Raw genomic sequence first — 274,756 nt, forward strand, 5'->3', positions numbered from 1 at the left:
CTGAGGTCACCGCCTGTCCTTCAGACATGTCGCACCCTTTATTACCTCTTCATCTTTGTCTCTGCTGTTCCTTTCATTGTGAGTGTCCTACCGAGACCCTCCACTTGTGCTGTTTCATTTCTGCTTGAAAGTTCAACTCTCACTTCCATCAGGTTGTATTCTCTGATCCCAGTACTAGAAGGAACCTCCCTCTTGTCTGCGCGACCATAGACCTTCCATCTTATTTCTTTTAGGACATTTTTTAATGGTCTTCTTTCCACTGTCATTATTTTTATACTCTCTTCTTCCTACTATATTATAAACCTAAAGGCAAGATTGTGCCTCATTCGCCTTTATATGCCATAATACTTTATACTCCAAGCAATATATACTCAGTTAAAGGAAATACTCTCACAGTATTTGTTGATGTTAGTGCCAGGGGGGAAAAAGGTATTATTAGGCTGGATACTTCGACGTTTCCTGTAAACCTGCACAAACTGGTTCTTATGGATATATTACATTTTACATTCTTGGAACATAAATATTCTAAATGCATATATACTCTATCCATCTATTTATTCATTTATTCATTATTCAGTAGAAATGTATTAGATACCTACCAAATGCGGGGCATGGGCATGATAGGGATGGCACTGGCTCTCAGATATATGTAACATATGCATCCTTTTATCAATATTTATGCCATTTTGTTTCCCTTCTTTTCAGACAAAGGGGACCAAAGATGCATTCCTCTGTTAGCTCAAAGTAATGTGTAATAGCAATGACCTTCATTTAAGTTCTGACTATGGGGTCAGGATAAGCCTTGTAATGCACAGAAACAAACTAGATGCAATTTTAACATTGACTGAAAATATTAGCTTTTTAGAGCCATCCTCTTGCTTGTTTGAAAATTTTAAGAAATATCAATTACCATCCCCCGCCATAATTATTTCCCTGGCACTTATTCAATGAAGAGTTTCAAGTCCACTTTCTCAGATTGACATAAATGATGAAAATTGAAAACCAATGTTTTCCTTCTACTAATGTTAACCAAAAAAAGTAAAGAGCGTCTAATTTTATAATTATAATCCATATATAGAAGGAAAACGGCCACAAATAGACTGATTTGGGATATGTTTATTTTTTGTTTTGTTTTTTAAATATTTTATTTATTTATTCACGGGAGGCACAGAGAGAGAGGCAGAGACAGAGGCAGAGGGAGAAGCAGGCGCCCTGCGAGGAGCCCGATGTGGGACTCAATCCCAGGTCTCCAGGATCACGCCCTGGGCCAAAGGTAGACGCTCAACCACTGGGCCACCCAGGTTTCGCTGGGATATGTTTGTTTTTAAATAATTGAGCATTTATTCTCTTTTAAAGATGCTGTATGCAAGATATAATTTAAAGACAGGGATCCCTGGGTGGCGCAGCGGTTTAGCGCCTGCCTTTGGCCCAGGGCGCGATCCTGGAGACCCGGGATCGAATCCCACGTCGGGCTCCCGGTGCATGGAGCCTGCTTCTCCCTCTGCCTGTGTCTCTGCCTCTCTCTGTGTGACTATCATAAATAAATAAAAATTAAAATAAAAAAAAAACACAACAGCCTAGACAGTGTTTTTCGGTTTTGTTTTGACAAGATCTGAGCGCATCTGAGCTGCCCGCCTAGCTAGTGCGTTCGCGGCCCAGCGGCCTCTCCTGCCAGGACCCTTATTCATACTCTGGGCTCGGGGACGCCCAGGCCCGTCTCCTGCTGGCTCAGGACCCATCCCACCTCTCGGCAAAGTCTGAGAAGCCGCGCTATCCGGGGCCGGGAGTCTCCGGATCTTTCCAGACTTCGCGCTGGGCTGCCCGACGCGCTGAATCCATTTCTTTGGTAGCCGGGCGCTGGGCCGGCGCTCGCTCCCTGCCTCCCCGCCGCCCCCGGCCCTCCGCGTCGCCCGGCCCCCTCTCCTCCCCGCTCCCCTGCATCCCCACCCCCACCCCCACCCGCGGGGCCTTGCCCTCCTCCCTCCCTCCCCCCCCCTCCCCCGGCTCGTCTGTATTTGGAGCTCCCGGAAGCCGCCGGCGACTCTCCCCGGGAGCAGCGTGACCGACAGCGGCTCCGGTCGGGGGGAGGAGGGAGAGGGAGGAGGTGCGAGCGGCGCGGCGCGGACCCCGGGACCCCCAGCAGGTAAGCGGGAGCAGCGCGCGCGCGGGGGCGGGGGCGGGGGCGCAGGTGCAGGGGCGCAGGGGCGGGGGCGCAGGTGCGGGGGCGCCCCGCGGCCGGCGCTCGGAGTTGCGCGGGGAGGCGGGGAGGGGAGGGGAGGGGAGGGGAGGGAGGAGAGGGGAGGAGAGGGGCCGGGGCGCGGCGGCGCGCGAGCGGGAGAGGAGGCGCGGGCGCCCGCGGGGCCGGGGGCCTGGGGCCGGGGGCCGGGGCCCGGGGCCCGGGGCGGGGGCGGGGGCGGGGACGCGGGCGGGGCGGGGCGGGCGGGGGAGGCGGGCGGCCCATCTGGGTCAGCGCCCGGCGCCCTGCCCCCGCCCCGTGCGGCCGGCGGGGCGCCCCGGGGTGCGCGCGGGTCCGGCGGGGCCTACCGCCCAGCGCTGCGCCCCAGGCCCGTCCTAACTTTGGGGGCTCCGGGCCTCCGGGGGGGGGAGGGGGGAGCCGGGGCGGGGGGAGCGTGGGAAGCGCCGTGACCGCGCTGGATGCGCCCACCGCACCTCGATCGGAAAGTGCCCGACAGAAACGGACCTGGCGTCTCTGTCCAACCTGAGCAGAGCCAATGAGTCACTTGAAAAAAATGCAAAGGCCACTGAGGCCTCGAGGGGCGGGGGAACAGGGCTCCCCGCGGCTGGCGGTGGAGGGCGGCCCGCGCAGCGCCCCCGTGCTGAGGGCCTTCCCTGTATCCTCGGCCGGGCGCGGCGGCCCCACCGGCGGGCTGCGAGTTGGAGCGGCCTTTGCACGGGGGCTCTCTGCAAAATGAGCCAATGAGTGACTGCTGTTGAGGATGTGAAACTAGGATTGGGTCCAAAGGGCCAAAGAGGAGCTGGAACCTGTAGCAAAACATGAAGAACCTTTGGTTCTGTAGGTCGTGGGAGGGCAGGAGGCTGTGCGACTCAGGCCCCATGGCTTACCAGAATTGTTTGCAGGTACCCTTTCTTCACTGAGTATATGGATTTCTCTTCATTTAAGGAACGTGCCTTAGAATTCTTGGTAAAACGTCTCAGCTCACTTGATGTGAGATGATAATAGTGGAGTGATCTTTGGGGAAATTATTCTTAAGAGTCCAACTAGACGGTAAGCCTCTTGAGGGCAAGGATGGGGTTTGGAGAACTTCTTTCAGCAGGAGCAGTATTTGACTAACAGCATGTAATGAGCAGGCAGGGAAAGTTTATTTATTTATTTAGTTAGTTATTTAATTTTTTTTAAAAAAGATTTTACTTATTTATTCATGAGAGACACACAGAGAGAGGCAGAGGCGTAGGCAGTGGGAGAGGCAGGCTCTCTGAGCCTTAGGCAGACTCTCAACACTGAGCCACCCAGGCCTCCAGATAGTGAAAGTTTTTTAAGTAATTAACTCAATAGCTTGAGTGTGGAGTGTGGCTGGATCCTGACTTCTTGAAGACAGAGTATTTTGCAAAGAAAGACTCTTCTGTGAGTTCCCACATCTAAAAATCCTTGTTAAAATTAGAATCAAGGTGTCATGTTTACTAAAGAGAAAAAGAAATTGAGAAATCAGGAAGGTGATCGACGGAAATGGCCATGACTGGTTGGAAGAGGTTTTTGGTGCTCATTGTTGAAATGGTGAAAACCATACGAACTTCAAATTTCAGTGTCCGTAAATTTCAGCCATACCATTCCTTTATGTATTGTCTATGGCTGGTTTTAAGAGTTGAGTAGCTCCTAAAGAGATCGCGTGGCCAGCAAAAACCTACATATTTACTCTCTAGCTCTTGGCTCAAAACATTTGCCAAACTTTACACTGTATTAACAAATTTGAAGTTCATGAACTTTTCATCAGTAATGAAACATTCTTCTTATTTTTTTTCAGGTATTTTAAGTGTAAAAATGATTCTTAGCTTGGGAGAGAAAGGAGAGATAAAAAGACAGGAGAAAAGGGGGGCAGGTTTTTCCTTAGGGTAGGAGTCTGCTACTTCCACTTGCTATGTGATAGTTTGAAGAAGAGCCTTTGAATGGATTCATGGGCCAGATTCTCTGAGTGCCTGAGTCATATCCAGCAGTTGTTATATACCTTCAAAAGTAGCATTAACTTATTTGGACATTATAGTGTTTTGTTTTGTCTTGAATATTCCCTAACAGACATCTTTATACATGAAGTTTTGTTAATTATGTAATATTTTATACGTAAAACTAATATGTTAAGTATATGTAAGCTATAACCACTATGTTCAGATGGCCACCTGTGATCCTATCACTGCATTAAAAACTTGGGCTTAAGAAAGGGCTAATTGTTAAAAGATAACCTATGGAATGGGAGAAAATATTTTTAAATTATGTATCTAATTAGGGGCTTGTATCCAAAATATATAAAGAGCTCTTACAATTCAATAATAAAAAGATAAATAACCCAATGTAAAAGCTGTCAAAAGATCTGAATAGACATTTCTCCAAAGAAGATATACAGATAGCCGATAAGTAATGAAAAGATGCTTGACATCATTATTCATCAGAGAAGTACAAGGCAGACCACTCTAGTGGATACCATTTTGTATCCACTAGGAAGGCTAGAATAAAAAACAAATCAGATAGTAAGTGTTGGTGAGGATGTGGAGGAACTGGAACTCTTACTCATTGGTTGTAGAATTTAGAATTTCAAATGGTGCTGCTGCTTTGGAAAGCGGATTAGCAGTTCCTCAAAAGTTGAACAGTGAGTTACCATATGATAGAGCAATTTCACTCTCAGTATATATATCCAAGAGAAACGAAAGTATATGTCTACACAAAAACCTATGCATGAATATTTATACCAGCACCATTCATAATAGCTGAAGTAATTAGCTATTACTTGGGCGGAAGTAACCCAAATGTCCATTGATTGATGAATGGATAAATAAACTGTGGTATATCCATATAATGGGATAGTAGTTGGCCATAAAAAAGAAACGAAGTAGTGATCCATGCTAAAACATGTATGAGCCTTGAAAGCATTATTCTAAGTGAAAGAAGTGAGTCACAAAAGACCACAAATTGTTTAAGTCTGTTCCTATGGCGGCACCTGGGTGGCTCAGTGGTTGAGGTCAGTTCTGCAGCTAGAAAGCTTAAGTCAGGGGCCTCAACTGTCCCTCCTTCCTGCTGAGTATGACCTGGAAGGAACCTTGTGGAGTAGTGACCAATGCTGTGAGGCCCAGCAGGGGTCAGACAACGCAATTCTAGAAGGAATAGTGTTTGTGACCTGAAGGTGGTGATGGAGATTGCTGGTTAAATTGGGAAAGTAGGGGCACCTGGGTGGCTCAGTGGTTGAGCATCTGCCTGCACCTCAGGTCACGATCCCTGGGTCCTGGGATCGAGTCCCACTTTGGCAAACACGCAAGGAACCTGCTTCTCCCTCTGCCTCTCTCTGTGTGTCTCTCATGAATCAATAAGTAAAATATATATTTTTAAATTCTGTTCATATGAAAACGTGCAGAACAGGGGCATCTATAAAGACAGGAAGTAGATGAGTAGTTGCTTAGGGCTGGGGATTGAGGGTAGGGAAGGTGATAGTTTACAGGCTATAGGGTTTTTCGTTGAGCTGATGAAAATGTTCTAAAATTGACTGTGGTGATAATTGCACATATCATTGAATCATGCACTTCGAATGGGCGAATTGTCTCCTACGTGTTATATCTCAATAAAGCTGTTAAAGAGAATAAACAGAAACCAGGGTGGGGGGATCCCGCTATATTGTTACTTTGTACTGTTGTATCTCTGTGCCATTCTCTATGTCCCTTCCAACCTGAATTTTGTGTTAACCCCTGGTTTTATTGCAAAACTGTTTTATGACATATGTATGTATGCCTAAAGAATGTACTATTTAGGTTTTCTTAGTTTTTGATTTACAAAAAGGGTGTATATAATCTTACTTTAAAGAAACTCAAATTAAGTTTTTCAGAATTGTCCTTGTAGTTGCAGGTAGCATCATAGTACATGTTGGCAAATCCTCCACAGTGTATTTATCCATTCTCTTAGTGGGCATTTGGGTTGGTTCCCATGTTTTGCTGTTACAAAGTGTGCTTCTGCGAAGACTTTTTTCTGTGTGTCTTGGCACACATGTGCAAGAGCTCTTCTGTGTGAATGTGACTGGATCATATATTTTCATGATAAAAAGAAAAGAAAAAGTGCATTCTCCTTCTGACTTACACATTGGTGATATATCCCCAGCTTCTTTATTCTCTTAAACCAAGTGAATAGAACTGAGATCCTGTCTTCCCATTCCATTTAGATTCTAATTGCAATATCTATTATCTGATAACCTAAGAAGTGTGGAAAAACGCAAGTTTCAAACTATACAGCTGAATTTCACAGCAGGACCCCTTACATCATGAGCACCTTCACTCCCTTTTATCACTTGGGTTTAGGATGGGACAGAGGACAGTTTTATGAAGTCAAAGGGACATGCCTTTCAACAAGCCCATTGTGGTTTCTAAACTTTACTCACATTTTCCTTGTGGGTGTCTCCCTGCTGGCCAGTCTAATATTTCTAATGTGACTTAGTTTGGTAATTCTGGTAACAACAAGCCAATTGGAAACCTGGCCTTTAGCCTTGGGCACTTTCTAAGCCTGCCCTGACGCAGGCTGAGAGCTTTTGAATTTCATCCTGGATATTTCTACTTGTACTTAGGAAGAGAGGGAGCCCCGTGAGGTCAGTGGAGGCCATTAATAAGGGATTTTCTAACTTTTGTTGGTTTGCTTTAATTATGATAAAATATGCATAACATAAAATTTACTGTTAGAACCATTTTTAAGTGTATAATTCAGAGACAGTATGTTCACAGAGTTGTGCAACCATCACCACCATCCATCTCCAGAACTTTTTAACCTCCTCAGACTGAAACTCTGTCCCCAGCAAATGATAACCCCCCATTCTTCCGTCCCCAGTAGAATGGGGGTAACTACCATTCTACTTTCTGGCTCCAGAAATCTGCCTATTCTCAGGGACTTATATTAGTGACATCACACAATGTTTGTCTTTTTTACATAAGCTTTTATATCCAGGGGAGTTTCATACTCTTGTTTTTCTTAAGTAGACCCTTTTCTGACTTATGGGAAACATTTTTTGCTGAGCGATTATGTAAGAAGACTGTTTCCTTTTTAGGATACAGCCCTATATAGGAAGCAACGTAGCAAGTGTTCTAAGATCAGAGAAAGAACTTTCGATCATTATGGATTTATAATAAAATAGTAATAATGTCATGTGACCTGGCTCATTAATTAGACATCTAATAATCCTGGCTTCTTGTTGACCACTTAACTGAGTGGAAAAGGTACAATAATCCCAACATGAAAACTCACATCTATCTAATGAAAGGATAAGTTAGGTAACCTTGAGAGTCTTATACTCCTTAGCTTCTCAGAATTTAAAGGCCATTATACAAGTGTGATCTAAAATCATTCTAGTTTTGATAGTGTATTAAAGAGCAGGAGAGGAGCGCCTGGGTGGCCCAGTTGGTTAAGCATCTGCCTTCGGCTCAGGTCATGATCTCAGGGTCCTGGGATGGAGCCCTGCATTGGGCTCCCTGCTCGGTAGGAGCCTACTTTTCCCTCTGCCTCTGTTCCTCCCCACTGCGTATGCTCACTCTCCCTCTCTCTCAAATAAATACAAAAAAAATATTTTTTTTTAAAAAAAGAGCAGGAGGGTTCTGGGAGTCTGGAAATTGAAGCCAGGTGTTTCTGCCTTAGTATTGAAGACGGGGGTAGTCCCTGGTGAAGCAAGATGCTGGAGACAACAGAGACAAACCTTGTAGTAGTACACAGTATGCTAAGAAAATAACCCTTATTACTTTGTATCAGTCCATGTGGAAATCCAGAGAAACCCTGGGATCTGTTGATTATGTCTTCATTCCCCTATGTTGGATGATTTGGATGACTCTTGTTAGGTCCAGCACAGTGAAGGTTGCTAGGGATGCAAAGAGTAATACCAAGGAAGGAAGATAAGATAAGGAAGATAATGATAAACAGGAGGCGTCCCTGGCTGTGCACACACGTCTCAAAGGATCTCCTAAGGTCCTAGTCACCGTTAGTTCCAACCTGTTTGCATTTAGTTTTATTCAGAGGAGAATCACTGGATTTTTTTTTCCCCAAAGATTTATTTGTTTATTTTAGAGAGAAGGAGCAAGTGCCAGTGAGGATGAAGAGGGGTAGAGCGAGAGTGAGAGAAAAACTTTAGTAGACTCCGTGGTGCTCAATAGGGAGCCTGGCTCGGGGCTCGATCTCAGAACCCTGAGATCATGATCTGAGCTGAAACCAAGAGTCAGATGCTTAACCGACTGAGCTACCCAGGTACCCCAGAATCACTGGATTTTTATGAAATAAATTGATTATTTTACTCTAAGGCAACAAGAAGCAAAGTGGACCACACTAAGATAATTAGCCAGTTGGATTTTCCAGAACCTGGTACAGTAGGCTTCCAGACCGATTATAGTGTGATGTGTAGTTAAGGCTGTCCGTTTTACATACTCTCCATTTAGAAGCCCAGAGTGTGTAGGTAAGGGATTGATGAGATATGAGGGTCGTCTTTGCATCCACTGAACACTGTCTGGGACTTGGGCTCATACCCATCCAGTGGCAGGGAACCCCGATATCTGGTCTAGTGAGCAGGTTGATGGAAGAAAAGTCCGTCCAACTGATTGTTTGGCGTTTGGTAGACGACACACTATTTCTTCTGGTATTGTCTTCTAGAATGCTGGAAGCTATGGCTGCAGATTTTCAGCAGTGCGATGCAGGTTCACAGGTATTTAGCCAAAATTCTTAAAGTTGCCATTTTGATTCCTCCTTCATTTCCATTTCTGCTTCTTTGTTGCTCTTCTGCTCTGGTGGTGCTCTCTGTTGTTCAAAGTTCCCTCTGTGCACAGCCCTCTGGCTCTTCTTCTTCCCTCAGCATCTCTTCTGAGTGGAAGGTGGACAGTTATCTAATACAAGTTCTCCAGTTACTGAACATGTTTAAAAAGAGGTTTGCTAATGCAGATGAGTCTAGATTGGATAGAATCAGGGGTGGATTTCATTATTGTGCTTCTTATTTTAGGCCAACAATCTTTAAACTGTCCACATTAACTGTATTCAAAGACTTCCCTCCAGGTACATGCACACAGGTGTTGAGAAAGTAAATTTCCAGATCCTCCTCTTCCCTGTGTCCTTTTCTCAGACACTAGTCTTCTTGAGAGCAGGTGTGCCACAGAGACACAGGTTCTCTCTCTCATCTTCTTTTTCCATTAGTGCCTTTCTCTCATTTTACTTAAGAAATGACTATATCTCTAATCCATCTTCCTAATTCATTTTACTAAAAAGGCCTATTTCTAACCTATTTTTTACTAAACTGCACTCTCCAAGGATATAAATAACTAGGGGGTGAGGAAGGCAGAAAAGGGAGACATTTCAGAATATCAGCTTTAGGGTGAGAAAGTGAATGATTCCAATGCCTGGACATCGCAAATCATGTGTTTTCTAAATGTCCTCCCAAAACACACACACAAAACACACACACACACACAAAACTGAAGATCAATCTAATCAAATTGTAAACTGATATTAAAGGACAAATTTAGAAAAGAATGAAATCAGGATTCTTGTACAAATGAAAAATGAACATTTTAAAAAATACTTATTTGAGACAGAGAAAGAGCATGAACAGGGGGAGAGGCAGAGGGAGAAGCAGACTCCCTCCTGAGCAGTGAGTCCTACGTGGGGCTTGATCCCAGGACCCTGAGATCACAACCTGAGCCGAAGGCAGACACTTAGCCAACTAAGCCACCCAGCCTTCCCAAAATGAATATTTTTAAACATACTAAAAAAATGAGAGAGCTGGGAAGGTCTACAGTCAGTTCAAAGGAGACCGCTGAGAGGAAGGTTGAAATGAATTTGCTTAATTGGTTTTGAACTGGCTTCTTCCACAGTGAGAGAGGAAAGTCAGTTGAACTTCCAGAGGATAAAACTTACATGCTCGTAGACAATAATTACCTACTTTCCAATCAGTTTTCTACAAGTTAACTGCTATGTCTACAGAATTGTAAATGAGCCTCGTCAAAGACAGTGAATGGCTGAGATAAGCCAGTTGGATGAGCAGATAGGGTGCTCACGAGTCCATCATCCCAGTTTCTCCTTACACTGATGATTCAAATAATTTTTGATATTTCTTCACCATGTGATGTTTAGTATACTCAAGAACTCAAATAATGAAGTGACCTTTCTCTTAACAAAATGGCACCCATTTTTCCCATCTTCTCATTTATGTGGACATAGTTTCCCAGCATTTACTCTGATAAAAACAAAGGTGAGGAATTGATGGTCAACTATGACTCATTCTAGTAATAAATATACTCATCCACATATGCATGAAAAATTTGAGAAATGAAAGTGCCCAAGAGAGGTTTTCCAATAAAAATTACTTCTCATATACATTTAGTAATTATCAATCTTTGTGGTATTTGTGTTGTTTTGATAAGTTGCATTCAGAGTTACAGTGGTAACAATCAGGAGAGCATTTTTTTTTTTTTGCCATTGAATTTAAAGTTAGGTTTATAAACATAGTTTTGATGTGGAAAAGTATGATAGGATAATGAATAAAAGGCTTTAAAGCATAAAACAAATAAGCCTAGGATACATTTCTATAGGACAAGAGGAATGGAAACATAAGTTTGAGGAGAAAATGTAATTATGAAAAATTTGTGACTATCAAAAAGCAACCTGTTGGTGGGTGTATGGTGTATTTTTTTAAATGAATATGAATTTCATTGTATGAGAATGAGAAATCATTTTATTTTTGTGGGTCAATATTAGCAGAATGCTAAAGGTTACATTCTCTGTAGCCATTTACATTTTGGTAAGATTTTTTTTTACATGTCCATGTAAAAATGGACAGGAGGGTTTTACAGAATGCTTTCTGGATATTTATGACTGAAGATTTGGAAATCCTTTTTGTAGCTTATCCTTCCTCTGTTTTCAGACAAAAGTATCAACGGTCAGTAATAAGGGAACTGGTGTCTGCACGTTTAGTGTTGACAACGGAATCAAATTGTTGATTGGCAGGGTTCTAGTGACTCCTAGTTCTGCTAGATTTAGGGAAGACATTTAAGAATAAAGGTCTTAGGGCACCTGGGTGGCTTGCATTTAGTTAAGCATCTGCCTTCGGCTCAGGTCATGACTTCAGGATCCTGGGATGGAGCCCATTGGGCTCCCTGCACAGCGGGGAGCCTGCTTCTCCCTCTCCCTCTGCCTCTCCCCCTGCTTGTGCTCTCACTCACTCTCTCTCTTTCTCTCTCTCAAATGAATAAATAAAAATCTTAAAAAAAAAAAGAACTAAAGGTCTTGATGCTTATGACACCTCTCAAAAGAGTAGCTGATAGCTTATCAGGTTTTATTTCTTTTAAGTGGTTATATCCTCACTGTTCTCATCTTTCTTGGTCTCCCCTTTGGAGACACTTACTATAAATATTGTGTGTGTGTGCATGTCCGTGTATATTATTAACCAGACAGCACTGTTTGGATCTGTCAGTGTGTAGTTTTCATCAGGTTTGAGAAACATTTGCTCATTATTTCTTTGGGTATATTTCCCACCTCAATCTCTTTGTCCTCTCCAGGGATACCAAGGCACTAATATTAAACCTTTTAATATTGTCCTACAGGCCTCTTAAGCTCTGTTCAATTCTTTTTCTCTCTGTTCTTCAGGTTGGATAATATTGATACCATCAGGTACACTGTAGCTTCCCTTTGCAATCGCCATCCTGCTATTGAGCTCATCCAGTGTGTTTTTTGCATCGTATTTTTTGGCTCCAAAATAGTCACTTGTTTCTTTTTTATGGGTTCTGTGCCTCTGCTGAGAACTTCTGTCTTTCCATTCATCTTAAGAATGTTTACCTTTATCTCCCGGTACATCATTAAAACAGCTCCTAGAAGTCTGTCCGATAATTCCAACATCTGTGTCATTTAGGGGTTACCATTTGTGGATTGTTTTTTCTCTTGAGAACTGATTGCATTTCCCCCAGTCCCTTGCGTGTATTTTGTTGTTGTTGTTGTTGTTGTTGTTTTCCATTTACCAGGCAGTCAGCCCAGTTCTGTCTTGCGTTCTGTGGGCAGTGGTTCCAACATCAGTGCAGTTTTGAAAATCTTTGCTGTGCTGCTTTGTGTCCCATGGAATCACTATTTAGGGCTTAGTGTGGACTTGAGCCATGGCTTCTACTGCAACTTGGATCTCAAAGCCTTTGGATCTGGCCCACTCGTGCGCAGCTCTGGGCAAGCCTGGGGCTTGTGCTGGTTCATGCACAGGATCAAGGGACCTCTTTCTCCAGCACGGTCTTCTCTGGGATTCCTCTCTCACCGTCCTGTCCCCAGAGCCTTTTCCTCCTACCTGGGCTTCTGGCCAGAAAGACTGGGGTTCTCTTGCAGTTTCAGCTGCTCACACCGCCATGACCCAGAGACCAGGGCTGTCCCAGGGCTGAGCATTGAGAAGAAAGGAGGAGGAAAACGCTAGTACATAGTACAGATGGATTCTCCCCCACATTCTTTGTGGAGCTTTTTTTTTTTTTTTTTAAGATTTTATTTATTTATTCATAAGAGCCCAATGCAGGACTTGATCCCAGGACCCCGGGATCATACCCTGGGCCAAAGGCAGATGCTCAACCACTAAGCCACCCAGGTGTTCCCTCCCCACACTCTTTGGACCACAGGGACCTCTTTACCCTGCTCTTCTGGCAGTAACACCAGAGAAGCATTTCGTTGCTTCTGCTGCTGCTTGCTGTTCTGTGGTGCGGCTCCATGACTACATCCACTCTTGGGGTACAGAAGTGAATCCCACCCCAACACGCATGACCCTGGACTTTCCGTACATTTTTCCATTGCAGGGCCTTCCTTCCAGGTCTTCTGGCCAAAAAGAGGAGGTTGCTCTCAGAGACATTGTTGCGTGAACCCCCCGCATAGTTCCAACTTCGGGTCAACCCTGAAGAGAAAAGAAAAAAAAAGAAACCCACCAAAAACACATTCCCAAATAAGTCTCCTTTTCAAGTGTTGATCACTTTCCTCAATTCACCCACTGCTATTTATCTTTCAGAGTCAGGGAGTTTGCATTTTGAATTTTGAACAGTTTAGAGCGAGGCTGGAACGGGCGTTTCCTTCTTGATCGATACCTCCTTTTGATACTTTTGATCCCTGTGGCCCCCAGGCCCCCACAATGTCTTGGTTCTGCATTGTCCTCTTTCTCTATACTGTCCTTACTTTGGGCTTCTGAGTCTAAAGAGAAAAAAGAAGGAGGAGGAGGTGGAGTAAGGAGGAGGAAGAGGAGAAGCAGCAGCAGCAGCTGCTGCAATCTTTTGGTGGTCCACAGCTCTGTTTGAAAACACCAATTTTGTTAAAAGTAATAAATCAAAGTTAAGTATGAACATAGACGCCGGGGAAAGGGATGCTGGAGATGCATGAAGAAGCAGAGGGATCTTGGGGCCAAATCCATCAACCTGGCTCTTCGAAGCCAAGTGATCACACCTGCATTTGTTACAAATGTCCATGCACAAAACTGGCCCAGCTCTTGAAAATTAATAATTGGGGTTCTGCTTTTTTGGGGGGGGTCCCCTTTTAAGAGAGTTGCTGAATCTGCTCTTCAGCTGTGTATAACTCTTCCAGTGAATGCCAGTACGTTTGAGATCAGAAGGGATTCCAGCAAACCTTCCTGCCTTCAGTCTTCACGGTGTTCTTAACGCCGACGCTACAGGGTTTAGCGAAGTGCAAAGTGTTTAGTCAAGTCGTGAGAAGTAATGGACCGTAGCAAATGCGACCCCCCTTCATGCTTTCAGGTACGAATGTCCCTGCCGTTGTGTGTGCTGAGGCATAGCCTTAGAAGCACAGTGTGTGAGATGTCCCTGGTCATCGTGTGGGGGTGACCCACGCATCCTAGGTGCACCCCCCCCCCAGGAGGCCTGTGGGGAGCTCAGAGATAAATTAGAACAGGGATGCTCGGGCATCGTCTTTCAGTTCACAAAGCTCACCTCATCATCTCCTCAGAGCTCTCCCCAAATCCCATGGCTGTTATTATTAGGCAGATGATACAGTTCCACCCCAGAAGCCCCCCTTTTCCCCTTGCTCCTTGCAGCCACCAGCTGTCACCCCCGTAGGCACTTTGAGCTCAAAGTCTAAAGCGGAGCTCCTTGTCTTTGCCAGCCACCTGCAAGCCTTGGCACCTGCACCTGCACGCCCAGCCCCAGGGGGAGGCATCCTACATGTCCTGCCTTCTTGCTCTCTTTCCCCGCTGGCCCTACCCATCTTGTAGTCCTGTCTTAGATCGCCTGCATTCTCGTTCATTCTCACACCTTCTCCAGGCCGCTGCCACCTAGTAGTAAATCCCCACATCTCCTCTCAGCCTTGTCCACCACTCCTGCCAGCTACTCATCAATCCCTGGTTTTCCCGTGTGCTTTTAGATGGCTTCTGGCACACAGTCAATGCTCAATAAATATTTTCTAGCTGTAATGCCTCCGTGGCTTGGCACATGCTGGGCACAGGCTCAGGGAAGCATTGACCTTACTTACCTGTCTTCCGAATAACGCCTCTTCATCCTTGGAGATTTGGCTTAGCATCTAACTAAACTTTAAAAGCCTCCTTCCTTCCCAGGGCTCACTTGAGTATCTGCCTTTCTTGACATCCCCCGCCCCACCCCAGCCCCTGTGCGTGCACCTGCTCCCAGGGCACTCCTGTGCACCTCTATCATAGGATTTCTCAAAGTATGGGTCCTTTTACTCTGAAGTGTACTTCTGAGAAATGCAGGCTGCTGGGAATACCCAGAACCACTGAATCAGTATTGCTGACGGCAGAGCCCAGGAATCTGCATTTTGGAAGCCCCACTTCTCCCCAGCGGTTCTGATCCAATGTGAACCCTTGATCTACTCTGTCCCCTATCTTGGACCCTACAGAGCTAGTTCCAGTAGTGAGGGTGTGGCCTCTCAGAGCAGGTCTTTGCTGGTAGTTAAGAACAGCAAAGTTACTCAGATTTAACTTGTTTTCTTTTCTTTCTTTCTTTCTTTCTTTCTTTCTTTCTTTCTTTTTTTTTTTTTTAAGATTTTATTCATTTATTCATGAGATGCACAGAGAAAGGCAGAGGGAGAAGCAGGCTCCATGCAGGAGGCCCGATGCGGGACTCAATCCTGGGACTCCAGGATCATACCCTGAGCCAAAGGCAGACACTCAACCGCTGAGCCACCCAGGTGTCCTTCTTCATGATTTTCTCAATAACAGTTTCTTTTCTCTAGCTTACTTTATTATAAGAATACAGTATATAATGCATATAGCACACAAAATATGAGTTAATTGATTCTTTATGTTATTGGTAAGGCTTCCAGTCAACAGTAGGCTGTTAGTAGTGAAATTTTGGGGGAGTCAAAAGTTATATGTGGATTTTTGATTGCACAGGAGGTGCTGGAACCCCTTAACCCTGCGTGGTTTAAGGATCAGTTGTACCTCTTTGTTTTTGAAAGCTTTATTGAGGTACAGTTTTGCATACTATAAAATTCACCCATTTTAAGTGCACAATTCAATGATTTCCATCATTGTGCACCTGCCACCACGATTCTGTCTTAAATCATTTCCCTCACTTCAAATAGAAACTTCGTGCCCATTCGTACTCACTTTCCATTCCTATCTCCAGCCCTAGGCAACCACTAATCTACTTTCAGTCTCTAGAGATTTGCTTTTTCTGGATATTCATATAAATGGAATTGTACAGTACTTGGTCTTCTGTGCTGGGCTCTTTCACTTAGCATGATGTTTTTGAGGTTCATCAATGTTGTAGAATGTATCAGTACTTCTTTTGTTTTTCTTTTTCTTGCTGAATAATATTCTGTTGTATGGATACATTTTGTTTATCCATTCGTTAGCTGATGGACTTATAGGCTGTTTCTTCTCATGTTTTGGCTATTATGAATGACGATGCCATGAACATTTGCACCTGTGGACATACATTGCCCTTGAGTAGATAGCTACCAGTGGAATGGCTGGGTCACATGGCAAATGTATACTTGACTTTTTAAGAAACCTCCAAACTGTTTCCATAGCAGCTGCACCATTTTACATTCCCACTAGAGTGTACGGAGCTTCTGATTTCCCCACTTCCTCACTGGCGCTTGTTACCATCTGTCTTCTTGGTGATGGCCATCCTCGTGGATGCGAAGTGGTATCTCCTTGTGGGTTTGTTTGATTTGCATTTCCGTGATTAGTATTGATGTCGAGCATATTCCTATATCCTGCTGGCTATTTGCATATTTTCGCTGGGAAAATGTCTAGTCAAATATTTTGGCCAATTTTAAGTTGGGAGTATTTTCTTATTTTTGAGTTGTAAGAGTTCTTTATATATTCTGCACCCAAGGAGAGCAGCATGTATATTTTATGGAGGGACAGAAGGTCCATGGAAACCCTTCCCAGGGTATGGTATCCTAGCCAGTGGAGTCTCCATGGTTCTTTTCCCAGTGGCCCTTGGGGACCTCCTAGAAACATCCATTTGACCTACACCTCCTCCATAGGCTAAACAAGAGCAAAAGGGCAATGTGGGGACACAAGAAAGAAAGATGTCCCTAACAGCATGGAAGCTTAGGAAGGGTCATTGAGTGAGTTAGGGGAGGGAGCTTGTTTTCGGCAAAGGGTCTTTGCCTCACCTTTAGCTAAGAGAGTTCACACTTCATGATGGGAGAATGAAATAGGGATCTGACCTGGTCCCACTCAACATTCAGTCTCTTACAATTTTATGGCTCTGTCCTTACCCAGCACCAGCACCCCAAGTCAGGGCACAGATCCAGCCTTCAAGATATACTTAGACTTGCCCCATTGCCTCAGTTCCCACTGGGTTCTTCCCTGCTAAATGGCCCAGTTCCCTGCTGCCTGGTGTCCTGGAGTGCTGGACTGTCCCTGGCTGCCCAACTGTCTGTTCCTGAAGGAGATCATGGCCCGCTGAGGAATCTGTGTCTCATCTGTGTGGCCCTGGCAGCCAGCGCAGAACACATCTCGAAACACATTTGCACAGTTTCCTTAAGTCAGCAAATGAAGAAGGAGGGATGAATTCATGTATTAGAAGATAGTAAATTGAGCCTCAGATGGGTTAAGTCATCTGCCCAGAGTAATGTAGGCTGTCAGTTAAGGGGCTGGACTCTCAAATTAAGGTTCTCTGATGCCAAAACACTTTTTCCACTATTGTGGGCTATGAGTCCTTGCCTCTTATCTTCAGATTCCCACTTAGAGGAGGAATATTTGTGTCACAAGACAAATCAAGGAGGCTCCCGAGAAGTGATACGAGCGGAGTGGTGAGGGCAGATGGAAAGGGGGTTGTCCTCTCTACATGTGGTTGTTTATTTTACCCTCCTGTACCCCACTCTGAATTTGGTGGTGATGACAAGGAGTAAATGGCAGGTGGTAAAGAGAGGCTACCTCTGATCTGGGGACATGGTGCAGCCTTTTCGGAGTTAAGATGTAGAGTATGGGTGCAGCAGTGCCAAGCAGGACCATTGAGGCAGTGGGAGCAGCAGAACCGTGGCACAGGAGAGGAGCGGTGGGGGAGGGGGACATGTTTGGGAAGGCATGACTTGTCTCTGTGACTGGGTCTTAGGAACCAGCTGAGGTGTAGAAGGCTGGGGTGAGGTCCTTTTGCAAGTCCAGCTGAAGACAGCTTGCCTTTTTTCTCTGCCCTGGGACCTTACTAAGAGGCTTTGGAGGAATCCATTGGCTGATCAGGAGCTTGTATGTTTTTTCCGGTTTTGTAAAAAATTTAAGGTGTTCTTTTATTTGTGTGATTTCCTGATCTTTCCCATTCTGGTTTTCCTGTTTCAAAATTCAGAGACTTGAGGCACTTTGGTGGTTGAGCATCTGCCTTTGGCCCAGGTCATGATCCTGGGGTCCGGGGATCAAGTCCCCATAGGGAACCTGCCTCTTCCTCTGCCTAGGTCTCTGCCTCTCTCTGTGGGTCTTTTGTGAATAAATAAATAAATAAATAAATAATCTTTAAAAATAAATTCAGAGACTCGTTAAACTTCTTTGCAATAAAAAGAAAATGTTGGCTTTTTTTTTTTCCCCCTGTTTGGTGAGAAGCTGGCCCCGGAAATGATCCATAGGAGAGTAAACAGAAGCTATAAAGGAGGCATGTTGGCAATGCAAGTGTGTATCTCTTAGAGAAACAACTCCCTGGCTTGATTGAGCCTCCCAAGATGGCTGGGCAAGAAATAAATATATTTTAATGCCCCTTAATTTTCTACCCATGCGCATTGTGTTTGGCAGATAGTGGAAACTAACTGCATGAATGAAACCAGCATATTCAGTGAGCCAGTCAATGAATGAAGGACTGAAGACCATGGTTGTTTCTTCTACACATCCTGTTACCCCATCAGTGATAGCGAACCACACAATTCCTTCCCCCAGTGATTGGTAGCTTCTGGAGGAAAGAAAGAAGGTAATTGTTGTAGTCATGATAAGGAGAAATTAACCTCTAGGGCAGCCGGGTTTGATGATAGTTCGAGAATTTGTTTTTTTTAATTTGGGTGGATTCATAGAGAAAGTAGTCCGTTGTGACTTTACTATTTCGAGAGAGCTCACATGGAAGCCAACTTCCCAGTCTCATCATGAGAAAAGGTTAGAAAGTCTTCCATCTCCTGTCACAAGTTTCAGCTGTGACTCATGATCTTTGGAAGCCCTTGAACCTGGGTCTTCATCATAGAGTTAGGGGAGAAACGCTCACCACAATGATCTCTGCACCTTTGGCCTAGTGAGGAGGACTTCAACCAGCAGTCTTGAACCTGGAAGACCCAACCGTCGTTAACACAGAAATGTTACCACAGTAGGGTTCTCCTTTGCTTGTTTTATGAACTTGCTGTGAGGAATTTACAAAACCCTTTGGACAATGTGGAGTTTTAAAAATCTTGAAATCCCGAAGAGAAGAGGAGCTGTGGGAAACCCCAGGTTCACAGTCCAGAGAGCAAGGGTCTCTTGTGAATCTTGAGAGGAAGCCTCTGTGGTTTTAAGTGGGAAAAACTAACCCAGGGTCTTCTTCTAAATGGAAGCTGCTCCTGTGAAAATTTGGCTTGCCACCTGATCTGGGATTATGCCAGTGAGTGGGCAGGGAAGGGAAAGGCGGTGAGGGGTAGCCAATTAATTAGTCAATCAAAAAATATTTATAGAATTCTCTATGTACGCGGCAGCAGGCAAGACTCAGCGGGAGATGGGAGAAGAGTAAAAGGTGGTACCTCAGCCCATGAGGGGCTCAGACTTGTCTCTTTGGGACGCAAGGTGTGCATGTGCTAGCAGGAAAGATAGCACGAGACAGTAGTTTAATTGAGCAGAGTGTCTTAGAGATACCGAGAGTGTAACGTAGACAAGTAGGCTGTTGTTCTGGGCTTATCACTACTCTCTACTCTGGGATGTCGGTTTTCAATGCAGCTATGAAAGCTGCTTTTTATACTGGTTAGACTAAGTAGTTAGATCTTACCAGAACACTTAACCACTGAGCACAAGATGATTTGGATGAGAAAATAGGAAGGATGAAGGAGTGTTGTCTTCCAAACATGATTCCACAGAAACTGTGCTTGTCTCCTTAGCAGAGCACTATTTAAAAGCAAACGAGTCATTATAAAAATACGTAGGAACCTCCAGTTATAGGATAAATAAGTCCTGGGGTTGTAATGTTCAGCATGATGACTATAGTTAACAGTACTGTGTTGTGTATTTGAAAGTTGCCAAGAAAGTAGATCCTAAAAGTTCTTGCCGCGAAGAAAAACCTTGTAACTAAGTGTGGTGATGGTTAATTGAGCTTATTGTGGGGGTCATTTTGCAATGTACAGTAGTTACCCCTTATCCAAGGTTTCAGTTACCTGTGGTCAGTCGTGGTGGGAAAGTAGGTGATGCTCTTCCTGATGCCACAAGGTCATTAGCAGTCTTATGCTCTCGTCATGGTGCCTACGTTATTCACCTCACTTCATCTCATCACGTAGGCATTTTATCATCTCCCATCATCACAAGGAGGGTGGGGTATGGTATGAGAAAATATTTTGAGATAGAGGAAGGTCATATTTACATAACTGTCATTATAATATAGCATTTGTTATAATTGTTGTATTTTATTATTAATGTTAATCTCTTACTATGCCTTATATATAAATTAAACTTTATCATAGGTATGGATATACAGGAGAAAAACATAGTATATATAAAGTTTGATATTGTCTGCAATTCCAGGCTTCCACTGAGGGTCTTGGAATGTATCCCTGTTGGATAAAGGAGGACTACTGTATATATATACCAAATAATTATGTGGTTCACCTAGGACTAATACACTATATATGTTGATTATTTCTGAATTTTTTTTAATGTTTGGGGGAACATATGTGACTAAAAAACTAATTTCATACCAAAATTTTCATTTTATTTATTTGCTTATTTAAAGATTTTATTGATTTATTTGAGAGAGAGAGAGAGAGAGAGTGTGTTTGTGTGTGTGTGTGCACAGGAAGGAGGGGAGGGCCAGACGGAGAGGGAGAAGCAGACTCCTCTCAAGCAGGGACCTAACCGTGGGGCTTGATCCCAGACCCTGGGATCATGACCTGAACCAAAGGCAGACACAACTGACTGAGCCATGCAGGTGCCCCTAAAATGTTCATTTTATAGTAACCATTACACGTGATCTTGAGAAAACTTTTCTTGGAAATCTTGGTGGCAGGACATCTGGGTAGCTCAGTGATTTAAGAGTCCGACTCTTGATTTCAGCTCAAGTCTTGATCTCAGGGTCGTGGGTTCAGGCATGGAAACTACTTTAAAAAAAAACACAAAATGATTGAGACCTTATAAAATGTTTGTAGGTGTGGGGAACTCTCCTTTTCTGGAAACTACCACAGGAAAGAATAGGAATGCTATCTTTCTTACTGTTTTAAAATAACCATTGCCTATTGGCAGAACATTGGACATAAAATTAGCATTAGGAGCTGAATCTCTGTACTTTAAGGATGAGTTTTATAAAATGACCAGTGAGGCAAAAAACAATTTTTTAAATGCATACTATTTCAAGGCAGTATGTGAGAGAATACTGACTGGCTGTATTCTTACTGAAATGTATGAAATATTTGCAGATGTGTGCGGTTGCTGCGAAAGGAGTTTAAATTGTTTAAATATTTAGAAGCCTAACTACTTTATTTGAAAAAACAAAAACAAAAGCAAACCCAATATGTAGTTTCTAAACTCAGAGATATAATATACAATGACCATTTTCCTATCTTTCTCACACTTCTTGAAAATCATTTATAAAGAAAACATTTGAGGGGCACCTGGGTGGCTCAGTCATTTAAGCATCTGACTCAATTTAGGCTCCAGTCTTGATCTCAGGGTCATGAATTCCGGCCCTGCATTAGGCTCCATGTTAGGGTTTGCATTGGGTTCTGCACTGGGTGTGGATCCTACTTAAAATAAAACAAAACTAAACTAAAAATATGTGCTCAACCACGAGGTTGATCATTGTGAAACTTCCCCAGAAACTTCCTCCAGAAAGGAAAACATAAGTTATGTCAAAAGGATGAGGAATCAGAGAATCGGAATGGCTTTGGACCTCTCAACAATAACCTAGGAAGCCAGAGCACGATGAAGCAGTGCCTTGAAAATTCTGAGGAAGACTTTCTGCCTGGAATTCCAGACTCAGCCAAACCACCAATCAAGTGTGAGGGCAAAATGAAGATATTTTCCAACTTGCAAGTTCCCAAAAAAAAAAAAAAAAAAAAGTCCTTTCGTGTACTTTTTCAGAAGACAGTGCTCTGAAATTAAAACCAGTAAGGAAGTACACCAAGAAAAAGGAGGATATAGAATCCAAAAAGCAGGTAATACTATGCAAGAGAGAGAGGAGAGGAGGCCCAGGGTGAAGGTATAGGGAGGTCTCTGGTCCCAGAGGCGCTGCAGGCCTACAGAGAGCACACCTGCACTCAAAGTGACTCTGGAAGAGATAACCTCTGAGAAGAAAGACTTCATGGCATTCCATGTGTTTGGCTCGCTTGAAAGGGGACTTACACAACTGGGAGAAGAGCTCAGAGATAAAGAACTTTTAAGTATGTAGAAAACTGAGAAGCTGAACCACATGGCTGCAGGAAAACAGGTTTGCAAACAGCAGCAACAACAAAATGGAGACTAATCATAGGCTACGTCAGGACTCAACTGTGAATAGTCATAATTGTGTTGACATTGATGATTGGTCACACAGAAATTGTGACACAACAGTGTTGGGGCAGAAGAAAGTATGCATGCATGTGTTGGTAGGGATTAGGCAAGAAGAATGTAAACCCTCTTCATTTGAGTGGGAACTCAGTGGGGAATGCTTAGCCTGGAAGAGAAACTAGACATCAAGAAAGAAGCCTGGAGGAGGTAATTACTGAATGCAGTAGCTCAAATAATGGAAATCGGTTGATTCTCACTACAAAATGGAAGAGGGCAGGCAGGGGACTGTTGTGTGTTTGGAATAAGCCTTGCAGAACTGTTGACTCTTTAAATTCTGTGCATGTTTAAAAGTTAAACTTTAGGGGCACCTGGGTGGCTGAGTTGGTTAAGCCTCTGCCTTTGGCTTAGGTCATGATCTCAGGGTCTTGGGATGGAGCCCCACATCAGGATCCCTGCTCAGTGGGGAGTCTGCTTCTCCCTCTCCCTACACCCTACCACCCCATTGTGCTCTGTCTCTGTCTCTGAAATAAATAAATGAAATCTTAAAAAAATAATAAAAAGTTAAACTTTAAAAGGGGAAAATTCAAATGAGAAAAAATAAGACAAACATGATGAGTTACACTTCCTATTACACAGGAGCTCAAAAAAGAATATGCCCAAATTAATATAAAACAAGGAATTCACCTCAAGTATAATTCCCTAAGACAGATCATTAGAAGGAGAAAGTCATGAATTTCTATATTCCTCCCCCTTTTTCTTTCCATCCACTGTCATACCCGGCCAGATAATTGTGTTTATCCACTCTAATCCAGAGGTTATAGGAGACCTCATCTTGGGGTTGACTTCTGCCTGAAAAGGAGGACTGGATAGTGGAGGCTAAGTTTGAGCCTCATCATCTGACCTAGGCTCTTTTTTCTCTTTCTTTCTTCTTCTTTCTTTCTTTCTTTCTTTCTTTCTTTCTTTCTTTCTTTCTTTCTTTCTTTCTTTCTTTCTTTTCTTTCTTTCTATTTTAGAGAGAGGGAGAAAGAAAGAGAGGGGCAGGGAGAGGGTAAAGGGAGAGAGAGAATCCCAAGCAGACCCCCCACTGAGCATGGAACCCAATGCAGGTCTCGGTTTCCTGACCCTGAGACCATGACCCTCAACTGACTGAGCCACCCAGGTACCCCTGACCTAGGCTCTCGATCATCTGTCCATCTGTGTGTCTGGCTTCCCTCTACTTCTCTTCTGATTCTTAGAACATCTTACGTCCAACCATCTTATATCCCCCTCTTCTGTTGGCGTCCTGGTCCAAGCCCATCTGTCTCTCCACTTGGCTCTGACTCATTCCTTACCCTGACCTTATTGTCTACATCCTCTGCCCTATCCCATTCCTCAGCCTAATTCTTAATTCCTGGCTCCCACTTCTTCATGAAAACTTGGCTCAATCCACTTTGAAAAACCAAGGCGAATGGGACTGCCTGGGAAGAATTTGGAGAATCTGCTGCTCTGTTCTTTCTTCATTCTTGAGAGCCAGGGTAACAGCTGAGGGCACATGTGAGGAGAAGCATGTGTGTGCATTTTTGGGAGAAGAGGGTACAGCCATCCTGGACCCCCTCATCCTCCCTGGGAATACTAACACGTATATTTTTGATATTTTGGTGCATTCTTTCTTTTATTTGTTCCTCTGCTTCTCTCGGAAACTGTTCTAAAATTTTAAACCCAGAGGCATCTTTCCAGCTCCCTTGCGTGAGCTGTATTTTGATCTCTTAAGAGGCTGTGACAAGACTCCAGGCCATGGTGATTTTACATGAAGTGACATCTGATTCGCTTCTAGACTGCATTCCATACCAATCAGCCCAGCCCTGCAGTTTGTGGGCTAACTCCTATTGTCTCTCAACATATGGAGCGCTATTAGATAGTGTGAGTTTGAGTCTTGTCAGGGAGGCTGATTAAGCCACAGTCCGGGACAGTCGTCCTAAGTGTGAAATGTAACAGGCCCTCTGAAACAGCACTGTGAGCCTCTGGAGGTGGTTGGTGCCTCTCTGTTGGGGCATCGGGAGCTCGCTAACAAAGCAAACACATTTTTTTTTCTTAGCATGGGCTTAGGTCTATGGCAGTAACATTTGGCAAGTTGAGTAACAGGGAATGCAGATAACTGTGAACAGATGGACAACTATTAAAAGATTTGAGGGGCTTTTATCATCTCTCAAATGGCCTTCACCCACCTACAGGATACCCAGTTCCCTTGCAAGATTACGTAAAGGATTCAATTAAATTTCTTCTTCCCTTTTTTTTTTCTCAATTGCAGTAGAAGCAAAAGCTCTGACGTTAAGAGGAAAAGAATAGATGAGAAACTTCTAATTTTGAATCCTCTTGGGATTAGATGCTGATTTCAGCCGTGCAGAGAATACTGCCCCATATTTTGAAAGAGTGGCTGCTGGCAGTTTTGGAGGAGATGACTTTCCAAAATAGACAGTGAACTCCTCCATCCGTATCTGATGACCATCTGACATTTGGATGCAGAATTACAGAGCTATCCATGTGTTTTGATAAGTATAACCTTGCTTTTAAGAATGGCAGTGGCAAATCATCATGTTTAAGCTCAAAACTAATGAAATACAAAATGCAAAAAAAAATAAATAAAAAGCATTACTTTTTTCTTTGGAGAAGTAAAAAATATTACTTAGAGCAAAACTATTTACCCACCCTCTGGGGCAGCACCATCTCTGATATGGGAGCGTGTCAGTGATCTTTAGCTCAAGATGGTGCTTGGGAAGTTTGCAAGAGTGAGAACTACGGACACTGATTAAGATGAGGCATGTTTTACTCTCTCTGGGGCAGCAGCCTGCTTTTGCCAAAAGTAGCCATGGGTTGGTATGGTGGGAGCTAGGGTACCTCTAAGCTGGATCTCAAGAGCTTGGCCAAATTAGATTGCGTTCCCTTCCTCAGGGGTCACCTTCCTAACATTACATTAAAGGGCCTGCAATTTTAAGGCTCTCAGTGTAGCTCTCTAAGAAACGTTTGGAAGCAGGAAGGATGGATACCCAACCCCATTTTTATCCTCAGTCCCCTTACTCAACATCAAACCCAATTTATCCCAGCCAAGACTGCTCAGTTACCGAAGCTTCCTGTCTCTAGAAACTACCCCACCTGGTATTAAATTTTTGTCCACAAATAACCAGCAGCCAAAGGAAATAAGCATTTTTTATATTTTAAATGAAAATCTCCACCATTCAGAATAATTGTAATCTAAAATATTCCAGCGACAGAAACACTAAAGATAGTGATAAGTAGAAGACAGCTCTTGGAGGTAAAACCCCATTTGCCTGCTAAATGATCCAGTTTTATAAACTTGTAGTCCAAAGCTAGGCTGTTTGGCTTAAGATAATTGAGTAAATAAGCAATTATCAGTGGGTTTAGTATCCCCTGGAGCATTATACTTGTAGAGAAAGAATCATTGGAAATAGCTAAAATATGTTCCTTTAGTAGAAGTTGGCAATATTAATTGTGAGATATATGTTCACAGGCTTTTAAGTATATGCTAGACATAGATTGTATCATAGCCGGAGGACGCATCCAAGGAGACACTTGTTAATGGCATCGGGAGTGAATTTCTTGTATATTATATATGGGGCATATACATGTCATTGAATTGAATGGAAAATAAGATCAATATACTTTGTGGGTTTCTTTTGTTCCGAATTTTATGTTTTTGAAATTTCACCTATTTTCCTGCTCTGTAGAAATACTCTCCAGGTAATGAAAGCCATTCCAAGCAATTTGTATTTTCCTTCTCGATGCTGTTAAGTCTACTGGTGTCAGCTTGCTAATCCTCCCCGACATTCACACGGACTCCGTTTGTGTCTTGTGTTTTTCTAGAATGGCAGAGATGCAGGGACTGATGGAGCGACTGGAGCGGGTGGTCGGCCGACTGGAGGTACTGTCTGCAGAGTCACACCGGCCTCCTGGGGACTTCGGGGAAATTAATGGTGTCAATGGAGGTAGGACACAAACTGTTGTCATTACTGGTCTCTGTGAGGGTCTCTTAATGTTATCCTTCTCACTTAGTTCTCAAGAAACATTTTTAAAAATATGTTATTTGTTTATTTGACAGAATGAGAAAGAGAGAGAGAGAGAGAATAAGCAGAGTGAACTGCAGGCAGAGGGAGAGGGAGAAGCAGACCCTCTGCTGAGCAGGGAGCCTGATGCAGGTCTCAATCCCAGGACCCCAAGATCATGACATGAACCCAAGGCAGATACTTAACTGACTAGGCCACCCAGGTGCCCCTCAAGAAATATTTTTATTGACTTTCTGCAATTTTCATACTCTTTCATTTATATGTGACCATGACATTAACCAGATGCAAGCCATCCCTGAAAAGGGAAAGGAAAAATATTTCAATGCATAATCCACAAAAATTACCAGTTGTCTGTGCCTATTTCTAATCAAATTTGCCTTTAAAATTATATGCTCACTCCACACTTGAAAAAAAAAAAAGATTTTAGGGGCACCTGGGTGGCTCAGTGGTTGAGCGTCTGCCCTCAGCTCAGGTCATGATCCCGGGGTCCAAGGATCAAGTCCTGTATCAGGCTCCTGGCAGGGAGCCTGCTTCTCCCTCTGCCTATGTCTCTGCCTCTCTCTGTGTGTCTGTCGTGAATAAATAAATAAATAATAAATAGATATTTTTTAAAAAGATTTTAAAATATTATATGATCAGACATAAAAAGCTAACTATGTAACATAAGAAGTTAACACTAAGGATCCCATATGTGGCAAACGCTTTAAGTTATTGACAGTAATTTTTCTAATTCCTTCTTGTCTGAGGTTGTAGATTTAGCAAAATAAAAATACAGGACACCCAGTTACATTTGAATTTTAGATGGACTACTTTTTTTTTGGCATAAGTGTGTTCCAAATACTGCATGGGATATACTGCATGGTACACACTTATTCTAAAAATTTATTCATTGTTTATTTGAAATTCAAATGTAACCGGGGGCTCTGCATTTCATCTGGCAACTCTATTCTTGTGTCAAGTACATTTCCTCTTTATCTGACCCATTTTGAATCCTATCAGGCTTTGGGGGCTGGGAAAAGCCTTGGGGAATGGGGGCTTCAAAAAAAAAAGCTTTCACCAGGCAAGATCCTCATTGGTGCTTCTAGAATTTCAGGCATATTTGGAGCTGTGCCTTGGGACAGAAATTACTGTGTGAGCACAAATGCACAGGCTGGTCTCTTCCCCCCCCCCCCCCCCCCGGAACATAATGAAAATTAAAATGCTTTGAATGAATTGAAAGGGGGTGTTGTTTAAAGGGAGGCTGCCAGGGGCCTGTAAGTTTCTTCCACATTAACTGAGACACATCTGTGATTTCATTTTAAGCCTCTTTTTGTTAACTATATAGTTGGTATATGAGATTCAGTAAACCTCATTTGTAAGGAAATATTTTCATGTTCGCTTCAGTAACTTGGTTTCCTTATGTCTTTGACATCAGGTGATCAAATTACAATTGCTGACCACAAAGAGAAAGTCTGTAAATACATAAAATAAAGTTAAAATCCAATTCTCAGAAGACCGTGTTGCTGAATGAAGTGGGGGGAATAATTTGAACCTCTTTAGGCTTCAGGAGGTACTGGACTACACTTAGTATTTTCTTTGTGAAAAAATAATTTTCGGGGAAAATGAATAAGCTAAACAAAATTGGAAGGCTATAATTAAATTACTTATGTATTTAAACAAGTATTTTCTAATATACCAAATCATTCTAAACCAGTTATTAAAATAAGGTCTTGTAAAACAACTTAGCCAGCAATTTCTTATCCAACTTGAAATGAAGTAGTAAGCAGGATAATTAGCAAAATATCCAAATGATACCCATCCTTAAAACATTTTATTAATCTTAAATAGCATTACTTTCATTTCTTAATTTAATGAGCTTTGATGATCTTCTAAATTCTATTTTTAGTTTTTTAAAGATTTTTATTTATTTATTCATGAGAGACACAGAAAGAGAGGCAGAGACACAGGCAGAGGGAGGAGAAGCAGTCTCCATTCAAGGAGCCCGATGTGGGACTTGATCCTGGGAATCCGGGATCACGCCCTGAGCCAAAAGCAGACACTCAATCGCTGAGCCACCCAGGTGTCCCTAAATTCTATTTTTAACAAGTCCTTGAGGGCAACCTCTTACTCTAAATATAAACATCATTATTACAGTGATGTTATAACTAAATTTTTTTTTAATTCTTAAATTTAAAGGAAACTTTAGATGGAACCATTACAAAATCTGTAATGTGCACAGATCAGAGAACTGCCTACTTAGGATACTGGTGCTATGTTGGGTTTTCTGATGTATTTTCTTTCTTTCTCCCCCTGATAATCAGGTAAGTTTGTCTCAACAGCTGAAGAAGTATTTTTGTATGCCTGCCAAGTAACAAGTACTGCATTATATGCAAAGAAATCTAAGCTGAATTATACATATAGTCAGAATATTATTAGATACAGTCAGAATCCTCCAGAATCTTTGGTCTCCATGCATTACTATTCAGGGCCACAGATGCTTTGATTAAGGGATGCTCACAAGCTGCAGTTTGGGAAGAAAGGTCATTAAAGGCTGCCCAGAGAAGGTGTGAGCAGAGCTGAGTGATGAAAGAAAATTGGAAAATAGTCCCTTTTATCACCACTCCTTTTGCTATGTAGAGTGCTTTGTCGCATTTCTAAAACCTCCCACTTTAAACACATAGCAGAGACTTCTGAGGTGTCTCCCCCTGCAACAGATGGGTTTATTTGCTTCCAAGTGGATCTATAAGGAATCTTTGGGCTTGCCCCCCTTTTACATTCCAGAAGTTGGTATGGACTGTATTTTGAACGTTACAGTAACTCAGCTTCAAGAGCCTGCTTAGAAGTTAGGCTGTAGGTGCACAGCACTGTCAACAACTGTTTGCATCACCCTCTGGGCCTGTGGAAATGGGCCTCTAGGAAAAAGACGGAAGCTTTATCCTACAGGTTTATGAGCATGGATACTTCAGTACAGTATGAGAAAGGGAATCCTAGGTTTTGGTTTGGATTTTTTTTAAAGATTTTATTTATTTATTTATTTGAGAGAGAGAGAAAGTGAGAAAGCATGAGTGGGGGAGGGGCAAAGGGAGAGGGACAAACAGACTCCCCACTGAGCAGGGAGCCCAATGTGGGGCTTGATCCCGGACCCTGGGATCATAAGCTGAGCCGAAGGCAGATGCTAAACCAACTGAGCCACCCAGGTGCTCCTGGTTTGGATTTTAATTATCTCTAGGGTTGAGTTTCTCCATATTAGGGCCACAAAATCTGGGACTAAGAGACAGTTTATCTGTTAGTTTATGGCAGCAAAAGAGAGGCAGAGCTTGCCAGATTGGGCTGATGTCACTTGGGTTTTGACAGTAAGTTGCCAGATCAAAACTTAATGTGAGTTAGCTCAACAGTCCTTTTCATGCCTCCCAACTCCCCTTCCTTCGTTTGGTAACTGATAGGGCAGAACAGAATGTGTGGCACCTGTGTTCTTTTCCTACTTGCCCAGAGTTTATTATTGCCTTTTAATTGTCCTAGGTAATCTTAGTAACTGTTTACAAGGTTGTATAGCACCTGGGCAGGTCAGTGTAGTAGAAAGTACACCAGCTTTGGATCAGTAAGGCTTGTCAGTTCTTAAATCTGCCTCTTATTTGACCTATGGCTTTGGTCAAGTCATGTGCTCTGCATCTCTATTTCTTCATCAGTAAAACTGATGCTACGTACCTCATGAGTTTGGGGGAGAAGTAAATTAATATGTAGGTGAAAGTGCTTACTCGGATGAAAAATAGCAAAGCATCGTTTTCTTGAGCCTTTGAGAAGTGTTTCATAAATACTGTCTGAGTGAATGAATGCCCTGGTAAAAAGAATGAGAACAGCGTGAATGATATTAAGCTTCCATAGTTCCTATGGCAAAGAAATACCAGCTTTTCATTAAACTCCAGGACACTGACAAACTGTGCTTCTTCCAAAGGTGTGGCACCCTCCGTGGAAGCCTTTGATAAGCTGATGAACAGCATGGTGGCAGAGTTTTTAAAGAAGAGTAGGATCCTTGCTGGCGATGTGGAGACTCACGTGAGTACTCTCCCCTCTTATTCTCTGTGGACATGACTACTACTAAAAAACCCAAAATGACAAGGGTGGGTGATGATATGGGGAGATTGGCACCCTTGTGCATTCTGGTGGGAATATAAAATGGTGCAGCTAGTATGGAATTCCAGCAATCCCACTTCTGAGCATATACCCAAAGAATTGAAAGCAGGTTCTTGAATAAGTATTTGTACACCCATGTTTACAGCAGTATTATTCACAATAGCCAAGAGATAGAAGCAAATGTGTTGACTAGATGAATGAGTGAAAACAATGAGATGTATATGTACAAGGGAATATTATTCACCCTTAAAAAGGAAGGAAGTCCTGATCCATGCTACCATGTCAGTATCCCCTGAGGATATTTTGCTGAGTGAAATAGGCCAGTCACCAAAGGACAAATACCATATGATTCCACTTACGTAGAGGTATCTATGATCTCATTTATATGAGGTATCTGGAGTAGTCAAACTCATAGGTGCAGAAAATAGAATGGTGGCTTCTCAGAGTTGGAGGGAAGGAGGGATGCGAACTTGTTTAATGGGTATAGAGTTTTAGTTTTGCAACGGAAACTAAACTCCAGAAAAGGTTCTTGAGATCTGTTGCACAATAATGTGAATATACTTAATGCTACTGAGCTATGCATTTAAAAATGGTTACGATGTTAAATTGTGTTATGTGTGTTTTACCACAATGAAAAAGTGCAGCCTGAGGAAAAGCAAAGCCAAGAATCTGATAATCTTTGGACTAGTAAAGACCTTTAATGATAACTAGGCCAGCCTCCCAGTATTAGACATTTTTAATACATTTGCAAATGTTTAGCATCATCTTTGAGAGTAGTCATTATTTGTATACATTTAGTGAAAATCCAATGCAATAACAAAACCAATTAAAACCTAAAAGAAATTTATCATCAGGTTCTTATTTTTTATTTGCCTTTGTTTTTCACAGAGGATTAAATTCCAAATCCATCTGCTTATGGATTTCTCAGCAATGGCACAACCATTTTCAGTGTAGATTCACAGAAAACCTGATTCTTGAATAAAGCTGTGGTTTGCGGTAAAAGGAAAAAAAAGCAACATAAAAAGGGACTCTCTCTACTTGTCCCCCAATTAGACATTTCATGCAATACCCAACAGCAGTCTTCCAGGTGATTTGGTGACTCAGGTTATAGCAGAGTTTCCAGGAGTGTAATTAATAGTGCTCATCCATCACATTTGCAATGCATTTGTTCACCACATCTAACAAAAACAAAGGTTCTCCTCATGACCTCCATTTTTATTAAATATTCCTATTGAAATGCCCATTGGCAAAAGAAGGGAAGCTCTGATATACACAAGTTCTAGAAAAGTCTGTGTAATAAGACACGTTCACTTCAAATGTGTCATGGATCTCAATAATTACTCTGGCCTGCTCTTGAGCTTTCATGAGTTTGTTCACAAGAAACCTTGTACACATTAAGATAGTGGCTGAGCTTCTTCTGTTCTGAGGCATGATGGTACCTGAACACTAACACATAAAATGGATTATTACTGCCAAAACACTAAGAGAGATTCTTGAGTGATTGACAAACATTTACTGTCTTGAGTACTATAATAATAAGTATTGGATCATTATTGTTACTATCTGTGTAAGATTTTAATTAATTAGTTTATTTGAGAGAGAGAGAGAAAGAGAGCAGGAGCAGGAGGGACAGAGAGTGATGGAGAATCCCAAACAGGCTCTGCACTGAGCATGGAGCCCGATGTAGGGCTCTATCTCATGACCCTGAGATCATAACCTGAGCCAAAATCAAGAGTCAGCCACTTAACCAAATGCACCACGCATGGCCCCTCATTATTGTTACTATTAATTAATATTGACTTGGTGCTTCCAAGGTACAAAGTACATTATAACTCTCATCAGTAATAGCTCACGAAACTATGTATAGAAGCATTTTACTAGAGAATCAGGAGGCCTATAAATAGATATATTTAATTTTGCATTAAAAAAACAGGTAGAGTTTGCATACTAAGTAAGTCTCTTCAGATTCCATAGTAAACAGTTCTTTTCAATTCTTTTCAGAACAAAGTGAGTTATAAAGTGTAGCTTCATTTATATCAAGTTTTTTCTTCTCTCCACTCATCAGCCTGAAAACAGTATGACTCAGTTGAAGGACTTTTCTCATAATGGATGCATAATGCTTAAAGAAATTTATGGTTTTCACTAGTAAGTTTTTAAAAATGAAAGAACGAAGATAAGAAAAAGAAGGAAAGAGAGGAGGAGGAGAAGAAGAAGAAGTAGAGGAGGAGAAGAGAAGAGAAGAGAAGAGAAGAGAAGAGAAGAGAAGAGAAGAGAAGAGAAGAGAAGAGAAGAGAAAGAAAAATTTGTCATCCAAAAGTTTAGACTCTGATTCTATACCACAAAGGGAGTACAGGGCAGCTATTGTCCATCTGCCCATGACTTGCAAGTGGTTTATTTTTTTCTCTCTTATAGAACCATGTGTCATTGACATTAAGCTTGCAGCTGCTGCCTCTCACATAAGCCAGAAGTGGGGGTTGAACTTTGTTCCAAGAACACACCTGTTGCCTGGAAAAAAAAAAAAAAAAAAAAACCCTCACATACCTGATTGTACAGTATGGAAATTTGAGAATGACACAAATGTGCATCATGTTAAATCCTAGCCCTGTGTTTAAAAGCTATTTCACAGATACTACTAATGAATAAGGTTAGCCAAGCAATGATTTAACGTCTGCTTCGATGTGTTGGCTGCTGGCTGGGCTTAATTTACTGATCACTCAATAGTCTATTGACAGAACAGACCACAAAAAAGGAGAACTAATAGCTACAATTAGGAAGCTCTGCTGAACCAAAGAGCATAACAGGTTTAGAAGAGATTAGATCTTGTAAAGCCTTCTTGGATGCAACATAAACCAAAGGGCTTATTGAAACTACTCTTCAACCCAGGAACAGTGATGCAGCTTGCATCCCCTTTTAAAAAGAATCGACAGTGCATAATTTTATAATAGAGGTTTAGATTAAATGTAGTCCTGAATGTCAAAGGCAAGGGTCCTCAGAAGCTGGATGTACGTAATACTGAGCCCTTGGTCAGACATCATTTATCCTTAACTGGACTAATGTGATTGTTTCTTACAAAGCTGTCCTGTTGTTATTCATGGTCTATGGAACCAACCTCAGGCTAGTTTTAAATGATTTGACAATCACGAAACAGCCACAAATCCTATAGTGCCTCTTAATGCAAACCCTTTTTGGAGACTTATGGAATTTACATTTTAAAAATGTCTCTAGAAGTCTGGAACATTTATTTTCTGTCCTTGATTAAAATGGATAAGAAAGAAACACTCTTTTATTCATCGTTTCATAAAAATGAGAGAACCATAATTTGAACAAAAAGGCAATAAAATTCAATTAAGAAGTGTAACACACTTAAGCATAGCATGATTAACTCACACTGCAGTGTTAGGACCTTGACTTCCCTGCCTTCACGAAGGATGAACATTTTTAGGCAATTATGATAGCTACACTCGTGGGTCACAGTCACTACTCTAGATGTTTCTAGTCTTGGGTCATTTATTTAAATCATCTCCAAAATGTTTTTTGTTCATTTTATGCCATGCTGGCTGAGTAACGAGTTCAGAGTGGCTGACTAGGACTAGCAGTTTGTATTTGGATCTTAGAGCTGGCTCAACCTTTTATAGCATAACCTTGAGCTAGGCTCTTACCCTACTCAGTAATGAGGCTGGATGACCTCCCTCCTAGGCCCCTTCCTTTCTCCCTGCCAGTTGGAATGATCACCTGTCGCGTTAGCTTTAAAGCCTGAGGGAGGGGCTATTCGGTTTCCAAACAGAGCTTGCCATGGGGCATCGTCCCCATGATAAACGCATCTTGAGCCATGCCAGGCAAAGTACTTCAATCATCTCAACATCCAAAACAAGCAGAAGGACACATGTCAGAAAAACAATGCATAGGACACTAAAGATAAAATACCATCTTGCTTTAGTATGATAGAGAAGACAGCCAGACTCCTTCATTTAGAGAGACCTTGAGGCCTCTGTGAGTCTATCCTTCTTGCTCTCATGGGTTCTCACTTATTCCTTTCTATGAATCTTTTTTTCTCTGTAATAATTAATTCTATCTCTGGAATAAATAACACAAAATGTGTACATATTTATTTTACTAATTGTATCCTGATCTTCCTTCGGTTTTAGAAAACATTTTTGCGTAATTTGTACTCATTTTAAAAGTGAACATTTTAGAGGCACCTGGGTGGCTCAGTCAGTTAAGCACCTGCGTTTAGGTCAGGTCATGATCCTGGGGCCTGGGATCGAGCCCTGCATCAGGCTCCCTCCTGAGTGAGGAGTCAGCTTCTCCCCTCTCCCTCTGCCCCTTCCCCTGTTTGTGCTCTCTCTCAAATAAATAAGATCTTTTTTTAAAGTGGCCATTTTGGGTTACCTAGTTGACTTAATTGATTAAACAATTTGTGTCTTGACTTCAGCTCAGGTCTTGATCTGAGGGTCTGAGTTCAAGACTCGCATTGGGCTCCGTGCTGGGTATAGAGACTACTCAAAAAAAAAAAAAATTGCATCTTAGATGCTTTATAACCCGGGTTTATATAAGAACCCTCCTGCCCTCACCAAAAAAGCAAACAAACAAAAAATCATCAGAAGCGCAGGTTGGGGGTTGACTCAACAAACAGCCCATTCAACACAGATCTCTCTCATTCTCCAGCTCACCTTCAGCCAAGTTGTTTCTCCCATTAACTTTTAGTTTACTGATAATTGCTTTATTTGACACATTTATTTTTACTGTAACTAGACATAGAGTACTTTGGCAGTTTCAAGCCCAAAGGATCTGTATGCCTTTCACATTCTCCAAATGGCAGAGACCCAAAAAATGACTCGTAGAAAGAATTCTGCCCCTGGATTTCATACAGACTTTGAGCTGGGACTTTTCTTTCTGACTATCATAGGCAGTCAGAATTATTAGAGAAGGAGATACCTTAAAATCACCCCTTCTAATATACATCCCCCCCCCCCCCCACAGACACACACAGACGAGAGGTTAGGTGACATCAGTGATAGGTCGAATCACGAATCATGACTTGGTGCAGAGCAAGGAGTCTGGTCTCTCCAGTTGTGATCGTTTGGCTGGGGAGACGCCTCCCTTTGACTCTCTGGGCAGCTGTGTCCCCATCACCCTTCTGGGGAGCTGGATCCTTAGTGAGGATCCCTCCCCCGCTCTGTACACCTCAGTGGCTCCCGTGTCCCCTACCCGATTTCCAAGTGAGGGAAAAGGTCAGGAGGACAGCTGGCTCAGATGAGGGCTGAGGAGAGGGAAGCACATCACCACCGCTCATGTGCTCTAGGTGTCTCCTCAGAGCAGCACTGAGTGAGGCGACAGGGAGGATGGTGGCCTCCAGGACAGATGCCCCGTGTCCTTGGAGGGTCTCGGCTTCTGTCCCATCTCACCAGCCTGGTCTCAGCCTGGTTCCTGGTCCTCGCTCACTGTGCCTGGCCTCGCTCACTGGAAGGTCACAGATAAATCACCAGTCTCTGTCATCATTTCTTCCCAAGAACGTGAAGAATTTTTATTCTCAGCATTGGACACATATTTTGTGAGCCAGCACATGCTCTGACACACAGCCCATTCCTGTTAGGCCGCTAGCCCTAGTGGGACATCCCTGTGACCGCTTTTTTTTTTTTTTTTAAGATTTGTTGTTTATTCATGAGAGACACACAAAGAGAGAGGCAGAGACACAGGCCGAGGGAGAAGCAGGCTCCCTGCAGGGAGCCCCATGTGCAACTCGATCCTGGGATCACGCCCTGAGCCCGAGGCAGATGCTCAACCACTGAGCCACCCAGGTGCCCCTCCCCAATTCCCCCAACCCCTTATCCCTTTCTGTTCTGGGGTCACTAGTGTGAACAGCACCATGAGCAAGGATGCATTCTGAGCGTGCCCAGGCCTGCTGTGGCTGGGGGCAGCCATGTCCCCCACCAGCTGGCACCTCTTGGCCTACACCTGGGAACAAAGATTATTGAGTCTCACACCAGTGGCACTGCTCTGTGTAGCAGCACAGCAAGAATCTGCAGCTCAGGCCACGTCAGGAGTTCCCGAGGGCAACCAGCAACTTCTCTCAGCCGTTTTTGTCCTTGGCAGTACCCTCGCTTCTGTTGAAATTTAATCAGGCTCCCTCGTGCTACAAAATACATGTCTTGTCCTCAGCTTTCTCTTCCCTCCCATCCTTCCTTCTTCCTAAAACTACGCCAATATGGGAAACATTTGTTTGTTTTCTCTCTAGACTTCAGGATAACTTAATTGTCTGCCCAGAGGCTGCTTCAGCATCTGAAAATTAATACTTTGTCTAAAAGTAATGACCTGATTGCATTTAGATTATCTTGTTATTTCTCTCCATGCACCTGTCCCCACAAGACACACGCACGCACACATACACACATGTGCATATCCACTCTGTGCCTAGGAGTTCCTCATCACGCTGGATCAGCTACATAGAAGAAAAAACAGTCCCAGGCAAATATATTGGATGTCAGGTCCAAGACCCCCCTCAGACTGTAGGAAATACGTTTGCAGATTTGTTGGCATGTGGAAGGCAAGTACAAAATAGGCTTTCTCCTTTTTAGTAATAGTATTTAGATTATTTATTTCATATATTTATTAGTATATTTAGTATTTAGGTTGTGGTTTACCAATGTGAGTTTCAAAATATGAGAGTTTATACATTTTATAACACATTACAAGCCAACTCTTCTTAATATATCAAATGTAAGATGTTTTAGTGGCGTAAAAGAAAAGAGTACTCGGGGATCCCTGGGTGGCTCAGCAGTTAAGCGTCTGCCTTTGGCTCAGGGCATGAGCCTGGAGTCCCGGGATCAAGTCCCATGTCAGGCTCCCTGCATGGAGCCTGCTTCTCCCTCTGCCTGTGTCTCTGCCTCTCTCTCTCTCTCTCTCTCTGTGCCTCTCATGAATAAATAAATAAAATCTTTAAAAGAAAAAAAATGAAACAGGGTACTCAATGAAGTAATAATTTATTGTTCATTAAAGAACATGCATAATAACATTATATATATATATATGTGCATATATATAGACGCACACACACACACTCAGCCATAAAAAAAAGAATAAAATCTTCCCATATGAAGGAACCAAACAGAAAAGAAACAAACTCATAAATGCAGACAACAAACTGGTGGCTGCTAGAGGAGAGGCACATGGGGGGATGGGCAAAATGGGTGAAGGGGATTAAAAGGTAAGAGCTTCCAGTTAGAAAATAAATAAGAGGGATCCCTGGGTGGCGCAGCAGTTTGGCGCCTGCCTTTGGCCCAGGGCGCGATCCTGGAGACCTGGGATCGAGTCCCACATCGGGCTCCCGGTGCATGGAGCCTTCTTCTCCCTCTGCCTATGTCTCTGCCTTTCTCTCTCTCTCTCTGTGACTATCATAAATAAATAAATAATTTTAAAAAAAGAAAATAAATAAGACATGTGATTGTAATATACAACATAGGGCATACAGTCAGTAACATTGCCATAATTCTATAAAGTGATAGATAGTAACTAATTTATTGCTGTGACCATTTCATAATGTATATAGATATCAAATCACTATGTGGTACACCTGAAACTAATACAATATTTCCATTATTCTTCAAAAAAATAATCACTTATCACTCAGATGTGTTTGCAATAGAAATCCTTTCCCTTTCAGAAAATACTTTTTTTTCTTTTTTTCTTAAGATTTTATTTATTCATGAGAGACGCAGAGAGAGAGAGGCAGAGACATAGGCAGGGGGAGAAGCAGGCTCCCTGTGGGATCCCTGATGTGGGCGTGATGACCCAGGCATCCCCTTTTTCTTTTTTTTAAAGATTTCATTTTTAAGTAATCTCTATACCCAATGTGGGGCTCAAACTCACAACCCTGAGATCAAGAGTCACATGTTCCACTGACTGAGCCAGCCAGGCCCTCCAGGGAAAATACTTTCCTAAGACACTTGGAACATTGATATTTGACTTTCAATTAGTCAATTTTGTTAAAACTGATTAATATTCAGAAAAGGAAGTATGGTTTACTGATAGTTGGGGCCTCACCTGTTGGTACTGGAGTTTATTATAAAGTTCTAGAAGTATATTGCTTTCCTCTGACCCTATCAGTATCTAGCACTGTGCCCAGAGTGAGTGGCTAATCAATACTTGCTAAATGAATGAATGAAAATGAATGCCTGAGTGAATAAATCAAATCATTAATGAATTATTGAACCAATGGATGAATGAACATACCATGGCTGAAAGTTGAGATCAAACAATATCCTGAACTAACAGTTAAAAAAATATCAAGGCCAAGTTTAAAGTCATGAATTAGCAAGTGAAATATGGAGAAACATAGACTGTCAATTTTTGTTTATCTCACACACACATGCTCACATCTTGAATTTCTCATAGACCTGACAATTTATCTAGTACCTCCCTCATTCCTTTCATTCTCATTCAGAAAAGCTAAATGGGTGGCTCAGTCTGTTGGGTATCCGCTTTCTGCTCAGGTCATGATCCTGGACTCAGGATCAAGCCCCGTGTTGGGCCCCCTGTTCGGCGAGTAGTCTCCTTCTTCCTCTGAACACCCCATTATCCCATGCTATCTCTCTCAATAAATAAATAAATAAATAAATAAATAAATAAATAAATAAAATATTTTGTTAAAAAAAGAAGCTAAATGAGATTCTTTTCAAATTTATTGAGTATAGTTGACACACAACATTAGGTTAGTTTCAGGTGTACAGCATAGTGATTCAGCGTCTCTATTCGTTATGCTATGCTCACTACAGGTGTAGCTCCTGTCTGTCCTGATACATTATAATGTCAATGACTGTGTTCCCTATGCTGTGCTTTTTATTCCTGTGACTTTTTCATTCCATAACTGGAAGCCTCTGTCTCTCTCTCTTCTGCACCCATCCTTTCACTGTCCTCCCTTCTGGCAACCATCAGTTTGTCCTCTGTATTTATAGGTCCCCTTTGCATTTTTTGTTTGTTTGTTTATTCATTTGTTTTGCTTTGAGGTTCCACAGGTGAGTGAACTCATACAATATTCATCTTTCTCAGTCTGACTTATTTCACTTGACATAATATCTTCTAGGTCCATCCGTGTCACCAAAGGCAAGATCTCATCCTTTTTTATGGCTATATAATATTCCTCTGCGTGTGTACCTTCTTTATCCTTTCTACGGATGAACACAGGTTGCTTCTGTATCTTGGCTATTTATTGCAAATGCTGCAATAAACAAGGGGTGCATATATCTTTTTGAATTAGTGGTTTTTTTTTTCCTTTGGGTAAATACTCAGTGGCAGAATTGTTGGATCATATAGTATGTCTATTTTTAATTTTTTTTAATTTTATTTATTCCTGAGAGACACACACACACAGAGGCAGAAACATAGGCAGAGGGAGAAGCAGGCTCCCTGCAGGGAACCTGATGCTGGACTTGATACCAAGACTCTGGGATCACACACTGAGAGTAAGACAGATGGTCAACCACTGAGCTACCCCCAGCAACCCTATTTTTAATTTTTGAGGAACTTCCATATTCTTTTCCAGAGTGGCTGCACCAATTTATATTCCTACCAGCAGTACACAAAGGTTCTTTTTCTCCATATCCTCCATCACTTGTTATTTTGTATCTTTATTTTGACAGATGTAAGGTCTAAATAAGAATTTATAAGGACAGGAAAATCCATCAATATGGTGACTCGTAGTCACTGCCAATAGAAATTCCACAAGCTCTATCTGAGATAAGATATTTTTGCGAACTTTACTATCAGTATTTTAAACTGAAACCCAGATTTTAAAAAGAAATAGAATTGTGTTTGTTTTCTCTATTTTTTTTTTATAAAAGATCTTATTTATTTATTCATGAGAGACACAGAGAGAGATTGGCAAAGATACAGGCAGAGGGAAAAGCAGGCTCCATGCAGGGAGCCAGATGTGGGACTCGATCCTGGATCCTGGGATCATGACCTGAGCCAAAGGCAGGCGCTCAACCACTGAGCCACCCAGGCATCATCCGTGTTTTCTCTATTTGGATTGGGTTTTGTCATGCTACTTTCCTCTTTGATCATTAACATTCAAAATGGTAGCAATCAGGTGAGAAATAACTTTGGAGTTTGAAGGAGCCAGTTGGGACATTCAGTTTGTGTATGGACTTCATAGTGTATTTCCAATAATCAATTCTCCCGGGTTCCAAGAGTCTTTAGCTGTATTTTTATAATTTTAAACATCTAGATGAAAAGTAAAACATTGAATAGATTGTCTCAATATACCAAAATATTGATCATCCCAAATTTTGAAGCAGGGACTCTTACCCCAAAGGTTACTTGTAAGTTAGTTCTTAGGAACTTGGAAGAGATTTGCTCATAGACCTAATGTAAGCAAAGGAAGTTCAGTTCCTGCTCAAAGACATGAAAGAGCATTATTCCATGTGTTGTAGAAAGACCACTGAGGTCTACAATCTCTTTGCTAACAGTCTGCCATGAGAAAGGGCAGAAATAGTGAGCAAGATTTGAAAACTTTGCTAGCAATCCCACAGAGTAATTCTAAGTCTGTTAAATCTGGTAATTTAAAAAAACTAGGACTTGTACTTTGTATGTCTGTTTTTTTCATTTCATTTTTCTCTTTTATTTATTTTACAGAAGTATCAAGTCTGTGACAGAAATTAAAAAGGAAAACCTTTAACCAAATGTTTTTTGAGTGATACTTATGTAATGCAAAAATGCTAGAAAAAAATTCTTCCACTGTGCTTTTAGTTAAATGAAGCGGGAAAATGGTAACATTAAGTGCAAAATAGGTAGTAATTCCAAAGGAAGGAAAAGAATTTTTCTGAGGATAACTGAGCAGAAATTGAGGGGAGAGTAAAGAGGTGGCATATGCACTTAAGAAAGATTGCCTTGGGACGCCTCAGTGGCTCTGCGGTTGAGCATCTGCCCTTGGCTCCGGTCGTGATCCCGGGGTACTGGGATTGAGTCCCGCATCTGGCTCCTTGCGGGGAGCTTGCTTCTCCCTCTGCCTATGTCTCTGCCTCTATCTCTCTCTCTCTCTCTCACACACACAAATGAATAAATAAAATCTGAAAGAAAGAAAGAAAGAAAGAAAGAAAGAAAGAAAGAAAGAAAGAAAGAAAGATTTGCCTTATTAAAAATAAAGTCTGAAAGGATATTCATTGAATTGCTGACAATGGTCATTGAAGGTGGAGGATGTGAACTTACTGAAAACTTTTACTTCGTAAACATTCATGTCTTTTGAACTTCTTATGTCATGTATGTGTTACTGTTCTCATCAAAAGAGGGGAAAAGGAATATTTGATAGTAGAAGAAAAAGTCTTGGAATCAAGGTTTTGCCTTGAAAGGGAGTTCCCTAAGCAGCAAAAGAGAAATGAAGAGAAAATGCAGGCACCAGGTGGCGCCACCTATAGAAAAAACAGGCCTGGCTGCAGGGCACCCTTTGTGATAAGGAACCAGGGTCCCTGGGAGTCTGAGAGGAGTTGAGGAACAGGTGTGAATCAAAGACCTTTCATAGGTTGAGTGTTCATAGTGAGAGCTCAGTTTAGATGGACTCATGTTGGCTAGATATAGTTGATGAATGAACAAAACCTGGTTCTTCGCTAAATTTTGTAGTTCCTAGAAATCAATCTTATTTCCCTGCCTTATTTTCACTTTCCATATTAGCAAGAGAGGCAATTGTAAAGAAGGGAAAAGAGAACTAGCATTTGTTGAGAACCTGCTATGTGTGAGGCACTTTTCACAGCTCCTGACAAACATTAGGAGAACCCTCTAAGATGGACAACATTTGAGTTAAAGAAGCCAACCTCAGAAAAATTGGGTAAATTGCTATGGCCATGCATTTAGTAAAGGATAGCGTTGGATTCTCTCTCAGCCCTAACTGAAGGCCTAAAGTTCACCATCTCTACACTACACCACCTCACTTTCCAATAATTTAAGTCATTCATTATTAAGCAGTAATTACTGAGCTTCTGTTGTAATAAGACCCTTTTATGTAGGTGCCCACTGGCCTCGTCTTCAAGAGCATATCACCAACTTGGAGACACAAAGCATATATGCATGCATCGAAGTTAAATAACCTGGCTTACATAACACAAGTGAGAGGACAATGCTTAGTGTCACAGTACATTCTAGAATAAGGAGAACCTTGTTGTCTCTAATTTTTTGGAGTAATCTTAAAGCAACCAAGTGTCCTTTACTTGTATAGACCCAAGGTTCATTAACCATGAGGCAGTCTTGCTCATGTCTTGCTTACCAAGACAAAAGATTTGGCTTAAACAAGTTGATAAAATGCATTAGATTCCTTAAGTGTTAGAAAAACAATTTATAAAGTTTTGAGAAGGGCCAATTGCCAAGTATTTTTTAGCTACACAATGATTGGATTTGAAAATCAAGTTAATTCAGAAGGTTTTGTGCAGAATGTAAACTTGGAACAATATTCGTACCTGTCAGAAAAGCAAATTGATTTAAACATACAATGGTGTTTTCTTTTTCCCCCTGTTCCCAGGCCTTGAGAAATACTCAATGTTTTCCTTTCGAATCTTTGGCCTTTTTTTTTAATATAAACTGCAACAGTGGATTATTTAGAAGAGTTTTTTTTTTTTTTTTAACTACCATGATTGTTTTTATATCAGAGATTTTGCAAAGTCTTCTGCACATTCTATTTTTGTAAACTGCTTAATTTAGACCACATGTTCTGAACCTCTTTCGATGTCAGTAAGTTCAGGTCTGCGTTATTATTTTTAAGGACTGTGTAGTATTTCATTGTATGGCTACACTATAATTGATTTAAGCAATCAAGATTGTATCTAGGTGAAATAGTGTACATACAAGAAGCAGGGCCTGGATTAAGGTGACACAGGTCAGGCCCTCAGGTGTGACCCAGAGAGGGAGCATGCTTGTACCCCTTGCCAGTGTCACCCTGATCCTGTCCCTGCAAGGTCAGACATCTGGTGTCATTTATAATCATTTAAAGAAGTAGTAACATTTAACTTTTTTTCAACCTTTCCCCTATTAGAAACAAAATTTTTAGTGGATATCCTTGTACAAACATCATTTTATTATTGTACAATTATTTTCTGAAAAAAAGTTCCCACAATTGGAAGTGCTAGGTCAATGGCAAGCCCTACCTAATGCTTCCTGTTCCTCCCACCCTGCCTTCACCAACCCCAGCCCTGACATAGTACTGATTCATACACTCACAGTGTCTTTTTTTTTTTAATTTTTAAAAGATTTTATTTATTCATGAGAGAGAGAGAGAGAGAGAGAGGCAGACATACAGGCAGAGGGAGAAGCAGGCTCCATGCAGGGAGCCTGACATGGGACTCGATCCCGGGACTCCAGGATCATGCCCTGGGCCGAAGGCAGGCACTAAACCTCTGAGCCACCCAGGGATCCCCACACTCACAGTGTCTTAAAGTGCTTTAAGCAATTTGGTGATAATTACAAACTCGAAAAATAAGAATTTTAGGTCAAGAATGCGTGATTTTAATGCACGTTAATATTCATGATATTGGTTCTTTTGAAAAATGCTTTGCCCTCTGCTGGATATGCAGAGAGATAAAAACAAAGCAACTCTTCCCCATATAAATAATCTTTTTAGCAAAAGAATTCCACCTATCAGTTCTTTTATTTATTTGACGTGCCAAGGAATTTATTTAAATTCTCTCTTTGGGACTGGATGGGGTTGGTTGAGTGTTGAGTCATTTTTAACTGAGACCACTAATGCAGCTGAGCCATATAATAAACGATTTTGGGCATGGATGAAGAAGGGACACGTTGGAGCTGTTCCCTAGCATCAGAACTGTACACAGTGGTTGATGTAAATACTTCTGTGAGTTGGAAGTTGCCAAGACAACAATCCTATTAATGAAGAATAAGCCTCTTTTATTATCAGTACCTGAATGATTACTTTTTTTATAAACTGTGCTTGGTAGTCTAACATTGACATTCTTAATCTACGTACTCATCTTTGCTTTCCAGACTGCAGAACTATTTAGCTCTATTCAATAAGCATGCCTCCTTTCTCTGCCAATGAAAGTGGAATTATTGGGGGAAAAAAATTAGTCAACTATAAGGGCAGAAAAAATACTCATTTATAATAATTATCTAATATAAAATTATTGCCCTTTTGATATATACTTTGACAAAGGCAGAGCCTGAAATTGACTGAACTTGTTTGGTATGTGAGCAGGCCAGTCTTTAAATTAACTTGTCTTTATGACTTAACGGAGCATTGCCAACATATTTTTAAGTAAGTGGAGTGTGACATTACTGCTTCCTTCCCCTAGTCAGGCTGTAAATTTAGACTCCATTTTATTACGTGCCCACTGGACACTTGAAAAAGGCGGCTGTGGCTGAGTCGTCGGTGTTATGGAACTCTGTTGTCTGGAAGGACCAGAGAGCCACGTTAAGGGGAATGACAGCTAGAGGTGAGTGGGTTTGAAGCAGGGTGCTCCTTGGGTTCTAGAGAAAAGGCAGTCATTGCTTCAAAAAGGAATACATTCCCTTTTAATGAAAAAGCTTCTTGTGTTTTGTCAAGCTAACCAAATGTTGTCAAGCTTACCTTTTTTGAGTCATGAGGTGGTGATATCAACAATTCATTTCTTTCAACTATGGGGATGTTTGTTGTCTGTTCTGTACAATGAGCACCTTAACACCACTCTCATTCATTAACTATTCTCTGCATTCATGACCTGTTTCCCTGATTTAAACTTGATAGCAGCCAGGTACCTCCTAGGTACTCAGAAAATACATTTTGGTTGTGAAATTCAATAATAAATTTCTGTTTTACTCAGTTATATCTTCTGCATATTTTTCCTGATAATAAAATTTTAATGTTTGATGAAGAAAAATTTGATAACAAATATATGAAGAAGAGAACAAAAACCATTCATAAATCCACTACTCAAAGATAACTGCCATCAGTATCATGGCACATTTATTTCATAAAGACTTTGTTCAAAGTCCTGTTTTCTCCTTGGTAAGTTAGAATCAACACTGTAATCTGTGCCAGTCATATGTATAGGGACAAATGTCACATGTCACGCACTGACATGGCACAGGTAGTCCTAGTGAGACATTAGCATGTTGACTGAAATGTTGGGGCCAATCATAGTCCAAGCAAAGGTTGGCCCTTATCCTGTGTCACTGTGGCAATTTGAAGTTCAACAACAAATAGTCGATCTAATTTCTCAATTCTTTACTTTTAGCTTTAGACTACATTACTGGCCAAACATATTTGCTCTCAGAACAGGGTTTAACATACATGGATGTACATGTTTCCTTATTAATGGTAACTGGCTTGCTTGATGCCTTTTCCTAATAGCACATTGGGAAGAGACAAGGCTGTTCCCCAAGCTTATCATGCAGAATAGCCAAAGGTCCATGGTAATTAAAGAAGTCATAGTAAAGAAACATCCCATCCTTATATGTTTTATTCTTGGTTGTGACAACACAAAGGAGTGGTTTGAGTGTTGCTTTAGTCCCCTGTCTCAATAATCTCCATAAGCACCTCCAAGCACCCCAAGGTAAATATGATAAAAATAACAATAATAAGCATAAAGAATAAAATTTCATATAATGAGGATAAATCATCTTTAGAAAACTGGTGTTTTAACACACAGAAACAATCCAAGTAAAAATAGAATTTTTATCGTAATATCTTTGTGACCTCCATCATCATTGTTCTACCTCACTTCCCACCAGGTAACTGTCCCCAAACCCTTCCCATGTAGGTGTTTGTAATACCTCTTTGTTCATAACTCCCACACACACCTTATCCACAGTCCCATGTAAATATTTCAAAAAGCAGGTGATGAGGAAATGCTCTGTCACCAAGAAGATGAAGATGGGATGGAAGTTCAAAGAGGTTTGAAAATTTAAACAGAATACATTTTTTTCTTGCTTAAAAAAAAAGTGGAAGAAGGACTTCTAGTTTCTGGTTCCATGTGTAAGGAGCTTAGAAGTCACTCCACCATCCTAACAACAAGTAAAAAAGCTGAAAATATTAAAAGACCAGCAGCTCTTTTTGGATTTATAAGAGAAGGGAGGACACAGGGCAGACTGCTGTCCCCAAGATCAGAAAAACAGGTGATACGCAGAGTTCCAGCTTATTGGAGCAAAGACTAAGGAGTGAAACTGTCATGGGAACCAGTGCTTGGGTAGGAAAATAACCTTAATTGCAATCAATGGATTGTTGCAAGCTCAATTCAGACAACTCTAAGAGTTAAGAACTCCAGGACGACCAGTTGTTGGGGTTGCCCACAACATTGGGAGATACACCTATAGCAGTTCAACCAGGTTCCCACAGTAAATATGGAAAAGAAGGCCCCTCAGACTTCTGGCAAGGGGAGAGGGAGAGTAAGCACTTTGAAATTAGCCAGAGCACTCTGTTCTTAACAAGGCCTGTCCTCAGTGGAAACTAGGTAACCAAAGCATAACCTGGTAGGATATTATCAGAGCCCTAATGACCGAGGAAAGAAGAATCCTTAACTCCAGCTCGCTCTAGTCTTCCACACGGGGAAGACAAATACCCAAGTCCAGCTCACCAGAGCCACCTTGTCACATCTAAGGAGGAAGGAAAAATAGACACTTGTGAAGTTCACAGTCCAGAGGCACAGGCTTACTAAAAGACAGAGACTTAATTGTAGGATTAAAGTACACTTCCTTGTCTTGCCTCCTCAGTACATTACTAAAGTCCTATTTACAGCAGTTTCTTTCACTGAGTACATTATATTTGGCTATCAAAAAATTACAAGGCAGGACACCTGGGTGGCTCAGTGGTTGAAAATCTGCTTTTGGCTCAGGGCATGATCCTGAGTCCTGGGATCGAGTCCTACATTGGACTCGAGGAACCGGCTTCTCCCTCTGCCTATGTCTCTGCCTCTCTCTTTGTGTCTCTCATGAATAAATAAATAAAATTTTTTTTTTTTAGGTTTTTTAAAAATTTATTTTTTAAAAGTTAACATGTGCATAAAAGGAAACTGAAAAACACAAGAAGCAAAGAACAAAGTCATCCATAATCACAAGCAGTGTACAGTTTGACTTCTAGATCCTGTGTGTGTATCTACGCAAGTAAGCATTTTAATGTAAGATCGTACAGTTATGTATCATGTTTTTTTTTTACACACCATGAGTATTTACCATGTCAAAATCCCCAGACTATGAGTATTTTGATGACCAAGAATACCCTACACCAACTCCATCTGAAAGAAAAAAATGTAAATAAATAAAATCTTTTTAAAAAATTACAAGCGGCGGGATCCCTGGGTGGCGCAGTGGTTTAGCGCCTGCCTTTGGCCCAGGGCGTGATCCTGGAGACCCAGGATCAAATCCCACGTCAGGCTCCCGGTGCATGGAGCCTGCTTCTCCCTCTGCCTGTGTCTCTGCCTCTCTCTCTCTCACTGTGTGCCTATCATAAATAAATAAAAAAAATTAAAAAAAAAAATTAAAAAAAAAAAACCTTTAAAAAAAAAAAAAAATTACAAGCGGCACCAAGAGGCAAAAACAGAATTTGAAGAGACAAAGCAAGCGTTGGAACCAAACCATAGTAGTGATGTTAGAATTACCAAATTAGAAATTTAAAATAACTATGATTAACTTGTGAAGGGCAGTAATGGAAAAAATAGTATGCAAAACCATATGGACAATAAACAGAGAGACATAAATTCTAAGAAGGAACCAACAAGAATTCTAAAGATTAAAAAAAAAAAAAAAACACTGTAACAGAAGCAAAGAATGACTTTGATGGCCTTATTAGTATACTGCACACCATTGAGGAATCTTCAAAAAACAAAGAGAACAAAGACCAAGCAAAACAGAATAGAATATCCAAGGACTGTGGGACAACTATAAAATGTGTAACATATGTGTAATGGGAATATCAGAAGGAGACTAAAGAGAAAGTAATAGAAGTATTTGAAACAATGATAACTGAGAATTTCCCCAAATTAATATCAGAAACCAAACCACAGATCCAGGAAGCTTAAGGAATACCATGTAGGATAAATACCAAAAAACTCACACCCCAGTGTATCATTCTCAAATTATAGAAAATCAAAAATAATGAAATAATCCTGTTAAGAAGCCAGAAGAAAACACATTTTCTATAGAGGAACAGAGATAAGAGATACATCTGACCTCTACTCAGAAATCATGCAAGCAAGAAGAGAGTGGGGAAAATTTAAAGTGGGAAGAGGGAAATATTTAAAGTGTTAAGACAGGGATGCCTGGGTGGCTTAGTGGTTGAACGCCTGCCTTTGGCCCAGGGCGTGATCCTGGAGTCCCGGCATCAAGTCCTACATCAGGCTCTCTGTGTGGAGTCTACTTCTCCCTCTGTGTCTCTGCCTCTCTCTCTATCTATCTCTCTATCTCTCTTTCTCTCTGTCTCTAATGAATAAATAAATAAAATCTTTTAAAAAAGAAAAAGCATTAAGAGAAAAAAATCTACCATCCTTGAATTTTGTATCCTGAAAAATTATCCTTCAAAAGTGAAGAAGTACTTTCTCAGACAAAAATTGAGGGACCTTGTTGCCAATAGGCTTGCCCTGCAGGAAATGTTAAAACAAGTTCTTTAGAAAAAAGGAATATAATATAATTAGCTCAGAAGCTTATATCTATATAAAGAACATTAAACAATGAATAAATGGAGTTGTAAAATAAAAACTTTTATTTTTCATATTCTTTTTTTTTTAAGATTTATTTTTTTACTCATGAGAGACACAAACTGAGAGAGAGGAGCAGAGACAGATGAAGGGAGAAGCAGGCTCCTTGCAGGGAGCCTGATGCGGGGACTTGATCCCGGATCCTGAGATCCCGACCTGAGCTGAAGGCAGGCTTCCAACCACTGAGCCACCCAAGCATCCCCTATTTTTCATATTCTTGATCTAACAGATAACAATTTGTTCAAAATAATAGAGATAGTGTATTGAATTATGTATGCTTATGTATATGTCATATATATGCATATGTATATATGTGTGTGTGTGTGTGTGTGTGTGTGTGAAGTATCACTGAATGACAGCAGTGATTCTCAGGACAAGATGAAGAGATTAAGATTATTTTGTCATTTTAAGGTAGTTATGCTCCCGTGAAGTGGTATAATGTTATTTGAAAGTGGACCTGGATTAGTTGTAAATGTATATTGCAAACTCTTGGGCAACCACTTAAAAAGGGGGGAAAAAAAAGTATAACTGATATGCTAAGAAAGGAGAGAAAGTGTAATCATCTAAAATGCTCAATTAAAACCACAAAAGGCAGAAAAAGAGTAGAAGACAAAAATAGGAACAAATAACAAGGGCAACACATGGAAAATAGTAATGAATATGGTGGATATTGATCCAACTATAGCAATAATCTGAATGTCAATGGTCTAAATGCAACAATTAAAAGATTGTCAGAGTGGATCAAAAAACACAACCCAACTACATGTTGTCTACAAGAAAGCCATTTTAGGTATAAAGACACATATAGGTTAAAAATAAATGTATGTAGAAAATATACCATGCTTACACTAATCATAAGATAGCAAGAGTATCTGTATTAATTTCAGACAGAGAAGACTTCCATGTAAGAAAAGTTACCAAGGGATAAATAAAAGCATTGCATAATAATAAAAGGGTCAATTATCCACAAAGACGTAAAAATTCTCAACAGTGCATAACAGTACACACTGAACAACAGAGCATCAAACTAATAAAACTGCACATCCACACTCCATGGGAATGTTAACCCAATATCACAGTTGGAGACTTCAACACTTCTCCCTCAGAAATGGACAGATCTAGCAGGCAGAAAATCAGTAAGGATTAGTTGAACTCAACAACTCCATCAATCAACTGTATATAATAGACATCTATAAACTATCCAACAACAGCAGAGTACACATTTTTCTCAAGCTTGCCTGTAACATTCACCAAGATAATCACATTTTGAAACATAAAACACACCTCACCAAACATAAAAGATAGAATTCATACAGTGTCTCTGCTCTTAGACAACAGTAAAATTAAACTAGAAATTAATGACAGAAAGATAACTGGAAAAATCTTCCATATGTGGAAATTAAACAACATGCTTCTAAATGACATGAGTCAGATGTTAAAAATTATTTTCAACTTGGATGTTAACCAAATTTATTGTGGTGAAATTAATATCATGTTATATGTTGATTATACATCAATTAAAAATATTTTGAACTAAATGTAAATGAAAACATAAGATCAAAATTTGGGGAACACAATGAAAGCAGTGCTTTGAGGGAAATTTATAGTATTGAATGGATATATTGGAGAAGAAAGATCTGAAGTCAATAATATGTTTCCACCTTACAAAACTAAACAAAGAAGAGAAGAAATAGTAAGGATTAGAATGAAAAATTGATGCAATTAAAAACAGGAAGTCAATAGGGAAAATCAACAAAACCAAAAACTAGGGTTGGTTTTTTTTTTTTTTTAAATGATCAATAAAATTGATATGCCTCTAGCCAGGCTAACAAGGGAGGGAGGAGAGGGGACACACATTGCTAATGTCAGAAATGAAAGCGGGACTACTACTACAGATCCCACGGAAACTAAAAAGATAATAAAGAAATACTACGAACAATTCCATGCCAACAAATTTGATAACCTAGATGAAATGGACCAGTTCCTTGAAAGACCCATCCATTACATCTGCCAAAACTCACATAAGAAGAAACAGATAATTTGAATAGGCCTATATCTGTTAAAGAAATTCAATTATTAATGAATAACCTTTTAAAAATAGAACCCAGTGGGTTCACTGGTGAATTCTACCAAACATGTAAGGAAGAAATTATGCCAATTTTCTACAATCTCTCTCAAAAGATTGAAGCAGAGAGAATACTTCCTATATCATTCTATGAAGCTAGAACTACCCTAATACCAAAATAAGATAAAGATATTATAGGAAAACTACAGACCAATATCCCTCATGAACATAAATACAGAAATTCTAAAAAGTATATTAACAAATTAAATCCAAAAAAGTATAGAAAGAATCATACTCCATGGTTAGGTGGGTTTTTTCCCAGGTATGCAAGGCTGGTTCAGGATTCAAAAATCAATTAATATGGGGTACCTGGGTAGCTCAGTCAGTTAAGCATCCAACTCTTGGTTCCAGCTCAGGTGGTGATCTCATGGGTCATGAGATTGAGCCCCGAGTCCAGCGCCCCACTCAGTGGGGAGCCTGCTTGAAGATTCTCTCCCTTTGCACATGTGCATGACACACTCTTTCTCTAAAATAAATATTTTTCAAAATCAATTAATAGAATCTATCCCACTGCAGACTAAAAAAGAAACATGATATGGTCATATCAAAGATGCAGAAAAAACTTTTGACAAAATCCAACACCTGTTTGTAATAAAAACTCTTGATAAACTAGAAATAGAGGGGAACTCTCAACTTGACAAAGACTATCTACAAGAATCCTACATCATTTTTTAAAAATATTTTATTTATTCATGAGACACACAGAAAGAGAAGCAGAGACACAAGCAGAGGGAGAAGCAGACTCCCTGTGGTGAGCCTGATGCAAGACTTGTTCCCAGGATTCTGGGATCCTGCTCTGAGCCAAAGGCAGATGCTCAACTGAGCCACCCAGGCACCCCTCCTACATCATTCTAAATGGTGAAGAAACTCAAAGCTTTCCTACCAAGATCACGTACAAGGCAAGGATGTCCCCTGCCCACACTCCTTTCGACCTCAAACTGTAAGTCTGTGAAATACAGTTAGGCAAGAAAAGGAAATAAAAGGAATACAAGTGGGAAGGAAGACATAAAATTGTCTTTTATTGCAGGTGACATACTCATCATCTATATAGAAAATCCAAAAGAATCAACCAAAAAAATCCTCTTAGAATTAATAGGCAATTATAGCAAGCAGCATTTGTTAGAGAGTTTGTTACAAATGCAAATTCTCAGGCTCACCCAAACCTACTGAATCTGAAACTTAGGAGGATAGGGCTCAACAATCTGTTTTAACAAACCATTTAGGTAACTATAATGGACACTTAAGGTTGGGAAGTACTGATGTAAGCCTTCTTTATGGTTCCTAATATGTCAATCCAGATGCCTATCATAATCTGACTTTATAGAATTGATGCTAACATTCATTTTTACAAAATTAGGCATCTTTTTTTTCAAATATTTTATTTATTTATTCACGAGACACACACACACAGAGAGAGACAGGCAGAGACATAGGCAGAGAGAGAGAAGCAGGCTCCATGCAGGGAGCCCGATGTAAGACTTGATCCCGAGACTCCAGGACCACGCCCTGGGCCGAAGGCAGGCACCAAACTGCTGAGTCATCCAGGGATCCCCTCTTCCGTTTGTTTTAAGCAAATTGTGAAGTGGTAAAATTTGTCTTCTTTATCCTATACCTCTTTTCATCAGTCCATTTTCTTATTTTGCTTTTATCTCTCAGCTCCTCTTTACTGCTTCATAGGCTGAAACTCAAGGAGCTTCTCTTTTAGGGTTACAGGCCCCTAATAAGGGGCCCCTGAAGAATAAAATCTAGAAATACAGTATCTCTAGTTGTAAAACATAGGGCATTGGGCAGATTAAGTTAGGGAGGATTGTGGGAATGGCATTGACCATGACCTTTCCAAAGCCCACATATTGCACCCAAAGAGCAGATGCCCATTTCCTTGACCTTAGATAAGGTGGATCCCCTTCCCTTCAGTGCCTAGGTCTGAAGAAGAAGGTTGATGCTGTTTCAGATCTGGAAATCCCTTCATCACAGGTACCCTGGCTGGATACTTTCTCATCTCCTCCCATGTCTCTCCTACACCATTCCCCGAGTTGTACCTGTCATTTTTCATCTACATGGTATTTTGTAGACTGTGGCATTCCCAATGAAACAATGCAAAGATTAGATGAGTATTTAGAGATCACTTGGGCTTCCCTAGGGAGCCAGCTCTCTCCCAAAGGGATTAGTTGGAAATAAGTCGTATTTGGCTAGTGTCTGCCAGTCTCAAGGTTTGTTTTAAACTAATTACCAAAATTCATTCTCTTACTTTGTCCCCTAGGAGCACAAAACAAGGTGGTTCACCATTCCATCTATCCAAGAATCCCAGTGACCTAAGTGATAACTGATCGAGTTTAAATAAAATGCATAGCCCTTGACTCATACCAAAGTCTCCCTTTCCTCTCTGCACACACGTGCTCACAGGCAGATAGATGCACATACACACCCACAAAGGTCACTGAGGCTCTCTGAGCCCTGCACACATGTGATGGACAAACTCAGCAAAAACCCTCAATTATTTGTTGTTACTGAAAATCCCTACGTTTGGCTTTTTCTTTCACAATGTTGAATTGCCTGAGTGAGCCAAATTCTCCCTTTCAAGTTATCAGAACTCAGCAGGTTTAGTAAAATTGCTCCTAAATAGGATGCTGTCTGGTTGAGGGGACTCACAGAACTTTCCTGTGGGTCCGAATATCTCAAGTGTGGATTGAAAATCCTTTGAAACATGGGCTCATGAGGTTAAACATGAATGTAATTTACAGACTGCTAATTATGTCCAGAGTTCCAGGGAACTGGAAGAAGAAATCTTCCTGAATTCTTAGAAAGATTACATAAGCAAAATGAAAGGGAGCATTGAACTAGGTGTCTAGGTTTTAAGCTATTCTCTGCTCCAACCTCTGCCCCTCTTATCAAGTGAAAAGCTGTTTGGGAGAAGGACTCTAATGAATGAAATTGGCCATTTTGCTAATCAGACCACCAGAAAATTACTCCACTAGCACCGGCTAAATATTCTTTCTAGGGAAAGTAAAAAATGCTAATGATAGTATTCATCTTGGTAAAACTACAAAAATATTGCCAATGCCACTCTGAACTAGCAGTTTTAACTACAGAAGTCAGATAATCCTAAATTACTGTTCCACAGCAACTATAATTCAGTCACCTCTCAAGGCTTGTCATAGATGAGGACAATACCTCTGTATTATTGTGTCCAGGAGAAATGCAATTATTTATATCCAAGCTGTGGAAAGTTGTATTTCATTTTCTTTTTGGAAATGTGGTCGTTAGAGACTGACAAAAGTCCTACTGAACCATTGAAAATACACATTTTGATACATGGTTGAACATTCATGCAGCTTAGAACTTTACATTCATAAGGCCATAATGGTCTCCAGGAGGGTAAATATTGAAAATCTTCTATTCGTCCCTAAGGAACATCCAAAATTTGAAATTTTGAGCAATATAATCCTAGCAGTCAGGGTACCAGGACAAATAGAAGAGAAGCTGGCATACTCTAAAATGGAAAATATACCCTCACTTAAATATTCACAAGTCTTATTCTATTATGTTGATGATGATTGGATTTGTTGTTTTAAATGTAAATGATATAAGGATCTTGATTTGATCTGAAGCTTTTTTTCTCAGTGGAAAAACAAAATCCTTGAATGAGAAAGAGAAAAGTTAGAAACAAGATTAAGGTGCTCATTTCAGTAAAAGTTTTGGAAAAATTGTCAGATATCAGAACACATTAATGAAATGGAATGACAAAAACCAGTCACCTCCCCCACACTGTAGTCACTTTTATTCAACATAGTTTTGGAGATCCTAGCCATAGCAATTGACAAGAAAAAGAAATAAAAGGCATCTAAATTGGAAAGGAAGAACTAAAACTGTCACTATTTGCAGATGATGTACTACTATATAGAAGACTCTAAAGACTCCACCAAGAAACGATTAGAACTGATAAATGAGGGGCACCTGGGTGGCTCAGTGGTTGAGCACCTGCCTTTGGCTCAGGTCATGATTCCGGAGTCCTGGGATGAGTCTCACATTAGGCTCCCTATGGGGAGCCTGCTTCTCCCTCTGCCTGTGTCTCTGCCTCTCTCTCTCTCTGTCTCTCATGAATAAATAAACATAATCTTTTTTAAAAACTAATAAATGATTCAGTAAAGTTGCAGGACACAAAATCAATGTAAAATCTGTTGCATTTCTAGACACTAATAATGAAGTAACAGAGAAATTAAGAAAATAATTCCATTTACAACTGCACCAAAAAAAAAAAAAAAGAATAAATACTTAGGAATAAATTTAACCAAGGATGTAAAATACCTGTACCCTTAAAACTGTCAGACATTGCTGAAAGTAATTGAAGATGACACAAACAAATGGAAAGCTATACTGTCCTCATGGATTAGAAGAATTAATATTAAAATGTCCATCCTACCTCAAGCAATCTACAGTGCAATCTCCATCAGAATACCAATGACATTTTTCACAGAACTAGAAAAAATAATCCTAAAATTTCTATGGAACCACAAAAGACCCTGAATTACCAAAGTAATATGGGGAAAAAGGAACATAAATGGAAGTATCACAGCCCCAGATTTCAAACTACACCACAAAGCTGTCATAATCAAAACAGGATGGTACTACACAAAAACAAACACATAGATCAATGGAAAAGAATAGGGAGCCCAGAAATGAATCTCCACTTACAGGGTCAGTTAGTCTATGACAAAGGAGACAAGAACATACCATAGGGAAAAGATGTCTCTTCAATAAATGGTGCTGGGCAAACTAGACAGCTACATGCAAAAGAATGAAAGTATAGCACTTTCTCACACTATACACAAAAATAAAGTCAAAATGGATTAAAGACCTAAATGTAAGACCTGACACCATAAAACTCCTAAAAGAAAATATAGGCAGTAAGCTCTTTGACATCAGTGGTAGCAATATTCTTATGAATTTGTCTCCTCAGGCAAGGACAGCAAAAGCAAAAATAAACAAGTGGGACTATATCAAACTAAGAAGTTTCACATAGTGAAAGGAACAATCACCTACTGAACTGGAGATATTCGTAAATGATGTATTGAACCAGGGATTAATATCCAAAATACATAAAGAACTCATACAACCTAATATAAAAAAGAAACAAAAACAATCTAATTTAAAAATGGACAGAGGTCTTGAATAGCATTTTCCAAAGAAATACAGATGGCCAACAGGCATATGAAAAGATGCTCAATGATTACTATCAGTAAAATGCAAGTCAAAACCACAATGAGATATTACCTCACACCTGTCAGAATGGCTATTATCCAAAAAACAAGAAATAACAGGTGTTGGTAAGGATGTAGAGATAAAGGGAACCCATGTGCAGTGTTGGTGGGAATGTAAGTTGGTGCAACCACTGTAGGAAATAGTGTGATCGTTCCTCAGAAAATTAAAAATAGAACTGTCACATGATCCAGCAATTTCGGGTCTAGGTATTTATCCAAAGAAAATGAGGACAATAATTCAAAAACACATATTCACCCCACATTTATCACAGCATTATTTATACAATGTGGAGCAAATTGTGGTTTAGGATATTAAAAATATTCCTAAAAGAATGAGTAGCACTCCAGTTCTCAAAGACAGGATGTCACCTCACTGGACATCCCTCTTCTGTCCCATTCTATCAGGCCCTTAAAGAGTTGATAGAGCACAAATACTTCATTTAAATGGAAAATAAGTCAAACCCTAATGCGGTAGCAAAGGATTCATAGAATCAGTTTTATAACAGCTGGAAGTAACGGATCAGAAAGGAACATAGCATGCAAAGGGAAGGCATGGGCTCACACTCAAAGAAAATAAAATGTAAGGAACAGAAACAGATTCCTCACAATTGGTTTAATAAGAGTGTAAGTTACACTGTCAGAATTAATAAGAGTATAAATGTATTTTTAATAGCTTAAGGACAAGGTGATAAAACAATAAGAGTGAAATGCAAAGGAAATTGAAAGGCTAACAAATCGGGCACTGGGTAGCTCAGTAGTTGAGCGTCTGCCTTTGGCTCTGGTAGTGATCCTGGGGTCCTGGGATCAAGTCCTGCATCAGGCTCCCTGTAGCAAGCCTGCTTCTCCCTCTGCCTATGTCTCTGCTTGAATAATGAAATAATGAATAAATGAATGAATTTATTGAATGAATGAATGTCATGAATAAATGAAATGAAATGAAATGAAATGAAATGAAATGAAATGAAATAAAATAAGAAAGTCTAACAAATCAAGAACAAAAATGACACAAATTAGCAATGTGAATATATATGAGATCCTATTGAAAATCTGTTAACTCACAATAGAGAATAGTATCCATGTGATCACAGTAAATACAGTTGAAAAACAAAGAAATTGAAAACAGAGAATATACAAGATATTAAGACAGTCAAATATTACACAATCTCTAGATAATAATTGGAGTCCCTGAATAGAGATTCTAAGAAGTGAAACAGAGGTATCTTGAAAATATCTTTCAAGAAAATTTTCCTAGAAATGAATGAAGGACCAAACCTACTCCAGGAGATATGATATAAAATGCTCAAAACACAAACACATCATGGTTAAGGTGTTAAACCCTAAAGATAAAAAAAAAATTCTTCAGGTGTGAAACTAGAAAAAGCTAATTTTCTGCAAGAGAGAAAAAAACCAAGCTGGCTTCAGATTTCTCCGTTGCTACATTTAGTGCCATGTTATCTGAAAACAGATGAAGAATGTTACCCAAGGAAGTTATGTTCAGCCGAGGTGCTGTTAAAATAGAAAGACAACAGGGAGATGTGTCCAGACTTGAAGAACTAAAAGCAACTTTGAGATCTTTTTGGAAAAAAGAATCAATAATGAGGTTCAGCCAATTAAAAAAAAAATCAAAATAATACAGAAATGGAGACGTCATGGCAAAATGACTGGTAAGAACCAGGAGGTGTGTTTAAGTGTAGAGCTAATCCTGAAGTCTGTGGATTAATGTTACAGCTAGACTATAAATGCTATAAATTAAGCAAAATAAAAAAACTAAATATATGGAAGATAAGGGGTCAGAGATAGAAAAAAATGTAGAAACATACTTATATTCTCATCTTTATCAGCAAGGAGTCAATCAATATTGTCTAAAATGATACCAGGTGATTTAAAATGCAAATACATAATTATTTCAATCTCTTCATATTTTACTTATATTTTTTACCTTGGAATGATCATTTGGGACATAGTAATTATTACAGAGCAGAAACTTTTAAGTTAACCAATTCCTTCTCCTTCATCTCTACTATTCAACACAACTACTATCCATACTCTTTATTTTAAAGAAATGGTACCTCTGGTCAGTCCCATCTTATAAAAGTCTCTGAGCATATATATCTTAAAAGGTGGTGCAGTGATGTTCATCTATTGTTAATAAAGATTATTTCTGGGTTTTGAGGCATTTTTAAAATTTTAATGTTTGTGACTTTCTGCATTTAAAAAAGTTTTCTAAATCATTACTCCTTGGGACCCCTGGGTGGCTCGGTGGTTGAGCATCTGCCTTCGGCTCAGGGCGTGATCCTGGAGTCCTGGGATTGAGTCCCACGTCGGGCTCCCTGCATGGAGCCTGCTTCCCCCTCTGCCTGTGTCTCTGCCTCTCATGAATAAATAAATAAAATCTTAATAAATAAATAAATAAATAAATCATTACTCTTTGTCTTATAGAAAACAGCTGCATGGATTTTCTTAAAAACTAGAAAATGTGTGCCAAAAATGGTCATTTGTGCATGATACAAAAATTTGGAATTATTTTCTTATTGGTACTCTTCTGTAACTTTTTAAATTTGAAAAATTAAAGAATTAATAGTTAAGTATAAGTAGAGGATGAGGATAGAGCATATGATGCTGTGTATTTGAAACATTCCCTCCTGCACGAGTGACTGGGGGGTTCAGTCCAGGTAGCACTGACATCTCTACATCTGTCTTAATAAATAGTTGTGGAAGCCGCTGGTTCACAGTAAAAATGTTTATGGGGATGACTTAAGGGACAAGTTTCTTTCCACTATAAGGCATGGAAGTGGTTTGGGCACACTGTGAACAAGAAGAGGAGAAATACTCTCTGAAAACAATTGCACTTTGGGGCTCAAACATTTTTTAATAACTTACTGAGATATCATTGATACAAAATAACATTCATTCTTTTAACGTGAACAATTCAGTAGTTTTTAGAAGACTCCCCAAGTTGTGAAACCATCAGCATTATCTTATTCCAGCATCACCCCTAAAAGAAATCCATTCCTGTCTCCCACCAGCCCCAGGCAACCACAAATGTCCTTTCTGTCTCTGTAGATTTGCTTATTCTGAACATTTCATATCAATGGAATCATACACATGTGGTCTTTTTTGACTGACTCCCTTCACTCAGCATGTTTTCAAGGGTTACCCACATTGTAGCATGTATCAGCCCTTCATCTCTTTTTAATGCCAAATAATATCCCATTGTATGGATATATCACATTTTGTTTATCCATTCATCCCTTGATGAACATTCTGGTTGTCTCTACATCTTGACTGTTGTGAATAATGCTGCTGTGAACATCCATTAGCAAGTTTTTGTGTGGACATATACTTTCAATTTGGGGTTTATACCTAGGGATAGACTTGCTGGATCATATGGTCACTCTTTGTTCTGAAGCTCAAACATCTAAATTCCCTCTTCCTCTTTCCTCCCAGGCAGAGATGGTGCATAGCGCTTTCCAGGCCCAGCGGGCTTTCCTTCTGATGGCCTCTCAGCACCAACAACCCCAAGAGGTAAGAGTGTTATTTTGAGAGGCAGGGCTGTCTAGAGAATGGGCAATAGTGTAAAACAGACAACAAGGAAGCAGCAGAACCATTCACTCTGAGAGAGATCCCCAAAATGAGATGTAGAGCACGTAAGTCTGTCTCTAATCCAGGTCATGGTATGGAACATTTCTTTTGCTTCATAATCTTGTTATGGCCAAATTCATACTGTAACAGTTGACATCACCAGTTTAAAGGGTCAATTTATTTATGTCATCTGCAGCCTATTCTTTTCTTTTATTGAAGTATAGTTGACACATACAATGTTATAGTAGTTTCAGGTATATAGCATAGTGAATTGACAATTCTATACATTATGCAGTGCTCACCATGATCAAGTGTAGTTACCCTCTGTCATCATGATAAAGAATATGTAATGAGATAGATAATTAGATAGATAGATAGATGATAGATAGATAGATAGATAGATAGATAGTAAATAGGTATACAAACACCATGGAATATTAGCCATAAAAGAGAATGTAGCCTGTTCCTTTTACTAGTCTCACAACCATTTTATAACCAAGGAAATATTGACTTCTAACTTTTAGCTCACATTTTGTGCTATTTTGTTATTAAAACCTATTCACATCTATAGATTATATGTATGAATTTGATTAGCTCCAGTTTCATAGTTAGCACAGATAGGCTAAGTCAGTGCTTGTTAAATGTATTGTGTGTGTGGATCATTTAAAGAGTGTCAGTGCAGTTTCTAACAACTTTTAACCTACCATAACATTGCCATATAAGGCCCAGAGTAAACTTTAATATAAACATAATAGTGGATGTTAAGAGCAAAGTGGTGGATTGGCAGGAGTCCTTTTCATTCCCCAGGCTGTTATAAATTTCCCGCTTTCTAAACCCAGCACCCCCCTTCCCGCTATCCGGCCCAAACTATATCATGTAAATAACATCATCATGCTCTCTACCAAGGATTCCTAATAACAATATTTTGACCATGCTGATTGTGTAGTGAATGAAATTATTCATTAATAAGTAGATCTACGACCAGCATACATTGTTAAATAAGAAAAAAAATAAGAACTGTTCTTTTGACTGAATATTCTGCATCTGATGTTTGGTGACAACTATATAAATATGAAAGATATTTGGAGTCCCCAGAAATTGCAGTTATATTCACTTACAATGCAAAGGAGCAATAAAGTTTGCTCATCAACTGACCTTGAGGTGAGGAGATTATCCTGGTTTATTGGAGTGGGCCTTAGGTAATTGTAAGGATCCTTATAAGTGGAGGAGAACAAGAAGAAGAGTCATCTGAGAGATTACTCTGATCATTGGACAGAAATCTGATGTCATGCTGCTGGCTTTGAAGATGGAGGAATGGACCACAAGACAAGGAATGAAGCAGTCTGAAAAAGCTAGAAAAAGCAAGGAAACAAATTCACCTGTAGAATCCCTCAAAGGAATGCATTTCTGTTGACCCCATGATTTAAGACCTATTTTGGATTTCTGTCTTTCAGAACTGGAAAATAATATATTTGTCATTTGTTATACAGTAATAGAAAACTAATATAAGCCCCAGGGAAGTACCAAAGCATGGTTACCAGGATGGCAAATGCATAAAAGTCTGACAATGTCATATACTAAGAATGTGGAAAATGTGAAGTGTCATGCTATGCTGGTGATATGTGATAAATTAGTATGTCTTCATTGGAAAAAAATTTAGAAAAAAGATAATTGGATATTCATTATAATACGATAGCTTAAACTGAATAGCTCACTTTAAATTCTAAAACTCTTGAAATTGAAAAAGTTTTGCTGAGAATCCTGAGAAAGTAGGACTTTGACTTTCAGGGGAGGAAGTTCAGTTCCATAAAGGAACAAGACTCTCACCCTTCATCCTTCCCTGGAACAACCACCTGTGTGCAGTGGAATCACCCAGAATATTTTTTTAAAAATATCAGAGCATGAATCTCACTTCAAGAGGGTCTGGTTTAATTGGTCCAAGGAGTGGTCTTGGCCTTGAGAGTTTTGTGGGTCTATCAGGTAATTCAGACTTACAGCCAGAGCTGCCATGGATGTATCACTTCCCTCGTGTGAAATGGGGAGTTCACGTCCAGCCGAGATAGGCAGCTTTGTAAGGATGGAGATATTGTGTGTTCTGCTGTGGATGCATTTTTCTCTGTGGCTTTCTCAATCCCTGCTCCCGATTCCCCAACCCCCTTTGCAAAAGAGAAAACTGAAAAATCACAACGGGATGCATTCTGGAAACAGCCTCAGCCTGGCATTTCTGTGATTAAAGTGGGAAGAGAAGTGATTTCAGTGCATCACTGGAAGTCTTAGATAGAGGCAAGAGCCACGACTTTCCAGGATGGTGCCCCCTCAATCCCTTTTTTAAACACAAGAGATCTCTCCAGTGGCTCATTAAATATTAGGTAAAGTAGAATAAGCAAGCAAACAAATGAATGCATTGGAACCATGGCATCCCCAAATGAGCTGCAGTTAGGAACACACATGTAGCTGTGCAGATTCCTGAGTGTGACAACTGTAGCTCCCCCTTCTTATGCTACTGCATACATTCTTGATAAAAGGGGGAGGAGTGGATCTGTTCCAGGGGGCTTGTACCCAGGAAATGTTTTCTGTAGCACTCATCACAATGTCCAAGCGCAGTAAGCTCCAGCAGGATCAGGTTGGCACAATGGAAAGCAATTTTTTTGATGTCCACCTCTCTTTGTGTCCCCCACATCTTTACCCACAGTGCTGTCCTAGTTCTTCCACTAGATAGAAAAGCAGATTTGAGAGGTCATCAGTACAGTGGTGAAAACAGGCCTTCATTTTCCCCATGTACATTCTAGAAGATACAGCATAAAGGAAACCACCATCAAACAGGTGGTATTTTTTATGGGAACAATGTTATAACCATCCACATCTTCCTCTCTTCCTTCTTTCAGGAGAATAAGAACTCCTGTAATTTCAATTTACTGGTTTGTGGCAGTGGCTCCCAAACTTCAGTGTGTATGAGAATCACATCCAGGGTTGTTAAAACACAGACTTCTGGGCCCCTTTTACAGTTTCTGATTTGGAAGGTCTTGGTTAAGGCCCAAGACTCTGCATTTCTTTAAAAAGTTCCCATATGATGGTGATGCTGGTGGTCCAGGGACCACACTTGAGAACCTATGGAATGTGGATTGTATTTGCTTACATCTCTAGCTCCAACTTATTTTAGATGCTTCACGTTGTCATTTCTAGTTGCCTCTAAGTCACTTATTCTCAAACTTTAATCTTCCTTTGAATCACCTGAAGATTTTGTTAAAGTGTCTGGTTCAGTGGATCTGAGGTAGGGCCCGGGAGTGCATTTCTAGCCAGCTCCTGGGTAATGCTAATGCTGCTGGTCTGTTGCTAAACTGTGAGCAGCAAGAATTTAGACATCACCATCTGACATCTCCACAAGCACAAAACCCTGTTCTTTCCTCCTGACGTTTCTGTATCAAAGCAGACAATGTTGTGCTGCAGTAACAAACATCTCCAACATCCTGGTGACTCACAACAGCAGAGGTTAATTTCTTGCCCCCACTTACATGCATATTACAAGGTGGCTTACTTTCTACTGGGTGAGTTACTAAATAGTGACTCCTACCTTTATTTCCTTAGAGTTGTAATAGGGCTCTGAGAGAAAAGGGTAGAAAATATATCTTTAAGAAGAGTTTCAGGGATTGGGAAGGAAGATATATTAGGGCAGGTGGACCTCCCAGGAGAGGTGCCTTCTATCCCATATGAAGAGGGCCACACTTATGCTGCAGAGCCATAAAGCAATATCAAAGCAACATTAGTGGTCAGTTGTAGCCTTATGGTTGTAGTTTTGATGCCCAAAATTAGAGGTGAGCCCCTGGAAGCTAGCCACCTCCTAGGACACAGAACAGCACTGTTAAAAGACAGGAACCCACAACAATGCAAGCTTGAAAGTCCTCAGTCAACAAATATTTACTAAGTGCATACCATGGGCCAGGCACCATAAAGACGATAAGATGGGACAGAGCGTGGAGACAGGTAGATACAGATTATTTGGTGGGAAGAGATCTTAGAAATAATCTATTGCAACACGTTAGATTTAAAGGTGAGCCAGGAGAGGTTCAGAGAGAGGGTAAATGGTTTGCTCATTAGTCCCTAAGCTGATGAGATAACCTTGGTCCCCAGAAATCTCAACCACCATGCTTCACACTGCACAGCTGTCTCCAGTGCTCTACACTGTGGCTTTAAGCCAGAGTGCCAGCCTTCAAAGAAACTAAATTTAGTAGGAGGAGGTGACCATCAGAAAGTAAAAGTACTTTATATGTATCAATTATAAGCAAACTGCCAATCAAGCAAGGTAAACCATTAGTGTTACCAAAATCCAGGGAAGGGATCTCATAGATAAAGGTGAGCGGGAAAGGCATCACAGAGGAAATAAAATGATGATACAAGAGCTTCTGATATAATATTAGTATTACAGTAATATTAATATTAATAATGTGAATTCAGTTAGCACAAACTTAAAAAAAATTTCTGGGTTAAATATGTTTGGGGAAATTCCATACACAGTTTAGTAAAGAAATATGTTAAGTGTTATTAAACCTATGTTTTGGGATATGTGGGTATCCCACGTATCCCAGCAGTTGAGTATCTGCCTTAGGCTCAGGGCATGATCCCGGGATCCTGGGATTGAGTCGTGCATTGGGCTCCCTGTGGGGAGCCTGCTTCTCTCTCTACCTATGTCTCTGCCTCTCTTTCTCTGTTTTTCATGAATAAATAAATAAAATCTTTAAAAAAAAAAAAAAAAAAAACTATGTTTTCCCAAACTTAATTGACCATGGAGGCTTTTTGAAGAGGGACATGTATTCATGTCCTACAGAAGGCCAACACATCAGTTTGGAAAATGCACATGCACATGCACATTTCTTTTAGGCTGTTCAAGATGCTGGATGGGTTGTTGCTTTAGGTGGATTTTAACTATTGAGAGGCTGTGGTATGCAAAATTCCAAGCTGGCTCTAAAATTCCTATGGCCTAATGGACATGCCCAGTATAATCCCCTCCTTTTTTTTTTTTTTTTTTTTTTTAGATTTTGTTTTTTTATTCAAGACAGATACAGAGAAAAAGAGAGAGGCAGAGACACAGGCAGAGGGAGAAGCAGGCTCCACGCATGGAGCCCAACACAGGACTCAATCCCGGGTGCCCAGGACCATACCCCAGGCTGAAAGTGGCGCCAAACCGCTGGGCCATTGGGGCTGCCCTCCCCTCTCTTTAAGTAAGTGGCACCTGTGAAGCTGTGGAGTAGCATTCCTTTGATTCGGTTATGAGCCTGATGATGAGGTATCACTGCTGCGATTTTTCTGTCATGTAAGAGTGTCATGGTGTCTGGAGAGAAATTCTTCTGCTGGCTCTGAAGAGCTGAGGTACCAAGAGTTACCAAGTTCTCAGAGCTTCTAGATACTGACAGGGACCCCTGCCGACAACCAGCAGTAAACAAGGATTTCAGTCCTACAGCTGCAAGGAACTGAATCCCACCAACAACCACATGAGCCCAATAGGGTCTTCAAGCTCCAGATGGGACACTGCTGATACCTCGATTCAGCCCCAAGACCCTGAACAGAGAGCCTGGCTTGACCTTGCCCAAATTTCTGACCTACAGACACTGTGAGGTGATAAATGGGTGCTGTTTTAAGCCACTGACTTATGGTCATTTGTTATGCAGCAATAGAAAACTAATACAGATTGCCTTCATTCCCTTCTCCTTGTCAAATTTTAAAATAATTAATTGGATTTTTTAATAAGGCCTTGAACCACGGATGAAAACATGAAGCCTCCCTCATTTGCCTTCTCTTCCCTGGCCATGCTCCTATCCCTCTACCCTCACCCCTCCATCATTTCTGGGAAAAGCAGGATAAGAGATGTGTCTGCAGCCCTAATTGACAATGATGACATCCATTTTCAAATTTCCTGTCTTACTTTGGACTAAGAAACATATAGCTTATATTCTCTAATATTAGGGCTTTCAAAATTTTCAACCATGACCCATGGAAAAAGTATATTTTATTTCACCACCCAGTTTCACAAAATAACAGTTATCCTTACCAGGTATGTTGATCTCTTTCTTCCACTCCATTCTCTTGACCCACTAAACCAATTTCATGATTGACTAATGTAATGGGTCATCACATCTTGCATTTTGAAAGCCTTCAAATATATGATGATATATTCCATATATAATATATATTCCAACCCTCATGATACAGAACAAGTTATAAAACATGGGCAGAACATCTCAGACATTTCTTCTCTCCCCTTATTGTAATTTATAAAAATAATCTTTAGGCAGAAGAATGTCCTAGTCCTTACAGTATTGTAGTCTAGGAATTTTAGTGACAGTTTATCAAGCCTGCCTTTTTCCAGTTAAGGGATTCTCACATGGGAAATGGCCAAGCCCCCATTCCGTAAGTGCAGAATTTTTCAAAGGAACCTGGCACACTCTACTATTCATTTATTTTTACAACAGGTGGTTATTAGGAAAAACGTTATTTTTCACTCAAAGAATGAAAAATGAAGTTCAGTGACATGTCCACTACTTGACCACCAGACCTAGACTTGGGCCTGTCCTCCTATCATACAAAGTCTTTTTCACAGACACTACATGCAAGAAGAGCCACCCTGCACAGTCATTTATAGGAGGTACATGTCAAAATAAAACCTTAGACAGTGTTCACTTCAATTGAGAGCCATGGTTTTGGCATTGAAACATCTCACATCACCTGGGAAAGACGTGAAACATGATCTCTAATCATCTCCACCTTGGGTGACCCCAAAAACTCTGCCCTGAGCTGAAATGTAATCTCCAGTAGATGAGTGCCTCTGAAACCATGTATGGGCATTACCCCCCCAAGGAGGGCTATCACCACAAGGTTCCCGGGAGGTATCCCTCCCAGACCCACCACCTCTAGCCCTGGTTAACTTACAAAAGCAGATGGGAAGCCCCAGCATGAGTATGTGTGTGTATGTGTGTGTTTGTGTGTGTTCAAATCGAATTAATGTGCATCAGTACATGGAGAAAAAATTAATCTTAAGTTTCCAAGTTCAGTAAAGATGATTTATGGTCATTGACTGCCACTGTGGATTTTATTCTGTTGAAAAAATCCAGGAAGTCTGGGTTTTTTATGCCTCCAGAAGTGAAAGAGAGAGTTTTTTTCTAATTGCTCTTCTTTTTTATCTCTATTTGGACTTGCACTTTAAAAGGAAACAGTACCTTCCTGTATATACACCAGGAATCTAGAACTGATTGTTTGACCTTTCCTTGTTTATGCAGTCTGAAAATTAGAAGGGAAGGGAAATGAGAGACTCTTCTGACCATTCCTCCATCTATGAGTGAATATGCCTCCACCCAGTGCTCTGCTCAAAGCACCCATTTAACAAATTTTTTAATGTGTGGAGCATTAATCTAATTTATTAATAATCTGTTCATCTTAAACTAAGCAAGAAAGCTTAGTACAAAAACCTTAGGACTTTAGATATTTACTTGGTTCATGACAGCTCCAGATTGCTTAGTGGGCATAAATATATTTGAGACTTTTATAAAACATATTAATTTGTGAGCATTATCAGGAGGAGAAACTTTGGAACTCAGATCTACTTATTAGCAATATGAATTCAAATGCAAGAAAAACAATTCATAAGTGTCTCCTTAAATTGAAGAATTTACTCTCTTTTTCTGAGTGATCACCAGCAAACTAATCTGGTAAAGCCCACATTACATTTACACTCAGCCACTACAACCAAACCAAGTTGTCAAGTTGCCCACTTGAGGGAAGACAGTTAAACTCTGCCCATGTTTCCTTGTCTTTAAAATGAGAGGGGTGCCTAGCTGGCTCAGTCAGTAGAGCATGGGACCCTTGATCTTGGGGTTATGAGTTCCAGCCCCACAATAGGTGTGGAGCCTACTTAAAAAAATAAGAAATAAAATGGGGATCATCATTCCTACCTCAGAGAGGTATTGTGAGTACTAAATGAGAAAAAGCATGGGGGTGTTAGGTGACTGAACAGAAGAATTCAATGTTAGTCAGGGGAGCCCAACTGTTTCCAGAAATAACCCTCACATCTCAGAGACACCATAGTGGACATATTTCTCTTGTTCATGTAGGTCTGCTCTGATGGTTTGGGCTGACAGTCTTCTACATGGTCATTCAAGGATCCAGACTTCTTTCTCTTGGGGTCCGACTTCCTCTAGGTCCTCAGCCATTGCATTTGGAAGGAGAAGGCTGGATCATTTCTGGGAAGGTTTGATGTGCCAGGCCTAGAAGTGGCATATGTCATCTCTGCCTTCATTCTGTTCTGTGGCCATGCCTAGCTGCAAGGGATGCTGGGAAATTTCATCAACCTAATGCCAGGAAGGAAGAATTCACAGGTTTGGGTGGGTATCTAGCCAACCTGCCAGTATGGGTATCTCAGCTTGGCTAACATGAGGTCTATCTCAGTGGAAAAATACTGTCTTTCTAAACACTCATTTGGGCTTTTTCAAGTCAATCCCCTCATAAACAACCAGAGAAGGACAAGAAAACCTCCAAATCCAAGAACTGAATTTGTTTTTATCGTGTCTGGATATATAGGGATACAGATATAGGTACATGCATACAAATATCTTAAAGTTTTTGCTTTTTTTTTTAGAGTGATTCCATCCTTTTTGCCTCTGTAGTGTTTTATCATAACTAGAAGGTGTCAAATTATTGTCTGCTATTTTAGAATACCAAGCAAAACAGTTGCATGACTTTGATCTCAGAGCATGCCTTGGGTAAATTAGGTGGTGCTGGTGGCAGGTCTGGAAATTGTAAAGGAAAAGCAAACGAGTGCACAAAGCCAAACTCCCAAGTGTTCCCTAAGCCCATGCCCAGAAAATGTCACTGCATTGCTCAACTGGAGTTGCTGAATTTTCTTGAGAGATTTGGCCATGATTAGTGCTGCTAAGTTCTATTGTTAGGGGGCATATGACAGATAACATAATGCAATAAAGCAATTCTGGCCCTAATGTAAAATGAATGCCTGCTTTAAAATATTGCTATAAAGTTTTTTTTCCCCTTGAGGACATTTAGAAATCAAGACATCAAGAAAATATTCTGCTGAGTAACCACTTAATATGTGCCAAGCAAGTATTTCAAATGGATTTTTAAATATGCAATTCTACATTTATCTTGGAAGTAGAAAAAAAAAAAAAACAGAAGAGAGAGAAAAAAGTTTTTATCCTTTGTTTCATACTCAGTTACGTTTTCATTAAGTGATGGTATCTCCCTTTGACCTGGGAGAGGTAGCACTTTCTAATCTAACCAGCGGCTCACTTTACAGCCTTTTCCAAATTTTCTATATTCATACTTCAGAAATATGCATAAGTTTCTGCTCTTACTGATGTTGCTAAATGGACCGGTTCTCTCTTCACTACCAACTCAAAGGCAATATATGCTTTTAATCTCTAGGGAAGACTATAGACGTAAGCCCAACTAAAATCTGTGCTCAAGTACAGTCTATGAAGGGCGGGTAAAACCTGATTGCTTCCTGATACCCATGGGATTGCCTTTTTATAACCAGCAGCTTTCTGAGTAGCACTTGGTGTTGTAGGTGGAGAAGTGGGGGCAAATAGAAGTCTTGCTTTTTGTATGAGCCTTTCCATGGCAAGAAAATTACCCTGGTAATTATATCCCCCCAACCCGGCCCCAGCTAGCGTGTGAAGGCTGGATATAGATGCTGGTTAACGAAAACCAAAGCACCAGGGAAGGAAGGAGAGGAAGAGGTTTGTGTGATATCATCAGGTTCTGCTTGAGTTGACAGCCTGAAGCTACCCAGTCAGTGCTGAATGCCAACAGGAAAGCTAATCATTAGTTTATCAGGATGCAGAGAGGGGGATAATCAGAAAGGAGAGTAATTCTCTCATTCTTCTGCCCAGACTGTTTGTTTTAGCAACATTAAGCTGTGAATGGGCCCGTGGGCGGTGACCATGGGTTAGTAGCTTTAAAGGTATTTAGAAACCCAGGACTTTGGAGGCAGAAAGGATTTGCTAAGATCCTGTCCTGTTGGACATCACTCATGGTGACTTTTTTTTTTTAATCTGATAAGGCACATTAGCTCATCTCTCTTTGTGTAAGACACGAATTAGATAATGAATGACTGCCCAAAGGAAGTGAGGTGGTTATCACACACAAGGGATTTGGGGGATTATCTGAGGGTTAAAGGTTAATAAAGAAGGATAACGTCCTTTGTTTTATCAACTATTTCATACGAAGTTTGTTCCACCCCAGACTGCCTTGAAGGCAAATTCTCCATAAAGGCCAGAACTATGTATATGGCCAGGGAAACAGGCCATGTTTCATTCTCCATACCGTCAAGCATTGGGATCACTTTTCATCTTTAATAAAACAGTTACCGACTATTTATCATTCTCCACCGTGATGCTAAATATTTGGTTGCTGGTCACCATACATCTGCTGGAAAAAAAAAAAAAAAAAAACAATTAAAAAGACCACAGGTTTTCCTTGTATGACTTGAGTCACAAATTCATTTAAAAAGAAGTGGTTGAGTCATTCAGCAGATCTTTTTAAGAGCCACACTTTTTCTGGCCTTCAGATTTGCTACTGCCCACAGTGTCGGGAGCCTCAACTGGGGCCCTCTTTGCAGGACGCCGCTTCTATCAGTGTAGCTGTGCGTGTGGACTCAGCAGACAGGGAGAAGGTAACTTCGGCTGGCATTCCAGTCTGGATGCGCTGTCATAAATTACTTAGCAGAGGGCATGGTCCGTTACTTTTTATGGTCATGTTCTATATTTGTATGTGCTGGGGGACGGATCACATGACAAAACCATCATTTGATATTAGTGTTTATGTGCACCGACGAGCGAGGGCTAGACTTCAGCTTCACTGTGCAGTACTTTTCATTTGTGTGGTTAGCTCTTAATTGAAAATACACACACTTCCCTAAGTACTAAGGCTACAAATAATCCAGAATAAAGTTGACATGGTTGTCCTTAGGAGAAGACGGGCTACCCCACACCCTAATTGAAATGCTCAGTGCCTTCCAGAGGTTGTAAAACATAAATTTTGAACATGAGCAAGTCAACCCTGCTGGAATACTAGGCTGAAATTCTCCAATTTACATCCTCTGGCCCCTCTCCTAACTTGAGGAAGAGAGTATCTTACAGATGACAGTTTATTTTGAAGGAGATACATTTCCCAGACACGGAGAGAAGAAAACACACACAGGCTCTTTTCCTTATCTTTTTCACATTATTTCCCCCCACTACAGTTTTATATTTGGGTTTCCAGTGGTAAATACCTGGAGAATGTACTTCTTCTGGGGCATCTGGGTGGCTCAGTTAGTTAAACGTCTGCCTTTGGCTCAGGTGATGATCTCAGGGTCCTGGGATCGAGCCCTGCGTCGGTCTCCCTGCTCTGTGGGGAGTCTGCTTCTCTTTCCTTCTCCCTCTGACCCTCCTCCCTCCACTCATGCTCTTTCTTTCTCTCTCTCTCAAATGAAGAAATAAAATCTTTTTAAAGAGAAAAGAATGTCCTTCTTCTTTGATGATTATTTCTTTTTATAAATTAAACAAGAAAAAAAATGTTCTTGTCAGATTTGGGTGGATTGGCTGCTGGGAGAACTAGTGTTTTCCTGATCTGGAATCACTTATTAGAGAAATTGGCCTGTAAGTAGTTGCTTCAGGTCTTTTTTTTTTTTTTTTTTTTTCCTTCAGGTCTTCATTAGGGCCTGTTCACCTTCCGTACTCTAGCCCTCTGTAATTTTTATTTCTCTGAGCTTTTTTTTTTAATCCAACATTTCCTGGATACCTGCTATACAGCCATCATAGCATGTGGCACTTCAGTATCTATCATTAACCCATTTCTTTGGAAGAACATGCTTTGGAAGACTATGATGTGGGTGCTGCTGTTTGTCATGATCCACATAGTCCTGTCCTTTGGCGCTGGTCTTAGCTGTTACCACACTCTTGCCCCCACCACGACTACCATTCCAGCTTTTCTGTCCACCGTCCTCTATTTAGGACTGTATTAACTGTGCCTTCTGATGGCCTCTTCATAGCTTCGAACTTGCTGAATGCCTGTAGAGTCATTTCTGTCAAAGCACAGGTAACCTGTTTGTATGTCATTTCAAAAACATTCCCCTATTATTTTTTATGCATATTTTCTATCCTCTCAACAAGATTCTGAAAGCTTCAGAGATCTTTCAAGTTGATATGTCTTTGCTTTTAGGACGCAGTGTGATCTGAACCATATTTGATTTGTTATCAAGTTTGCTCAGAAGGGATGCTCAGGCTCCTGGTCACTTTCGGTTTGAGGAATAAAAGCTTGATTAAGGGAGCACCTGAGTGTCTCCGTTGGTTGAGCGTCTGCCTTCGGCTCAGGTTGTGATCCCGGGGTCCTGGCATCAAGTCCCGCATCGGGCTCCCTGCAGGGAACCTGCTTCTCCCTCTGCCCCTGTCTCTGCCTCTCTCTGTGTCTCTCATGAATAAATAAATAAAATCTTTTAAAAAAAAAGTTTGATTAATAATTGCAGAGATACGAGAGAGAATAGAGCAGAATGACACTTTTATTTAGTGGTACATCTGTCCTTTATGCCAAAAAGAGCTTGATATTTGGTGGTCTATTCAGTATGGATTGAGGTATCAACGAAGGGTATAACTGGTAAAATATAAGTCATAGATCAACCACGTAGAATTAGCCTTGAAAAAAGTATTCCTGATGGGAATTTGGGGAAGGTGTGTTAGAGGACGAACAGGTGATACGGTGTTGGTAAGGCATTTCATTTCAAAGATATCGTTTCTTTTACATACCCCTTCACACAATGAGTGCCTTTGAGGCCTACCACAGAATGGTTCATTGCGGGTGTGTGGAACGGTTAATGACAAGACGTGATCACAACCAGATTTGGGTGACAGATGTAGCGCAGGCATTCAATGATTATAGAATATAGGTTCTGGGAAGAATGAGCTGATTAAATTCACAGGGGCTGTGGAGATCCAGCTGGCCTGATATTTAAATGCTGTTGAAAAATGTTCCAATTAGGTAGCTTCTTCCCTGTGCAGAGTTTTCATGTAATTGTGAAAAACGGTCCTTTCTTGAGGCTGTGAAATTGTCATTGGAGTCCACTGTCAACCCTCTGAGGCTTGTAATTATGCATTTGAAACCACGGAGGCCGCAGTACAGAAGAACTTCCGGCTTTATCCCATCTCTGTCCAGATGGATTCTCTGTATAGAATAATGGGCAGCACATCACACAAATTGGATTTAAGTGATTTGAACAACAGGAGTCCCATCATTTTCTTTGGCTGGATATCCTATAGTTGCATGTGTACAGGATTCCTCTTGGAAAGTCATCAATTGGATTATATTTTCCCATAGGAACAGGGATATAATTTGCAACTTCATATTTTACTAACTTGACAGCAAATAAACCACAGATAGGACAAACTGTACATCATAAAAGCTAAGATACAACTAAAACATTATAATTATTTAAAATGGGAAAAATGTGGCTCCAAGTCCTATAAAGTGGTCATAAATATAGTGCTCACTTTAATTACAAGTCCCTAATGAATTCTAACTGCATACAGAGCTCATAAAAAGTCCATATCATAACCTATCTATCGGAAACTGATGGTGGCTATAGTAGATATTCATCACTAACGATTTTACTTGACTTTATAGGATTTGGAGGGGGTTTGTTTGTTTGTTTGTTTGGGTTTTTTGTTTGTTTATAGAGACATGCTGGATAATCCATGTCTTTAAAATACTTTCTGTGGGAAAGTGAGTGTTCTTGCCTTTTCTTTTCCTCTCTTGACAGCATTTCTCTGGCCTGGACAGAGATATTCAGGAACCTTCTGTAATTCTCTAGGCCTCTACTTGAGGCTGAAGTATCCTTTGCAAAAACAGCAACCAAAGAATCAACAGCCTTCAGAGAGAGACCTTACCAAGAAGTACATTTGGGACAGTTCTTTTGGGATTAGTTTTGAGTCAACTTTGCTCTGTTCTTCCATCTCCCAAGATTTAAGGGGGGAAAGAAGTCAGAGAAGAGCAATGGGAGGGATATGAAGAAAGAGGGTGGGGAAGGACAACCATATTTCTATGGTTTATCAGGTAGAAGCCAGGGAGGGAGCTGGGAGCTGAGCATGTGGCTGTCTACCTTAGAACTTCTTAGCACATGATTCCTCTGAACCACTTCATTCTCATTTTCTCCTTTGTGTCTTTGACGCCTATCTGTGCCCTCCAGGATGGGGAAAGGAAAGCGTAGGTATTACTCAATAAGAAGGCTGGGGTGAACGAGTGGAGCTGTGAGATATGGGGCTACCTGTGCTGTTCCAACCTGTCATCAAAACACTTTGACTTCTCTTGATTTATTCTTAATGTCTTTATCTTGAGCCAGGTTACCCCACACTTACTGGTTTTCTCTATATTGATTGAGTCTTTATGTTCTTATGTTGTCCCTGGCACCACATCCATTTGATTGTTGATGTAGGTAGTGAATAATTGCTTTGTCCCAGGGAGAGACTAGGATGGTAAAATGTGATTATCCAGTAGTTCTGAGCAATGACTGGTAACTTGTGCCCAGTGCCCGTAGTAGATGCTCAATAAGAAACAGTGAGTAAAGCATCTAAAACCAACCAGAAGGGATGCCTGGGTGGCTCAGTGGTTGAGTGTCTACCTTTGGCTCAGGTCATGATCCTGGAGTCCTGGAATTGAGTCCCACATCGGGGTTCTCACAGGGGACCTTCTCCTTCTGCCTCTGTCTCTGCCCCTCTCTTTCTATGTCCTTCATGAATAAATAAATAAGATCTTTAAAAATAATAATAATAAAACCAACTGGACCCTGGATATTCAGGATGATTAAAACCTTCTCCCAAGATCACCAATTATGTTACTCTCTGGGAGTCTCCTCTAGTCTTTGTGGAGAAAGTACATAAAAAGTCAACCCCAATCACTTTTTACAGTAGGAGAATTTCAGAGAGTCTGGAAGAGGAGATTCTTCTTTACAGATTTATGGAATGCATGTTTTCTAACAAAAAGGAGGTTCACACTCAGCAAGACCATAATGAAAGGCCTTAGGATGATTATTCCTGGCCTATGGATTGGTTATGAACCAATACACTTATTCCCATGTAGATAAGGGAAAAAGCACAAAAACATTACTTGTCTGGGATCCTTCAATGAGAGCAAAAAAAATGGAAAGCCAAGGTTTTCCAATTCTGAGCATGAATGTATCACCCCCATCACTCTCTGGTTTGGTTTTGGTCCTTTTTTCCCCTTTAAATGCTAATTAAATTTCATTTTTCCCACCTAAACATCAAGATGACTGGCTTATAAGATCTCCCCAGTAGACATCACCACAAATTTCACCCGTGAGCTGTTTAATTGCTCTGAGATGCTTTATGTGGTTTTAATCTTGTTTGGTTTTTCTAAGTGGAACATTTATTTTACTATTGATGGGCCTGGAGAGAGATTTGTCTCAATTAAAAAGAGTACTTTTGGTGACATTTTCTATGACCTGCCAATTTTCTTGTCTTCAAAGAGGTTGACCACTGTTCCATTTTGTCCCTGATTTTTTATTTTGTTAATAAAAAAAAGTGAATTGAAAAATTCTAAAGGAAATAATGTAATGAACACCATGTTCTAAGAACTTTTATCATTGATATTCTCCTCAGTTCTGTGTCAAAGTGCTTTTCCTGCTCTTTGTATATAACATAAGTAAATATTCGCATTTTCTCTTATCACCCTAATCTATTTGTCATTGTAGTAGACATTTTGTATTCAGTAATTATAAATGAAATTATTTAATTAGGCATTCTAATTTTGATTTACTTTTGGTTAATCATAAAGTCTTAAGATCCATATCTTCCTTTTTTGATTCTCCAATACATTTGAGCCCATATATATAAAACATAATTTATGTTTTTAAAGAAGATTGAATAGAGAAGACCATCAAACAGATCAGGCTTTATAAAGAGCAAACATCCAAAGCCCTCAGCCAAGCTTGGGAGAGCTCCTAGAGACTTGGGACAAAAAAAAAAAAAAATTCAAGGAGTCAATTCTAGAAGAAATGTAAGGGACAGAAAAAAAATTAAAAATGTAAGGGCACAGGGATTGGGCTGTGGCTTGCTTCTTTATCAGTATTATTGATAAGAAAACATTTTCTAATCCTATGGGTATTACGTAAATGGAATTTAGTTGACAATTGGTTTTCCGATATGGTCAAAGAATATTGTAGGTACATGTTTATTAAAAGTGACTTTGTCTCCCTTATTGAATAAGTGGTGGGGAGAGCTCTGTTTTTAGTGAAAAGAAAATATTTTTAATTCTGGCATTTAGGTTGTTTTCCTAGGTCTGTATGTCCTTACCTTTTGCAAGTTTTGATCTCGTCTCTGTGCTTTGTCCAGACTTGCCTTGAATAGAATTTGTTATGCAATTACTCACTCATGTATTTCTTCTTGCTTTCCCCCCACTTCTCTTACCTGTATTTTTTTATGTTGCTTGGGACATAAACATTTACTATTTTAGGTAGGTTGTGTCTACAACAGGCCTATCTATAGTCACCCCTCATTTTTATTCAGAATTCTCTTTTTAATCTGGTAACATCATAAGTACCCCCATTTGTGTGACTACCTTCTAACTTCTCTGGAACCTTATCTAATCAATGATTCCTCTCTCTTGGTCCCTACTGGCTCCTTCCGTCTACTCTACAAATGAAGTCAGGCTTCTTTCTTCTCTAAAACAAACAAAAAGACACCAGCGTCCTTGACCACCTAAACCATCTCCTTCCCTTCGCCGCCAAACTTCTTAAGAACTCTGTCTTCCCCTATTTCATGTCCTCACTTCCCTGTCACTCTTCAGTCTCCTATCATCTGTCTTCCATTCTTATCATTTTACCAAAAAAAGACTTTCCCAGTGCGCTGGTATCTCCCTGATTGTCTTCATTCCATTCAACATCCTTGAGGAAGTTTTATCACTGACCCTCACCCTCCTCAAGGTATTTTCTCCCCTTGTGAATCAAACTCTTCTTGGGGCACCTGGGTGGCTCATGGTTGAGTGTTTGCCTTGGGCTCAGGTTGTGATTCCGGGCTCCTGGGATCAAGTCCTGCACCGGGCTCCCCCCAGGGAGCCTGCTTCTCCCTCTGCCTCTGTCTGCCTCTCTCTGTGTCTCTCATGAATAAATAAACAAAATTAAAAAAAAAAAAAAAAACTCTATTCTTTGTAAGTTGTCTATATCATTTAATTTCTTTTCCTGACTTTTCTTCCTCTACCCCTGAATTTATATATTCCCTCAAGATTTCATTCTTTACCATCAGAAGAGAATTTTCTGGAACTCAGCCCCTCCCTGGTCAACATCATCCATTTTCATGGTGGATCCAATCACCCCTGTGCTAATGGTGCTAACTCCAGGCCCTTACTCCTTAACTCCAGGTCTGGATGTTCTATGTGAACCTCAAGTGCACTTTGTCCAGAACCACACCTACACACCTCAGCCAAATTGTACCCCACCGCAATTCTTTCTCTCATATAATGGAACTACAAACCACCTGTCCCTTGAACTAGAAATTCCTAAGTCCTTTGGACTCCTCCTTTTCCTTCACCCCCCACCTCTAACCAATCTCTGAGTCCTGACAACACCCTGACCACAAGAATCTATGAAACCTTTGCTCCATTCCCATTGCCCTAATGCAGAGAGGAAGAAAAGATGGGGATGGAGGGGAGAGAACAGTGCAGAGAGGAGGGTTTTAAATTTTTTTAATATAAAGGTATTCCAAGCTTGCTCTTTAAAAAACCATGAATAAAGGACAAAAAGAAAAAAAGAAATACCACTGCTCACTGACAAACACTGTGGGAATGGACTCTCCTGACTAGTCTCTCTGCCATCTGTGCCCTGTTCTCTCATCGTAGGCACTGTGACAAAGTCAACAAACAGGGAAGAAACTAATCAGGAATCCTGCTGTCAATCCCGTAGATTCCACAGAACTACATTCAGGGCCCTTTGCCATTTAACTGTTCTAGCATCTGAATCCCCAAGCCCCTTCTCCTAACAAACCTAATACCCCCATCAGACGCTGGGCAACCAAAGTTCTCCAGAAAGTCTACTTTCATGGGGCTCCTGGGTAGCAGTCTTGAGCACTGCCTAGGAGTTGGGGAAGTTGGAGACGCAGTCACAGAGAAGGGGACCCTTGAACCCAGTCTTGCAAGAAAGGCAGGATTCAAGTGTGTGAATTTGCATCTAACAAATGCAAAGACCCAAAGTATCTCTGCTCTTGGAGTTAAGTGGGTTAAATCTCAGACCATTCTCCCCCGTCCCATTGATTAAAATGACTTGGTGCTAAATATATTTTTTTTTGACAACAGATGGTTGGGTTTTATTTTTTGATCTCGCCAACTACTTTTTTGTTTTAATAAGCAAGTTCATGCTGTTCATATTTATTGTTGAGACATTATGTATCCTTAGGCCCAAGTCAGTTTATCTTTTATTGTGGTCATTTACTGGTTCTCTTTCCATTGCCTCGTTTTCTGTCATGGATTTTAAACTGTTCCTTTTTGAACTGGGCCAAAGGCTAACCTTAAGTAGTCTGTTAACATTTTAACATTAATGCATTTCAGAGAAGCCATTTTAATGGTTTCTATTTATTTCTACCAGGAATGAAATAAACTTTGATTCCCTTTTAGGAATCAGAAGGAGTCTTTTTGTTTCCCCTCCGACTTTGTAGTTATTGTCTGAGATCCTTTTGAGATTCTGCTAATACCAAAGAGTTCCAAGAATGTATTTGCTAATGTACCAACTGTTTTCATTATTAGTGAAAGGAGTATTAATTAATCCTTGCCTAATACTCCAATTCATTTGTTTCTCAAAGAGATCTTTAAATCTCTGTCTAGCCTTAATTATTCCCTGCAGTGACAGAATGGGTATGAGTCTTTGTGACCTACTGTGTCTATTTTTAGCTGGCCAATTGTTTCAAGTCCACTAAATCTTAAAATATTTTCCTCTAACCTCAAAGAGCAAGGTGACCCTGGTCAAGTATTTTTTCTTGGCTTTGTCACAGTTTCTCCACCCAGGCCTATTCTCCAAAGTCTAAGGAGGGAAATCGAATGGCTTGCTATCCTTACAGCCTTAAGTGCCAACTTCCCTTATTTGTGGTAGCTTTAATACTTTGCTTTTGTCTTCATATATTTTTTAAGTGATAGACAAGCATTTGGAGGGGAATATGGGCACAGCAGGTCACTCACTACTGAGTAGATTTGTCTGGATTCTCATGATTTCCATGCCTAAGTTCTGTTTCCGGTCAGGGAATTTTCTCCTGATTTTGTGCTCCTTACAATCCTCTCCTGACTCCACTGTGTGCCTGTTCTTCAAAGCTTGAGATGCTCTATCCTATCTGCAAGGTGTATTAGTTCGTTACGGTGGCAATAACCAAGTACCACAGGGCCTGAGTGGCGTAAACAGCAGAAATTTATTGTCTCACAGTCCTGGAGGCAAGAAGCCCAAAATCAAGATGTCAGCAGGGCCGTGCTCCTTCCGAAGGCGCCAGGGTAGGGTCTTTGCCAGACCTCTCTCCTGGTTTCTGGTGATACGCTGGTGATCTGGTATTCCTTGGCTTGTCAACACATCACCTTGATGTCTTCATGTTCACATGGCATTCTCCCAATATATGTATGTGTCTCCTTATCCAAATTTCCCCATTCCACAAGGACCCCAGTCATAATGGATTAGGAGCCCACCCTAATGACCTCATCTTAACTAATTATATCTGCAACACCCCTGTTTCCAGATATGGTCACATTCTGAGGTACTTGTGGTTAGGCTTTCAACATATGAATTTCGGGGAGACATAATCCAGTGGTTAACACTAGGTTTGTCAAGTACTGTTCCAATATTACCATCTGTGTAACGCAGCCATAATTTGGGCCAGTTGTTCTGGCATGTCAGATGGTAACATTAACCATCCGGGCTGCACCAGTTCTCCTCTCTGGGTTTTTACTTGTTTATAATATTTGCAAGTTTTGCTGAGCTTCATAGCACTCCTGATATCTCCATAGTGATTACTGTATCTTCTTTCTCTCTCTGAAAGTTGTTGCCATTAGCTCATTCAGACACATTTAGGTGGGTAACCCCAGGTTCATGGGGTTCTGTTCATTCCCCTTTAAATTGCAAAACTGCTACACTGCTGCTATTGGTGAATCAGGCTGCTAATTGGTGAATTTTATTTGTTTGACTTAAACTTATTTATTATTTATGAAGCTCATTATATTGTGTTTGTTTCTCTATTTCAAATCATTTTATGGGGGTGAGGGATGTGACCATCCCCCAAATTCCTTCTCGAGAGTCCAGGGTACATACCAAACAGCCCTTTCCTTTAATTTTTCCCCTCTGTTGTTTCCTTTCTAATCTTCCTGGCCAGTTCTATAAGAATCTTTGTGATTCCTAAGATGTCATGCATACACATGGAACACATGTAACTATGGAGGAGAGACCTCACTGGTGTGCAGGTGGCCAGTAGACTAGCTCTACGGGGTGCAGATAAGGCAGTGATAAAGGATCTAGTTTGACTAGGATTCATTATTACAATGGGTATGCTTGGGCTTAGGCCCCTGCTCAAAAGAATCAAATACTAGTCCATAAAGAGGAGGTATGGAGAAAGGGAAATTCAAGCCTGCATGGAGCCCACAGACCTCTTGAGATAACCTTTTTCACATGCCCAGTTCCTGCCACTAGACCACAAAGCCCTCAGGAAGGCCAGCCCTAAAGGCAGTTTAGAGATCTTTCCCTATACTGCCAATAATACTGTTTTCCTGTCAGGAACCACCAGCATATTGATCCATAAGAGAAATAGACCAGGTTCATAAACTATGGACAAAGGAACCCTGAGAAGAACTAGAGGACTTGCCCTTGAATATAGCCCTACGGGTTCTCTCCTGTGTCTTCCCTATGCACCCTTTGCACACATACAAGTCACCCTTACTTGAAGTTCTGTGAGTCCAGTGGGAAGAGAAGTCCCCATGAGTCTAGTGAAAAGAACTGACCCATTCCTATGTTTATGTCCTTAGGGACGTGTCTAGTCTGCTAGTCTGAGATGAGAACCATTTTTGCAAACCCAAATCAAAGATGATGACTCCATTTGTTTTCTTCCTGGAGCTCTTCCCTGACAGTGAAGATGTTTGTGAGCAGGGAAAGGTAGAAGAGAATCCTCTCTATACTACTTTCCAGAGTCTGGTCCTGTGCATTCGACACTTGGGTGGGGCCTCCCTCTCAGGCGAGCCCTTGTAATGAGCTCCCTTGTCCTGCATTGTTGGAACCCACAGCCTGGCTCAAATGTCCACGGGGTGCCTCTTTGTCAGACACACGCTGTGCATCTGGCGGCATCGCCAGGGGTAATGGGATAGGGCTCCTAATTTTAATTTTAACCAAAAATACATCTGTCAGGCTCATTTCAGCTGACAGGATAAATATCATATTTCTTTACTAGTTTGTAAACATCTTGCTTTTCATCTGGATCTAATGTGTTCCCAGGTGTTTTACAAATGGAAAAATCAAACAATACATACGGGGCTGAAGGTGTGTTTTGTGAGTACCAGGCAAGTGTGGGGGTAGCTTTATGGGGAACCGGGTCCAGTGCATGCAACACACGGGTGCCTGACCAGGAAATCTGACTGTGCCAGCACTGTAAAATTGTCTTGAGTCAGAAAGCTCAGTAGACAAATGGTTTTGAGACCACTCCATAGCTGCCTGTAGACGTCTGGAGTTGTCCCTACTACAGATAAAGAAGGATTATGTCATTGTCTCAGGATCCACATCTCTATTGCTTCTCTGAATGCAAACTGTTCTTTTTTTGCTTGTTTCTTTGTTTTGTTTTGTTTTAAGTAGGCTCCGTGCCCAGCGTGGAGCCCAACACAGGGCATGAACTCATAACCCTGAGATCAAGACCTGAGCTGGGATCAAGAGTCAGACTCTTCACTGACTGAGCCACCCAGGCGCCCCAGGACACAAACTGTTCTTAACCAAAGATGGTTTTCTTTCACTGCCTTTGAAAAATCACTCTTTCTGATTTTCTAGTGTGAAGATTCTTCTAAGTGAATACAAAATGCAAGACCAAATGCTATTGTCCGATGTCTTTGCTCACAATGAGAGTAGAGATATAGAAGGGGTAGTACTTGTTTTGTGAAGTGGGGGAGTTCAGCAGGGAGAGAATTTGACAGAAGTAGAATGGCAAATAGAAATAGTCACATAAACAGATTTCCCAGGCCTGAGGGATTTTCCCCTAATCCCTATATAAAAGGCATCAATACTCATGGCATGCTGTGTGACTATTTATGAGGAACCTTTTAATTCAAGAATCTCAGAATTCTTTTATCACCTCTTAGTTTTCATAATGTCGTGCTGGAGCACATGGATTGTAATGTAACACTCCATCCACAGATGGGGACACCAGAGCTCACAGATGTTCTATTACAGAACTTGCCAGAGACCTGCAGTGATCAGTGGGGCTTTTACCAACCTCCGGCACAAGCTTCTGGTTACCAGTGCCACCAGCTTTCCCCAGCCAGGCTTGCTAGCCAGTGGCACTCTGGCTCAAGATAGCAAGGGAGCTGGTCCTGAGAAGCCAGCCCAGGGCTTAGCCCTGGGGTACTGTGGGAATGGTAAGTGTGGCTCTCACCCTCTCAGCTCACATCATCAGCACCCTTTTTCCTGCCATGCAAGCTCTAATCCACTTTTCCTTTTTTTTTTTTTTTTTGGTCAACTCCTTTATTGCTCTTGGTTGATTTGCATGGACCCTGAAAAAGGGTTAATTGGTAACTAAAGGGGTTAATAATTTTTTAAAAGATCTTTTTATTGGGATGCCTGGGTTGCTCAGCAGTTGAGCATCTGCCTTTGGCTCAGGGTATGATCCCAGAGTTCTGGATTGAGTCCCACATCAGGCTCTCTGTAGGGAGCCTGCTTCTCCCTCTTCTTATGCCTCTGCCTCCCTCTGTGTGTCTCTCATGAATAAATAAAATCTTTAAAAAACTAAATAAATTAATGTTTTTTATTTATTTGAGAAAGAGAGTAGGGGAGAGAGGCAGGAAAATTTCTTTATTTATTTGAAAGGGAGAGAGAGAGTCTCAAGCAGACTCCTTGTTGAGCACAAAGCCCAACACGGAGCTTGATCTCACAACCCTGAGATCCTGACCTGAGCCAAAATCAAGAGTCGACCAGTTAACCAACTGAGCCACCCAGGCACCCTAAGGGATTAATAATTATTAATAAAGTACTACTTTTCCAAAAAGTATATGTATTTTGAAAGGAAAATCTAAATGGCAGCTATGTCTCTCCAGCTGTCCCCTGTTTCAAATGCTCTTTCCCTTCATTGTCAGGAGGCTCCTAGAACCTTCTACTGAAGTAGCCCTCAAACTCCATCTCTATGGTAGCCTCTGCTGGGCCCCCACATAGTGCATGGGCTTCTGAGGATGAGGAGGGAGAAAGGAAGAAGGGATGGGGGAGGTGAACTGTGTCTCTTCCTGCCATCCACGGTGCTATATGCTCAAAGGGTATATGGGGTCTATCAGTTCTGAGAACCTAAACATTCCTCATATTACAACAGTGTCCCATGTTTGTGGCCAAACATGTTTTAAGAAGAAAAAAATCCTACAAAATAATAGGAAATAAAGCTCCAGGAATTTGTGTTTATAATTTAAGTTTCTTCAGGTGAGAAACCTAGGTAAATAATACAATATTCAAGCATGGCCAAGGTATCATTAAAAACATTATAGGAATACTTCTTCTAAAAGATCCCAAGTATTATCACATGGGATCCTCAAAGACTAAGGATCGAAAAATGTTTTCTCTGATCGACTTTGTGACCATAACCCAGAGGCCCACTGAGATCACTCTTAAGGTTCAGGCAAGATGGGCTTGAGTTCTCATTCTGTCCTGCAGAAAGCCCAGGATGTCTGGAAGTCCTTGTGTGCCATGTTTTCAGGGTCGCCTCTGGCTCATGGGATGAGCTGTTGTGGACGGAGAGTGCTGTCTTCTGTTCTGCTCATAGGATCCAGCAACTTCCCTTGATTTGATCAGCAGGAGGCAGCTGCAGTTTTAATTGCCTATCCCAGAACGGGTCGTTGGAATAACCCTCCGTGTCTCCCTCTACTATCACTTTTCATTTTTACCTCATTCATCAACTCATCCCCCAACTGTTGAGTGCCTACTATGTGCCAGGTGCTCATGAGACAGCAGAAAGGAAATAGAATCCATCCTTGTCCTACATACCTCTTAGCTCCATCCCCTTCTCCCAGTTGCCCCAACCAATGTCTTCCTCAGTCCCACATCAACACCCCCCGCCTGAGATTTGGTGCCACCCCCACCCCCGCACCTTGCTCTGAATCTGTCCTCCCTGCCATGTTGGTTATTCTAAGCTCCTGACTGGGGCACTGCTCTGCTTAAAATCTTCCCAGGGCTCCTTCCTAAAATCCACATTCCTCAGCACCACATGTGGGGCTCTCCAGGAGCAAATCCTTGCTCATCTGGCTGGGCAGCCTCATCACCCAGAACCCCCACACACATGTTCCATGCCATCCAGGAAGATCTGTTGTTTCCTGCATACTGTGACTTTTTATGCCTCTGTGTTTTTCTTTTGTAATTTTATTTATTTATTTGAGTGAGTCAGATCAAGAGAATACAAGCAAGGAGAAGGAGAGGGAGAAGCAGGCTCCCCACTGAGCAGAGAGCCCAATATGGGACCCTATCCCAAGACCCTGGGATCATGACCTGAGCCGAAGGCAGATGCTTAACTGACTGAGCCACCTGGGATCTCCTGTTATTGTTTTCTTTTGTTTTTTTGCCTGCTGTTCTTCCAACCTAGAATTCCTCTACCCCTCACATTTCTTCTCGTTCTTAAAGAACAAGCAAGCATGGTCTCTCTGGATTGTCCCATCTGCCCCCTCCTCCCTCGGACCAGCTCCTCCCTTCATGGACCACATCTCACTGCACTGTAACAGTGCACTCATGGGACCATCTTACTCTTCTCTTGACAGCATGGTGGTGGGAATGTGGTCATTGAAACAATGGTAATTGTTCAATGAATTTCATTCCCTTTTTAAAAAAAAATCATTCATAATATAGGCCAACATTAACTTTGGAGATAAAATATTAAGTGTGCCTATATCTCAGTTTTGTCTGCTGAAAAATGGGATAAAGTCATTACAAGAATGAGCATCTATCAAGGTGGAAACCATAGAACCAATCATTTGGTGGTATCTCACTAAATAGTAGTTTGTATTAGCCTTTGGAGTTTGCACTCTGAGTTAACTCAGTGGATCTCAAATTATACCTTCCAGAAGTATAAGGAGGAAGGGAAATAATGAATATAGAGCATCTGTTGCTTCCCATCTGTTCTAGGAGGTGACTAGGTTAATAAGGGGCAGAGTCAAGGCGGACTCTGGTGCCCATAGTGTGTGGGAGCTCCATTGTCCTATAGGTCTGGAGCAAACCACCTTCCACCCCTAGAGGCTGTTGTAGATCTTTTTCCTGTGGCCCGCTCCTATGAACCCAGGAAAACCCTTGCACCAGGAAGTCTAGAAATGATATTAATTCCAAAATTTACAAAACTGATGGCCCCAAGAAAAATTGCTTTCCAAGAAAATCAGCAATGCAGTAACTACTAATAAGTATGATTGCAACAGGCAAAAGCAGTAAGTTCCCAGTCTGGCATGGTGTCAGCACATGAGAGGTGATATGGTTACACCTGGCATTGAGCTTAGTTATCTCCCAACAACTATTCCTCAATGATCCAGAAATTGTCAGGGTGTCCCGTCTGTGCTCCAGCTTGTGGAGTGTGTACCGGGAGCACGTGAGATAATTGCTTGGGAGTCTCAAGACTAGAAAACCCAGGCCAGGAGGGCCTGTCCTATAAGCACGTCCTTGTGACTGCATATTGTGGGCATTTGACTCTCGGTTCTTTTACCAATCATGATGTTTTTGTTTTTTAAATATCCTATTTATTTGACAAAGAGAAAGAGAGAAAGAGCACAAGTAGAGGGAGTGGCAGAGGGAGAAGGAGAAGCAGACTCCCCACTGAACAGGGAGCCCCATGCGGGGCTCAATCCCAGGACTCTGGGATCATGACCTGCCCAAAGGCAGATGCCTAACCGACTGAGCCACCCAGATGCTCCCCAATCATGAGGTTTAACTGAGCAATACCATTTTGTTTGTCTATCAGTGACATATTGTTTCTTCAGTATCTGAAGTCAGTAAAATGTTTGGAGAACTGTGAAAATGACAGCGACTCCCATTTTTAAGTCTCTGTGATGTGTCAAATGTTCTACACACATTATCTTATTTAGTCATCATCAGAGCCTCACAGATAAGTATTACTCCTTTCCTAGAAGGACTCTGGAGCTCACAGAAGGGAGCACAACTGGTGTGAAAGATGTGGTTTAAACCCAGATGTGTTCTACTCCAAAGCCAATGCTTTTTCCATTATGCCTAAGGACATAAACTTTGAGAGGTATATATATCTGGCTTCAAATCCCAGTGCTAGCCAGATGACCTTGAGAAAGTCATTAAGTATTTATTGACCTTATTCCTTCATTCATAAAACAGGAATAATGATGCCAATTTTTCCAAGGTTTTGTGGTGTTTAAATGAGACATAAAAGATGCCTGGGTGGCTCAGTCAGTTAAGCATCTGCCTGTTGGTTCAGGTCATGATCTCAGGGTCCTGGGATCGAGCCCCACATTGGGTCCCCTGCTCATTGGGAAGTCTGCTCTCCCCTCTCCCTCTACCGTTCCCCCCTGCTCATACTCCCTCTCTGATGTTCTCTCTCAAATAAATAAATAAATAAATAAATAAATAAATAAATAAATAATCTTTTTTAAATGCTTAAAAAATGAGATACAGAATATAAACTACAGTGCCCAATTGATAATAGGCAATCAATAACTCATGTCCTCCCTCCCTCTAAGATGATCCCCAGATCATGCTTACCACCAAAGGTCTTATTCAGACTTCTGTGGGGTTCCTGACATGTCCTGCTAACGAAGAACAAATCTCATTGGCCACCCAGCTCAGCTGCTCTTGGCTTCAGCCTGTCCCTGTCTTTATTCTGGAAGGAGCATTAAATGTGCTGGAAGGAAGAAAAGAGGTTGACTTTTTGGCCTTTTGTTTGCAGGAATTGTATTTTGTCGTTTGCAACGGGAATGTGTGATGTTGGAAAGGTACACCCTAGCAATTCAGAGAAATCTCCTAAAGCCAACCCTGGGAAATGGTTATATGTTTTCCCTCTCTTTAAATTTACCAGCATCTTATGATGTTGCCCAGTGGTAGGGTACATGTATTTCTATTTTAATTTTGTATTTTGAAGTCACCAAAAAAAAAAAAAAAACCCTTAAGTACATTTAATTTAATAAAGTAATGCTACAGACTGGAAGTCAGAAGGACCAAGAGCTGACAAAATGTGCTTAAAAGAAAATAGTGAAGATTGGTAAGGAGGTCAAGCAGGTGAAATTGCAATGACCGATTCTATTCTGTAATGCTAATCTGCAGCAAGCATATTATCCTGTACTGTATGCCAAGGTCAAGAGTGTCTGGGATTGAAAGGGCACGGTAGCGTATGAGTGCAGATCATGAGTGGCTGGATTCAGGTTAGCCCGTTGTGGGGGTGGGAGGTAAGCAACTTTTATATCCTTCCAATTCCTGTTTTCTCCTCATTGATACTCCGTATTCCACTCTGATCAGCTGCTGGCATGTAACAGACGGGCTAGAACAATTAACCAGATACTCAGTCAAATATTTCAGTCAGCCAGATATTCTTACCTAAGTCTTTGTACATTGATAAAACTCCCCCAAGGGATGCCTGGGTGGCTCAGTCAGTTAAGCATCTGCCCTTGGCTCAGGGCATGATCTTGGGGTCCTGGGATCGAGTCCCACATTGGGCTCCCCGCTCAGCGGGGAGACTGCTTCTCCCTCCCCATGTGCTACTCCTCTTGCTTCTGCATGTGCTCTCTCTCTGTTAACTAAGTAAAACCCTTTAAATAAATAAATAAGTAAATCTCCCCAGCATCACCCCCACCCCTTTATGCTGCTCTACTCTTTTTTTCATAGTATGATGCATTTGTTTTGTGTGTTTTTTATTGTCAGTTTACCACTTATAAACCTAGAGAAAGTCTTTCTTTTCTCACTGATGTAGTCCAGATACCTAGGATTATACCTGGCATGTAGTAGGTGCTTAAGAAATATTTCCATGAGTAACAGGCACAAAAAAGCTGGTGAGGTCAAAATGGATGCCATGCAAGAAAAAAAGCTTATGAAGGAAAACAGGAAAAAGTCATAAAAGAAAATACCTGATAATTTTGTTCACTTAGGAATAAAAAAACACATGTATCAAAACAGGATAAACTATTGCCGTCTTAGGTAGATATGTGTATTTCTAACTAGCCAGATCACATCTCGCTTCTCAGAAAGTTCATTTTTATGTATTACTTCAACATTAGTTTGTTTGTTCATTCATATACTTGTTATGTGACAAGCAGTGTAGCATAAAAATGTAAGCTAGGGGGGCCTGGATGGCTCAGCTGGGAGAAGGTGCACCTGTTGATCTCAGGGTTGTGAGTTCAAGCCCCATGTTGGGTGTAGAGATTAAAAATAAAATATTTTTTTAAAAAGCAAGCTAGATCAGCACACACTCCTACGACATGATTGGATGTGCCCCAAATTAACCAAACTAAACAATACATCTTCATCCGTTACTTTGATTCATTAAAATATGGTACAGATGAAGCCAAGTCCAAAAGTTTGATCTCTCTGTAGGCCAGCTAGTTTCTGGGTAGAATGAGTAATTGACCTGGGAAATTAATAAAAATAATTTTACCACCAACCACAGAGTGTACCCATTATCCAGGCTAACTGTCTCACAAACATTTGCTGCTGGCCAGAGTGGATGAGTCAGCACAAGCCATCACCAGCAGAGAAATGGCAACAGAGTTTGCCCCCTGCTGACTGTGAGCCAAAAGCACCGTCCTTGTGTCTGAGGAGCAGCACAGTTATGCACTGTGTTGCCCTGAATTGAGATGGGAAAACATGCTCCTGAGCAAAGGCTAGCTGAAGAGAAGAAAGCAGAAAGAGATCAAGCTTGGAGCAGGGAGGGGAGTTAAGGACATCGAGAGTCACTTTGCAGACAAGACCGGTAAATTGTGGCCCCTGGGAAAGCATGGTTAAGGGCCAACTAAACAGTGTGTCAAACTTGAACTCCTGATCTTCCTCCTAAAATCTGTTCTCCAATTTCTGCTTCTCCGGTGACCACAATGTCATCCCAGTGGCTCAGGTCAAAAACCAAATTGTTGGTATTGACTCCTTCTGCGCTGGGGTAGCCCACATCCCCTCCAGAATCTAGTTCTCACAATCTCCCCCCACGGTCACCCTGGCCCCAGCTGCTGCCCTCTCTCATCCAAATTATTGCAAAGCCTCCAATATGATCTCCTTGCTTCTGCCCTCCCCTTCCCCTCGGTCTATTCCCAACACAGCGGCCCAGAGCGATCCTTATAAAAGAAAATCACATCATGTCATCCCTCTGCTCAAAACTCTGTGGTCATTTCCATTTCATTCAGGATAGAAGCCAGAGTCCTTTCAACAGGCTGTGTGATCTGCTCCCCTGCTCCCCACCATTTCCTCTTCCACCTCTTGCCCTGCCACTTCCTCCCACTCGTTCCTGCTCCACTAGTCGGCTGGCCTGTTCCTTGAACACTGGAGACACATTCCAGCCTCAGGACCCCTGCGGTGGTTGTTTCCTCTTGCTCTGGTTATATCTGCTTCCCCCACACAGAGCCATGGCTAACGCCTCCTCCAAGTATTTATTCAAATGTCACCTTCTTCATGACACCAACTCTGGTCTATTTTATTTTTTTAAAGATTTTATTTATTTATTCATGACAGACACACAGGCAGAGGGGAGAAGCAGGCTCCCCGCGGGGGAGCCCGATGCAACACTCGATCCCAGGACCCCAGGATCATGACCCGAGCAGAAAGCAGACGCTCAACCACTGAGCCACCCAGGTGCCCCTGTCATCCTATTTTAGATCGAAACCCTTCCCCATGTGTACTGCTGATCGCCCTCATTGACTCCACTTCTTTTCCAGTGGCTCTTAATACCTAATGTACTATATAATTTAGTCACTTATTATTCTTTGTTCTTATTGATACTTTCTCCAATCATCAGTAATCAGAAATCTGCTTCTCACATAGTTTATTTGCTCCATGCAGAGTTTACTGTTATCTATCTCCTCTTGTCATGCTTAATATAATACATCAGCTTCACTAGGCCACAGGATGCACAGATATTTGGTCAAATATTATTCTGGCTGTTTCTGTGAGGATGTTTTTGGGTGAGATTAACATTTAAATCAGTAGGTTGAACAAAGCACCCTAGTGTGGGTGGGCCCCATCCGATGAGTTGACGGCTCGAATGGAACAAAAAGCCTGGCCCTCTCCTGAGTAAAGGATAATTTCCCTCTGTCTGACTCCCTTCAAACTGGGTCAGCAGCTTTTTTCTGCCTTTGGACCCGAACTTAGCATCAGCCCTTCCTGTGTCTCAAGCCTGCTGGCCTTCAGGCTGGAACTCTGCCATTAGTCCTCCCGGGTCTCTGGCGTGGCACCTCCTCCTGCAGATCTTGGACTTGTCAGCCTCCAAAACTGCGTGAGCCAATTCCTACCCCGTCCCACTCGAACAAAAGAGGGCAGGAATGTAAGATTCCCTGTATTGTTTGCTGCTGTAAATTGTCTGCATCGTTTGCGGCTCCACCCCAGCCCCTCTGACCAACCTCAATATATATTTGTTAAATAAATGGAGAGACGGGCTGCCTGTGTAGCTCAGTGGTTGAGCAGCTGCCTTTGGCTCAGGTCATGATCCCAGGGTCCTGGGATCGAGTCCTGCATCAGGCTCCCCGCAGGAAGCCTGCTTCTCCCTCTGGGCCTGTGTCTCTGCCTCTCTCTGAATAAATAATAAAATCTTAAAAATAATAATAAATGAAGAGACAAATAGGTAACAAGAGGACTCTCTTTAAAGATTTCATGAATCCAATCATCTCCATTTTACTACTGGTCAAGAGCTATAGGCTTCATATCTAATAACTGAGTCAAAGATTTAAGAACAGTCTTCCTGCACGTGAGAAAAAACTACTTTTCATATAAAGAAGAAAAGGATTTTAGAGATATAGCCCTTCTCTGAAGATGTTACAGGCATGTAAGAAATAACTGCGGTGTCACAGGGACACAACATTCACAGGATGTGGAAGGTGATGAGGAGACAATACAAGACATGGCCATACGGAGAGTGATCAGACCCCTTCAGTTTAAGACAGGGCCTAATCGAGTGTTTTGTTCAGTTTACTAACTTAAATGTTAATCTCACCCAAAAACATCCTCACAGAAACAGCCAGAAAAATGTTTGACCAAATATCTGGGCATCCCATGGCCTAGTGAAGCTGACATATAAAATTAACCAGGACGAGAGAAGATAGACAACAGTAATTGCTTAATGGGCAGTTTCAGCGTGATGACCAGCAGATCTACAGTTTCTTCTCTCTGGGCAGTGTTTGTACATCTTTGGGGGCCTTCACACTTTAGAACTATGCCACTGGCTTTCCTGGGTCTCCAGCTTACAGATGGTAGATTGTGGAACTACTTAGTCTCCATAATCACATGAGCAAATTTCCTATAATAAATGCATTTACCTGTCAAAAAAAAAAAAAAAAAAAAAGAGGCCTGTGGGAGCAGCGGAGGTCTCAGAGAGAGCAGTTCTGGACATATATCAGGTTTTAAGCTAGTTTCACACGCTGTTAGCCACACTCTCCCTTAGGGATCAGTGTGAAAAACCAGGCACAGCAACCTGCAAGCACAGGTAAGCCCGAACCCATGAGATCTAAGGCACAGGGAAACCTTAAATCAGGAAAAGCTTGGGGACTTCTCTGGACCTGAAAGTAGCCAGACATCCCTCTCTTGGATGCCAAAAAGCATCCCCTAGCTGCAGCACAGCAGACGGAGGAAAGACAGCTCCAGACCCAAAGACCAGAGACAAATGTCAGGAGCCACCAGTCTGCTGTTGGGCAGAAGGAGGAGAATGCTGTTGTTTCTAAACAGCCTGCCTTTCCACACCCCACGGTTCGGTGTGCGAGAGAAGAAAGAACAAAGACGATGAGGAGAAGGCAGGGGAAGGAGACAGGAACTACAAATAGTGGGAGTGATTAGAAGTGGGCGCTGGTCAAAAAAAGACTGTCAGGGGGACGGCAGAGGAAGACAGCATCTCAGTGCAGAGGGGGCGGGCTGCGCCCACAGCCCTCCCAGAGATTATTATAGCTCCCGAAGCCCGAGTGTGTTCGTGTGTGTGCATGTGTGTGCTGGAGGGGGAGAAGGAGAAGCTTCTTCACCTCCATCAAATGCCCTTGGACAAGTTTCCATGGTAATGAGCAAGACTGACTGCAGAGGAGGGGGACCACCAATACCCAGCGTGCAGCTCCACAGACGTCTGCCACAGAATATCAGTTCCCTAGAAAATCAGGCATGGGGGAGAGAAAAGTGCCATAGGCCAAAAAAAGAAAAAAAAAAAAAAAGGTTTTAGAAACATCAGGTTAAACAAACTTAAATAGATTTCAGTACTTAGGATACTGAGGTGAATCATGATTCCCCAAAAGGGGGACACCATATGCAGAATTCTTCCAACCTCCTTTGACCAGGAAACATCACTGTGCTGAGCTGTTCAGCACACGAGGGGCTAGTGTTCGGTTGGATGCTCACTGGGAAGCATTATTCTTGATAAAAGCAAATAGTGGAATCTTCTGGAGTTTGTGCTAATCTTAAGAGAAAAAGCAGGTTTCTAATTAAGGATGACTGGAGCTAAGCATCTGTTGCTTGATAGGGTAACAGTTCACTTACCCTGTGGGTTGTCCTAAGACTCACAGGGTAGTTGTTGAAATTCTTCCCATCTCCTGAGTTTGAGATGAAAACTATAGATTTATGTCATCTCAGCAATGTTCTGCAAAAGTGAATCTCAGGGGAGATCTGGCCAGCCTTCTACCATGGGCCACTTATCCAGGAGGAAGACAATGACCCAGTAGAGGCAGTTGACTGGGTTGGGATTCTTCACATGGGGCTTTGGTTTAATTTAATTAAAATTGATATTTATCATTAGAAAATAGACACATGGGACATCTGGTGGTTCAGTGGTTGAGTATCTGCCTTGAGTTCAGGTCGTGATCCCGGGGTCCTGGAATCGAGTCCCACATTGGGCTCCCCACAGGGAGCCTGCTTTTCCCTCTGCCTGTGTCTCTGCCTCTCTCTCTCTGTGTCTCTCATGAATAAATAAATAAAACCTTTAAAAAATAAGAATAAAAAAGAGAAAGTAGATGCAAGCAGTGACTGTATGGTGTTTGGCATATCTTCAGTGCTCAACAGATGTTGACAGAAAAACAAAATTAATGGCAGTACAGTATTGTATGTGTGTGGCTTTTATGTTTTTGTGTGTGTGTGTTGCATTTCAAAGAACTGATTTCTGATGACAGTATATTGTTCTAGATTTTAAAAGGCTGGTGAATTTGTGAACAATTTTGGCGGTTTTCTCCAATTTATACCCCTAGAGATTGTTAGTGAAGTCCATGTGCATTTAAGGAAAGTACAAAATGAGATCTGCTGCTCAGCTTCAATGTCCAGTATCCCATAAAGTAAAATTATGGGGATTATAAAATTCATCACTGTCAGAAGCCAGATGATACCTCCCCAGATAGGAAAGGAGTTGATATCTTCTCAGCTGGGCCCATAAATAAGCTGAAAACATAACAAAGGGCAAGATGAGATTCTTCTCGGCCATCTAGTCTACTCTCTCATGCTTATCGTGAATAACCAGCTTAAGTTAGTGACTTTCAACTTAATTTTTTTTCCTGTTTCCTCTCTGCCATGATTTAGTATGTCTTTATTTGTCATTGCACATTATTAATTCACTGCTTTCTTTCTTAATCTCAAATAATCAGCTAATCCCATGTCCCTGCCATGTACCCAGCATTTTCGAGGAACCCATTTTTGTCAAATCTGATCAAACAGGAAAGATACGCTAGAGCTTCGGGTGTATCCCACGTTCGTTTATTAGCCTGCACACCCATGCATGAGTGCAATGATGTTTTCTCTCTGGCTAGACTGTTCTCTTTTTGCACTACTAGTGCAAGATTATATATCAGAAGAACCATAATGAAGACAATAGAGGGATGAGGTGACTGGGTCACAGGCACTGAGGAGGACACTTGATGGGATGATGAACATTGGGTGTTATACTATATGTTGGCAAATTGAATTTAAATTTAAAAAATTAAAAAGAAAACAATAAATCTCAAACTGAAGGAATAGTTAATGTTACAGGGGGTTTTGTTTGGCTTTTTTGTTGCTGTTGTCTCCATCTTCTGACTCCTATTGTTGCAGCGAGATTTAGGATATAAGGTTTAATAAGGACACAAACTGTTGTGGGCCATTGTGTAAACATTCAGATTTCCACTGAATTCGACTTTTTGTATCACATACCTCCTCATTTGAGATGTGTCAAACATTGAGAGCTTAGATAAAATTGTGGCCCATATGTCATGTCAGCAGAACTGTGTTCTTTTTCTGATGAATAAATTGTAGGTTTTAAAGTGAGGACTCCTTCAGGTACTGTAGCACAACTAGAAATGATGAGAGCTAGGGCTTGCACCTTTGAACAGTGGCAAAGACAAAAATTGTAAGTGGAGATTGACAAAGTATCTATCGCTCAGTGTCAGTGGCTCTGAAACCCTAAATAAGGCTTTGAATGTTAAAATATATAACTTAAAATATATTGGTAGCAGCAATGTAAGTTATTATTTGTATTATTATCTGAATGGTAAAAAATTACTTTGGAGAAGGCTGTTTAGCCTGTGATTTGCTGAATGCTTTTGCAGAAAAGACTTTACATTAAAAATGCCCAATCTATGGGCATGTAAATTGGTGCAGCCACTGAACAGTATGGAGGTTCCTCAAAAAATTAAAAATAGAACCTCCCTATGACCCAGCAATCCCATTTCTGGGTATTTTTCCAAAGGAAACAAAAACACTAATGTGAAGAGATATCTGCACCCCCGTGTTCACTGTAGCATTGTTTACAATACTCGAGACTTGGGAACAGCCTGAGTGTCCATCAGGATGGATGAACGAATTGGAATATATATACAATGGAATATTATTCAGCCATAAACAAGAATGAAATCTTGCCATTTCTGACAACATGAATGGACCTCGAGGGCATATGCTAAGTGAAATAAATCAGGGAGAGATAAAATACCATATGATCTCACTTATATGTAGAATAAAAAAAAAAACACTCCATAAAACCAAAAAACACTAAGCTCATGGAGAGGACCGATTGGTAGTTGCCAGTGGTGGGGGTGGGAGAGGGGGCAAAATGGGTAAAAGGGATTAAAAGGTACAAGCTTCCAGCTATAAAATAAATAAGTCCTGGGAATGTAACATACAACATGGTCACTGTAGTTAATAATATTGCATTGCATGTTTGAATATTGCTAAGAGAGTGAATCTTAAAACCCATCACAAGAAAAATATTTTGGAACTATATATGGTGATGGATATGAACCAGACTTATTGTGGTGGATTATTTAGCAATGTACACAAGTATCAAATCATTGTTATACACCTGAAACTAATATAATGTTATATGTCAATTATCCCTCAATGTTTAAAATGCCCAATTTGCAACTGCAAGTGCACTGTTCTACCTTTATGAGAAAAATAGAACAGTTTGACATCAAGCTTCAGTGTCTTCCTTGAGGTTCAGTCTAAATAGTTTGTCCCAGGCTCCAGATCTCTGCATTTCCAGCTGTTCCCCAGCGAATGTCACTAAAGGAATAGCATAGTGATGATGCTGGGTCCCAGTATGATATTAAATTATGTTTATATACATGGATGCCTATCTGTTAGTCTCTATGCTATTATGTATGTCTGAATTTTTTTTTTAATTACTGGGGAAAAAAGTGCTGAGGAGTATAATGGATTGTTGAAAGATTCTCATTAAAAATTTAAGTAAGAGTTTTTGCATTTTAGAATTTTCTCTCTTAGGTATCAGGGCAATGCAACTCTCCAAAGCAATTCATTCCCCCAAGGAGACCAGTCTCCATGGTTTTACTCTTTAAAAATGATTTTTCAGAAATATAAGCAAAAGCCTTTGGGATTCTTAAGTGTATTTGTAAAGAGAGTTTAGCAAACTCTAAAATGAGATATATGTGTGGAATGTAAGTCCTTATGAACATATAAAAATATTTTCTGAGGAATTTGTCATGATGCAATATAATGACAACGACCATGGTATCATGTAGATTTGCAGGGCTTAGTGAGTTTTGTTTATTTAGATTGACTTCAGTGACAGTTTTGCAAATGTTTTAAATTTCCAGGTTGTCTTAAATGTACAAATGTTTCTACAAGTATTTCCATTAGGCATATTCTCAAACCTCCAAAATGTTCCTCGACAGTGGAAAAATTTTATGTAAGAGGATCATGGTGGGGAGCTAGCCTAGGCGAATGTCTACAATCACACCAAAGCAGGTTTACTCAAATTAATGTTTCTGAGAAAAAAATAGTTGTTCCTAACTTAAAATGGTGAAAACAATTGCTTCATTTATTAGCATGTGTCCAATAACATATTTTTAGAAGCAGTTCCTGATTTGGATAACCTTTGCTTGAAAAAATGCTATCACTATTCTTCACCTGAAGAATTCATTTGGATCATTTCTTTTTTTAAAAAAAAGTGTTTTTATTTATTTATTTGACAGAGAGAGAGAGCACAAGAAGGAGGTGCAGCAGGCAGAGGGAGAAGGGGAAGCTGACTCCCCGCTGAGCAGGGAGCAGGATGTGGGGCTCGAACCCAGGACCTGGGATCATGACCTGAGCCAAAGGCAGACACTTACTGACTGAGCCACCCAGGCGCCCCCATTCTGATAATTTGTGAATATGTTTTCCTGAAGCTGCTTTCCTGATAGTAAGGAAGAGGCTTTCTATTTTTTTTTTTGATATATGTAAATTCAGTAGTACCTCTTAAAATTTTTTCTACTACCAAAGGTACAAAACTGGTAAGATGTTTTAACACTTTTCCCTTAGTCACAAAAGAAATGTATGTAGAGATTAGAGAGTATAAAATATATAAATAAGCCAATAAAATTACAAGGACGCCTGAGTGGCTCAGCAATTGAGCATCTGCCTTTGGCTCAGGGCATAATCCTGGGTCGGGGATCGAGTCCCACATCGGGCTCCTGTGAGGAGCCTACTTCTCCCTCTGCCTATGTCTCTGCCTCTCTCTCTGTGTCTCTCATGAATAAATAAATAAATAAATAAATAAATAAATAAATATTTAAAATAAATTAAATTAATAAATAAATAATTAATTAATTAAAACTACATAAAAATTTTATGTTAACTGTCTGATATATATCTTTCCATATGTATATATATATATATATATATATATATATATATCTTCTGTGCCATAATTTATACATGTACTCTCATGCACCAAAGTGGAATCAACTGATAAAACTTTGCACAAAAACACATTAGGCAAAGTCATAATGGTTGACACTTGGTAGTATGGTTGGCTAAGAATTACTGTCTGATGTGAGTTTTCTTGAATTTTAAAAGTAAGTGGGATTCAAATATTTAAAATCAGATCTTTTTTCTTTAGGTTTGTCTGAGTTGTAATAGTAATGCTTTTGTTGTATTTACATTTAAAACATTCCTTCTAAAATTGTAGGGTTCTCACAGTACTTGCCAAGAATATATTGATGGGATTTTATTTGTGCGCTTGTTTTAATTGAACTGCTCAAATTCAGTTCTGAGGACTCTTCTTTATGTTCTAAATAGCCATTGTTTTTAAAGCAATTATTGTTATTTTTGAAGGGATCTCTAATAAGCATATCTATCAAAAAAATAAACATTTAGCAGTGTGTTTTTTTCATGCGGTGGAATTAAGTATGCTTCTTGTTCCCTTGGGTTTTCCCATCTGATTTTCCCCCAGTGTTTCACAAACATCATACATTAATTTTATAATCAAAAAAAAACTATTTAAAAAAAAATTATAGGTGGATCCATCCTCTACCTGATGTAGAACCACATAAAAACCCTGGACTCCAGAAATAGGCTTATTGCCTTTCACTTGGTGACACATCTCTGAGGTCAAAGTCCCAGTGTTTGTTCCATCTCTGACAAAATAGCATGAGTGGAAATTTGGTTTTCCTTTTTGGGTAAAGTTTCTACAGAGCTTGCTGATAAAGCTCTTTAATTTTACTCTCTGCAAAACAATTATTTCTGGAGCTAAATTGAGATGAAGCTGATAGTGGGTCTCAATTCTTCAACTTTAAAGCAGAAATGAGGGTCATAAAGACAGGGAGTCCTGAAATACTCTTCGAAGCACGGTCCCAGCAAGCCAAGGCAGCCCTGGGAAGTATATGCTGAAATTTGCAGTTTGCTCCTGCCTCTCCTCCACTTAGGCTATTCTCTCCTCCCGTGGAAGCCCACAGAAATTAGGGGAAGGGCAAGCAAGACTTTTCAGTTACTCTTCATTACAGCCTTGCAAAGTGGTTTTCTTTCAGGGAAAGGTCTCTCAGAATAAAAGAAACTTGACTGATGAGTCTTTGAAAAGTAACTTGGGGGTGCCTGGGTGGCTCGGCCGGCTACCTTCTGCTCAGGGAGTGATCCCAGGGTTCTGGGATTGAGTCCCGCCTGGGGCTTCCCGCAGGAAGCCTGCTTCTCCCTCAGCCTATGTCTCTGCCTCTCTCTGTGTGTCTCTCATGAATAAAGAAACAAAATATTTAAAATAAATAATTAAAAAGTAATCTGCATGAGACCTTTGTAAAGCCGGCCAATCCGAAGTCAGCCTATCCCCCCCTGATTGCTAGATGTGTCTGAGGAGTCATCACCAGTACATCCATTAAAAAAAAAACAGGACATCTCATCAGTTCATGTCCTTCTAGGAGTGGAAAGCCCTTTTGTAAGTGTTGTTTGGCATTTGCCTTTCAACCTGTATTTATCAGGTATGCCTGATTCAGGTCTAATGCTTACACAGGTGGAAATACCTCTAACTAGCCGGCTCTCCCACATTTGCCTTTGGGCTGATATCCCAACCCCACGGGCCTTGGCAGAAATCACACCGCAACCCGAAGGTTCTGTGTTTGATTCCAGCTGTGAAAGTTCAGGATGAGCTGGAGAATGTAAGCCTCGTCTGAAGTACAGGAGAAATCTACTGGCACAGAATAAAAGCTATACTATTTATTAAGGTTATGCAAATAGCTCTTGTGCTTAGATCTCCGAGCATGGCTTTTTCTTCTTTTTAATGAGGACAATTTCTTCGTGCAATTGCCAAACTAAGGCAAAAGAAAAATTTCTCAGACTTTATGATGCTCTCATCAGATAACCAATATAAAATATCTTCCAGAATACTCTGTCTCCTCAGACCTTAGAGTTTGTTCTTGGGAAGTTAGAGAGAAATAAAGATGGCCTTAATAAATCTAGCTAACATTATAAATACAATACAGTGTTTCTGGTTATTTTTCCCCTTGGGGCAATAGGCCAGATATCACCAACAATTCATATATTCTGGCCTTTCTCAAAAATGCCACTGCAGCAAGAATATAACAGTTTAGCAAATTGTTGGAGAAATTCAGATGCTTCTTAGTAGTTTTGCCATAAATAAAAATCAGCTGTCTTCTGGAAATACCTATACGACACCTTCCATCAGTTGTTGAATTTGGACTAAAAAGAATCCCTTGAAGAGGAAAATGGTTTCCTTCTAAAAGTGAAATCCCAGGGGCTCCAGGTGGTTCATTTGGTAGGGCATGTGACTCTTGATCCTGAGGTTGTGAGTTCAAGCCCCACGTTTGACATAGCGTCTACTTGATTGAAAAATTTTTAATAAATAAAAGTAAAATTCCAAGGAGAGCATTAAAACGTGACTTTTGGCAGCCATCAACAAACAAACATGAAGAGTCATGTTTCAGCAGGGAGTGTTGGGCAGGGGCATAGGAAGAGTTGTTTGTTTTATTTAGAGGTTTGTTGTTGTGGGTTCAGAGGTGTTTGTTTCTCCTCTAAAGCCCTTACACCCTTATACTGGTTTGCTAGCACTGCCAGAACAAAGTACCACAGATTGGATGGCTTAAACAGAAATTTACTTTCTCCCAGTTCTGGAGGCTGGAAGTCTAAAATCAGATGCCAGCAGGGTTGGTTTCTTCTGAAGCTTCTCTCCTCAGCTTACTACAGAGGGCTGGCTTCTCCCTGTGTCTTCACATGATCTTCCCTTATACCTGTCTGTGTCCTATTGTGATAGGGTCCACCCTAGGGGCCTCATTTTAACTTAATTACCTCATCTCCAAATACAAACACTTTCTGAGGTACCAGGGTTTAGGATTTCAACACCTAAATTTGTGAAGGACACAGTTCAGCCCACAACAACCCTAAGTCACGGTCTGCCTGGCAAATCTATAAGATGTTTCCTTTGGAATGGTACGAAGGGAAAGCAAGAGGGTGGAAAAGTATTCTTGAATTTTCCACAAGACCTGACTTGCTTTTTTTTTTTTTAAGATTTTATTTATTTATTCATGAGAGAACAGTGAGAGAGGCAGAGGCAGAGGGAGAAGCAGGCTCCCTGCAGGGAGCCCCATGCGGGACTCAGATCCCAGGACCCTGGGATCATGCCCTGAGCCAAAGGCAGGTACTCAACCCCTGAGCCACCCAGGCTTCCCAACTTGACCAGCTTCTGCAGCACCATTTTTGTTTTTCTCTTCCTCTAATATAGAATTAAAAGGTGCACTAAGAACTTTTTTGAGAACACTTTGCTGTCTTCACCTATAGTTCTTTTTGTTTCTCCCAGACAAAAACACACCTCCATTCATTGGCATATCCCAACTAGGAAATCTCTCTCCCTGTGTTTGCATAAGTGATAAGAAGGAGCTGATCAGTGAATCTGATCAATCAGAGGCTTCACTGGCAGATTGAGATCACCTCCCTTTTGCCGAGCACCCTGCTGTACCTGACTGTACCAAGTGCAGACCTGTCCTCTCATTTATTCCTACCAGCCCTCTGAGGTAGGGACCGTTCTCAACAGTATTTTGCAGATGAGATCATGGAATCATAGGCATGTTTGGTAATGTGTGGGAAGGCCTGGGGTTTAGTACAAGGACTTGAACCCAGGTAGACTCATTCCAGATCTGAGCCCTTAATCTCTTCACAGTACCTTTCCCTAGTCTAGCCGGCAAAGAGGAAACCTGTGGTTAGGGGCGGGGGAGGAGGGCAGCTAACCATATTTTCCTGAACACCCAATGCAGAGAATTGTCTCTGGGCTTCCTAGAAGACCTGGATTCTAGCTCCAGCTCAGCTAATGCTTGCTAGCTGATCTTGTCTCCTAGCTGCGTGAGATGGGAGAATTGGATTCAAGCCATGCTTCTCAGACTTCTAGACTGAGATTCATAATGAGAAATACATTGTACTGTGTATCAGTACACACATGCACACATGCACTCATGCACACACACACACACCAGTATGCACATGCACACATGCACACACACACACCAGTACACACATGCACACATGCACATGGATGCACAGACACACAAACACACCAGTACACACACATGCATACGTGGGCTTTGTAACTGAACAAGTGTTCACAAAGCACACACCTACATGAAATACATGTGAATACTCTCTGATACTTTCTCTTCTCTCTCAGTTACTTTTTTTTTTCTCTCAGTTACTTTTGAAAACACTGATTGGGGCAGCCCGGGTGGCTCAGGGGTTTGGCGCTGCCTTCAGTCCAGGGCCTGACCCTGGAGACCTGGGATCAAATCCCATGTCAGGCTCCCTGCATGGAGCCTGCTTCTCCCTCTGCATGTATCTCTGCCTCTGTGTGTGTGTGTGTGTCTCTCATGAATAAATAAATACAATCTTAAAAAGAAAAAAAAAAGGAAGAAAATGCTGATTGTGACCTGCTCAAATGGGTCTGTCAAAAGCTGGCCTAAAAAAAAAAAAAATTAAAAAGCTGGCCTAGATGACCCAGTTTGGACTCATATAATCCTAAAATCCTGTTAGCCAAGGTGGATGTTTCTTTGAAGCCTCTCTTATCTTAAATGCACAGACATTTATTTGAAGCAAATGAGTATTACGTATAACAGAGGAGAGCCCTTTACCTCCACTCTGAGCTGACTACATGATAGTAGTAATAATCACATCCATTTATTGTGTACCTCCCATGTGCCAGAGGCCTAAAATGCTGCATCTCCTGTAGTTATAGGCTATAGGTATTATTATCTCTGACTTACAGATGAGGAGACCAAGGCTCAGATAAGTAATTTGCTTAAGGTCATATAGGTAGTATGTGGCACAGCTGAGATTTGAATCGATGCCATTCTAATTACAAAGCCATTCATTACATGCATTTCCTGTAGGGTAAGGGGCATAAAGGGGTCAGGAAGGAGAAGTGAGGTCTGGAAACTGCTGTAGCCAGATGCAATTGCTTCCCTAATGGGTCTGCTGTCCTTTAGGGTGCTAAGCCCCCAACATAGCAGTAATTAAAATCTGCACCTGGGGAGCATTTGCCACACCACCCACCCACCCCAGTCCACCTCCAGACCAGTTAAATCAGCCTCCTGGGGTGGGACCCCAGGCCTCTGTTTTTCGAATCTCCCAGGTAATTTCTCTGTGTGGCCAAGGTTTAGAACCCTTGCTCCAAAATCTCAGCTAAAAAAATTAAGATACTTTAAGGGCTTTTCCATTTTTCTTCCTGCAAACGAGAGATTTAGTAAAATATTGCCAAAACATCTTCAACTACTTTTATCAAGCTAAAGTACAAACTGTTTCTAGTTCTTTGGAGCACATTAAAAAAAAAAAAAAAAGATAATCTTGTATCTACTTTAAAACCAAAGAAAGTAGAGAATGCTAAAGGGATGGATGGCAAGGTGTTCCAGGCACCTGACTATGATACTTTGTTTCTTGGCTCACATAATTTTAAAAATCATTTTTTATACAACTAGATAAGTCAGTTGTTGCATTAATCAGAAGTGAGAGTAACCAGGAATCATTGGCCAAGGTCACAGTGCTCAATGTAGAGAGCCAAAGTGGACTAGGGTAACTGTAGATATTAGAAGGCATCACAGTTTCTTAATGGAAGGAGGCCTGTGTGGCTCAGCGGTTGAGAGTCTGCCTTTGGCTCAGGGCCTGATCCCAGGGTCCTGGGATTGAGCCCCACCTTGGCATCCCCACAGGGAGCCTGCCTTTCCCACTGCCTATGCCTCTGCTTATCTCTCTCTCTCTCCATGTGTCTCTCATAAATAAATAAATAAAATCTTAAAAAAAAAAAAAAAAAAAGAGGCTCGGCTCCATGGAAGGTTTCCATGTTTTCACATGGATTATGGGAACTGTAGTGGAACCGCAGACCTTCCCTCCCATCAGCTCCTATAGGAACAAGAGAGAGCCTTTTTACTAACTTCTCACCCACCCCAATCTTAGACCTGTGCTGTTCCAACCTGCAATCTCTGCGGTCCATTTGGAAATATAGCTGACCCCACTCAGTGTCACAGTGGTCTCCGCAGGACTCTGCTGTCTCATACTGCTAGGTTTCTTCCGTGTCTCTGGAGGACAGGTTTAATAATGTTAAAAATACGTACAGGGGCACCTGGGTGGCCCAGTGGTTGAGCATCTGCCTTTGGCTCAGGTCATGATCCCCGGGTCCTGGGATCAAGTCCCCACATCAGGCTCCCTGGGAGCCTGCTTCTCCCTCTGCCTATGTCTTTGCCTCGTTCTGTGTCTCTCCTGAACAAATAAAACATTTTTAAAAAGATATGTACAATGTTCATACTTCGGACAATGAAAGTATAGTATCCCCTCAACAACAAAGGTCCCTTCTTTTCTGAGAGCCCCTGACAGATGACGAGCCCTGAGCACCCCCTGGGAGGCCCGGGCTTCTGTTCTGCCCTCAGTAACCACACTCTGTGTTTGCTTGCAGAATGATGTGGCTGCGCTCCTGAAACCAATATCCGAAAAGATTCAGGAAATCCAGACTTTCCGAGAGAGAAACCGAGGCAGTAAAATGTTCAATCATCTGTCGGCCGTCAGCGAAAGCATCCCTGCCCTCGGGTGGATAGCTGTGGTGAGTCCTGTCCGCACGGAATGGCACCCCAGCTCCTTGTCACTTTTTTGGAGTGTTTAGGGGAACCTGGAGCTCCTTCCCCTTCAGAGCTCCTTCCCCTGTCTGTTACACTACAGGGAATTCCTCTCTGGGTGAACGCCTCAGGTCTTTCATACTCTGTTCCCAGTTCGTGCTTTGTGTTCTGAGCTATGGAAACGTCTCACCCACCTTTACCGAGCAAAATGTTTGCCTCCAACCTTCATTTAATATTTCCATGGCTTTTCTTCATCCTTAAGGCATTTTCTTTCTTATCCTCTTTTTTTACCTTCTATGCTTGGGTGACGGTCCTGTCCTGTCAGTCCCCCAAACCCGGTCCTTATGTCAAGGAGATGAATGATGCTGCCACCTTTTACACCAACAGGGTCTTAAAGGACTACAAACACAGGTACGTACCTTCTTTACCAACCAAATTTTCAATTCCTTCCTTGTTAGACATTTGTCTCAAAGCTTAACATGGGTTGCTCCTGATTCCTACTAGTGTATGGTAAGTGTGAGGGAAATACCCCATCTTTGCAGCTAAAGCAAAGTGAAAAGTGAGCTAAGTTATCCAGATAATGTATGTGCTTTAGAAAATCTGCTTCAGTTATTCTTGTGATGAAAAACTCTCCACTTGAATCTGTGTCGCTCCATACATGTTCCCAAAACAGCCACACAGCTCTGTGATGGTTCGTGATGGACTCGCCCTATAGGGTCACAGCTCTTTACACTGCCCAAAACAGAGTTGGTGGGTGAGCAGAGAGAAGAAAGGAGAAATCAGGAAGTGAAGTGTAAATGAGGAACAGAATTATATGTGACAATTAATCAGGTCACCAAGCGGGAAACCAGTGAGTGTGTTAAGATGAAATACAATTGGGATGGATAGAGAGACATCTATAAAAAGTTGATAAAAATCAACTCAGTGCGGATGAGTCCAAACCAAGAGCTTTTGCTGGAGAACCAGCTTAAAAAGACATCACATTCTAACACCACAAATAATAGATCCTAGAGACACTTAAACTGGTGTTGGAATTGAAAATGAGACCGAGGGATGTCGTGGGATTTCTTCACCTGTGATAGTGTCATAGCTGGCCCTGTAAACAGCGGCTAATTTTCATGTGGCTGATGTCCAGTCACTCAGGGAAGGAATGAGGCAAAAATAAAAGCAACAAAGTTCCATCCCTTGGGCACTGGGCTCAAGAGTGGGTCCTCCTCCGAGCCCTGGGTCGGCAGAAGTGGAAGTGCTCATCAGCCAACAAATACAGGGACTCTTGCATCTCACTCGCTGGCCCAGACTGTTCTGTTGGAAGGAACCTTGAGGACCAGGTCACTGGCAAATATTACATATTCAAAATTTGCCTAACTATTTCTCCTATATTTTTCTCATATTTCTCAGGTTATTTTTAGTTTTAATAAACATTGAATAGATATGAAAGTATTTATAAAATATATGGAAGATATAATTACAGTGCAAAAACATTCATTCATATGTCTGCCACTCAGTTTAAGAAACATGGACTGATCATTTTTACTGCAAAAAACCAGACAGACTTGGCAATTCTACTTCTAGGTATATTTCCAAAAGAAATGAAATATGTTCACACAAAAACTTGTACACAAGTGTTCATAGCAGCATTATTTACAATAGCCCAAAAGTGGAAACAATCCAAATGTTCATCAACTGCAATAGATAGGTAAAATGTATAGCCATAAAATGGTATGTTATTCTGCCATTAAGAAAATGAAGTATCGATACAAGAGCAACGTGAATGAACCTTGAAAACATCCTAAGTGAAAAAAGTCAAGTACAAAAAACCCTCCATATATTGTATGATTCCATTTATATGAAATTCCAGAATAGGCAAATCCATAGAGATAGAAAGTAGATTAACAATTGTCCGGGGCTGGGGAAGTTTGGGGAAAATGTGGAGTTACTGCTAATGGATATGAGATTTCTTTTTTTTAGGGGGGTGATATAATGTTATAGAATTGATTGTGGTGATGGTTGCATGACTCTGTTGACCTAAATTACTGGATTATACATTTCAAATGGATCCCACTGTGTGGGATGTGAATTATGTGTCAATAAAGCCATTATATTAAAACAAAACAAAACAAAACAAAGAAAAAAACAGCCACAGTGCTACACTGCCCTCATAGAGTTCAGTCATGCTGTGTTCAGGAAACAGGTGTTTGGTTCAGCAGTTGTGCCCAGTGCTACAACTCCATGTTGCATTAAGGACTGGGTGTTTCCTGTTTGTAGGAAACCTTCTTAAACAGCACCCGCCTTACCACTCTAAAATTCTCCAATTTCATGACTTTCTTGGCCAAAAAATTCAATCAAAGTATTATGAAACCAGCCAAAGGCCTTTTTTTTTTTTTTTTTTTCCAGTACCGGTCTCCTTTCTGAAAACACATTGTTTTTCATTTTGCATCAGAAACCGTGCAGAAAGAAATGGTCTCCCTCCACATTCATCACCTTGTTAGAGATCACATAAGGATGCATGGCCCGATTTGCTGGGTCTGCTCCCCATGGTCCTCTCTGCCCCACGCTGGAGCTCAGAGAGGGCACTTGGCTCCTCTTAGGAGACACCTGGACCACTAGCCTATCAGAGTCCTTTTCAGAACTGGTTCATGGTGACTGAACTGGAAAGACAATTAGTCCAGAGTCATCCAAAGCCTTAGTTACTGGATTATCATGTTCCCACCAATCTTTTTTAAATTTTACTTTAGATCCTAATTCTACTCTCTTCCACCCTCTTTTATAACAAAGCGATTTACGCCATGTGGATTGGGTGAAGTCATATTTGAACATTTGGAGTGAGCTGCAAGCATACATCAAGGAACACCACACCACAGGCCTTACTTGGAGCAAAACAGTAAGTACCAAGCCCTCTGCCACCCTGGTAAAGAAAGGCCATAAAAATATTCATTCCCAGTAGCCTAGGAACTTCAGACTTTAAAATTTACCTCAAGGAAAGCTTAAGATAAAATAGATATGTAGAAACTGTTTATGCAGGTGTCATTTGTCATGAAACAATCTGGAGATTGCCTATAGGACATGCAGAAAGAAAATGGTTGCGTCGTCCATGGTAAGAAGCCAACAAAACATCCTTTGGCTATTAAAAGTAACATATCTGAGGGACACCTGGCTGGCTCAGTCGGTAGAGCATCTGACTCTTGATCTTGGAGTCATGAATTCAAGCTCCATGATAGATGTAGAGATTACTTAAATAAATAAATACTATTTGAAATCTAACATATATATGCCTACGTGAGAATGATTTCCCAGCCAATGTGTAGAGTGCAAAAGGTTTTGAGCACTAAGATGATATATAATACATATAATACTGTGTGATAAAAATTAAAGGTAACAGGAAAGTTTGAAAATAGTTACAAGGAGATAGAATTATTAATAAAATGTTTCAATGTTTTATTTTATTTTTTTAAGATTTTATTTATTTATTCATGAGAGACACACAGAGAAAGAGAGGCAGAGACACAGGCAGAGGGAGAAGCAGGCTCCATGCAGGGAGCCTGATGTGGGACTCAATCCCGGATCTCCAGGATCACACCCTGGGCTGCAAGCGGCACTAAACCCCTGAGCCACCCGGGCTGCCCCTGTTTCAATGCTTTAAATTTCTCTTTTGGTGTTCAAGATTTTTCAAATACTTTTGAATAGTTGGGCAATCCTACTGCTTTGAGTGGTATCTTAATCATAGGATAAAATCCCAGCCTTTGAGATGTTGACCATGACCTTTACCCTGCCCTCTTCTTCCAGCCTAGTCCATCCTCTCATCCTACCTCTCACTGCTTCCCAGCACTGCCAGACTACTTGTGGGATCCTGAACACATGCAATGCTTAGGTCAAACTAAATCAAATTGTTGTTTCAAAGTGTGTAGATCTCAGATGCCGTAGCACTTTCTGCATGTCCCAAACATGCATTATGCTGTATGCCCTTCCCTGGAATGAATGTTTGTCCTATATGCTTCCTTCATGTCTTGAGTATAGCTCAGGCTTAGCCCTCCACTCATATAATTGGCATTTGTACGTGTGTGTTTTGGAGGCTCTTCCACTGAACTAGAACCTCGTCTCTGTCTCCAGCGCCTAACACAGTACCTGGCATGGAGCAAGTACTCAATCAATGGTTTTAACCAAATTGTGAGGTAGGTTAAGTCTCTGCACTTGTTATAGAAGACTTCCTATGGAAACTTCCTTCGGTTAGAAATGAATGCTAAATGGTCATTTAAATGGTCAAAGTGGATGGTTTAACCAGATTGAATATTGAGAAAATGAAGTGGTATATTTGTGAATTCCGTTCAGGGGTAGAATCGTCATTCCCCTGGTGCCTGTACTCAAGCGCCTAACCCTCATCCAGAATGTTGATGTCGGTGAGGTCGGCTTAGTACCAACACTGAGTTTGTGACTTTTCAAGAGAGTGTAGGACTGCTCCCCAACACTTCTGGAAACATTAACATTGACCCCTAAAGACTGATACTGCCTCTTATTTTCTACTTTGCCTGTTTTCTCGGTAAGCAGAAATGCACAGTTGCAAAGTACAACTAAGTTAATTATTTTTCTTCTGCCTACAATATTATGATTTTTGAATATAGTTTATAAACACTTGAAATGTTTTAATAAGGAAAGATGTGTAAGGATGTAGGTGGGTGTTTGGATGGATGGATTAGAATTATTTTCTGTACACTTCTAATGAGTTACTGTCTTTTTATAGATCAGTTTGTCACAAAGGGGAATGGTCACATGTTTGCCACGGAGGTAGGTCATCACTAGAGAGTAGTCAACTAAACAGCAAGAGTCCTTGATGTCTTATTATAAATTCATGGTAGATAGGTGGAAAAGGAAAGAGAACCTGTTTGTGGGAAATAATCACAAAAGCTAGCCCATTAATTTTCTAATGATGCCCAAGGAAAAGTGGGTGTTTAAATGGCTTCAGTACCTTTTACCACAATATACAAAGCTGAATAATGGTGTTCTGAATATATAAGATAAGAATAAAACATTAGGGGCGCCTGGGTGGCTCAGTCAGTTGTGCATTTGCCTCTTGATTTTGGTTCAGGTCATGATCTCACGGTTGCAAGATCAAGCCCCATTTTGGCTCCGTGTTGGACAGGGAGCCTGCTTAAGATTCTCTCTCTTCCTTTCCCTCTGCCTTTCTCCCCTAAGAAAAAGAATCAGGCAGTTTGGCGCCTGCCTTCAGCCCAGGGTGTGATCCTGGAGTCATGGGATCAAGTCCCACATCAGGCTCCCTGCCTGGAGCCTGCTTCTCCCTCTGCCTATGTCTCTGCCTCTGTGTGTGTGCGTGTGTCTGTCTGTCTGTCTCTCATGAATAAATAAAATCTTCAAAAAAAAGAATCAAATATATATTTTTTAAAGATTTATTTATTCATTCATTCAGAGAGAGCGAAGAGAGAGGCAGAGACATAGGCGGAGGGAGAAGCAGGCTCCATGCAGGGAGCCCGACGTGGGACTCGATCCCGGGTCTCCAGGATCACACCCCAGGCTGCAGGCGGGCTAAACCGCTGCGCCACCGGGGCTGCCCGAATCAAATATTAATTATAGAAAAATAAAAATAGGTTTTTTTCCTTTATTCTAGAGTGAATACTTAAGTTTTCATTATGTTCATTAGAAATACCAGCCTTATAACAATGGCTTTCAAACTGTCAAAGGCAACTAATGGTAAGAAGTACATTTCACACATGCACACACACACACACACCACACACACACCTTCTCCATAATATTAAAACAAGTTTCACAGAACATTTCTGTCTCCTACCACATGAAATGCATTCAGATATTTTTTTCTGATTTCATTTTTTAATAAAATTTTTAATAAACTTTTTAATAAAATTCTGGCTGAGACCCACTAAATTGATTTCATGACCCAACACATGGTACATTTTAAAAAACATGTTATAAAAAAAAAAACATGTTATAAAACATAAATGTCATGTTTATACAAATGTGTATATATTTTATATAAAATATAATCCTTGTAGCAGGCATCGGGCAGCTTGGATTGCCATAATAATAATGGCAGCTATTATGTACTGAGCACATATTATGCTATGGGAGAATTTGATTTAAAATGGTAATTGTAGAGGTGCCTGGATGCCTTAGTCAGTTAAGCATCTAATCTTGATTTCGGCTCAGGTCATGATCTCAGGGCCATGAGATCCAGCCCCATGTCAGGCTCTGAGCTGGATGGGAAGCCTGCTTAAGATGCTCCCTCTCCCTCTCCCTCTCCCTCTGCCCCTCCCCACTGTCTGCTCCTGTGTGTGTGCATGTGTGCTCTCTCTTTCTTTCTCTTAAAAAAAAATGGTAATTATTATAAAGCAAAATACCTGCTTTGCTTCTTTAAGGGTAAAGTTTTGGCCAGATATTAGAAGTGAGGAAGGATTATGGTCAGAAAGTGTTGGTTCAGATAGCATCCTATGTGCAAAACCTTTTAACAAGCTTTAAGACATATGTATAGAAATGTATTTCCTAATATTTTGATCTTCTTCTTCTAAGATTTTGGGTAAAATATTTATATGTATCTGTATATATATTTTACAAGGTATGTTATAAAAATCATAGTTTTTCATTTTAAATCTAAATGACTAAAAACTCTTTAAAAGATTCCAAAATATACTCCATAGCATAACTCAAGCTGATTTCCCTTCACTTACTACGATCTGTTAACATAGAAGCAAAATGAACGATAAACGTCTATAGCCAGAATCACAGCATTCTTGCCAGGGCCGTTAGGATGATCTGCTCAAATGACCTTTGGGAGGAAAAAATAAATAGAAATAACCCCACGTATTTGCCCACTGATCACAACCATGCAAACAGTATGTATTTATAAGATGATAAGAAGCAAAGAGACTGTAGAAAGATGTGGTGTTGGCGTTCCCTGATACTACAACATTCAGAAGGGTTAGGAAACACATTCCATTTTCATGGACACAGTTGAAAGGCTCACGGTGACTTAACATCTCCAGTATTTTAAGTAACTCTTCTTTTTTCTCCATTTTCAAATCAGATTTTGAGATTTGAGCCCTGTTGGGGGTCTGGGGGACCAGCAGCCTACTGCTCAAGGCTCTGGGCTCCCATGTGTGCACCCCTCTAAGAAGTGATTGCTCCCTCATGAGTCAGCAGTTGGAACTGGATTTGCCAGCTCCCACCTCCTGACATTCGCTCTCAGACCACAGCTGTGCCGGGCAGCTGTTGCTTCCTTCAGTTGTCAGAGCAAAATATAAGGCTTGGAGGCCAGTGATTCTTGGGGCCCCAGCCTAGAGCAAGGGTCTGTGCACAGGTGTGTGGGCACAGGTGTGCAGGCATCGGTGGGAAGTAGCAGCTGCAGGTCCATCTATGGAGAACTTGTTACATTTACTGTGGGAAATGGAATCTTCTAGTTCCTGCAAGCTTCTCTTCACCATGGCCATGGTCTAGAAGAACTCTGCACCATAAGCAATTTGCAGTTTGCAGTGTCATTATTGGTGACCCCTTTACATACCTATATTAATTTACACAGTTTCCTCCGAGCTGCATTTTAGATGCACTTTGTCGAGCAAATCGGCCGTTTGGCAGGAGCCCAGTAGAGACACTGTTATTTGTCATCCCTTGCAGTTGGTCAGATTTGTAATATTCGTTGGCAGTTCCTGCAGATCGGATAACAAGAGCTGAATGGCCAAGGCCTCGGCTTTACACCGGAAATTACCGAAATAACTGAATTTTTTTTTCCTTATGAATTGGCCAGATGGACATTCAGGACTATTATTCTGTTCTGTGTGGATCTGGCCAAAGAGAAGGTCATGGATGGGATTCCATGAAAATAGGATAAAATGTGGTTGCTTTCTTAACTTTCTGGTATTAAACCTGTTCATATGTCTTCCTGAATTAGTTTGGCTTTGGGAACCGCTGGGGTATAATGAGCTGTAGAGAGGAATAAAAGTACACCTAAACAATTGTGCGTGAGGTCTTGTGTGATGGGACGTGACTCTTGTTAGGGATGTGCATTCAGCACCGCCATGCTCTCCACCAGTTGTCAGTCATCCAAACTTCCAGAAAAAACACAAGTAGATGGGAAGTGTGACAGTTATAGATGAGGTGGGGGGGGGGGGGGTATTTTTCTCAAAGCAAAACATTTCACCATCACTCCCTTTCCTGGGGGTAGATCTTTCTCTTCAGCCTGTTTCTCGGCGTAAAGGCCAAATGCCCCTTAACAAAGCACAAGTGTAACAGTTTGCTGTGAGCAAATTAAAAGTCAGCCAGAGGGTATTCTGACATATAAATAATGTAGGTCCTGTAGCACATCATGAAATATGTATGTCTTGTAGGTTTTCCTGTCTTCTGGCCTCTCTGGCTCCCTCTTGATTCTTACAGTAGAAAACTGTTCTCCATGTTTTATCTCCAAATTTTCATTTAGAACTTGTAGCAAACCTGTGCCTTAACGGTTTAGTGATCAAAGTGAGTCAGCAGAGCCTTAGATGGTGTGTCACTGGTCTGGATCACAAAGCTCCTTGATCTCTGCCATGGGGCCACAGGCGATGGAGAGTGGCTCTCTCTAATATACCTGACCGCAGCTGTGTTCTGTCCACTTAATTGTCCCTGGGTTTTTAGCTCCCTTTTGGGGCTTTGGGCAGCCCATTACTCTTGTGCTCCTATGGAAAAGATCCAGGCTGCGCAGAGGGAATTAGGAGTACCATTGACCAACAGAGTCGTTCCAAATGCACAGATCGTAAAGTAAGCTTGGAATTGGCTTTGAACAGCCTGAAAGAAACTAGTGATTAAACAAACATAGCTGAAGCACCCACCATGCACCAGGTTCTGGGCAAGGTGCCGAGAATGCAGAAATGGATGCAAGACACAGTCGACACTGTTCCTGTGTCCTGAGACTCCCAGTCTGGCTGAGGAAGGTAGAAACAAATACAGCGTGACACACCAGTATGCTGCTAGAAGTGAACACAAAGCAGGATGCTTACAGAACATGGGAGGGACACACAATTCTGCAGGGCAGTGTGGTGCTTGGGCCAGCAACAGTCTGGAACTTGTTCGAAATGCAGAATCCAGGCTCCACTCCAGACCTGCTGAATCAGAACCTGCATTTTTAACAAGCTTTCCTCAGGTGGGTCTTTTTTTAAAGATTTTATTTATTTATTCATGAGAAAGGCAGAGAGATAGGCAGAAGGAGAAGCAGGCTCCCTATGGGGAGCCTGATATGGGACATAATCCAAGGTCCTGGGATCATGACCTGAGCCAAAGGCACAGGAGGCTCAACCACTGAGCCACCCAGGTGCCCTTCCCCAGGTGATTTATATGCATATTAAATTTTGGAAAACATTGCTCTAGTATATTCAAGTTGGACCAAAGGAGTCCAACTTGAGGGAGACTCGGGGGAGATCTCTAATTTTTACTCATTCATTTATTTAACAATTCATTTACTTAATAGCCATTTATTGGCTACCTACCATGTACAAGGCACACAGCAGACATTCTATTTATGCTACAGCAGCAGTTTTTAATTATGATGCAAAAATAAATAACAATAATATAAGGCTATGTTGGAAAATAAGCCTTGCTAATTAGACTTCCTGGGTGAGCAGAAAGGGCCATAAAGAAGCTGACATTTGATTTGGGTCTTGAAGGATGAGTAGGAGTTCATAGAGCCCTACATAGACAGTAAAGGAAGGGGCAATTCTTCGCAGGGAATTCGGTGCATCTACATAGGTCATAAACAAAGTACTTTGAGAGAAAATCTGTTACTTTTGCAGAGCTGAACATGGCAAGAGATGGGGCCAGGTGGTGCAATCTGTCTGTATGTCTTACCCTATAAAGATGATCCATATGTGATGTGCAGGGTTTCTTTCCTTCACCATAGGTTTTTGAGCAAAAAGCAAGCATACTGTGGATGGTAATTTAGGAGGTGTGCAAGGTAGACAGGAAAGAGAGGAGATTAGAAGCCCTGATCCATGTTGGGAAGCTTTAGTGGATGTCTGGGGCTGGGGCAATTACTATGTGATCTGGAAGGTGAGGGTGGAAATGCAAAGAAAGAGATGGAGTGGACACCAAGTTGAAGGCAAAGGGTGGAGGGGAGAGAGAGAGAGAGAATTATATCAAACCTAAACACCTAATTTCCAATCTGGAGATCTGAGAGAATCACAGTACAAACAGGGAAATCCACAAGAGGACGCAGTAGAGGAACAAGACAACCTTGGCAGGAGGCCTTCACCATGCTGTGTTTGGGATGCAGGTGAGACGTTCTGCATGGAGAGGTGTTGCAGGCAGGTGAAGTCACCAACTGGGAGGCCTAGGGATCACAATTAAATGAATCCAGAGACCAAAAAAAAAAAGAGGGGGGGCATGATGGAAGAGGAAACCCTAGGGGGCAGCGTTGTCTGGAAAATGGAGTCAATAGGTCAAGGAGACAAGGAAGAAAGGAGGAGGAGAAAACCCGAGAGTCCAGGGTCTCCAAACTCAAAGAAGGATGCCGCCATCGCTGTGACAATGTGGAAGAGTAAGGACTGGGAAAAGGCTGCCACCATCACCTTATTGGTGGCCTTGATTTTATTATTTGTTGAAGTGTCGTTGACATACAGTACTATGTTGGTTTACAACACAGTGATGATTCAGCATTTATGTACTTTACAAAGTGATCACTGCCACGTCTAGTGACCATCGGCCACCACACACAGTGACTACATTCTTGACCATATTCCCAATGCTGTGCTTTTCATTCCCATGACTTGTTTTGTAACTGGAAGCCTGTACCTCCGAGTCTCCTTCACTTGTTCTGGTCATCTTGCCCCTGTACCCATCAATCTGTTCTCTGTATTTATTATTTTATTTTATTTTATTTTTTTTTTGTTCTCTGTATTTATGAGTCTGTTCCTGCTGTTTAGTTTGTTCATTTGGTTGTGGTTTGTTTGTTTTTTGTTTTTTTTTTTTTTTGGATTCCACGTGTGAGTGAAATCATGTGGTATTTGTCTTTCTCTGACTTATTTCATGTAGTATAATATAATCTAGGGCCACCCAAGGCAAGCTCTCATTTTTGGTATGGCTCAGTAATATTCTTCCGTGTGTGTGTGTGTGTGTGTACATCACACCTTCTTTATCCACTCATCTGCCAGCGGACATTTAGGTTGTTTCCATATCTTGGCTATTATAAAGAATGCTGCAGTAAATGCGAGACCTCTAGAAAGTAGCTTCTGAAAGATTGGAGATAGATGTGATTTTGTAGAATGAAGGAGTATGATTGACTTTGTGTAATGATCCCTTGATCATTTATAGATCAGTTGTCTGATTTAATAAGTTGTTGCTTTTAGCTTCAATTTCTGCCTTTTGAAGCTTGTGGATAATTTGATGGTTTTATTTGTACTTGAGTTATATCTTCGGTAGAGTAAGTATAGGTCAAAAATAAATATCTACAGGGGCACCTGGTGGTTCAGTCAGGTGAGTGTCCGACTCTTGATCTTAGCTCAGGTCTTTTTTTTTTATATATAATTCTTTTTTTTTTTATTTTTTATGATAGTCACACACACAGAGAGAGAGAGATGCAGAGTCACAGGCAGAGGGAGAAGCAGGCTCCATGCACCAGGAGCCCGACGTGGGATTCGATCCTGGGTCTCCAGGATCGCGCCCTGGGCCAAAGGCAGGCGCCAAACCGCTGCATCACCCAGGGATCCCCTTAGCTCAGGTCTTGATCTCAGGGTGGTGAGTTCAAGCCCCGTATTGGTCTCCACGCGGGGTGTGGACTTTGCTTAAATTAAAAAATTAAATAAATAAATAAATAAATACATAAATAAATACATAAATAAATACAATTTCATACACAATAGTTTAGAGTTAGCTGCACTATGATGCTCTAAGTAAGCCTTTTATATTTAAAACTATGTTATCATTTCCTAAGTATCTTTGAGTTTTATTGGTGGCTGATAAAAATATATAACTTTTTTAGAGTTTTTAAATTTTTCTCTTCCTAAATCAAAAGATAAGTAGCTTTTAAAAAAGTGCCAACCTTAACAATCAACATTATTTTAGGAGGGCCGAGGTGGCTCAGTTGGATAAGTATCTGCCTTCAATTCAGGTCATGATCCCAGACTTCCTGATTACCTCTCCCTCTGCCCCTCCTTGCTCATGCTCACTGTCTCTCTCAAATGAATAAATAAAAAATCTCTATTTAAAATTTTTTTGTTTTATTTTTTAATTTAAAATCATTTAATTAACATATAATATATGATTGCTTTCAGAGGTAGACTTCAGTGATTCATCAGTCTTATATAACACCCAGTGCTCATCACATCATGTGCTCTCCTTAATGCCCATCACCCAGTTACCCCATCCCTCCACCTCCTCCCCTACAATGACCCTCAGTTTGTTTCTTTTTTTTTTTTTTAAAGATTTTTTATTTATTTATTCATGATAGTCACAGAGGAGAGAGAGAGAGAGAGGCAGAGACACAGGCAGAGGGAGAAGCAGGCTCCATGCAGGGAGCCTGATGCCAGACTCGATCCCAGGACCTCGGGATCACGATCTGAGCTGAAGGCTCAACCACTGAGCCACCCAGGCGTCCCCTCCACAGTGCTCCTTAAAATTTGTTCTGCATTTATGATGCTTAGCACTTTCTACCTTATAAAGCAATTACTTACTCACTTCAGTAAATATTTATGAAGCACCTACCTTGTTTCAGGCACTGGGCTGCATGACTAGGAATAATAACGTGAAAAATGAGGAGTGCTTCTGTGCTCGGGCTCATGACCAAATCTGAACGCACAGAAAGACAACTGCAGTATAACATGAACTATTCCAATGAGGAGGTTCCTAACAGATCCTTGTAATAGAGAAACAGGAAATCTGCTCTTGGGAGAGAAAACCTACAAAATGGAAAGACATGTGAGTTGAGCCTTGAAGGATAGACAAGGGTTTTTCAGATTGTAAATTGGGGAAGAGCCTTCCAGACGAAGGCACAGCCTGAACAAAGACATGAAGGCCTACAGCTGAGTGCCTGTTGTCTGGGAACACGGGAGTGTCTTCTCTCTCTTCTGGGGCTGGAAGCTCATGAAAGCAGAGACCTTTCCCCATTCTGCCTCGAATCTGCATCAGGGACTGGTACAGGTCCTTAAACACGATGCCCAATCCCCAATTGCATTTGCTAAGCTGAACACATTAATTTATAGTCACAGTTCTTCAGGATGAAATTCCCAGCCTGTTATTCTATTAGCTACAAATTGTGTTCATTGTTTAAGAGCCACATAAATAATATCTCTTTACTTCTTCTATCCGAGAGGGTGGTGACAGAAATGGACAATGCATTTTATTAGAGGCGGGGGAATATCGGGTCACAAACACCTCCCCTGCACCTGTCCCTTGCCACCTGCTCGCCACTAATTCCCAGCTGGTATAAACTAAGTAAATGCACGCTAATATTAGATGAAACCAGAAGAGTTTCTTAAGAAGGGATAGGAGGAAGGCACAGGTTGGATTCTGCAGGTAAAACAAGCCCTGCATGGGATGCAGCATAGAGCCCTGCCCGGACCAGTCTGTTGGTCTGGGTTGCTCCCCTGATGTGAGCTGAGCTCCCTACAGACCCTTTCCCAGACCTGAACACCAATTAAACTTTCCTGTGAATTTTAGAGCCTACCATTGAGACAAGTTTCTCTTCGTGTGTTTCCACTATAAAGCCAGGAGATGCTGATGCTTCTAATTTTTTTTTTACTCTTTCTTAAGTAAATAATATATATATAACATAGAGCCAAATGTAAATCATCTTTGTAGCAGCTCTTATTTCCCTCCCCCAACCCCCAAGTATGGATAATTTAAGAAATACAATCGTTTCTTTAAGACCCTAACATCTGAAAGAAAAGCAAAATCTTTAATTCAGTGATAGTTCAGACTTAGGATTTGCTGGCCAGATGAAGTAGTTGTCCAGATAATTCAAGCCACATGTCACTCGTGGTCTTCCTATAACTATTGGCTCTCTATAGTTTGTCTCTTTGATGGGTATGCTCTGCTATCTTTAACTCTGGAAAATCTTCCCATGGAAAATTTTATCTTTTCTTTTTTTTTTTTTTTTATGAGAAATTACATTTTCAAGCTGCCAGTGCTGGCAAACAAGGAGAAAAGACAATCTGGAAATCCCAGATTTGTTCCAGATAGCTGTAGCAAAGCAAGGGCAAACTAATAATTAAGGCTACTTATCAAGACAATGTATGCAAAAGAGCTGGATTACTTGGGCAAATTAGATTGTGCTCAATAGATTCTTCTAGATTCTGCTGCTCTGAAGGCTTAATCTGCTTTCACCAAGCATTTCTACCTGGCACATTTAAAACAGAAATCACTACCTATGTTTTTTTGAAGGGACACATCCGGATATGTAAGTTGGGAGAACAACAAGCATAAAAACCATAAGTTACTGGTTTCCACAAACTAGTAATAGACTGTGCATGTTATTTCCAGGCTGTGTTCCAACTTAAAGCTGTTACTCCTTCTCTGAAAGGACTTTGTTGCTCTGTCTCTTTGTTATCTACTACCACAGCTCACATCTCTCCAGGTCATCAAATGAATGAAGAGAGATCATGTGATATTGGAAGGATGGACAGGATTGAAACCATCAGAAGTCATTGACAAAACCATGAGATGTATTTTCATGACTCTTGCTCTTGTATTTCTCAAGATGAGGGTGTTTGGAATCTTGCTTCTGAAGAAAAGTCAAAATGAGCTGTACATTTCCTTCATGATTATAGGACCATCTTAGTATTTCAGACCTAAAATTCAAGTAGTGTTTGGTTACCATAGATGAAATAGGAAATAGTCCCTAAATTGACTTTTTAAAAAGTATTAATAAACATATGCTTAAAATATTATACGGCACTTCATTGTAGTATTTTTAACTGTTTTCTTGGAATGCCCACCAGAAACTTTGTTTTCATTGGCAGAAGAAGTCTCAAAATTATAGGAAGTGATAAAAATAAGAAAATAGAGGCGAAAGTCATAATTCCCTTTGGCTTCTACTTATGTTGTACAGGATGATCATCTGTTAGTTTATGTGCAATCCTTTTTCTTGATTATAGTTGTCTGCCAATAAAAGCGTGATATAAATATGAAAGTAAAATTCACAAGTACTTATAGAAATTGACAAATTTGGAAATGTATCAATTTCACTAAGTTCTTGATCAAAGTACATCTTGCAAAAAATAGAAAGAAATTAGTTTTGATTCTAAAATATAAACAAACCCTCAATCATGAATTTGTGAAGTATTTTTTTGCAACGAGAATGGTCTGACATGTGCATAGAAAGTCTTTAGTTCTGAAACTGATAGTTTTTTCATTTAATCCCTTCCTCCTATTGTGGTATATGAGTGGCTTATCATCCTCGTATTTTATTTTTATTTTATTTTTAAAGATTTTATTTATATGAGCTCTCATATATTTATATGAGAGAGCACACATGTGCACGAAGCTATTTATCAAGACAATTTATGCAAAAGAGCTGGATTACTTGGGCAAATTAGATTGTGCTCAATAGATTCTTCTGGACTCTGCTGCTCTGAAGGCTTAGTCTGCTTTCACCAAGCCTTTCTACCTGGCATGTGTAAAACAGAAATCATCACCTATGTGGGAGAGTGGGGCAGAGGAAGAAGCAGACTCCCCACTGAGCAGGGAGCCAGATGCAGGGCTCAATCCCAAGACCTCAAGATCATGACCTGAGCAGAAGGGAGACACTTAGCCAACTGAGCCACCCAGGTCCCCATCACCTTCGAATTTTATGTGCCATATTGGGCAAATGAACAAACAGCATTTGACCAAAATTTCAGTTGTAAAACATTGTGAATTCCTGCAGCTATAGCATGTTAATTTAAGTGTATTTGTGATTAAAATGGCTTTGCGATTTTTAAGCTTCTTCTGAAGTGTGTAATTAGGCACATGCAAGTTGCCATTGGACCAGGAGGTCATTAACTGTAAGCCGGGGATGGATGGGTCAGCTTGGCTCTGAGGTGGGCAAACTAGAGGGAGAATGAGACTAAGAATCAGAAGGCAGCCATCTGTGTGTGTGTGTATGTGTGTGTGTGTGTGTGTGTGTGTGTGTGTGAAGGGGAGCTAGGGTGGTGGCCATAAGGGAGGATGGCTGATGGGGGACCCATTAAGTAGTACTACTGTATGTCCGATGTTTCATTTTGTAGCTTCATCTGTGATCTTCACAAATACTTGGCCAAACAGGTGGCTCAAATGATAACTATCTCTAAGCTAGTGTCATAGGGGAAATATTGTAACAAAAGCTGTGCTGTATGGGACACAATCCACCAGTTCCAAGAAGCTGTGTGCATGCTATTTTTATTTTCCAGGTCTCTGCTTTTTTAAAAATTGGTAAAAACACAGGCTAAGATGTAGGTTGGCTGACCTATTCTTAAAGGTGGGTGTTGGGATCCCTGGGTGGTGCAGCGGTTTGGCGCCTGCCTTTGGCCCAGGGCGCGATCCTGGAGACCCGGGATCCAGTCCCACGTCGGGCTCCCGGTGCATGGAGCCTGCTTCTCCCTCTGCCTTTGTCTCTGCCTCTCTCTCTCTCTCTCTCTCTGTGTGTGTGACTATCATAAATAAATAAAAATTTATATAAAAAAAGGTGGGTGTTATCCACCTTAATGTTATCTGTGTGTACATTTCTCCCTCAGTAGCTCCCTTTATGGGACCTCTGTCCTCTACCAAGCATTCAGTTTTACAGCCCAGGCATAGACCCCAACCGCCCTTCTCTGGTTCCACTAACCCCACTCCTCCTGAGGAGAGCTGGTCATGCCCTCCTTTGTGCCTGCCCACGTGTTACACATGGCACATGATCAAACTGCATATGGGATTACATATCTGTGCACGTGATACTCCTCCTAGATTACAAGCTTTTTAACAAACAGGATGCATGCTGACTTCTTTACCGAATACCCAGTTCCTTGCAAGGAGGTACTCAGTAAATGTTTGCTGAATGGACTGACAAATGAGCGTACTCAATCCTAATTCCTTTTCAATCTATCTGTTTAAGAGTTAGGTTCTGTTGAGACCAAATCATCTGCTACCCTTAATGTTGGCTTTGAAAAATTTTAGAATTTAACATGTAAAAGTTGAACATTTACAAACAAATTTATTATTTTCATTTATTTGTTTATTTTTTAAGATTTTATTTATTTATTTGAGAGAGCGATCATGAGCAGGGTGGAGGGGTACGGAGAGAGAGAGAAGCAGGCTCCCGCTGAGCAAGGAGCCCAGTGTAGGGCTCAATCCCAAGACTCTGGGATCATGGCCTGAGCTGAAGGCAGACACTTAACTGACTGAGCCACCCAGGCGCCCCTAAACAAATCAATTACTGAGCAGAAAAATCTTAGATGGAAATAGAGACAGAGAGAGAGATGATAGATATTTTTATTTAAGGAGCTGTGTTTCACTTTGCTTAATTTGTCACAAAAATACAAAATCTTTATCTAAAAGTACCCCCATTGACTCACTTTCTACAAGTTCAACAAACTGGATAATCGGAGTCTTTCTTGTAAATTCTTTAGATCCAAAGCTAGACTATATATACCCTAACTGGATAACCACGGCAATGGTGGTTGTCTTTGGGGAAGAAGCATGTTCTTAATGACATCCACAATTGCACCAGCAAAACAATGAGGTTTCGTTTATGAACCGGAAGTAGTTCCTTCTTCAGAATAAAATCTAAATTCTAAAGTAATAAAATGATTAGTAATTAATTCAAGTAACATTTAATGAAAAAATTATGTGCCTATTAGGACATAGCTATATTACATGTAACATAGTTATATAATTATATATATATATAGCATATATAACTGCAATATTATAAGCATTTCACATGCCACATAAAATGATTTCATTATTTTATAGTTCATATATTTAAAATCAGAGGAGACAGCTGTTCCCAGGACAGTTGAAATTAATGAGAAGGAAGAGATATGCAGATGTTTTTAAAAGTCCATCCCCCACAAAAGCATATAATCAAACATCTGCTCAAAATTAATCTTAATAGCTCCCAAATGCAGCATTTCTAGATTTTCTGCTGTGCTCTTGCTGCAACATAGGTGAATTTTTTCACCTTGAATGTGGCCATTTAAAGTCATAAATATGCTGCTTTACTTTTTTTTAAAGTTGCAAGCCATTGTTAACAATGACTTGAGTAAAACGTGTTTTTCAGTTGTTTCCAGTCTGAGGCTCTAAGTATATTTGAGACTTGTTTCATCAACATATAAAAGTACTACTTTTTCTTTTTAAAAGATTTTACTTATTTGAGAGAGAGACAGTGAGAGAGAGCAAGCACATGTCACGAGTGGAGAGAGGGACAGAAGGAGAGAGAGAATTTCAAGCAGACTTCCCGCTGAGCACTGAGCCTGACTCAGGGCTCCAGCTCACCACCTTGAGGTCACAACCTGAGCTGAAATCAAGAGTCGGATGCTTAACCAACTGAGTCGCCCAGGCACTCCATCAAAGTAGTATTTTTGAAACACATTTGTGTGTGGTGGGGTCACTGCTGCTTACTGAGGTCAACCTTTGTCCCTGCAGGTCTGTTTCTGTCCTCACCTTTACCTTCCAGTCTGTGTGAGCTTGTGCAAGTCACGTGATCTCAGAATCCTATAGGTCCTGAGCATTTAGATGTGTGATTCTTCACTAGAGAGACAAAATTAAAATACTTATTAGGGTAAAACGCACTGAAAATTTTTTTTTTAAAAAAGGAAAAGGTTCTTTTAGAAGGACTAGGAATAAAAAAAATTAAAAAAATTAAAAAAAAGAAGGACTAGGAATATTCAGATAATTTGCAAGTAAATGACATCTTTTATTAAATGTCTTTATTTTATTTATTTATTTATTTACTTACTTACTCATGTTAAGTAGGTTCCATGCTCTCACAACCCTGAGATCATGAACTGAACTGAAGGCAGACACTTAACCACTGAGCCACCCAGACACCCCAGATGTCTTTATTTCAATCTGCATGGGCACATCTGACCCCATACCCCCTGTCCTGAGAAATGAATGCTATCTGCAGGCATTAAATTCCATCCCCTGTGACCCTTGCAGGGTCCTGGAGCAGGCACGTTTGGTCCAGAGGCTCTTCTCAGCCTTGTTTGGCATCTCCAGGCAAGCTTCCCCAGTTGGGAGTCATCCTTCTCTATCCCTGCAGTGACCCGGCTCATAGTATGACCTATGTCCTCTTCCTGTACTCTTTTCTCCTCTGTGCTCTGCTTCCCACATGGCCTCCATCCCAAGGACAGTATAGGATGTTGGACATCACTCAACAGGCAGTGGAGGCTATAGGCCCTGATCTGATCCACTGCTTCTCACTCAGTCTAGACAATCTGATGTGTTATCTCTAAAAGGAAATCACACCAAGGGGCAAGGCCCTTGAATATCTGATCCCCAGAGGGGAGTCAGGTCCCCATCCCAGAAAAACTTAAACACTAGGCAAAGAACCAAGATTAGGTGCAAATTCCCATTACTGGTACCAGTAAAGACTCAGGAATAAGAGGCCAGTGTCTCAAACGAAGGGCCTAGAGTCAACAAACCAGCACCAAGGGTGACTTGATGCTGAGGTGCGGGTTTCAACACCCAAGACTTCCTATGTCTCTGTAGGATATAGGGGTCGTGTTTCCAGAGTTGAATGGGGCATTAGAGGAGTAGACCAAGGCAGAGTGGAGATAAAAATTAAGCCAGTTATGACACCATCTCCCCATACTTCCACCGTGTATATTTGAGCCAAAGGCCCAAGAACAACACTATGTACATATGTGTTGAGGTAGCCTGTATCTCTGGTTCTACAATTATACTCGTGACTATTTTTTTTAAGCCTGAATATAATATACAGGATTTCACTGAAGAAGACTTTGGAATCAAGCAGATATGTGCTCTAATTACGTCTCTGCTATTTACTATTGGGTCAGTCTTTCTCATTTCCTGCTTTGTTTTCTGTAAGGAGGGATTTCAAGATGGTCCTAGTAATAATATTATGAGTACTAAGATTAATCTCAGCACGGAATAGCATGGAATGATTCTTCCCAAACTTGTCTGCATATTGGAATCACCTAGGAAGCTTCAAAAAATACAGATGCCCATGTCTCCCCTCCCTAGACCACGTTTCTGTGAGGGCTGGGCTTTCAAATTTCTAACAGATCCCCAAATAATGCTAATGTTCACACATGTTTGGGAACGCCCGGCATCAAGCCTGTCCTATGCTGAACATTAAATGTCTGTTAAATGAATAGAGACAATCAGTATCTGGCACACACTAGATTTTCCAGAATTCTTGGCTCCCCCTCTTTCTACTGGGATGTCTGAAGATTAGTGCTGGGCTGTGAATCCAGTGGGATGTGAGAATGCAGAATGCTCTGGTACCATGCGCTGTGATATCCCAGAGGAGAAGAGGAGGAAGAGACAAAGACAGGTTGTGCTACAAGGGACAGCCCCCAGAGTCCTGCCAAGGGAATGTCTAACACGTTTGCTTTTGAGTATGTTGTCTGCAGGAAAGTGCCCGAGTGCTCCCTGTCAAGGTCCCCTTGGAAACCAGAGCCTAGTTTTGTGCTTTCAGTGGGGCTGATACAGCAATGAGCCAGAAGCTACGAAGAATAAGTGGAGGGTTTCAGCTGGTCCTGAGTTCTCTTCGTTTTTGGCTTCTATATTCAACCATTGTTGTAAATCCTTTGTGTGGTGTCCCTGGGTCAGCCGTCTGAAGGTATCAAAATTCCAAAAAGTTGGTTTCAGTGTCCTCTAATGGCTCTTGGAGAGAGAGTGAATTCTGAGAGCTGGGCACCACCTAAATCATTCTAAGATATGGAAGCCAGGATCCTCTCTCCTTTCCACAAAACTAGAAAGCTACAGTATCTGGGAGGTGAGGAAAGGTCTGGCCCTTCACTCCCTGTATGAGTTATTATGTGCTTATGAGTAAAACTAATACTTGAGGGCTCTCAGCATCTGGAACTGAGCACTGAAATATTGTTGCATGCCCAAGGCTTATATGATATGCTACTTATGATTCAGAGCAAATTCTCTAATTTCACCCCAGCAACAGAACAGTAAACATTTAAGATACTAAAAAAAAAAAAAAAAAAATTGGCCAGTCTCAAGAATTGAGTGATCCTGAGGTCATGGGATCGAGCCCTGTGTCAGGCTCCACACTCAGCGGGGAGTCTGCTTGAGATTTTCCCTCTCCCTCTGCCCCTCCCCTCACTCTTGTGCAATCTTTCTCTCTCTTTCTCTCTCTCTCTCTCTCTCTCGTTCTCTCAAATAAATAAATAAATCTTTTAAAATTAAAAAAAAGAAGACATTTGACCCACTGAGACACTCAAGCACTCCTAATTTTCTTGACTGTTTTTTTTCATTGATCTAACTTATAATTCCTTATCATAGGTATACATTTCTACTTCAAGTTTAAAAGTAAAATAGCGTATCACCCAAGTTTGTGGCATATGTGTATTTCTATCCTGCTAGTTTTAAGTTCTGTGAGAACACCATCTGTTGAGGGGGGTGGGGGGTGGTCCTCTCAAAACATTTGAAACAAATTCCTCTATTGCCAGCATCTTTTACTGTCATGTGGATTTGCTAGAACTTCATAGTGAAAGCAGTATTTGAATTTCACGGAGCACCTGGGTGGCTCAGTTGGTTGAACGTCTGGTTCTTGGTTTTGGCTCAGGTCGTGATCTCAGGGTGGTAGGATCAAGTCCTACTCAGTGCAGATTCTGCTGGAGATTCTCTCCCTCTGGCTCTCACCCTGCTGGTGCTCACCTTCTCTCTCTCTCAAATAAATTAAAAAAATATTTTAAAAACACTTGAGTTTCACATAGCAGCAAAAATAAAAGTAAGCATATCTTGCTTAGAAAGGATTCAGTTTTTTGTCAGTTCACTATCAGCATTAGATGAATGAAACCATCCGATGGGTCCTGGACCCCCATCGCTTGCAGATGTGATGGGCATCCAGGTCATACAAGGCCCTTGCTTGGAGGTCAGATTAAAGACCTAGTCTTAATTAGACTGCATACTTAAAAAGTGAGTTCCAGAGAAAGAGTTTCAGTATCTCTTTCTCGAGCTGCTCAAAAAGGTTCAAAAACCACCTAATAACCACTAAGTATTTCCCATGTTTCTCTCTCTCTCTCTTTCTCATTGGTGGTTCAATTCCCAGTGGCCAAAAAAAAGTCGAATCCTCTTATCAGTTGGACTACATTTTTCTTATGATTCTCAACTGGCCAAGGCTGGTTCAATTCAAGCTCTGAGCTTTGGACATGACCCTGTGAATACGGCTTTGTTTGCCTCTGAGTTAGCAGCATGAACAGTGGGTGTGCAGTTTCCACCAGCAGGGCTGTAGAGATGGGTCATGCTCCATTCCCAAGGTGGGTCCCTGCCTCAGTCCCAGGGCTCCCAGACCTGTGATACACACATATGCCCTCTCACTGCCTGCTGTGAGTCTCAAACCCCACTTCCTCATTGGCAACAGGTTCAGAGAGACATTGGCAAAATCCTCAGCCTCAGTGAGGGCATCAGCCTGAAGGCAATGCTTTCCATCTTTTCTCTCCCACAGGGTCCAGTAGCATCAACTGCATCAGCATTGTCTGTCCTCTCCCCTGGGCCCGGCCTTCCTCCACCCCCTCCTCCTCCACCTCCTCCAGGACCACCTCCATTCTTTGAGAATGAAGGCAGAAGAGAGGAGTCCTCCCCTTCACGCTCAGCTCTATTTGCCCAGCTTAACCAAGGAGAAGAAATTACGAAAGGTGAGAAAACCAGACCTTGATGCCATCTCCCTCTGACTGCTGGCACACAGATCCCCCAGAGCCCACAGTGATGGATGGACATCATTCCAAGCCTCTGATGCTTCAGCACCATCTACAACCAAGGCATTAAGAATGAGTGAAATATCATACCTCTGTCTTCAAGCAGTGTACAGGCCTGCTAAATAATTATATCATTGAAGTATTTTTGTCCTCACCATAAACGGCTTTTTTTTAAACAGTTAAAATATATCAGGATGTACATGGATTCTAAACAATAAGGTTTGTGCAAATACATCTGTGCTTTACACAGGTGAAACGAGTTATGGTCTACTTGTCCCTGTGCACTGGGCTAGGAGCTAAGAGCCCCAAATTCAAAATTTTTCTCTGGCTCCAACTGCTGGGCTGTCCCCTCCATCTGCATAAGAAAGGAATAGACTCATGACCCTAAAGTCGATTCTGTACTCTGACATACACTTGCTGGAAAGCCCTGTCCTTTGTCCTTTTAGGCTATGCCTGATGAATGATTTAGCCATGAGAAAAGAAGTAAATCATGGGGTCCTTTTTGGGCAGGTGGTTTGCTTTTTGTAGAATTCTTATCTATCATCTTATCTCCTTTCCTGCAGTATTAAGGCCAGTATTAAGGTTCCTCCAATTTAAGAAATGTTTACTGTGCTTCTAATGAACTTTACTTTTATAACATCTCAGACCCTGCCCGTTATTAACCTTGAGAGAACACCAAACTGTTATGAAAGTAACATTATCAAAATTTTTTGTGCTATTTACATCATGTTGAGCTAAGAAGTTAGGGACATTTCCCTTCGCACAAAGTACAAAGACACGTAGCTGTGTGCTACCTTCCCAGGGCTCCGGCATGTCACAGATGACCAGAAGACACACAAGAATCCCAGCCTACGGGCTCCAGGAGGACAAACACCATCTCCTACCAAAAGCCACACTCCAGGCTCCAGAGCTCCCCAGTCTCATCCTCCTCAGAAACATGCTCCTGTGTTGGAGTTGGAAGGAAAGAAGTGGAGAGTAGTAAGTGAAGCCCTTTAACCTTGATCCCCACCCCGCTCCCTTGAAATGACCAACCACTAAACCATGTACCAAGGTCTGGACGGTTTCTGAGTGAAGGGACAAAGGCACAAAGCCACTGGCTAGAGTAGAAACCAGGGCATTTCTGAACACTTAACGTTTGTTTGTTTTTCACTATTTTTCCTGCATCATTTTTTTAACGTTTTTAAAACTTTTTTTAATTATGGTAAAATCACATGATATAAAATTTACCGTCTTACCATTGATGTGGATGTAGCGACTCAGACATTGAGTGCATTCATGCTGCTAAGCAGCCGTCAGCCCATCCATCTGCAGAACTCTATCCTGCTTGTAAAACTGCAACCGTGTGCCTGGTTCCCCCCTCACCTCAGCTCCAGCAACCACCTTTCTCCTTTCTATCTCTATTTGATGACTTTTTACGCAGACTTTTGATCTGTGCCCCATTCTGGTTGTCTGTAGGATATTCTATCCCACTGACAGAGGCACTAATGTCACCAGCACTCCACCCAGTGCTGGCAACCGTTGTGGACAAGGGAGTGTGCATGAAAGTAGGGTACCTCATGCCAATCTGGGGAGCTCTCCCAAAGGTGAAGGACCACAGACCCCAGGAAGGTTGTCTGGGGCTGAAAATACACTGGGGCTCACACGGCCACTATCACCAGCCTGTTTCCCCCACTCCTATCTGATGCAGCAGATTTTGCTGCAGTATTAAGGCCAGATTCAGGGTACCGACTCAACAGGAAGCTCCCACATCCCTGCTCCAGCCCCAACTCACCAACTCTGGGTACTTGATATCTGGTGGTTCACAAATGGACACTGACTGACCCCCTTCCAGGCAGTCGTTTCATCCATTCCCATCATTACAATAGGAGCAAGACCTGTGATTTGGTTGGTCTGTAAAAAAAAAAAAAAAAAAGTGGTTTTGAAAGAACATATTGAAAAGCCGTAATTAATGTTGAACCCCATAGTAATTTCAGTATGCAATGGGATTCCCCATTCATTTGTATGCCTTTAGATTCAATATTTGTATTTGTTTTCATTTTAGGAGTACCAAGAGGGCAGGAATGACCTTGTGATTGCAGAGACGGAACTGAAACAAGTGGCTTACATTTTCAAATGCAACAAGTCTACTCTACAGATGAAAGGAAAAATAAATTCCATTACAATTGGTAGGGCAGCGCCGTGGCCCTGTAGTTACATGGTCAGTTGCTTGGCATCCACATGCTGTGTGTTTAATAAAGCTTTGCTTTGGTTTGGTTTTCCTAGACAACTGTAAGAAGTTTGGCCTTGTGTTTGACAACGTGGTAGGCATTGTGGAAGTGATCAATTCCAAGGATATTCAAATGCAGGTAAGTTGGCCTTTTCTTTCTTTTTCAAGATTTTGTGTATTTAGAGAGAAAGTGAGCAAGTGGGGGGAAGGGCAGAGAGAGAGAGAATCTGAAGCAGACACCACACTGAACAGGAGCCTGAAACGGGGGCTCAATCTCAGGACCCTGAGATCATGACCTGAGCCAGAACCAAGAGTCTGACACTCAATCAGTTGAGCCACCCAGGCACGCCCCACATAAGTGGCCTTTTGAGCCAGGCCCTTGGCCCCCTCTGCAGCTGCGCTCAACCATATACAGCTGCCTGCTTGGGGCTGGCCATGTCCACCCAGAGCACTCCTATTCTATTCCCTTTCCTTCAGACACAGCTCTGTCATCACCTCCTCTCTTGGACAGTGTTAATTCCTCTTTTTCAATCTCTTACAACACAGCCTGTCCCATCTTGCCCTGCAATCAGCTGTTTACCCTGCCTGATTCAGGGGCACATAATTGATCTTTACAGCAGCAGAAACTGGCACAGCACCTGCACGGAGTCGGTGTCTAATAATGTTTGGTGAGGTAGTGATTGGGAGGAAACCACTAATGAATGAACACAAATACTAAAAGATTCTTCCAGCCTAATAGCACCATCCCAAAGAGAATTTTCTTTGCTCAGGAAGCACTGGTTCTGAGTAGGAGGAAGAATTTTTCTGAAGAGTCCGTGAGATAATCAGATGAACAACCTGGAAAGTAAGATTGAAATTGAATTTGCAGACTAAAAGAAAACATGCCCTCCTTCTGTAAATTTTGATTTAACCCAATGGGATTTTACGATACGCCACAAGTTAAAGGACCTCTTGCCTTTAGCCAGCTACAACTCCCACCTTTGATTACACTCTCCTCATAATGTTTTTTTTAAGATATTATTTTTAAGTAATCTCTACACCGAACTTGGGGCTCAAACTCACAACCCCGAGATCCAGAGTCACGTGCTGTACCCACTGAGTTAGCCAGGCACTGCTCTCTTCATATTGTTAATTAGCCCCTTATGATCTGATGTTTCCTGATAACATTTGTTAAAGTTGGATTCTGGTTTTATAGGTCCTTCGCTCTTGTTTTACTGGGCTTTTTACTGCTGTCACTTTCAATAAGAGTACATTCAAATGGACATTTTACATTTAACTCACCGCTATTTAAGATGTTGGTTTTATGTGTGTCCATTTAATGGAAAGAGCCCAGCTCTGGGCACCCCAAGCCCTGAACGTGAGCCCCAGTTCAGCCCTCACCTGTTGCATGCACTTGGGCAAGTTGGCTTCACCTCTGCCCTGAAACACAAGGGTAGCTGAGAGATTCTAAGTCCTCTACACCCCAATTCCAAATACTGTTGCCACATAGGCTCTGTGGGTACCTGTGTCTCTTCCACATTCCAGTTCCATATAGTCTGCAGTGCATCTGTGTAAATCCCCTGCCCCTCCCTACCCATGCTGCTTCCGCTTCTTCATAAATTCCATTCCTGGATAGAGAACCACTCAGGAGAAAGCCACCAAGAAACTCCTCCCAAGCGTTCACTGTATTGTTGCCTTTGCCCTGTAAACAGGAAAACTTGACCATCCTCGGGTCACACTTGAGGGTTCTAAACTGTGAGTTCTATGCCCAGGGCCACTTAGCAATGAATCACTCGATCATTCATTTGCCAAATGTTTACTGAACATACTGTTCTCAGCTCTACAGATATCAGTAAGCAAACGAGACAAAAATCTTTGCCCTCATGAAGCTTGTATTCTATAATACCACCTCCCAAATTACCATTTCTGACAACCACATATTTCCATTTATTTAATAATGCTGTTCCTCCCTAAATATTGGGGTTATGTGGGGCATGCCAGGAGAGCATTTTTTATTGAAAATACATCACGTTCAAAATTAAAAACCCATTGAATTAAATATAAAACATGAAGCTATAGAAAAATAGAAGAAAACAGTTTTAAGTATTCATCACATTTTTGGAGGGGGAAATAATTCTAAATTGAGAAGTAGTAGAAATTATCAAAAAATGTCTATTTAAAAATTTTAAACTTCTGAATTCTAAACAAAAATAGTTACCATATAACCATTTTTAAAAGTGATCTAGAAAGATGGGTACCTGGGTGGCTCAGTTGGTTAAGCATCCGACCCTTGGTTTCAGCTCAGGTCATGAGATGGAACCTGCTTAAGATTCTCTCCCTCTCCCTCTGCCCCTCTTGCCTCTCCACTCTCTCTAAAAAAGAAGTAAAATAAATAATTTATTTATCTAAAATAATTTATTAATAATAAAATAACTGAGCAATACAGACCGATGACAGAATGACAGGCACTGTACCATGTGTCCCTTTATATAAAGATTGAAAACATGCAAACAAAACACACATGTTAAATATACTTGTGAGGACCTAAAACTAATACTACACTGTATGGTAACTAACTGGGGTTTAAATAAAAACTTAAAAAAAAAGAAACTATGCTTATGAGAGCTCCAGGTCACCTTGCTCCGGGAGAGATCTGGTGTGAGTGGTGCAAAACACTCACTTAGAACAAAATTCAGAAGATTGTTTTCATCGGAGGCAGCTTTGGGGGGGGGGGGGGTGGCGTGAAGGAGGTGGTGCACGGTACAGAGGGGATTTCAACCATATGGTAAGATTATAGTCCTAAAAAATATAAGCCAAAATGTTAAACTCTGATAAATGTTTGATATATATATATATATATATATATATATATACACACATATATGTGCATTTGTTATATTTTCTATGGTTTTTTGGTTGAAATATATCCTAATTTTTTGGAGATACGGGCATGTGTTCTAAAAATAATCTGGAAGGATGAACTATGGTTATCTGTCCAAGAGGGATTAAAAACTTGACAGGAGAGAGACACTTTATTGAATACTTCTCAAGCCTTTGGATGTTCAAACCAAGTGAATGTCATTACATATTTAAAACATCTAACACATTGTTTCAAAAGGGCCTGGGCACACTAGAGATCAGTGGTTGCCCCGGGGTGAGGCCAGGTATTGATTATAAACAGGCATTAGGGGTATTTGGGGAGTGATGGAAATATTCTAGAACTGAAGTGATAAGTTGCAGAGTTCTATAAACCTACTAAATATCATTAAATTGTGTACTTGAAACAGGTGAATTTTATGTTTGCAGATTTTACCTCATTACTTTAAAAAATGATTGAAGGGACGCTAGGTGGCTCAGCAGTTGACATCTGCCTTCAGGTCCGGGGTCTGGGGATGGAGCCCTGCATCAGGCTCTCCACGGGAACCTGCTTCTCCTTCTGCCTGTGTCTCTGCCTCTCTGTGTGTCTCTCGTGAATAAATAAAATCTTTATTAAAAAAAAAAAAGATTGAAAAGAAAAAAAGGGGCATGCAACCAAAGTTCGTATGATTTGGTCCAGTAATTCTGTTTTTGGCAAACTATACCCTCAAAATAAAAAACACAAATTATGAGAGAGAGAAGAGACTAAGTATAACATGACATTTTATTTTTTTTATTTTTTTGAGATTTTATTTATTTATTCATAAGAGACACAGAGAGAAAGAGAGAGAGAGCCAGAGACACAGGCAGAGAGAGAAGCAGGCTCCATGCAGGAAGCCTGACGTAGGACTCGATCCCAGGACTCCAGGACCATGCCCTAGGCCGAAGGCAGGCACTAAACCACTGAGCCCTCCAGGGATCCCCCTAACATGACATTTAAAAAAAAATTTATAGAGATATAGGGGTGCCTGGCTGGCTCAGTCAGTGAAGCATGTGACTCTTGATCTCAGGATTGTGGGCTCCAGCCCCATGTTGGGTGTAGAGATTACTTAAAAATAAAGTCTTTAAAAAATGTTTTGTAGAGAAATAAATTTATGAAAAACCAAACTAATACAGAAACGTATTAAAGTGCTAGAGCAAAAACAAAACAAAACAAAAACCAAAAAAAAAAAGTGCTAGAGCAATTGGCCTAGGCAAGGTCACACGTCACCTGACACTCAGCAGAGGAGATACTCTTTGGCCCTGTTCTCTTGATAAGACACAATCTCTGTTTTCAAACAGTTCCCAGACCACCAGGGAAAAAGAGCATGTGTACAATCTGCTCTAATGCACTGTTGACCAAAACACTGTGGGAAAGACAGTTCTTACCATATCAGGGAGATGTTTTAAGGTCTGCTGTTGCTTTTTCAGACTTTCAGATATGTGGGGTATCTAAGCATTTTTAATATAATATAACAATATATAAATATAAGTAAAGCATATTAGTGTCATGTGCCTGCATCACATGACCCCATTCTGCCTCACGGACAAATCACCAAAGACCCATGACAGTTTATCCTTTCTCTCCACTTGCCTGGCTTCCCATACCGTTCTGGGCAGCGTGTAAATGGTCTTCATCACTGTAAGATAAACAAGTCTAGAAATGACCAAAACATTACTGCTGACACATTCTTGAAATATATATGCATTATTACTATTTTAGTTTATTTATGGCAAAGCCCTGTGCTTACCTGACCTTGAACTACCTCTGCCTTTTTTTTTTTTTTTTTTTTTTTTTTTTTTTTTAATGGCACTGGGGCTTCTTTCTAACCCAGTGTCCAGTTTCTTTGGAGAGAGGAGAAAACAGAGAAGTGTGGTGACCTGGCTAGACTCCCCCTAAGGAATTCTTTACATCATCTGCACCATCAACAGAAGTTGCTCCTTGGGTTTGCAATCCAGCCTTTTTCTTCAGGGTGAAAGAGGAGATGTCTTTATCACTTCAATTACCATTACAAGGAGGAAAATTATAGAGTGGTAATATAGTCATTGGGGGAGCAGTCTATAGAGATTTGCTGGAGGCATGTCTGAAAACTGTTCAAAGAGAAATTTGAAACTGGGCCGGATTTTTATAGCACTCAGATATTTGTAAACAATATAAAGAATCACCTCCTCTTGTGTATGGTTTATCGATGGCAATGAGTGGCCTGAACCAAGTCCCCACTTTTGGCTCCTGGAATTAATACATTTCAAAATACCTAGACACTCATTGTCTCATTCAAGCTTCACATTCAGCCAGTGAGATTTTTATCTGGCCAAAGATTTATGGGAAAAGAATTGCAGTGTTTCTTATTTAGCTTCAAGAAAAATCTACTCAGTTACAGAATGATGTCTTTACTCTTAAGTGACCGTATTAGTATTTGTTTTAACCCAAGATTCGTGGATTTGTCAGAACTAAAATTTTAAGCAAATAAAAGCAAATGTGTCTTGTTACTTTTATCGTGAAATCAAATATAAGTTTCAAATCCACTAGAGGGTTGTGAGACTTTTTCTGAACACTTAGCTGCTCTTTTCACATTAATCCCTTTATTTTGTCTCAGGACGGAGACCCTGAGGCTTGAGAATCTCTTTGTGTGGTCTTTTCATTCTGTCCCCGAATGACACCCACCAGGTGGGCCTGGAGATGGGGCGCTCACCCGCCCCTCCAGCCCTGACCTAGCTCTTCCTAAAGCTTGGGGAAGCCCATGGATTGTGCCTATTTGAGGACACTGTAATTGTTATTTCTTTATATTGGGTGCCAGGTTGTTCTTTTGTCTGTTTCAGGTAATGGGGAAAGTGCCAACAATCTCCATTAATAAAACAGAAGGCTGCCACATATACCTCAGTGAAGATGCGCTGGACTGTGAGATCGTGAGTGCCAAATCGTCCGAAATGAATGTCCTTATTCCTCAGGATGGGGATTACGTAAGTACCTTTTACAAGATGGTAAAGAATTTTTCTTGAGCCTTCCTTATTAACATTCTTAGAGATTGACTCCCAACGTATGAGCTTCATTTGTAGAATAATTCACAGGCAGGAGAGGAATTCGGAGAGTTGCCTTTCGCATTTCTTCTACCATTTCTTGACTGTGCTCATTTCTGGATTTGTGATTCTCTAGGCCCTTCAGTAATAATTACCTTAATGGCTGAGCTTTCATCAAATAGTACCTGGCACATCTGAGTTCATGGTATTTAGGATTGTTTTCCTTTGCTATGCGGGAGGGCAACAAAGTAGGGAGAAATGCTTTGGGGGAAGCCCGGGAGGAAGGGGGGGTGATGATAAGTAGGCCTATTTCTGTAGGTAGCCTTATGTCAGGGGTTCTCAAATTCAGCGTAAGGATCAGCCAAGAAGCTCCATGAAAATACCGGCTCCCAAAGTCTGCACCTGGAGGTTATATTCAGGAGGCTTTGGGAGGGCTCTGAGGAATCTGTATTTTAATAGGCATCTCGGGTGATTCTGATGCCATCAGTCCATCCAGCCCTTCTGAGAAATACTGCCTAGATGTTTTTGCCACCGTTTGTTTTTTATGCCTCCTCTCCCCAACAAGGCAGCTTCTAGAAGCAGGCAGATATCCTCACACACTGAAGAGGAAGTCTAAATGAATACATTTTCTGCATCACCTAGTATGGTGGGCTTGCTAGTTGCTGCTCTTTGTTTTTTGTTTTTTTGTTTTTTTAAGATTTTATTTATTTATTCATGAGAGACACAGAGAGAGAGAGAGAGAGAGAGAGAGGCAGAGACATAGGCAGAGGGAGAAGCAGGCTCCATGCTGGGAGCCCGACGTGGGACTCGATCCTGGGTCTCCAGGATCATGCCCTGGGCTGAAGGCGGTCCTAAACAGCTAAGTGACCCGAGCTGCCCAGTTGCTGCTCTTTGGAAGTAAGTTATTGCTCCCTTCCTGTTGTTGCTTCTTGGAAGTACAGATGAATCCAGAGATGATTCCCTCTGATTCTAACTGTGCAGGGAGGCAGTGACCCAGGGAAGGATGGAAGAAGATGGAAGAACCTCGAAGGCACCCCATCAGCCTGTGGGTCAGTCACCAGCCATCTCCCCAGGCAGACAGCACCTGTGCTCCCAGGTCCCCCTTTTCTCACCCGTCAGTAGATTCTTCAGCACTGCCCAGCCGCGGGCTACGTAATGCAGCCTAGAATTCATCACGGAAGGCTGAAAAACAAAAGTCCACCAGCCCTGGGCCGTGCTTCACTGCTAGGTGTTTGGCCAACCTAACTCTGAGCTTGAGGAGAACCCTCTCACTTTCTCTCCCTAAAAACTACTGAGGCGCTAAAGCTGATACAGAGAAGTGTTGGACGAGAGAGCCAAAAACGAGGGTGGTCCCTGGCCTTTGCAGCTGTTCGGCAGAAGGCTCAGCAGAAGGCATGGGAGCTGGATCTGCTAAGAAAAGCAATGGTCTGGATCAGCTTTCCAGATTAATCAAGCTAGCATCCCTGGACATGGTACCAGACATCTGTAGTTGTTAAGGCTTCTCAGGTGATTCCGATGTAAAGCCAAGCTTGAGATTCACTGACCTAAGGCACGAGTATGGATCAAAACTTGAGCTTTTATGCTGAAAAAGTAGTCTCTTTCGTTTGTAGAATCATCCTCAGGTAGATTATGTTGTGTCCTCCCTCATTTCATGGTCCTCCTCTTAGATGTTCTAGTTGTAGATAGTAGGGAGCAATCCAGGGGTCCTGCTGTGGGCATTGTAATCTGGGAATGGATGGTGGGGATGATTCATTCCAAAGGAAATCCGTTGCCCAGAGAAGAACACTGTAGTATGACTATCAGTTCACCCCCAAAAAAGATGTGGAATGGCTGTAGTAGGGTTAACTATCAAAGAAATGCCTTCACTCTGGGGCATCGCCTACCTGGCCTGGTACTTGAGAGCAACTACCAAGCCTTGTTTACTTCCAAAAGAGGCAGTTGGATCCTACATCTAAGAAGATGTGTACTCGTGTGTGTATATGTGTGTGTGTGTTCCACTGAAACATGACATCTCATTGATGGGTGAACATAGGCATCAGCTCATCAGACCCTCGGGGTTTCAGCAGTGCTGTGTGTACATCAAGTCCTGGGAGGGCATAGAAGCCGGGACCCAGTGTACTGCTTCTCACCTTCTTTGTCCATCCTTTTCTGGAGTGACTGCAGAATCACTTTCTGGGGAAAGGAGATATTTCAATCTTTTATTTTGGCTCTATTGCATTCCCACCACCGCCCCCTCCCACCAACCCCACCCCCTCTCTCTCCTTATGTGGTACACATGCTTATATTTCCCAATGGGAGGAGTAGGGTGGCAGGACACAAGACAAATATATATATTTGTTACATATAACCCAAAGCTCACCTTCATAGTTGATCAAGAAGTATCCAGAGAACACCAGGGCAAAGCCTTCTACTCTGCATGACTAGGGATCAGCTGCCTCACTGTCCTCGAGGAACATGTTAGAAATACAGATTGTCATTCTCTTTGCCAGATCTAATCAGAATCTGCATTTTAACAGGATCCCCAGTTGATCCTGTGCAGGTTTGAGTGTGGCAGAGAGTGGGCAGAGGGGCTATCTGGCTTGATGTCTGGCTGCCCTGCTTTTGGCGATACCATCTTCAGCCATCTGCTTGACCTCCCAGACGTGTGTCCAGTAGATGGCCTCTCAGTAACACCTAGCTCATAGGGCTGTAGGTTAAGTCCACATATACCTAGTACTTAGAAGAGTGCCTGGTTATGAGGAGGTTCTAGCTTTAATGATGACACCAGCAGACAGTCACAGAGCTTACACACAACTATGCAAGCAAGTATTCACGGGACACAGAAGACCTCTCCACAACACAGTTTTGGTTTCCATAAAATGCCATTGTCCCCCATGTGACCCGAATCAGTTTGCAAAGGGAAGCCCTGATTTAAGAAACTTTGTTCTTCTGCATTTTTCCAGAGAGAATTTCCTGTTCCAGAACAGTTCAAGACAGTCTGGGATGGATCCAAGTTGGTCACTGAACCTGCAGAAATTATGGGCTAACCGCCAGAGAGATGACGCCCTCCCTCCACCCCCTGACCTGAATCTATCCAAAAAAAAAAAAAAAAAAAAAAGCAGCATTAAAGACCTAGAAGTTGCAGTAACATCTACTGCTTTAGTTTTGGCTTCCAACATTCTGTATTATTTCTGGCATGCCTTCGTGGGCATTTTGAAGTATTTAAAGTTTCTTCATGATTTGGCTTTGTGTGTGATTTGAGTTCCACATGATGACTTGTGAGCATTACACATCTAAAGGGGGGAAAGAATTCTCTCCCCCTAATATTAATCACACGGTAGCTGATAGGTAAAAAAAAAAAATACTGCATGATTCAATTTGACACTTACATTTAATTGCTAGTTGGAAAATAAAACCTTTGAGAATCTAAGATGTACATTTTTACCTTTTAGGCAATTTTAATAGGAAGTAGTAGTAGTATGCTCTGAGAAATCTAACATTTTTTTTCTCATTTTTGCCAAATGTTCGCTTTATCAGCACGGATACATTGTTGGCATGAATACATAGTTCAACCCAGTTTTTTACAAAACATAAGAAAATTCTATCCTAAGGACCATATCCAGTTTCTTGGTCTGTAGAAGACTTGTATTCTTTACTAAAAATAGATCCTAATGATTCATCTTAAAATATTCTTCTGCCATTTTACTTTTCTTCAAAAAGATTTGTATGCCAAAAGATTGGTGGGAGGAAGCAGATGTAGTACCTCTCGATTTTGCTCGAAGATCAAGCTCAATTTTTTTGTTTCCCAGTTTTGAACCTGTTGAATATCAGATGCCTTGTGAATGATGTCATTAATGTTTTCTTATAAACTCTTTTCTTTTTCACTTGCCAGACTTCTAACCAGTCTCGGAAAAATGAACGTTAAAAAGCCATAGCTGTAATACTTCTTCCAAAACCTGAAGAATTGTTTGTTGGTTTGACGTGCTGCTCCTATTTTGTAGTATTGAGAGTATATGCTTTTCAACATAAGAAAAACTATGATATTCCTTTCTATCTTTTCAGTACACAGTGCTGAAAAATCTGCAACTTCTTGGATCACATGTAATGAATTCTAGTATAATGCTTGCAGACCCAATACAAGCATATATATTGTGCCTACTATAGCCTTTGGAATACGTTATTTCCGTTTTTTAAATATCTTCTATATCCATATAGTATTCAAATTACTGATGCTCATGTACCAAGGTTTTGCTATACAAGTTTTGTTCATATGAATAATGTGGCTTTAGTAAATATCTTTTTTTCAATTGTAAACTTATTCTGAAATAAAGTAAAATTCTAATTGTTTAAATACTGTGATGAATTCTGGCTGTTAAAATATTTTTTTCCGCTTTGATTCGCCCCTTGCTCATATGTCAGATATGTTAGATTCAGGAAAGACAGCTGAGCCCTTCTGGTTGGCTTGGAGAATGTATCCAGCATGCCATCCAGCATGCCATTCTCCAAAGAATGACTTCTTTAAGATAGATACCAGATAAAGCCATTTGCAGTTGGAATGACAGTCAGAAAATTCTAGAATCCAGTTTCATAATCCAAGTCCTCTTCACTGAGAAAATCCCCTTCGTAGATCTTCATTAAAGTAAATATCCAAGAAAATATAGTTTTTAATAAGGATACAATTATATATATATACTGTGTATTTTAATTTATAATAAAAACAGAACTTTTACAATAAATTTGTAAATAAACTTATGGAGGAAAAATTGTAAGTGGGAAGAAAAGACTCTAAAGAGGACATGTTACATACACTTTAAATAGTAATTATTTTATATTGAAAAAATTCACTCACCCTACGACCCAGCAGTTGCACTACTGGGAATTTACCCCAAGGATACAGATGCAGTGAAACGCAGGGACACCTGCACCCCGATGTTTATAGCAGCAATGTCCACAATAGCCAAACCGTGGAAGGAGCCTCGGTGTCCATCAAAAGATGAATGGATAAAGAAGATGCTTGTTTATGTATACAATGGAATATTACTCAGCCATTAGAAACGACAAATACCCACCATTTGCTTCGACATGGATGGACCTGGAGGGTCCATGCTGAGTGAAATAAGTCAATCGGAGAAGGACAATCATTATATGGTCTCATTCATATGGGGAATATAAAAAATGGTGAAAGGGAATAAAGGGGAAGGGAGAAAAAATGAGTGGGAAGTATCAGAGAGGGAGACAGAACATGAGAGACTCCTAACTCTGGAAATGAACAAGGGGTGGTGGAAAGGGAGGTGGGCGGGGGATGGGGGTGACTGGGTGACTCACTGAGGGGGGCACTTGATGGGATGAGCACTGGGTGTTATGCTATATGTTGGCAAATTTAACTCCAATAAAAAAAATTCACTCAAAATTCTTAGACTCTGGGATGCTTGGGTGGCTCAGCAGTCGAGCGTCTGCCTTTGGCTAAGGTCGTGATCCTGGGGTCCTGGGATTGAGTCCCACATGGGGCTCCCCACAGGGAGCCTGCTTCTCCCTCTGCCTATGTCTCTACCTCTCTCTCTGTGTGTGTCTCTCATGAATAAATACATAAAATCTTTTTTTTAAAAATTATTAGGCTCTGTTGACTGGCCTTGGGCTTACATCAGGCTTTCAAAATGATTCACTGCAGATACTGAAAATCTAGACTTGTGGTTCAATTATTTTATCAGCCCTGGGGCCTTAAGTCACCTATTGGCTTTATGAGTAAGTTGAATTTGTTGAGAAGGGAGGAGGAAAACAAGTTTGGCAGTGTATAGGAATATAATTACTCAGACAATGCAGCACTTGCAATAGGCTTTCTTTCTTGCACATTATGGAATTCCAATGTTACCAATGCTATGACCTAAAAAACACTGCCAAAGGGGTAAGAAATTCATATTAGCAGAATTGCATTCACAAAAAATCAAAACAAAAATACATGTCAGAAAATTAAGTGTCAAGAGTCTCCTGTATCTCTTTGCTTTGCAACATTATAAAGTATTTTGTAGGTTCAAATGATAAAATAATCCAGAATCTATTGTTTTGAAAATCCTTTCCTTGATAATATAGTTTCCACCAAATAATCTATTACTGATAGTTTTCCTTTCACAACAAGACATTTTTTTTAAGATTTTATTTATTTATTCATGAGAGACACAGGGAGAGAGAGAGGCAGAGACACAGGCAGAGGGAGAAGCAGGCTCCATGCAGGGAGCCCGACATGGGACTCCATCCTGGGGCTCCAGGATCAGGCCCTGGACTAAAGGTGCCAAACCGCTGAGCCACCCGAGCTGCCCAACAAGAGGTCTTCAAGTGAAGGATGGGTACTAACCATTCCTTATCTATAGAAATTTCTTCTAGAACTGGTAGGAAATATATACAGTTCTACTCATTTATTCTTTTGTTCATTGAAAATGTCTACTTCGACTTCTTAGAGTCTAGATGAGTTTCAAGAATGCCTTCATTTTAAAGAGGACAAAGCTGAGGTCTAGTGACATTAGCAGCTTGCATAAAGCAACCAGTTAGAGGTAAAGCAAGGACTAGAACACACACACATACACACATACATCTTTTTATAACTACCGTAATTTGGCTTCGAGTCTCACCATGTTTCTGAAACTCTCAAAGGACATAAATCCAGTGGCTTTCTCTCATTCCTCATCCACTGTGATTTTGGACACTGTCACTTCACTGTTAAACTCCATTTGATTTTATGATGCACAGTAAACTTCTCTGGCTCCTCTCTTCCTTCTTTTTCTCCCCCTGTCAAATGCTCATTTGTCTTCCTTAACTTCATCTATCACTCATGTAGATGACTGCCAAATCCATATCCACAGCCTGAATTCATCTCCCCAGAATCTTAACTCCCAATTGCCTGTATTTCTACCTGCCTGTCCCAGCTGCATTCCACATGGTGAGAATTAATAAACATTTGCCATACATATCCGTATTTTCCTCATCTGCCTTTCTAAATGCATTCAGTTGTCATCATAGATCTACAACCAGACATTTCCCTTGATAGGAAACGCTGAAAGAGAACCAGATCTGGAAGGAACCATGGTTTAGTCTTAAGCGTGTTTATTTCAGGATATCTTTGTGACATTTAATTGGAAATGAAGAGTACACAGTTGGATATGGGTCTTTTCCATTGCCTCTGACATGAAATCTTTAGGATGCATTTCTAAGTCTCATATTCCAAAAATGACTTTCATTAAACATGCTCATTTCAAAACAATTATTTTAAACCATTGGCACTTTCTGCACCACTTCAGATACAGATACAACTTGAAGGCTTTAATTGCTTCAACTGAGACAAGTTGATTTAATAGCATTCACAGACATCTTTGGCAAGTTTAACCATTTCAGTGTCTCTGTATATGATGCAGCTTATATCTGTGCTACAAGTGAAAAGTAAGCCAGCTCAAATTAACTAGTGATATATCCATCCAGATTTCTCCAAATGGTTTTTGTTCTTCTACTGTTTGTTTAGTGACTTGGCACGGAATATGCAACTAACAAAGGGTAACATTTGCCTATCAGTAGAGAATTTTTTTCATGTTTCCCTCTAGTACAATCTATCACTTTATTTTTTTTAAAGATTTATTTATTTATGATAGACAGAGAGAGAGAGTCAGAGACACAGGAGGAGGGAGAGGCAGGCTCCATGCCAGGAGCCCGACGCGGGACTCAATCCCGGGACCCCAGGATCGTGCCCTGGGCCAAAGGCAGGTGCTAAACCTTTGAGCCACCCAGGGATCCCCAATCTATCACTTTATATTTAAAGATGATTTTTTCCCAGGGGTGCTTGGGTGGCTCGGTTGAGTGGTTGAGCATCTGACTCTTGGTTTGGGCATAGGCCATGATCTCACAGTCGTGGGATCGAGCCCCACATCAGGCTCTGGGCTCAATGCAGAGTCTGCTTCAGATTCTCTGTCCTTCTTCCTCTCTCTCTCTCTCTCTCTTTCTCTCTCAAATACATAAAATATTTTTTTTAAAAAGATTTCTGCCCAAAGGTACAATATTTGAGTTCTAAGTCCACTTTATTTCAATACCTTACTTTTTAGGATCATGATGGTCAAAAAATGGTGTCAGATACTGACATGATGATCCAGATAAAAGAAATGCATCATTACTTACTAAACCATGATATACATTTTTTAAATTCATTACCAGTATCACAAAGGCTTTTTTCAAATTCAACTAGTAATTTCCCATGATATCACTAATTCATCTTAGAAAGTAATCAGAAGGTGTCCTTAATTTAAGAAGTATTTTTTGTTATTTTTAATAACCGTATGGGCTCATTTCCTCACCTCATAGGTCAAAAAATTTATCATGGAAAGTCTTCCCATAAATGTAACCATTTTGCAGATTTGTTTGGGAAAGTGAGATATGTTTGGGAAGACTTTTTTTGTTCCTGCTTATTGTCCCTGTGGGGCATAGTCATGTTTACATATAATGAATGGTACACATCTCCTAGCAGGAGGGCGCTAATGACACATGTTCCCCAGCAGCCTGCCCTGCATGCCGCTGATATTATGACACCCCCTGCTTCAGGCATTCTTCTTCAGTTTAAAAGCCAGGGAGAAAATATCCCAGTTATGTAGGTGCAAACTGCTAGTTCCAGGGGAGTACTGCCTTCTGCAATCAAGCATGATAAAAATCTATGATCCTTTATGGATATTTAGAAACACAGTCCTGTAGCATTACTGAAAGACATACACTGAGCTAGAGAAATATTTTACAAGAGCCATGTGTGATATGTATCTTCAGGAAAAGGATATAAATTTATGGCAATATGGTATTTATAGGAATTGTAAGTTATACGTATTCTCCATATCCTAGGATAGAGAAAAGTTGAATGAAAATTTTCCTCCACTATTACAGATCTTACTTCCTTAGCTCTGACTACAATGGTAAATTGAAACAAAAATTTTGAGATTTACCTAACTGAAGCAAAATGCAATTAATTGTACAAGGCTATTGAAAAAGAATAGTATTTGAAAACCTAAGTTATCCAAACTATCTGTCCACATTCACTAAATAAGTGATCGAAACCTCCCTATATATATATACTCAATCACTGCTGATATGCCAATATCTGAAGAATAAAGAAGGAATATTTTAAAGTAAGCCCATTCAGTGAATGTAGAATTCAGGGAGTGATGTCCCATCATTAACAACTAAAATCTAGTTCTCTGGAGAGTCATCAAAATGTTCTCTCGTTTGTTAGCATCTAAAATAACTACACCAGCAATATGGTCTACATTCTGCATGCTGCTTCCACCAAATGGCTATACAACTATTTTATCAAATTAAATTAATTCCATACTCTCTAGTTTTCGGAAATAAGTCTTTCTTCAACATCTCACCAGATAGGCACATTTCCAATAGGGCTTATCATCCGAGGAAGAGAAAGCTCCTATTTCATTAACTCTTCAAGATAGTAAAGTAGGTCTCATACTAATTAGAAGGAACTTTGGCATGGGAGTCAGCTCTGGTTTCCATTTGGGATCTGTTACTAACCAGAGGTGTGTCCATTTGACAAACGCTGGTGATATCTTTAATTACAGGTCATTCTTTTAAAATGAGATCAATGTGTTAATGTTTTCTCTGACATGACTAAACAAATAAACAACAAAACTGCCTGTGACAGTCATCTGTTTTCATTAGTGAACTACATTTCCCAGCCTCCTTTGCAGTCCACCGGTCATGTAACCAAGTTCTCCTTGAAGGAATGTGAGAACTATAAATCTCACTTTAGGCAGTCTTTTAGGATAGCATGTTTTTTCCACATTCCCTTTCCCTTCCACTCCAGTCAGATCCTGGACACAGCAAACAGCCTCAATAATGCAGATGACAATATATGCTGAACACGCAAAAACAACAAGTTAGGAAGTGTGTCCCTGAGTCATAATATGGAAATCAGCCACTTACTGATCTGAACCTGTTTCAGGTAGTTACATGAGAGATAAATTTTATCCCAAGTGTCCATCGAAAGACAAATGGATAAAGAAGATGTGGTATATATATTCACAATGGAGTATTAGTCATAAGAAAGAATGAACTCTTGCCATTTGCAATAACATGGATGGATCTAAAGGGTATAAAAAGTGAAATAAGTCAGTCAGAGAAAGACAAGTATCACAAGATTTTACTCATTAATTTACTTACATTGTGTAGTTTAAGAAACAAAACTGAGAAAGAGAGACAAACCAAAAAACAGATTCTTAACTAGAGAGAACAAACTGATATTTGTAGGTGGAGGGATGGGTGAAATAGGTGATGGGGATAGAGAGTACACTTATCATGATGAGCACTGAGTCATGTATAGAATTGTTGAATCACTCTAAAGTACACCTGAAACTAATATAACACTATATGTTAACTACACTGGAATTAAAATTTTTAATATATATAAATATATATATGATGAATTAAGGAACAAAAGCATTCTTGCCAATCATTTAAAAAAGAAATGTTTATATTGTGCCTAAACTATTACATATTTGAATTTATTTATCACAGAAGTTTGCCTACCAAAACTAAGATGCCACCTAGTGAACCCTTTGATTTACTGGTTCAGTAACCAGAAATACCTTCAAATAATTTGGAAAGATGTGTACATTAAGTGAGCATATAAGATAAAAGCAGATTGTAAGAAAATTTTTATTAAAATATTATAAATAAGTCACAGAGATGAAAAGCACACACAGGGAAAATAGTTGATACTATTGTAATAAGGTTGTTTGGTGACAAATGTTTACACTGAGCATTAAGCAATGTATAGAATTGCAGAATCATTATGTTATACTGAAAGTAATATAATACTATATGTTAATTATACTTCAATTATAGAATTAAATAACAAAACAAAGTCTACGCAAAAAATCTTTTCACAGCCCAGTTAAAACAATGTAAAATGAGTTTTTAAATTCAAAAAAAAATAAATTAAAATGTATGTTAATTAAAATAACAATGTTTGGTTTCTATAGAGAGGTATATAAATATATATTTAACAAGAAATCATTTAGTATGGTGGTTGAGAGCATGAATCATAATTTTATCACAGGCTATATGATTTGAGAAAAAAAAATCACTTAACTTCTCTATACTTCAGTTTGTTCATCCTTAATATAGAGATGACAATAATAGTATTTACTCACCAGATTGTTTTGAGGATTAAACTAATTAATATTGATATAGCACACAGTAAAGCTCATATAAGTATTATTAATTAATATTATTATCATCATTATAGCATCGAGAAAAATAGGGAAAGATAACAAAATGGCAATAATGGCTATCTTTGGAGTATGGGATTGGAAAGAAAGACGTTTTCTCTTTCTATTCTTTATTGTTTGAATTTGTCACAGTAAGCATTATTTGCATTTGACTATTAAAATTCCCATAACTCTGTTATTAAAGACCCAATAATTTTTAAGCTTTTATTTTTAAGTAATCTCTATGCCAATGTGAGGCTCAAACTCACGAACCTGAGACGAAGAGTCACATGCTTGACTGACAGAGTCAGCTGGACACCCAGCAATACGCAATAATTTTTAAAACACATTCAAAAGAAAGTAATTACCTTTTGCTTTATCAATTTCTTTTTGCCTGCTACTGATTATAGGTTCCTGTTTCAAAAAAAAAACACACATGAAGAAAATGTTTTGTAATCAACATGAAAAAATATAATCCAAAGGGAAAAATCAAATAGCTTTAAGTGCTTATTTGAAAAAAGAGGTAAAAGCTATTTAATCAGAACAACTGCTTAGAACCCAGTGATTTCAATTCAGCAACTTAAACATTTTTTAAAACACTTCTATGTGATTGGTACTGAGAATACAAGGGGACAAGTGTCACAGTCCCTACCTTGAGGAAAAATACAGGTTGAAGATTCTTTAGAAAAACTTAAATTTTCTTTCTAATTTCTAAAAAATATATATAAAAGTTTCTTTAAAAATAAATTCATGCTTTCTAAAATATGAGGAAAAAAACAAAAAAGTCATTTGCCAAAGTACAGAAAATAAAAGGAAGAATGCAGGACACCTGGGTGGCTCAGTGGTTGAGAGTCTGCTTTCTGCTCAGGGCGTGATCCCGGAGTCCTGGGATGGAGTCCCCCATTGAGCTCCCTGCAAGGAGCCTGCTTCTCCCTCTGCCTGTGTCTCTGCCTCTTTCTCCATGTCTCTCATGAATAAGTAAATAAAATCTTTAAAAAGATAAAAAATAAAAATAAAAAAGGAAGAATGGGAATAGAGCAAGATGAAACCTAAGACCAAAGATATTACAGAAATAGGTATAAACATGATATATTATAGCACGAGAATACAGAAACACGATTCAACAAATATACACATTGTTTTTTAAAAGCCACATCTAAAACAAAGCATCTCAAGATGTGAGAACTAAAAGGATGGGTAAATGGAAATTAAACTAATGTAAACAAGAAAGCAGGAGTCACAATACTATCACTATATAATACAATTCAAAGTAAATATATTAAGCAGAAAATTAAAGGTTACTTTATAATGATGATGGATAGAATTCACACAGAAAATACAACTCTCAGGGGCACCCCGGTGACTCAGTTGGTTAAGCACCCGACTCCTGACTCTTGATTTCAGCTCAGGTCATGATCTCAGAGTCCCAAGATCAAGCCCCGAAGAGGGACTCCCCACTCAGTGCGGAGTCTGCTGGTGGATTCTTTCTCTGCCTCCCCCTCTGCCCCTCCCCCACCAAATAAACAGATAAATCTTTTTTAAAAAGAAAAGAAAAGAAAACTCTCAGAGAAGTCTTTATGTGGTTGTATTAGTTTTCTATTGCTACATAACCCATGACCTCAGACTTAACCATTTAAAACAACACCTGCTTATCTCAGTCTCTAAAGTTGGAAGTCTGAGCCTGACGTGGTAAGGGCTCTGGTCAGGGTCTAACAAAACTGAAATCAGATCAAGATGCCGTAGAACTGTATTCTCTTCTAGAGCTTGTCCAAGGTTTGGGGGTCCTCTTGCAAACTCATTCAGATTATTAGCAGAATTCCATTCCTTGAGGTTGTAGGACTCAAGACTCTGTTCCCTGGCTGGATCCTGGCTGGGGAATCTCTCTTAGCTTCCAGAAGCTGCACTCAGGTCCTTGCCTCAGGGCCTCTTCCATAGGCCTTTCACAACAGGGCTGTTTCCCTCTTCAAGGCCAACATGAGAATCCCTCTCCACATCTCTCGACCACTTCCATCTCTGACCTTTAAACTCTCTTTTAGGGGCGCCTGGTGGCTCAGTTGGTTAAGCGTCTGCTTTTGGCTCAGATCATGATCCCAGGGTCCCAGGATCAAGTCCCACATGGGGCTCCCTGCTCAGTGGGAAGCCTCTTCTCCCTCTCCCTCTGCAGCTCCCTCTGCTGCCCCCCTGCCTCTGAGAGAGTGTGTGTGTTCTCTCTCTTTATCAAATCATGGGAGGATTGGCTCATCATATTCACAGATCTCTCTCATACTCAAGGGGAGAAATTATACCCAGCACGTATGCCAGGGAGCAGGGATTTTGGAATCTCCCTGCCACAGTGTGGAACTGTTTTTCATAAAACGGTGTCCAGCGATAACTTAAAAATGCAAAAGGATGAATTTTTAAATATAAAAGTAGTGGGCTCTAATATGTATTTCTGTCTTGGACAGATTTAACAGACAAAATAACTATGGCTCTAATATAAAAAAATCTAAATTATATTACTAATGAGATTGGTTTGAAAGATCCTGGGAACTCTAAAAATGGAGAAAATACTTGTTTTTCCAGTGTTTTATGGACTTAATGCTTTGTTAGGGTAAAATGAAAATTTAAGAGCATAAAAAGTAAACATATGGCCACAGTATTTGAGGGCAAGGTAGTAAAGGTAAAGCAGAGAAGAAAAGATTTAGCAAGATAGTCCAACCACTGAAAAAGATTTATCTGAATCAAAGAAGAAAGCAAAACTGCAGTAACAAATTAGTGGCAACAAAAGCACTGCATATGAAAGATTATAGAGTGATTAGCATTCTGGCAAAAGTTAGGAAACAAAGCATATTAAAGGAATAATGGAGAAATAAATTAATAAAGTAAATTTTTAAAAAGATTTTCTTTGACAGAGAGAGAGCTAGCAAGTGCACAAGCAGGGGGAGTGACAGCCAGAGGGAGTGGGAGCAGGCTCCTCGCTGAGCAGGGAGCCCGATGTGGGGCTTCATCCCAGGACTCTGGGATCATGACTTGAACCAAAGACAGATACTTAACTGACAGCCAACCAGGTGCCCCTAATGAAGCAAATATTAAAGAACTTTAACAATTAAAATATTTTTTACTTTTAAAAAAGTAGAAGACAATGTAGAAAGATCTATATAGACAATGTGACAATCCTTTGGGGTGCAAAATATTTATTTGTGGTTTCAATTAGTTATAACAAGCATATTTTACTTTTGCAACTAAAAATGATTGAGAGGTAGGCAAATATTAGCACTGCCTTCAGCCCAGGGTGTGATCCTAGGGTTCCTGGATGGAGTCCCACGTCCGACTCCCTGCAGGGAGCCTGCTTTTCCCTCTGCCTGTGTCTCTGCCTCTCTCTCTCTCTGTGTGTCTCTCGTGAATAAATAAATAAAAGCTTTAAAAAAATGAATATTCTGGGTTTTGCAGGTTAGCTAGAAAGTGCCAATAATATTGACTATTTTTCCAATATCTTATGAAACATTTAAAAATTGATTCAATAATTCAAAATTAGTGTCAAATTCCACAATGAAAAAAATACACAGGCATTGTTTGATCAAAACAATGAGGTTAGAAAACTAGAATTTAAAAGTAACTAAAAGATTAGCCATTAGACAGTCAGTTCTTTGATTTTTAAATTTCTTCAGTTAAAAATGCCTTTAGGTTTTTGTGTTGAGTCAATTTAAGCAATTTTTTTTTTTCTAAACAATAATCCATTTGAGGGATGCCTGTGTGGCTCAGTTGGTTAAGTGTCTGCCTTCGGCTCAGGTCATGGTCCCAAGGTCCTGGGATCAGCTCCCTGTTCAATGGGGAGTCTTCTTTGCCCTCTCTCTCTGCCTCCCCCCATGCTCTCTTTCTTTTCCTCCCCTCTCAAATACATAAGAAAAATATTTTAAAAATCCATTTGGATTATTTGGAATGAAACTGAATGTCTTTTTTTTTTTTTAACTGTTTTGGTGTTTTCAACTCTATATTCTTTCTTAATGTTCTATAGTTGTAGTTTCTTTTTTTCTTAATTAATGTTGCCAGAATTTTATTGTATTGTTTTTTCTTCAAAAAAAAAAAAAAACACTAGTTATTGAACTTATTGACAAGCTACACTACTGTTCTGATTCCTAGCTTTGAATTTTTAAGGCTATCTCATTTATTTTCATTGTTTTCCTTTCACATATAATCCTACAGAAAAATATACTTGACTTGTATCTTTATACCCTAGTTCTCATATTGCTGAAAGGCAGTTTCCTAAAACTGGAGTTAATGAGTCAAAGCTCAGACATTCTGAATGTTGGTGTATGCAACTAAATTATCCTTCCAAAAAGTTGTGCAAATTTACACTCCTTCCAACTGTGCACAAGGGAACCCATTCATCTATAATTCATAAGCACTGGGTACCATCAATCTTCACAATTTTTCAATTCTGATAGGCAAAAACATGACATGGCTTACTCAAGTACACAAAATTGACTGGAGGTAGGGAGTAGGGAAAGCTTACTGTATAAAAAGATGGTAAATTATCGTGGTTAGTAAGAATAAAGTGAGCCAGGGTATTAAATTTAAAACAGAGTATACAGGTCAACAAAACTCTATGACAAAAGAGAAAATGGAGAAGCAACCAGAAACGTGAACTTTTTTTATTCTTTTGACTGCAAGAGTGAGTGGGTCAAGAAGAGAGTGGGAACTGGATGAAGTTGGGTTGAAGTTTCACGGTCTGGCAGTGGAGCTCTACTTTATGACAACAGCACAATGTGGGGGTGTCATGTAAATAGAGTAAATAATAATGAGGAGGGAGAGAGGGGCATTAAGCTAGTTGGCTATGTGCTGGAGAGAGCTCAGGGAGAAATCTGGAAGGAGTGGTACCATGACCAAGAAACTGCAAGGGAAAAATCTGAGTTGAGTGTAAAAGGGCTAAGCTAAGCTGGCTGCTCAAGAGCTTCTGTGGTTTTCCCCTGGATTGGTTGCTTCCACTGCTAATAAAGGCGCAGCAAGCAGAAGCAAATGGATGTTTTCAACATTTATTTGTACCAACACTTTATAAATATTTGTCCTCTGTCTTTCATAATAGTTTTCCAATGTTGACGGGGTGGGAGCCACACTCAGCCTCCCACCTTGAACTTTCTGGGCACCATACTCTTCTCTGACATGTGACCGGAACACTTCTTTGTTGGTTTCTTTCCTCCTGATGTCACTTTCTTCACACATCGACTTATTTTTAGCTTTTCTCATTGCTGTCCATACCTTAAAAGCTTTCATTTTCACTCCCAATTCTTAGATTTCAAAAGCAACAATCTAATTCTAACCCTAAAATCGTCCTTCCTTTCAGGCTTTTTGTGGGCACTACATGTATCCGTACACATAACTTGGAGCTAGTCAACAGTCCTTGGTTTCTGTTAGTATCAAATGAAGACTGAAGGGATTATTTTTAAGATCCTTAGGTTCTGGAGCTGGGTTTCGACAGTGTGGTGGAGTTCTTAGCTTTGGAAATTCCTCCACCTACTGGTTGCCGAAAGTCAGTTTACTATATGAGGCTTGGGTTGCTTGATGAGTGCTGCCTGTTTTTAAGAATATGTGCATCTCGTGAATGCTGATGCATTTATAAATCACTTTGAATTCCTAAAATCAAAAATTCTGTTATAAAAAACATATACCCTTCTAGAACATTTAAAAGCAGAGGATACATTTCTCAATGCCTTTTAACAACCACTGGAGGGCAGAAAAGCATCATATAGCAATTCACTCCAAGTTTGACTAAAGAAAAATGATGCCTTATTTTACATGTATTTCTAAAATTTAGTACCAAAATCAAATATTTATTATTATTATTATTATTATTATTATTATTATTATTATTATTATTATTTTGGGGGGGGCAGACAGAGAGAAAATCCTAAGCAGGCTCCACACCTAGTCTAGCACAGAACCCAACCCAGGGCTCAATCTCACCACCCTGAGATCACCTGAGCCAAAATCAAGTCAGACACTTAACTGACTGAGCCACCCAAGTGCTCTCAAAATCCAGTTATTTTTCAACCTAATCTTTTATTTGGTGCACTGCACATTTTTCTGGAAGAAACCAGTGGTGGAGGTATTGTTATTTTTTCTAATTGCTTTCTATCCCTTTATCACATCAAACAAAGCTTTATTCTGAAGTAGACATTTTAAAGAGCAATTTGCCTATCATGGGGTGACTGTCATATACAATCCATCCTAAAAGAGCAAATTCATGGCTGTTCAGTTTTCAGGAACTCTCATTTCCATTGTCCTAGAAAAACATGGATTCAGACATAGCAAAAGTAATTAGCTACTATCTTAATACCTTCTCTTCTAAAACAAACTCCTTCAAAAATTCACTTATCTCTTCTTACCTTCCCTTCTCTCTTCAATCAACTTTTCACCTTTCATCCCATGAAACTACTCAGCAAACCCTCAGTGACCTACTTAGGGCCAAATCCAGTTAAGACTCTTTAGTTAGAAATATCATAAACTGGCACTTGTGAACCTACATTTAAGAATAATTTATTGGGAAGGCGCCTGGCTGGCTCAGTCAGTAGAGCGTGCAATTCTTGATCTCAGAGTTGTAGTTTCAAGCCCCATGTTGGGTATAGAAATTATTTTAAAATAAAGTCTTAAAAAAATAATGGAAGGCTATTACAGCCTCTAAAATTAAAGGAAGAAACGTAGATAGCAACAAATAATCAATAGTCTTATCAGAGACTGATGTTGATATAAAATGTATGCCACCTCTGGTCACTTGGCTCTAGTTTCCAAGTCCCAGGTGGGCGTGGCCTCCCCACTAGCAGAATGGGCTGACAGCCCCCCTCCAGCTGCACACAGTGGGAGGGGGTGGGTCATCAGTAAGAGGAGACTGGGGTGCTATTACAAAAAGAGGGAGAAAGAGGCAGAGTGGCCCACCATCATTTCCATTCTCTTTTGATTTATTTATAGCTTCAACACCAGGTATAGCTCCCTTCTCATGGAACCTTCCCACCTCACTTTTTTTTTTCGCAGTCTTTTTTCTTTCCTTTCTTTCTTCAATATTACCCTAGCCTCTGTTCTTGGCTTTCTTTTCTTGTTATTTCAGGGTATTTTCTATCTACTCACTACTTGAAGGACCACCTGCATCCTTTTGACACCACAATCTGTATCTTTACAGACACAATATAGTCAACAGCCAGTACCCCTTGGACATCTCATGGGTTCTCCCTTTAACTTTCTTGTGCTTCCTGCTGTCTTCACTCAGGCATCCAAACCAGAGACCGTGCTCTTTCTCTTGCTCTCCCCAAATCCATTCACCAAATTCTGCAAGCTGGGCTTCCTTAATGTCACTCAGATGCCTCCTTTCCTTTACCTCCCCTTGCTGTTGTCCTGGCAGAGGCGCTATCTTATCTAAATGACAGTCTCCTACCCGGAGTTCCTGCCTTCAATCTCACACCATTCTAACCTACCTCCCACATGGCTACTGCAGAGAGGTTTCTTAAAAAATAAAATAAAATAAATATGACTGAGTTTGTCTCCCTGAGTTTATTTCCCACCAATAGCTTCTGCTGTCCACCAGATAAAGTCCCAAACTCTCTTATAAGGGACAAAAGCCCTTCCTAATCCAGCCCCTCCCTACTTTTCCAGATTTGTCTCTACTCAGTCCATCGCAGACCATAAATAACAGCTTAGCTATTTCCATGAACTTTGTTCATGTTGCACCCTCTCCCTGGAATAGGCTTCATTATTGGTTCTTGTAATAAATACTTTTAAGACTTAGCTCACCTCAAAGTCACCTCCTATATAAAGTCTTTCCTGAGTCAAACCTGCCTCTTGGCAAATAAAACTGACCACTCCTTCTTTAAGGTCACATTTTTGCCTCAAACTTAATTACCTAACAATCTCTCCCATCTATGCTATAGCTCCTCAACTACAAAGACTGGGACTTAATTCACCTTTGTACTCCTAATACTTGGCATAGTATTTGTAACTTAAAATGCTCAGGAAATGACTATAAACAATCCCTGACTTTGACTTTGTGATGGTGCAAAAGTGATAGGCACTCAATAGAAACTATACTTTGAACTTTGAATTTGGATCTTTCCAGGGCTGGTGGTATGTGGTGTGATCCTCTCCTATGATGCAGTGCAGTGGCAGCTCCTTGCCAGCCCCGCGATCCCAAGGGTGAACAACCAATACACTGACAGCCAACCACTCTGTCCCCTATAACCATCTGCTTTCACTTTCAGAACAGTGTTCAATAAATAACATGAGATCTTCAACATGTTATTATCAAATAGGCTTTGTGCTAGATGATTTTGCCCAACCGTAGTGTAATTTTGAGCATGTTAAAGGTAGGCTAGGCTGTATATGATGTTCTGCAAATCATGTGTATTAGTTTTTTTCACCATTTTGCTGGGTTTCTTGGGACTTAACCCCATTGTAAGTTGAGGAAGATGGGTACAGATATGAACTTCTGGCTAGAGGAGGTAAAGAAAATTTACCTAGTCGCTTGAGGAACCCTGGAGAAAAGAATCACCAACATTTTTTAGTTAGAACCAGCTAGGCCAATCTAGAGATGTAATGTGTGTCTTCTTTTAAATCTAGCAATAGAATTGCCTTGGGAGTTTTTAGAAAACACAGATGGCCAGACCCTCATCAAGACCAGTTATAGGAGGAAGTGGCTGCGGCACCGCGCAGGGCCCAGAGCCGGTTTGGGGTGTCGACTGCCCAGAGTCCGCGGCCGGGGCGCCCCAGGAGCTAAGCGGCCATGGCCTACCACAGCTTCCTGGTGGAGCCCATCAGCTGCCACGCCTGGAACAAGGACCGCACCCAGATTGCCATCTGTCCCAACAACCATCAGGTGCACATCTATGAGAAGAGCGGGGCCAAGTGGGTCAAGGTCCACGAGCTCAAGGAGCACAATGGGCAGGTGGACAGGCATTGACTGGGCCCCTGAGAGTAATCGAATACAGGTCGCAATGCCTACGTATGGACGCTGAAGGGCTGCACATGGAAGCCCACACTAGTCATCCTGCGGATCAACCGGGCTGCCTGCTGTGTGCGCTGGGCCCCCCATGAGAACAAGTTTGCTGTGGGTAGTGGCTCCCGTGTCATCTCCATCTGCTATTTTGAGCAGGAAAATGACTGGTGGGTGTGCAAGCGCATCAAGAAGCCCATTTGCTCCACGGTCCTCAGCCTGGACTGGCACCCCAACAATGTGCTCTTGGCAGGGGCTCCTGCGACTTCAAGTGCAGGATCTTCTCGGCCTACATCAAGGAGGTGGAGGAGCGGCCAGCACCCACCCCGTGGGGCTCCAAGATGCCCTTTGGGGAGCTGATGTTTGAGTCTAGCAGTAGCTGTGGCTGGGTGCACGGCACCTCTTTCCAGCCAGTGGCAGCCGCGTGGCCTGGGTCAGCCACGACAGCACCGTGTGCCTAGCCGATGCCGACAAGAAAATAGCTGTTGCCACTCTGGCCTCTGAAACGCTGCCACTGCTGGCCCTGACCTTCATCACAGAAAACAGTCTGGTGGCAGCAGGCCACGACTGTTTTCCGGCGCTGTTTACCTATGACAGCACCACAGGGACACTGAGTTCTGGTGGGCGGCTGGACGTGCCCAAGCAAAGCTCGCAGCGTGGCCTGACCGCCCGAAAGCGCTTCCAGAATCTGGACAAGAAGGCGAGCTCAGAGGGCAGCGTGGCTCCTGGCTCCGGCCTGGACTCAGTGCATAAGAACAGCGTGAGCCAGATCTCGGGCTCAGCGGGGGCAAGGCTGAGTGCTCACAGTTCTGCACCACAGGAATGGATGAGCATGAGCATCTGGGATGTGAAGAGCTTGGAATCAGCCTTGAAGAACCTCAAGATCAAATGGCCCATGAGGAATATGTTGCCCTCATCCCCACTGCTGGGGAAGGGGGTCAGGAAGGCTAAGGGTCGCTTTGCTGAATGTTTCTAGGGTAGTAGTCTGGGTCCCCGTGGAGACTGCTCCAGCCAGAGGGGAGGGCAAAGTGGGGAGGGGCGGGAAGCTTTTCTTACCTATTGAAGGAACATATGTCTTTTTGTCAGAGAAATGTTTTCATTTATTGTTAAAAACAAAAATGTTCCCAAAGCACTGTGCTGGTCATGAACTGCTTCAAAACCATGGAGGTAATAAAAAAGCAATCTTAGAACTGGAAGAAAAAAAAAAAAAAGACCAGTTATATTAGAATCTTTAGGGGTGGGGCCCAGACATGGGTGGTTTTTAAAGGCTCCTCAGAGATTATAGTGTGCAGCCAGAATTGAGACCCACTGGTGCACGGTACTCCTGAAATGACTATAGCCAGACTACAGGATTATGAGGAGCAGAATGCCTAGGTGACCAAGGGCTACCCACCAAGGAAAAAACATCAACATCACTGGTCTGTGACTAGGGGGCAGTGCTTTGAAATAAATGAGAAGAAAGACTTTCAAGAGCAACATCAGATAGAACCACTTAAATATTTTATGGCCCAGCTCTAAGGAAGTTTGTTGAAAGTGAATAATTGCAGAAAGCTATAAACAGTGATCAACTTTCCTTCTCATGGAAAACTAGTAAGCTATTTAGTTCACTGACAAAAAAACAATGTGAAGAACTTTGGAATCCCTACCCAAAGTAGGATTCTTCTGGTTGTAACAGAAACAAAGGGAAAAGGGACTTACTAGCTCCAGCAACTCTAAAAAATTTCAAGGAGATGGTTTCAGACATTACTGAATCCAAGAGAGAAACATGTCACAAGAGTATTTTGTTTCTCCATCATTTTTTTAAAGATTTTAATTATTTATTCATGAGATACACACACACACAGAGAGAGGCAAAGGCATAGGCAGAGGGAGAAATAGGCTCCCTGCGGGGAGCCTGATGCGAGACTCAATCCCAGAACTCCGGATCACGCTCTGAACCAAAAGCAGACGTTCAATCACTGAGCCACCCAGGTGTCCCTGTTTCTCCATCTCTTGGTTCTACCCTTCTCTACGTTGGTCTCAGTTTCAGGCAAAAAATCATTCATGTGGCATCAAAAATGGCCATCAGCAGCTATAGGATCATACTATCCTTGCATGTGGCTGGCAGTCTAGTGAATGATGGGTACCTCCTTTCAGATGGCAAAATCCCAGAGATGACTCTATCCCTGAACCTGTGGCTAGTGGATGTGCTTATTGGCAAGGCCAGAGGGCCACAGTCAGTTCTCATCAGAACAACAGATTAAGAATGGGAGGAGGCTTAGTTCTCCAGTGAGATGCTGAATAATGAAAAATGAGTCTATTTTATGTGTGGCTCAACTGGTACTGAGTTTTGTGAATATTATTCTGTGATGGTTATTATTTTGGGATTGTAATCCAAAGAATCTGACACTGGCTAATGGCGGGGGGGGGGGGATATTACTAGAATAATGGGTGACTCACAGAATCAAAGGGAAAGGTGAGCACGACTCTAAAGTGATCGAGAACCATGGACAATCCGAGGATCCAGTAACAGAAGCTCACAGACGGTCTGTTTAGACTGATAGGTATCCAACCACCTGCAGTCACCATTCAAGATTCAAGCTCTACTTAGACAAAAACCCAATTCACCCAACTGTGAGGAGGAGAGGGCAGGTTGGTAGAATGGTAGTTGACAGTCCCATTCCCACGAGAATAGAAAGAATGGGGATGGGGCAGGATGCTGTTGCTCAAAGGGGAAAAGGATCCCTGGTAATAAAACCCAAAAGCTAATGGATATAAAGTTTGTTATGCAAGATGTATAGCTTTAGAGATCTGCTGTACAATATAGCATCTACAGTTAACAATATTGTATACTTAAAAATCTGTTAAAAGAATAGATCTCATGTCAAGTGTTCTTGCCACACCGACCCAAACCTTGGAGGCCAGAGTAAGAATCAGATAAAGTCACCTTTCTGCAATCTTGTTATTCATGTCAACTAAAAGTCTCAAATGTGTTTAAAGTAAAATTTTCTAGTCTGGATGTGAAATCCAAAACATTTCCTAACAACTACAGAGGAGGAATTAAAATGGCCCCCTTAAAAAAAAATAAAATAAAAAATAAATAAAATGGCCCCCTTGACGCTTTATGTACACAATTCTATGCTGCCAGCTACTGCAGATTTTACTGAGCTTTCCAAAGGCATGTTCTGTATGGGGAAAGGGAGTAGTCTTTTCCAGTATCGATCCCCTAAGGGTTGTACACTGCCAACAAACTTTAGCGTGCTTCAGAATCAATTGGAAGTCTCCTTAAAATACAGATTGGCAGACCCTCAGGTCCAGAGTCTCTGATTCAGAAGGTCTAACGTGAGACCCAAGAATTTGCATTTTTAGCACATTCCCAGGAGATGCTATTTCTGGTCCAGGAACCAGATTTTGTAAACCACTGCAATAGACTGATGTGGCTTCCCCTGTTCCGAGGTACTGTTCTCTCAAAGTCAGCAAAGTCCTCTATCATTCTGTGCTCTTTTCTCCATCTCTGTTTTCCTTGATTTTCCTGCTATATTTTAAACATTTTTTTAACCTTCTACTACTATTTGATTCTGTAAAAGTTCTTTTCCTCTATTGTTATCTTCTTTCACTGATTCTCTGTCCCTTAACTGATATGCACACAACTTTTCAAAGTGTGCACCTGCTCAAGACCAGGAATATGGAATGTGAAGGTTAAAACCATTTTTTTTTATCCTAACAGCAGAGTTTGCATTGCTGGCACAGAAGCCAGATCCTGGTGACATTATTTGAACCCTCTCTATTCAGCCATGAAATCAGCCCCCCCCGCACTTTCTTTTTTATTTCCTTTTTCATCTTTCCTTACTTCCTTGCCACCAAAGTAATAGTTTCTTTAAAAACTCAAATAATAGTAGGGGCACCTGGGTGGCTCAGTGGTTGAGTGTCTACCTTTGGCTCAGGTCATGATCCTGGGGTCCTTGGATCAAGTCCCGCATTGGGGTCCCCGTGAGAAGCCTGCTTCTTCCTCTACCTGTGTCTCTGCCTCTCTGTCTCTCATGAATAAATAAATAAATAAATAATAAATAAATAAATAATCTTAAAAAAGAACACTCAAAGAGTAGAAGAAAAACGGCATACTCTGCCCCACATTGGACACCCCATCCTGTTCCCTGGAAGCAAGCTCACTGGTGTCGTGTGCAGGGTGTGCACTGCATAACCCTAGCAAGTGTATTCACAGCATGAATATTATCTATTTTCTTGCTGGTGACATGTTTTTTGTTTTTGCTTTTACAAAATCAGAATATTACATTATCTTCCTGACAGGTGTACGTGTCTTGAAAAAGGGAAGCCTCCATTTAATTTCCATGAAGGTGACCCTGAGTATTTTAAATTCTTTCAGCTGTTTCATCTGACATTTGCCTCCATATTTCTAAATAATATGCTAACTTCAATTTCTTTATATCTCACCTTTAGATGTCATGTCATTTAGGTGTCTGTTGACTCTTCATAAAGGAGATCAGTGTTTCGCTACCTTATGCCTTCTCCTACCTCTTTTATTTCCCATCCTCTCAAAGTAACACATTACAATTTTGGCTGAAACAATAGTATTGATATTATTACGAATCTTAGAAATACTATTCAATAATGAGCCAAGTTGCAATTATGACTGTGTTTCCTTTCCTTTCTTGGGTTTGTTTTTTGTTTGTTTGTTTGTTTGTTTGTTTCCCCTGGTATTTTTAAAAACTGTTTATTTTCCATCACCTCATGTCCATTTCCTGCTTAAAAGTCTGTGGAACAGTCTGAGACTACTCAGTCGTTATTCCTCCCCATTTGGTAGTATGGGCAGAAGGAGCCACAAACCAGTCTTGCCTGGCAAGCTGAGTGCTCCAGGCTATGGTAGGGAACAGCTGGGTAGGCACAGAGGGCCCCTGCTCACCTGCAGACCAGCCTCTGACCTTAGGCACAGTGGCAGTACACTTGGGACTTGCAACAATCCATTTAGGCTGGAGTTCCTCCCTGGCCACAGCCTTTTCAACAGCAGTGTGATTTTCAGGCTCTTCTCAATCTCTTTAGGATCTCTGTTGAAGGAGAGATTGGACATGATCTCCCATGGGAGTCCACAGGAGATGTTGCCATGTATGCCAGAACCTCTAGGGCCAACATCCACCGCATCAGACCCGCCGAGGAAGTTCATTGTTGCAAGGGATGGTGATATCCACACGGAGCAGAGGAGAGTCTGTGTTTCATGCAGCAATGTAGACAGGTTATCAGAAGATGTTTCTTTGAGAGGCTGGTAGTCAGCTCTGGGGTCAGTATCCATTAGGAGTGGCTCCCAGAACTAGTTGGTGAGGATCCCAGGAGTGAAGTGGCCAGCAACAAGTGGCTCTAGGGGCAGCAGCACACTTCAGCCCAGCTCGCTGGCCAGGATTCCTAGAGGATGCGTGCGACATGACATCAGCCGGGTTTTCCATGGAAATAATAGCATGAGCTGCCAGCAGAAGCTTCTCGTAGGTTCTCTTCAGATTTATGATGTATATATCATTTTTCCTTCTGTAGATGTACAGTTCCTTTGGAAATCAAGATTGAGGCCATCTAAATTGTACTGCCACAAGGAATCTGAGGATATCTCCTCCTTTTGTAGGACAGTAAGGGCTCCAGACATTGCAAAAGTTTCTCTTTAAGTTAAGACAGCAACTCAAAACAACACCATATGGACCTTTCTGGGTAGCAAGGAAAGGCTTACTTTTCCTGGTACTGAGGATGGCCTATCTTTTTAAAATGTTTGGTTTTGGGAAGCCTGGGTGGCTCAGCAGTTGAGCATCTGCCTTCAGCTCAGGTTGTGATCCCAGGGTCCTGAGATCGAGTCCCTCTGCCCATGTCTCAGCCTCTTTCTCTGTGTCACTCATGAATAAATAAAAATCTTTAAAATGTTTGATTTTATACCTAAGTTTTTTCAAAAAATTGTCAAATGTTCATCAATATTATTCTCTACAACTCTAATATATTAATAGATTTCACTTCTATCTTGGAAAGCTCTTTTCCTAATCTTGTACTCTTATTTTGATCTATTGGTAGGTTTGGGGCAGAGTGATAAGCTGGCAAACCAAACTTTTTGTTCTTGGACCCACCAATGGCAACACATAGGCTTTCTCTGGGACTAACTAATTTCTTAAAAGAAGACTACTCCCGTATCTCACTTGGGAATTTCAAGAACAGGTCTGGCGGGGAGAATTGGGTACGAAGAGTCACTGATAAAGACTTTTATTAGGGGATCCCTGGGTGGCGCAGCAGTTTGGCACCTGCCTTTGGCCAGGGCGCGATCCTGGAGACCCAGGATCGAATCCCACATCGGGCTCCCGGTGTATGGAGCCTGCTTCTCCCTCTGCCTGTGTCTCTGCCTCTCTCTCTTTCTCTCTCTGTGACTATCATAAATAAATAAAAATTTTTAAAAAAATTAAAAAAAAAGACTTTTATTTAATCTTCTTCCTGTCAGCACTGTACTTCACTTCCACTTTCCAAAACATCCGTCCCAAGCCTCTCCTCCTTAGGTCAGGACCTTCTATCTTGCAAAACTACATCCACCTGTAGGTTATAACTTTATTCATTTATTTCCTTTCAATAGGTGTTCTGGAAAAGAGATGAGTACACAGGGTCAATCACTGTGCTTCTCAAGACAATTCTTCTCAATCTCATTTAACTTGAGAATTAATTTTCTTAAGCCATTTCATTTTCACATTGCACTCCTTTTTTCTGAGTTCCATTTCCTTTCTGCTGAAGTATATCCTTCAGAGTTTGGGTGTGAATGAAAAAAATTCCATTTGTCAATTTCTTTAACAGTTTGATGGTATATTAGAAGGTGAGCATCCTTGTAATCACTTTCCAAATCAAGAAACAGAATTTTGTCAGCCACCCCAGAAGCCTGTGAGCTCTATCCCAAACATGAGCCCCTCCCTCCCCCAAAAGTAATCACTATCTTGACTTTGATCACTTTTCTTGTATTTCCTTAAGTGTATCCCTAGACAGTATAATTTAGTCTTGCTCTTTTCTTTAATTTGGTGCCTTTTAAATCTCCATTAATCTAATGGTTCTCCCTATTCCTTTCTTTTCCCTACAATGTCTTTTGAAGAACTCAGTAGTTTGATTTGTACAATTCCTCAGACTGGATTTTGCAAACTGCACAGTAGTGGTGTACTTCAACGTGCTTTTTTGTCTTTTATTTCATACAAATTGATAGTTAGATCCCAGACACCTGATGAGACTCTAGTTCAATCCTTTAGATAAGATTATACATTATTATGAATTTATGTGTAATGTGTTACAGTTCATTCTAATTATTACCCTTACCGAAACTCAAATTATCTGATCTTTGGCCAATGGGAGCCTCTGAAGTTGGCTTCTGGGTCCACTGGACATAACTCTAGAAGGCTTTAAAATTCCTCTGCTCTCTAGTTTTAACAAGATATACCATGCTCATTTTATGCATCTCCCACCCCAGATCTAGAATCATCCATCCTTCCAAGAAGCCCTTGTTTCTTTTAGTGGGACATCGTATTTCACGACCACAGTCCAGGTAATAAGGATGATGACCACTACTGAAAAGAACCAGAAAACCAGACAGATAGATAAAAGTTCATACTAATGATAATTACTCATTTTATAACATTATACACACATCCTCAAGATACTAAAATTTACCATCATTATACTTTAAAATGTTTTGCCTACATTCTCCCCATACTCCCAGTTTTATAGTAATTTTGTATCAGTATTACAGAATATAAATCCATCTCAAATTATACTCTTTTAACCCTGTATTAGATGTCTGTTTATGGACTCTCAGCTCCAAATCTTTGCTTGCTCTGCAATAATGGGGCTGAACTCTATAAATACTTCTTCCATGCCAGTTGGTCAAATGTTAGGCCTTGTTAGTAGAGGGCACTGGAGGGCCACTGGGGGATGAAGAGGCTTCCGTTTCTGGTTTTCATGTGCTCACCTCATTGGGTTCCTGCAGGGTGCATGGTTCATTTTAGTACTGCCCAGTGGCCAACAACACACAGCAACTTCCCAGACCGCTTTCCCCACCACACCCTCCCTTGGATGGCTTCAGAGTGGTGGGCTGCTGGCAAAGCACCTTCCTGTAAGTGATTTCTCTGGATACTCTGAGGTGAATTCTGAGATAGGGCACCTGAGAAAAGCTATCCTGTGGTTAGCTTCCTCAAACACTCCAGAGAGAGGATTTCTAACAAGTCCAACTGTGGCCACACTTAGGTAAGCTTCAGTGTCCAGCAATGAGTGACAGTTGTGTCCTCTCCAGCAAGGTCCAGCCCCAGGGTGGGGGTAGGGGTGGGGGTGAGGAGCTCTTCCTTGGCCACTCAATTTCAGTGCTGGGAGCTGTGGCTGCTCCCCAGATCTACTGCCCCTACATGGTAGTTCTCTTTGCTTCTTACTCACCAACTTCACTCCAATTCCATTAATAATGCTTTATAGCAAACTTTCTCCCTTCAAATTACTCAGTGGTTTGTCACTTGACTGTACCCTGATGGAAATACATCCTCATTTCGTCTTGGTGCTAGACATAATTAAAGATTTCATGCTAACCACTGTCCTTCTGTCATTGCCTGTTAGTCATTTTGGTTGCTGAGCTTCACTCTCTAGATTCCTCAGGAAGAACTCAAGTGAGTAACGTTCTCTGAGGTCTTCCATCTTGATAACAAATTAGCCTGTTTCTATACTTAAAAGTCAGTTTTGCTGGATACAAAATTGTTGGTTCTCATTTTCTTTCTTTGAATATTTTAAATGCTTCACCATTTTCTTCTCAAGTGAAGTGTTAAGGCTGAAGTCCTATGACAATCCAGTTTTCTCTCATAAATGTAGGTCTAAATGATCAAAATGTAAAGTCTAGTAGTTTTTACTAAAATACAACTTGTTATTCATTGTTTTCACAGTATGCGCTTTCAATATGAGGTTTTAAAAATATATGGGAATATACATATGAATATATATTACGGTAACATGTGAATATATATAAATATAAAAACATATTTGTATTTCAGGAAAAGTTTAAATTATCATGTGTTGTATTTGTTCTGTTAACTGGCTTTGGTGTTCTTTATCTGGGCTTCTGTACCCATACCTTGGATCTTCTTTGCCAATCTTCAAAGCCTACCATTTCTGTAAAGTGATTTCTTTCTCTAAACTATTTTGATTTTTAAAACTTCATTTTCAAATTCTAGTTCTCTTCAGACACTGTTGTGTTTGTTTACTCCTGTGTTCCTTCTAATTTAGTATTCTTTTCAGATACCATTTCTTTTTTTTTTTTTTTATTTTATTTATTTATGATAGTCACAGAGAGAGAGAGAGGCAGAGACACAGGCAGAGGGAGAAGCAGGCTCCATGCACCGGGAGCCTGACGTGGGATTCGATCCTGGGTCTCCAGGATCGCGCCCTGGGCCAAAGGCAGGCGCCAAACCGCTGCGCCACCCAGGGATCCCTCAGATACCATTTCTAAAAAAATTTCTAACTCTTTCCCAAATTCTATCACTTCATTTCTGAGCTCTTATTTTGCTCTTTCATTTCCTTTTTTTTTTAAAGATTTTATTTATTTATTCATGATAGAGAGAGAGAGAGAGAGAGAGAGAGGCAGAGACACAGGCAGAGGGAGAAGCAGGCTCCAAGCAGGGAGCCCGACGTGGGATTCGATCCCGGGTCTCCAGGATCGCGCCCTGGGCCAAAGGCAGGCGCCAAACCACTGCGCCACCCAGGGATCCCTTGTCTTTCATTTCTTACATCATTTTCTTAACATCTTTACAATTTTGATCTCATTTTTTTGGCATTGACACTGCACATGTTTTGCATTTGTTTGACCTCATCCTCTTATATTTTGGGGTTTGTGGTGATATGTGTCATTACTTCCGCTGTTTCTTGCATTCTTGGTTTCATCATCTAGTCTGTTTCTATGTAGGGATCCATGGAGATTCAAAACTCATATACTACCATCTTTCCAGAATCCATTTATATTCTTGAGTCATAAATACTTCTCTTTCTACATCCCTGAGGCTTCTATTCTTAGCTGAGTGTGATGGAAAGGGGCTAGGGTTGATCAGTATGTTATTTGGATTGGCAGTAGTGCATTACATCACATCTTCATTCTTTTCTTTTTAAGATTTTATTATTTATTCATGACAGACACAGAGAGAGAGAGAGAGGCAGAGACACAGGCAGAGGGAGAAGCAGGCTCCACGCAGGGAGCCTGACATGGGACTTGATCCTGGGTCTCCAGGATCACACCCCGGGCTGAAGGCGTTGCCAAACCGCTGGGCCACCGGGGCTACCCACACATCTTCATTCTTGAGTGATTATTTACCTGGTTTTAACATTCTGGGTTGTCGGTAATTTCGCCTCAGTACTACATATATTCATTCTACACTCTTCAGCACCTACTTTTTACTTTCAAAAACTTAGCTTCCAGTGTAAATGTCATTTCTTTGTCAGTAGTTTATGTTTTGATTACTATTAAGATCGTTAAACTTTTCTCTTTGCTTAAATTCATCATCACGTATATGTTATTTTCTCAAGACTCGATGTTCTTTCAATCTAAAGCATAGTCTTTCTTCAATTCTAGAAAATTTGGGGCCATCATTCTGTTGAATTTGATCTCTCTTCTCTCTTTTGGGATGCCTATTATATGACCCACTGAATGTTCTTATATTATGTACAACCCCGGAACTTGATATACAAAGGCAAAAAAATGTTTTTGTTCAAGCCAGTTAGAATTTTGTTGTTGTTGTTGTTGTTTTAAATCACTGAAACAGAAACATTCTTACTTTCCTCAAAGGCCAAGTCAGAAAATAAACCAAAAAGGAGGGCAGCCCAGGTGGCTCAGTGGTTTAGCGCCACCTTCAGCCCAGGGTGTGATCCTGGAGACCCAGGATGGTGAGTGGAACCTGCTTCTGTCTCTGCCCCTCTGTGTCTCTCACTAATAAACAAACAAAATCTTAAAAAAAAAAAAAAAAAAAAAAAAGAAAGAAAGAAAGAAAACAAAAAGAAACCAAAAAAGAGGTGATTTCTTTTTTTTTTTTTTAAGAGGTGATTTCTTAAGCAATCATCTGTAACTAGATATTCTTGAAACCTAAACTATTCCTGAACTTTTTAGTTATGCAAGTCAATAAATTCACTTACTTTTATCTCTCTTAAATCAGTTAGAGGGACACCTGGGTGGCTCAGTGGGACACCTGGGTGGCTCAGTGGTTGAGCCTCTGCCTTCGGCCCAGGGCCTGATCCTGGAGTCCCGCATCTGGCTCCCTGCAGGGAGCCTGCTTCTCCCTCTGCCTGTGTCTCTGCTTTTCTCTTTCTCTCTCTGTCTCTCTCTGTGTCTCATGAATAAATAAATAAAATCTTTAAAAAAAATCAGTTAGAATTGTTTTTCCAACAATAGCACCCAAGAGTCCTAATTACTATAAATGTATAAATATGTGGGTGGCCCTGCGCCAGGTGCTACCTAATGGATGTTATTCAAAACAAAGTCTATGCCTCTAATACTTATACGATATTTCACACTCATTCCCTATCATCTTCCTTTCTTCCTGCTTCTCCTGCTCCCCCCCCCCCCCCCCCCGCCACTCCCATCCCCCAAAACTTGGAATGCTTATTTGCTTAAATGTTACAACTTCCTCACCGTTTTTAAAACCAAATTTGTTAAGGGTAACCTTGCTAGCTAGACATCACCACGATCCTTCCCTATTTTAGATTCTTACTATACTGTCTTAAATTCGTCTTCAAGTGCTTCATGAAACGTCCTTCCCCTTTAATCATATGAGCTACTGAACCTAAGGGCAAAAGTCACACCTTTTACTATTCTATTTCCCAAAGTCAAGAATGACTCTTGGGGGCACCTGGGTGACTCAGTGGTTGAGCATCTGCCTTCGGCCTAGGTTGTCATCCCGAGGTCCTGGGTTCGAGTCCCGCATCCAGCTCCCTGCAGGGAGCCTGCTCCTCCCTCTGCCTGTGTCTCCGCCTCTCTCTGTGTGAGTCCTTCATGAATAAAAACAGAAAATCTTAAAAAAGAAAAAAAGACTGACATCAATAATAACATGGGCAACCACAGTAAGTGGCCCCTGGAGGTCTTCAGTAGGATGGCACCGGGATACAAAAACATACTCCTATCACTGAATCAGCTTTATGAGATAGGGACGTCTATTAAGATATAAACATAAAAGGTGCCCTATATAGTTCGGAGGAAGCGGAAATCATGTCTGGGCCGGAGGATTCAAATTAAGCTCCAAAGCCCTGGGACGCGAACAGGTTTCGCCTTAACAGGAAATTTGAGGAGCCGGCACCCAAGGTTGGGACGAGGGCCTGCGGGAGCGCGGTTGTGCCGGAGTCTACAGCAGTGGGACGTCGACAGCTCCAGGGCGAGGACACAGCCTAGCTTCCATTCCATCCCCTATAATCCCTCTTCCCTGCTTTTGACCCTGAAAATCCCTGCAGCCGAGCCACGCTCTCTTGATGTCTGTGTGGCTCAGCGTCCTTTGGCCGTGCATTTCTTGTCCTTTTAAAGGGGACAGGTGTTGAGTACCTAGGGCCGAGGACTAATTAGCCGGGACGAATGCAGGCGGACAAAGCTTGCTGAAAAGCCACAAGCCCTGTGCCTGGAGGCCCAGCCCGTCGCGGCTCGGCCACAGAAACCCGGGACGCGGCAGCTCGCGGACCTCGTCTTCCCCCTCCGCGGCCTCCCCGGCGGCAGCCTGCGTGCACCTGCCAGGGGGCGAGGCGGGGGCAGGCGGGGCCTCACGCTCCAGCACGACCGTGGCAGGCGGCGCTGCAGGCGGCGAGGACCCGGACCCCGCCCCCACCCCGCCCCCGCCCCGCCCCGCCCCCGCCGCTTCCTCCCGCGCCCCGCCCCGCCCCCGGCCGGCGACGCCGGGGAGAGGCGGGGTTTCCGCTTCCGGTGGCGGATTGTTGACGCCCGCGGCTGCTGCGGTGGCGACCCGGCCGTTGGGGAGGAGCTAGCGGGGGAGGGAGGCCGCGCAGTGACAGGGCCGCCGAGGGTGCCGCTGAGGCGACGATGGCAGACGGGCCGGAGGAAGCCCGAGGCCGCCCTCCCGGGCAGGACGACGGCGCCGGGGACCCCGAGCCCGCCCGCTCCCCGGGAGGCCCTCCGCCGCCGCCGCCGCCGCCGCCGCCGCCGCCGCCCCACGCCCCCGGGCCGGGCCGCAGGCCGAACCCCAGGCCCCGGGCCTCGCGCCCGCCGCGGCCGCCGCTGAGGAGTCGGAGCCGCCGCGGCCGCCGGGGAAGCCCGGGGCGGGGCTGCAGGAGCCGGCGGGCCGCGAGGCGCCGCGGGAGAGGCCGGCGCGGCTGAGCGCCCGCGAGTACTCCCGGCAGGTGCACGAGTGGCTGTGGCAGTCGTACTGCGGCTACCTCACCTGGCACAGCGGCCTCGCCGCCTTCCCCGCCTACTGCAGCCCCCAGCCGCCCCCGGCCGGACACGCCCCGGCCTACTACAGCCCCTTCTACTTCCTGGGCGCCGCGGCCGCCGGGCCCGACCCGGGGGCGGCCCCCGGCCTCCCCGCCGCCGCCGCCGCCGCCGCCGCCGCCGCCGCCGCCGCGGGCCTGGGCGCTCGGGCTGCGCACGGGCAGGGGGCGGTCCGGGCAGCGCCAGCGACCAGGGTGGGCTCCGGCGCCGCCTCGCGAAGCCCGAGCGACACCGGGCGGCAGGCAGGTGAGGAAGGAGCCCGACGCGGGGGAGGGGGCGGGGCGGGGCGGGGCGGGGCGGAGGGGGGCCGTACCTGCCGCCGCCGCCGCCGCCGCCGCCGCCCCCCAGGTGGGCGCTGCCCTGCGCTCGCCGCCCAGGCCTTAAATTCCGAGGGTGCAGCCGGGCGGCGCGGCTGCTTTGTCCTCTAGACCTGGTCCCCGGACCGACCCCCTTAGTCCTGGGGCGAGTCGTTTCCACGTGTAGAGGAGACCTTTGCTCGCGGAACTGCCCTCTTGAGCCCCCTGCTGCAGAGAGAGAGGGAGAGGGGGAGATGCGCAGCTTGACTGTCCAGTGGCAAAGCCACCTTGACAGCTGGCGGGGGCGGAGGGGGCGCCGGGGGCGCCGGGGGCGCCGGGGGCGGAGGGGGCGCCGGTAGTGCTGGGAATCGTCCAGACGCAGCTTTGTCATACGGGATAGGATGCACGGTGAGGTGTGGTAGTGTCTACAGTAGAGAATTCAAGAGGATGGGGACACGCTAGCTCGACACCAGGGACGATGAAACGACGCATTTAAAAGGAGATTTTCAGGACCACAAATGGAGTTATGTTCCCTAACTGAATGTTCTTTGTGTATTTGCCTGTTGACTTCTGTAGGGAATTAAGAGTATTTTGTAGGAGTCACACTTTTTTGGTTTATTGTTTAGACTTGTTTGTTTGTTTACTTTATTCAGCCACAGATACAGGAGACAAGAATCGGCTCTCCTGGGCGGCCCCGGGTGGCTCAGCGGTTAGCGCCGCCTGCAGCCCGGGGCGGGATCCTGGAGACCCGGGATCGAGTCGGGCTCCCTGCGTGGAGCCTGCTTCTCCCTCGGCTTCTCTCTCTCTGTCTCTCTCTGTCTCTCATGAATAAGTGAATAAATAAATCTTTAATTTTTTTTTTAAATTAGTGCTCCTGAATTTGGTCCATTCAGAACTTAAGATGTCAGATGGATAATCGTTGAATTTATTACATACAAAAGTAAGACAAGGGATCCCTGGATGGCTCAGCGATTTAGCACCGCCTGCAACCCAGGGTATGACCCTGGAGACCAGGGATCGGGTCCCGTGTCGAGCTCCTTGCAGGGAGCCTGCTTCTCCCTCTGCCTCTCTCTCTCTCTCTGTCTCTCTGTGTCTCTCATGAATAAGTGAATAAGTAAATCTTTAAATTTTTTTTTTAAAAATTAGTGCTCCTGAATTTGGTCCCATTCAGAACTTAAGATGTCAGATTGGTAATCATTGAATTTATGACATACAAAAGTAAGACAAGGGATCCCTGGATGGCTCAGTGGTTTAGCGCCGCCTGCAGCCCAGGGCATGACCCTGGAGACCAGGGATCCGGTCCGCCTTGGGCTCCCTGCAGGGAGCCTGCTTCTCCCCCTGCCTGTGTCTCTGCCTCTGTGTGTGTGTGTGTGTGTGTGTGTGTGTGTCTCATGAATAAATAAATAAAATCTTAAAAAAAAAGTAAGACAATGAATGAAGGTATGATGAAGAACACAGGTATTTACTTTGTCCTAGTAACTGTCTATACTTAACCTTGGTTTTTCCTTAAAAAAAAAAAGTTTAATTTTGTATCATAGGCTGTGGTCACCAGGATTCTCTTTTGAGTCACTCGTGAAATGCTTTGAGTGCCTTAAGTAATGTAATATCTTTGAAATCATTTTTTTTACTCTTAAGGGGCTGAAAGCAAACTTTATTCAGTAAAGAGTGGAGCAGTGTTGCTGTATTTAAATGACATGTACTATCGATGGAGTCAATACCAATAATTGTTGCAAGATTTTAACTTTCTTTTTACTAGCAAGTTACACCTTGACTTTGTGTTTTCCATTTATTACCTAACTTGGGTTCCAAGGTCTATGTGAAATGAGTAATTTTTCCTAACTTTTTTTTTTTTTTTTTTTTTTTTTAATTTACAGGCAGAGAGTACATTATTCCTTCCTTGGCCCACAGATTTATGGCAGAGATGGTGGATTTCTTTATTCTCTTCTTTATAAAAGCAACCATTGTCTTAAGCATTATGCACCTCAGTGGAATAAAGTAAGTTAAGGCTTTTTGCAGAAAGGTTTTAATGTCTACAGTATAGAGATCTTATTTTCTGAAGTTCTGTTCATTTCTGCAAATGACTGTATGGATAATCAGGGTGCCAGTGTCATGATTTCTCCTATAGGGAGCTCCTGTAAGGAACTATCATATTTTTTTCTTGGTGTTAAGAAATAACTACAAAAAAGAGAAAAGCACTTTAATAAATTCTGAAAGATCTGTGGAAATCTCACCTGTCAAAAGTAGGTAAATGTGTTTTTTTGATTCAACTATTAGGCCAGGCATTAATTTCCTGCTTACTGTCCTATTCAGAGTAAAGACAAAAAAAATAAAGAGCTTTGGGTAGATGAACTGATGATAATCAGACGGCATTCCCAAATGGGATTGATTATACTATCAAGCAAGTCCCAAGTGAACTGCAAAGTGAGCCATTTATTTAAGTAATCCTTTTAATATAATAATTAGATAGCAATTATCACTTGCTAAGCATTATCTATATGTTAAGTACTGAGCTCACTTCATATGGATTCTTTAATCTTACCACCAGTATGAGATGTAGAGGTTAATACCTCCTTTTTATAGATTGAAGTTTGGGTTTATAAGAAGTTGAGCCCAGAATTTATAATCACAAAGGTAGTGTCAGTTTCAAGATACAAACCCTTGTGAAATTTCAGGACCCTTGCCAGCAACCCGAGTGTTACTGTGATTCCTCCCTCCCTCTCCCTTTCTGTCCCACCCCCTGCGCAGCCAACCAGGTACCAGCTCCTTTCTTTCAGGCTCCTGAATAGCCTTTAACTCAGACTGTTTACCCTTTACTGTTTCATCATCACTGCTTCTCCCTGGTCCAGTGATTGTCATCTCTTCTCAGGATCATAGCAAAAGTCTTCTTACTGGCATCTCAGTCTCCTGTCTCCTGTTCTGTCTCAGTCCAGTCTGATATAAAAAATCAAAGAGATCATAAATTCTGATTCTGCCCCTCTCCCACCTTAAAACTCTTCGGTAATTTCTTAGTGCCATCAGGATAAAGTCTTGTCTTCCTATCGTTTAACAGATGCTCTTATTTCTTAATCACTTTGACCTTCTATACTTAATATTTGGGCCATGCCACATGGCTTACAGCTTCCATCACAGCCTCGTCCCAAGGCTTCCTCTCTTGCTAGAGAGTCTCTTCCCCTGAAACTTCCCCCTTCTTAGTCTGGCTACCTTCTCTTCATCCTCCACATCTCAGCTCAGATGTCATTTATGGGAAGCCTTCATTCACTAAGTCACATGTACCTGGTATGTGTTTCCCCACTATCAGGTGGTTCTCTATCATCACCCTCATCCCACTTTATTATTACTTATTTGTTGTGCTTTGTCTAGTAGGTAAGAGTCTCCATGAAAGCAGAAATCAGATGGAGTCTCCAGGGCTAGTAAATGAATGTTTTGTGAAACTAAATGGGTGGAAACCTAAAGATCAGTTTAGAATTAATTAAAGTTTGTGACTTACACTAGTGGAAAAAATGTCAATGCAATTGCTCTGGTAAAGAAAATAATTCTTTATAACTCAAAACTATTGTTTTGTGTAGGGATATCTCTAAGTTTGCTATGCATTATATAATAGAAGAAATAGATGAAGACACATCAATGGAAGATTTGCAGAAAATGATGATTGTGGCTCTTATATACAGATTGTTAGTTTGTTTCTATGAGGTAAGCTACGGACTCAGCAAATATTCACATTTAACAGTCTACTTTTAGATTATCAGCCCAACACAAAAAATAATGGGAATTTATGATTATTCATGTTTTTGTCAAATGTCTATTTTTAAATTTTTTTCCCAAATGTTTTTTAACATAGTATTCTTCAAGGTAAAAAATAAACTTTTCTGAGTGTAGACATTTTACAATTTCTTTGTAACATATTTCAGTCTTGTGGTCCAAAAACACACTTCTAAGTTGGTTGTGGAACTTGAAATGTATTTTTCCACAGAAACAGCTTGCTAAAAAAAAAAGTGGGTCACAGAGAAATATTACAATAGATGTCTTGTGGTCTTGAGGGTGTAAGAGACCTGCAGAAATGCGTTACAGCATTAATCTCCAAGTACTCTATGAGATTCTTTCAACTTGAAAATGTTAAAACGTGAATATGGCAAAAAACTAACCTTTAAAGTTGGTAGAGTTGAGCTAGTAAATTATTTTTAAATTATCCTTTTTTTCCTTAGATAATTTGCATTTGGGGAGCAGGTGGAGCTACCCCAGGGAAGTTCCTGCTAGGGCTTCGAGTTGTGACGTGTGATACATCAGTGCTTATTGCACCAAGTCGGGTTTTAGTGATTCCTTCCTCAAATGTTAGCATTACAACGTAAGTTTTTTTTCGTAGCTTTACTGTGTACTTATGAAAATAATAAATTTTAACTGTAGAATTCAATATTATAAGTTACGTCATTTGAAACAGTATTTTTAGGATGCTGGTATTTTTCTTCGTGGCATGTAATAGATAGACTTACCTTTGTTACGTTCAAAACTGAAAAATTGGAGTTTTCCAGTTGTTTTATAGAATTGTAGACCCCTCTTCAGTATACCATGTCAAGATAATCATTTTATGGAATAAAAGTCACAGTAAGAGGGTTTGGGTGGTGATGCTGTCTATATCAGTCTCCATACCTAGTTTGATTATTCTCTAAATCTGTGGTTATAGGGCCAGTTACTAATCTGCCTTGAGCCTCCAGCCTCCATTTGGTAATAATACTGGTCATTATCCCATCCTGAATGGGCAGGAAGAGTTTGGACAGATACATATGCATCCACCCAGCTCTTGGTCTTAAGTGATACGATAGAGCTTGTAATACTGGCAGTACTCATGGCTAGCTGTTGCTGTCTGGCTCTGTGGGGAGGTACAAATAGTGATAATGGGAGTTGTAGAGACTCAAGTAGGCGGCAGTCAGTTGAGCAAAACAAGATACTGGCTGGAATTGCTGCCAGAATGATTCAGAGCTGGGTTGTTATATAAAGAAATATGAGAGACTCTGGAAGCCTTGATTTTGTGGATATCCTCAAAACTTCTTACAGTTTTGTGATTATTATAATCCCGGTTGCTACTTTTAATGAGAGTCAATAATGGCTGTTTATTGAGCACCTCTTATGTAACAGGCATTGTTTAAAACGCTGAATATGTGTTAACTAATAAGATAGGTGCCATTATCCCTTTTTTACAGATGTAGAGCACAAGTGAATGGTAGAAAATGGATATGAAACCAACTAGCCTGCATTATGAGCCACAGGGCTTTCCTTATAGCCTTTTAGTGTACGGAGAGGCAGAAATCTAACACTGGCAGGATGATTCTCCCTTCTGAGCCATGGCTGGAAGTTTTTTAAAGCTTTCTTTAATCATAGCATCCCACAAAGAAAGAATACACAGTAATTTGAATTGTTAGAGCTTCACAGAAGGTAGAAAAAGGGAACTGCAGTAAAGCACATCAATGTAGAAGGTACCAAACACACAAGTGACTATACAAAAGGTAAATGAAGGGAAGAGTTATTCTTATAGCAAAATATCAGAGAAAATGCTGTAAACCTTTAGTTCACGTTCTAAGACATATTCATGATGAAGGCTTTAAAACAGCCCAGGTGGTTTTATCAGAATATAATGCTACTTGAAAATCACTCCGCTATCGAAGGTGAAAACCCCCTCAGTACTTTGTATGTTTTAAATATCTTACTTTGGACTTAATAGGATACAGTTAATCTCTAAGTGGTTGGTATATAATTTACCTGATATTTTTTGCCTTAATTTTTTAGGTCTACTATACGAGCTTTGATCAAGAATTTTTCTATTGCTTCTTTTTTCCCTGCTTTCATCACACTGCTGTTTTTTCAGCATAATCGAACAGCCTATGACATTGTAGCAGGAACCATTGTGGTAAAGAGAAACGGGGTCAGATGATGCCCCAAACAACCCTGAATTCCATACTGCCTGGAATAACAAGACTACATTATGTGTCAAGGCCATCAGTGTCCCTGGTTACACTAACTGATGATTTAGAGATTAAAGCAGGCGCTTCAGTGTGATGCAGGTGACTGCTCTGAAAGTATTGATTTTACTTGAATGCCAAAGAACTTTTCCAGAAGAAAAGCCTGTTAAATTCAAGTGTTAAAAATTTTTAGATCAAAAAGGAGGCAAGTGGTTTTATAATCAACAATGGACAATATATACTTTCTTAAGATCTAAGGCTTTAGAATTTGCTGAAAGCATTTTCAGCTGTTATATCTGCAGATGAAACTTTGAAAAATTTATTTTGGTTTATCCCAAAATGATGGAGAAAGTCCACTTGTGTTTTGTAAACACATTAACTCATAGTTAACACTTCTTGGGGAAATTGTCTTTCCTTTTGGGGAGAGGGAGGGAGGACACAAATTTGGTAATCCACTTGTCTCCCATCCTAGGAGGAAGTGTTAGCTGCAAGAGAAAGGGGCAGATGAAGCAGGCAGTTCCCTCCCCCTGGAGTTCTCAAATCCCTACTGCAGTGTACTGTGGGAATGACGCTATTCTACAAGTATTGTTACTGTTTGAACATGTATTTGGGGGCAAGTTTTGCATGATGATGAAAAAGTATTAAGTCCTATTTGCTATATTATTACTGAATATTTTTAAAGAAAAGGTAAGTTAGTGATTGCTTGGGGAGGGAAGGGGCACCTAAATTTTCACCGTAAATTTAAGTTGAAATTCATGTGCAAGTGTTTTTAGTCCCCTGAATCAAACTATAAGTATGTGGGGGAAAGGTCTTCATCAAATTGTTGCATATTTACTGTAAAACAATAATCCCAGTACGTGTGCAGCATGAAGAAAGTGTTAGTGCTGTTCAGTGTCTTGAATGTACCTTCTATTTGTACACCAGGTAGTCACATACTAGTTAGTTTCTTTTTATATTTTATATAGTTCCATGACTTTTAAAACATCAAGGAGTTAAATAATCTTAGTATTTTATGACAAAATATTAGTAGCCTCTGAAATATTAGCAGTTTTCCCATTATGAACTGTTCTCTCTAAAACAAGGACAAGTACCATTTCCAGACATTTTTCTAAGTTTTCTGGGCCAAAAAGCTTGTTTGGGGCCTGCCAGAGATGATGTTTTGAGGGAAATGTTAAGTAACACTCTGTGTATTGCCATTTTAATTTATTCTACTGAAGCAAAGCTTACTGTTTTAAATGTGTGTGCATGCTCTTGTTAAGTGGCCCAGTTAGCGGTATTGAGATGTACCTGAAAAAGTTTTCTTCCTTAGGCAATTTTTCCAGCCCTGACACTGTTTTCAAAAAACAAACAAACAAACAAAAAAAAACACTAAACTGTCTTGAACACTTCATAATTAGATTGCTTTATTTTTTTATTTATTTTTTTTTTAGATTGCTTTAAAGATCAACCTGGACTTTATTTTTGGTCTTTGTAGCAAATGCAAGACATGTCGATCACTATCAATTTTTATAGTTTTTCTTTGACTTTAAAAACTGAAAATAATCACATTTGATGTCCATAGAAACCTTAACAGTGTCCTAATACCCTTATTATAAAATTTCATAAACCATGTCTTTCAAAATAATTTTATATTAAATCCAACATCACAAAGTTAAGTGTGTCAAAGTACTTAACAGATCATTCACTTATAGCCCCTGGGAAGACGTATGAAACTTACATGGCCCTTCATAGTAGACAGACCCGTTAGGAAATGTTACATAAACTTACCATCCAGTAGCATGTACATTAGTATTAGTGGATACATGATTTTTGCCACTGATGGGGGGAGTTCAAATTGAAATGTCCTTCGGCCATATTGCTCTGAAATATATATTTAATTTAGAATTTCCTCCCAGGTAATTGGAAGGTTCACCATCTAGGCCATTTTTATTTATATAGCCAAGCAAAAACAAGTAAGTAGCCCAGTTTAATTTCTTAAAATATTGCACATTTGCTATATAGGAGTTATTCAGAATCATATTTATATGTAGGTTCATTTAGATCCATCTTAGGATTCAAGTTATATAGTCCTATAAAATAAATATTACTACTTTGCCTTTACATAAAAATGCAAGTGTGTTTGTATTTTGAATCCAGCACTTAGGAAAAGAGATTTTGATTCCCAAATCATTGTGGGGGTGGGGGGTGATGACAAAAACAATGGGAAAGAAGGGAGAGTCGCTTTTTTCCTCTTAGGGTCGTGGGGTGGAGCCTCTCCTCTTTTCAAAAACACTTTTCCATTTAGTATATTTCATTTATAGAAATGCTGATTTCTGTGTCAAAGTGTAATTCTCATGCTGAAGCTCTAGCCCAAAAAGGCAAAAAAGCAAGTTGTTTTTATAGCACAAACATTATCCATCGCTTTTACAAATTAAGAAACAAGGGAACAAAGATTAGAAGTCAAGCCAAGTAAGAACATGGTTTCAGGGAACGTGCCCTAAATAAAACCACAGAACAGGCAGTTAACTCAGGTGCCTAGAAAGTCTCGGTACCCATTACTAGAAACAGCCAGCCAGAGCGGCTAGTGCACCTTGAGAAAAGTCAAGTCTGCAAGTCTGCGTGCTCACGTTCCTGCCGGGCTTAGGGAAGTAGGCGAGGATGGCAAGCCTTGCTGTTGAGACCAGTCCAGGACTACACAAACAAAGCCAGCATGTTTTTGGATAATAACCCTTTAAAATGTTGCCCAACTGACACTGTGTCCACTGGTTCAGAGGTCACTTCTTTCCACCTAAATGTTTACCTTGCAGTTTTACTCAAATACTTAGATTTGGAAAAAAACACATTTGAGGACTCCTTTACCTAAATTATAAAACTAAGTCTTTAGTGTTTGTTGTTTCAAATGAGAAGTAAAAGTTGTTGTAACTGCTTTAAGTGACTTGTGGGAGTGTTTTACTTATGCATAAGTATTTCCAGCAAAAGGAAGGTAGAAAGGAGTTGAAACTATTTGCTACTTGGGAGTAGAAAGCTTTTTGAGAGAGAGAGGGGTATTAAGTACTTTCATTCCACACTTAGCCCTATTCACAGGCTTTTGTTTCTTTTGAAGAATATGCCCAAATAACAGCAGTATTCCAGAAATCTGACAAGGATCATTTGTTACTTGCCACTTCCCATCCCCTCTACCAAAGGCCAAAATCTACAGTATGTGCTTGCCTGGGTGAAGTTCTTCATTCCAAACCATGTTGTATTTCCTTTGCAGTTCATTATAATAGGGCTTGACCCACAAAAAGTATCTGATGGCCTGCCTATAAATAAAATTCAGCATTCTATTTTTAATAATTTGTATGCCACCAGTTTGTATTCTTTGTCTCAATAAATACTTGAACACTAGTGCTTTTGTTTTTTGACTGTTAATTTGATATTTGCACTAGAATCTCCTGCTTAAGGAAACCCTTGGTTCCAAATACAATTTTCTAAGATTTCCTGCCTTCAGGAGAATGGCAGTCAACTAGAGTGCTTTCAGAAATGGAGGTCTACCAAAAAAAAAAAAAAAAAAAAAGTCCGACCTTTTGGGATATATAGGGTTTTTTTTTCAAAAGATTTTATTTATTCATGAGAGACACAGGTAGAGAGACACAGGCAGAGGGAGAAGAGGGCTCCCCGCAGGGAGCCCCATGTGGCACTTGATCCCAGGACCCCTGAGCCAAGGCAGACGCTCAACCACTGAGCCACCAGGCACCATTTTTGGGGTATATTCTTTAAGCAAGTCAGTCACTCGAAAGTTACTCGTAGGTGACGATGCTTAATGTTAAACTAATCCTGCCTTTCGTAGTGGTTAGCCATCCCAACTATTATGCAAGATACTAAGGACCCACGTTACACACGGGGAACCAGAAGTTCAAAGTCTCCACTGGCAAATGCCTGGGCTGGGCAATTTAAACCTAGTTCTGATCTTATGAGCATTTCCTGTTGTAACACAGCTAGAGGAGGAGGACGACAGAATACAAAACCGGTTCCTCAAGAACACAGGTAGGGGACGCCTGGGTGGCTCAGTGGTTGCCTTTGGCTCAGGTCCTGATCTGGGATCAAGTCTTGCATCAGGCTCCTCTCGAGGAACCTGCATCTCCCTCTGCCTGTGTCTCCGCCTCTCTCTGTATTGTTGCTCACAAATGAATAAATAAAATCTTAAAAAGAAAAGAAAACCACAGGTAGTAAATTTAAATGTGGCCAAACGGCCTGGCCTGTGTTCTGTGGACAGTATGGTGTTCTGAGCCCAGGCACAGCCCGCACATTCTGGAACTACAGTGGGCTTCCAAGGTAAGCTGGGAAGCGCTGCCCCGTAGTACTAGTAAATTCAGCTGGCTGGGTCACTACACCCGACACCCCCATTTTCTCTATTCTGTACCAAACATCAGTTTCCATTGAAGGCACAGGCTAACCTTTGTAAAATTTTCATGGAACTTTCAAACTTATAAATAGGCCCAGGAAACAAAGTCATGGGGATGAAAGGCACAGCATAGGAAACAGGAATTCTTAGTAACATATAGTGACTGTCGGTGACCACACTTCTGGTGAGGAGCACGGGTAATGTATAGAATTGTTGAATCACGCCGTACACTTGAAACTAATACAACACGGTGTGTCATCAATACTTGAATAATAAAAATTTCAGAAAACCATGTAATTACAATATTATTCGAAATTAAAGCGTTGGACTAATCTATACAGCCTGGTTACAAACTTAAAATTAGTCCAGCGCTTTAATTTCAAATAATAAAATCCTAATTACATGAACACTTTCAGGAGAGAATTTATACTAATAAAAGGCTAGCTTGAAGACATTTCTTGAATTCTTTAAATTCTACTTCCTCTTAATAGAGAAATCCTAGATTACTTGCAACAACCCAGCACCTAAAGTCGCATGCCTGGACCTCACGCATTCAGTCTTGCGGCCTGGGAAGTGGGCTTACTTGCTTCCACGACACTGCCCCGTGTTCCCCGGACCTCCCTCAACTTTCCCTTGTGTGTGGAGCGCAGGACCTGGGCCTGCCCGAGACCAGATCACAGCTCACAGCACGGAGCCCGTCCAGGGAGGAGAGCCCTCTGCTGGGCCTGAGCGGGGAGGGACAGGTTTGCAGCTGGAGCTGCTCCCGGGAATGTCTACAGCTACACGTGCAGCCTGAGGAGGACGGCAGTGGGGATGGGACATTCAAGTCCCCAGTCCCAGAGATGATTGCAGCTTGGGGGCCAGAAGACTTTAAGCGACCTTAAGCAGGATAGTCAGTCACTTGTTTTAAAGAATAAGTAGTTCTAGCACATTTTTTTTTCTCTAGCACATTTCTTACAAAATCTTAGCCAGTGTAGCCAGAAAGCCTACCATTCCCATTCATGTGGGCCCAGAGAATGGCGAATAATGAACCTGTTAGGTATTAACATCTCAGCATTAAGACCAGATTTCTGGTATTCATTTGCCCTCAAACAGGCCCATGTCAAATGTGTATTATTTACTAAACTGAGGAATATAGAATGTCCCCCCAAACTAGCATCTGCTGATGGCCTAAGATTTTTTATTTTAAAGATTTCACTTGAGAGCGCACGAGCAGCGGGGAGGGGAAGAAGCAGACTCCCCAATGAGCAGGGAGCCCAAAGACGTGGGGCTCCATCCCAGGACCCTGGGATCATGACTTAAGCCCAAGGCAGACACTTCACCGACTGAGCGCCCCCCAACCCGAGGCCAGCAGCCTAAGGTGTTTTCAATACAGAAAAATATCTTTTCAAAATTGGAAACGCAAAAACATTTTGTAAACATTTTAAAGTTCCGAATTTGGACTTCACCAGAAGTTCAGCAAAATAAAAAGACTGCACAAAATAATCTGTGTGCTCAAACTGAGTATAAAATTAGCAAATGCCATCCCAACAGGTCTTTTTTTTTGGACAACAGACGAAATAGTTAAAAAAAATTTTTTTTTGGTGAAATAATCCAAAAGCCACACAAAAGGACCATGAAGTTTTTGTAGGCTGCTTTGGGCCTGTAGACTCGATCAATAAACACTATCTAGTCACCTCTCAAGGAAGATACGATACAAAGAGAAATGGTTACGTGTGTTTATTTTCAATTTTTAAAAAGGTATGTCAATTTATATGCAAAGTAGGCGTGATTCCTAGCACCAGACAAAAAGCAGGGTACCTTCTATATGTTTTACGTTCAGACACTTCCCCCTTCACTTAGGAGTTGTCCAAATCAGTTAAATGTATTCTTTGGAATTTCTGACCATGGCGAACCTTTACAAAAAAGGTTCCCTTCCATTAACACTGGTACCTTCATTATAAGTTAACACTAGAACAAAAAATATTTCATAATTTTTTATTGATGGCATTTATCCCATGGTTTAACATGTTAATTATACTGTAATAAACATGGCTTTAATATTAAACTTTTCCTTATTATCCAAAGTCACCACAGTCCATTTCAGTAAATATAAAAATATATGCTTAATACTTTGTACAATACTGGTTTTTGGTCCAAACAAAACTGGATCAGAAAAGCCAATAAATTCACTTTAAGAATCCCCAATTTTTTTTTAAAGATTTCCAAATGGATTTAGGCAACTTTGAATAATGGGATTTACATAATAAAATCTGAGACAAGACTAAACAAAGAACAAACAAATTTTCTAACACAAAATTAAAATTTCAAGTTCACAGATTTATGTTATGCCAAAAAAGTACAGAAACAAAATTGTATTTACACAAGTTTCATAATAAAATAATGAAAAAGGCAAGACAGGTGATAGGAGAATGAAAATATAGAAATAGCATATAATTATTAAATGGAGAACGCACTAGATCTAATAAGTCCTTAGCATGGACCATTCTTTAATCAGGCTTCCTCTATCAGAAAATTTTAGTGCACAATACACCCAACTCACTCACTTCACACATACACCAGCACAAACTCAGCATAGAAATCATTCACTTCCACATTCTCTAATCTATACAGAATTCCTCCGATATAATTACAATTGCGGTGCGTTCCACAAACGCACATCAACGCACAGAGTGGTGCAGACACAGAGGTTCTATCTATACACAGCCATCCGCGGAGCGGGCTCGGTCCCTGGGTTCAGCCAGCCTATGCCAATCAGGGAAGAATGTGCTGGATTCTATTTTTGCTGAAGAATCAGTCACCCATCTAGCTATTATTTTTTTTTTTAAGGGGAATGGGAGAGGTAAGGGCAGCGCTTCTGTAAAGAAAAAGGAGGAAAGTCCCCAACATAAAGAAGTCCTCAGGCAGATCTGACTTCAGATAACCCTGCGCACAGTACGGGCCAGGATCTGAGAAGCAGGGCACCAGCCGTTGCGGAAGTGTGGTGTGTGACACACCGCGACCTTTATTTCCTGCGCCTAACAGCAGTCTTTATCTTGCGACCAGAAACTGAAGTTCCAGAAGAGGAGAACATATTTTTCCCATTTGACCTGTGAAAAATAGAGTGTATTATGTGACAAGGTGCTCAGGGGAGACTTGAGAACCACCACCATCCTACATGCGGCCGGGGCCAGGGGTGCACAGGGAGGGGAAGCACTGGTAAAGGAAACACATTTTCTGTCACTGTGCGGTGCGCGCACACACACACACACACACACACTCTCTCTCTCTCACGTACACACCTGCTGCTGCACCACAGCTACGACCCTCCATGACTGTAATACGGCCAAGTGATCATACTGAAGAACATCCATGGGGTTTTACCTCAACTATACCATACTCCTTGGTGATTTTAGAAACAAAACACACACACACGCAGGTACGTGCACACACCCCACCGTGTTAAGTTCTCCACATCATATGATTGTCTTACCCCATTGTGAATGCTGGCGAGGACTGGCTGAACGGGAAGCCTCCAGAGCCAGAAGGCTGCGCCGAGGCCGCAGGTGTGCTGGGATTTGCACCAAATGTGAACACTCCTGATGGATTGTTGTTCGTGAAGTTGAAGTTAGTGGTGCTGCTGCCAAACTGGAAAACTGAACCTAGGATAATTAAAGCAGAAAAACTTCATTAGGGTCAAAATGACAGTTTTTCTAGAAAGGACTCTTTTACATACAAAAACATGGGAAAGATTAAGCTTTCTTAGAATCATTTAATATGGGACACCTGGGTGGCTTAGCGGTTTACCACCGCCTTCAGCCCAGGGCCTGATCCTGGAGATCTGAGATCGAGTCCCACATCAGGCTCCCTGCATGGAGCCTGCTTCTCCCTCTGCCTGTGTCTCTGCCTCTCTTTCTCTCTCTGTCTCTCATGAATAAATAAAGTCTTTAAAAAAAATTTTTTTTAAAAGAATCATTTAATATAAAGAAAATTAAAATGAAGTGTTTTCTCCACTGACACACAGAACATACTTAAACAGCCCTGAGCAAGTGATCCAACTTAACCATGACCAAGGAGAAAAGGGTAGGATGGACTTCTGGTTCAAGATACAGAATCAACACACACACTTGGTGCTAACTTCTTCAAAAATTACATTAAAATAATAGTAAAGGGATGTTTACAAAGATGGAGGAGAGAGAAGACAACACCAACAAAACGTAGACACTGGAAGGCTGGCCAGATCCAAGTACTAAGCTAGTGGCACAGATGGAATCATTGACACTAAACATCTCCAAAGGTTTGGGTGCCAGGGGCCACTGGAAGTGAGAATGAAAGTGTGACTACAAAAAAAGAAAAAAAGAAAAAAAAGAAAAAAGAAAAAGAATTGGATATCTGTGTACGAGGCAGGTACGCAGATCAATCCCTCTCCCAATCCAAACAAGATGATAATTCTCCTCTACCCCCACAGAATAGAACATCAGTCTCCAGAGAGGTCTCTGGACTAGGGGAGGACATATGAAGGCAGAGACAGCCTATCAAAAATAGAAGGATTAAAAATAAGTTGCTGTACTGGGAACAGAGAGCTGCACCCTTCCTCTCTGACTTAGGTCCTAGAATCCGGACAATCAGGAACATACATACCCTCCAAGCAGGAGGCTGGCAATAACCTCTGGAGAATCTGCCCATCTAGAAGGGAAAACCCAGGGACAGTAACACCCAGGTCTTCCCAAGTAAGCAGGCCCGTCACATTAACTTACAGCGAGATTCAACACCTATGAGCATATCCGTGCACAAAGAACATCATGTTGTATTTAGGTGTCCTACATTCATAAAAGTATGAGCTGGATGGGAAAAGGTATTTGCAAATCATAAGAGCTGATACCCAAATATAAAAAACTTCTACAACTTGATAGTCAAAGAAACCAAAAACCCTGATTTAAAAATAGACAAAGGACTTGAACAGACATTTCTCCAAAGATGACACAAACAACTGGGATGCCTGGGTGGCTCAGCGGTTGAGTGTCTGCCTTTGGCTCAGGATGTGATCCCGGTCCTGGGATCCAGTCCCACATCAGGCTCCCTGCGAGGAGCCTGCTTCTCCCTCTGCCTAGGTCTCTGCCTCTTTCTGTCTCTCTCATAAATAAATTAATTAAAATCTTAAAAAAAAAAATTAAACGACACCAACAGATACATAAAAAGATGCTCAACATCACTCATCATCAGAGACATGCAAATCAGAACCACACTGAGACACCACCTCACACGTGTTAGAAGGGCTATCATCAAAAAGATAAGAGGCAACAGTTGTAGGTGAAAAAAAGGAACTGTCATGTACTGCTGGTGGGAATGTGAACCGGTGCAGCCACTATGGAAACAGTATGGAGGTGCCTCAAAAAAATTAAAAATAGAGCTACTCTATGACCCAGCAATCCTCATTCTGGGTATTTATCCAAAAGATTTGAAATCAGGATCTCAAAGAGATATCTGGACTCTTGTGTTCACTGCAGCATTATTTACAACAGACACAACCTAAACCTCTACTGACAGATGAAGAGATGAAAACAATACAAAGTACATACAATGGAATACCATTCAGCTTTTTTAAAAAAGAAAAGCTTACAATATGAAAAAACATAAATGAATCTGGAGGACATCAGGCTAAGTGAAATAAGCCAGTCACAGACGGACAAGTACTACATGATTTCTCTTCCATGAGGAATCTAAAATAGCCAAACCACAAAAGCAGAGAAAAGAGGGGCTGGCTGCTGGTGTGTGTGTATGCGTGCATGCATCAACAGAGAGATGCTCTTCAATGGGTGTGAAGTTTCAGTTACACAAGCCATCAGCATACAGCAGGGTGCCTACAGGTAACACTACTGCACGCTTAATTTGCTGAAAGGATGGATCTCATGTTTTGTTTTTTTTTTAAATTGTAGTAAAAATAGTTAACAACTATGATTAGAGAGCCATGAAGCACCAGACATTCGAGGAAAGTATTTCACAAGAAAATCAAGACCCAAACAATAATAAAGAAAAGCAATTTGGAGAAAACGGACTGAGCAATAGGAAAAAACTCCCATACTTCATCATTTATATCCTCAAGAGATCAACAGGTTAACAATTCTGAAACAAGAACAGAAAGATATAAAAGGGACACATCCACAGAACAAAAAAGACCATCTGAAATTAAAAAGTAATACTAGCAAAAGGAATATCTTGATCAAATGGGGAGTAAAAGTGGAGGAAATCTTCCCAGATAGGACAAAAAAGGAAAAGAAGAACGAAAGTTAAAGAGGCACAAAAATCTTCAAAGAAGTAATTCAAGAATGTTCACAAAAGGACAGACTAAATTCCTTACACAATCAATGGATAAAAATGGATCCCAACCAAGGAACATCCTCCTTGCCTCAGAACACTGGAGGCAAAAGAAAAGATTCTAATGAGATTCTAGAAAGAAGAAATGGGTCCCAAAGCAAAGATCAAGAAAGACTTCCAGAGCAACTCTAATAAGAGAGCCAGAAAATCCACCATGGAGAAATGCTTTCAAAACTATGAAAATTATTTCTAATCTAAATCTGTATTCAACCAAAATCTTACCAAACACAGGGATGGAATAAAGATACTTCCAGAAATACATGGTCTCAAAATTTTCTCCCTGAGGGCTTAAGAAATCACTGGAAGATCTGCTCTATCAAAACAAAGGGATAAGAACAAGACACTGACATCACCCAGGAAAGAGAAGCAGCTAAGGGCAATCTCCAAGAGAATGGTTAAGAAGAGATACCAAGACCACAGTTAAGTAGCAGGCCTAGAAAGCCTGCTGGAAGGAAGAGGTTAGAAGAGTCTGTGAACGGCACCTGGGTTAAGCATCCATCTTCAGCTCAGGTCATGATCTCAGGGTCTAGAATCGAGCCCCCCAGTCAGGCTCCCTGCTCAGTGGGGAGTCTGATTCTCCCTCTCCCTCTGTGTGTGTGTGCCCTTTTTCTCTCACTTGCTCTCTTGCTCACTCTCAAATAGAATCTTAAAAAAAAAAAAAAGATTCTGTGAAAAATTTCCTTCAAATACTAAATAACAAGCAGCCAATGTATTTGAAAATAAAAAGAAACAAACTACCTGAATGAGGGAAGAACTATAAAGTTAGAACTAATGAAAGTACAAAGAAATTAAAACAGAGAGGAATCACTGGCGCCAGAGGAAAACAAAATTTTGTATAGAAAAGAAAAGCACACTGTACCATACAGTGTCTGCATACTCAAAATACTAATCTAAGCACACAGTGATCAACCTAGGAGGTGTGAGCTGTCATCTGTGTGAAAGAAAGCTACATTCCCCAATTCCACATGCTGAGGAGCAATAAATCCTGATTAAAATGGTGAACATATACCTCAAGAGAAAGTACCAATACCCAGAATACATAAAACATTCCTGCACATCAGTGAGCAAAAGCAAAACTGAACCCAAAAAAATGGCTCAAAAAATCCTTATAGAAACAATTCACAAAAAATGAAATCCAGCAGAATCCAAATCTGAGAATCCTCATACAACGCAGTAGGATGTAAATGGGTACAATCCGTCAGGACAAGCTTGCGTTATTTTCTGCAGTATTGGATATGCATGCACACCTTTTAATCTGGCAGTCCCTCTCTTGGGTGTATATACCCTAGAAAAATATGCCCCAAGACACATACCCAAGAATGAGCAGAGGTACATTTCCTAAAAGGTAAAAACAACTCAAACACATTCGTGAACAGTATATGGATAAATTGTGATATGTTCATAAACAGATTGACTAACACAGTGAAGGAGAACAAACTATATGTAATAACATGGATCAACTTTACAAGTTAAGAGTGAAAGATGCAAGAAATCAAGAGACTTAATACAGTGAGATTCCATTTATATAGAATTAAAAATAAGACAATATGGTATTTTGTAGAGATTCATGTATCAGCAGTTAATTTTAAATTAAAACCCCAGGAAAGTGATCACTATAAAAGCCAGGACACATGAGAGCAAGGAGAGAGAGGTGTGTGATCACACAGGGACCCAGGAGGGGCTGCTGGCCATCCAAGCATCTGCTTCAACACCACACTGTTCCTTTATGTTTCATGCTTTTCTACATGAAGTCATATTTCAGTTAGAAAAATTAACATCGTGCAATTCTGAGGAACTATATCATCATAGTACAATGTGAGCAGCCATATTAAAAACAAAAAACAACAAAACAAAAAAAACCACAGAGGAATGTTTGTTTAAATATGCAAGTATCATCAAACAGAAAGCATCCTGGGTGCTTGGGCTATTCTGTCCCAGGAGAAAACTGGAGTGGAGGTATAACCTTCTGAAGTAAATCCAATCACAGTGGAGTGTTGGATTAGAAAATATGGCTAAAACTAGGCTGGAATGCTCCAAAAATCAGATGGGGAGAAACAGGACTGATCAATGCTGTTGAAACTAATACAACATGGTGTGTCATCAATACTTGAATAATAAAAATTTCAAAGAGTAAGAAATAACTACATTTTTAAAGAATGTAAATCAAAGAGTAAGAAATAACTACAAAGAGTAAGAAATCAAAGAGTAAGAAATAACTACATTTTTAAAGAATGTATTTTTTTAATTTATTTGACAGAAAGAGAGCACAAGCAGGGAGAGCGGGAGAAGGAGAAACAGGCTCCCAGCTGAGCAGGGAGCCCAGTGTGAGGCTTGATCCCAACACTCTGGGATCATGACCTGAGCCTAAAGAATACAATCAACTGAGCCCCCAGGCATGCCAAATCACATGCTTTAATACCTTATAGTGTGCTTCATTATATAAAAGTTGAGAATGTTGTTTACAGCAATGTCCAAACATCTATTTTTCTATTTCGCCAAGTACAAGAGACATTTAAAGAAAAAAGACATAAGCCTGGTTTCAAAATTCAAAAACCATCCTATTTAAGACACACAGATCCTAAGTACAGACACAAGCCATGTGACCAGCACACACTCACCGGAACTCGGAGCTGTTGCAGAGCCAAATGCAGACTGACCGGGCTGTTGTCCAAACACAGAAGGCTGGCTGCTGCTGGACACGGTCCCAAAAGTAGGTGGTGCAGGCTGAGAACCAGCAGAAAACAACGCTGCTGAAGAGGACAGAGCTCCAAAGCCTGGGGGATTAGGCTGGCTGGCACCTTGACTTTGTCCAAATGTCGGGGTTTGGTTAACACCAAATGCTGGACTGGCAGATGGTGCTGAAGGTCCAGTGCCAAATACAAAGGAGGATCCTAGAGGCCCAGAGAAACACTGATGTCACCTTAATAGCTACTAGGAGATAATTCTCAAGAAACATCTATACCTTCAGCGGCAAACTTCAAGCTTCTTTTCATACACTTACCTACCTGTACAAATCCCATCAAGGCAAGTTTTCAATAAATAATTAAGAATACAGTTCTTGCCATTATTTAGTGAAACCATACAGACAGAATGCACATACACAAAATCATCTACCTATTAACAAACCCACATCCACAGCCAAACTTTTTTTTAGGTAGAGGGCCCATCTAAGACAACAGGCGATAACTCATCAGATATCTAATAAAGAGCAGAAACCAACTAACGTTGTCATCCTGTATATACTACAGAATGAGGACTTTTGTCTAACGGAACGGTCCCCCAGTTTCTGGTTACTTAACAACATAACATTTCAAAAAGAACAGTGGAAAAAACCAACATGACATTCTTATTGAGACTAGAAAAATTCTTCCCAAGACTTAATTCTATTAAACCGAATACAAACTATACAGGATTCCATGCAGTGAACAGTTACAACATCCTGAGTAAAGAGGACCTAACGGCACCCAGGCCATTCTGTGAAAACCTGCTACGCTATTTGCTAAGAGAGGATATAATTCAAGCCAGTCCAACTACAACACGTATGTTGTTCTTCTGTCAAAGTACCTGCAGAGCTGGAGGTGGTTGTAGCTCCAAAACTGAAGCCAGAGGTGGCGGTGCTATTACTGCTGGCTCCAGGACCAAAGACAAATGGTGTGACAGCTGGGCCTGTGCTGGACGTGGTTGCTGGTTTGCTCTCTTGAGAGAACAGCAAAGGCTGAGATGCGCTGGATTCGGCAGAGTTCCCAAAGGCAGAGCTGCTCACAGGATTGCTGGCCTGTCCAAACACGAAGGCAGCCACAGGCGCGCTGGAGGAGGAGGTGGAGCTACCAAATATGCCCCCGGGGGCTGATGTTGCTGGTGCGCTCGAAGTGGAAGCACTGCTGTTCAAGAAGCTGAACACAGACTTCACTGCACCTGGATCTGAGAGACAGAAACGAAGGGGGAAACAAAAATCTGTAAGAAAAGGAGTCACAGAAAGCATTTCTTCCCACTCTCCAGCCCAGTAATTCATTAGAAAACAGAATCATTAGGCTTTTTTCATATAAATGTATTCATCAAATGGACATGTTATATTAAATTTTGATATAAAGCAAACATACCCATCTTTTCTTTGATGGCTTTTGGACTGTATCTTAGACCAGGCACACTTTCAGCATTCAGATTAATGAGAATAAAAAATATCACTTAAGTCCAACACATCTAACTGGAGGATATGTCCGGATAACTGTTCAGATAGTGGGAGACAGCTGTACTCTTCATTTTGCCATTTATGTTAGCAAAATCATAATTTATCCAACTGACAGCCACTTTTCTCTGCATTATTTACTGACAGTGCATCCTTCAACTCACTAATTGGTAACTCCACCTTTAGGACATACTAAATCTCCAAAATATGTGTGCATTTGTTTTCTCTACAGTTACTGTTACTAGACTGGTTTAATTATTGTAGCTTCATAGTATGGTTTGATATTAGAACAAACCTGTTTGTGTTCCTGCCCTTCTCTCCAAAATTTGTGCATTTTCCCTTCCATATAAATTTTAAAACAAGCTTATAGCTTGTCACACTCCACAAATTAAGGCTTCCAGCTATGGAAGGACTAGGTCACAAGGATCAAAGAGGGCACAGGGAACGAGTCTATGGTCCTGCACTAGCATCCTACGGTGACAGATGGGAGCTACTCTTGCAGTGAGCACAGCACAAACAACACACAGCTGTGTGATCACTACAGTGCACCTGAAACTAATGCAACATGTATGTCAACCACACTTCAACTACACAAAAAAACCAAGATTATGCTGGGGTGTTGGGAAGAATGCTCTCCCTCAGGAACAGGTATTAAATAGGTCTTTTATGTTCTTTCAATTTGTATTTCAATAAAATACAAATCAGAAATGTTAGAAGATACAAATGACATTTGTCCAACTATTTATTGCTGATTTAGAGGAAAGCTACGGGTTTTTATATAGTGAGCCCGAAACCACTCACCTACCTGAAGACATCTTTTTAACCATCCCAATCATGTTTCAGTTCCATAATACTGTCTCTAGACAGGGCTGTTCATAATATGGTATGGGCGGCGTTAGCGTGATTTACAGAAAGTGGAGTATGTTGGCTCACTTTCAAGTTAGTTAATGGGAGGTTAAGAGTGTGTTTCAATGGAAAGAGTATAGTGACACCACCATTATATGTGAGTAGACCTGATCTTATTTTTATTACCTTCCAAATTGTATCCATTACTTAGGTTTTGAAGTGTATTTTGAATGTCCAGACAGACAACAGAAAGACCTCCCACCCACTGAATTCCATTCTTTTTTTTTTTTTTCCAGGTTAATTCTTTGTTTCCTGTTTCCAATATATTATTCAGAAGTGTTTGTGGGTGTTCTATTTTTTTTTTTTTTTTTTGGCCTATCTGAAAATATCTTGCTCTTATATTTGACCAAATTCGGCTGATTATAAAATTAAGACCATTTTCACTTTGAGGACACTGCTCTACTATTTTAAGCACGTGATGTTACAAATTCAAAGTCGGATGCTAATCAGAACACCTGTTTATTTGTGGCAAACAGCTTTCCTCTCTCTGAAAGCATTCAGGATTTTGGCTTTGATGTCCTACAATCTCACTGGTATTTGCCAGTGAGTGGGCCCCTTAAAATTTCCATTTTAAGGCCAGAGTCTTTCTCTGCACGTAGGAAATGTTCTTCTGTCACTCCTTTGATATTTCTTCCATGCTGTTCTCATCTTCTAAGCTACTGCTCCTACAATGGCACTTGTGAGCTAGCTTGATTCAAGTCTCTGCACTTCTGCACTGACACTGAGAGATCTCAGTTCACTAATCCGACTATCATCTATGTTTTTTCAGCTGCTCAGTCCACAGAATGATTTTATTTCACCAACCATTTTTTTAAGTTTTAAAAATGCGATTTCATTTTTCCTTCAGGATATTGCTTTTTGTAATCACCTCTCTGTTTCAGGGACTAATATATTTGATGTCTATGCGCCTGATGATGACTGGTTAGCTCTATTTGGGAATGAAGGCCTGTATGTAAAGATTTAGTTAGAAAATATTTCAGGAGCTCATGAAAGAAGGCCTATTTTCCTGAATAGTATGCCAATTCCGAATGTAAAAGCTCACACAGGAGAGAGAAACATGGACAAATGGGCAACACTGTGGGTTTTCCACTAGAGCTGTATTTCTCAAAATCAGGTGTGTAGATACCATCATCACACTGTGGGGGTTTGGGACTGTTAAACTGAAAACACTATGCTCCTTTCCAAAAAGTTACCAGTTTCTCTCAACTATGTTCAGTGTAAACCATTCTCTCACCTGCTCCATTTGTCTAAATATTAGAGACACCTTGTAAAATAAAAATAAAACAAAAATAAAATTGTAACACTTACCAGCTGTAGTATTGGTTGGAGTTCCAAATGTGAAAGTGGCCTTTGTTGGCTGCTCCGATTCCTTCTCAGATGGTTTCGCCATACTGAAACTAAAGGTGGACTTTGAAGAACTCTCATCTTTGGTTTGCTCTGAATTCCCAAAGGAAAACACTGGTTGACACTTTGGCTCTTCACTGTCAGCTTTCTTCCCAAACACCAGAGAAGTAGAAGTGACTGGCTCCTGCTGTTTCTCTTCTGTCCTTCCCAAAACAAACAATGAGGCAGATGGCAGAGGGGCAGGTTCTATACCACCGAAAGTGAACCCTCCTTTGGCGGCAGGCATTTCTTCTTTTTTTGCTTCTGTCGTCTTACATGTGAAAGGAGCCACTGAAACACTCTTGGTTTCTATGGTTCCAAAGCTGAAGCTGCTCTTATTCTCGGAGGTCACTGTGGTGTTAGTAGCAGCAGGTGTGGAGTTAATAACACCTGTACCAAAGCTGAAGCCTACAGATGAAGATTTAGGTGTTTCCTCTTTCTTTTCTGGCTGTCCAAGATTAGACACCCCAAACTGAAATGGAGCTAACGAAGTTGTATTACTTAAACCAGAAGAAAGTCCAAATTTAAAATCATTATCATTCTTATTGTCTTTTTTAGCTTCTTCAGGTTTAGACTCAGACGAAACTCCAAATTTAAAATCTCCTATTGGTTTAGAAAATTTAAAGCCTTCACTCATGGAGTTTGGAGCCTCAGAATCTGAAGACACTCCTATTTTGAAGCCTCCCTGATCTCCAAACTTAAAATTTCCAGTGCTTGTTAAAGTCTGAGAAGGCCCAGAAGAGGATGATGGGATACCAAATTTGAAGGATGAAGCTGCTGGGTTTGAAGATGAGGAAGATGTGCCAAAGCCTTCAAAATATAAAAGACATCGAATTAATGTTATCCTCTCAAACAAAATGTACCCCTGAAAAACAAAGAGACAAAAGAATAACAACTCTGGAAAGGCCTTTGAAGAGTTATCAGCAATGGCCATAAAACATGAACCAGCTGCCCAAAATTCAGCAGGAGAATCACATCTTAGTCCTCACAACTATACATACTGACATACCACTTTTCATCCTGACACTGGCCAAGATCAAACAAATTTGATAAAACAGTGTTGGTGAGGAGTCTAGAACTAACAGACACTTTATACATTACAGGTAGATGCGTAAATTAGTACAAAATTCAAGGAAAGCAACTGTCAGTATTTACTAAAAATTACAAACACACGTATCCTTTGACCCAGCAATTCTACAGCTAAGTATGTACGTACGTATTTATTTATTTAAAAGAAAGGCGGACTGCCACATGCAGGGCCTCATCTGGATGTGTCTGGAGCCTTGGAAGCTTTACTGTCCTATATTTTCCTACAAACGGACCTTGATAGCTTGTCTGGAGGTCCTAGCAGGGAAGCACAACTACTCGTATACCCTTGAGCACACAGCTTGGGAAGGGTTGTATGTGGAGATGTGAGGGGAGGAGGGGACACCGCCTAGCCAGCCAGAAGATTGTCCTTACATCCTAAGTCTTTACTTAACTTTTTTTCCCCCTAAGTCTTTATTTTGAAGATAAACTCACAAACATGCAAAATGCCACATGCAATCCCAGGCAGCTGTGAATGAAGAACAAAGATGTGTCCAAGCTAATCTACAATAAAAATCAAGGGAGCAGAAAGGCAGTATGATATACAACATTTTCTAACAAAACAGAGGGAAAGAAGAATACACAGAATAAGAAAATATTTGCTTGTCATATGCATAAAGAAACTTTGGAAGAGTTTTAAGAAACTAACCAGTTATTACCTCTGGTGGGGGAGGAAAGATGGAAAATGAACCTAATGGGAACAAGAGGTAGACTTTTCACTGTGAATCCTGTCATAATTAGAGTTTGAAATCTTGTGAATAAATTTGTTATCAAACATTAAAAAAGAAAACTTTACCATCAAAGAACCAAAAGAACTGCGTGAACAGAACCAGTACTTAAAAAGACAAATAACATGTTGACAAGATTAAAGTCTTAGTTTCCTAGTACTTCAATGTAGCTGAGTAAACTAGAAATGAAGTAACTGATTGGCTCAAAACAGGAATCATTCAAGGGTCAAGATATTTATCCATTACTTTGCCTACCCAAGTATAGAGACAAATGACAGCCAAGCTTTAAAAGCCCTCTTATCATCTTCAAACTCTGCCCCTTTAGAGACGACCCATTCCTTTCTTTCCCTAAGAAACTTAACTGAAAAATTATCAGAATTTGAGAAGCAAGCAGTATTCCACACGGTCTTTAAATATCTTCAGTCATATTAGACAGAAAGCTGAAAATGAAGGGGCCAGAGACGGTAATTAACTTGTTATCACATCTGCCTCAGAGAGACAGATTTGAAGTTATGGTGATTACAGTACAACAGGTAAAGAAGAAAGAAAAACGGCTACATAATGACCTCAAGAGGACTGGAAAGTAGTGATCTTCTAAAACACCCAAATGCAGTGTTTTGGTTTTTTTTTTTTTTTTTTTTTTTTTTTTTTTTTTTTTTTTTTTTTTACTTTCTAGGAGAGAGAATTAGAGAGGGCACAAATGGGTGCAGGGGAGGGGCAGATGGAGAGAGAGAATCTCTTCAAGTCGATAGCATGCTCAGTGCAGAGCCCCAACACAAACCAAGAGTCAGACACTCAGGTGCCCCCTCCCCACAAATGCAGTGATTTTCAAACCAGCTGTGTGTCTCTTTAGCCATGTGATTAATTTAGTGGGTTCCAACCAGCATTTTTCTTCTAAAATGAAAAAGAATCTAAACAGGGTGACTTAAACATACTAAAGGGTAAATACTGGTTTGTGATACTTTTCTTTCAATCATATAGACAAATACCATGTGCATGTGGTAGGTCACAATGTAAAAGTTTACTGACTGGTTTCCACTCAATGTTTGAAAGCCGCTATCCAGGACATGGTTACAAGCTGATGAAGCTTGGCATTCTTTTTCTAATGACCTCATGGTCTCCACCTTAGAGGCCTCCTCCCTTACAGATTATAATGTTTCTCATCTCTCTCTCTGACTGTTCCTTCAGATCTAAAATCTCTTTCCTGGCTTGTATCAAATTTTTGAGTGAATTGTACCTCATATGAAATACTCAGTAAGTCACAGAGGACTATGAAGACTTGAAAAACTTGGCCTCCAGAGGCAGTTTAGAATGAATTGTTTTTAGAAGTTCTTCCTTTATGGAACAAAATATGAAGAGAATTCTTTTTCTGGGACATTCTCTGGGAAACCAAAGCCCAAGTCTAGATTACTTACAACAAAGTTCTCGGGGCATAAATTCCCAGTCAGATAAGAGTCAGGAAGCCAAAGGTTTGTTAACAGTTAAAAACAAATTATCTGCAACTCTCTCCGAGTCAATGCAAGACAGAATAACCCCTTACCAGCTGCAGAAAAGATACCTCACTGCTGACACTGAAATCACTTATCTTTACAGTAACTCTGAGAACTGAGCTAAAAGTATCCAGGACATTATCTCATTTTACATGAATTTTCAATAGAGAATGAGCAATTTTAAAATTGAACATGTTTGCAAATATTTCACTTTAAAATGGCAGTACAAGGAGGTACTGTACCAATGCCTTACCTTTAAACTCAGATTTTGTTCCGGGCTTTGCACTCTCACATGCCACACATTTGGTAGCATCTGCTTTATTCTGCACCAGGCAGATTTCACAGTCCCAACTGCCCTCGGGTTTCTTGAACTTGTCTAACCCCAGGCAGCTTCCAGATGACAGAGAGGCAGGGACAGTGCTGCTACTTGAAGCAGGTACCAAACTTCCTAAAAAAATAGTGAGGAAACACATAAAAATTCTAATTCATGTTATGTCACTATCTTAAGGCACCATTAAGTCTATATGTTCAATTAGTGTTTCCTATTAAGACAAAGTGCCAGAAATACAAACTTTACACTGTTAAAAACAGTATAGATAGCTCAGATTTCTTTTAATCTTACAAATAAGCAGCTCACATTCACCATGTCTAGTGACGAGCTCCCTCTTAACCCAAAATGTGAATAATTGTGGTTTAAAAAAATAAAAAAAACATGCTGAGAAATCAGAGACTAAAAGGTCCTTAAGAATCTTTTTTTTTGTCCTTAAGAATTTTTGTCAAATCTCTTCAAACAGCACAGCATTTTAACATATAAATTATAGGCAATATCCTAACACATAAAATACATAGCCACAGACCACATTAATTTCAAAGGCCAGGCCTCTGCCTTCGAAATATCATTTTGGCACAGAAGTTCCTGCCATTGGTTAGAACCCAGTCATTTAACAGACACTAAAAGTACCATAATATACCACAGTACTAAGGATATAAAGATGAATGAAATGCTGCTTAACTTCTGAAAGTGCTAACGGTCTAAAAAGGGGGAAAGCAAAACAAATGTATAGTAGCACCATCACCAAAATGCAAAGTGATAAATGAGAAAAGAAGGAAGAGATGACTAAGGGGCAAGAGAAGAACCAATTTACAGAGGTGACATTTAAATCTTTATGCAGAACTAGCGGGTTTGTAGGGAGTGGAGGTGGCATGGGAAGGACGGCTCCACAAAGCCATCATGAAGCAAGTGCGTTACTACAAATGGAGCCATCCATTCTGGCCATCTCTACATGTTCTCCATGTCACCTCTCCCAACTACCTGGTATCTCTTCCACTGTCATGCTCTCTCTCTTGCCAAGAAAACTGCTTCCTGAGGTTCCATCTTCGGTCCACTGTCCTCACAAGTCTCATCACCAACAAAACCACTTCCTACCCTGTACCTGTGGCCAGCGCACCTGAGCTTCAGCTCTGTGGTCTCCCTCTTAGCTGCAGTGCCCCTGGCCAGCTGGTCAGCGAGGCTGGATGGCTCTGCCTTCTGCATGTTTCTCCCATCCATTCCATTCCCTTTCTGAACCTACTAGCACTGCCCTATGTCAAGTGGCCCTCAGCTCTTGCTTGCATAACTTGTTGAGGCCTCCATTCTCATTCCCTGAAGTCCATTCTTCTAAGAAGCAAAATCAGTGCCATGTAGTTTTGGATTTTCCTCCCCAGTCCCTCCTTTAAAAGATTAAGCAGCCCGGGTGGCTCAGTGGTTTAGTGCCACCATCGGCCCAGGGCATATGATCCTGGAGTCCCGGGATTGAGTCCCATGTCGGGCTGCCTGCATGGAGCCTGCTTCTCCCTCTGCCTGTGTGTCTGCCTCTCTCCCATGAATAAATAAAATCTTTAAAAAGTAAAGTAAAAAGTAAATGAAATAAAAATAAAAATAAAAAAATAAAATAAAAAATAATAAAAAATAAAATAAAATAATAAAATAATATAAAATAAAATACAATATTAACTGTTCCAAAGTTTTGTTCCTGCCACTCCCCATAAGCTAACAGAATGGTTTCGTTCCTGCCAGTTCCCGTAAGCTAACAGAGTTCAGTTTTAGGCCAGTCCCTCACTTCACATCCATCTCTGCTCCCATCTCTTATTTGAAAACTAGAGCCTAATGACTCCCAAATTTGTATTTCCAGCCCCGAACATGCATGTGTAATGTATCTAAAGGCTTTGCATTTATGTGCCAACTTCACACCTTCAAATCAACCATGTATTATTCTACATCCTGATTTGACTCCCTTAGTATCTCCATTGCCATGATCTTTGCCCACATGTACTCCTGATACATCCTCATCTGCCCTCTGGTCTCCAAATTTTGTTGCCTTCAAATCTATCCTCCAAAAACCCACGAAGCAATTTGTCAAACATACAAATTTAACTGGATCACTCCTCTGCTTATAATGATGGTTCATCATTTACAAGACTGAAGCTTGACTGCTTGAATAAATTTTTGAGCTTCCTTTATTTGTGGAAGGAATTTACTTTCTAACTCAGTTTTATTCTCCCAATCAACTCAGAATTAATTTTGGTTTCTTCCACAAGCAAAGGCTTGCTTTTTTATTTACTTATTTTTTTAGGTGAGGAGGAGGAATGCCACATAGAAAAAGAAAGTTATTTCAGAATGAAGATTCTGAAATCTTATTCTTGTGGACATGTCCAGTAAGAATTAGAAATAAGGCTCACCTCTTGTGTTCACACATAGGGTATACAGGTTAACAAATCAACTTTCCATTGCAGACATAAAAACTACATATCCATGAATAATGCAATAAAAAAATAAGTATAATTCCGATGATATTCTTAACACTTTTTACTTAGTACCTATGTTACCATATATCTATACCAAATAATTATATATTATAAAAACAGCAGAGTCCTTTCCAGTTGTGAATTTCCAATAACTTTTTCAAATTAGAACAGAGAAACAAAAAACTCAAATCTAACTCCATGTTTTTTACTGCCAAGTTAGATTCAGTAATTTACTATCATTGCAACATCTTGGCAGAGACCACACAGGTATAGGTATCACCATTAACATTCAACAACAGTCTTTTCACAAAGCAGTATTGTCTACTCCCTGGTGAAACCTTCTCTGGAATGACCACTTGCCGTCCTCACTTCAAAACAGAGATAAAGTGGTGTTTGTTTTGGGAACAACTGTTCCTTTTAAGATCTTTCAGCTTCTGTATTAGTCAACTTTGAAAATGATAACCAAGAACAAGTAGTTTCTGACAAAAATGTATGTAAAAAAAGAGGTACAAGTATATATTGGGCTGGCTAATGCACCACCTAAGATAACACACAGATCCAGCCTCAGGCAAGTCACTTGACCTCAAGATAGCTGAGGCAAATGAAGATGTATGAGGAAATGCTCATCCTTACACATTACAAACATTAAGGTGGTTCTTAGCAGACAATACATTTAAATGTCCTACCAAAATAATGAGCAAACTTTTCCCAAAGAGCCATACACGTACCTGGTTTCTCAGACACACAGGACACACATTTACTGTCTTCTCCATTATTAAAAACACAGCATACTGGACACTCCCAAGATCCCACAGGCCTTTTAAACTGATCTGCAAACCCTAAGGCAGCAGTGGTCACAGTGCAGGTGGCCGATGAAGCAGCCGCAGTCACGGCGCTCTCTGAGGCTGCAGGCAACGTAAGGACTCGCTTAACACCAGTCCCAGGCTTCGGTGTTTCACAGGCCACGCATTTTATCGCTTCGGGTTTATTCTGCACTAGGCACGTATCACAATCCCAAGTGCCTACTGCTGGTTTAAATTTGTCTCCAAAACCTGTCCCTGATGCAGAAAGAGTTGATTTGTCACTTTTACTTGGTGTTCCAATTCCAGTTTGTTTATTAGCATTATCTTTTGGCGGCAATTTTGTTGCTTGGCAGGCTACGCACTTGCTGTCTGTAACTTTGTTCTGGAGTAGACAAGTATCGCACTGCCACGATGATCCAGCTTTTAAACTTTCCCCAAACCCGATGCCACTAGAAGAAAAGCTACTTATTGCTGGTCTTGTATAAACAACTGGGCTTGTGGTAGTAGGCTGAGCAGCAAGAGAATCTGCCTTTGGTGATATGAAACCTATAAGGAGGGAAAGAGGAGAGTGTAAGGAAAAAAAAAAGTTAAGGAAGCTTCCTAATCAGAACATGATCTGAAATGTTATTATTGGGAGAACATATATTTATACACATTTATACAGTTACTAAAATTCAACATGGACTACTTAAAAATAGAGTTTTTACCTAAGCAATATTTAATAATCATGTAATTAATAAGTGACACTTAGGCCTCATTAAAATTCTTTAAAAGATGTTTTGTTTACAGTTTATCACCTTCTTCCTTTAGGAATTTCTACTTACTATAATTTAACCAATATCTAATTTGAGGCTTTAATTTGTAGTATTTTACTGACACGTACCACTGTCATCCATGTTTTGCAACACTCTGCCTCGCTACACGAATATACAGTACATTCATAGCCTTCCTCCCTCATCTATTTTTTTCTTTCAGGTGTTCCTGGCTATGCCAAATGTCTTCAACATCTATAGTATTTGAATTTTGTCCAGTTATAATCCACAATTGTGGTATCCTCTACTTTCAGTAAAAATCAGCAGAGATGCATAGGTACACATATTAGACAGATGTCCCTCCAAAGTACAATGCAATGGTAGGGATTGGTTTTAATTATACTAAGCTTATATAGAACTTTAAAATGGTAATGGTTCAATGAGAATTATAATGACAAATTCCAACAGAGATGAACCAAACCATCTGGCAAGCCCTAGAAATACAGAAATGATGAAGACGCAGTCTACTCGGGTAGAGCATGAATTCATGCTACTCAGAAACATGCCCATGGAATGTTAACCAAACCCTACTTCAAACAAACTGTCTCAAACAGTTCTCCTTTAACATTGTAAGTATACATTTTTGTAACCACTATGTACTTAGACAATTAAGGTTATTCACACAGAACCACGGAACAAGAGGAGTTGAAAAAACGTCTTCATGCTACCGAAACTGCTGTCATTGAATTGGGTTGATTCACTCCAACTTTATTCTTGAGAATGACCTTCCTTCCAATTCTTTACTTTGGACCAATTATATATACCAACAAACTCAGTGACCTGTTTGTCCAGCTTTTAACACCAAAGGAAAAAAAATTGGAGGGTAAGATAGAACAGAAGACTATAAAGAGATTTTCTAGTGCTACAATTAACTCAATCTTGAGCTAGTTTTAGCCAAAAGGCAAAACACGCACATACTTCAATACTCCCAGTGGTCTAAAATGTACTATCTTGTTAATGATTGATCTGCATCACTAAGGTTAGCACAATTGTAACAGTAACTATCTCAAGTAACTATCCTTTCCTTCACCTTTCTCAGGTTTTCCTAATTTCCCTCAAAAGACAGGACTCCTCCAAATTCTTGCTATTTAAGGAAAACTGAAAGGGGGAAGGGCACCATGAATGCAGAGTATGACTTATACAGAGATCAACCGTAGGAATGCAAGGCCTCTCTACTACTCAGTTAATTCTAGCCCAGGCACTCTGGAGTGCTGCCTCAACTATGCCAAATCGTTACTGGGACTCTCGTAGCCAGAATACTCATCTCTAAAATGAGAAAGCCACACCAAAGAAACCTAATCCTCCTAAATCTTGTTGTAGAAGCCAATCTTACCTGAAAATTCTTATTCAATTAGACACAAACACATCTTATCTGTTCAGTAAATCTAAATTCTCTCTGAGCAACTAGATCACCTTATAAACACTTTTACATTCCTACAGCAGACATCACAAATGGAGTTGTAGCCGTCCTGATTTTCAAACTGAAAACTTATTCCTACTTGAGGACTTCTAGTCACTGCCTTCAAGTTATTTCTATAAGTTAACAAATCCTGTTTCAAGCCAGCCCTGTCCCTTACATATACCTATGCTAGATTCAGCAAATGTTTTCTTTCTGCATGGCCTTGTTTTAATAGACCACAACTGAGCAATGATCCAAGAACAAGGCGGTTCAACATTCTCAGAGAAAGGTATGTCCAGGCATATCATCAGGTTTGTTTACTATTATTTTCCATATTAGTCCAACTCTTCTAAAAGGCAATTCATTTTTTCCTTCTATACTTCACTTCTTTTCTCCTGTTATACTTGCCTCTTAAGAAATTTCGTATTAAGACAATCCTTGAATTCTAAAGGAGAATTCCTAAGGTATTTACACCAAAAGAATTACATCTGACTACATCTACTTTCAAGTCAATAATTTTTTAAAAACCTAAAGTATACCACAAATGACATTAAAATAGTATCACGAATTTGTAATTAAGATATTAGAGTATTTCAAAGATAGCTGTTATCTTACCAGGACTTTTGAGAACATCTAGGACACTTCCTTCTTTCAGGGTTTTTGCAGGTGTAAAAGGGCCCTCAAAATCTTCATCTGGCTTCTTCTTACAGCTTGTACTATTCACTGCACTGATATCTTGAGCTGCAATTTTTTTAATTGTAAAAGACATCATGCTAAGAAAATGCACTGGATCAAGTTAAATGTATTAAAAGATCTTTCAAAGCCAATTTGGACCAACTTCAAAAACATCATGAAAAAGTCACTGTAATTCAAAGATAATAAACAAATTTACTTAACAGTACAGGGTTAGTTTACCTTATAAGAAAGTAGAGATACTATTTCCCATACTGTACACTGTACATTCTTCCCCTCCAAAAAGGCAAATAGTATAAACTATAATTGTTACCCAGTGAATTAACTGGTAATCAAGAAAATCAAACTGAAACACTGGAGAGGATATGACCAAGAGCAAGCTCATAAACTGCACAAAATGTGTTTCTGCTTATACAACTTATAATATTGAGCAAAAAAACCCTTAACAAGGAGTACTCAAACTGAGCCAGTTATTTCATTTCTAGAAATCCATCCTATGATTCAAAGTATCCTTCAGTTATCATACTGAAAACATGGATGATAAATGCTCACTATGGGACTGAGTATACCAATCAAAACACCGGCATGGTGTAGTGCTAGGCAGCCACAGAAACCATCCTTAAATGCATAGTTCCAGATAAAGGCAAGTTAGAAAGTCCAGAACATTTTGAATGAGACATCTAAAAAGTAATGGTGGCTGCTAGTGATGAATGGCTTTTTACTGCTGCTTCTTTTTAGGTTTCCTAAACTTTCCAAAATGAACATATACTTATGTTAAATAGGAAATCTATATTTTCAGTATGAAAATAGCTTTGTAGTTATATTTTTAAGGGAGAAAGTTTGTTTACAGATGAAAGTATGTGTGGTATTGTTTCAATACAACCTCATATTGGTGTATTGTTGTGCATGAGAAGGGAAGGGGAAATGAGAGGAAGAGAAACAATATTAGTCACAAAAACCTAAGTGTTGAAGCTGGGTAAAGAGTACACTGGAATTCAGTCTGCTAGATCTGGAAATGTTTGATTTTTTTTCCATAATAAAATACAAATAACCAAGTTTTTTAAGTGCTTGCCAATTTAAAGGAGTGGGTGAAGTAGTTTCAAAAAATCCTACCTACCCCTATACCCCTATATCTCATGCCATAAACAAAAATTAACCCAAAATAGATCAATGATCTAAACATGAGAACTAAAACCGTAAGAGTTTTAGAAGAAAACTAAGGAGGTATTATCTTCATGACCATGGATTTGGCAATGGATTCTTAGATACGACTTCAAAAACAAAAGCAAAGAAAAAAATTATACTATCACATCAGAAACCTTTGTGAATCTAAAGGTGAAAAGACAATTTACTGAATGAGAGAAATTATTTATAAATCATATATCTGATAAGGATGTAGTCTCCAAACTATATAAAAAGGCTTATATCTCAGCAACAGAAAAATTAACAACTTAAAAATGGGCAAAGGACTTAACAGACATTTCTCCCAAGATTAAAGGACCAAGAAGCACTTGCAGCACCATTTGTCATTAGAGAAACCACAATGAAGCATCACGTCATACACACTAGGATAGCTATAAACAAAAAATGAAAACTAAGCATGGTGAGAATGTGGAGAAATTAGAATCCTCATACACTGCTAGTGGGAATGTGAAAGGAGTCAGAGGTTGAGAAAAACAACTTTGTGGTTAAAAGTTACACTTAGAACTACCATTTGACCAGCAACTCCAGTTCTAGATATATACCTCAAAACACTGAAACTAGTATTCAAACAAATACATGTACATGAATATTCATACCAGCACTGTGCACAACAGCCAAAAATTGGAAACAGCCCATATATCCATCAATGGATGAACAGAAAAATTATGGTATATCCATACAATGGAATGTCATTCAGCCATAAAAGGAGTGAAGTACTGGTGCACCTAGTTGGCTCAGTCAGTAGAGCATGTGACTCTTAAACTCAAGGTTGTGAGTTTAAGTCCCATGTTGGGCATGGAGCCTACTTAAAATAAAAAACAAATAATAAATTACAAAAAAAAAAAGGAGTGAAATACTGATACATACTATAACGTGTAAACCTTGAAAACAGTTAAGTAAAAGAAGCTAGGTGCAAAAAAAAAAAAAATCACATTGTATATTCCAGAACAGGTACATACATAAAAACTAAACACCACTGACGGTTGCCGGGAAGTGGGGAGAGAAGAGATACAGAACTACTGTTTAATAGGTACAGGCCTCCTTTCGGGGAAATGGGTATTTTGGAACTAGACAGACTGTGGTAGTTGCACAGCATCATGAACGTACTAAACACCATGATTTATTTCATCTTACATTAATTTCACCCCAGTAACAAAAATACACAAGACACAAAACACTGTGCTGTGTCAAAACAAACCATATGGGACACATGGGTGGCTCAGTGGTTGAGTGTTTGCCTTCAGCTCAGGTCATGATCCCAGGGTCCTAGGATCGAGTCCTGCATTGGGCTCCCTGTAGGGAGCCAGCTTCTCCCTCTGCCTGTGTCTCTGCCTCTCTTTCTGTGTTCTCTCATGAATAAATAAAATCTTAAAAAAAAAAAAAAAAAAAAAAGCATATGCTTGTAGCACTTTTTGTCTATCCTTCTTTAGAATCAAAACTGAATTGCTTTTAGTAACTTAAGGTAAATTTTAAGGATACCTTGCAGTATTCTCTAACGGAAAAAGAAGATTATGGAAAAATTAGCTCCTGCCACAAAGTAATGACAACTTACACATTTTCAATCAATTTCTTAATGACAAAAGTGGTGAAAATCATTCCCATAATTCTATATATGTCACTCCTAAAAAATGACTTAAAAATCTGGATAATTAAAAAAAAAAAAATCTGGATAATTTCCCCAGATGTGATGAAACACAAAAGTTGTCTTAACAAACTGCTGCTTATCCAGTTACCATTAGTAACACATTAGCAAAAACCAGGAAGGATTTTCATGCCTTTCCTCATAACCAGGCATGAAAATGGTAATTTGTAGAAGTTTATTCCTCTATGAATTCAGTCACATTGAAGAAAAAAATCTTGTAAAAAGTACACCTGAAACATCCTTATTTTCTCTAATTCCTGCACCCTTGTATTTGCTATTTATCTGAATAAAATGTCCTTGCTCAAAAATTCTTGACCTGAGTAAATAACCTAACCCAGATGATTCTCCACTTCCTAAATAGCAAACACTTGAAAGAACACTATCACAACAAAATCCTAGGATTTAATTATCTAATGACTCATTTATTTCCCTCAATTACACCCATTCCTTGAGTCCAGAAATTATGAGTCACTATTTGCAAGGCCAGCATAATCCTTGTACATAAAGGTTGTGAAGCGAACACTAAGCCTAGAGATGGAGTCAACTGCAATTACAACTTTACCTCAATAAGAATGTAGATAACCCGTGAATTTCTTAGAGATTTCATTTACAATAAACTGCCACCTTAATTAAACTAAGACAATGGACACATCTGCTGCCATGACTATCCCTATCATAACCAAACTATAGCATTTCCATTTAGTAAGCTAAGTGTTTCTGTGAATAGAGACAAAAAATATTGTCAAGGGTTGATACTAGCTCCTATTTGCTTTCTAGAGCTAATTTCATTCAAATGAAAGAATTTAGAAGAACTGCCAAAGACTAAAGAACTTGAAATACTAACCTAATATAATGCAACTATTTTTATGTAAAAACGTGTGAGAAATTTTTACTTACCTGAACTACTACTTGTAATTGGTTCTGAAATACTACTAGAGCTAGAAAGTTCTGTGGTTTTTGCAACAGGCACACTGAATGTAAATCCAATCTGTAAAGAGAAAATGTATCTTTTTAAGTCTGTCTAGTTTTAAACAAATAATAGCTTTTTCTTATTCCAAGTTAAAAAAAAAAATCTCCTGTATTCCAGCTTTTTGTATTTTACAATCTCTAAAATTGAGATGCTTCTCACAATGAATAGTGTGTGTGTTAAATCAAACAGCATTTTTCATTTCTTAGGGTTTTTTTTCTTTTTCATTCAAAGCAGTACATAAGATAATTATATGCTCCTAAAGCTCAGTTCTGGATTTCTAAATACATTTTCTAATAATATGAGACTTGATAGACAATGGACAGGTTTCAGGCATGCGGTAGGGAAATTACAAAACGCTCTGGAATATCCAGCTGTGTCAGAAAACAAGAGCACAGTGAAAAAGAGAAGGCAACATGTAAAAACGATATGCATGCCAAAGATGCATGGGGCAATTTGAACATTAAACTTATTATTCTCCCCAAAATATTTCTTTAATTATGAAGAAACGAATACATACTATGAGGCTTAAAAACCCAAAACTTCTCCAGATTAAAGGCAATTCAAGAAACATGTTAACCAGATGCCATGCAATTCAGCTGATTAGGTCTTAATCTTAATTGGATCTAGACCCAAGAGAAACAAAATAGTAATTAAAGGACAGTCTAGGGCAATGAGAAAATCTGAATATGGCCTACATTAATATTATATTATGTTAAATTTCATGGATAGGGTAACTGTACTGTGGGTATGCAAAGAAATGTCCTTTTTCTTAGCGGACATATAGAAAAGCTGTGTTTATATCTTAACTTTCAAATGGTCATGAGAAAATATATATGCTTATATGTATAAGAGATAGTGGAAAATATACAGGTGTTCACTCATTCAAGTTTTCTGTACACTGAAATGTTTTTTAATTGGAAGAAAAATAATGGTATTTCTTAGCACCAATGGCACCGTGGGTTTGATAAAAATACAGTATGCTTCTGAAATCAATCATTCCTTGCTTGCTACTTACCGATGATGGAGGTAGTACATCTGCCTCAGTAGATTTTACAATTGGAGATGAAAATCGAAACATGGGGCTGCCAGTGCTATTTGGAGAGGTCATTTGTACCTGGTTTTCCATATTATTAAAATAATACAAAAAGATTTTTAGAAAAAAGAAACTGACAGTAAAATAGACCTTAACTTAAGCAAATTATTTCAAAGAAGCCAAACACAATTTCCTTTTAGATTTAAAAAATCATTTGTTAAGGGGCCCCTGGCTGCCTCAGTCAGTGGAGCATAGGACTCCTGATTTCGGGGTTCTGTGTTCCAGCCCCCACTCTGGACATAGAGATTGCAAAATAAGATCTTTTCTAAAAATAAAAATCACTTGTTAAAACTTCTGAAAAATAAACTGTAACTGTTATAAAATCTGGCTTCTCCTTGGGAGAGGAGTATACACTATTTTAGAGGTTTATGTATCTGACTAAAGGAAAAAAAATACCACCTATAAGAATATGTTCAGAAATAGTAAAAGCCAAGACAAAAGCATAAAACATTTCAGGAGCAGTTAATCCTACTTGAGAAATAAAAACAAAAGTCCATTCTTACCCCCAAAAAGCATCTTAATCGGAAAAAATGTTTGGAAACAAACTTATTACAATGATCAGTCACTAAGGCACAGCATCAGAATTAAAGAGCACTCCTTTATAACAAATTTTAAAAAGCAAAACACCATTTCCATTTTTCTCTTATTTTGAGTTATTTCCATAGTGGGAACTTATCATTGCTTTCAACAGAATATTAGATTTTTCTTAAGACAACAAAAATCACCTCTATATCTACAATGGTTTTGTACCTTGTTTGTTAATGATTGCGAAGGACTAATGGTTGCTGGAGAGGAAGTTGTGATCACAGAGGAACTAAAATTGAAGGTAGGCAGTGAAGAACTGGTGATGGGTAGAGAGATTTTCGGCAATACTGGTACTTCCATTTCCTAAAACGCAACATGTTTCATGTCATTCTTCTATCCCTACTTATTTTCAAGAAGAACTGATATAGTAACACATAAACTGAGAATAGGGAGAAGTTAGCACCACACAGTGTTAACAATGTGGGCTCCAAAATCAAAAGAACTCAGCCAAGATCTGAATGCCAGCTGTGCCACCAGACACGGTGGCTTTGTGAACCTAACTGCCCTCAGTACCAATTTACTAAGGGCTGAAAATGAGAAAATACACTAGCTGTATATTAATATAAAACAAAGTTATATATGGGTTTGGCGTATAAAATAAGCATATAATAGACATCAGTACTGATGAGTTTGGTGAAATGCCTGGTTTTTTACCCCAAGTCTTAGTCTAGGTTGAGGGCAACAAGAGTCCTGACTCTGGCTAATGGTAGACGAGTTGGTTATCTGACCAATGACCTGATGGATAACAATCGTAAACTCTGAACAAAATAGAAAGAAATAAGCATGTGAAAAAAACTGGAGAGTGACCAGAAGCAAGCAGAAACTGGAGAGATTAAAAAACACTTGGAAAAAGCGAGGGGCACTGACTGAGCTTCCTGTCCTCTATGAGCTGGTGCCACTGCATAGTTGAAAGTCTGAAGGAAAAAAAAAAAAACAAAAAAAAAAAACAAACCAGCAAATCTGTTTCACTGAGGAGTCAGAGGATGGACTAGGTGACCATAACAGCTAGAAAATGAGGGGGAAGTGCAGGACTGAGGAGCATATAAACCTGCATGTGAAACGTCCGGGTTTCTAGCAGACATGTAAGCTGCTCGTGTATAAGGCAGACGCCAAGAAACCAACTTAGGCTGAAGAGCTCCAGCTGCCACCCACCACAAATGGGAGAGTCTGACTTAAGGTAAATTCCCCGCCAGCTAAAGCTATCTGAATACTTCAAATGGACATCATTTATGGCACAGCAATCACACCTCTGTAAAATCAAGCCCTCTCCCCAAAGGGAAAATAAAGATGCTTTCAGATTAAAAAAAAAAAAAAGAAAAAAAGAAAAAAAACTACAAAAAAAAAAAAAAAAAAGAAAGAAAAAACCTAGGACAATCTGTTGCCATAAAACCTGCTCTACAGGTTCTTCAGGGTGAAGGGACAGGACACCAAATGGAACTCAGGTTTCCTGAAGAAATGAACAGTAGTATGTCAGCAAACACAAACTTTCATTTCCCTTAATTTCTTTAAAATACATACAACTGCATAAAGCAAAAATTATATGCTGTGAATTTATAGCCAGCCTATCTAATTTTAATACAAATGACAAGAATAATCTAAAATACCAAGGAAGAGGGGAGGTAAATCAAACTAATAAAGTTGCAAGATTCTTAAATTTTACAGGAAGTGGTACAATATTAACACAAAGTAGAATTTGAAATTTAAGGATACATACATAATCCCAAGACGAACCACTAAGTAACATGAAGAGGTAGAGATAAAAAGCAAAGTAATTAAAATGTAATTCTAACAAATACTCAATTAACCAAAAGAGGGCAGCTTTCAAAAGGAACAAAAGAAACAAAAAACAAATGGGAAAACTAGAAAACAAAAGAAAAATGGGAGACTTTAATCCAACCACATAATTACATTAATTATAAATACTTTGATTAAAAGGCAAAAAGCAGGTAAAAAGCAAAATTCACCTATATATTGTCTAATAGAAACTCAATTTTTTCAAAGATTTTATTTATTTATTCATGAGACAGAGAGGCAGAGACCTAAGCAGAGGGAGAAGCAGGCTCCCTCTGGGGAGCCTAATTAGGAACTTGATCCCAGGACCCTGGGATCACAACCTGGGCCAAAAGCAGACACTCAACCACTGAGCCACCCAGGCGTCCCTACTAGAAACTCACTTAAAGATATGGGTTAGAAAAAAAAAAAAAAGATATGGGTTAGAAGCAAATGGATGGGAAAAAAGATACAACCTGCAATTCGCAAGCCTAAGAAGGCTTATTCTACTAACACAGTGGCTGGCTATATAAATACCAGTACAGCAGATTTCAAGACAAAGAATACTCCCAAAGATTTTTTTTTTTTTTTTAAAGAATATTTAGGGATGCCTGGGTGGCTCAACAGTTGAGCACCTGCCCCTGGCTCAGGGTGTGATCCGCGGTCTCAGGATCGAGTCCCACATCGGGCTCCCTGCCTGGAGCCTGCTTCTCCCTCTGCCTACGTCTCTGCCTTTCTTTCTGTCTTTCATGAATAAATAAATAAAAATTCTTTAAAAAAATAAAAAGAATATTTAGTAATATTAAAGGAAGCAACCAGGGAGGCATGACAGATGTAAGGCATATGCTTAAATGAGGGCTTCAAAGTATGTAAAGCAAACATTGACATAAGGACATTCACCAAATGAAAGTGGATAGATTTAATTCCTATCTCTCAACAATTTAATAGACTAAACAGACACACTCCACACCCTGAAAAAAATTCAGCAAGAATAAAAGATCTAAGAAATACTATCAGTCATCTGACATCTTATATAACACTATACCAACAACCATAAAATACAGGCTTCAAGATTCTTCAAGCAGACCATATGCCGGGCTACCAACAAGTCTCAATATATTTCAAAACATTAATATCAAAATTAAATAGTTCTAAATAATCCATGGATCATATAAGAAACCAAAAGGAAATCAGAAAAATACATAAAAACACTACTCTAAATCTTCCAGTAGAAAACTTACTTTGTGGCCTGGGGACAAAGGTTTTTGTTTTTTGTTTTTTTTAAGATTTTATTTATTCACGAGAGTCACAGAAAGAGAGAGGCAGAGACACAGGCAGAGGAAGAAGCCGACTCCATGCAGGGAGCCCGATGTGGGACTCAATCCCAGGTGTCCAGGATCACATTGGCCGAAGGCAGGTGCTAAACCAATGAGCCACCCAGGAGTCCCGACAAAGGTTTTTTAGGATAGAAAGAACAGTAAAAATAATTGAAAAGGCAGAGGGGTGGGCAGTGGGTTTAGTTCAAAGAGCATGCAACTCTTGATCTCCCAAGAGAGTTATGAGTTTGAGCCCCACGTCGGAGGTAGAGATTACTTAAATATAAAATCTTTAAAAAATAATTTTTTAAAAAAGATAAATTCAGACTTCATAGAATTTAGAACATCTGATGATCAAAAGATACTGTTAAAAAACTGAATATGGAGAAGCCTGGGTGGCTCAGAGGTTTAGCGCCTGCCTTCAGCCCAGTGCATGATCCTGGAGTCCCGGTATCGAGTCCCATACTGGGCTCCTTGAATGGAGCCTGTTTCCCCCTTTGCCTGTGTCTCTGCCTCTCTCTCTCTCTCTCTCTCTCTCTCTCTCTCTCTCTCTCGGGGTCTCTCATGAATAAATAAATAAAATCTTTAAGCAGCCAGACTGGGAGAAGATATTTATAAGACATGTATCTGACAAAGTACTTGGATCCAGAATCTATAAAGAACTCCTATAACCTGGTAAGACAACAACTCAATTTTTAAAAGGGCAAAAGATCTGAAGATACTTCAAAAAGGAGGTAATAAGCATATGGCCAAGAACACAACATTACTGTCTCAGGGAAAAGCAAAATTACGAGACAGCACCATATACAAAGCAGAACGGATAAAATTAAAAAGAGGACTACTTATTAATAGTAGAATGAAAGAAATGCCCATACACTGTTGGTTAGAGTATAAAATATTACATTCATTTTGGGAAAGTTTAGCAGTTTCTTAAAAAGTTAAACCCGTATCAGGGGGGCCTGACTGGTTCAGTCAAAAAACATGAAACTCTTGATCTTGGGGTTCTGAGTCTGAGCTCCATCCACATTGGGAGCAGAGATTACTTAATAAATTTTTTTAAAAAGTTAAAACACATATCATAAAATGTAGCTCCTCCACTTTTAGGTTATTTGCCCCCCAAAATCAAGCAATTAAATCTCCCCAGCTTGGGCAGCCCCGGTGGCGCAGCGGTTTAGTGCCGCCTGGAGCCTGAGGTGTGGTCCTGGAGACCCGGGATCGAGTCCCGCATCGGGCTTCCTGCATGGGGCCTGCTTCTCCCTCTGCCTGTGTCTCTGCCTCGCTCTCTCTGAATGAATAAATAAATCTTAAAAAAAAAAAAAAAATCTCCCCGACTCAGTCATATTATATAATCATATATTCTGTATTGATGAGCTTCTTCATTATAAAAACCAAACTGGTCCCGGGTTCAGATCCCGGACGAGCCCCCCCCCCCCCCAAAAAACCAAACTGGTAGCATAGTAGAGGCAAAATACCAAATGCTTAGTGATTAACAGAGTCCTTACAAATTTTGAGATCTAACAGGAAAGGAGATAAACCATACTTCTACTATCTCATAATGCAAAATGGGTTATTTACAATATAAAGTTCTGTTAACCTGAATGTTTTAAGTAAATCAAAATATACCAATCCCTGCTACATACCAATAGTACCGGAAATGAGTATAATTTGTTTACACTCCACTAAAATTAAAATTTCTTCCATTTGATCTATCCCAAAAGCCGACTAAGATACCCACAAAAATGAATATTCTATCCTTTATCAAAAGTTCCTATGAACTTTAACTGAATTAAGAACTAGTGGTCTAAACATTATTCGTCATCTGAAATAAAAACAGCACTGAATACAAAATAAGAAAGCATCTACCCAAAACCTATTCTACCTAGACTTTAAAAACACAGGGTAGGCAGAACGTTTGAGGTAGCCAGCCACCCCTCTTTCCTCAGAAATACAGAGACTCTAACTCCAGTGTGGAACAGAACTAGAGACAGGAGCTGAGTGAGGCATCCTGGGATGCAAGTTGGCAGTTGGCCAGAATGGAGAGGGGGCCCAGAGAAGGGAAGAGGTGATAAAGAGGCCTGGAGGCTTACTTTCATAAAGCTCCTCATCACAATTAGTATGCCAAAGTAACAAGAGCAAAAGTAAATCAATAAATTTCCACCCACTCCTAATATCTTGATACAGTGAAATCACAGTAAACACCCATCTCTAAGACAGCCAAAATTAGCTACAGTGACCTGAACTTCACCTAAAGATCTTAGGAATATATTCTTAAAAGTTGAAACTAAAGGGAAACAAGCAGAATTCACAAATCTGTTATCTGGCAAACACCAAATAAAAATGTTTTTTCCTCATACAGGGATAAAGTTTAAAAGACAGCTTAAAGACACAACTTTTACCGAGAAATGTAAAAGCTCATCTAAAGAACAGGCTGTATAATAAGCTGTATTACTCAGATACTCATTTCTTTATGTATACAAAGCAAGACAAATAACCCATTTTAGAGGTAACTTAATCAAGTCTACATAAAGAGCTTCAATAAAATAAAATCGGTTTGCTAAGAAACATACAAAATGTTACATGCTGTATCATTACTGGCATTCAAAACCTTTTCTTTCAAGACAGTAGAATACATTAATACATTCCTTCCCTTCCCAACACTCCAGCAGGAGAGCAAAAAGGAGAACCTCAAGACCAGCACCTGAGCTGAGACCCCAGTATAATGCCACATACCACAAGACAGGCGAGGGGGGGCAGAAAGTCCCAGCTGCCAAAGAAGCAATGGTTCTGAGGCCTTCACAAGGCACAACTATAGAATTGCTAAGCAGGAAAAGGGTAGAGAAAGGAAACGAAAATGAAAGACTGCCTACTCTAAATAAACTTGGGAAACATACCAACAGACTAAGAAGGAAAGTGATACTAACTCGTACAGTAATTTCAACCAAAACATGACTTTAGAGTTAACAGGAACTGTTACAGAAAATGTTTAAAAAATCTAAAAACTCCTAAAAAACTCATGAGTCAATGAAGTTACCAATGAAATTTTAATTAGAAACAGACAAATGGAAGCATTATGTATCAAGACTTAAATGATCCCATTAAGCTGAAATTCACTTGTAAAAAGATTGAAAGGAGGTCTGCATGCAACTCAAAGTATTTAGAAAATAAATAGAGCAGCCTATAGAAAGAAAAGTTAATCAATCTTTGATTAGTCCTCATGTTCTTCAAACTTTCATTTTCAGCATACAGAAATCTTTAAAAAAAAAAAATCTTCTTAATGAAAGAAATAATCCATAAAAAATGGATAAAGAGAGAAACCCCAAATAACCAAGGAACTCAGAAGAGGTCTCCCTCCCTTATAAACAGGTAATGCAAAATAAAACTCCAATGGCTCAACACTTGACAACTTCATATCCATTGCCTTGGCAAAAACTTAAAAAAGAAAAAAATCAAGTATTCATAAGGAAAAAGAAAAAGCATATTCATCTACTGTCATGTGGAAGGAAGTATTCAAACTACCTTCAGGAGCAAGAGAGCAACATTTAATAGTGTGAAGATGTGTATCATCCCCTAAAACCCAACAATTTCAGCCTAGAGAACACACTGCACGTGTGCCGAGGCAGACATGCATAAACATTCACCTCCGCATATATTAGGAATCAACCCACAGGGACACCTGGGTGCCTCAGTGGTTTAGCTCCTGCCTCCGGCTCAGGGAATGAGTCCCACATCCAGCTCCCTACAGGGACCCTGCCTCTCCCTTTGCGTCTCTCATGAATAAATAAGTAAAATCTTAAAAAAAAAAAAAAAAAAAGGAATCAACCCACATGTACCTTGCAGAACAGAGGGTGCTAAATTTTCAGACTGGACAAATGTGTTAACAGTGAAATTATACAACTTGCAATTTTTTTTCATAACACTGGTAAATTTTACAAATGATATGAAGAAAATGGTAAGTGATAAGAACACACACAGCGTTAATTCATTCATAAAACAGGCAAATCCTAACAATACGGTTAATATTCCAAAGGTCAAGTAATTTCAATTCTAATTCTCTTATTTGAAGAATTATGGTTTTTTAGTGGCATCCATGGAACTTCAGGTCTGAGGTTAGGTTTCCTGTGTCATCACAGTGAAGGGAAGCATTGAACACACAGACATGCATGTGCACTCACACTGGGGAGGGACTGTTCCAACAACAGATTAGTCATTCTTGTGCTGAGTCTCCCCCAAGCCCCACCCCTCAGGGTCTCCCACCACCACCACACCAAAGCTTTCAATAAACTTTAAGAACATGAAGGATAGAACCTTACCTCCTCCTCTGGAGGTTTAGATGCAACAAAGCGCGTTCTCTCTCGTCTCATCTTGCCGCCTCCACTACCTACTCCAGAAGATAAACCATTGGCTGCAGACATACTGAAATTTGGGTAAGAAAAGCCACTAGGCAAAGAAAAAGAAAATTAAAACAAATGATATATTACTCTGGTCCATAACTTGTTAACTAACTGAAGACCTAAAAATTAGAACTGCTAACAAAAAGAAGAAATATTCAACCAAATGTTATGTTAAAAGCTGACAGATTTGTGTGTATGCATAGTTTTTTAACATTCTTAATCTTCAAAAACAAAATACATAAACAAAAGCCTTACAAGTGAAATATAAAGAAGCTTAGCTATGTAAAGACATTACCTTTCTTGTTCTCTAGTTTGTCCTGGCGTCACAGGTTTTTCATATCCAGTCTAGAACAAAATGAGCACACACCAAATTTACATGCCTGTTTGTTTTAATTTTCCCAATACCTCCCTTCTGTCTGTCCATTTTAATATTTGAATTTGATGGGTTTTTAGTTAGTAAATCCTAAAACTTGTGACTTATACCCTGCTTTCTGAATGGTAACTGAATTACAGCACGATTATACAAATAAAATGTCACTGAGCACACACTGCCCTTCAAACAAGGTAGTATACAAAGTTAATACACTTACAAACCAAAAAATACTTCTACTCATCTCTCATCATAGCCTACTAAAGGTGTAAGCAAATGTATAAGGATATTCTCTTTGAAATGATTCTCTGCAAATTAAGTTCCTCCATTTAAAGGGTATCACAGCTCTTCAGAGAAATAACAAAACAGAAGGTGGGGACCAGAAATTTACAGGATGAGCCTGGATTTTTTTTTTTTTTTTAAGTATTTTTACTTATTTGAGAGAGAGAGAGAGAGAGCACAAGCAGGAGGAGGAGCAGAGGGAAAGAACCTCAAGCAGACTCCCCACTGAGCACAAAGCCCTCCTCCCACCTCCCACTTAGGGCTCGATCTCATGACCCTGAAATCATGACCTGAGCTGAAACTAAGAATTGGATGCTTAACTGAACAAGCCACCCAGATGCCCCAAGTCTTGATTCTCCTGTATCAAAAAACAACTAAGTGTTCAAAATCTAAAAGCAAATACTACAAGGACACAGGAGCTAGTTCAAAGGCCAAATAAGACAATATGAACATCAAAATAAATAATGCCAATAAAGGATTATAACGAATAAACTGTGAGAAATAAAGTTGACATAAAAACACAGATAGGTTCATAAATGAGAGAAAACTTTTCCTCCAGGAGGAGGACAACTAATAAGTGTACAAAGGAGTGAAGTTAGAAAACCACCCTCTGTCCATCTACAAACAATGGTCTTGGGCAAAAATCACCAATAATGCTAACTACTAAAAGGATATTTATCCTCTCAAAGTTATCAACCTACAAGATATTTATTACAAAAGATAAAATAGTAACTTTATATTGGAGAAATCCTACTACCACCACTTTAATAACCACACTGCTAGTAATGAGAGCATGTGCTTCTTAACATGATAGGCTGAGAAGAGCTCAACATCTATTCTTTGGTATTATTACCCAGGGGGGTACCTGGACAGCTCAGCTGGTTAAGCATCCAACTCTCCATTTCAGCTCAGGACATGATCTCAGGGTCACTGAGCTCGAGCCCTGAGTGAGGCTGCATTCGGGGCATAGTCTGCTTGAGATTTTCCCTCTCTCCCTGTGCCCCTCCCCCCTGCTTGCACATGCTTTAAAATAAAAAAAAAAAATTTTTAGAAAAAAGGACATAACTGGAATCTAATCATGAGGAAACATTAGACATCCCCAAATTGCAGGACATTCTACACAGTAACTTACTTGTACTTTAGAAATATCGATGCTATGAAATACAAAAACAAACAAAAACCATAAGGAACTGTTCTACACTAAAGGAGACAAAGACACATGAAAACTAAATGCATACATAATCTTGAATTTTTTTCTTCTGGGACAACTGGCAACATCTAAATAAAATCTGTACATTAGATAATAATCTATTGTACAATTTTAAGTTTCTGGTTTGATAACTATTCTGCATTTATTACATTAAGGGCATTCCCTACCTACAGGAAATACACAGCAAAGTTAGAACAAATATAGTAAACTGTTAAGTCTTATAATTGGGCGCTCGGGGCCGCGCTGGCCGTGGAGCTGCCAGCCAACCCGGGACCCGGCCCTGGGTTGCTTAAAAAAAAAAAAAAAAAAAAAGAAAGAAAGAAAGAAAAGTTCTTGCTAATTCTGTAAATTCATTAAATTCATTAATTCAAATTATTTTTTAAATTTTAATAAAGCAAACAAGACAAAGTGTTAATGATCGGTGAATCAAGGAGTAATGAGTAAACACTATACTATTCTCTCAACTTTAGTTTGAAAAATTTTAATAAATCAGGTTATGAAGATGAGATTAAAATAAGAGATTAAATAAGAGATTAAATGTAAGTAAAGGCATTAAGAGTAAGATACTATATAAACTCAATAAATACAAAAAAATACACTTTAACTAAATAACACAACAGACAAACCCAGAACATGGGACATTTTAAGACAACTGGCCTGGTCTTATCAAAAACCAATTTTGTCCAGCAATTCTGCTCTTAGGTATAGAACCCAGAAAAATGACAAAAACATGTCTACAAAATACCTGTACACAAACGTTCACAGGATTATTCATTACAGTCAAAAAAAAAAGTAAAAAACAATCCAAATGTCCCCTCAACTGATGAAAGAATAAACAAAATCTAGTATATATCCAAACAATGAAATATTACTCAGCCACACAAAAAGGAACAAAGTTCTGATGCGTACTATGACATAGATGAACCTTAAAAACATTATGCTAAGTGAAATAAGCCAGTCACCAAGGACCACATATTTTAAAACTCCATTTGTATGAAACGTCCAGAATAAGCAAATCCATAGAGACAGATCAGTGGCTGCTTAGGGCTGGAGAGAGAGGAGTGGGGAATGACTACTAACAGGTATAAGGTTTGGGGCGGATGGGGAGAATGGTGATGACAATGTTCTAAAATCCACTGTGGTGATGACTGAACAACTGAGAATATACACTGCACGACTATGTACTGTTCAAATAGATGAATGGTACATTATGTGAATTATATCTCAAATAAAGCAGTTATTTTAAAAGAAAAACAATATGGTAAAGGAGTCAAGGCTTGAGATCTATAAAGACAAAACCAAAGCAATGTGTGAAATCTGCTTGGATTCTGATTCAAAAAAGCAACTATAAACAATACTGGAGTGTGGGCTAAACATCAAGTAATATTAGGAAGGAACAAACATTAATTTATTCAGATGTGATAATATGCAAGAAAATAGAAAATGCATGTCAAAGTACTTAGGGGTGAATAGATGTGTTATGTGCCATTTTATTTTCAAACAGTTCAACACCACCACAAACAAAATACAGTTTATAAAGTAATTCTGGCAAAATTATTTAATCTAAACTATGAGTACATATTAGTGTTACTAGTAAGCACGAATTTAGGATTTGATCAAGGTGCCAGCCATTTGAAAGGCATACCATTTATAATCACTAACACACAATCTTCATGCATTCTCTAGTTGCTACACTGCAATGGTAGAGTACTTGTATCTTATCTATTCTTACTCATTTTAATCGATAATCAAAGATGAGTGAAAATAAACACATACTCACACTGTGCTTTTTATCTATTCTTTGATTAGTCTTCCTTAATTCACCAGATGGGGTCAGAGATGGTTTAAAATAAACAGTTCGATTTGCTGCTATGGAAACTGGCTTTGGGGTCATGAGTCTCTGAACAGGGGGATACTGAGAGTCCACCTTATAGAAACCAAAGACAAACCTTTATTTTCATATATATCAGTGACACATATCTAAAAATCATTTGGCAATAAATAATTAATGTGACCTAGAGACCTAGATGAATATTTCTTAGAGAAGTACCCAAAGGATGCAAATACTAAAAGGAAAAGCTGACAGTAATAGAATGAAAGGCATAAATATTTATAAACCTAAATATAAAATTCCAAATGGTTGCACAGACTATTTTATTCTAGACTTAATAACTTTTCACATATATGTGCCTATGCACAAAATGGAAATTATATTCAAAATTGTTCTACAAATCTAAGTTTTTATTGAATTTCAAATATAGAAACTAAAATGATTTTGCCACATTTTCCCCAAATTACTTTTTAGATATCCTTCAGCTGGAAATAAATTATTTTTAAACTAGCTATGAAAATAATTGCCCAAAAAAAGGGAGCAAAGAATTTCAAAACCAAAAATAAACCAGCATTATTATCTAAGCACACAAGTGTTTTGTCAACAATCTTTTGCAACAAGAAAACACAGTAAAAGTCCTGTTGCTGTATGACTTCTACTCTGTCCAAAGACTGTACTACTATGAATATAGTCCTTTCACTCAGCAGCAGCTGTGAACAACATTGGTTTCCAAGGCAAAGCCTCTGTATACTAGCTCTTCCCTGAATCCTCATCACAACTGTGATCTTACAACTCAATGAGATAGTCTATTTTGCAGGCTGTTCTGATAACATCTGTGAAACATGAGCCACAATATTGTATTCTGGCTTTTATATATCCTAACACTCATTAATAACATTGGATTGATATTATACTCCATCTTTACTAAAACTTTTATCAATGAGAATTTGCATTATGGCAGTTTTTTACATTTACTTTTTAGACAATCTGACATAAAACAGGACTTTGAGAAAAGCAACTAATGCCATAAATTAATCCCATTGGCTAATAATGGATTCCCTCTTGCCTGATTACAAACATCTAGGTAATGCTAAAAAATTGTAAAGCAACACTATCCGCCCAAAACCCCTCAATTTTAGCCTTCTTTACAGAATTTCAGTAAAAATAATTATAATTTACCAATATCTCACATACAGTTCCCACAATTAATTCAGAAAATTATGATCATTTCAATCAGTTACTTCTGGGGAAAACTGGTGTAATAAATGCTTTCACAAGTAAGAATCTGGGAATCTGCTTCCCCCAAAGGATACTTAACTAACCACAAGCACAACTAACAAAAAATATACCTCTTTAACTGTATCCATCATTTTCTTTTTTTCACAGTAACATCCAAAACTAATTTTAACCAAATAGAACACACTAAAAAGGGTTATCAAGATACTATAAGTTATATTTTTTTTATTAGTTCCCATATCTTGGAACAGTACTTGGCTAAAGAAAGATCTAGCAATTTGAAATTCTATTACAACAGATTTGACATGTTTGTTAATGAGGAAAGTTTACAAAAGTAACTTTTCAGTGAGGGTTTTAGTTCACTGAATTACTAAACAAACACTTCAAGCACTTTTCACTCCAACTTTTATTTATCATCAGGAAAAAGTTACACAAAGACTACCAAGATGCTGAAAATGGAAATGCCAAATAATCAAAAAATATTGACTGAGAGTTTACTGTGAATACAGCACTGTGCTAAGGCAGGCACTCACAAGAAGCTACAATGTCCAAGTAAAAAAATCTTATCTTTCAACCACGCCCCCTAACGACTATCAAATTCAATTTGTAGATTTAGTAACTTAAAAATAAATATAACAAAACTGCTGAAACTTTAAGTAAATAAATGCAAAAGAAGTTTTACCCTTTCCCTTTTGGCTTGAAAGTCTGCAGTGGTATCTATTCCACTCCTATCAAGAGGCTGAAAAAACAAAATACTATTAGAATAGATTGGAAATTTTGAAAAATAAGATTTTCATCACTAATATATAAAAATAGCTCTCTTAAAAAAGGTTTAAAAGTCAACTTACAGAATTCAGGGGAGAAGAAACAATAGATGGAATTCTTTTTGCATCCTGTTAATATTGAAACAATAACATAATTAAGATTTTTCACAAAACTCAAATTTTGTTACACACCCGGATTTAATTGTGATTCTAAAATTTTACCGCCAGAGGGCTTGACATCTTCTCTAAAGACTGCAATATTCGCCGAGCTGTTGAACTAGTCACACCGTAAGATTGTGCATTGGGCTGTTTAGCTTTCATCTGTCTTCGAACTGGTGCCTATAAAGTAAACACTGTATTATTTTTTTGGACTGTAAACTCTAAAGCACATATTTCAAGAAATGAAAATATTTACAAAACAGAATGTATCTCCACAGAGAAACAGGATTAATATGGTAACAGCAATTTATCTCTGGGTGGTGTCATTATCCATGAGTTCAATTTTTTTTTCTCTGTATCTTTACTGAAAAGCCAATGACTTTTACAATCAGAAACAAGATAGCATGCACTATGCTAAAGATCTGTAGCTATGTTAAATGGGAAAAGTGAGATCACTGGTATGAAGTTTAAGCATTATCTTAATCCATTTATCCCTGAAGTCTAAATCAAACCCTTCTTGTTGAATCACTATGCCATCACTATGCTGTGCACCTAAACTAATATAATATTGTGTGTCAACTGTAATTCAATAAAAAAATAAAATTTAATTTTAAAATAAGAGAACTAAAGTAATAAGAAGTATATTAAAATATTATTCTAGATATTAGTTAATTAAACTCCAAGATAACTAAATGAAAAGATTATAGACTCTATTGTAAAGAAAATTTAGCTTTTTAGACTAACTCATTTCTCAAATTTTGACCTAAAAATTTTAAATACTCAGGCTATTTCTTTATGCCTGTAACTTTCTTAAAATTGGAGTTAAGGAAAACCCCTAATAAAGAATAGACAAGTATGCTTTAATATGCAAGCACTGTTTACAAATTCCAATTAAAACACTTTTCTCAAAAATGCATTAAAACAATCCAATAACCAAGTGACTATCACAATCTGACAATGCTTAATATAAAGATATTATCACAATCGAAACTCAGTTTCTACAAATAGCTCATAAGAGCTAAAAAAACTGAAGCATAATAACTACTTTATAAATAATGCTTCTCTGATACCAAACACTGATGACATTTTAGAGTAGCTGCAATATTCTCCATCAGCTTTATTAAGAAGTTGATGCCCATTAAGGATTGCTTTCAGGCCAGAAGCTTTGGCAAATATGAGACAACACTAAAATCCTCTAGGAAAATATGATATTCTGTCCTGTCACTGGGTTCTACTGGCCACTCAGGGCCTCAATTCACTAATCAATAAAATAGAACTGAGTTAAAGAATCTTTAATAGACCTCCCAGCTCTAATAACTCTAGGAAAGGACTAACAAATGGATTCAGCTTAAATGTCAATGATAAACATTTCAAAGCCTGTGCTGAGAAGGATTCTAAGGGTATGTCATGACTTGGCATTAAAAAGTATAAAATTCAATGTAAGAAAGGAAGAAATAGCAAGAACACACTCTGACTTGGACTACTCTATGAATCATAGGCTTATATCATCTAATCTTCTAACATGCTGAACTATTATTTTAACTTTAAAAAATGTTTAAAGGAGTAATATGATCCAGTTTAAGTTCTAGAAAAAGCTCCCTGTGTAACTCCAACATCGAGTTAACTCTTTCTTAAATAACAAAATATTGCCCTTCATGAACACTTTCAGAAATAAAACTCTAATTACTGTTAACTATATACACGAAATCATCCTATAATTAGGAAACTAAAGACAAAAATCTTAAAATATATGTTTCTATGCCATTGTTGTTTGTCACAGACTGTTCTCTTCACGTAGATTCCCCTCTCCAAAAGCCTACATATTACTTCTCCACCTTTAAAATGTCAAAATCCATAAAAGTAATAGGCACAACAAATACAATAAAACAATGTTTATGAACTTCAAAAAAACTGTTACTTTATGGTAAAACACAGAATGGTAGGATTTACCTTGAATTTGTTTTTTTTAAGTTATCGATTTCCACTTGTTCTTTGCTCATATGTATGTAAAATACAACTGATTTTGTATATTGACCTTGTATCCTGGGATCTTGCTAAACTCACTTAAAAGTTTTGGTAACTCTTTTTTTTTTTTTTTTTTAATTTCTTAGGCTTTTCTATGTAGATAAGCACATTGTCATGAACAGAAATAATTTTTTCTTCCTCCCCAATCCATATGCCTTGTATATCTTTCTTCTTGCATTGGATAGGACTACAGTATAGCATTAAACAGTAGCAGCTCGAACAGACATCCTTCTTTTACTGACGTGAGAAGAGTATTCAGTCTTTCGCCATTAGTATGAGGCTAGCTGAAGATTTTCTATAGGTAGCACTGATCAGGTTGAGGAGACCCGCTTTATTCCTCAAGCTATAGAAAATTTTTATCTGATGGACACTAAATTTTGTCTAACGTGTTTTATACATCTGTAGAAATGTTCATATGGTTTTTATTCTTTAAGAGTTTGTTTTCATGGTAGATCATATTAATTTTCAAATGTTAGGCCAACCTTGTATTCCTGGGATAAGCCCTACTCGATTATAAAATAGTATCTTTTTATATATAGTAGATTCAATTTGCAAGTATTTGTAGAGAAGCTTTAGGTCTGTAATTCACTAGAAATACTTGTCTGTGACTTTCTTGCAATGTCTTTGTCTGGTTTCAGTATCAGGGTAATGTTGGCCTCATAAATATGTTGGAAAGTATATCCTCCTATTACACGGAAAAGTATGCATAGAATTGGTATTATATCTTTCTTAAATGTTTGGTAGAATTTATCAAGGAAATTATCTGAGCCTGAAGTTTTCTTTGCTGGAAGGTATACATATTAAATTTATTGAATAGGGGATCCCTGGGTGGCGCAGCAGTTTGGTGCCTGCCTTTGGCCCAGGGCGCGATCCTGGAGACCCGGGATCGAATCCCACATCGGGCTCCCGGTGCATGGAGCCTGCTTCTCCCTCTGCCTATGTCTCTGCCTCTCTCTCTCTCTCTCTGACTATCATAAATAAATAAATATTTTTAAAAAATTTAAATTTATTGAATAGACTATTTAGGCTATTTATTCTTAACTAGTATCAAAAAACATGAAATACTCAGGTATAAATCTAACAAAATATGTGCAAGGTCTGTGTGATGAATACTATGAAACACTGATAAAAAATTTCAAAAAGATACATGGAGAGCCATGCTGTGTTCAAGGATTATTGAACAAGTTAATTAAGATGTAGATGTTCCCCAAAAAAAAAAATTAAAAAAAAAGATGTTGATGTTCCCTAAATTCATCTTTAGACTCAATGCAATTCTTTCTTTTTTTTAAGATTTTATTTATTTATTCATGAGAGACAGAGAGAAGCAGAGACATAAGCAGAGGGAGAAGCAGGCTCCTCACAGGGAGCCTGATGTGGGACTTGATCCCTGGGAATCATAAAAGTAAAATCCATAAAAGTAATAGTCAAAGGCAGACAGCTCCACAGCTGAGCCACCCAGGCATCCCAACTAATGCAATTTTAATCCACATTCCAGTAAGTTACAGAAACTGGTAATGTGGATTCTAAAATTATGAGAAAACAAAGATCTAAGAAAGCCAAAACAAGTTTGTAAAAGAACAAAGTTGGAGGACTCACATTAGCAATTTCAAGACTTACTGTAAAGCTATAGTATCAAGACAGTTTAGAGTTAGCCAAAGGATACATAGAAACAAAGTCAAAAAACAGACCCACATATACAGTTAACTGATTTTCAACAAAGATGCAAAGGCAATGCAATGTAGAATGTATAACCCTTTCAGCAAATGGTACTAGAAAAATTGGATACACCTTATGCTAAAAAAAGTCTTGATCCCTACACCTCATGACATGATACATACCACAGACAGAAATTAACTTAAAATAGATCAGAAGGCCTGAATTAAAACCTAAAACTATAATGCCTCTAGAAAACATAGGAAAAAATCTGTGACCCTATGTTAGTCAAAAATGTCTTACACACTACACCAAAAGCATGAACCATACGAGGGGAAAAAACCCCAACATACTGAATGCCATCAAGTCTAAAACTTCTTTTCAGAAGGCTTAAACCAGAGACACCTGGGTGGCTCAGTGGTTGAGCATCTGCCTTCGGCTCAGGGCATGATCCATTAAGAAAACAACCCTATTAAAAAATGGGCAAGGGGAGCCTGGGTGGCTCAGCTGGTTGAATGTCTGACTCTTGATTTGACTCAAGTCATGATCTCAAAGTCACGTGATGGAGCCCTACACTGGGCTCCCGACTCTGCCAAGAATCTGCTTGAGATTCTCCCTCTGCCTTCCCCTCCTTCCAGTGCACATGAGCATGCTCTCATTCTCTCTCAAAATAAATAAATAAATCTTTAAAACAAAAAAATGACAAAAGATTTGAACAGATGCTTCACCAAAGATAATACATTTATGGCAGATAAGCACACAAAATTATGCTCAGTTTCATAAATAAAAAACACAGTTAATGTGGAGTTACCACTACATGCCAATTAGAATAGCTAAAATAAAAAAATTAAAGATAAAAAAATTAAAAAAACAAAAACAAAAACAAAGAACTGAGGACAAGTGCTGCCCAGAACACTGCTGAAAATGCAAAGTGGTACCAGCCACTCTGGAAAACAGCCTGGCACTATATTATAAAGTTTAATGTATACTTATCATAAGACCCCGCAGCCAGCTTCTTGGTGTTTACCCAAGAGAAATGAAAATTAACATTCACACAAAATACTCATAACCCCTTTAATCACACTTGCCTCAAATCAAAAACAGCCCAAGTGTCCTTTCACTAGTGAATGGATAAATTATAACTCAGCAATAAAAGGAACTATTGACATATGCAAAAATATATATTAATCTCAGATGCATTACGCAAACTAAGTACAATGAGCCAGATTCAAAAGGCTAGATACTACATTGATTAAATTTAAATGATGTTCTAGAAAAATCACAACTACAGGAAAAAAAAAAAAACAGATCGGTTGTCAGAGGGTGGAAATGGAAAGAGGGATTGACTATAGAGAGGTACAAGGTAACATTTTGGGGTGGAAACGTTTATTCCATTCTCTGATTCCAGAGATGGTACACAACTCTATTTTCTTAAAGTTCTAATACTCTAATAAGGGTAAGTTCTACGATATATAATTTACACCTCAATTTTTTGAAAAAAAATATTATCTCGGGATCCCTGGGTGGCACAGCGGTTTGGCGCCTGCCTTTGGCCCAGGGCGCGATCCTGGAGACCCGGGATCGAATCCCACATCAGGCTCCCGGTGCATGGAGCCTGCTTCTCCCTCTGCCTATGTCTCTGCCTCTCTCTCTCTCTCTCTCTCTCTCTGTGACTATCATAAATAAATAAAAAAAAATTTAAAAAAAAAATTAAAAAAAAAATATTATCTCAATTAATTTCTAAAAGCACAGAGGCATATAACACACTCACAAATGTAATGAATAAATTTATTCACTCAGGTCTAAAATAACATTCAGATAGTCCCTAAATGACAACAATGTTTCTAATCCACAGTTCTATCATTTTACCAAAAAATAACCAAACCACAATTCCACTTGAGGTCTATTAGTTACTTGTCAATTGTTATTTTTAAGTTCTCAGTCCTTCTATTCAGACCAACCTGATATGGTGTGTTTCGTAGTTTAGGTTGTCTTACAGCAGCTGCTGCCCCACCATACGTTGTTTTTCCAGGATAAAAAGGAGAATCTCCAAGCTGACTTGTTTTAAGGACTGAAGAATTCCCAAGTGACTGCGCAGAAACACAATAATAAATCATGAGTAATAAACACTCAAAACTAGTGTGATTAAATCAAAACCTATTAGTACTCACAGGGGAAAGCGTTCCAAAGGCAGACAAGTTGAATGCTGGTTTTTTTGAGCTGGTGGCAGTGTGCTGTGAGTGTGAAGGAGTCCGTTCAGCCTCTGGGGACCATAGAGGTGGCACTGAAGTGTTCTTTGTAACAGCTATATCTAAACAAAAATATGCATAGTAAGAGCACTGATTACAAGAAAATGGACATTACAAGTCAGAAAAAACCTATCCCATGAAATTTAACTTCACTACCAAATGCCAAGAATACCTTTATCAGAAGCTCTTGAAGAAAAACCACTGGTAGTTGAGATGTTATCATCATCATGCTGAGAGGTAGAATCTTTAATTTCCTTTACAAGGGAAAATCCAGAACTGCCAATTGGGAACGCCGAGGATGTGGAGGGCTGACAGTGTAATGCAGGAGATTCCAACATGGAGAAATTCATATGGCTCCGATGAAGAGAAGGCCTTGTTAATACATCTGGGTAATTTGAAGAAGTACTAGTTGTTGAGGGTTCTTAAAAACAAACAAACATTAATACTATGAATATACAGCTTAGAAAAAGCAATACAATATCACAACAAAATGGCATTTAAGAAAACATACTATACAAATACAGCTTCAAGTCACTGAGGCCTCCCATGATAAGCCCAATTTAGGTTTGTCTGGTTTTTTTTTTAGGTTATTCTTTTTAGATGAAATGAAGTTTCATCTAACTGCAACAAATTTACTTAACCTAGTATCAAACCATGTTTCAGAGTTCACATACAACTTCTACAAGTGCATGGTTGTTTTTTCCCCTTGAATTGATATAAAACTTGCTTGTGAAAAATCAAGTCAAAGAAATTATATAAGAAAGTCATAAAAAGTGGGCAGCCCCGGTGGTTCAGCGGTTTAGCCCTGCCTGAACCTAGAGACCCGGGATTGAGTCCCACATCGGGCTCCTGCTTCTTCCTCTGCCTCTCTCTCCCTCCCTCTCTCTCATGAATAAATAAATAAATAAAATCTTAAAAAAAAAAAAAGTCAGGGCAGCCCCGGTGGTGAAGCGGTTTAGCGCCGCCTGCAGCCGGGGTGTGATCCTGGAGACCCAGGATCGAGTCCCACGTCTCGCTTCCTGCATGGAGCCTGCTTCTCCCTCTGCCTGTGTGTCTGCCTCATTCTCTAAATAAATAAATAAATAAATAAATAAATAAATAAATAAATATTTTAAAGATAAAAATTAAAAAGTCATAAAAAGGATGTCTGGTTCCTCCAGAAATAACCACTATTAAATTTGTATATCCTCCCAGATATTTTATATGCATATGTAAATGTTTCCCCTAATTATATAATCATGCTATGCATCCAATTTTCTAGGACTTGTTTTTTCATTTAACAATTTTGTCTCTATATACAAAGCACTCCCCTTAAATACCACATTGTATTTTATCATAGACTATACTTATGTGATTATTTTCCCAATGCTGCCAATATTTATGTGATTATTTCCCAACTTCCATCAAACATACATGCACTGATATCTGCATATTTTCAGAGTATTCTTTTGGATTAATCCATGGTTCTCTAAGAATATAACAGAAACATGAAAAAAATTATTAAACATACTTTTAAGCTACCCAAAGAATATCTGATTCTGTAAGTCTAAAGTTGGGCCCCTAAAGCTTCCTAATTATCCAACAGAATTGAATAAGATTCAACTGAATAAACAATTAGATGTGGAATGCTCTGTCGGAATGGATAAGAGTGCATGTTCACCTTTGCATATGAGACATCAGGATCCTGTCAAGTTATACTCTTACAAATGGCAAATGACAATGTACATTTCCACCATCCTCTCCAACATGGGACATTCACCTTTACTGATTTCTGTCAATCTACTATGTCAAATGGCATCATTTTATTTGCATTTACTTAAATGAGAGATATTGAGCATCCTTCCCTATATTCAGTGGTCATTTATATTTCTTCTTCTATTAATTGCTTACTGATATAGTCCCTATATTAAGATTAGTAAAATCTTTTTTTTTTTTAAAAATTTTACTTATTTATTCATGATAGATATATATAGAGAGAGAGAGGGGCAGAGACACTGGCAGAGGGAGATGCAGGCTCCATCCCAGGTCTCCAGGATCGCGCCCTGGGCCAAAGGCATGGGCTAAACTGCTGAGCCACCCAGGGATCCCAAGATTAGTAAAATCTAGTTTTTGATCAGTAAGATAGTGTGATGTGATCTGAAATATTACAACTAATTTTTCATCACTGGTTGAACCAATTTATTTTGTTGATGGTGTCTTTTGCAATACAGAAAATAACTTGTATCTACTTTTATTTCAATATAATGTTTAATCTTGCATCCATCTGGAATCAGTTATGATGCAGTAGTTGAGAGAATGATTCAGCTTTATTGTTTTCCAAATGGTTAGCCTGTTTACATTCTAAAATAACCTTCTTAAATAAGTTACATTTTAATCACCGAATGAGAAGCCATCACTACCACGATACTAAATTCCAAAAGGCTTTTCACTCCTTTCTCCAGTGATGTATCTGTACCAGTATGATGTTTTACTACTCCAACTTTAGAACACATTTAGTAACTGGAAAAGTTATTCCAACCTACCCCCATATTCCCCTTATTCTTTTTCAGAATTTCTTTATTCATCTTCAGATACATTTTCAAGAACTTTAAAGTCATTTGTAAGGTTTACAAAAGACATTACTGTTAGGTTGGAATAACTGGGCCTCCAGACTAGTCCTACCACTATAATTTAAATAATTATAAAACTATAATTTTATATTATAAATTAATATATAAAATATATTATAAAACTATAATTTTATAATTATAAACAAAATATAAGACATCTTTCAGATAGGAGAAAACAGCACTCAAAAAGAAAAAAAAAGAAAAGAAAAGAAAAAGAAAAAGAAAGCAAGCAAGCAAGCTCAAACAGTGAGTCCTATCACTACCCAGCTCTCTACCCTGGCACATTTTTAGACCTGGAAGAGAAAACTGGAGTCCAAATCCAGATGGGAGTGTCCAGACAGTGAATGGGCTATCATTGCACAGAGTTAGACCATCTAAGGCTTAACAAATACCAGCTGTTACAGAATACAAAAAAATAGATGCTAGGAGGTGAGCAATGCTAAGGGACAAGAAGCAGTCCTAAGAACAGAGAAGCCAGTGTTGCAAGAACTGAGAGATCCCATAAACACATCCCTAAATCCATGGTATTCCGCCAAGATGTTGGGAAAGCTTCCCCTTGAGACTAAGGATCATGTCAAGAACAAGACCTACAGTAGACTCAGCCTAAAAAGCCACAGGGGAAACAGTCTGAGGTCTAAGTCCTACCACTTTAGGGAACTTAAACACCTTGGACAGATACACATTAATAAAATGTAAAACTAAGTTTACAAAGTTCAAAATGATCATTTAGTAACAACTGCCTGCTCAATCAAGAATTAATACTCCTCAGAGGAAGATAACAGCATCCAGAATCTCTACCTTTATTATTCAAAATATTTAGGCAGAAACCATTTGATATATATAAGAAAAATGTGATCAATAGTGGGGAAAAAAGACAGCCAATAGGAATTGAACATAAGATAGCCAAGATAACCTTAACAGACTCATTAAAATTATTTGACTTGGATCACACTAAGTTAAAAGATTTTAAAAAGGAAGTGCTATCTTGCCCAGCATTGTTTTACTAATGACTTTTCCTTTTGTTCAGGTCTCCTTTAGGTCCCTCGGCAGAATTTGAAAGAATTTCTTCTTCTAGAGTACCATACACTTCTTGTTAAATTTATTTCTATTTTTGTTGTTTGATATTTTAAGTGGGAACCTTTCTTCCTTCAAACTAACACTGCTTAAGTAAGAGTTACTGGGGTGTTTTTCTATATTAACTTTGTGATTTAGTTCTACAATTGTCTTATTCTAACAAGTTTTGTTTTGTTTTAATCAATTGGCTTAAGTTTTCTGGGTATTACTGATAAACAAGGATCATTCTGCCTCCTTCTTTCCAACACTTACATGTATACATACATCCTCTATAATTATATATTTAATATCTAGAAGTGGTGATGAAGGGCTTCCACTTTATACCTAATTTTAATGGGAATGTTTCTAATGTTTCACCATTACATACGATTCAGGCCTTTGGATGACTAACATGTTAAGGAAGTAGTGGTTTCCAATTTCTAAAGGAAATAAGAATAGACTAAGTTTTAGCAAATGCCTATTAAGTATTTACCAGAAAGAAAAAAAATTATAAGATTTCACCTAAAATATGCTAAATTATATTAATAATTCCCTCATGATGAAGGATTGCCTACATCTCAAGATTAACTCTCCCCAGTGAGTAAGAAGATTCTATTATTCTTTAATGTGCTCCTAGATTGTATTTGCTACTCTGTAATTTTCTTCCCAAAAAGTCAGTCTTCAAAAATACTTACCAGTATAAGCAATACAAAACAATTCTGGATTATTTAGTTTCAAAGTACAATTATGCAAAAAATAAGACACAGATAAAAACACTTAACTAGTACTAGAAAGAAACATCAACTTAATAAAAGCCATAAATGAAAAAAAATCACAGCTAACATTAAATTCAGTGGTCAAAAGACAGAAATTTTCCTCTAAAATCAGGAAACAAAACAAGGATACTAGCTGTCCCCACTTCTATTTAACCCAGTATTGGAAGCTCTAGCCAGAGTAGTAAGGAAAGCAAAAGAAAGATATTCAAATTGGAAAGGAAGACATAAAATATCCCTACTCACAAATGCTATAACTTATATGTAGAAACTTCTAAATATTACACACATACACACACACACAAATCCTGCTGGAATAAACAAATTCAGCAAAGTAGCAGATTACAAAATACACAAAAATGAGTTGTTTCTATACCTTAACAATGCACATTCTGAAAAGTAAATTAAGAAAACAATTCCATTAACAACAGCATCAGAAAGAATAAAACACCTAGAAATTAACCAAAGAGGTAAAAGACTTGAACAAAGAAAATGATAAAACACTGCCAAAAGAAAATTAAGAAGACTTTATAAATGGAAAGGCATTCGTGTTCTTACACTGAAGGAACTAATGCTGTTAACATATCAATACTACCCAAAGCAATCTGGAGATCCAATATAATGCCTTTCAAAAACTCAAATTTTCTCAAAAACAGAAAAATACATCCTAAAATTCTTATGGAATCTCAAGGGCCAAAATATTCTTGAGAAGAACAAAGTTGACTTTCTTCCAATTCCTGATTTCAAAACTGATCACAAAACAATAATCAAAATAGTATGGTATTGGCATAAAGACAAACATATAGACCAAGAGAACAGAACAGAGCCCAGAAATAAATCCTCACATGTATGGTCGAAATGACCTTCTACAAAGGAGCTAAGACTACTCAATGAAGAAAGGACCGTCTCTTCAAATGGTGTTGAGAAAACTGGACAGCCACATGCAAAAGAATGCAAATGGACCCTTATCTTACAACATTTACAAAAATTAACTCAAAAATGGATTGAAGACCTAAAAGCAAGACCCAGAACTTAAAATAATAAGAAATCACAAGGGAAAAGCTTTATGGCATTGGTCTTGACAATGATTTCCTGGATTTGACAGGCAACAAAACAGAAAGAGACATACGGAACTATATTAAAAACTATGAACTAAAAGACACAATCAACAGAGTAAAAAAGCAACTTACAGAATAGTAGAAAATATCTGCAAACCATATATATGATTAGAGGGCAAAATCCAGAACATATAAATATGAACTCCTACAACAAAAAAAAATCAAATAACCTGATTAAACTTGGGCAAAGAGGTGCACCTGGGTGGCTCAAGTCAGTTGGGCATACAACTTTTGGTTTCAGCTTAGGTCATGATCTCAAGGTCATGAGCTTGAGCCAAGTGTTGGGCTCTGTGTTGAATCTGCTTGAGATTCTCTTTCCCTTTCCCCCCAAAATGAATGAATACATAAAATCTTTTTAAAAGGGGGGGGCGGCAAAGAACCCGGATACTTCTCCAAAGATGATACACAAATGGCCAACAAAGAAGCATATGATAAGATGCTAAGCATTATTAATCATCACAGAAATGCAAATCAAGCCACAATGAGACCCATTCACACCCATTAAAGACAGTTACCATCAGAAAATAAATGATGGCGAGAACATAGAGGAAGCAGAATACCCCCAGGGCACTACTGGTAGGAAATGTAAAATGACATAGCTGCTGTGGAAAATAGTATGGGAAGTTCTTCAAAAAAATTAAAAATAGAATTCCTGTATGACCCAGCAATTCCTCTTCTGGGTATATACCTAAAAGAACTAAAAGCAGGGTCTCTAAGAGACTTGTACAACCATGTTCCAAACAGTATTATTCACAATAGTTTAAAGGGTGAAGCAACCCAAGTGTCCACTGACAAATGAATAAACATATTATATACTTATAATGGAAAATTATTCAGCCTTAAGAAGGAAATACATTCTGCTATATGGCATAATGTGAATGAACCTTGAAGACATTAGGATAAGTGAAATAAGAGAACCAACAAAAGGACAAAAAACTGGAGGATTCTACTCAGATGACGTGCTTTGGTAGTCAAAGTCACAGAAAGTAGAATGGTGTTTGCCAGGGCCAGAAGGGAAGAGGGAATGAGGAGTTAGTATTTAGAGTTTTAGTTTTACATAATGAAGAAAGTTAAGGTGGATGGTGCTGATGGTGACATAACAATATGAATGCACTTAATATACTGAACTGTATGTACACAATAATGACTAAAATGGGGGTGCCTGGGTGGGTCAGTTGCTTAAGCATCTGCCTTTGGCCCAGGTCATGGATCCCAGGGCCCTAGGATCAAGCCTCACACCAGGCTCCCTGCTCAGTCCAGAGGTCTCCTTTCTGCTTCTCTCTCTCCCTATCCCCCTGCTTGTGCTCTCTCACTTGCTCTCTCATAAATAAATAAATAAACAAACATTTTTTAAAAAGTTACTCACAAAAGGTATGTACACGACACATGTAATAGAAAAACTACGAAACAGGGGATCCCTGGGTGGCTCAGCGGTTCAGCGCCAGCCTTTGGCCCAGGGCATGATCCTGGAGTCCAGGGATCGAGTCCCGCATTGGGCTCCAGGCTTGGGGCCTGCTTCCCCCTCTGCCTGTGTCTCTGCCCCCCCCCCCCATCATGAATAAATAAATAAAATCTTTAAAAAAAAAAAACTACGAAATAAAAGTTAAGAACATAACAAAATCCAGGGCACCTGGGTGGCTCAGTTAAGCATCTGCCTTGTCTCAGGTTATGATCCCGGAGTCCCAGGATCAAGGCCCACATTGGGCTCCCCGCTCAGTGGGGGATCTGCTCCTCACCCCACTCTCATCCTCCCTTCTCTCAACGTAAGTAAACAAAATCTTTTTTAAAAATAATGAATAAAATCCAAGTTGGAACTGACCTTGGCAAACCACTGAATTAATTCCATTATTTAAATGAAAATACAAACACACAAAAAAGAACTTTATAGATATAAAATAAGAAAACGCTCCACTTATCTCACACCTGAACTAAATTAATTCTTCAAGTTAGTAAATCCTCTCAAGCATGCTCATCAAAGATGGAAAAGAATGTCAGCCACTGTGGATATAGGCTGGAGAACACTGGAAGTCTCTAATGAAAAAAGCAGCAGGGGTCCCTTCAATGCCCAGGAAAAAAAAAAAAAAAAAAAAAAAGACGTGGAGGCAGTCAGCGTAGACCTACCAGATAAAAGCCTCAACAAAGTTGTTAGTAACATATTTAAAGAAATCAGTCCCAAATACAGATATTAAAAAACTTCCTAAGTTATTCTAATAAAAAAGAAGGAAATATTTAAAGACTAAGTAAAATCGGCTATTACTAAGAAACCTTAGGTAGACCGTTTGTTCGCACTGAGAATCATTCTTTCAGGCCCATTTCACTCTCACTAGGTTTCACAACAAGCAAATCAGGCAACATATTACTATGATCACCAAAATTAACAGGCCATACACCCCACGTCTTCCAAATCAACAACAGAAAGACAACCCAATTAAAAATGGAAAAGGGGCAAAAAAAAAAAAAAAAAAAGGAAAAGGGAGATGTGAATAGCCGTTTCTCCAAAGGTATGCAAACAACCAATAAGCACATGGTAAGATGCTCAGTATCATTACTCATCACGGAAACGCAAATCAAAACCACAAGATAACAGTTCAACCCACTAAAAGAGTTGTAATAAAAAAAATTCAAAGGGTGCCTAGCTGGGTCAGTGGGATGAGCATACGGCTCTTGATCTCAGGGTCATGAGTTCAAGCCCCATGTTGTTGGGTGCAGAGGTTACTAAAAAATAAACTTAAAAAAAAAAATCTTAAAAAATGAAAAAATACGAACACCTGGGTGGGTCAGTGGTTTAGCACCTGCCCTCGGCCCAGGGCGTTATCCTGGAGTCCTGAGATCAAGTCCCACATCAGGCTCCTTGCATGGAGCCTGCTTCTCCCTCTGCCTATGTCTCTGCCTCTCTCTTTCTCTCTCTCTCTCTCTCTCTCTCATTCTGTAGCTCTCATGAATGAATAAATTTTTTTTTTAATGGAAAATAATCATCGGTGAAGATGTAAAGGAACTGTAGTCTTCATACACTGTGGGTGGGAAGGCATAATGGTACAGCCACTTTGGAAAACAATTATTCCTCGAAAAGTTAAAATTGCCCTTTGAACTAGTGATTCTATTCCTAGGTATATACACAAGAAAAAACACAGCCACACAAAAACCTGCACATGAATATTCACTGTAACAGTATTCATAATGTCCAAGAAGTGGAAAAACCCAAATGTCCATTAACTAATGAATGGATAAATAAAATGTAGTTTTATCCATACCATGGAATATTGCCTGGCAATAAAAGGAAATAAAAAGAAGTTCTAATGTATGCCACAACACGGATGAACCTTGAAAACATTATGCTAAGTGAAATAAGCCAGTCACAAAACACCACAGATTCTATGACTCTTTATATAAAATGTCCAGTCCAGGAAAATCCATAGAGAGACAAAAACAAATCAGTGGTTGCCTCGGATGGAGAGTGACCACCAATAGGCCGAGGATTGGGGGGGCAGGTGGAGACAGAGATGGTGATGAAAATATCCTAAAACTGACTGCAGTGATGGCTGAACAACTCTGAATATATTTAAAACCACTGAATTATAAACTTCATCTTTTTAAATTTGAGTATAGGTTCACACACATTACATTAGTTTCAGGTGCAACACAATGATTCAACAAGTTTGTACATTATAAGATGCTCACCAAAAGTTTAGCTCCCATCTGTCACCAAACAACACTATTACAATATCATTGACTATATTCCTTATGCTATGCCTTTAATCCCCATGACTTACTCCATAACTAGAAGCCTGTATCTCCCATTCCCCTTTACCTATTTACACATCTTCCCACCCCTTCCCCTCTAGCAACCATCAGTTTATTCTCTGTATTTATAATTCTGATTCTATTTGGATTTTTTTAGATTCCACATGACTGAAATCATATGGTTTTGTCTTTCTCATTTCTCTTACTTCACTTAGCATAATACCCCTCTAGGTCCATCCATATTGTTGCAAATGGCATGATCTTGTCTTTTTTTTAAATGATCACATACTATTCCATTTTGTGCGTATTTCACATCTTCCTCACCCATTTGTCTACTAATGGACAGGGAGACTGCTTCCATATCTTGGCTGTTATAAATAATACTGTACTAAACAAGAGAGCAGGGCAGCCCCGGTGGCTTAGTGGTTTAGCACCGCCGCCTTCAGGCCGGGACATGATCCTGGAGTCCCAGGATCAAGTCCCATGGTGGACTCCCCGCATGGATCCTGCTTCTCCCTCTTTCTTTCTCTCTCTGTGCTTCTCATGAATGAATAAATAAATAAAATTTAAAAAATAAATAAATAAACGAGAGCATTTATCTTTTCAGATTAGTGTTTTCATTTTCTTTGGGTAAATACCTAGTAATGGAATTATTAGATCATATGGTAATTCTATTTTTAATTTTCTGAGGATCCTCCACACGGTTTTCCATGGTAGTTGTACCAATTTACAATCTCACCAACAGTGTACAAAAATTCCTTTTTCGGGATCCCTGGGTGGCGCAGCGGTTTGGCGCCTGCCTTTGGCCCAGGGCGCGATCCTGGAGGCCCGGGATCGAATCCCACGTCGGGCTCCCGGTGCATGGAGCCTGCTTCTCCCTCTGCCTGTGTCTCTGCCTCTCTCTCTCTCTCTCTCTCTGTGACTATCATGAATAAATAAATAAAATCTTTAAAAAAATAAAAATAAAATAAAAAAAATAAAAAAAATAATTCCTTTTTCTCCAAATTCTGGCCAACAATTGTTATTTCTCATCTTTTTTATTTTAGCCATTCTGACAGGTTTAAGGTGATATCTCATAGTGATTTTGATCTGCATTTCTCTGATAGGTGATGCTGAGCATCTTTTCACATCTGTTGGCTATCTTTAGGTCTTCTTTGGAAAAATGTCAATTCAGGTCCTACATCCATTTTTTAATTGGATTGTTTGGAAATTTTGGTGTTGAGTCGCATAGCTTCTTTGTATATTTTGGACATTAACCCCTTAAGCAGATAGGTCATTTGCAAATATCTTCTCCCATTCAAGTAGGTTACCTTTTTGTTTTGTTAATGGGTTTCCTTTGCTCTGCAATGCTTTTTATTTTGAGGTAGTTCCAATAGTTTATCTTTGCTTTTGTTTCCCCTGCCTTAGGAAACGAAACATACCTAGAAAATGTTCCTATGGTCCATGTTCAGATAAAATACTGCCTAAGCTCTCTTCTAGGATTTTTATGGTTTTAGAGCTCATATTTAGATCTTTTTTTTTTTAAGATTTTTATTTATTTATTCATAGAGACAGAAAGACAGAGAGAGAAAGAGAGAGAGAGATGCAGAGACACAGGCAGAGGGAGAAGCAGGCTCCATGCAGGGAGCCCGACATAGGACGATCCCGGATCTCCAGGATCACACCCCAGGCTGCAGGTGGCACTAAACTGCTGCGCCACTGGGACTGCCCTCATGTTCAGATCTTTAATCCATTTTGAGTTTATCTTTGTAAATGGTGTTATAAGTGGTCTAGTTTCATTCTTTTACATTAAACTGTACACTTCAAATGGATGAGTTCTATACATGTAAAACATCTCAATAAAGCCGTAAAAACTATACACAGTGAAATGACAGAGTACTATTTCCAAATATGCCATATTCATGAGCTATACTGAAGCTATTTAATATTTGTAAACCCCATCAAAATGCTGTAACAGGATCCAAAAAAGCCCAAGCCTTTAAAATGCAGGATCATTTAATTATAAGACTAATGAAATGACCCAGCTGAACTTGGGGCAGAGAGGACAAGAGCCAACTGCAGTTATACTACACCTAAATTCTAGTGTTGTGGGAGGCATTATCACAGTTCCATTGTAACAGTTAACATCTATACAGTGTTCCCTTAATTCCAGGACCTATTCCAAGAGCTTCATATCTACTTTTCTCAAAACAATTTATGAGGATACTAAGGAGATGTCAAGATTCTCTTGTCCAAAAAGCCACATGACAGTTGGTAGTCTGAAAATTCAAAACCCAAGTCTTACTCCAGAGCTTGCATTCTTAACTGATATATCAATCTCCCCTATACACAAAAAGCTGATAACTCATTTGAACTTGATCATCACCCTCCTCCTCCATGGTTTATGTACTACCCAAGTAGATTTAGTACAGCAAAAAATATTTATGAAAACTTATTACAGCAAAAAATATTTATAAAAACCTATCACACATAACAAAATATTCACATTCTATGTACCTTCTGTATTACTGACTGTTGGCTCAGGAGTGATTCTCCCATCATGAATATTAGAGCTCTCCTCATCGGCATATACTATATGATCATCTTCTCTATTTTCTGGCCACTGCGGTACCTCTCTTGTGTCTGTTGAGCAGCTGCATACATCTTCATTCTTGTTGAAGTATCTTTGTAGCCATCCTGGCACAATATTCTTAACAGATTCTGTAACCCTGCTAAGAATACCCTGTTGGAGGAAGAAACACATAAGGTAGTTTTAGAAATTTATCTTTTTAAATACATACCTTACAAAAAGCCATTATCAAGCAAAACATGACTACTTCTCACTAAAGTTTTCTAAAGTTCATTTACTTGCCTTAATGCTGACATGATGGTATTCTACAAATTCTACAGACATTATGAAATTCCTACTTTTCTTTCTTCCATATGTATAGATCCATGAGTCCGTAACTGCCCCAAATGGCCTTATATTTTAACCCTTTAAAAACTCCAACAGACCATCAATAAGCCATATACTCTTTAGATCAGTGCACTAAAAGAAGCAACACTTCCTTTCTAACCAGAGCCCAGCAGAATGGCTCCCGTAAAGAAGGGTGGCAAGAAAAACACCGTTCTGCCATCAGTGAGGTAGTGACCAGAGAATACACTATTCACATTCACAAGGGCATCCATGGGGTGGGTTTCAAGAAGCTGCTCCTCAGACACTCAAAGAGATCCGGAAATTTTCCATGAAGAAAATGGGAACTCCCGATGTACACAATGATACCTGGCTCAACAAAACTGTGTGGGCCGAAGGATTAAGGAATGTTCTATATCGTATCCATGTGTGGTCGTCCAGAAAAGCGTTAACAAGGATGAAGCTCTATATGTTGGTTACCTATGTACCTGTCATCACTTTCAAAAACCTACAGTTAATATAAAAACTAATCACTGATTGTCAAAGGTAACAAAAAAAAAAAAAAAGCAACATAAACAATACCTTCAACAGCTTCCCCAAGCAATTATTTTTATTGCACGTTAAGAAAGAAAAAAAACTGGACAAATAAAAATGAGAGTCTTTTTAAGACATATAACAATCCAACGCAATAAATTCAATAAATAACCTAAGATTTTTTTGATGGGAAAACTTTTTTATATCAAATATTGTTTGAAGACCTGAGGAATGAATTTTATTATGACAACTATTAAAGGGAGAAAAAAAATGTGGTACAACTATCAGTACTATTAACACTTATTGTAGCTTTGTTATGTGCCAGGCACTGTTCTAAGCAATTTGCACATATTAAATTCAATCCTCACGCTAATTTTATGAAGCTGATACTAATAATGTCACTTTACTGATGGAGAGAAACAATAAAGTTTTAAGTAATTTGCCCAAGGTACAAACACAACTACTATGGTTTATCTAAGTGAAGTAAAAGGATGGGCTTTGGGATTGATAGGACCTAGGATAAAGTTTGAATACGTCCCCATACTTTGATTTATTCTAGGTAAAATAACAATAACACCCCCTCCAACCTGAGAAGGAATGACTATCAAATGATAATGTGAAAACACTTCACATTTCCAAAATATGAAGAAACATATACTTGATAATTTTATTACCAATAAAGAAAAAAACTAGCAGAAACAAAATGGGGTGAGATAACCAAGTTTCGGCAAGGATTTCTTTCACAAATAGCATTAGCAGGATTTCTAGATAAAGAATCAAAGGAGGAGGGGATCCCTGGGTGGCTCAGCAGTTTGGCGCCTGCCTTTGGCCCAGGGCGCGATCCTGGAGTCCCAGGATCGAGTCCCGCATCAGGCTCCTGGCATGGAGCCTGCTTCTCCCCTCTGCCTTTATCTCTGCATCTCTCTCTCTATATGTCTATCATGAATAAATAAATAAAATCTTGAAAAAAAAAAAAAGAATCAAAGGAGGGAAAACATGAACTAGCAGGTACAAAAAACAATGGTTAAAAATCAAGGCAAAACAGGGGATCCCTGGGTGGCTCAGTGGTTTAGTGCCTGCCTTCGGCCCAGGGCATGATCCTGGAGACCCAGGATCGAGTCCCACGTCGGGCTCCCTGCATGGAGCCTGCTTCTCCCTCTGCCTCTCTCTCTCTCTCTGCATCTCATGAATAAATAAATGAAATCTCTCTCTAAAAAAAAAAAAAGTAAAAATCAAGGCTGAATATATATATATATAAATCTACTCTGAAAACTAACCCAATACAAAGAGGCCTTGAAATATCCTGTCAACAAAAAAGAAGACACTTCTAATACTGGCACTTGAATAGCATTTTCTCTACTGTTTGAAAGGTATAGGTAACAACTGGGAAATATGTAATTATTTTTCCATGTATTCTCCAAACAGAAACTGGGAACCAAACTACAACGATATAAGCTCCCCAGCAATACAGGAAGCCAACAGCCCTATAAAATACTTCCTAATGAAAAGCACAAATTCACGGTTCCCCTTCTCAATTCTAATGTTACACAGTATTAGTTTCTTTGGAAAGAAAAATTATGTATCTACATCCGTGATTTAGTATTTATAAAAATAAACATATACTATTTATTATTTTTACTTGTTATTTATACTTAAATATTTATTTACCCCCTCCCTATATATTTCAAAAGACTGGAAAGTGCTTACAAGATATAACATTAATAAGACTTGGAAAAAAAGAGAGACATCTGGGTGGTTCAGCAGTTTAGCGCCTGCCTTTGACCCAGGATGTGATCCTGGAGTCCCAGGATCAAATTCCACATCGGGATCCCTGCATGGAGCCTGCTTCTCCCTCTGCCTGTGTCTCTGCCTCTCTCTCTCTGTCTCTCATGAATAAATAAATAAAATCTTTAGAAAAAAAAAAAAAAAGACTTGAAAAAGAGACACATACTTGATATGAAGCAGTAAGTTAGCTAAAGCATGATAGCAAGAATTTAACGTAAAATTAAGGTTTGGGGTGAACTTCTAAGGTATTAGGCTACTAAAAGTATCAGAGATTCCCTGATTCCTACTCACTTAAGAGGGCAAGTACAGGGGATCCCAGGGTGGCGCAGCGGTTTAGCCCCTGCCTTTGGCCCAGAGCGCAATCCTGGAGACCCGGGATCGAATCCCACATCGGGCTCCCGGTGCATGGAACCTGCTTCTCCCTCTGCCTGTGTCTCTGCCTCTCTCTTTCTCTGTGACTATCATAAATTAATTAATTAATTGATTTAAAAAAAAAAAAGAGGGCAAGTACAGGGCACTGGGGTAGCTCAGTAAGTTGCGAATCCACCTTTGGCTCAGGTCATGATCCCAGAATTCTGGGATCAAGCCCTGAGGCAGGCTCCCTCTCCCTCTGCTCCCCCTCCACTCTAATTCACTCTCTGTCTCTCCAATGAGTAAATTTAAAAAAATTTTAAAAAGGGGGCAAGTACAGAACAACTTAAAATTAACACCATACTTCATCAAAGGCCATATATCGGGCAGCATTAAGTATTGTCGAACAATAATAAAATTGAAACAGTCAAAATGGATAAAATAAAACTCACTAGAGCTCAAGAACTTTGCTTGGTCCTTCCCATTTTTAAACTAAAATTTTACCAACGTATCTGATCACAGCCCACAGCTGTTCTGGTGGCACAATGAAGGGCAGCATGAAGAGTGTGACAGTAAAAAGAAATATAGGTGATAAAACTGACCCGGAACCATTATAAAAAACCAACATCCTTAAATTCAGTATACCCCCGTAGGGTAAACGACCCTAAGGCAACCACAAAAATTAAAAGCACAGTGTACTCTCTCTCGTGCAGTGGTTCCCATAGGGTGGTCCCTTTACTGATAACCTCAGCATCCCCTCAAGCTCTATCCCAGCCTAGAAGCAGGACTCACCTGTTTTAACACACCCTCCCAAGTGATTCTAAATGCTAAAGTTTGAGAACCACCGTTCTAGTTTAAGAGATTAGGAAATTAGATGCATTTCAGGATATTACAATACATTTTAGGGAAAAGGTCCCTCTCTAAGGGGAATAAAAATTGTGTATACTTTAAGTCCTAACAGATCTGGAAAACATATATATGTGGAACACTAGTCAGATAGTTATTAAAATATATCATAAGATATTCTATAATCAATCAGAAAAACAAATTTTTTTAAAGATTTATTTATTTATGAGAGAGAGAGAGAGAGAGAGGCAGAGACACAGGCAGAGGGAGAAGCAGGCTCCATGCCGGGAGCCCGACACAGGACTCGATCCCGGGACTCCAGGATTGCGCCCTGGGCCAAAGGCAGGCGCTAAATCACTGAGCCACCCTGGGATCCCCCAGAAAAACAAATCTTACAGTGGACAGTGTGGAATATAATGCAGCTTACAGCTTCCCCGTGATGCCCAAATTTTAGCAATAGTTTTTAATCTGTACTGCTATTAATGATTTTCTATCCATTCATCTCTCTCAATAAATTTAGGTCTTCCTCCTAACTCTGGGAAACGAACTAGGGGTGGTGGAAGGGGAGGAGGGTGGGGAGTGGGGGTGAATGGGTGATGGGCACTGAGGGGGGCACTTGACGGGATGAGCACTGGGTGTTATTCTGTATGTTGGCAAATTGAACACCAATAAAATAGAAATTTATTATTAAATAAATAAATAAATTAGTTTATTTATTTATTTATTTAGGTCTTCCTGCACAATAAAATCAAATCACAGATCTGATGCTGTAGTAGTCTTCACTTGTTCTTCACTCACTCTATTCTTGATAGGCTATCCCACCAAACCAGCTTCTGGCAGGAGTGGCCCATGAAATACTAGGGGATACCAGATATTATGGAAGGGAGAAAAGAGAAGTCTAAGTCTTTCTTGTGCTTCCTCTCTGATCAAGGGCCCCACTTCTAAAACTATTGCTCCAGCCAGGTAGTCCTTCCTCCACTCCAGCTACACCATTTCTTCCTTCATCCTTTGAGTCCTAGGAAGAGTAGCAGCTTCCTACTCCTCCTAGCTTCTGGGCATCTTGCTATCCAATATTTACTCCTTTAACCACTAGCATATACTAAGTAGACTCTTTCTTAAAGATAATTTCAGTTGAACCATCTGGAGTGAAGTGTTTCTTGCAGGGTCCCTAACTGATAAAGCAGTGCTACTTGTTAACTTTTCTTCCTAATGAGCATGAAAGTTAAAAAGTCAGTCCGTGTAGCTTTATCAACAAAGGAACACACGTCCAACATTTGGGGTAGCATTCATATTACCCAAAAGTTATATCCAATCTTTATTTCTGTAAAATATTTTAGAATCTTATCTAACTTATAAAGGTAAATGCAGATATTATTTTGTTCATTCAATTCATTCCATCAATACTTATTGATTGAACACTACATGTCAGGCAAGGAACAGTGGGGGAGACAGCAGAAACAAATTTCTGCTCTCTCGGGCTTATATTCTAAGTTTTGGGAGACAGACAGACAAGTAAATATAATATGAACACATAATGTGGTGATTCAGTGCCATGAAGAAAAATAAAGCAAAATGGGGTAGTTATTTTATATAAGCAAAGACCCAGCCATGCAAATTTCTAGTGAACTATTTTGGCTGAGAGAACAAAAGTGCAAAGTCTTAAATATAGGACTGTCCTTGGCACATGCCATCTAAGGTTCTGGTAACCAACCGTATTAATAAGTACAAAGTCCAGTAAGCCTTAAATAACTATTTAAATCTTGTAAAATTCCTCTTTAATCATATGTGTGTGCATGCCTATGTGTGAGAATCTACATGTAACCCTTTGTTCTGTAGCTTATATATCTAGTCACTTCAGGACTAAAACAGTGGATCTCACATTAAAGTCTTAAAATCAACAGCACTTGGTGTCACCTTTTGGCAAGTCAGAAATGCAAATTTGTTTTAACAAACTCTTGAAGGGGGCAGCCCTGGTGGCACAGCGCTTTAGCGCCGCCTGCAGCCCGGGGTGTGATCCTGGAGACCCGGGATCAAGTCCCTCATCGGGCTTTCTGCATGGAGCCTGCTTCTCCCTCTGCCTGTGTTTCTGCCTCTCTCTTGCTCTCTCTGAATGAATAAATAAATAAGTCTTTAAAAAAAAAAAAAAAAAAACTCTTGAAGGGATTCTCATGCAAATTAAAGCTTGAGAACCGTGTAATAAAATCATCTAAAACTTGGCCATTGTATTCCCAATTAAGACCACGGTAAACATAACTGTCATACGAGGTTAACTACAATATAAAGTTTTATCTAAAAGACAACCCTATTTCCATGATTATATTATCGAATACATCATACCATTGCTATCAATTTTGTAAATATCTACTTCATAATATCAACTCTGAAAATCAAACTGGCAGTACATAAAAAAAACCCCACCTTTAAATCTATTTTAATAAGTTAAAGACTTATTTAACACACTTTTTTACAATAAATAACCAACTACTAGATGTTAGAATTTTTTTGAATTGCTAGGGAAAACAGAAATCTGATTATGCACAGAATTGGCTAGGCTATAAACAGATAAGGGACTTTGTCTATCAAATAGACTTGGGAGAGATACATCCCTGCCTGGCGATTTTAAGAGTTTTGAAGACCAAAGGATACTTTAGCCACTAACTGGAAAAGTGAGAAAGAGTGAGGGAACTAGAAAAGGGGAAAAGTCACTTTCTTATGGAAGTGAAAGCTCCTCTGATGCTATTACTAAAGAACGTCTATTACATTTTCAGTTGTTCTTGAGAGAAAATGTTTCAAGTCTTTATGGGAATGAGGCAAATCAGCTTCCTACATGGCTGTGGAGAAAAACTACTTCATGATATTAAGAGGGGAGAACAAAACCTGATAGGAAAAAAGAAGTACACGGAGTAAAGGTCTACTGAGGTGTGAATATTCAAGTCCTAGTTTACCAGATTAATTTCTCTACATTCAGAGACTTCAGCAAAACTGCCACCATTATAATTTGATGTCAGTTTTCCTACAGAAAACCTTCTCTGATCCTCCAAGTCTGGGATAGTCACCCCCTAAGTGCACCAAAAGTGCCCTTACTTCATACAGAGTGGCAACCTGTCAAACAGGATTAATCAGTCTGTCCATCGGCTCCACTAGAGCATCAACTCTGTGAGGACAGGCACCAGATCCTGTACAGAGCACAGATTAGTTGACACGCTGCTTTAATTTATCTACAACTGCAAGGAAAAAAAAAAAAAAACGTATTCACAACTGCACTGCTCAACCAATCTTATGCCCACATTAGAACTGGGCATAAGACTGGGCATTGACAGGCTGCTAAAAAGAAGTTCAGCAATTCTAGTATTCAAAAATAAAAAATACATTTTCTTAGTGTAATAATTTCACCTTACAAAAATATAACTTGTTGCCACTAATAGCCCTTCCTTTAAGAAAACAATTTGTGAAAGATATCCAAGAGTACAGGAAAACTAAACCATTCCCTGGAATGACGAATACTAAAAGCCAACTAAATGAAGAAAGCAGAAAGGTAGCCAAAGAAAGCAAAATTAATGAAGGGCTTAGAAAAATCAACAAAACAAATGGGGCATTAAAATCTTAAAAACACTCCTTGTAACCCTAAAGCAAAGTCTACACTAGATAATCATAAATAATGAAGTTAATTTCAAGGATTAAGATTGAATTTTTAAATGTGGACTAGTTAAACTGAGTTTTTTCTTTCTCTCCAAAAAGTAAAAGTTTTTCATGTGGCAAAACATGGCAAAAACACGTCCAAAATGTCACTGATATTTACAACAAATTATTTGAGGACCAGAAGTAAATCCAATTCAACGCTAAATATACATTAAGACATTCAATGTGTAGGACTCTATGACTATGTTAGTTTTTCAAATTAATTTTACCTAAGTTCAAGGATTAATGAAAGAGGGTAGAGGTGGGGCAAGGCTCTTCTATAATCCTAATTTAGAACTCATTTGCATTGAAAAAGACATTTTTTCTTGTATATCTTTCCACCAATTTGTAATCTCAGTATTACTGGACAAGTCTCCTACAGGCCAACTCTTTAACATTACTATATTAGACTTCCTCTCTTCGGGCAGCCCTGGTGGCGCAGCGGTTTGGCGCCACCTGCAGCCCGGGGCATGATCCTGGAGACCCGGGCTCGAATCCCAAGTCAGGCTCCCTGCATGGAGCCTGCTTCTCCCTCTGCCTGTGTCTCTGCCTCTCTCTCTGCGTTGCTCATGAATAAATAAATTAAATATTTTTAAAAAATGGTTTAGACTTCCTCTCCTTTATAGAAGGCTCTCTATTCCTATTTTTAGCTTTCTTGACTTAAACTCTCTTTTCTCCACATTAGCCTCTATAAAGTAGTTATATGCAGATTATAAAATCTCCTCTCTCAAATAATTTCAGAGCACGGAGTATAAATATCAAATATAATCCATCTTCGGTTTTAAAGTTTTGGAGCTCCCATTCTCCCAAATACATTGCTGTTTGGATCTCTATCAGCTCTTCTGGCTGCCTTTATTTTGTTGAGACCTGTCAACGACCTTTCCTTAGTTTTCTTCCAGGCTTCTGCGTACATTCTCCTTACCCACTGAACTTCCATGTCACTAGGTTCTCCTTTCCAAACTTTTTTGAAACTCTTACTTCAGTTTCCCTAGTTTTCACTTCGTTCCCTCCAAGCCAAATGAAGAAGAACAAGGGCTAAGAACCCAAGACTTCACAGGAGACTTAAAGAATATCTAATTATAAAAACATCTTAAATGCTAAATAGTAAAAATCTGGATGCCATCATAATCTTTCAGTTATTTAGAGTTTTGTAATGTATCTATCATAACATTACTTAACTTTAATATGCAGCTATTTCCATGAGGGAAAAAAATAATGAAGTATTCAAATTCTAATGCGGTTATATTGAATTTGATTTCAATAACCTGAATTTAACCTCCAAATCTAAGCTACTCTCTGTCATTATTTTACAACCTACAGATAGTCATTCAGCAGCCAAAGGTCCCCTATCCACAGTCCAAACCCTGCTAGCCACTTAAAATCCACACTTTTCATTTCTCTGCTCAACCTCAAGAGATGAAGCCAAAAAAAAAAAAAAAAACCATGAGCATAAAAATTTGCTGGCTAAAAAAATTTTTTTAACTACAAGTGGCTACAAATTTCAACCTCCTTCAAAATTCTGCTCTAATGCAGTAAGGAGAAACAGGACCTGGCTTAGTCTCTTATTTGTAGTTATCAATATCAAAGAGGTGGTATTAATAGATGATTAACAGTAATCAAACAAAGACAAAAAAACGGAATCCTTAAATCCTTTCAAACTAGCCGTAGGAAATCCAATAGAGCCCAAAGCAGTTTAAGTCACTAAGTGTAACCTACAAGATTATTGTCATTTTTCTTAAATAATCTATTTGAAAACAAGTTTTAAGAGTTTATTTTTTTTATCACAGTACAAAGAAGATCAGCAAAATCAAGCAAACTGAAACATTTATATACAAGAAAGGCACTCTACCATCCTCTTTCTGATAGTAAACAGAGTAAACTGTATCTTGTGGCAAGACTTAAAATCATGCTACACAACACAGAAGAATATTAAAAATACATTACAACCAGGACCACAAGGCTAAGTAGCTACAAATAAAACATTTCTAAAAACACAAGGTCATTACATCTTCCTAATAATATTCTATGCCTAAAGAAAATGGTTTTAATTAGTGACCTCAGACCAAAGTCTTCATTTTACTTCAAACTAATATATACCAGCCTCATCAGAGGACTTTCTGGGATATGGGGACAATCCCTGGGGTTTATTGTCATTTATTTTATTAAAAACATTGGTAAGTGGGCGCCCGGGTGACTCAGTCCATTAAGCGTCTGCCTTTGGCTCAGGTCATGATCTCAGGGTCCTAGGATGAAGCCCCAAGTCAGGTTTCCTGCTCAGCGGGGAGTCCGCTTCTCCCTCTGCCTCTCCCCCCTCCATGCTCACTCACCCTCCTGCATGCACATGCTCACACTCTCTCAAAAATAAGTAAAATCTTTTAAAAAATTGGTAAGAGAATCAATAAAATACCACACACAAGGCTCTTCCATCACAAACAAAAAATCTATTACACAACTTAATACTTGGATTTATTCTCCTCTATACACTAAATGACTGACATTTCTATGAAGACAATGTGTTCAAAAATAAGTATTTGAGAGGTAGAGTTTTAAGTCCAGCCTCATCACCTGGTAAACAAGTCCCTAAATCCAATATAGGCCTATATATAAAGGGAAAAAAAACTTCTACTAAAGGCAGCAAAATTCAGAGACAAACATGTAAATCAAAAGGTGGTATTTAATGGCAACAATTTCAAATGAGTCCTTACTAACTATATATATGCCAGGTCCTGTTATAAGAGATTTACTCATCTCATTTATGCCTCAAAACAATTTCCATTTTAGAGACGAATAAATTAAGCAAAGAGAATTTAAAAAACTTCTCCAAGTTCTGGCAGAACAAGGTTCAAACCCAGATGCTGTAAGTCCATTACAGTACATTTTTTCCCTATCACCTATTTCCAGTTCTGTTTACACAGACAGTATTTAACATCTAAAATAAAGCAAAGAAAGATATAAGTCAAAACTACTTAATGACTTCTGGAATGACTAAGTATTCCATGTCTAAATATTCTTCCTTTTCATAACTGAGAATACTTTTTCACCATCAGATCCCAAGTGGGACACACTTGGGGAAAATTATCATATAGGAACTACTAAGCAAAAGAAAAAAAAAAAATCCTAAACTGTCATATACACCAGGGTTAGGCAAACCATAGCCTGTGTGGGCCAAATTCAGCCCTCAGCCTGTTTTCATACAGGCCTCAGGCTAAGAATGATTTTTACATTTTTTAAAGGGTTGTAAAAACAAAACAAAGAGCCTGCGGCAACAAAGCCTAAAATATTTACTATCTGGCCCTTTACAAAAAAGTCTGCAGACTCCTATCTAAGCTACTTAGTAAAGGGGTTCCCTCTTTTTTCTAAAAGAGCTAAATGCAAACACCACCCTGTTGTAAGACAAGCTACATCCAGGCAGAGAAAATGAGTGGATTCCCTCAGCTCCAAAACAGAAGACAAAAACCTCTGGAACACCCCCCCCCCCCCCGGCCCCCCCCCAAAAAAGGGCAAAAATAAGTAATTCCCTCTCACCAGGAGGTGGCAGTAGACTCTTCCAGAAGCAAGGTTCTGGTTTGCCCATGGGTTCAAGTTTTTTGGTGGTGGCTATTAAGAAAAGCTTGATCTCTCCAGGGCTGAATTCCTGGGCCTGACAATCTGCACAAGAAGTGGGAAGGGAAACCGAAGGGGTGACAGAAAACTAGCACCTTTTTTTAGGGACCTGTTCACTCCCAACTAGAAAAATGATACCGTTTCCTAAATGCATCTGGGCTGAGTTAGGGGGTAGGAGGCAAGTGAAAATGTTTGACTTACATTATTCAGGGCTGTTCTTCATTTTTGCTTCTACAATTCTTTAAGTTACTACCCTTCAGTTAGTTGAGTAAGACAATGGATTTCTGTCTTCAAACTTCAAGCAAGATGGCATTTTAAAGATCAGAAGTTAAAGGGAAAAAAATGTAATCTTTAGCTGTATCTCAGCAGAGCTAAACCAGAAGTCAAAACAGGAAATTACAAGTCAGTAGAACACATGCAAAAGTTGCAGGTACTGCATGACTGCACAAGCTAATTGGCCTGACAGGCAATGGCAAACATCCATGAACCAACAGTGCCAAACCTCTCATTCCTATTCCAACCCTCTACTACACAACCGAAAACTTTGTTTTTGCCCAGAAACCCTTGGACAGTTAATTTAATAACATTAGTACAAAACATGCCATGTCATGAAGCTCCTTGCTATTCATGATGACTCAGCAGCTGAGGCAAAACACAGAGGTGACAGCGTAAGACAGTAGACAGCAAGCAGGTGGTCTACAAGTCCACAAAAGTCCCAGCAAGAACTAAAGGCAGTTTCTCTTTTAAGATTCTTAAAAATTGAGCATTTTTTTGGTATACTCGTGGATACTTTCCTTTGGTAGAGCCTGCCGATATTAAGTAACACTCGCAGTGTCGATAAAGAAACCCCCAAACCTCTTTAATCACAATCCAAAAAACTAAGATGCACTTTCTTTTTCAGTTAAATGGCTAGGACAAGAAGCTGAAAGTATTTTAGAAAGCGGGAAATAATAAATTATCAAGCTCTAAAATAAAACTAAACAGCCTAAAATCATGTCAGCTCTAAGAAAACCTAGATCATAGGTATTATATTGTTAGGGCATCATCTCCCCAAAGTTAGATTTTTATTTAAGTACATTTGAAAATAAGCTGTGATTTTAACTCCTGCCACCTGGAATATATTAGCTCCTTTCTAAATCCTGCCCAGATTGTTCAATATATGTACTTAAAACATTTCATTTTTTTATACAGTAACTTTCTTCTAAGATCTAAGAAAGCACTCAGACATTTATTCTTCAGGAGATACATAAAGCATGTGTGTCTAACTCCCATTCTACAAAAGGATTTGGTTAAATAGCCAATCATGTGATCTGAATTCTAATCTGAAATCTGCCTGCAAGTACCCCTGGATCCTCACAAAGAAATCTGAAAACCAACCCCTTTCTGTATATATCTGGGGAAAAACTAGTGGGAGGTATGAGTAATGTTAAGACTTCTATCCATTTGTAGAGAGCTATTCAATATTGTAAACCACCATTTTCACTGTTAAAAATTTCTCCCAAATTTTTACTTTAAAAGCTTTGTTTTTTAATGATACAACTTAACACCATCACCAATCATGTTATTCAAAAAACCATCATCATCCGGAATAAAGCAATCCAGGAATCCTACTTTTAACAGGACGCAACAAGTTACCAGACCCTTTTGCTATACTTTTGTGGGCTTTTTTTTTTTTTTCCCCACAAGTTTAAGACACGCAAGTACCTACCCGCACCTTATCACTGAGAAGTTTCGAAAGCAAATCTTACTAAAATAAATTTTTAACAGTTTTCTATTCGGTTCCCATAACAAACAGGTTTTTAAAAAAAAAAAAAATCATTTTTTTCCTCAAAATGGATTTGTCTCCTTTACACAACGAGGATAAACTCCTCTTCAAAATTTCAAACACCCACGAGTGCAACACGGTGGTTAATCAGAAGACCACCAACCTTCCTGGGTGTCAAAAGTGTACTCAAGCTTCTAGAATACGCCCCGTAATAGTAAAATATTTCGTGCATGAGATCAGGACTGGAGTCCCGGTCAACTGTGCATAATAGCCAATTCTAGCGTCCAGAATAAAATGGGGGGGGGGGGAGGGGGAGGGTAGCCGAGGGGAGGGAAGAGTCTCGCAGCGGAGAAAAGACGTAAGGGTGGAGAGGGACTTTCAAAATGCCCCAGGGCCTAGGTAACTCTAACCCGGTTACGGGGGGGGGGCGGGGGAGATCCAAGCGGCTGCTCGCAGATCCAACGAGGGGGCACCCGCAGGGGGCACGAGGAATTCACAACGATGAAAACAAAGTTCTTCCACTTGCGGCGTGAGGAGCGCCCCATCCTCGCCCGGGGGCCTGGGCAGCGGCCCGCCTGGGACAGCCCCCTCCCCGCACCAACTGAACCGCGGGAGACCAGCGAGCGGCAGGCGCACGGGCGGGCCTCCAGCCGCCTCTTTTTCCTTTCTCCTTCGAGAGGACGTGAGTAATACCCTCAAACCCCCAATCCCCGCCAAAAACGAGAAAGAAACGCGCGCATCGTGGGCCTAGAATTTCTGTTCCCGCCCTACGCCCGTGCGGGGGAAAGCCCCTGGCCCAGAGGCGGGGCGGGGGGTGGGGGCCCGAACCACACGTGCGAGCCGCAAGGACGGGCCCGTCTCGGCCCACTTCCCGTCGCCACCCCGGCGGCCCGCGATCCCGCCGCCTGGCTCGGGCCTGCCCTCGGGCCCTACCGTCCGCTCCACGTGGGGCGCCCGGGCCCCTGGGCGCGCGTTCCCGACCCGCCGACACGCCGCCGCCGCCGCCGCCGCCGCCGCGGGGTCCCCTACCTGGTGCTGCTGTCGCCCCTGCTGGTAAGGCTTAACCGGGCCCTGGTGGCAGCGCCGCGTCCGGATCTTGCCGCCACCGCCCCCTCCGATTCCTCCGGCTCCCGAGGCCATGGCGGGGCCTCCGCGGCTTCCCGCTTCGGGGCGGGTGAGGGGGGCGGGAGAGGCAGAGGTGGCGGCCTTAGAGCCCCCCCCGCCCGGCCCCGGCCCGAAAGTCCGCCTTCGCTGCCCACACAGTGGAGCCCAGGCACACCGGGAGCCGCGAGGTCTCGGGCAGGAGTGGAGAGAAAATGCGCGCTGGCAGCGGGGAAGGCGGTGGCGGCGGCAGAGGCCGAGGAGCTGGCTCCGGCCCGGCAGCCTCCCGCGGCCCCCCGCCTCTGTGTATGTCACGGTCTCTATGGAGATCCCCCGCGGAGGACACGGCGAGCCGCTCCAGGCGCCGCTGAGGCCTACCCCGACCGCCGGCTGATGGGGATCCTTCCGTCGCCCCAGCCGTGGCTGCCGCAGTTGAAGCCGCCGGCGCCGCCCGCCTACCCCTCCCCTCTGCGCACAGCGCCCGCCCCGCCGTCGTCGTCGTCCCTGCAGTCGCCGCCGCTATTGCGCCTATTGCCGCTGCTAAGGCCGCCGCCGCGGTCGCGAGCCAGAACGCCGTCACTCGTCGGCGCCCGACGCGCTCGCATCATCACAGCGCGACCGGGGGCTGGGCCAAGGGGAAGGGAGGGCCGCTCGAGCCCGCGCTCTCGGCCGCGCGGCACGCTGGGAAGCGTAGTTCCGCGGCAGAAGGCGAGTTCCGGGAGAGGACGACGCGGAAGGAGGTCCCGGGATCCCCGCGGGCGCCCGCGGAGGCACAGAGCCGAGAGCCCCAGCCTCTCTACCGCTCTTCGCCGTCGACTGACGCCCTTTTGAAAGCGGGCGTTTAACGTCAAGACCGTAACCTCCTGTCGCTCGACTTCCCCTTCGGTTGGTAAAACGGGTGGAAAGCAAGCAGATGGGGACACCGAGAACAGGCGCGAGTCTAGAACGAGGTGTTTGGTGCCCAGGATCTTCAAGCCTAAAGCTGCATTGGTGGGTACAGTTTCATTAATGTCCCGGGCGCAAGTGAGCGCTGGAACTCCGCCCCCAACGCCTCTCTAGCTTGACCTGGGGTTAAGTCCAGACTCTGAGCCTTGGCTCCTCTCTAAGAGGGGAACCATCCAACCCACCGCATGGAGAGCTGTGGTGAGCCTCTTCCGCAGAGTACGAGGTGTCTGTCCCGGAATATACAAGGAACGCAGTGAGCGGCTCCAGTTATCACCCACGCAGTCAGCTCACGGGGGGGGGGGGGGGGGGGTCACCAGTAATAACAGCGTCCCGCGCATTGGCCCCGAACAGGAGGCATTCCGTTTAGGGCAGGGAGTGCGTGAGCTAGGATCGAAGACTGAACCCACAAAGAATAGAGATTGTAGGAACGGACCATCAGGAAGGGCTAAGGCGAGGTCCCATGGTCCAGCCCTCCCATCCCGCGACCGGCCGGCGGGGGTTCGTTGGAACTCCCGAGGCACCTTCAAGCCTACAGGTCAAAGCCACAGCGACAACCCAGTTTTTCTGTAAGAGTCGAAACAGGTACCCAAATGAGTAGGGAGGGGGGCGGGAATCTGTTGTTTAAAAAAAAAAAAAAATTATATATATATAGGTTTAGTGTTCCATTTGAGACACCTGACTGTAAAGCTTAATAATAGCTTTGGAGTCAGACTTCATTTCAAATCTGTCACTAGCTGTGTAGCCTTGGGGAAGTTACTGATCCTCTTTCTAAGCTTCACGTTTCCTCATGGGCAAACAGGATGAATATTTACCTCAACAGGGCGGTGGGTGGGGTGAAAGCATTATTGCACAGAGAGCTCGTAATAACTGCTTAGAGAGAAAGCATGTAATATCCAGCTATTAGGTACAAATTAACTCTGAGACATTCATACCATCTCCACCACCAGACTGCACAGTTCAGATCACTCTATAAATCCCGTAAGTCAAATTGTGAAACCAAACTTACAGTACCTTGGATTTTGTAGTACTTTTCAGCACCTAACTGTATCAGATACAGGTTTATAGAGCAAATGACTTTAGTGACCCCTCTGACTGTAATCACCCACACAGGGGTGGTAAAAAGTTGCCAGATAGGACATGAAATTAATCTACTTCCTCTTCTGTTTCCTGGTTCTCCTACTTCCATGCCTGGTTTCACCAATAACCCCCCCCCCCCACTAGATCCCTCTTTCCCCTGAAGCACCTCACCTTTTTTTAAAGATTTTATTTATTTATTCATGAGAAATACACAGACAGAAAGAGGCAGAGACACAGGCAGAGGGAGAAGCAGGCTCCATGCAGGGAGCCCCACGCAGGACTCGACCTCTGGTCTTCAGGATCACACCCACCAAAGACGGCGCTAAACCGCTGAGCCACCCGGGCTGCCCATCACCTCACCCTTCTCAAATACAATTGTTTCTCTTTCACAGTTCTTAGCTAGGTATTTGACAAGCAGAGCAAAGTAGTTCCTAATAAGTGAACTCCTAGGGAAGATCTGTGCCTGAATCTTTCATTGGGCTGCATACAAAGAAGATGGACCCGTAGCCCTGTTTCATTTTCCCTTTTCACCCTGCCAGACAGAATTTCTAGCACAGGAGAGAGAACTGACTGAGACTCCAAAAACCATCCCTTTCTTGGCGGTGGGTTATTTGATGTGTGCGGGGGACAGCCTTCATACCCAAGCTTTGAAAAGGACATGCAAGAGAGCTGGGCCAAACTGAGACAAAACTTTGAAATAGAAAATTGGTAGAAAGGATGCCTGGGTGGCTCAGTGGTTGAGAATCTGCCTTTGGGTCCGGTTGTGATCCTGGGGTCCTGGGGTGGAGTCCTGTATCAGGCTCCTCACAGGGAGCCTGCTTCTCCCTCTGCCATAAATATATATATATAATATATATATATATATATAATATATATATAAATAAATAATTTTTTAAAAATTGGTAGGAATTGAGAAAGTATGGGAAAATCCACATCCCCCGTTAGCCTTGATCTCAATTATTTACCCCATTTTACAGTTATTTCTTTGAAGTAAAACAGGATTTGAAGAAAGAATAATACATTATTCCCACATTCATGTTAACTCAGTTACTGGAAATGGTACCAGGCTTGACAGCAGAGAAGAAATAAAAGGCAAGAAGAAATTCGCATTCAAAACTTCCTACTAATTTTACCCTGAAATAGTATCAGCTTCACTGTGGGATGAAGTAACTTCTGCATAGTTTGGGATTCAAAAATAACATTGTTTCTAGGCTGAAATTCATTTTGGAGTTAAAAATCACCAAACCTCCTATATTTTGGAACAGGACTCATTCTTCAGTTAGGAATTACTAGTAATAGAATGGATTCCAATAAAGTTATTCCGATTATAAAATTTAAAGAATCTGTCTGCAGTTGAACATACAAAAAGTTATTAAACATTTCTCTAGCAGATACTATATATAAATTGGGAAGAAGTACCAAAAATTAAATTGAAAAAGAGTATCAAATGACATGGAACAGTATTAGAGATTCCTGAAATCATTCCAGCCTTATTGGGAATTAACAGGTTCTTAAGGGAATAATTACTTAGTGCTTACAATTAGTTTCCATAAGTGATTAATTTAATCCCCCCAAAAAACAAGGATTCTGTAGTTCACAGAATGGGATGGTATCACTTAACAAATTTTGTGTTAGGAACTAGCTATCTTTGTATTCCTTCTTTTCCTTATTACTTATTTCTATTCCCATCCATCTTTAGACCTCAGCAAAATTGCAGCAGCTCTGAGAAGTAATCTTAAATTTTGGGTTGTTTCAGGGAGTGTATTTTAATAGAAATTCATTTCTCAAAAAAAAAGAAAAGAAAACGAAAAAGAAATTCATTTCTCCCCTGCTAGGTTTTAAACTCCATGAAGACAAGGATTTTTTTTTTTTTTTTCCTCACCTCCATATCCTGAACGGATAGCACAGTGTTGATACATAGCAATCATTCTTTATATATTACAGCTAATCACTACCAATGTCAACTGTTTCTATTTTATTATAATAAATAATGGAGTGATTAATATGGCTAAACTGCGTTGTGTAATATTTCCAAGCTTGCACATATTTGTTTTCTATACTGCATAACAAATTCTTTCTCAAATTCATCTATTTATTCAATGATAAAGCATTCAAGAGTATCATGAAAAAATTCCTATGAAAATGAACAAGGGATAGTGGAAGGGGAGGTGGGTGGGGGGATGGGGTGACTGGGTGATGGGCACTGAGGGGGGCACTTGACCGGATGAGCACTGGGTGTTAATGCTAGATGTTGGCAAATCAAACTCCAATAAACAAATATACAAAAAAAGAAAAAGAAAAACTGGCCCCAGTTTTTTCAGCCAGAATGGTTGGTTATATCAGATAAGATTTCATTTTATGAAAGGCCTGTTATTACCAGGGTCCTTGCCCCCAAAAAAACTTCCTTAAATCTCCCCTCCCCATACAATATGGTAACTGTCTACCAATTATAAAGTAGCACATCGGCTGCTGACCATGTTCTAAGAGATAAGGAATATCCACTCATTTCAAATGAACTACAATTTAGTCTAAACCCAATCTGGATTGAAAACTGCCTTTACAAATTCTTCAAAAGGTAGTCAATTCTGGTCAAAGGAGTATTTCGAGATGACAATTAGAAGTTAGAAAATTATGTGTTTATGTTATCTTAACATAAAATGAAGTGTCCACTGTGTTGTCTATTAAAGCAAATTATTATTTTATTGAGAGTAGTTTTGGATAGATCTCTATGATCTTCCACACACGTCTTCATGTGATAATTATTAGCAAGCATTTCATTATACAGAAAAATAAGGTGAAACTAGTTGTTTTTTTTTTTAATTCATTAATACACTTTGGTCTCAACTGGAGAAAATTCAAAGTGTCATTGAGATTCTAAAAAGTTACCAAGTTTTTGTCTGTTTGTATTTTAAGGAAGAGAGGCCATAGCATTGGAAAGATATTTAAACATACACATCATTATGCTCTCATTAACTTACGGTGTGCTCTGACTTTGGGGAATAAAGTAATACTTAAGACTAAATGAATTAACTAATATCAAATTTTGATTAACCACATATATCATGTCACAGAAGATTTTTCCTCTTCCTACTTATGTCAATGTATATTAGCCTTTGACATATACGTGTTTACTTATATTCTATTATAGTTTAAGGCATATTTTGAACTGATCAATTCTAAATAGAATTTCAGTTCTATTGAACACAGTAGTAGCCAAATTCAGGAAGACTAGTTCCGTCCTAACAAGACAGTTAATGAATCAATTAGGATTAAACATTTTGTCTAATACTCAAATATAAACTAGTATAAGCATAAACAATTGAGACCAAGGCTAAATAAAGGAATATGTGGATAGTTATAAACCATTTACAAACATGATTAAATATTGAAAAACATTTATTGAGAACCTATTATGTAGTGGTTTCTAGTATATGTCAGTGTACCAAACAGTAAAACAACCTCTGTTGACACGATGCATTACACTTGTTTTACTGAGTTCTTTTCAAGTTTACTGAATAATGGTCTATTAGCCACTAGAACTTAACACTAATAATTCACTCCCATAATTCTGCATTCTAAGTTCTAAACACATGCTACTAAATTCATTTAATACAATCTATTGGCTTCATTTTTTAAAATATAATCAGTTACACTTAAAAACAACTCATCATTAAGGTGGCAAGCTATTTAAATCTATGATGTTTGCAAAACTCAATTTGCTTGCACTAAGCTAGTTTTTCATTTTTTAAAAGCATTTGTAAAGAATGCTTTAATTTATCGGACCCTAACTCATTAAAACATTTCTTTTCGAGAGCATTCTTTGAATTAACATCTTAAAAACCCTAACATCTCATCTCACCACCACCCCAAGAAAGGCACAACCTGCCAAGCTGAAATGTATCTTTTGGCCTTTTGCTACACTGGATTAGCAGCACCTGTCCCCAGGAACTTGTAAAGGATCTCTGCCCATCCCAGGCCTACTCAATCACAATCTGCATTTGTTAAAATAGGTATCCAGGTGACTTGTATGCACATGACAGTTGAGAAGCACTGTTTTAAAAATTAACCATGCCACCAGAATTAAGAAAGCATGTCTGAAATGTCAAGGGTCTGAAATTCAACGTCAGTTATGAAATATACTGATGCATAAACATTTAAAAAAACATTTTGCTAATTCCCAAATATCTTTGTACAAATTTTCTTTTTAGAGTTAACTCATGAGAAATCAAAACACATGGATGTAGACTAGACCATCTCATAATCCAAGAAGCTAGGATCAGAGAAAAATACCAAACTACTTCCCTAGAATTCCTGTGACTTTTCTCTTTCCAAAGCACTCACAAAATCACTGTTAGGTAGAAAAGCAAGCAGGAGCAACCCTAAGAGCAAATATCCTCAGTACTGGGTTGGCGTCCAATATCTAAAACGCAAGCAAAGAGGTCAGGGTACTTGGAGAAAATGTGTAGATTTCACCTGTCCTAAATTGTAACAGAAATAACAGCTTTCAAGTTAACAAATCACAAAAACAAGTAGGTTACCTACTTCTAATAGTTTGATCTTTTAAAGAAATGCCATGAGATCAATACAATATTTAAATGCAGTATTTTCTCCAAAAATTACTTCTGGCAAAAAAATTAATAGTGGATCCTTTAGTCTAAAAATTTACTGCAGCTGGCCATCAAAAGTATTCTTCCCACACATACCTAGAGTTATTTCCTTCTACAATAAGGAAGGCATAAAACATGAAATATAAGAAATCCTTTTTAAAAGACTCACATACACCTTCCCTCCTGGAAGCCAAACATAAATATATTTGCTCATATAAACACTTATGGATCAAGGCATCAAGGTAAATGAATTATCCAAAGTTTGTATAAAGAGCAGTCTTAGGAATTCCCATTCCTCATTAATCTACAACAATAAACAATTTAAGAGTTGATGAACCAGCAGTTTATAGATCATGTAGATTTTTTCCCCCTCTTATTTAACATTTTGGTACATTTCACCCTATTCCAAAACCAAGTGGAAACAAAATTAAACATTTTTTTCCTTTTTATTCTCATGGGCTTCTTTGTCCAAAGGAAGCTAGACACTACCGGAAATGAAATTCTGGATTTAGTACATACTTATTCTCCATTATCACAGGGAGTAGGGTTGATTTAACAGACATAATGGTCATTTTGCAAGAAGATTTTAAGCCAGGATGTATAACCTGTGGCCTATGTCCTACATAGCTCACCTTGTTTGGATCCATCATAAAGACAATAGGATATTGTGGGCTACCAAAAATATGGTTCTTCAAATCCAAAAACCAAAAGGCACTTTTCAAGTATTCTCCAAATAAATACATGTGAAATTATACTATTATACATTCAATATTAAGTAGGCACTATCGCCAAACAAAAGCAATTCTGCAGACATGTAGCAAAGTCTATTAAACATCCCCTGCTACCCCCCAGGGAGGGAGAACTACCTCACCCATGAAGGTTTAGGTTCCAGCACGTAAACCATGCATAGAATTAAGACATCAAAGTAGACCATAGGTCTCCGCAGAGGCCCGAACCAAGCAACAAGCAGCTTCTCCCAGCCACAATTAAATCCAAGCCATAACTTAGATGCTTTAAATTAGTAATAGTTAAACCAGCTCTTTTTCACTTGCTTGCTCATAAAATCTGGCCCTCGCTGTGAGTCAGCAGTGACTCATAAGCACTTCCTACAAGAAGCACCTGTTTCCAGGCCCGTCCCTTGCAGTTGAAGTGCTGAGATGAGTGATCTTAGTTTCATGCTTGCTAACACCAGAGTATAATCCCTCTTCTCTCTCCTCCTGGACAGGGCCACGCAGAGCTTGGCTGCAGACAGGTAGCAATCTGCTGCTGGGCGGCAAGGAAGGTCCTTACTTCCATCTAAGTAAGGAAAAGCCATTTGCTGTGTTCCCTGCCAGCCAGTGTGAATATGCCTCTCCCTTAACTCCTCGTCATAGGGCCCTTTTGCAGCTAGGCTCCCCCAAGTACCAGCATCTCCCTTCTCTCCCGACCTCCTTTGGGTTTACAAACAAAAGGGAGCAGACTTCTGCCTTTCGTTTGATCCGTCACTAACTTTAGAACTGGATCCTTTGAGAGGGACCCGGGTGGCTCAGCCTTTGGCTCAGGTCATGATCCCGGGCGCCTGGGATCGAGTCCCGCATCGGGCTCCCTGCAGGGCGCCTGCTTCTCCCTCAGCCAGTGTCTCTGCCTCTCTCCCTGCGTGTGTCTCTCATGAATCAATCAATAAAATCTTAAAACAAAACAAAACAAAACTGGATCCTTTGAAAAGTATTAACAACTGAGAGGGGAAAAAAGAAATCCAATCGTTCTTAGACACTCTATGTCCTAATTGTGAGCTAAGGAAAAGGAAGGTCGAGTGGCCGTTTCCATGTCACCTAAACAAGGCAGGTCAGGGATCCCTGGGTGGCGCAGCGGTTTGGCACCTCCCTTCAGCCCAGGGCCTGATCCTGGAGACCCGGGATCGAATCCCACGTCAGGCTCCCAGTGCATGGAGCCTGCTTCTCCCTCTGCCTGTGTCTCTGCCTCTCTCTCTCTCTGTGTGTGTGACTATCATAAATAAATAAAAAATTAAAAAGTATAAGATCTTTAAAAAAAAAAAAAAAACAAGGCAGGTCAGATGGTTCATTTAGATTTTTCAGCAATTTTCACCGAACACTTCCTCTCCATGTGAACAATACAGGAAAGGGGGAGATGTTTAAGGAGCGCTAGAAGACAGAAGAGGGGACGCGGAGAGGAGAAAGGGGAGAGCAGGTGTTCGATTGCGACAGAGTCACCACTAGCCACTTGTGCAAACTCGGTCGAAACTTCTGGGTTCACGGCTCGCCTGAACTCACCTTTGGTGTGTTCACTCTCCATGGGTCAGTCTTCTGAGTCCAGATTGCTTCCTTGTTGGTCCAACTTCAAAAGCTATAAAATAAACGAAGGAAAGATGACTGATACCTCGCAGGCATCGTGCTCCAGAAGTGCAGAGTATCACTTACGCCCTAAATAATGAAGGACTCATGAATAATACATTCGAAAGAAAAGACCCTCCTTACGGCCACCACGTGGCTTCCTAACATTTTACATCCAGAGTACCAGGCACCAATTGGATAAGTGTTTATTGATTGGATGAGTATGTATTCATAGGTCCGTTATTCCCCCTGACAACTTTTATGTTATAGAGGTGGGGTGTTTTTTTTTTCCTGCGTGTTTCAAAAATACTTTAAAATAAATTTTGTGAAAATACTCTTTTACTGTTAGACCACCTTTAATCCCTTTTTCCTTTTTTTTTTTTTTAAGATTTTATTTATTTATTCATGAGAGACACAGAGAGAGAGGCAGAGACACAGGCAGAGGGAGAAGCAGGCTCCATACAGGGAACCCAATGTGGGACTGGGCTAAAGGCAGCTGCTCAACCACTGAGCCACCCACGTGTCCCCCCTCTTTTCCTTTGAAATACAATTTACCACTGACCATGCACTAATTGTAGTGTCACAGGTAAAAAGAAAAAAAAAATCACTTTTCACAATCAGATGAAAATGGTGCTCTCTCCCCGAGGACCCTCAGGGAGAACTATGAACCAAAGGGACAAAGATATATACTTTAAACTTTGGGATACTATTCAACAAATATTTATTTTATCCTGGGCCACGTGTTCTGCAGATAGAAACATGATGATGGCTTAGGTCCTGCAATTTAGGGACAAATAGAAATGGTTGTACTGTTACATTATTTTTAAGTATTTTGAACATATACCTAGGTGGATACATCTCCTTTGGGAAATATAAATTACATCTATCGTTTTAAGGCTATGTTCTCCATTTTAAACAATTGTCAGGCAGATAAGAGCTTCACATAAACCAGCATTGTTGCCACAACCCTGGCTCAGTGGAATGGTGATCAGGACATTCATCCAGGGAACTTGAGTACAATTTGAGGGTGCCATTCCTTTTTCCAGATATAAATAAATTCTAGGAAGGTTAAAAGAGGGTACTGCAGGGGCGCCTGGTAGGCTCACTCAGAGGGGCATGCAGCTCTTCATCTTGGGGATGTGATTTCAAGCCCCACATTGGCTATAAAGATTACTTAAAAAGAAAATATTTTTAAAAACCCATACTCTAGACAGAGATACACAGGCTAAAGGTTACAACAGGACAAATAGTGCCCCCAAATAACTGCGGTATCAAAGTAGGGTCTTTTGGAAGCAAGAAATACAGTTTAGTCTCCCACACTTGTATTTAGTAACTAAGTGCATGAAATGATAGCACTGTGGAGTACACACTACATGCCTCACACCTCGCTGTGTGCTTCCTATGCTTTATCATTCGTCCTTACAAGTCTGATAGGGAGTAGTCTAAAAGAGAAGAGTTAAGTAGTTCACTCCAAGTCATGCACCAAGGATGAGCTCTGAACACAGGTCTAACTGATTTCCAAACCTGTACCTTTTTCATTAAACCAAGAGGCATTCTAGAACTTCCCACAGGCAGGGCAAATGAAAGGAATAGAGCCTGAGATGCTTAGGGAAGCTGCTGAGCCCACTGACATCCTGCCTCCTCTCACAGAGGTATGTCCAGCTGCTTCTCAGCAAGGCCTTGGGAGGATTTCTGGCATACGTTGGGATTCTGCTAAACCTGGTCAGGGCACTTCGGCAGATGACTTATTGGGCCCCAGACTCCTAAGAGCGAGTTCCCTTCTTGGCAGGGTTGCCAGATAACGTATAGGATGCCCAGTTATATTTGAATTTCAGATAAACAATGCATAGTTTTTTAATATAAGCATGTGCCCAATCCTGCAGATCTTGCATGGGACAACTTATTTGCTAAATCTGGCCACCCAATTTCTTTGCCCTATTTCGAGATGTCTTAAATTAGAATCAAAGATAGTGCTTATATGCCAGAGTGACTTACCACTCTATATATGATCTTCTGGAATTTAGATATCCTGGCTATTGATTGGATCTAAGACACTCAAGTGTAGGCACATCACAGCCTCCCTATCTAGCACACACACCTACTCCAAGCTGTTAAATGGTTTATCATGGGATACCACCAAATTCACTTGATTAGTAATATCTTGTGCAGCAGACTTGAACCTTGTGTCCACAACTCAGAGACACAAGAAATGTAGTTACACTTAATTCAACAGAATTTGTTTCAAAACTCTTTTTTTGTTTTTTTTTTAGAGAGAGAGAGAGAGAGCAGAAACAAATCCAGTCAAGTCAGTTCTTACCATTTACCCCACCCCCCACTTCTTTTCCCAGAACTGTTCCTAGGGCGCAATCACGTAGTACCATTGGAGGCCAACTGTTCCTTGATGATGTGTATCCATGCAAACTATCTCAAGTCACCTCTCAATGCCCAGAATAGTCTTTCCTCTCTGGGTCCTTATTGCACTGCTGGACTTCTACCTTTGGGAAGTGAAGCATGATGTACTTTGCCATTGAATCTCACTGACTAGCTCCAGCTTTGCTGTCTCCCCAAGGCCCTTCCCCACTAGGGGATGCAAGGGCACCTGTATCCTCTTGTCTTCTCCCCCCCCACACACACACCCTCACCATCCTATCTGCCTAGACAATCTCTCTCAATCTTTTTCCAGGGATGGCTTCACCCTCCTCAACCCCCAACCTCCAGCCCTCCAAACTTTCTCCTGGCATCTAATCCCCTTAAGGATTTTAGGTTTTCGGAAGATCCTGGAAGATTACTTCCTTTTCACCCTGGTTTATTCTTCCTCTGAGGCAATGAATACAAGAGATTAGGTGCTTGAGGAGGAGAGAGGGTAAGGAGAACATAAAGGCAAGTATCTTAACCAATTAATTTCAAACATCCCCGATCCTTTTTTTTTCTCCCAAAAACCGGGCTAACAAATTAGATCCTGATTTGTTCAGGTATAAGCTTTGCCTTCCCACAGCAGCCCAAAAATTCTGACATCAGCATTAGATGGGAAGCATTTAAAACATACATTGTCAGACCCCACCCCAGACCTATAGAATCTCTGGAGTGGAACTAGGAATATGTATTTTAACAAACTCTTATCATTTTTCTTACATACTCGGTTGCACTGGCCCTCTGACCTTTTCTTTCTGATATCTTCTGCTTTCTTTCCCTTTCTTCCCTGCCCCTACAGTGGCAATAGCCGGTTAAAGATTGCTTGCATGGAACCAAAATGGAGTTCTGCATGCATCTTTCAAAGGGGAGGCCACCTGAGGGCCAAGAGGATGCTCCTGTGCCGTCATCTCTTCACTAGCTCTTGGCCCACTTTTCTCATACATTGGTGTCAAGGTTCCAAGAAAATCTGGGTCTAACCCACCAAATGAGACCACGCCAAAAGTGTGTCTCCATCCTGTGTCAAATGCAAAACTACTTACCAGAGACCTAAATTCTGCTTGGTTCTTATAGGGAATCATCAGTACATCTAAGCAGTTGAGTTTTTCACAGCTTGGGGATACTTCCAGAAGAATGACCTAAGTGATTAAGATAGTATTCCCAAAATAGATAAATTATGAATATTTTTTTAAAAGTAATCTCTATGCCCAACGTGGAGCTCAAATTGACAGCCCCGAGGCCAAGAGTCACATGCTCTACAGATTGAGCCAGCCAGACACCCGTGAAGTAAGATTTTTTAAAATGCTTGCATTGATTTGTTTAAACACCTTCTTAATTTATCTGAAGAGAACAGTTCACCTTAAAAAAAAAATGAATATGGCTAGCTAAGTAGGAGGCGTTGGGCTGGCAATATCATTGGCCTATTTTATTTCAAAATGAGGTTAGGAGTGCTGAGCTGAATTGGAGCTCTTGAAGGATTATGTCCTAGGGAGTGATAACAGACACACCAGCAGAAAATCACTCACAAGTAATGGTAGGAAAGACTCACCCCCTGGGATAGTTGTTGATATTTATAAAAGTCAGCCAGGTTTATTGACTTGTCTCAACAAATGTCCTGTATGTTATTATGACATCAGAACAGTACTCCACATCAAATAACAGCACAAAAGGCCTGAAGAATGAGGGAGGTGGGCAGGCTGGACAGGAGGCAGGGAAGGGAGTGCAGTCTAAGCAATTTTCTATAATTTTTCTTTGCAGGAAAGTAAATTTACACCTAATATCTCACTCCAGATTTACATTATTGAGAAATACATTTTTCTCTTTCAAGATGATTAAGCAGCGGTATCTCTTCTAAGGTGACGGATCAGGAAATACTCTAACAGATGCCAGCCATCTACAGAGCACTCTGCCAGATGCTATAAATAAAGGAAGGTAGGGGCACCTGGCTGGCTCCGTCGGTGGAGCATGTGGCTCCTGATCTCGGGGTTGTAAGTTCGAGCCCCGGGTTGGATGTGGAGATTTAAAAATAAAATATTTTTAAAAACCACACAAATAAATAAAGGAAACTAGTTTTCCTCCACAAGATGTCCTTCTTCCCTGAAAGGGTGATACAGCGATGGAGTTAGGGACCAAAGACATCAGATGCCACAGGTTGAGATGAACAACAGAGTTCTGCTAGACCAGTCCCACAAAGAAGGGGTGAGTTATTTCAACTCCAGTCAGGTGCCAGACTGTTTTCTCCTCTCCGGAAATGGAGGCCGCGCTTCCTGAGGGGTGGAGAGTGGTCCTACTGGTGACAGCTGTTCTCTCTGAGTGGGAGTTGGGTGACTGGCTGCTCCTGAGTGAGCTCCCAGCCGCCCTGGAGACTGAGCCTGGGAGGGACCTGATCCTTCAGGAAACATCTCAGCAAGCCTTGCCAACCGTGCTCTCTTGCCTGAAGAGGGGATCTCCCCCAACACTTGCCTTATTTTTTTTTTAAGATTTTATGTATTTATTCATGAGAGACACAGAGAAAGAAGCAGAGATACAGGCAGAGGGAGAAGCAAGCTCCTTGTGGGGAGCCCAATGTGGGACTCGATTCCAAGACCCCGGGATCACACCCTGAGCCAAAGGCAGACGTTCAACCACTGAGCCACCCAAGCGCCCCCACTGAATGATTGTTTAAAGTTTTGTTATTCCTTCTTTATATTCATCTCTTACTTCTCTCCCTTGAGTGGGAACAAAGGATTGGCATGATGGGGGTATGGAGAGGACAAAAGAGAAATAACCTGTATTGAACTTTTACAGTGTACCAGGCTCACCAGTCTCACTAGTGTCATCTCATTACTTATCACAACCATCCTGGCAAGAATGTGACATTGCTCCCATTTTGCAGATGAGGAAGTTGAGGCTTAGAGAGGTCAGGTATCTTGCATAAGTTTGCTTGACAAGCTGTCAAATATTAGAGGCTCTTTTGAATCAGGTTCTTTCTGACCCCAAAGTCATTAAATTATATTGCCTCCTATGCCCCAAGCAGAACAAATTTGATGTCTAAATGGCTGCTTAGGGACGCCTGGGTGGCTCAGCCGTTTAGCACCTGCCTTCGGCCCAGGGCGTGATCCTGGAATCCCGGGATCGAGTCCCACATTGGGCTCCCTGCATGGAGCCTACTTCTCCCTCTGCCTGTGTCTCTGCCTCTCTCTGTGTGTCTCTCATGAATAAATAAATAACATCTTTAAAAAAAAAAAATGACTGCTTAACTCCAATTAGCTCTGCCCAGATTTTTCACATACTTCATAGAAGAACCTTTATAATGGCCCTTGATCCTGAGTTTAATTGACGAGAAGACACTAATGTTCCCATGTAAAAAGTTATTCATTCAAGTAACTCAGAATATCCACATGCATTACTACCTGGCTCCAAAAATAACCGAAGGCAATTACTTGAACAAACGTGTTTCCAGAACAAGTGATGGGGAAGAGATGAGTAGAGTTCCTCTGGTCTCTAACCTCCTGGGACAGCCCTGATTGTTTCAAAATTTATGTTGTTAAAGTCAAGTGGTTTTTTCCCTGAGAGTTTTTTCATTCAGTGGTCTCTACACTGAGAGTTGTGTACAATTCAAATTCCTCTTCTGTGACAATGCTTCAAATTATTGGCAGTGGCTTTCAAGTTTTCCTAGGGTTTACATTAGTTCACTGCTGTAGAAAGAGCTAAATCAAGGACTTCTGATTAACGTAGGCAGATTCAGCATACTCTTCTGTGTCCTCTTCCTACCCAAACCCAACACACATGACAGCAGTGAACTAATAATGAACGAATAATGGTATTAAACCACTAGGAAGAAAGATGGAAAAGAAGACAACAGTGGACAGAAGATTTCATCACAGTTTGCAGAGTGCGCAAGCATATAAGAAAATGTTCACTCATTTAGCAAGTCAGAGAAAACTATAACCAAGGACTTCGAAAGAGAATTTCTGACAAAATGTGAAGAGCACTTCCTGGAGGCTCCCAGCAGTGTGGAAAGCTGGAGAGAGAGCTGGAAAGCATGGCTGAGAATAAGACCGGCTCAGAGTCCAGGTGCACACACATGGATCCCCAGTCCCACCCTGGGCAACCCTGGGCAACCACGGGATGCTCTTGCCTCCCACCTTCACAGGAATCCAGAGGTTTATTGTCTAGAGAAATTGAACCAGGAGGCATGAACTTTGTGCAGTGAAAAAGTGTGCAGGTATAAGTGAACATTTTTTTTAATGTATCATCTGTTAACTTAATGCCTTAGACTCAGAAGTAATCATTTAACCAGTTTTTAAAATATTTATTTATTTGAAAGAGAGAGAAAACACACAAGCAGGGGGAGGAGCAGAAGGAGAGGGAGGAGCAGAAGGAGAGGGAGAAGCATACTCCCTGCTGAGCAGGAAACCCGACTCAGGTCCCTGGACGCATCCCAGGACCCTGGGCTCATGACCTGAGCCAAAGGCAGGTGCCTAACCAACTGAGCCACCCAGGTGCCCCTAAGTGAACATCTTCTGATTGAATATGGGATGGGAATCAGCCCCCTTCCCTGCTTTATGCCTAGAACACGGCAACTTCCTACCCTCACCTGCTTACCTGCTATTGGTGAGTCTTCTTTAGAAAAAATATTCTTGGAAAAAATATGGTGAGTTTAGACGATGTGCATATATTGTGATTATGGATTTATTTAGATTTGTTTTTTATCTTATTTCATTCATTCCATTTACCCTGCTTTTTATTTTTTTTAAATTTTATTTATTCATTCATAAGAGATAGAGGCAGAGACACAGGCAGAGGGAGAAGCAGGCTCCATGCAGGGAGCCTGATGTGGGACCCGATCCCAGGTCTCTAGGATCACACCCTGGGCCAAAGGCAAGCGCTAAACTGCTGAGCCAGCTAGGCTGCCCCTACCCTGCTTTTTCTATGCTACTTTTCCCCTTTGTTTTTGCCTTCTAATGGATCAATGATTTTGTTATTTTTGCCTTTCCCTCCTTTCTATTAGTTTGTAAGCTGCAACATTCTCTCTCGCTTTCCTGTTCTTCCCTCTTTCCTCCCTCCCTCTCTTCATTCCTTCCTTCTAATGGTTAGAAGGTTAAACTTTAACATGAATTCTCTGAATTGATCAGTATCTCTAGGGATCCCTGGGTGGCGCAGAGGTTTAGTGCCTGCCTTTGGCCCAGGGCGCGATCCTGGAGACCCGGGATCGAATCCCACGTTGGGCTCCCGGTGCATGGAGCCTGCTTCTCCCTCTGCCTGTGTCTCTGCCTCTCTCTCTCTCACTGTGTGCCTATCATAAATAAAAAAAATAAAATTAAATTTAAAAAAAAGATCAGTATATCTATCCTCCTCCAAAACCATGAAAGTGCCATGGAATGCTTTCTCGCAGTTGACTTCTCTCACTACTCTAGTTGCATTTCATTTTCATACTCCGACACAAGTTGTATTATGTTGATGCTTGTTTAGATATCACCAGATATGGACCAGTTTCTTCGCTCACCTCTCTTTCTCTATTTATTCCTTCTTTTTCTAAAAAAAAAAAAAAAAAATATTTAGGGGATCCCTGGGTGGCTCAGTGGGTTAGTGCCTGCCTTTGGCCCAGGCATGATCCTGGAGTCCTGGGATTGAGTCCCACGTCGGGCTCCTTGCATGGAGCCTGCTTCACCCTCTGCTTCTCTCTCTCCCTGTGTCTCTCGTGAATAAATAAATAAAATCGTTTAAAAATGTATTTATTTATTCCTTCTGAGTTTCTTTTCTTCTTGAATAGTCTTTTTAAATTTTTATTATTTTAAGAGAAAGAGAAAGCACAAGAAAGCAATGGGGGAGGGGCAGAGAGAAAGACTCTCCAGCAGACTCCTTGCAGAGTAGGGAGCCTGTTGCAGGGCTCAATCTCACCACTCTGAGATCATGATCTAACCTGAAATCAAGTCACACATTTAACCAACTTCAGCCACCCAGGCATCCCTCATTTAATAGTCTTTTACATGGGAGAGTCTATAGATGACAAATTCTTTGTCTTTGCCTGAAATGTTATTATTTGTCCCCATTCTTGAGTTATCAACTAACTGGAAACTGTAGTATAGGTTCTCTTGTTTCCGAATATTGGAGCTATTCCATTGTTCTCTGACTTCTGTTGTCGTGTTTAGGTAGTCTGCTGTAAATCTAATTGTCATTAATTTGTAATTAATATCTATTCTTTCTGAATACATTTAAGTTCTCTTATTTGTCTCTGGTGTTTTGCAATTTCATAGAATAATCTCACTGTTGATTCCTTCCTTCCTTCCTTCCTTCCTTCCTTCCTTCCTTCCTTCCTTCCTTCCTTCCTTCCTTCCTGTTATCTGTGTAGGGACTTACTGTACTTCCTGAATCTGAGGATTCATGTCATTCATCAGTCATCAGTTCTGGAAAAATTTTGTCTATTACATCTTTACCCTTTGCCTCTTCATTATCTTTGTGTGCTTCTATCATTTGAGACTCATATTAGATGTCACTTGACTTTCTATTTTATCCTTTCTCTCTCTCAACCTCTATTCCACATTTTCTGTCTCTCTATCCCCATGCAATGTTTTAAGTAATTTTATTAAAATCTCTTCCATACTCATATCTTTCTTTCTTCTACAGTATCTATCATTGCAAATGGCAGGATTTCCTTTCTATGGCTGAATAATATTCCATTGTATATATACATGACCTTTTCTTTTTTTCTTTCCTTCTCTCTTTTTTCATATTTTCTCTGTGCATTCATCCACTGACAGGCACTACAGTTGTTCCTGTGTCTTCACTATTGTAAACAATGCGACAATGAACATGGGGGTACAGATTTCTCTTCAAGATAGTCATTTCACTTCTTTTTTTTTTTTAAAGATTTATTTATTTATTCATGAGAGACACAGAAAGAGAGAAGCAGAGACATAGGCAGAGGGAGAAGCAGGGAGCCTGATGCTAAACTCGGTCCCAGGTCCCCTGATCACAATGTCATCTCCCCTCAGGAAACCTGCTTCTCACAGGGAGCCCCATGTGGGACTCGATCCCAAATCCCAGGATCATTCCCTGAGCCAAAGGCAGATGCTCAACCACTGAGCCACCCAGGCATCCCACTTCCTTCCTTTTTTAAAAAAAAATATTTTATTTATTTATTTGAAAGACAGTGAGTGAGTACAAGAAAAGGGAGAGGCAGAGGGAGAGAGAATGGGAGAAGCAGACCCTCTGCTGAGCAGGGAGCCTGATGTAGGGCTAGATCCCAGGACTCTGGATCATGACCTGAGCTGAAGGCACCCCTCACTTTCTTCTGATATAAACCTAGAAGCAGGGTTGCTGAATCATATGGCAGTTCTACTTTTAATTTTTTGAGGAAATTCTGTACTGTTTTCCATATTGGTGGACCAATTCACATTCCCACCAATAACACAGCAGAGTTCCTTTTTATCTACATCCTTGCCAGCATTTATTTCTTGTTTTTGTTTTTGTTTTATAATAGCTATTTTAACAGATGTGAGGTGCTACCTTCTTGTGGTTTTGGTTTGAATTTCCCTGATTAATGATGCTGAGCATCTTTTCATGAGCCTGTGAGCCTTGTGTACATCTTCATTAGGAAAATGTCTGTTCAGGTCCTTGGTCCATTTTTTATTCAGAATGTTTTTTGCTATTGAATTGTATGAATTCCTCATATTTTTGGATATTAATTCCTTATCAGATATGTGGTTTGCAAATATTTTCTTCCATTCTATTTCATTTTATTAATCATTTCTTTTGCTCTACAGAAGCCTTTTGGTTTGATGTTGTCCCACTCATTTAATTTTGATTTTGTGGCTTGTGATTTGGGGGCTTCCTGGTTCATAAAAGGAGACTCAGTCCCCCATGTTTTGTTTTGGTTTTTTGTTTGTTTTAAAGATTTTATTTATTTATTCATCAGAGACAGAGAAAGGCAGAGACATAGGCAGAGGGAGAAGCAGGCTCCCTACGGGGAACCCAATGGGAGACTCAATCCCAGGACTCTGGGATCATGACCTGAGCCAAAAGCAGATGCTCAACCACTGAGCCACCCAGGTGTCCCAGTCCCCCATGTTTTTGGGGTGAGACATTACCAAAACCATTAGAAGCTTAGATAGCTTGAGAGATAATTTGATCTCTCAATCAAATCTCTCAATTTGATCTCAATTTGATCTCTCAATCCCTAGGCTGATGCTTTTTTAGGAAGAGGGAATGGATAGATGGGCCCCAGAAAGCAGGCAGCTGGTCCTTCTTGTGGCATGGATGACTTCCTGAGACATCTCATGAGTGATGCCAAAGAGAGCCTAGAGTTCAGAGCCAATGAGGCTGTCCAGGCTTCACCATAAAAGGCACAGTACCAAGTGCCAGGGCAGGGGCCATGTGGTGGATAGCCCAGATCTGGGAGTAGGAAAGGCTGAGTCTCAAAATTACCAGTGCAAGGCCAACAAGACCTGGTCAGTGGAGGGAGTTTACCAGGTTTCCTGAGAGAAACTGTCCTGCAATAAGTTTCTCAGGAGACCAACCATTACCGACACCAGTGGTGAATGAAGCCAGTACAGAGGTCTGTGCCCCAAAATTAGATGGGAGAAAGTACTCCTCAACCAGGGGTCAGCAGGAGGCAGCAGAGGACAACAAATTATAGGTGCCTATCCTGGCTTGTAGGATGGGACCCATCCTGTGGAGACCCAACTTAGGAGCCAAGGGGCTCAGGAGACAGACCAAAGGGAGATAGAAAGGTCACCAAGGCTGAGTTTGAGCCAAAGGAAGAGTAATTTTAAACAGAAAGAAGCTGTCCAGGAATCCTTTTCTACATATCTGGGTTTTTTGTGGTTGTTGTTGTTGTTGTTGTTGGCCAATTTTAATTTGTGTTAACTTGTTTTCCTTTTTTAAACTGTTCTTTTAAAAATCCCTTTATTTTTATTTTTTATTAGTTTCAGGTGTAGAATTTAGTGATTCATCATTTATGTACAAAACCCAGTGCTCATCTCAATAAGCAATTAAGTCTCCTCAATGCCATCACCCATTTAACCCCTCTCCCTGGCCACCTCCCCTTCTGCAACCCTGTTTTTTCTCTATAAAGAGTCTGTGTTATGTTTGCCTCTCTCTCTTTTTTCCTTACCCCCTATGTTCATCTATTTTGTTTCTTAAATTCCACATGAGTAAAATCATATGGTATTTGTTTCTCAGACTTATTTCGCTTAGTATAATACCCTGTAGCTCCACCATATTGTTGAAATGGCAAGATTGCATTCTTTTTTGATGGCCGAGTAATATCCCATTGTGTATCTATACCATATCTTCTTCATCCATTCATCAGTTGATACATATTTGGGCTCTTTCCATAATTTGGCTATTGTTGATAGTGCTGCTACAAATATTAGGTGCATGGGCCCCTTTGAATCAATATCTTTATATCCTTTGGGTAAATACCTAATACTGCAATTGCTGGATCTGAGGGTAGTTCTATTTTTAACTTTCTGAGGAACCTCCATACTGTTTTCTGCAGTGGCTGCAACAGTTTGCATCCCCACCAACAATGTAACAGGGTTCCTGTGTCTTCACATTCTTGCCAACATCTGTTGTTTCCTGTATTTGTTCTTCCAATCCATGAATATAGAGTGCTTTTCCATTTATTTGTATCATCTTCAATTTATTTCATCCTGTGTTAATTTTAGCCATTCTGACAGATGTGAGGTGGTATCTCACTATAGTTTCCATTTGTATTTCCCTGAGGATTAGTCATATTGAACGTCTTTTCATGTGTCTGTTGGCCATTTGTAGGTCTTCTTTGGGAAAATGCCTGTCATGTCTTATGCCATTTTTAAAAAGTGGATTATTTGTTTTTTTGGATGAGTTTTCCATGTTCTTTATATATTTTGGTTACTGACCCTTTATCAGATAGGTCATTTGCAAATTTCTCCATTCTGGAAGTTGCTTTTTAGTTTTGTAGATTGTTTCCTTTGCTGTGCAGAAGCTTTTTATCTTGATGAAGTCCCAATAGTTCTTTTTGCTTTTGTTACCTTTGCCTCAGGAGGCAGGAGGCATATCCAGTAAGAAGTTGCTATGGCCAATGTCAAAGAGGTTACTGACTGTATTGTCCTCTAGGATTTTGATGGTCTGTTGTCTCACATTTAGGTCTTTCATTCATTTTGAGTTTATTCTTGTGTATGGTGTAAGAAAGTGGCCCAGTATCATTCTTTTGCATGTGGCTCTCCAGTTTCCACAACACCATGTGTTGAAGAGACTTTTTTCCCCCCATTGGATATTCTTTCCTGCTTTGTTGAAGATTAGTTGACCATAGAGTTGAGGGTCCATTTCTGGGTTTTCTTTTCTGTTCCATTGATATATGTGTCTGTTTTTGTGCCAGTACTACACTGTCTTGATGACTACACTTTGTAATACAATTTGAAGTCTGGAATTGTGATCCCTCCAGATTTTTCTTTTTCAAGATTGCTTTAGCTATTCAGGATATTTTGTGGTTCCATACAAATTTTAGGATTGCTTGTTCTAGCTCTGTGAAAAAATCTGGTGGTATTTTCATAGGGATTGTATTAAATGTGTAGATTGGTTTGAGTAATATGGACATTTTAGTAATATTTGTTCTTCCAATCCATGAACATAGAGTGCTTTTCCATTTATTTGTATCATCTTCAATTTATTTCATCAATGTTTTATAGTTTTCAGAGTACAGATCTTTTACTTTGATTAGGTTTATTCTTAGGTATTTTATGGGTTTTGGTGCAATTGTAAATGGGATCGATTCCTTGATTTCTCTTCCTGCTGCCTCATTATTGGTGCATAG

General features: G+C 40.3%; 3 protein-coding genes and 1 pseudogene across 6 annotated transcripts; 3 read left to right on the forward strand and 1 right to left on the reverse strand.

Moving 5' to 3' along the window:
* Nucleotides 1-1,991: 1,991 nt before the first annotated feature.
* Nucleotides 1,992-139,510, forward strand: CAP2 (cyclase associated actin cytoskeleton regulatory protein 2). The gene is made up of 13 exons (XM_038584233.1): nucleotides 1,992-2,143; nucleotides 26,163-26,284; nucleotides 30,294-30,394; nucleotides 59,962-60,039; nucleotides 104,097-104,240; nucleotides 104,579-104,664; nucleotides 107,029-107,134; nucleotides 126,821-127,010; nucleotides 127,873-128,048; nucleotides 129,112-129,235; nucleotides 129,333-129,415; nucleotides 134,971-135,111; nucleotides 138,111-139,510. The coding sequence occupies exons 2-13, from the start codon at nucleotides 26,164-26,166 to the stop codon at nucleotides 138,192-138,194; spliced, it is 1,434 nt and encodes a 477-aa protein (XP_038440161.1). The 5' UTR covers nucleotides 1,992-2,143; nucleotide 26,163; the 3' UTR covers nucleotides 138,195-139,510.
* Nucleotides 139,511-155,053: 15,543 nt separating this feature from the next.
* On the forward strand, nucleotides 155,054-156,527 carry LOC610470 (annotated as a pseudogene).
* An 11,825-nt stretch (nucleotides 156,528-168,352) lies between these two features.
* FAM8A1 (family with sequence similarity 8 member A1) lies at nucleotides 168,353-178,388 on the forward strand. Its single transcript, XM_038584234.1, is given in 6 exon segments — nucleotides 168,353-168,463; nucleotides 168,466-169,021; nucleotides 170,946-171,066; nucleotides 172,638-172,761; nucleotides 173,274-173,413; nucleotides 174,850-178,388. Coding segments are annotated over 6 exon segments (1,182 nt in total). The 5' UTR covers nucleotides 168,353-168,367; the 3' UTR covers nucleotides 174,995-178,388.
* A 2,701-nt stretch (nucleotides 178,389-181,089) lies between these two features.
* Nucleotides 181,090-265,541, reverse strand: NUP153 (nucleoporin 153). 4 transcript variants are annotated; one of them, XM_038584244.1, is made up of 23 exons: nucleotides 265,526-265,541; nucleotides 261,508-261,580; nucleotides 238,549-238,774; nucleotides 226,931-227,179; nucleotides 226,681-226,820; nucleotides 226,471-226,599; nucleotides 220,895-221,011; nucleotides 220,757-220,801; nucleotides 220,591-220,647; nucleotides 218,622-218,768; nucleotides 215,275-215,324; nucleotides 214,899-215,025; nucleotides 207,668-207,805; nucleotides 206,840-206,938; nucleotides 205,752-205,842; nucleotides 201,932-202,057; nucleotides 199,031-199,651; nucleotides 195,772-195,966; nucleotides 192,140-193,024; nucleotides 189,304-189,660; nucleotides 188,358-188,630; nucleotides 182,858-183,026; nucleotides 181,090-182,474 (listed from the first exon to the last, which is right to left on the reverse strand). In XM_038584244.1, exons 4-23 carry the CDS (start codon nucleotides 227,106-227,108, stop codon nucleotides 182,390-182,392), a joined length of 4,029 nt encoding a protein of 1,342 aa, XP_038440172.1. In that variant the 5' UTR covers nucleotides 227,109-227,179; nucleotides 238,549-238,774; nucleotides 261,508-261,580; nucleotides 265,526-265,541; the 3' UTR covers nucleotides 181,090-182,389. The 4 variants fall into 4 exon arrangements, with proteins under 4 accessions (XP_038440172.1, XP_038440173.1, XP_038440171.1 ...); XM_038584245.1 differs by lacking the exons at nucleotides 261,508-261,580; nucleotides 265,526-265,541 and adding an exon at nucleotides 252,987-253,135; XM_038584243.1 differs by lacking the exons at nucleotides 261,508-261,580; nucleotides 265,526-265,541 and adding an exon at nucleotides 252,537-252,964.
* Nucleotides 265,542-274,756: the final 9,215 nt, after the last annotated feature.

Source organism: Canis lupus, chromosome 35 (genome assembly GCF_011100685.1).
Source record: "Canis lupus familiaris isolate Mischka breed German Shepherd chromosome 35, alternate assembly UU_Cfam_GSD_1.0, whole genome shotgun sequence".
Classification (NCBI taxonomy): Eukaryota; Metazoa; Chordata; class Mammalia; order Carnivora; family Canidae; genus Canis; species Canis lupus.

Excerpts from the sequence above, each read along its gene's own strand:
- CAP2 (XM_038584233.1), top strand. The coding sequence starts at position 26,164 with ATGGCAGAGATGCAGGGACTGATGGAGCGACTGGAGCGGGTGGTCGGC. Across the intron at positions 26,285-30,293 it reads AATTAATGGTGTCAATGGAG|GTGTGGCACCCTCCGTGGAA; the intron begins GTAGGACACAAA and ends CTTCTTCCAAAG. Across the intron at positions 129,416-134,970 it reads CCAAGGATATTCAAATGCAG|GTAATGGGGAAAGTGCCAAC; the intron begins GTAAGTTGGCCT and ends TGTCTGTTTCAG.
- NUP153 (XM_038584243.1), bottom strand. The coding sequence starts at position 252,647 with ATGGCCTCGGGAGCCGGAGGAATCGGAGGGGGCGGTGGCGGCAAGATC. Across the intron at positions 226,600-226,680 it reads CCTTTGGAACGCTTTCCCCT|TCACTTGGGAATTCTTCAGT; the intron begins GTGAGTACTAAT and ends GTTTCTGCGCAG. Across the intron at positions 220,648-220,756 it reads TTTCTTCTCCCCTGAATTCT|CCTCTTGATAGGAGTGGAAT; the intron begins GTAAGTTGACTT and ends TTGTTTTTTCAG.